The sequence below is a fragment of the Neoarius graeffei genome, chromosome 8, assembly GCF_027579695.1.
Source record: "Neoarius graeffei isolate fNeoGra1 chromosome 8, fNeoGra1.pri, whole genome shotgun sequence".
NCBI lineage: Eukaryota > Metazoa > Chordata > Actinopteri > Siluriformes > Ariidae > Neoarius > Neoarius graeffei.
This window is the reverse complement of record NC_083576.1, coordinates 94,758,350-95,011,676: the sequence shown is the minus strand read 5'-3', so window position 1 is coordinate 95,011,676 and position 253,327 is coordinate 94,758,350. Positions and strand designations below refer to the sequence as shown.

The following is a 253,327-nucleotide window of genomic DNA, read 5'->3' as shown; positions in this document are numbered from 1 at the left end:
GCTCCCCCCAATGCCTCGTTTTGAACCAGGCTTTGGCGAATTGAGGTCTGATTACAACCAGAATACACCAATGCCTGATATGTAGCCCCTTGGATACTCACCGGTATGCAATACGCTCCGGCCCGATCGAGGGCGGCCTCTGGCGCATCGGGGATCCGAACCACCGTGCCCATTTCCATTGCCGTGCACTGCTGTTGAAGGTGGCCCGGCTCCCCGCAGCGCCAGCCAACCGGCCCGGGCTTTCCCTCTGCACCGGTGATCTGGGGTTCACTCACCTGAGGTGGGGGAGAGACAGACACAGAAGGGAGAAACGGGAGGGCACCACGGGTGCAGCGGGCCGGCTGGGGTGGGGCCGGCCCCTGCCTCCGCGGTGGGGGAATGGGGCGAGGACGGGACACAGGAGGAGGGGGAGAGAGAGAGAGAGAAGAGGAGAGAAGAGAAGATGCCCTCTGCCGTCCTGCCGCCGGGACAGCCGCCAAATGGTCCTCCGCCAGCTCGACTGCCTGATCCAGCGACGCCGGGCGGTGGCACCGGACCCACTCCGCAGTTCCTGCTGGCAAGCGAGCGACGAACTGTTCCAGTGCCACCTGGTCGAGGATTCCTTCGGCGTCGCGCTTGTTGGCCCTCAGCCACCGCCAGCAGGCGTCCCGGAGCTGCTGGCCAAACGCGAACGGCCGGCCGACTTCCTCCAAGCGCAGCGCGCGGAAGCGCTGGTGCTGCTGTTCTGGAGTGCGCCCCACGCGCTGGAGGATGGCCCAGCGGAGGTCCGCGTAGGCCAGCCGGCGGTCGGCGGGGAGCTGTAGCGCAGCCAGCTGTGCTTCTCCCGTGAGCAGGGGGAGGAGGCGCGCCGCGCGCTGCTCCATTGGCCACCCCGAGGCTTCGGCGACTTGCTCAAAGAGCGTGATGAACGCCTCGGGGTCATCCTGTGGGCCCATCTTGGTGACAGTGAGGGGAGACGGGCCCGTGGCAGGAGCGCTGGTGGACCCCGCTGACGCAAGGAGGTGCCGGAACGCCTGTCGATCTTCTTGTTGGGCCAACACCAGGGCCTCGAACCGCTCTTCTTGCTCCTTTCGGAGGGTGAGTAGCACCTGGTGCTGGCTTTGCTGGGCCGTGGCAAGGGCGTGGACCAGTTCAGCAAACGGGGAGGACTCCATGGGGCTGAGAGGCTGCTGTGCTCCAGATCCCGGGTTTCGGCACCACTGTAGAGGTCAGAGCAGGTGGGTGGAGCACAGAAGTACGGCAGGACAGAACTGAGTTCAAAAAACTATTTATTGTGTTCCTTTTCAGTTACACACACTCCCAGTCACCCAGAGACACACACACACACAAGTCGTCTGGTGCAGGAGAGAGCTCACTTCCTCTGCTCTCTCTCTCCTTATATAGGGCGTGGTTGCTGGGAAGACACACAAACACAGGTTAATTGCTCTCAGGTGAAGTGATTCTGTCACTTACCTTCCCTGACTCCGCCCTCCTGTCACAGACCGGCGCTTGACCACGCCCCCGCTGCCACACTCCTCTTTAGAAAATCCTGCTCAGCTACCATCTATAGATATTTACTCTTCTACCTGTCATTGTCAGCGTGTTTACTTCTGTTAATATCAACTATGTAAATTTTTGTTTGCTAGTCTATGCTATATTTACTTATCCTGTTTTAATATGTTATTTGTACGCATTAATATACCTCTTTACCTTAATCTAATTATACATATGTATATACATGCGTTTGAAGGTATATGTATACAAGAGTGAGTAGGATGATGAATAGATGTATGTATATTATATTACTTACCTTTATTTTTATTTATCTAGTGAGTTTTACTAATTAGTTAATTTAATTTATCCATTTCTACTTTTATTACTTGTTTTTAGTTTAATTCCCCCTCCCTCTCACCCCTGTTAATTTATCTATTCATTTTATGATTTATTATTTATTTACTTTTATGGAACTCATTCTAATGTACAGTCTATCACACATTTTCAAAGTCATATGTCAGGAAATGTTTTGTAAAATGTTTAAAATGCTTAAATAAAACGTTCTAAAAATAAAAAAACATAGACAACATATCAAATGTCGAAAGTGAGACATTTTGAAATTTCATGCCAAATATTGGCTCATTTGAAATTTCATGACAGCAACACATCTCAAAAAAGTTGGGACAGGGGCAATAAGAGGCTGGAAAAGTTAAAGGTACAAAAAAGGAACAGCTGGAGGACCAAATTGCAATTCATTAGGTCAATTGGCAATAGGTCATTACCATGACTGGGTATAAAAAGAGCATCTTGGAGTGGCAGTGGCTCTCAGAAGTAAAGATGGGAAGAGGATCACCAATCCCCCTAATTCTGCACCGACAAATAGTGGAGCAATATCAGAAAGGAGTTTGACAGTGTAAAATTGCAAAGAGTTTGAACATATCATTATCTACAGTGCATAATATCATCAAAAGATTCAGAGAATCTGGAAGAATCTCTGTGCGTAAGGGTCAAGGCCGGAAAACCATACTGGGTGCCCGTGATCTTCGGGCCCTTAGACGGCACTGCATCACATATAGGCATGCTTCTGTATTGGAAATCACAAAATGGGCTCAGGAATATTTCCAGAGAACATTATCTGTGAACATAATTCACCGTGCCATCCGCCGTTGCCAGCGAAAACTCTATAGTTCAAAGAAGAAGCCGTATCTAAACATGATCCAGAAGCGCAGACGTCTCCTCTGGGCCAAGGCTCATTTAAAATGGACTGTGGCAAAGTGGAAAACTGTTCTGTGGTCAGACGAATCAAAATTTGAAGTTCTTTATGGAAATCAGGGACGCCGTGTCATTCGGACTAAAGAGGAGAAGGACGACCCGAGTTGTTATCGGCGCTCAGTTCAGAAGCCTGCATCTCTGATGGTATGGGGTTGCATTAGTGCGTGTGGCATGGGCAGCTTACACATCTGGAAAGACACCATCAATGCTGAAAGGTATATCCAGGTTCTAGAGCAACATATGCTCCCATCCAGACGACATCTGTCACATGGAGCTCTTTCAGTACCGGCGCCAGGCGCCAATGCACCACACTACACACAAACACCTGATACCATACATATCATTTATGTTGAGCTACTGCTAATTACCAGCTAACTAACTCTGTGGGTGCACACACAAGTTGTTTGTAGCAATAGTTTCATAACAAAAGTACCTCATAGTTAAATGATCACACACACATGGGTTTCAGTACAATCTTTAATAATGTATCTTAGTGTGGTGAGTGGGAGCCACGTTTGTTTGCTTCTGTTCTCTCCTGCAGCACTTCCGGGTGACCAAAGGACTCTAACTGTGGAAGCCGGCTGTCTTTGTAGTGCCAGACTCGTTACAAGCTAATGATTTCATCCAATTAAGATAATCAAGTGTACATTAAGAATTGTGGTGAAGCCAGGGTTTTATAATGTAAACAGTTGTTTTGTGTGAGAGAAATGTAAGACTTTTGCTATTTGTAAATCTTGCCATTGTTATGTAAATGGAGGATAAAAGGGGTTTTTGTCTGTCTCCAGCTGTTTGTGTTAATTTGTTAATTGTAGGGGGAGGGGCTAGTGACTATTTAAGCCCTCTGAAGGAGGTAGTTCATGGTCTGGCCATTTTTATTGCAGTCTGGTTTGTAGTCCTGAGCTATGCAGAGTTTTGCTCTTCAGACTGGAAACTTTCTTTCTACTTTAGTCTAGTTACATTTTTGTCTTTTTTTTTTAAATTCATAAGCCTACATTACTTTAACATTTTGAAATTCCAACTTTATTTTTTTTTATTTTTGCTCACTTGCTCACTTTTGGGAAAATCTGGACTGTAAATAAACCACCATCCTTGCACCGAAGTTGCAATTCTTGGCTGCGTCATCATTTTGTCAAAGAACCCATGTGACAACGTCTCTTTCAGGGAAGACCTTGCATTTTCCAACATGACAATGCCAAACCACATACTGCATCAATTACAGCATCATGGCTGCATAGAAGAAGGGTCCGGGTACTGAACTGGCCAGCCTGCAGTCCAGATCTTTCACCCATAGAAAACATTTGGCGCATCATAAAACAGAAGATACAACAAAAAAGACCTAAGACAATTGAGCAACTAGAATCCTACATTAGACAAGAATGGGTTAACATTCCTATCCCTAAACTTGAGCAACTTGTCTCCTCAGTCCCCAGACGTTTACAGACTGTTGTAAAGAGAAAAGGGGATGTCTCACAGTGGGAAACATGGCCTTGTCCCAACTTTTTTGAGATGTGTTGTTGTCATGAAATTTAAAATCACCTAATTTTTCTCTTTAAATGATACATTTTCTCAGTTTAAACATTTGATATGTCATCTATGTTCTATTCTGAATAAAATATGGAATTTTGAAACTTCCACATCATTGCATTCCGTTTTTATTTACAATTTGTACTTTGTCCCAACTTTTTTGGAATCGGGGTTGTATATACAACAGCCTCATTTACCCATACTTGACTTACTGTAACATTGTTTGGGGATGCTCCTACCGTCCAACTCTACAGTCTCTTATAACCCTCCAAAAGATATTTGTAAGAATAGCAACTGCTTCTGACTTTCACTCACACTCGGCTCCCTTGTTTCAAAAATTAAAAACACTAAATATCCATGATATCAATAAATTACAAATTAGTATCTTCACATTTAACTTCCTGGCAAACAATCTCCCCAAGATATTTGACAATTTCTTAAATCCTAATTCACTTGTACATAATTATTATACCCAACAAAGGAATCAGCTCCATATTCCTCTCTTCCACACATCATTAGCACAGTCCTCCGTAAAATATAAATGTGTCACAATATGGAACAGTCTTCAGACAAATATATGAACAATTTCCTCTTTTCTGATGTTTAAAAGTGCCCTGAAAAGCCATCTCATAAGCCATCATAGTCCCTTGTAATAGCCTCATATGATCAGTTCTTATTTTGATTTATATCATTAAGTATTTAATTATCCTTATTGTATTGTTATCACTCTCTATGTATTATATTACTTGTATTATTTCATTTATAGTCACAATTATTGGTAATTAAGACTATAATCAATTTTAAATAAGTATAGAGGAGGAGGGCCTAGTATAAGCGATAAACGCTTTTTCCCTCCTCCTGCACTTGTTTTATTATTGTTTATTGTATTATGTTCTTTTTTGTTGTGCAAATAAATAAATAATAAAAATAATAATTAAAAAAAATCACATTCTGAAGCAAATTAAAAAATCTAATACCAGTAACTTAAACACACAATACAAGTTACATGTATTAATCTCAATGCAGGTAAACAACATGTTGTTTTTGTTGTTTTTTATCCAAATGAGAGTCGGAGCTTACCCATCTGTGTTCTCGCTTCTTGAAGGCTGACCTTGTGGCCGATTGTTTTGAAACAATCTGACTTTCAGTTGATCATTCAGTTCTCCGTTCATTCACTTCTTCCACATAAGGGCGAGATGGCAGCAATATCCAGTTTAGAAATAAGACAGCTGCTCCACTCATTCTCCCCATACTGTGTATTCCGCCATTACTGTTAGGCTCAGACAATTACTAAAACCGGGACGGAACGGGATGTCACCGGTTTTAGCAACAACTGCGGGGAGGTCACTGCCTAAGCGATATGTCCCGTCCCATTCCATCCCAGGTTTTACCACCAACCATTTGGTCACGCTCCAGGAGGACTGGTGCAGCTGAACTGACTTTAAAAAAATAAAATAAAATACTTTCCTTTTCTTGTTTTATTTTTCTTTAATTGTTGGGGCTGCACCCTCTTTCAATCCGGGCTTATAGCCAACGCTCCTCAACAGATCAGAGGTCTCGTACGAGTCTTCAGTAAAATGTGCAGAGCAGAGGAGAGACCACTTCATAGGTGCCCAATGTGCCCGTGAACTTCTAGCAAAATGTGTCCAAATCGTTGCAGTTTGAACATTCTTGGGCCATGAATGCAATGTAAATCCACCTTCTGTCATGTTGCTGCACCGGCCAGCAACACATCTACATGGCCTGGCGATAAATTAGCTCAAAATGGAGGATCGGAGTTGCAGTCAGCTCTGTGTTTTAGTATAGCGGAAATGGCGATGAGACCGATAGACTTCCTGTTGTGACATTACGGATGTCAAGGTCATTCACTCAGACCGCTACCTATATAAATCACTTTAATCGTAAAAATTACTACATTAGATTTATTGTTCGTGCTTAAAACTATTCCTGTGCCATTCTTGAGGTCTCAAGGCATTTATAAACGAAAGTGAGGCCATGGCTCTGCATATATGCTATAATGTTTATTCTAATAATTTCGTGCAAGAGAATGCACATTCACCTGTTCATGCATCATGTTCAGGAACAAACTAACATTAATGGCACTAAAATGCCTGGAGAAAACACCCTTAGGATTGTCTGATTTGCTTATACGGACTTCTTGTGCACTGGGAAAAAATGCACTGCTAGTTTTTTTTTTTAGGTTTCTTTGACATGGACAATGCACATTAATAAACATAAAATGTAAATGTACCAGAACTAGCCAAAATGGCTATTTTGTATCTGTTGTCATATGTTTAGGGTATTCCAAATGTAGAAGAACTACCGAGGAGACAATGGGGACAACCTCGAACTTCAATCATCATTTGCTAAGACTCCACCCAGAGAAGGAAGTGACACGATGTGTTCATTGCTCTGTTGATAGCGGGGCTTGCTGAGTGATGAACTAGCTAGTGTTAACTCTCTCTCATGTTATTTGCTCTGTTAATAGTGGGCGGGGCTTGCTGAGCAATGAACAAGCTTTTTATCTGTAGCCTATTAACTAAAACGGGGCAGTCAAGCAGTAATGTTAGTCCAACACAGTAGTAAAGACACTTTCACATAAAGGCAGCAACAGCCACCATCACATGATGCGGTTGGAGTCTTGTTCTCGGACTCAACTCGGACTCGATTCAACTCGGATCAATAGTGGACTCGACTTGGCTTGGCTTGGACATGACTCAGATCAATAGTGGACTCGACTAGGCCTCAACTCGAAATTTTCTTTAATGACTCAAACTTGATTTGGACTTGAACACCAGGGACTCAAGACTGGACTCAGACTTGAGGTTCAGTGACTCGACTACAACACTAATTAGTGCTTAACATTCAGTGGTTTTGATCATGTTTAGGGTGTAATATTGGAGGGGTTAATATAAGTGATTAGTGGTTAATATTAAGAGGGTTTGGTATTAGTGGTTAGAGTTTAATATTAGGATGGTTTGATAATCATGATCAGGGTTTAATATTAATTATTAGGGTTTAATATTAGCAGGGTTTGATATTAGTGTTTAGGGTTTAATGTTAGATTAGATAGAACTTTAGTTATTATAGTTTAATATTAGACACCTTTGATAGTCATTATGGTTTAACATTATTGATGAGGGTTTAATATTCAGATGTTTTAATATTAGTGATTAGAGTCTAATTAGTGATTAGGATTTAATATTAGTAGGGTGTCAGTAACAGTGTGGTTGAACAGATGTAAGTGCAAGAAAAGTTTATTTATGAAGCATGCAAATGATACAAAACCATAAGACAAGGGCAGGGTCATGAAGCAGGCGAGGGTCATATGAGGCAAAAACAGAGTAACGGAGGTTATCATAAATCAGAGCCGAGGTAAATGGAAAATACTAGCACATCTCAAACAGTTAGAATATCATGAAAAAGTCCAATAGTTTCCATCAGTTATTTAAGAAATTCATCTCATATCATTATCTCTAGCCGCTTTATCCTTCTACAGGGTCGCAGGCAAGCTGGAGCCTATCCCAGCTGACTACGGGCGAAAGGCGGGGTACACCCTGGACAAGTCGCCAGGTCATCACAGGGCTGACACATAGACACAGACAACCATTCACACTCTCATTCACACCTACGGTCAATTTAGAGTCACCAGTTAACCTAACCTGCATGTCTTTGGACTGTGGGGGAAACCGGAGCACCCGGAGGAAACCCACGCGGACACGGGGAGAACATGCAAACTCCACACAGAAAGGCCCTCACCGGCCACGGGGCTCGAACCCAGGACCTTCTTGCTGTGAGGCGACAGCGCTAACCACTACACCACCGTGCCACCCTAGATATGAACATTCAAGATATTAATATCGAAAAAGCAACGATATAGACGATATAGATTTCCCCTCTCCACGCGCTTGAATGCATCACTAAGGCTAGCCAACCACAAACCTTATTTCATGCTTGCTGTGGAGCGACAGCTGAAGCCAACCAATAACAAACATATGAGGGCGGGAGTGAGGGAGACGGAGACCGACGCATGCGCACACACTACAGACACAGCGGGGAAATTAAAAAGAAAGAAAGAAAATGAGTGCGGAAGATAATGCAGCCGGTGGCGGTGCAGAATCTGACTTGGTGCCAAAACATAAATCATCCTCCATTATTTGGAGGTATTTTGGATTCAGAAAGGACGATGTTAACCAGAGTGAGGTGTTGTGCAGGTTGTGCTTAGCAAAAATTGTGACGAAGCAAGGTAGCACAACAAACATGTTTCACCACCTGAAACACCACCATCGCGTGCTGCACGAAGAGTGTACGACAATGAGAGAAACACCGAGGACTTCTCAGTCATCCCAAAATAAGCCAAAGCAAAGTTTGATTGCTGATGCGTTCAGTAGCGTTACACCGTACGAGTCGACTTCCACCAGACATAAAGAAATTACAGACGCTATAACATACCACATTGCAAAAGACATGGTACCTGTGTACACAGTCTCAAAAGAGGGCTTTAAAAAAATGGTTTGGATGCTGGACAAGTGTTATAAAATACCATCCCGAACACATTTTAATCAAGTGGCCATTCCGAAACTCTATAATGAGTTATAATGCATATAAATGCATTTTCTGCATACAGTTATGCGATCTTTTGAAGAATATAAGATGTTGCACTTCAATGCACTTTCAATGTTCCACCAGCTGCTGCATTTGTTATTTATTGTTAAAGCAGAGCTGCAGTAAAATGTTTGATTTGTAATTTATTTATTTGTAATTTAGGTTAATGTTGACGACTGGCAGTGAGTTCTTAAAAATAAAACTGCACTTTCCACATTTTTTTGTATTATGATGTTTTTATTTTTCTGAAAAATGCTTGGTTTTCACCGAACCCGTAGTCATATCGTATTGTATCGATATTGAGATATCTGGCATGAATATCGAGATATGAAATTTTGTCCATATCGTTCAGCCCTGCTTCAAGCACAGTGAAATTCATCCTCTGCATTTAACCCATCTGAAGCAGTGAACACACGCACACACTCAGAGCAGCGGGCAGCCCGGGGAGCAGTCAGGGGTTCGGTACCTTGCTCAAGGGCACCTCAGCCCAAGGCCGCCCCACATCAACCTAACTGCATGTCTTTGGATTGTGGGGGAAACCGGAGCACCCGGAGGAAACCCACACAGACACGGGGAGAACATGCAAACTCCACACAGAATTTTAAAACATAAATTTTAATTATGTTTACATTTTGTTCAACTTTTGCTGGTTGTGTAATAAACACTCAAGTTTGGTATTGTCATGTCAGCACAAAAGGGCACAGAACTACACTCCCTATCAGCCCAGCACATCACATCCCTCACTAATCACGCTCATCTGTGTCTCATTACACCCTATTAGCAACACTGTTGAAGTTCTAGTTCAGTGTCTCAACATCAAGCATTTGTTGTAGCTTTCGTTTGGTTTCATGTGTACCTCGTTATCATTTATAGTCTGTCTCATATCCACAGCATATCCACAGTCTGGCTCATATCCACAGCTCCTGCTGATGGTTCTTGTTTTGTTTATACTTTACACAATAAATTACCTGCACTTGCATCTGCCTCCTGTTCCACCTCCAGTCAGGTATCATAAAGAATTCCCCCCCACATGCACTTTATTTTGTTGTTACTGTGTTGTTACTACTTTTAATTCCAGTGAAACACAAACTTTATATTATGAATTTTATTTTTTCCTCTTCTCTTTTTGATTTAAATAAAAATTATAAAATGTTTAATTAATAGGCCTATCACACACACACACACACACACACACACACACACACACACACACACACACACACACTTACTTTATGACTAGGTAAATGCTAATGACTAGCAAGACTGTAAAGATGATGAACCAAATTCAAAAATTTCTTTAAAAGATATAAAGATATTACAAAATTCCACTCAAAAACATGCTGCAATAAAAAGTCTTCATTCTGTATGTTAACATTCACTTGTCCTGTACAGGAGCTTATGTACAAGATTTATAAACAGTATACACAGTGTTTATAATATACTTACACATGCTCTATAAAAATAGTTAATAAACATTTATTTCAGTGTTTTAAAAGTGAAGTCTTCATCCAGTCCATACAGATTTTAATGGCACATGGGCACTCCATCTGTAATTCAAATAAATAAAATAAAATAAAAATGTACTGGATATGAAAGAGTTAAATACCGAAACATCATAAAAACATTCAGAATTTTCAACCATGATTTAATATACGAAGTGTACAGATTAATTTTATTTTATTTATTTTTGGATTATTCTTTATGATTCTGAATCCTGAAATACACACATCACACATATACACAGTAGTGCGTGAAATTTGTGAACCCTTTTGTAGCGGCTATCTTAATCCAAAACTTTCCTAAAGCCACATGAGGTGGATGGGGAGTCTCCCGACACACATTCCAGATAAAGCACGCACAGAGAATTGAAATTAAAATCATACGGCGTAGATTTATTCCATCAACAATCCAGTTGACTTTTCAGAAGTGAAACAAAGGCTATAAAATAAAATGGTACTAAACAATAAAGCGAATACTTATCTGAAAACTTATGCGGTCAGAAAACTGTTTCCTCTCTGCCACCTAACCTGCCGTACACCAGATCAAACCAACAAATTAACACCTGCACATTCGTGCCTTAGTGCCGCATGTCTGAGGAGCTACGTGTTCACGTCACACATAACAGGTAAGTACAAGAGCTGCAGGCTAGATCAAAGGTAAATAAATTAACATATTTCATAACTTAAAATTATAACAATGCAATTTAATAATAATAATAATGTAATTTAAACTCTTGCAGGTTTTTAGATCAACTTCAAGATTCCAAAATGTGGCTCCAACATCCTGGCCCCTAATTGTCAAAGCTATGGCAGGACAATTACCAACAAAAATATACAATGGAGCCATAATGCACTGTCAAATAAACTTATTATAGCTTATCTGATGCTTCTTTACCATGATACATACATCAGTCATCAACATCAATTATAGCATAGTATTCCATTCAATGTCCATACATATGGAATGCCCCCCCCCCCTTTTTTTTCAATTCGAAGAACAATTCGCAAGAATCCCCTCAAAGTCCATGCTGTGCATATGTACAGTCCACAGGGTAGGAGAAAAAGTCCAAGGAGTGTAAATGTAGTGCAAGAGTGAGTCGTCCATGTATGTGAAGATCAAAGAGCGTAAATGTGCAGAACTGAAAAGTCCATGAATGCATAGGTATGTACTGATGTGTGGGCATGCAGAGAAATGTTCAGGTTTGTCAGTGTGGCAGCGGGGGTGTGGTCAAGCGCCGGTCTGTGACAGGAGGGCGGAGTCAGGGAAGGTAAGTGGCAGTATCACTACACCTGTTGTTGATTAATGTGTTTGTGTGTCTTCCCAGTGACCGCGCCCTATTTAAGGAGAGAGAGCAAGAGCAGAGGGAGCTCTCTCCACAACTAGACTACTGATGTGTGTGCATGTGTCTGAGAGTATAGAGATAGGCTGAAAAGCTGAATAAAGAGAGTTTTTGTGAACTCAGTTCTGTCCTGCCGTCCTTCTGTGCTCCACCCACTTACACGAACTGCCACAGTGGTGCCGAAACCCAGGAATGAGCACAGAAGAGAACAGCCCCATGGAGTCCTCCACCTTCGCCGACCTGATCCACGCCCTCACCACGGCCCAACGGAGCCAGCACCAGGCGCTGCTCGCCCTCCGAAAGGAGCAAGAACAAGGCAAGGCAAGGCAAGTTTATTTATATAGCACATTTCATACACAATGGCAGTTCAATGTGCTTTACAGAAGTAAAAACAAAAACAGTAAACAATAGAGAAATAAAATTACATAAAATAATTTTATCTTTATTCTAAAATAATTAATTAAAAGAATTAAAAGAATTAAAAGAAAATAATAAGAATTAAACAATAGTAGAAATCTCATCTCATCTCATTATCTCTAGCCGCTTTATCCTTCTACAGGGTCGCAGGCAAGCTGGAGCCTATCCCAGCTGACTATGGGCGAAAGGCGGGGTACACCCTGGACAAGTCGCCAGGTCATCACAGGGCTGACACATAGACACAGACAACCATTCACACTCACATTCACACCTACGCTCAATTTAGAGTCACCAGTTAACCTAACCTGCATGTCTTTGGACTGTGGGGGAAACCGGAGCACCCGGAGGAAACCCACGCGGACACGGGGAGAACATGCAAACTCCGCACAGAAAGGCCCTCGCCGGCCCCGGGGCTCGAACCCAGGACCTTCTTGCTGTGAGGCGACAGCGCTAACCACTACACCACCGTGCCGCCCCAATAGTAGAAATAAAATATTAAAATGCCAAAAAGAAAAAGGAGAAAAAGAAAGAGAAAGGGAAAAAAAACTAGCAGAATAAAATAGAATAAAGTTAAAGTAAATTTAAAACATGCAGAGAAAGTAAAGATTATAAAAAATGTAAAAATATTAATTATTTAACAGAAAGCATCTGAAAACAGCTTGGTCTTTAACCTAGATTTGAAGCTGCCAACAGCAGGAGCATTTTTAATGTCCTCTGGCAGTTGGTTCCATAGCTGTACTGCATAGTAGCTAAAAGCTGCTTCACCACACTTTGTTTTAACAACTGGTTTTAATAGTAAATTTTTCTGTTGCGATCTGGTAGATCTGATTGGGTTAGGCCGCTGCAACATATCAGAGAGGTAATTGGGCCCTGTACCATTTAGAGATTTGTACACCAGCAGCAATGCTTTAAAGTCAATTCTGTAGCTTACTGGAAGCCAGTGAAGGGACCTTAGAATTGGAGTAATGTGCTCTGTTCTTTTTGTTCGTGTGAGAACCCTAGCCGCTGCATTTTGAACCAGCTGAAGTTGTTTGATGGTCTTTTTTGGCAGGCCTGTGAAAAGGCCATTGCAGTAATCAACCCTACTAGAGATGAAGGCATGTATTAGTTTTTCCAGATCATGTTTTGACATAAGTCCTCTTAGTTTGGAAATGTTTTTTAGGTGATAAAATGCCGTTTTAGTGATTGCTTTCATGTGACTGTCAAAGTTTAGCTCGCTGTCAATGAAAACACCAAGATTTTTAACCATTTCTTTAGTTTTAATCCCTTTTGTGTCAAGAATAGTGGTAATCCTGAGTCTTTCATCTTTTTTTCCAAATAGAATTACTTCTGTTTTATCTGTGTTCAGCTGAAGAAAATTTTGTGACATCCAGCTATTGATTTGATCGATACACTGGTAGAGACATTCAAGGGGGGCATAGTCATTTGGTGATAGAGCAAAATAAATTTGGGTATCATCTGCATAGCAGTGATACAAAATTGAATTTTTATTGATAATTTGCCCAAGTGGGAGCATATAAAGGTTGAAAAGTAATGGTCCAAGAATCGACCCCTGGGGGACACCAAAGGTCAAGGGCATTGACGTTGAGGAACAATTTCCCAGGGTAACAAAGAAGCTTCTATCTTTTAAGTATGATTTTAACCAATTGATAACTTTACCAGTCAATCCAACCCAGTGTTCAATTAATTAAAATTAAATTAAAAGCTTATAAAGATGAAGAAAAGAGAAAAAAAAGTGGAAATTCAATGAGAAAGTAAAGTATAGAAATAAAGATTAAGAAAGCAGGAGCAAAGCAAAGAAGCGTCCTACTCGCTTGAGTAGGAGGAGCAAAAAAAGGGCAATGGTTCGAGGCCCTGGTGCTGGCGCAACAGGAAGATCGTCGGGCATTCTGGCACCTCTTCGCGTCGGCGGGGTCCACCATCTCCACTGCCGTGGGCCCGTCCCCCCCCACCCTCACGAAGATGGGCCCGCAGGACGACCACGAGGCATTCATCACACTCTTTGAGCAGGTAGCGGAGACCACAGGGTGGCCGGTGGAACAGCACGCAGCGTGCCTCCTCTCCCTGTTAATGGGAGAGGCGCAGCTGGCCATGCTACAGCTCCCTGCCGACCACCGGCTGGCCTACGCGGACCTTCGCCGGGCCATCCTCCAGCGGGTGGGACGCACCCCAGAGCAACAGCGTCAGCGTTTCCGCGCTCTGCGCTTGGAGGAAGTCGGCCGGCCGTTAGCGTTTGGCCAGCGACTCTGGGACGCCTGCTGGCAGTGGTTGAGGGCCAACCACTGCGACGCCGAGGGACTCATCGACCAAGTGGTACTGGAGCAGTTCGTCGCGCATTTACCAGCGGGAACCGCAGAGTGGGTCCAGTGCCACCGCCCGGCGTCGCTGGATCAGGCAATCGAGCTGGCGGAGGACCATCTGGCGGCTGTCCCGATGGCAGGACAGCAGACGACCTCTTCTCTTCTTTCTCTCTCCCCTCCTCCTGTGTCTCCTCCTCGCCCTATTCCCCCACCGTGGAGGCGGGGGCCGGCGCCACCTCAGCCGGCCCGCTGCACCCGCGGTGCCCTCCCATGTCTCCCTTCTGTGTCTGTCTCTCTCCCCCCCTAGGTGAGTGAGCCCCAGAGCACTAGTGCAGAGAGGAAGCCCGGGCCAGTTTGCTGGTGCTGCGGGGAGCCAGGCCACCTCCAACAGCAGTGCTCGGCAATGGAAGTGGGCACGGTGGTTCGGATCCCCGACGCGCCAGGAGCTGCCCTCGATCGGGCCGGAGCGTATCACATACCGGTGAGTATCCAAGGGGATACATATCAGGCGTTGGTGGATTCTGGCTGTAATCAGACCTCAATTCACCAAAGCCTGGTGCAAGGCGAGGCATTGGGGGGTGCACAATTGGTGAAGGTGTTGTGTGTGCACGGGGATGTTCACAACTACCCTTTAGTGTCAGTCCACTTTTTTTTCTGAGGGGAAAAATTTATAGTGAAGGCGGTGGTTAATCCTCGCTTTACCCACTCTCTAATTTTGGGGACTGATTGGCCGGGATTTAGGGATTTAATGACACATTTAGTGAAGAGTGGGTCCTGTCATTTGACAGGGGGAGGTTCCGGTGTCGTGTTGGCGGGAGCAGCTGTCACAGAGCCGTCTACGTCATCTCCGCGTCAGAGTGAGGAGCCACCGGCCCCTCCTCTCTCTGTTGGGGAATCCCTCACGGATTTCCCATTAGAGCAGTCATGAGACGAGACTCTGCGGCATGCGTTTGACCAAGTGAGAGTAATCGATGGTCAAACGCTCCAGCCGAACGCCACCCCGTCCTTCCCCTACTTCGCAATTATGAAGGATAGATTATACTGAGTGACGCAGGACACTCAAACTAAAGAGCAAGTCACGCAGCTTTTAATTCCGAAGAGCCGCCGGGAATTGGTATTCCAGGCGGCTCACTTTAATCCCATGGCTGGACACTTAGGGCAGGATAAAACACTAGCCCGAATAATGGCCCGGTTCTATTGGCCAGGGATTCGCGTCGATGTCCGTAGGTGGTGTACGGCATGCCGCGAATGCCAGTTAGTAAATCCAGCGGCCATTCCAAAAGCGCCTTTGCGCCCTCTACCTTTAATCGAGACCCCGTTCGAAAGAATTGGAATGGATCTCGTCGGGCCATTAGATCAGTCAGCACGAGGGTACCGCTTTATATTAGTTCTGGTGGACTATGCAACGCGATACCCGGAAGCAGTGCCTCTTCGCAATATCTCAGCACGCAGTATTGCGGAGGCACTCTTCCGCATTATCTCCCGAGTTGGAATCCCGAAAGAGATTCTGACTGACCAAGGCACCTCGTTTATGTCATGTACACTGAACAAACTGCATGGGTTGTTGGGTATTAAGCCAATCCGCACCAGCGTGTATCACCCACAAACGGACGGTTTAGTTGAACGGTTCCATCGCACCCTCAAGAACATAATTAAAAAATTCGTAAGTGAGGACGCATGTAATTGGGATAGATGGCTCGAACCCTTGCTCTTTGCAGTGTGAGAGGTCCCCCAAGCCTCCATGGGGTTCTCCCCGTTTGAATTGTTATATGGGCGTAAGCCGCGCGGCATCCTAGATGTGCTGCGGGAAAACTGGGAGGAGGGACCTTCACCAAGTAAAAACGAAAACCAATACGTTATTGACCTGCATGCAAAACTCCACACACTCACGCACCTAACTCAGGAGAATTTGTGGCAGGCCCAAGAACGACAGACCCGCCAGTACGACAAGGGTACGCGCCTTAGGGAGTTCGCACCGAGAGAGAAGGTACTCGTACTGTTGCCCACATCGAGCTCCAAATTAGTCACCAAGTGGCAAGGACCCTTTGAGGTCACACGGCGAGTTGGGGACATTGACTATGAGGTGAGGCGAATGGATAGGGGTGGGGCGCTACAGATTTACCACCTCAACCTGCTCAAACTCTGGAACGAGGAGGTCCCCATGGCGTTGGTGTCGGTGGTTCCGGAGAAGGCGGAGCTGGGGCCGGAGGTACAAAAGGGAACATTGGCATCGCGTACCTCTCCGGTCCCCTGTGGAGACCACCTCTCCCCGACCCAACTCGCGGAGGTTGCCCAGTTGCAGACCGAGTTTTTGGACGTGTTCTCACCCTTGCCCGGCCGCACCAACCTCATAGAGCACCACATTGAGATGCCCCCGGGGGTGGTAGTGCGTAGCCGCCCTTACCGGTTACCCGAGCACAAGAAAAAAGTGGTTCGGGAAGAACTTGAGGCCATGCTCAAAATGGGCATCGTCAAGGAGTCCCACAGTGACTGGAGCAGCCCGGTGGTCTTGGTACCAAAGGCTGATGGGTCGGACCGGTTCTGTGTCGACTATAGAAAAGTCAACGCGGTGTCTAAATTCGATGCGTACCCAATGCCTCGTATTGATGAGTTGCTCGATCGGCTAGGCACGGCTCGTTTTTACTCGACACTGGATTTAACAAAGGGCTATTGGCAGATCCCCTTGACTCCATTATCCCGGGAAAAAACGGCCTTTTCCACACCGTTCGGCTTACACCAATTCGTCACACTTCCTTTTGGGCTGTTTGGGGCGCCCGCTACGTTTCAGCGGCTGATGGACAGCGTCCTCCGCCCCCACGCCACCTATGCGGCCGCATACCTCGACGATATCATTATTTATAGTAATGATTGGCAGCGGCACTTACAACACCTGAGGGCCATCCTTAAGTTGCTGAGGTGAGCGGGTCTCACAGCCAACCCAAAGAAGTGTGCGATTGGGCAGGTGGAAGTATGGTATCTGGGCTTCCACTTGGGCAACGGGCAGGTGCGTCCCCAAATTAACAAGACAGCAGCGATTGCGGCCTGCCCGAGGCCCAAGACCAAAAAGGGGGTGAGACAGTTCCTGGGGCTGGCTGGCTACTATCGTAGGTTTATACCTAATTATTCGGACGTCACCAGCCCGCTGACTGATCTCACTAAAAAGGGGGCACCAGATCTGGTCCAGTGGACGGAGCAATGCCAGCGGGCGTTCTCTAAGGTAAAGGCTGCACTGTGCGGGGGGCCACTATTACACTCCCCTGACTTTTGTCTCCCCTTTATGTTACAGACGGATGTGTCGGACAGAGGACTGGGGGCCATGTTGTCCCAGGAGGTGGAGGGGGAGGATCGTCCCATGCTGTACATCAGCAGAAAGCTGTCGGTACGCGAGGGGCGCTACAGCACGATAGAAAAGGAGTGCCTCGCGATCAAGTGGGCAGTCCTCGCCCTCCGCTAGTACCTGCTGGGGCGCCCTTTCACTCTCTGTTCAGACCACGCGCCCCTCCAGTGGCTCCACCGCATGAAGGATGCCAATGCGCAGATCACCCGTTGGTATCTGGCACTCCAACCCTTTAATTTCAAGGTGATCCACAGGCTGGGGGCGCAGATGGTGATGGCAGACTTTCTTTCCCATCAAGGGGGGGGGAGTCGGCTGCATGCCAGACGGCTGCCCAGCCTGAGTCGGGCGGTGGGGGTATGTGGCAGCAGGGGCGTGGTCAAGCGCCGGTCTGTGACAGGAGGGCGGAGTCAGGGAAGGTAAGTGGCAGAATCACTACACCTGTCATTGATTAATGTGTTTGTGTGTCTTCCCAGTGACCGCGCCCTATTTAAGGAGAGAAAGCAAGAGCAGAGGGAGCTCTCTCCACAACTACACTACTGATGTGTGTGCGTGTGTCTGAGAGTATAGAGATAGGCTGAAAAGCTGAATAAAGAGAGTTTTTGTGAACTCAGTTCTGTCCTGCTGTCCTTCTGTGCTCCACCCACTTACACGAACTGCCACAGTCAGTATATGTAAAAGCATGCAAATTGGTAGGAACTTTGGAGTCTGACACTGTCAAACTCTTAAGCTGATTGTTCAGCTTCAAGGAGCAAACAGAACTTGTCAATAGGCCTTTGCAGAACATTGGTTTTGGTTTTCACTAACACACTGTGGACAAGATCTTTGGACCCTGACAGGGTCTTCACTACCCGACCTAATGGCCAGGAGTTCCTTGGTGCTGTCAGGTACACTATTGACTACAATGTCATTCACCTTGAAGTTTCTCCTGACATAGGCCCACTTTTGCCATTGCTGCATCAGTGAGAGATATTCAGTAGTCCATCTGTTGGGTTCACCCAGGAAGAGACCCCGATTCCTTCGTGCTGATGCCTTCCCTTCTGAGCGATCTTTGCCAGAAAAGGTCTGCCAGGTATTGTACCTGCTTCCATTGTTTCCTGACATACAAGTCATCTTTGTTGAAGAGTCCAGGTGGTAACAGGGGTTTGGTCTTCAACTGCAGAAGGTGGGTTGGCATAAGGGGTTCAAGATCATTTGGGTCACTGGATACAGTGATGATGGGCCGGTCGTTGAGAATATATTTGACTTCACACAAAGTCATCTGTAGCATTTCATTGTCCAGTGTTTGCTGCTTCAGCACTGGAAGCAGTACCTTTTTCACTAGTCTGATGAGCCTTTCCCACACTCTGCCAATGTGGGCTGCAAATGGTGGATTGAACAGCCACTTGATGCGATTGGTCAGCAGAGCATTTTGGATCTTTTGGTGGTCTATCTGGGTCAATGCTGCTTCTAATTCCTTCTGTGCACACATGAAGTTGGTGCCACGGTCTGTCCTGATGGTCAGTATCTGTCCTCTCCAGCATAGAAACTGCCTAATGGTATTGATGCAGGAGTCTGTGCCCAAACTGCTGGCCACTTCCAGATGAATGGCTCAGCAGACAGGTGAATATCACTCCTCAATGTTTCACATGGGAGCGGCCTCTCTTGACCTCTACAGGTCCAAAGTAGTCAATACCCATATGAGAGAAGGGTGGCAAGTCTGGAGTGACATGATCCTCTGGCAGGTCTGCCATTTTCTGTACTCCAACTTTGGCCTGCATTCATCTGCAAAAGACACAAGATTTTATTATTTTTCTGGCACAAGAGTTGGCAGAAAGTAGCCAGAATTTCTGTCCGAGTCTTGAGAGCATATGATTCCTTCCTGAATGTCCAACTTGTTGATGGATGTCTCTGCCCTCATCAATGACTGGATCTAGTTTGTATATGGAGCTGTCCACTTTAACCAGTTTGCCAATTCTTAAGAGAGTCAGCTCTTGATCAAAGTGATACCATTGTTCATAGTGAATGAATGAACTTCTCTGCATCATCCAGGTCCTCCACGGTTAAGCCTTGTGGCGCATCTTTTAGTTTGGAGGTAGTCATAAGGACTTTGCCTTTCTGACATGGAAGCAGGAGGAGATTCTTGAGCTTCAGCAGCCATGCAACAGCTCTCTGTAGTTTCCTCCAAGAAGAGTAGTACTCAATTAGAGTGGTGGTGGCATGATCCTGGAGGTTGATACAGTTTGCAGTGATGTCTCTCTTCACCTCTGGATCACCTGGAGGTATGTGCCTGAGATCTTGTGGTAGGCCAGGCCATTCAGTTTCATCTTCCTTGACAGGAAGAGAGGGCCATTGAGCCATCTGGTGGAATTCAAGAGTGGTTCTATATGCAAGCCACATGAGGAATCATCTGCTGGATTGTTCTCAGAACTTACAGTACATGCCTCCCTTGATGTTCCTTGGAGAGGCTGTGGATCACTGCAATTCTATTTGCAATGTAAGTATGGAATCGTTTTGTTTGGTTATGAATGTACTTCAGTACTGATGTACTGTCTGTCCAAAACGTATAACTCTCCAGTTCCATGCAAAGTTCCTTTTGTAACATTCTGTCTACCTTCACAGCAAGAGTTGCAGCTGCAAGCTCCAGTCTTGGAATGGTTATCTGTTTGAGTGGAGCTACTCTGGATTTGCCAAGTATAAAGGCAACATAAACATTTCATGTCTTATCTGTGTCTGAGGTAAATTACAGTTCCATATCCTGACTCGCTAGTGTCACAGAAGTGATGCAGCTCAGCAGTCCTTACAACATCAAAGTTCTCAGGCTTCATGCACCTGTCCACTTCAAATCTGCTCAGCTGGTCCAACTCTGTGAGCCATCTTTGCCAGGGTCTGTCCATTTGGTCAGGAATTACTTTGTCCCATCCATATTTTTCAGGGCAGAGCCTCTGCAAGATCTGTTTCGCTTTGAGAACAAAGGGGGAAAGGAGACCTAGTGGGTCATAGATGGAACTCACCACAGAAAGGATGGCTTGTCTGGTAGGAGCTCTGCTTTTGACAGCCAACCGAAAGGTGAAATTATCCTTCTGGATGTTCCACTGGATCCCTAATGCTCTCACAAGAGGTGGTTTCTCTCGGTCCAAGTCAAACCGTTTGACAAGTGCAGCTTGGTGACTTTCTAGAATGGTTTCTAGGACTTCACAGCTGTTGCTCACTCATTTGTTCAAAGTGAACCCCCCTTGGGCACATGCTTTCCTGAGTTCTCTTGTGAGCTGGATTGCTTCTTTCATGGAAGCTACAGACTTGAGGCAATCATCAACATAAAAGCTGTATTTGATTGTGTCAAGCACTTCTGTGCTGTACTGATCTGAATTGTCTACCACTGTTTGTTTCAGAGCAAAGTTAGCGATGCTTGGAGATGATACTGCTCCGAATAGATGAACATTCATCCAGTAAACTTCCAGTGGCTGGCTGACATTCCCTTGTGGCCACCACAAGAATCTGAGGAAGTCACGATGAGGCTCCTGGACTCGCACTTGGTAGTACATTGCTTCAATGTCTGCCATTATTGAGATTCTTTCCTGTCTGAACCTTAGCAGGATGCCTAGGAGTGGACTAGCCAGATCAGGACCTTGAAGTTCTGTGTTGAGAGATTTGCCTTTGTGTGAAGATGAGCAGTCAAACACAACTCGAAGCTTGCCTTTTTGCTTGTGGTACATACCATGGTGTGGTATATACCATACTCTGTCATTGTTCTTTTGCAGTTGTTTTTGTGACACCTTTTCTGCATAGCCTTTTCTCAGGACATCCTCCATGAAAGCCTTGTACTCAATGGCATAAGCAGAATCTTTCTTGAATCTCTTGTACAGACCTAGTGTGCATTGTGATGCCACCTCATAGTTGTTGGGTAAGGTTACATCTTTGTCTCAAAAGGGTAAAAATAAGTGGTAATGCCCATTTTTAAGAATGAGTGAATTTGTTGCCATGTCCATGAATTTCTTATCCTCAACAGACATTTCCTTTTTCTTTTCATATTCCTTTTCAGGAAAGTTGTGATTGTATTGTTTGATGAGCAAATCCTTGAGATTCTCTAATGAGATGAGAATGGTTGTCACCATCACTGTTCCAGTTTGCTCTGTAGCAGGACAAGAATTGAACAGACCATTAACCACCCATCCCAAAAGAGTTTTGACTGCATATGGTCCATTTCCTTGGCTCTTTATTATCTGCTAAGGTTCCATTGCCTTTGGAACAGCGATTCCAATCAAGATTTCAATTTCAGCATCAATTATTTGCAGTTTGATTCCATCCAGATAAGACCATCTCTCCAGATCTTGCTGGGTAAGAAAAGTTTCAACACAAGAATCTTTGTTTGGGTGTATACTCTAGGTGGATCTATATATACACACACTATCCTGTGAGCTCAAAACTCTTAATGGGTCTTTCTTGTCCCATAGTTCGCAGGATGATTTCAGTTCTGTGTCCTTCGGCATTTAGCTGGTTCATTAAGTTCTCAGTGCAGAACGTGGCTGAGCTGCCTGGATCAAGAAAAGCATATGTTTTGATGGTCTTACTGCCTTTGGCAACTTTCATTTGAACTGGAACAATAGCCAGAGCACCTTCCTTACTGGCCCCTGTTGCATGGTCAGCTGAAACCAGTGCACTCTTGACAGGAGTTTCTTTTGGGTTTGTGGGATTCGGTGGAGTCTGCTGCTTTGAGTTAACAATGTAGCAGTGTAGGATGTTTCCTTTTGCAGATTTGACAGTCCATTTTCTTATTACAATCCTTGCTCATATGGTCCTTTTAAAGACAGTTGAAGCAGTGACCATTCTTTTTCAGATGTTCAACCCTTTTGTCATGTGGCTCTGATGTGAATTTTGCACAGTCTGTGATTAGATGTTTGCCTTGACAGAAAGTACAGTACATACAGGCAAGACAGCAGTGGTGTTAGTTTGCTGGAGCACTGTAGATGTCTGTCTTTTGTTTTTGTTCCTCAACCGGTGTCACAGTGGTAACAAAGCTCCCCTTTTTAAATGTCTTAGGGCCAGAGAGTCTAGATTTCAGCACTGTGCCTTTAATGGGAGAAGGATCTTTAATGTTTCCGAATACAGGATGCAACAAGACACTGGACTATGTCTCCAAGAACTTTACAAGATGTTTGAATTGAGCGTGAGTGTTGTTTCTCTGAGCAGATTCATACACTGGGGTCCGCCATCTTTTGCAGAGCTTGTAGGGAAGCTTGGATACAAGCAGTTTCAAATTTGATGCAACGTTCAATTCATCCATTTATAATAATAATAATAATAATAATAATAATAATCTCATCTCATTATCTCTAGCCGCTTTATCCTGTTCTACAGGGTCGCAGGCAAGCTGGAGCCTATCCCAGCTGACTACGGGCGAAAGACAGGGTACACCCTGGACAAGTCGCCAGGTCATCACAGGGCTGACACATAGACAACCATTCACACTCACATTCACACCTACGGTCAATTTAGAGTCACCAGTTAACCTAACCTGCATGTCTTTGGACTGTGGGGGAAACCGAAGCACCCAGACAAAACCCACGCGGACACGGGGAGAACATGCAAACTCCACACAGAAAGGCCTTTGCCAGCCATGGGCCTCGAACCCAGAACCTTCTTGCTGTGAGGTGACAGTGCTAACCACTACACCACCGTGCTGCATAATAATAATAATAATAATAATAATAATAATAATAATAATAATAATGTTCAATTTATATAGCTCCTTTCTCAAAACCCAAGGTCGCTTTACAATTATAGGGAGAAAAAAAGTCCACCAAATAGAGGTCAGGATGTCATTCCAATGGTGAAGCAGCCACAGTCCCACCAAAAGGCACACGAAAACAAGTTCCACACCGCCAGCACAGCCGCCGCAACGCCAGCGGGCAACATCACTTGGAACACCACACCATGGATCCACAAGGCGAGCACAGACGCACTGCCACGCAGAGCACTGACATGTCCCAAACCACCTGCACAGCTGCTGTGACACAACCGAGCAACATCGCTTGGAACATCACGCCAAGCACTAAAACACTGCTGCACAAAGCCCTGGACAACCACAATGTTAAAATGAGCAACAAGCTCACTTAGCTAGGAGTCCATAGCTAGGAGCACAGGCATCACCCACAGCGAGCCAAGGCCTAGAGGGAACCGACGCCCAAAACTGGGTCCAGAGCTACATCACAACCGGTGGACAAAAACACTCAAACAAAAACAAACATCAAACTACACAATCTCTCTCTCTCTCTCTCTCTCTCTCACACACACACACACACACACACCAAAAAAAGAAAGGGGGGGGAGAAAATAAAATAAAAAGCTCCGGTGAGAAGCGGCAGCCAGAATGTACTCTCAACTGGAAATGGAAAATTTTTCCCTGGGTCTTGCTTGGCATTACAACATTCTCTCAAATACAAGGCATAGCAGTGGCGGCTGGTAGTCTTTCAAACAGGGGAGGCTGGTCGGTTATGATATTTCCAGATTTTAAAAGAAAAAACATCAATTTTGCCCATACTCTTGCCTCTGATCTGGCTGATTGTTGGCAGGGTCACAAACTGTGAAATAACAGGTTCTTTTGGCCCATTAGCCTACTGTCCAATATACATGATGGTAGTGTTGGGGGGGGGTATATTTTAACATTTTATATTTTAAAATTGTGGCATGTTGTTTAAAAATTGACCTCGGCTGTGTTTTTGTTTAAAAATGTTTTCCAAATTGTAGCGGTGTTTAATTCATATCCAGAAAAACATATATTCCAATATAATATACTCAGCATAAACATTTTAAATAGATTCTATATTTTTGGTCCATCCATGACATATTACTAAAGTAGCCTATTTACTGTTGTTGATGTGGGTCACTTGCTGTTAGCCAATTCACTTTCTCGTACCAGGAGAGCTGAAAGGAGCGAGTATTATTCCCTACCTTTTTCACCAAGTCAATTTGAGGTGTTGGTCTACCCTGCTCTTTAATTTACATTTTTTCCTCGAAAGGAAGACTGGCAAATGGCTTCACCAAAATTAAATCAGCAATGCTTGGCATCCGTGCACAGCTTTCTTGCTAGCTGACTAGCCCCTCAAGTTCAAGTTCAGTCACTCAAATAAACAAAATTTCTGGAACTAAGGTAGCAAACTTGACAACACTATATTTACAATGAAAATATATACAAACTAAAAAAGCTGGTAGAAACTGTATGTTTTGAATGAAATCGAAATGTAAGCCGATCTCTTACAATACACCACAGCACTTGTGAATCCGCATGGGACTGAACTGGTGTTGCCAGATACTGCTGACGTTATCCAGCCCAAAATATGTTCAAAACCAGCCAAAATGCAGGCAAGAAATCGCCCAATCTGGCAACACTGTCCGTTGCCTGTCTATAGTTGAAACGAGCTGTCAAAGAAAATATTCGGCCGCTTTCACGAATCACCAGTCTCCTCGCGGAAACTGCCATGTCCCTCCCATGTGAGGCTCGGAGTCCGTGGGCGGGCATTTTCGCAGTATTTGTCCAATAACCGTCTTGCATTTTGATATTGAAAAGTGCAGAGCTCCCAAATGCCGTTGAAGTCCATTGAGGCTGGGAGTCCGTGAGACTCCGTGGGCGGGCATTTTCGCAGTATTTGTCCAATAATCGTCTTGCATTTTGAGATTGACAAGCACATAGCTCCCAATCCACTGAGTCTGGGCTGCATCGCGCTGTCACGAGGGGGAAAAACTCACGCACACATTAGGCGAACTGGGGAAAGTTATAACGGAATGATTTCGCACTGTAGTGGGTTGAGCACATATATTTCTATGATTCTGGATCTGAAATAGCAATGTTATAAGGTCGGCTATAACATAAGCCTAGCGCAATTCATCCTACACGATGTTCGTCATTTTTAGAGGAGGCTGAGCCTCCCTCGTTGTCTTAGAGCAATCGCCTGTGAGGCATAGGCATGAAGTGATTTTCCATCATCAGCCTTAATGGCTGTCCAGTTCAAAGCCTTTTCCAAGTACGGATTTGCGATTTTCATTTTGTCACCAAAGTATCTCTTAGCAGTTGTTTGGCTTCAGTGTAGCCTGTTCGAGGATCCACGTGCATGCAACTACACACAAGGTTTTTGCCCTGCCCTGCACTGCTCCAGAAAATACAGCCTAACCTGACAGCTGCTTGTCTTGTCTTCTATTAAGTATTTAAAGGCATAAATAAAAGACTGGAAAGACAATGGGTCACCATCGAACACTGGTACTTCCCTCTTTGGCAACAAAGAAATATTCTGCTCCCTAAACATGAGATCAGTGAGTTCCTTTTGCTTTTGAAGCATTATACTGATATCTTCAGTGTTGTCATGACTGGACTCAACATGAGGGCTAGAGGACGATGCGGCCACCTGAGAGTTACTGTGAATATGCCTGACTGCTTTCTGAAGTGGTGTCTTGGGTACTGTCGCAACAGGAGAGAATTCAATGGTAGAGACATCAGCAAAAGTGGGTTCTGTGCTAACTTGCTTACTTTCTTCATAGTACATGGAATGTACTCAAAAGTCTAGGAACATCATCGAAAACATCAAACAATACATGTAATGTTGGTTTAGATATTGATGGTGACATATGCTTTGACAAATCAAAGGTGTCAAATTGTTTTAATAATTTCTTTACTACTGTCGCCTCAAAACTGGTAGATCATTTGCCAGAATGTAGTGGAAAATATGGTAAACCACATGTAAATTTTTATTATAATTCACTAGGTGTGCCTGAAAATGGTTTCTCTCTCCAATGTGTCACTGAAGAAACGGTCCTCAATCTGTTGTCAAAACTTGAAGTCGGTAAGGCAACTGGTCTTGACCAGTTGTCTCCTAGGTTTCTCAAAGATGGTGCTACAGTCATTGCTGCCCCCCTGACTCATATTCTAAATTTGTCTTTATCAACAGGAGATATACCAGCAGACCTCAAATCTGCCAGGGTTACTCCTCTTTATAAGAAAGGTAACAAGCTCGAAGCTAGTAACTACAGACCTGTTTCAATCCTGAGCACAGTATCTAAAGTACTAGAGAGGGTTGTCTACGATCAGCTAGACGCGTACCTCCGAGCCAATAAGCTCCTTTATCAATTTCAGTCTGGCTTCAGATCTACCTATTCCACTAATACTTGTCTTGTTCACCTGACTGATTATATTAAACAGGAGCAAGACAAAGGCCATTACATAGGCATGGTCCTTCTTGATCTTCAGAAGGCATTTGACACCGTAGATCACAGAATAATGATAGATAAGTTAGAAGCCATTGGATTACAGCGTCCAGCCCTTAACTGGTTCCAGTCGTATCTTCATGATCGCAAACAGATGGTGGAAGTGGGTGGAACACTGTCTTCATTTGCAGACATTACTTGTGGTGTTCCCCAAGGGTCCATACTAGGCCCTCTTTTGTTTTTGATATATGTTAATGACATTCCATCATCAGTCACCTGCATATTGCTTCTGTACACAGATGACTCTGCCCTGATTGTCTCGGGCAAATCATGTATTGACATTCAAGAATCCCTGTCTATAGAGCTGGAATCAGTTAGAGAATGGCTGGTAGACAACAAGCTGTCCCTACATTTGGGAAAAACTGAGTCAATACTTTTTGGCTCAAAACAGAAGTTGCACCAGTGCAACTCAATAGAGGTGCAATGTGCTGGAAAAACATTGACATGCTCTTCCCATGTCAAGTACCTAGGAGTTGACCTGGACCAATCCTTATCTGGAGACAGGACTGTAAAGAACATTATTGGCCGGTCAAATGCTAAGCTCAAGTTTCTGTATAGGCAAGCCAAAAATATTAACCTTGAAACTAAAAAGCTCCTAGTGTTTGCTCTCATCCAGAGCCATTTTGATTATGCCAGAGCATCTTGGTACACTGGCCTCACTCAGAAGCACAAGAACAGGCTGCAGTGTACCCAGAACAAAATCATTCGGTATCTTTTGAATGCACCAGCCAGAACCCATATTGGGGCACAGGAATTTGAACAGGTCCGTATGCTGCCAGTTGAGCTAAGAGTCCATCAACTAAAATTAAATATGGTCTATAGCATCATCCATCATCAGGCACCAGACTATCTCAATGATAATTTTATCAATATTAACCAGGTTCACATTATCAATACCAGATCCAGTAACAATGCTCTGTACGTTCCACATGTAAAATCATTTGGAAAAACATCATTTTATTACTCATCTCATCTCATTATCTCTAGCCGCTTTATCCTTCTACAGGGTTGCAGGCAAGCTGGAGCCTATCCCAGCTGACTACGGGCGAAAGGCGGGGTACACCCTGGACAAGTCGCCAGATCATCACAGGGCTGACACATAGACACAGACAACCATTCACACTCACATTCACACCTACGCTCAATTTAGAGTCACCAGTTAACCTAACCTGCATGTCTTTGGACTGTGGGGGAAACCGGAGCACCCGGAGGAAACCCACGCGGACACGGGGAGAACATGCAAACTCCACACAGAAAGGCCCTCGCCGGCCCCGGGGCTCGAACCCAGGACCTTCTTGCTGTGAGGCGACAGCGCTAACCACTACACCACCGTACCGCCCCATTTTATTACTCAGGAATCAAAATTTGGAATCAACTCCCCAACGATATTAAAGGTATTCAGAACAAGTCCAGTTTCAAACTGTCAGTGAAGAATCACCTTTTTAATGGTCTTAGACAGCAAGAAGATAATACCTTTTTATTTTACTAATTTTTTTTTCTCTAGTCAAAATTCTTATTACTGTTCTGTTGTCTGTATAGCTTTTCCCCCTTTTTTAATTGTTGTTTGGTTGATCTTATCATATTTCTATTTATAAAAACGTTTGTTATTAATATTATTATTCATATTACTTTATACTTTCATAAATCATAACGTTGTTATTGCTGTTTTACGTGTTTTAATGGGACCACAATGGAAATAAGTGCTTGCGCTTTCTTGTGTAATCCTGATTTTAATGTATTTTGTACTTCATTTTACATTATGATCGAATCAAATCAAATCAAATCAAATACACATTCATTGCATCACCCTGCTGTTCAGCATCATCACTGAATACTTTAAGTTTAGCATCTGCTGCAGCTATTTGTGCTTGTAATTCCATTTGTTCCCTTTTTGATTTTAAAACAGCTTCCTCTATCTATAGCGCGTGCATAGGTGGTAAAGCTTTAGAACATGCCTCCAGAGCGGCCTTTTCTGCCACGGCTATTGTAGCAGAAGAGGACTTAGAGGTTTTAGAAACATTGGAGATGCTATCTTTTGTTTCATTAGCTGTTTGCAGATTTTGCTGTTGATTTTTCCAGGTTTCAATCTCTTTCATGAAGTAGTTAAAGTTCGTAATTCTAGGCTCATACCAATCGACATGATCATTTTCCTTTTCTTCATCATCAAGGAAATCTTGCACTGATTTATGCACAGTTTTAAAAGTCATGAATATAGCCCAGTAATGCGTTCATGTGCTCCTCAACCTGATTAATGTCTTCATTTTCCACAAGTAGAGCTTTAATTTCATTAATCTTCCTCGTGGATACTCCTAATTTACCTCTGCGCATTGCAGTGAGTGATTTTAAAATCTTCGCGGCCTCCTCGGCAGTCTGATGTCCCACGTCAGTCTTTTTGCTTTAAACAGTTCACAGCTCTCTTTAAGTATCTTAAAAACATTCAAATCACTAAATTCAAACAATAAAGCTTCGCTGCTTGCATTACCGTCTTACTTGTTTACGTGCCTTGTTTTAAGCATTCCTTTTCAGCATACGTTCATTTATTGAATTGCATGGTTACTCATGACTGATGCATTGTTTCATTCATTCAGCCGCGTCCTTCCACTTCAGCCTCAAACAGCAAACTTTTCCACAGTCCATAGTAGGGCTGTAACAATATGCGTATCGAAATCGAAATCGTGATACGCAGAGCCACGATCCGTGTCGTGATACAAGAAGGCAGAATCGCGGTACACCCTTTCAAACTTCTCCTCAGCCCAAAAACAGAGGTGCTTCCAAACTTCAATTTATGAATACTTTACGTTTTATTTAAATTACATTTTAAACTTACTTAAATTACTTTTATTTTTTATATCTATTAGTAAGTCGTTTTTTCGCCGACCTGCAACAATCTTCTGCGAGTCACGCAACGTCCACACTTGCCACTGGCAGAGCATTAATTTCTTTTAAGCGGTCGCCATTCTGGTTGCGACGCGGGGAGCGAATCTGTAAACAAGCAGCTCATTGGCTGGCTAGGTGTGCCACAAGCCAATCACAATCACTTGACCGGAAAGGCATGCAGTGTTGCCAGATTGGGCGGGTTTAGGTGCTTTTTGGCTGGTTTTGAACATATTTTGGGATGGAAAACATTAGCAATATCTGGCAACACTGAAGGCATGTCTGCTTGGGCGGAAGCCTTCTGCGGTAGTTACATTTTGACACGCGAGCAACGTTTCACCATAAAAATTCCGTAATTTCCATCTGTTTTCCGCGATCACAGAAAATCATTGGCCCTATGAGAGTGAGACAGTGAGAGAGCCAGCCCCCCCCCCCAAAAAAAAATCTTAACAGATTTACACGATTTGGAAAAATGACTTTTTCAGAACCGAAAAAACCAGAGCTTCCGGCTCAACAGTATTATTTTGAGAAATAAAACAGTCTTTGGATATACATTTGTTCATTTTTGCATACATATTACTCATTCTCTGCAGTGGTCTGAATTATTTGTTATTAAATAGTTAATGTAAGTAAGTAAATGTTAATAAGTCAAATTTATTACTTTAAAAATACATTTAAAAAAAATCGTGGGTGTATCGAATCGTGGGTCAAAAATCGCGATACGAATCGAATCGTGAGTTGGGTGTATCGTTACAGCCCTAGTCCATAGTGATATAATCCACAGAGATGTGATCCACTTGGTTACCCTTTGAAAAACGTCAGTCTTCTGTGTAGTTTTCCAACTATCGTAGTGGCTATTTTAATCCAAAACTTTCCTAAAACCACGTGAGGTTGATGGGGAGTCTCCAGAAACACATTCCGGATAAAGCACACACAGAAAAGAGAAATGAAATAATAAGGCATAGATTTATTCCATCAACAATCCAGTTGAGCTTTCAGAAGTGAAGCAAAGGCTATAAAATAAAGTGGTACTGAACATCCATCCATTATCTGTAGCCACTTATCCTGTTCTACAGGCTCACAGGCAAGCTGGATCCTATCCCTGCTTGTACACCCTGGACAAGTCGCCAGGTCATCACAGAGCTGATACATAGAGACAAACAACCATTCACACTCACATTCACACCTACGCTCAATTTAGAGCCACCAATTAGCCTAACCTGCATGTCTTTGGACTGTGGGGGAAACCGGAGCACCCGGAGGAAAACCATGCAGACACGGGGAGAACATGCAAACTCCGCACAGAAAGGCCCTCACCAGCTGCTGGGCTCAAACCCAGGACCTTCTTGCTGTGAGGTGACAGTACTAACCACTACACCACCATGCCGCCCTTGGTACTAAACAATAAAGCGAAAACTTATGCGGTCGGAAAACTGTTTCCTCTCTGCCACCTAACCTGCTGTACACCAGATCAAACCAACAAATTAACACCTGCACATTCACACCTTAGTGCAGCATGTCTGAGGAGGAGCTACGTGTTCACGTCACACATAACAGATAAGTGTCAGTAAACCCCCTGAGAAAACTACAAACATGGATACCCTGAACTACAGTTCCCAAGACACACAGTGCCCTCTGTCTCCAGCCTACTGAATCTCAGCTGTCTCTCATTTCCTTAATCAGCTGTCTCTCTATTTAATCTTCCCAAACAAACAGACACACCATTATGAAGTATCGTCCTGCTAGCTCAGTTCATACCAAGCCTTGTGGTTTTTCTGACTGTCTCTCGTATTTCTGACCCTTTGCTATTTCTTCCAAGTTTTCGCTCTTTGTCTTTCCTTCGCTAAGTTGTTCGCCGATCGCCCGGCCCTCGCTAGTTTTCTGACTCCAATTTCTGTCTCTTGTCTTGGCTTTGTTGACAGTCTGCACTCTGCTCTCCTCCACACATACATCTGTAAATGCCTGCATTCTAACAGGATACTTCGCCAACATGGATGTAGCGGAGGATACAAAACACACTGCTCTGAATGTGCAGGGGCGTTTCCTGGGAGAACATCAACAGATGCTCACTGATCTCAAAACTAGGATGACACAGCTCACAACTGTGATGTCACAGGCCCTCCTGCCACACCCTGAGTCTCCTCCTAGCCCAGCGCTGCAACTTCCCACTCCGGAGAAGTTCACTGGAGACACCATCGCATGTAAAGGTTTTCTACTTCAGTGTTCTATGTATTTCGCCACCATGCCAAACTTATCTGATGAGCATATAAAATCATTACATTTCTATCCTTTCTCACTGGCAAAGCGCTCCACTGGGCAACTGCTATTTGGAACAAGGGTGGTGAGCCTACTGCTTCCTATGAGCATTTCCTCTCCCTATTCAAAAGAATTTTTGACCATGAACCAGAGGGGATTGAGATTGGTGAGAGTCTATTCACCAGCTCTCAAGGCTCTCGAAGTGTTGCTGAATATGCCCTGGACTTCAGGACGTTAGCAGCTGCCAGTGGATGGAATGACCCAGCCCTTAAGGCAGATTTTCACCAAGGTCTGCGCCCTGAGATCATCAGTGAACTGGCCAGCAGAGATGAGAACCTCACCCTGAACTCCCTCATTGACCTGGCAATCCATCTAGACCAACTGCTAAAATGCCGACCATCTCTCCATCTAAATCCTTCTAAATCACTCTAAATCCTTTAATATTCCAGTATTGCTAAGGGTAGCATCCTCCACCTATGTCCTTTCTGCTTTTATTGACTCAGGGTAGAGGAGAACTTTATTAGCAACACCATCGTACAGAAGCTCAACCTGCCTACCACCCCTCTGCACAGCACACTCAGCATTAGGGCCATTGATGGAGGACCCATAGGCAATGGACTTGTCACCACACGCATCCATCCAGTCCAGATTCAAGTGGGAGCATTACACAAAGAGTTCATTTCCCTGTATGTGACCACTACCATTGACCACAACATTGTTCTTGGATATCCTGGCTACAGTTGCATGACCCTTTGATTTCTTGGCAAAATAAGGAAATTCTTCAGTGGTCACCATGTGCTTCCAGAGCTGTCTTTCTTGTCCTCAAATCAAAGTATCGTCCACCTCAGTAGAAAGTCCTCAACCAAACTGCATGGACAATGTCCCTGAGTGTTATCAGGATCTATCAGAAGTTTTCAGTAAGGGGAAGGCCTACAGGCTACCTCCACACCGGCCATATGACTGCACAATTAACCTACTACCAGGTACTGTATGTCACCACCATGCGGTCATATTTACTCTCTATCCCAGAAGGAACATGTTGCTATAAAGGAACATATTCAGGAAGCTCTCAAACATGGATATATCCACCCTTCCAAGTCTCCTGCATTGGCTGGTTTCTTTTTTGTGGAGAAATGAGGAGGTGGACTAAGGCCTTGCATCGATTACAGAGGTTTAAACCAGGTCATGGTAAAATACCCTTATTCACTTCCCCTGGTCCCAGTGACTCTGGAACAACTAAGATCAGCAAGGATATTTTCTAAGGTAGACCTCCGCAGTGCATATAATCTGATCCAGATTAGGAAAGGCGATGAGTGGAAGACAGTCTTCAGCACTACCACGGGACACTTCGAGTACCGGGTAATGCCTTATGGCCTTTCTTTGGCTCCCAGCATGTTCCAGTGACTGATCAATGACATGCTACAGGACATGCCGGGCAAATATGCCATTGCTTACACTGATGAAATCCTGATATACTCATCCGATATCAAAAGTCACCAGGAACATGTCAGAGCAATTCTCAAGCATGTACTGGAAAACAATCTCTATGTAAAAGCTGAAAAGTATGAGTTTCATCAAAGCAAAATCTCTTTCCTCGGCTATATCATCAGTGCAGAAGGAGTAAGCATGGACTCAGCTAAAGTGTCAGCAATCACGTTCTGGCCAACCCCAAAGTCCATTAAGGACCTTCAACGGTTCTTGGGCTTTGCGAACTTCTACCACTGGTTCATTCGAGGTTTCAGCTCTCTGGCAGCTCCCTTGACAGCATTACTGAAAAAGGGTCCCAAGCACCTACATTGGAACTCGGCAGCAGAGGAAGCCTTCAGCAAGCTCAAGCTTGCCTTCACTTCGGCCCCCATACTCCAGGATCCTGACCCTACTAAGCCATTCATCGCGAAAGTGGATGCGTCGGACACTGGAGTAGGGGCCATTCTTTCCCAATACTTTGGGGAGAAACAGAAGCTACACCCAGTAGCTTTCTTTTTGAAGAAGTTATCTACAGCAGAGAGGAATTATGATGTGGGGAACGGCGACCTGCTTTCCATTAAACTAGCCCTCAAGGAGTGGCAGCATTGGCTAGAGGAAGCTACTCACCCCTTCATAATCCTCACAGATCACAAGAACCTAGAATATCTCAGGAAAGCCAAAAGGTTAAATCCATGTCAGGCCAGGTGGGCATTATTCTTTACCCGATTCAACTTCACCATTTCATTCTGCCCTGGTTCCAAGAATACCAAAGCAGATGCCCTATCCAGAACTTTTGGGCCATCACACCAAGACTCAGCTTCTCATCCTATCCTTCCACCACAATGCTTTGTATGATCCATCACCTGGGAACTGGACAAAGAAATAAGGAAGTCACAGCCTAAAGCCCGTCCCATTCATCTCCCACCTGGCCTTCTCTATTTACCCAAGCATCTTCGCAGCAGACTCATCACCTGGGCACATGCATCTCCTGCCACAGGACATCCAGGCAGTCAACGCACGTACCAAATGTTAAGAAACAAGTATTGGTGGGAGAACATGCTCACGGAAATAAACCAGTTCATTGCTTCATGTTCTGAATGTGCCCAAGCAAAAGTTCCAAGAACCTCCCCTGCTGGCAAGTTATGCCCCCTCCCAATTCCTCAAAGACCCTGGTCACACTTAGCTATTGACTTTATCACCGATCTACCTCTCTCTCAAGGTAACACCACCATAATGGTGACTATTGACCGATTCTCTAAAGCACTTAAACTCATCCCATTGCCAGGCATCCCCACAGCTTCTCAAACCGCAGAACTGTTGTTTCAACAAATCTTCAGGTATTATGGCATCCCCGAGGACATAGTCAGTGACCAAGGCTCCCAGTTCATTTCATGCTTCTGGACAGGTTTCATGGAAAGATTGGGAGTATCTGTGAGTCTCACATCAAGCTATCACCCCCAGTCTAATGGCCAAGTAGAAAGAGCAAATCAGGAGATTGGTTGTTTCCTGAGGATCTACTGCATGTGCAACCAGGGGGACTGGGCATGCTTCCTCCCTTGGGCTGAGTATGCACAAAACTCGCTCAAACACTCAGCTACCCAGTTAACACCTTTCCAGTGCATACTTGGCTACCAACCACCCTTATTCCCCTGGGATGACACACCCTGCCAAGTACAAGTAGTCGATGACTGGTTCACATGCAGTCAAACCATCTGGAAGGAGGTCCATCAGCATCTTGAATCAGTGTGCGCCAAGTATAAGGAATATGCGGACAAGCATAGAGGTGAGACTCCGAACTTCTCCCCAGGCAACAGAGTATGAGTGGCCACAAAGAACCTGAGAGAACCCAACACCTGTAGAAAAATCCAGCCATGCTACATTGGGCCATTCAAAGTTGTGCGCCGCATTAACGATGTATCATACCACCTTGAACTTCCCCCTCACAGCTGAGTATCTCCTACCTTCCATGTATCACAGCTAAAACCTGCTATCCCAGGGCCCCTTGCCAGGAACACACCAGTCCAGGAGCACACAACACTCGATCTAGAGGGAGAACCCATCTACCAGGTTAATAAGATCCTCAACTCAAGACAAAGAGGAGGCCAATTCGAGTACCTGGTAGACTGGGAAGGATATGGACCAGAGGAACAAAGTTGGGTCAGGATCAAGGACATTTTAGACCCTCTTCTAAAACAAGAATTCCATGCCCAATATCCCAACAAACCAGCACCCAGAGGTAGGGGTCATCCAAGAAAAAAAACATAGCTCCCGGAGGTAGCTCCTTCGGGGGGGTTCTGTCAGTAAACCCGCTGAGAAAACTACAAACATGGATACCCTGAACTACAGTTCCCAACACACACAGTGCCCTCTGTCTCCAGCCTACTGAATCTCAGCTGTCTCTCATTTCATTCATCACCTTTCCTTCTATTTAAGCTCCCCAGAGAGCCACACCATTGTGAAGTATCATCCTGCTAGCTCAGCTCATACCAAGCCTTGTATCTTTTCTGACTGCCTCTCATATTTCTGACCCTTTGCTATTTCTTCCAAGTTTTCGTTCTTTGTCTTTCCTTTGCTAAGTTGTTCGCCAATCGCCCGACCCTCTCTAGTTTTCTGACTCTGATTCCTGTCTCATTTTGGCTTTGTTGACAGTCTGCACTCCATTCTCCTCTGCGCATACATCTGTAAGTGCTTGCATTCTAACAGTAAGTACAAGAGCTGCAGGCTAGATCAAAGGTAAGTAAATTAACATATTTCATAACTTAAAATTATAACAATGCAATTTATTAATAATACTGTAATTTTAAATTCTTGCAGGTTTTTAGATCAACTTCAAGATTCTAAAATCTGGCTCCAATACCTTTTTAGAATTTATATATATATATATATAATATTTTGTGCATCAATATGACCTAAACATCAGATTTTTCACACAAGTCCTTGGAACTAAAGGCCTCTCTCACATTGGCTCACGTTCACGAGTCCACCATCGAGAGAACTCTGAACACCAATGGTGTACATGGCAGGGCTGTAAGAAGGAAGATTCTGCTCTCCAAAAAGAACATTGCTACACAACTACAGTTTGCTAAAAAGTATGTGGACAAGCCAGAAGACTATTGGAAAAATTCTGCGGATGGATGAGGACAAAATAGAATATTTGGTTTAAATGAGAAGCGCTTTGTTTGGAGAAAGAAAACACTGCATTCCAGCATAAGAACCTCATCCCATCTGTGAAAGATGGTGTTGGTAGTATCATGGTTTGGGCTGTTTTGCTGCATCTGGACCAGAATGGCCTGCCATCATTGATGGAACAATGAATTCTGAATTATTTCAGAAAATTCTAAAGGAAAACCTCAGGACATCTGTCTGTGAGCTGAATCTTAAGAGATCGTGGGTCAGGCAGTGAGACAGCAACCCGAAACACACACTGTGTTCTACTGAAGATGGTTAAAGAAGAATAAAGTTAATGTTTTGGAATGAACAAGTCAAAGTCCTGACATTAATCCAGTAGAAATGTTGTGTGAGCAGCTCATGTGAGGAAACACACCACCACCCCAGAGCTGAAGCTGCTCTGTACAGAGGAATGGGATCAAACTCCTCTGCGCCTATGTTCAGGATCTGATCCACAGTTACAGCAAATGATCAGCTGCAGTTATTACTGCGGGGGGTCACACCAGATACTCAAAACAAGGGGTCACATACTTTTGCCACTCACTGATATGTAACATTTGAACATTTTCCTAAATAAATAAATGAACAACTATCATATTATTGTTTGTTTGTTTTGTTTGTGTTCTCTTTGCTACTACACATGCATTTGTGTGAAAATCTGATGTTTTCAGTCATATTTATGCAGAAATATAGAAAATTCCAAAGGGTTTATGAACTTTCAAGCACCACTGTAATATAGAAAATAAACATATGAAAATAAAACTATTCATAGAAATTGTTTATTAGATGCTCTTATGTTTGACTGTTTTTATAAAATGTGTTCTTACCCCAGTGGTGCTCTGGAGCCACGTTCTCGTAGACAGGATACAGGAGGTTCTCCTGCTCACTACGTAACTTTCTCGCACGAAGAACATCACGTACACACTGGTGCAGGTACGTGTACTGACTCTGCGTGCACACACACACACACACACACACACACACACACAAGTAAATGTGGTCTCTTTAATACTGAGTAATATGCTTGTGTGTTATTGATTTTTCGCTGCTCATAATTTACCATTTTAACAACAGTGTGAGATGGGGGAAAGAGCGTGGCTTTCAGGTGGTGTCAGTTATTATACGGGAGTTCAAAACACCCTGCGCAAATCATTTTCGATTCATATGTTGATTGTCTCATCTCTCATTTTATTGGTGAGAAAAACAAGTGCTCTTTGGTGTATTTGTGAATGATACCCAAGCATACTCCAGTGTGACCTTGTGGTGGTCCTATGTATAAAATTTGACAGGTCTGACATTACAGTATAATCAGAGTAAACATCACTGGATATCATGGCAGTGTAATACTGTGCACAGACAATAACATTCTTATTTCATCCAGGCCTAATTATTCATGTGTTATTGAACAGTGTATGAGGTCAGAGGTCATGTCACACCTCAGTCTGCACCATGTGTGAGCGATGCAGTCTCAGGTCAAACACAGCACCATAAATGTCCACTGTGTCTTTTGTGTTTAGCTGCTGCAGAACCCGGTCCAGAACAATAAAGGTTCCAGTACGGCCCACTCCGGCACTGACACACACACACACACACACACACACACACACAAAACAAAAACACTTAGCATTATATTTAGAAACAGAACCCCTTTGGACATAATGTGTACAATTATACACATGAAGTTCCATAGCATTTTTCCTTGTGTCCAAAGGGGTTAAGGTGGAACAGGAAAACATCAGAAACACAACTAGAATTAGAAAAAAACCTAACCTTACCCAGAACCTGAAATAGAGGAAAGTAGAGCAGAACCAGAATGAGAACTGGATCAACAATCATAAAATGTAAATAGACATCTAGAACTAGACCCAAAACAGAAAGCTACAGAATGTTAATCTGTGGCAGCGGGGGCGTGGTCTAGCATCGGTCTGTGACAGGAGGGCGGAGTCAGGGAAGGTAAGTGGCAGAATCACTACACCTGTCGTTAATTAATGTGTTTGTGTGTCTTCCCAGTGACCGCGCCCTATTTAAGGAGAGAGGGCGAGAGCAGAGGGAGCTCTCCACAACCAGACGGCTGATGTGTGTGCATGTGTCTGAGTGTGTGGGAAGAGAGATAAAAGCTGAAAAGCTAAATAAAAGAGAGTTTTGTGAAAGCAGTTCTGTCCTGCCGTCCTTCTGTGCTCGACCCACCTACACGAACTGCAACAGTGGTGCTGAAACCCGGAAATAAGCACAGAAGACAACAGCCCCATGGAGTCCTCCACCTTCGCCGACCTGATCCACGCCCTCGCCACGGCCCAACAGAGCCAGCACCAGGCGCTGCTCGCCCTCCGAAAGGAGCAAGAACAACGGTTCGAGGCCCTGGTGCTGGCGCAACAGGAAGATCGTCGGGCGTTCCGGCACCTCCTCGCGTCGGCGGGGTCCACCATCTCCACCGCCACGGGCCCTTCCCCCCTCACCCTCATGAAGATGGGCCCGCAGGACAACCCCGAGGCGTTCTTCATGCTCTTTGAGCAGGTAGCAGAGACCTCGGCGTGGCCGGTGGAACAGTGTGCGGCGCGCCTCCTCCCCCTGCTAACAGAAGAGACGCAGCTGGCCGCACTACAGCTCCCCGCTGACCGCCGGCTGGCCTACGCGAACCTTCGCTGGGCCGTCCTCCAGCGGGTGGGACGCACCCCGGAGCAACAACATCAGCGTTTCCGTGCTCTGCGCTTGGAGGAAGTCAGCTGGCCGTTCGCGTTTGGCCAGCAACTCCGGGATGCCTGTTGGCGGTGGTTGAGGGCCGACAGCTGCGACGCCGAGGGACTCATCGACCAAGTGGTACTGGAACAGTTCGTCATGCATTTACCAGCGGGAACCGCAGAGTGGGTCCAGTGCCACCGCCCGGCGTCGCTGGATCAGGCAATTGAGCTGGCGGAGGATCATCTGGCGGCTGTCCCGACGGCAGGACAGCAGACGACCTCTTCTCTTCTCTCCTCTCTCTCTCTCTCTCTCTCTCTCTCCTCTTCCTGTGTCTTCTCCTCGCCCCATTCCCCCACCGCGGAAGCTGGGGCCGGCGCCACCTCAGCCAGCCCACCGCACCCGCGGTGCCCTTCCGTGTCTCCCTTCTGTGTCTGTCTCTCCCCCCCCTCAGGTGAGTGAGCCCCAGAGCACTAGTGCAGAGAGGAAGCCCGGGTCAATTTGCTGGCGCTGCGGGGAACCGGGCCACCTCCAACAGCAGTGCTCGGTAATGGAGGTGGGTGCGGTGGTTCGGATCCCCAACGTGCCAGGAGCCACCCTCGATCGGGCCGGAGCATATCGCATACCGGTGAGTATCCAAGGGGATACATATCAGGCGTTGGTGGATTCTGGCTGTAATCAGACCTCAATCCACCAAAGCCTGGTGCAAGACGAAGCATTGGGGGGAGCACAATTGGTGAAGGTGTTGTGTGTGCATGGGGATGTTCACAACTACCCTTTAGTGTCAGTCCACATTTTTTTCAGAGGGGAAAAATTTATAGTGAAGGCGGAGGTTAATCCTCGCCTTACCCACTCTTTAATTTTGGGGACTGATTGGCCGGGATTTCGGGATTTAATGACACATTTAGTAAAGAGTGGGTCCTGCCATTTGACAGGGGGAGGTCCCGGTGTCGCTTTGGCGGGAGCAGCTGTCGCAGAGCCGTTTACGTCATCTCCGCGTCAGAGTGAGGAGCCGCCAGCTCCTCCTCTCTCTATTGGGGAATCCCTCGCGGATTTCCCATTAGAGCAGTCACGAGACGAGACTCTGCGACATGCGTTTGACCAAGTGAGAGTAATCGATGGTCAAACGCTCCAGCCGAACGCCACCCTGTCCTTCCCCTACTTCGCGATTATGAAGGATAGATTATACCGAGTGACGCAGGACACTCAAACTAAAGAGCGAGTCACGCAGCTTTTAATTCCAAAGAGCCACTGGGAATTGGTATTCCAGGCAGCTCACTTTCATCCCATGGCTGGACACTTAGGGCAGGATAAGACACTAGCCCGAATAATGGCCCGATTCTATTGGCCGGGGATTCGCGGTGATGTCCGTAGGTGGTGTACGGCGTGCCGCGAATGCCAGTTAGTAAATCCAGTGGCCATTCCAAAAGCGCCTTTGCGCCCTCTACCGTTAATCGAGACCCCGCTCGAAAGAATTGGGATGGATCTCGTCGGGCCATTAGATCGGTCAACACGAAGGTATCGCTTTATATTAGTTCTCGTGGACTATGCAACGTGATACCCAGAAGCAGTGCCTCTTCACAATATCTCAGCATGCAGTATTGCGGAGGCACTCTTCCATGTCATCTCCCAAGTTGGAATCCCGAAAGAGATTCTGACTGATCAAGGCACCTCGTTTATGTCCCGAACACTGAATGAACTGTATGGGTTATTAGGTATTAAGCCGATCCACACCAGCATGTATCACCCACAAATGGATGGTTTAGTGGAACGGTTTAATCGCACCCTTAAAAACATAATTAAAAAATTTGTAAGCGAGGACGCACGTAACTGGGATAAATGGCTCGAGCCCTTGCTCTTTGCAGTGCGAGAGGTCCCCCAAGCCTCCACGGGGTTCTCCCCGTTTGAATTATTATATGGGCGTAAGCCGCGCGGCATTTTAGATGTGCTGCGAGAAAATTGGGAGGAGGGACCTTCACCAAGCAAAAATGAAATTCAATACGTTATTAACCTGCACGCAAAACTCCACACACTCACACACCTAACCCAGGAGAATTTACAGCAGGCCCAAGAACGGCAAACCCGCCTGTATGACAAGGGTACGCGCCTTAGAGAGTTCGCAACGGGAGAGAAAGTACTCGTACTGTTGCCCACATCGAGCTCTAAATTAGTCGCCAAGTGGCAAGGACCCTTTGAGGTCACACGGCAGGTCGGGGACGTCGACTATGAGGTGAAGCAAATGGACAGGGGTGGGGCGCTACAGATTTACCACCTCAACCTACTCAAACTCTGGAATGAGGAGGTCCCTGTGGCGTTGGTGTCGGTGGTTCCGGAGAAGGCGGAGCTGGGGCCGGAGGTTCAAAAAGGAACATTAGCATCACGTCCCTCTCCAGTCCCCTGTGGAGACCACATCTCCCCGACCCAACTCACGGAGGTTGCCCAGTTGCAGACCGAGTTTTTGGACGTGTTCTCGCCCCTGCCCGGCCACACTAACCTCATAGAGCACCACATTGAGATGCCCCCGGGGGTGGTAGTGCGTAGCCGCCCTTACCGGTTATCCGAACACAAGAAAAAGGTGGTTCAGGAAGGTGGTTCGGGAAGAACTCGAGGCCATGCTCGAAATGGGCATCGTCGAGGAGTCCCACAGTGACTGGAGCAGCCTGGTGGTCTTGGTACCCAAGGCCGACGGGTCGGCCCGGTTCTGTGTAGACTATAGAAAAGCCAACGCGGTGTCTAAATTCGATGTGTACCCAATGCCTCGTATTGATGAGTTGCTCGATTGGCTCGGCACGGCTCGTTTTTACTCGACATTGGATTTAACAAAGGGTTATTGGCAGATCCCCTTGACTCCATTATCCCGGGAAAAAATGGCCTTTTCCACACTGTTCGGCTTACACCAATTCGTCACACTTCCTTTTGGGCTGTTTGGGGCACCCGCTACGTTTCAGCGGCTGATGGACAGGGTCCTCCGCCCCCACGCCACCTATGTGGCCGCGTACCTGGACAATATCATTATTTATAGTAATGACTGGCCACGGCACCTACAACACCTGAGGGCCGTCCTTAGGTTGCTGAGGCAGGCAGGTCTCACAGCCAACCTGAAGAAGTGTGCGATTGGGCAGGTGGAAGTATGGTATCTGGGCTTCCACTTGGGCAATGAGCAGGTGCATCCCCAGATTAACAAGACCGCAGCGATTGCGGCCTGCCCGAGGCCCAAGACCAAAAAGGGGGTGAGACAGTTCCTGGGGCTGGCTGGCTATTATCGTAGGTTTATACCTAATTATTCAGACGTCACCAGCCCGCTGACTGATCTGACTAAAAAGGGGGCACCAGATCCGGTCCAGTGGATGGAGCAATGCCAGCGGGCTTTTTCTAAGGTAAAGGCTGCACTGTGTGGGGGGCCACTTTTACACTCCCCTGACTTTTCTCTCCCCTTTATGTTGCAGACGGATGCGTCGGACAGAGGGCTGGGGGCCGTTTTGTCCCAGCGGGTGGAGGGGGAGGATCGCCCAGTCTTATACATTAGTCGGAAGCTCTCGGTGCATGAGGGGCGCTATAGTACCATCGAGAAGGAGTGCCTGGCGATCAAGTGGGCGGTCCTCACCCTCCGGTACTACCTGCTGGGACGCCCTTTCACCCTCTGTTCGGACCACGCGCCCCTCCAGTGGCTCCACCGCATGAAGGATGCCAACGCGCGGATCACCCGTTGGTATCTGGCACTCCAACCCATTAACTTCAAGGTGATCCACAGGCCAGGGGCGCAGATGGTTGTGGCGGACTTCCTCTCCCGTCAAGGGGGGGGGAGTCGGCTGCGGGCCGGATGGCTGCCCGGCCTGAGTCGGGCGGTGGGGGTATGTGGCAGCGGGGGCGTGGTCTAGCATCAGTCTGTGACAGGAGGACGGAGTCAGGGAAGGTAAGTGGCAGAATCACTACACCTGTCGTTAATTAATGTGTTTGTGTGTCTTCCCAGTGACCGCGCCCTATTTAAGGAGAGAGGGCGAGAGCAGAGGGAGCTCTCCACAACCAGACGGCTGATGTGTGTGCGTGTGTTTGAGTGTGTGGGAAGAGAGATAAAAGCTGAAAAGCTAAATAAAAGAGAGTTTTGTGAAAGCAGTTCTGTCCTGCCGTCCTACTGTGCTCCACCCACCTACACGAACTGCTACATAATCAAAACAAGAACACAAAACTAGAACAACAATTAGAAATAGATTTAAAATCTAAACTAGAACCAATAGCAGATCTGCTGTCAGAAGAACAGGAACTAGAATCAGAATCAGAATAAACACAAGGCCAAAAATCATGACTGGGAGAACCTTACGTTCATGAACTGGAATAAGCATTACAATGGGAACAGAAATGAGAACCATAATGAACTAGTGCATCTCAAACAATTAGAATATCTTGAAAAAGCTTAATATTTTTCATCAGTTATTTAAGAAAATGAAAGAGTGTAGACTTATTACAAGTAAATAAAAATGTTTCAAGCATTTTTATATTTTAATTTTGATAATTATGGCCTACAGTGCAAAAAAGGTTAAAAACAAACAAACAATCTCAAAATATTAGAGAATTTCATTGTACATTTGTGCAGTGACAACAAAGGCATTGTAATTTCATTTTGAGTAAAACAGTATAAATCCAGTGTATCTCTCAGTCTAGTTCAGTACACACAACCACAATCATGGGGAAGACTGCTGACTAGACAGTTGTCCAGAAGTCAAGTCAAGTCAAGTTTATTTGTATAGCGCTTTTAACAATAAACATTGTCGCAAAGCAGCTTTACAGAATTTGAACAACTTAAAACATGAGCTAATTTTATCCCTAATCTATCCCCAATGAGCAAGCCTGTGGCGATGGTGGCAAGGAAAAACTCCCTCAGACGACATGAGGAAGAAACCTCGAGAGGAACCAGACTCAAAAGGGAACCCATCCTCATTTGGACAACAACAGACAGCCTGACTATAATATTAATAGTTTTAACATGAGGACAGTTTCATTGATGTTATAACTCTTCATTGATTGAAACTTGAGTGCAAAACTGTTCATGACAACTGCAGTCCTAAAGTTAGCAAGACAACTGTAGTCCTCAGCCATAAAAGCATTACTGTAAGAGTCAAGAGCATCCTCCAGGTATAACCCTCAACTATCCTCATGGGGCCGTCCTTCACAGGAGCGATGCGATAAAACTCTGACCAGACACAGGGCACCATGATGGATCAAGCAGGTCCGAGGGGCAGAAGAGGCCAGCATCTCAATCCCAGGACCAACATGTAACTCAGAGGGACAGACTGGGGGGGAAGAGAGAAAGAAAGAAAACACATGTTGTTAGGTATGCCCTAAAAATGACAAGTATTAAATCTGTGTGGTAGGCTCGCAGAGACGAGAGTCTTGACATCAGGCATAACTCACAACAATGGCATGTTAATATGGTAAAAAATATATCATGACCTGCTCTGGCTGGATGCTTGATTGGGTGATGGGAGCACACTCCTCAGCAATGATGAGATGCAGATGGGACCCTTAGGGCTGGCCAAGACAATTCAGTTACATTTCACTGGGTCTGGGACATGCGACAGAAGTCTGACGGCCGATTCCCTGCAGGCTACGATAGCCAGTCGAGGTCTCCACCCTCTCCACCAAAAGATTTCCTGTTGACTCCATGTAACTCAGAGAGACAGATTTGGGGTGGGGGAGGGGGGAGGGAAAGAAAACCCAGGTTGTTAGGTATGCCCAATGTCACCTGAATAAGTAGGAGCAGTATACATATTGCACCGAGTACAAGCAGGGACTCCGGCAACTAACTAAGACAGCATAACTAAAAGGAGAGAGCCAGAAGGTAACACAGGCATGAGGGAGCCCTGGGACATAAAGCAGCCAGCCACTACACCGTCAACAAACTCGAGTGAGCAAGCGAGTGGGGACTGACAGCATCCATACATCCCAGTTTACCAAAACACTCTATGTCTGAGGACCCTCCAGATCTACACCTTTACCTCATAAACACCATTAACAAAAGGCTTGACTAAACAGATATGTTTTCAGCCTAGACTTAAATGCTGAGACTGTGTCTGATTCCCAAACATTACTTGGAAGGCTGTTCCATAACTGTGGGGCTTTGTAAGAAAAGGCTCTGCCCCCTGATGTAGCCTTCACGATACGAGGTACCAGCAGATAGCCTGCACCTTTTGATCTAAGTAGGCGTGGCGGGTCATAGAGGAGCAGAAGTTCACTCAGGTACTGTGGTGCGAGACCATTTAGTGCTTTAAAGGTCAATAGCAGTATTTTATAATCAATACGAAATTTGATTGGGAGCCAATGCAGTGTGGATAAGACAGGCGTGATGTGGTCATATTTTCTAGTTCTAGTAAGGACTCTTGCTGCTGCATTTTGAACTAACTGGAGCTTATTTATGCACTTATTGGAACATCCAGACAGTAAGGCATTACAATAATCCAACCTGGAGGTAACGAAAGCATGGACTAGTTTTTCTGCGTCATGCAAATACATTAAATTTCTTATCTTTGCAATATTTCTGAGATGAAAGAAAGCTATCCGGGTGATGTTATCAATGTGAGTTTCGAATGAAAGACTGGGGTCAATAATCACTCCGAGGTCTTTTACTGCTGCACGTGAAGAAACAGAAAGGCCATCCAGAGTCACTGTGTAATCAGAAAACTTACTTCTAGCTGTATGTGGTCCGAGTACAAGTACTTCAGTCTTGTCAGAGTTAAGCAGAAGGAAATTAATAAGCATCCAGTGTCTAATGTCCTTAACACATTCCTCAATTCTATTAAGCTGGTGTCTCTCATCAGGTTTTGCAGAGACATACAACTGTGTGTCATCAGCATAACAGTGGAAACTAATACAATGTTTACGAATAATATTGCCCAGAGGGAACATATATAGAGAAAAAAGCAGTGGACCCAAGACAGAACCTTGTGGAACACCAAACTTTACCTCAGTACGTCTAGAAATATCACCATTTATATCAACATACTGATGACGATCAGTTAGATAAGACCTGAGCCAGGAGAGGGCCATTCCCTTAACTCCCACAACATTTTCTAGTCTATCCAGAAGAATGGAATGATCAATGGTATCAAATGCTGCACTAAGGTCAAGCAACACAAGTAGCGAGACACAGCCCTGATCAGACGCCAACAGTAGGTTGTTTACTACTTTAACCAGTGCTGTCTCTGTGCTATGATGAGGTCTAAATCCTGACTGATACATTTCATGGATGTTATTCCTATGTAAATATGAGCATAACTGCTGTGCCACAGCTTTTTCAAGGATCTTGGAGATAAAGGGGAGGTTTGATATTGGCCGATAATTGGACAGCTGACAGGGATCAAGGTCAGGTTTTTTAATCAGGGGTTTGATAACTGCTAGTTTAAAGGATTTGGGTACATAGCCAATCATAAGAGAGGAATTTATTATTTTTAGAAGCAGTTCAATTACTCCAGGAATTATCTGTTTGAATAGACGTGTAGGTAAGGGATCTAGTACGCAAGTTGAGGCTTTTGATGTAGAGATTAATGAAAGTAATTCAGTTTCTTTTAGGGGAGTAAAACATTCTAACTGATGATCTGATACAGTTATATAGTTAACTACAAGGTCACTTTCATTGTCTGACCTTAAATTAGTAGTTTGAATTTTTTGTCGGATATTCTCAATTTTGTCATTAAAAAAATTCATGAAGTCGTTGCTACTACATACTGCAGGTGTGCATGTGTCGATAGTGGACTTATTCCTGGTTAATTTTGCTACAGTATTAAATAGGAATCTAGGATTATTTTTGTTATCTTCTACTAGGGAGGAGAAATATGTTGATCTCGCAGCACTAAGAGCTTTTCTATACTTCAGGAAGCTCTCCTTCCAAGCTAATTTGAACACTACCAATTTTGTTTGACGCCATTTACGTTCCAATTTTCGAGTGGTCTGTTTTAATGTGCGAGTGTCATCATTATACCAGGGTGCTAATTTTTTGTCTCTGACCATTTTCCTTTTTAGAGGAGCTACATTATCTAAAGTATGGCGGAATGTTGACTCTAAGCATTCAGTTGCCTGATCGAGTTCTGCAGGGGCTGACAGTGACCCAATCAAAGTTGACAGCTCTGGGAGATCATTTATAAAGCTCTGTGCAGTAGTTGACATGAAAGTACGTTTAATACAGTAGCGTGGTGAGGTGCATATATTATTACTCAGACATATTTTGAATGAGATGAGATAATGATCTGAGATAACTTCAGACTGTGGAAGTATGACTATATTGTCTACGTTTAATCTGAATGTTAGTATTAGATCAAGGGTGTGACCACCATTATGGGTCGGCCCTATGACATTCTGCTTAATCCCGACTGAATCTAAGATGGACACAAACGCTGTTTTTAAAGGGTCTTCTGGGTTATCGAAGTGAATATTAAAATCTCCGACAACTAAAGCTTTGTCTAAGGAAATAACCAGATCTGAGATAAAATCTGCAAATTCAGAAAGAAACTCAGAATATGGCCCCGGGGGCCTGTAAATAATAAGCAATGGAATTAACTGGGTAGACTTATTTTTCGAGGCTACATACATTATATGAGTATGAAGAACTTCAAATGTATTAAATTTATAACCAAGTTTTTGTGTTACACCTAGATAATCATTATAAATAACCGCGACGCCTCCTCCTCTGCCAGTTAGACGAGGCTGGTGTATATAACTGTATCCAGGAGGACTCGCTTCATTTAATGCTATATATTCATTTGGCTTAATCCATGTTTCAGTTAAACAAAGTACATTAAACTCCTGATCAGTAATGAGTTCATTAACCATTAGCGCTTTAGATGTAAGAGATCTAATATTTAATAGCCCCACCTTTAGATCAAAGGTGCTGGCAGCAGCTGTACAGTCAGTATGATCTAATTTTATATTGATTAGGTTACTGGAACAAACTCTCTGAATATTTCTACCTTTTTGTTGAGCTTGGGGAACAGACACAGTCTCGATGTAGTGGACCCTGAGTGACGACTCTGTGCAGCTAGCAGACAGTCAGTTTAGCCTGTTCGTCTGCTCCCTGGCCTTGGCTCTGGATTGTCAGAAATTAACTAGGCCTGTTCTGAGACTATGACCTATGCTGCAGGAAATGAGAGCAGCACCTTCCCGAGTGGGATGGATACCGTCCCGCCCTAACAGGCCAGCAATGCCCTCAAAATTAGCCCAATTATCTATAAAGCCCACACTGTTTTCAGAGCATCACCTGGACAGCCAGCAGTTCAGTGACCATAACCTGCTGTAAGCTATATCGCCACACCGCATTGGGATGGGGCCAGAGCATACTACAGCATCGGACATCGCCTTTGCTAATTTAAACACCTCTACAAAGTTACTCTTAGTAACCTCAGACTGACGAAGGCATATATCATTAGCTCCTGCATGGATAACTATCTTTGAGAACCTGTGCTTGCCTAGGACCCTAAGATTACCTGCTATGTCTGGCACCCTGGCTCCCAGTATACACCTGACTAAAGCTGCTGGTGCCCCTAAAGGCTGAGCTAATTTCACGTGCCGTATGATAGAGTCCCCTATAACCAGAGCTCTTTCAGGTTTCTCAGTGGGTGCATCACTAAGGAGAGCAAACCTGTTCGGCACGTGATGTGGAGAGGAGTGGTGCTCCTGTGGGCGAGCCTCAGCGGTAGCTTTGGCTCTACGCTTATGCTGCCGAGCCGTCACCCATTCGCCCTGCTGTAAGGGCTCTAATGCCGGAGTTGGGGGATTACTAACTCCACCTAGGGCATCCAGACTTTCCCCTACAGAAACTACACTGTTCTCACGCTCACTAACCTGCTCTAAAGCCTGGACACGTGCTTCTAGCACTGTAATCTTCTCCATCAGAGAGCTAACTAATCTGCACTTATCACAAATAAAGCTAATAAAGCTATCGCTAGTGACGGAGGAAGAATGACTAAACATCCTGCACTCCGCACACTGAACAAGCTGAAGGTGTGCCATGATGAAAAGATTCACGTACCTTAAACGAAGATCTGTTGATATTAAAGCAGATCCGATGTGGATGGCCTCCGCTTGTGATCTTTACACAGGAGGAGAGAAAAAGAAAGCTTCCGGTCTCGGCATTCTTCCGAAAAAAGAAAGAGAAAAATCGGAAAAAAGACTGGAAAAAGGAAAGCGAAAGTGAAAAGTACAAAAATGAAAGCGACAGTACAATGAAAATGAAGAGGATACTGGAAATTTATTTGTAGAAAAAAGTTTAAAAAGGATGAAGATGATCATCAACCCCCTCCACAAGGAGGGTAAGATGATCATCAACCCCCTCCACAAGGAGGGTAAGCCACAGAAGGTCACTGCTGAAAAGGCTGGCTGGAAAAGGTGCACAAGCAACAGGGATGAGCGCAGCCTTGAGAGGATTGTCAAGAAAAGTCAATTCAAGAACTTGGTAGAGCTTCACAAGGAAGTGGACTGAGGCTGGTGTCAGTGCATCAAGAGCCACCACACACAAACGTCTTCAGGAAAGGGGATACAACTGTAGCATCCCTAATATCAAGCCTCTCCTGAACCAGAGACAGCGTCAGAAGCATCTTACCTGGGCTAAGGAGAGAAAGAACTGGACTGTTGGTCAGTAGACCAAAGTCCTCTTTTCAGATGAAAGCAAATTTTGCATTTCATTTGGAAATCAAGGTCCTAGAGTCTGGAGGAAGAGTGGAGAGGCACAGAATCCAAGGTGTTTGAAGTTTCTGCAGTTTTTGATGATTTTGGGTGCCATGTCATCTACTGGTGTTGGTGCACTGTGTATTATAAAGTCCAAAGTCAATGCAGAATCTACCAGGAGATTTTAAAGCACTTCATGCTTCCATCTGTTGACAAGCTTTATGGAAATGACTGGACTTGCTTGAAATTCTTGAAGATGTTTCACCTCTCATCTGAAAGGCTTCTTCAGTTCTGCCTGACTAGTGGTGAGTTCCAGGTATTTATCCTCTAGTGGACCAAAAGCAAGCCTCAGAAGAGTCGTTGAGATCACATGAGTTGTTCACCCTCTCAGTCATCCTGTAGGTGTTAGGATCCCTGGAGACCAGGTGTGAACAGTGTTAGCAGCCTAGAGGGTCATTAGGATGATCTGTGGGTTGTTGACTGTCTCTGCCATCATATGAGTCATTGAAGTCAGCTGAGTCTCGGTGTGGATGTGTATTCAGTTTTCTGGGAAGTGTGCCAAGAACTGCATTGTTGGGGGCTGAAAAGTGGTGTCTCAGACCACCTTCTCTGTTCAGTGATGGTTGTTCCAGGTTGACGAAGATGGCTTTTTTTTTTACTCCTTTTTCAAAACACCGGCCTTTTCTGGCTAAAACGCGTATATTGCAGTCCTGAAATGAGTGTTCTTTGTTATTGAGATGAAGATAGACTGCAGAGGAGATGGTCTGAGACACCACTTATCAGCCACCTACAATGCAGTCCTTGGCACACTTCCCAGAAAACTGAATACACATCCACACCAAGACTCTGCTGACTTCAATGACTCACATGATGGCAGAGAGAGCCAATGACCCACAGATCACCCTAATGACCCTCTAGGTTGCTACCACCATTCACACCTGGCCTCCAGGGACCCTAACACCTACAGGATGACTGAAAGGGTCAGTGACCCACTTGACCTCAACGACTCTCCTTTGGGTTGCTTTTGGTCCATCAGAGGATAAATACCTGGAACTCCCCACTAGTTCGACAGAACTGAAGAAGCCTTTCAGATGAGAGGTGAAATGTCTTCAAGAATTTCAAGCAACTCCAGTTGTCTTCTTTCTTTGTCTTCTTTACAGTTTACTATGACCTGGATGATTGAGAACCTTCACAGACATTTATGGAAATGACAATTTCCTTTTCCAGCAGGACTTAGCACCTGCACACAGTGCCAAAACTCTTACCAAATGGTTTGTGGACCCTGATATTACTGTGCTTGATTGGCCAGCCAACTTGCCTTACCTGAATGCCACAGAGAATCTATGGGCTATTGTCAAGAGGAAGATGAAAAACACCTGACCCCAAAATACAGATGATCTGAAGGCCGCGATCAAAGCAACCAGAGCTTCAATAACACTTCAGCGGTGCCACAGGCTGATCGCCTCCGTGCCACGCCCCACTGATGCAGTAATTCATGGTAAAGGAGCCCCAACCAAGTACTACTAGTGTATAAATGAACATAATTTTCAGAATTTGGACATTTCTATATTGTAAATCCTTTTGCAATTCATCTTAGGAAATATTCTAATTTGAAATCCTGGATTTCTGATTTTCATGAGCTAGAAGCCATAATCATGAAAATTAAAACAAAAAAAGGTTTTAAATATTATACTTTATATGCACTGAATGTAGAATATATGAAAGTTTACCTTTTTGAATTCTCATCTCATTATCTCTAGCCACTTTATCCTTCTACAGGGTCGCAGGCAAGCTGGAGCCTATCCCAGCTGACTGCGGGCGAAAGGCGGGGTACACCCTGGACAAGTCGCCAGGTCATCACAGGGCTGACACATAGACACAGACAACCATTCACACTCACATTCACACCTACGGTCAATTTAGAGTCACCAGTTAACCTAACCTGCATGTCTTTGGACTGTGGGGGAACTGGAGCACCCGGAGGAAACCCACACGGACACGGGGAGAACATGCAAACTTCACACAGAAAGGCACTCGCTGGCCACAGGGCTCAAACCCAGAACCTTCTTGCTGTGAGGCGACAGCGCTAACCACTACACCATCATGCCACCCCTTTTTGAATTAAATTAGGAAAAAATTAACTTTCATGATCTTGTTTGAGATGCACTAGTATGTCACGATCCAGCCTGGAACTTCCAAGTCCTTATCTGTGATTACTGAAGCTACTTATTGGGTCATAGTCTGCACCTGCAACCTTTGAACTGTGATGCTATAAATGTAACAGGAACTCAAACAAGAATAAAAATAACCAAGAAGCAAAATCACAACTAGAACTGGAACAACAATGATGTTTGTGGATGGATCCTATGTGTCACAGCTTTTGAGTTCCTCTGTGTGTGTGTGTGTACCTGCAGTGGATGACTGTAGGTCCAGAACCCAGGGTTCTGTTGATGTAATCTCTCACAGTACGAACAAATTGCACCAGAGACTGAGTGCTTTCAGGAACTCCATGATCGGGCCACACTGTGTAATGGAACTGACGAACAGTTTTAGAGTAATTCAGCTGATCCTCCTGTACACACACACACACACACACACACACACACACACACACAAAAGCATAAAATAGTTCTTGAAATTATAGTGTTTTTTGTAGAACAGCTGCACCATTAAACAGACTACTCAAAAGTTCAAACATAAAAAGTATCTGTGGGTGCGGGGGTGTGGTCGAGCATCAGCTGTGGACAGAGAGGAGGCAGGTAACACAAGTCTTACTCATGTGAGATTACTGGCAATTTATTGATGTATGTCTTTTGTGTTCTTGCAGAAAGAAGCTAGTAACCAGAGAAAGAGAGAGCTGAGCAACCCAGCACCATGTGTGTGTACGCGCGTGTGTGTAGCTAGATAAAGTTGCTGAAAAAGTGAAAGTAAAATGGAGAATAAAATGCACCTTGAGTTGTCACAAGCCTGCCTCCCATTTCTACATTTCCCTGAACTGCAAAAGTGCTACACTGGCATCAAAACCCAGAATTTGAGGAGAAATTGCCATCATGGGGTCCACGCTAGTTGCAGACACCCTCCAGTCCCTCATCAGCATTCATCAAACCTAACATCAAGCCTCTGTTGCACTGTGTGTTGAGCAGGAGCAGCACTTCTGGCCTCTGCTCCAGGCCCAGGTGGAGGACTAGCAGGTGATCTGGAGCCTGATTCAGCCAGCAGATACTCCAGCAGCCACTCCAACAGATGCTAGAGCCCTGTCCCACATTATGCTGCTCAGTATGGGACTGCAGGATGACCCAGAGGCCTATTGCTGCTCCAGTCAAGAGAAGCCCAGCTTACAGCCCAATAGCTCCAGGCCACCAAACTGTTGGAGTATCCAGACCTGAAGTGGGCTATTTTGCAGCAGGCCAGCCAAACCCAGGAACAAAATCGCTAGTGTCTCCGCATGCTAGCATTCTGTGAGCTCGGTCACGCATTCACCTTTACTCAACAGCATCAAGATGCCTACTGACAGTGGCTGGTGACAGAAGAGTGTGACGCCAATGAGATCATCAACTGAGTGGTACTGGAGCAATTTGTTGTTCAGCTGCCAGAAGGAGGCTGCATCGTGGCATTGCTCTATGAGGCATTCCAGCTGTCAGAAGATGCTCTGTTTGTGTTTTGGGGAGCAGGTGCCCCTTTCACTTTTCTCTCTTTCCCTCTCTCTTCTTTTCCTGATGTCTTTCCATCCCTCCCCTATCCCTGCACCATGGAGACAGGGGCCAATTCTCTCAAAGACCATACCCAGAACCAGCATCCCTCCCTGTTTTCCCTTACTCCCTTCTGCCTCTATGCCAATGCTGCCACTAACTCCATCTCTCTCCAAGACAAAGCTCGGGCAGGTCTGCAGGTGTGGCAGAAAAGCCAGGCATTTCCAGGATCAGCTTTGCCTTAAGGAGGAAAGGATTCTGATCCATATTTCTGATGCACTTTGGGCCTCCCTAATTGAGCTAAAGAGTAGCAGTGAGTATTCAAAAGAGTATACATCAAGCCTTGGTGGACTCAGGATGTAATCAGACCACAGTTCATCAAAGCCTGATTTAATGTGGGGCATTGGGAAGTGCACAATTGGTGAAGGTGAGGTATGTACATGGGGATGTTCATGAGCATCTGCTGGGACCCATCACTATGCAATTCAGGGGAGAAAAGCATAGTGTGGAGGCAGCGGTTTGTCTTTGCCTCACCCATCTACTAATTCTGGGAACAAATTGCTGGTACCCATCACTATGCAATTCAGGGGAGAAAAACATAGCGTAGAGGCAGCGGTTAGTCCTTGCCTCACCCATCTACTAATTCTGGGAACAAATCAGCCAGGGTTTCAGGTGTTGGTAAGGAACTTATTTATGGATATTTCCTGTAGCAGTGACACTTGGGGGATTCTGGTGCAGTGTTGTCAGCAGAGGCAGTCCCAGAGCTGTCTGGGTTAGCGCCACATCAGTGAGACATGGAGAGTGGGAAGGGCTCTTCCCCTCCACTTTCTGCAGGGATTTCGCGTTGGGATTTCCCATTGAAGCAGGTGTGAGATGAAACACTGAGGCCCACTTTTGAACAAGTTAGAGTAATTGATGGTCAAAACCTCCAGCCTAATGTTGCAGTCTTCTACCCATAGTTTTAAGTTATTAAAGATTGACTCAATATAACCTTTCAGGACACTCAAACAGGACAGGACATGGGCCAGTTGTTGGTCCCAAAGAGTCATAGGGAATTTTGTTCCATGTGGCTCATCATAAGGGGAGCATTTAGGTCAGGACAAAGGTCAGTGTGTACCATCCACAAATGGATGGGCTGATCAAATGATTTAATTAGATGCATTTAATCAGATGCTCAAAAACAGTCAGAGAAATTGACTGAGGCCAAACAAATGGATCGAGCCAATGCACTTGAGATTTACCACCTCAATCTCCTGAAACTGTGGAGAGGGGAGGTTCCTGTGGCTCTAGTGGTTCCTGAGAGGCAGGAGCAATTCTAAAAGTATGGCCCATTTCACCCCAATCTTTGAAAGAAAGAAGGAAGAATAGACAGATTGATTGATTTACTATACTGATCCCAAGCTGGGAAATTATGTTACAACAGTAAGTTATCAGACATGCGAAAAGAAAAAGACACATTGTATAACATAAAATATAATTTAGTCATAGTGTGTGTGTATTTCTGTGAGAGACTGGGGGGAGAGATGTTCCCCAGATAACCTGAGCTCAATGAGTATTACTTACACTGCAGATCTTGAACTCCCTGATGGTCCACTCTGGGAGAACTGATTCAGACTGCATCCGCACAATCAGATCTCCATAATAGAGTGGATCTTGATCAAATGGCCAGTAGTGGTCACATTTCACCTGTACGTACACACACACACACACACACACACACACACACACACACACACACACACACACACAGGCTTGCTCACTGGGGATAGATCTCATCTCATCTCATCTCATCTCATTATCTCTAGCCGCTTTATCCTTCTACAGGGTCGCAGGCAAGCTGGAGCCTATCCCAGCTGACTACGGGCGAAAGGCGGGGTACACCCTGGACAAGTCGCCAGGTCATCACAGGGCTGACACATAGACACAGACAACCATTCACACTCACATTCACACCTACGGTCAATTTAGAGTCACCAGTTAACCTAACCTGCATGTCTTTGGACTGTGGGGGAAACCGGAGCACCTGGAGGAAACCCACGCGGACACGGGGAGAACATGCAAACTCCACACAGAAAGGCCCTCGCTGGCCATGGGGCTCGAACCCAGAACCTTCTTGCTGTGAGGCGACAGCGCTAACCACTACACCACCGTGCCGCCTGGGGATAGATTAGGGATAAAATTAATTAATGTTTAAACTCTTTACATTTTTGTAAAGAGATGGCACGGTGGTGTAGTGGTTAGCACCGTCACCTCACAGCAAGAAGGTCCTGGGTTCGAGCCCAGTGGCCGATGGGGGCCTTTCGGTGTGGAGTTTGCATGTTCTCCCCGTGTCTGTGTGGGTTTCCTCCGGGTGCTCCGGTTTACCCCACAGTCCAAAGACATGCAGGTTAGGATAGTTGGTGACTCTAAATTGACTGTAGGTGTGAATGTGAGTGTGAATGGTTGTCTGTGTCTCTGTGTTTCAGCCCTGTGATGATCTGGCGACTTGTCCAGGGTGAACCCCGCCTCTCACCCATAGTCAGCTGGGATAGGCTCCAGCTTGCCTGCGACCCTGTACAGGATAAGTGGCTACAGATAATGGATGGATGAATTTCTGTAAAGCTGCCTTGTGACAATGTCTTTGTTAAAAGCACTATAAAAATAAACTTGACTTGACTTCAGACACACACGCAGAGTTCCGGATATTGCGGCTGTAATTGTCTGTGCACTAATCAGGGGATGTTAATACTGAGGATTGCTGAGAACACTACAGAAAAGCTGCACTAGTATAACACATAATACAGTACAATCCCCTCTGAAAGTATTACAATGGCAAGACTAAATCTTTTGTTTATGCCCTGAAGACTGCACTGAATAAATTAGAGCATGTCTATCACAAGATCATTAACAATGAGAATTTCTATAATGAGAACATGTTTACCTATCCATAACCATTAGGAACAAAGCACAGACTGTAAAAGAGAACATCACTGTACTGAGAACTTCACTGTGACTCTGAGGAATAAAACCAGAACCAAAGGTGATTAATGATATTAATGCTGTGTCTCAATTCACATGCTATTCAGCATCTAGGGCACTCTATTATATTATATATTACAATCCCAAATCAGAAAAAGTTGGGGCTATATGGAAAATGCAAATAAAAAAACGAAACCAGCAATTTCTATATTTACTTTGACTTGTATTTCATTGCAAACAGAATGAGCCCAATGTGTTTCATATTTTGTCAACATTTTTTTGTCAAAATTTCATGTTTAGTCAACTTCATTCCATTTGTTAATATGCATCCATTCCTGTGTTTCAGGCCTGGAACATATTCCAAACAAAGTTAGGGTGGGGGCAATTTAGGATGGACCCATATGTACAGCCCCTGATCCATCCTGATGCCCTACTTCCAGCTAACGCCTAGGTCACAACCGGATGTACGATTTTTTGGCCGTGCGATTTTTGGCGTTTCCCAAATCGCTGCGTTTTTTTTTTTTGTTCGTGGAGAAAGACGCATGTTGGCCGTAAGTTTGTCTTGCAACCTGAAAAAAAAAAATGTAAGCGCCCGTAGAGTTTGTTTGACATGACAAAGAACCTCTGCAGCCGGTCTGCGGCAAGTCTACGGCTCAAAAATCAGCACGTCACACGTGCGCCCTCTGTGCGTTTCACGCGTGCCCTCCGTGTGTTTCTTGAGTTTTTTGCATGTAAACCAGCTGTAGGAGCACGTACGGCCAGTTGTGACCGAGGCTTTAGGTTCTCATCACTTCGATCCTGTGGAGGATGGTCCCATATGGACAGTTGAAAGTCACACTTAGAAGACACTCTGAACACTTAAAGTTCTGCTCCAATGGTTAAGGACTACAATCACCATGATAACTTTATGACTGCAGTTGTCATGAACAGTTTTACACTCAAGTCTTCATCAATGAACAGTTGATAACTTCAACAAAACAGACTTCCTGTTAAACTATAATGAATTTCCTGGTTACACAGTTGCACTTTGTGACTCTATAGGACACAGTTATAGAAGTGAGTTATTTATAAATCACGCTATCTGATGGGGATGGGTTCCATTTAGAATCTGGTTCCTCTCGAGGTTTCTTCCTTGTGTTATTTCAGGGAGTTTTCCTTACCACCATCACCTATGGCTTGTTCATTAGGGATACATTTATTAAGGATAAATTTATTAGTTCCTAAGTTTAAAATCTTTAATTTTTCTGTAAAGCCACTTTGCGACAATGCCTGTTGTTAAAAGCACTATACAAATAAATTGATTTGACTTGGTGAACTGTCAATTTTGCAGATGAAATCTGGTCAGAAAAAAAAAAAAACTTATTCAAAACTTTTTTAGATTTTGGATTGTTATATATGTTCTCATTATAAGCATTCTTGCTAATGTTATAGACAATCTCATTATAGATGTTCTTGTTATACAGTAGGTGTTATCTTTATATAGATGTTCTCATTATAGACATTCTTGTTACAGATGTCCTCATTATAGGTGTTCTCATTCTACAAGATGTTCTTGTCATAAATGTTCTCTTCAGAGATAATATGTTAAAGATGTTTTTTAAGTGTTATAGATGATCTCATTATAGATGTTCCTGTAATAGGTGTTCTGGTTATAGATGTTGTTATAGATGTTCTGTTTATAGACATTCACATTATACACCTTGTTTTCAGTATAGCGTTCTTGTTACAGTTCTTGTCAGTGATGTTCTCATTACCCGTCCTTTCTCCACACACTGCGTCACCATGACAATGTTGTGCACGTTCTGCTCCCACACCATTTTCCAGAAATCATCTTTAGTGCCAGGAAGTGGTCCCTGTGTGGCGATGTACTCACGCCTGAAATTATTCCCCTTTAACACAAACAACATACATGTATACATCACAACACACACATCACAACACGTCACAATGCAGATCAAATCACAAAACATACAATTCCACACACACATCATAACCCACACACTTACAGGAATGTAGCTGGCGTTGATGTAGTCTGAACTTGGATCATCATCCACACAGGACAGTTTCACTCGAGTCGAATCATCTAAACAAAATACCAAGACGTGAGTCGACAGTGGTGCAGCTGTAAATCACAGGCTTATATTAATGTGCTAATTCTAATATGTTATCATTTCTATAGTAACGGCTCAACCACAGGGATGGTTACAGCAGACGCTTCACATAAACGGATTTTAAAAATCACTGATAAGGTGAAGTTTCTTGTAAGGAGAAGTGTGTGTGTGTGTGTGTGTGTGTGTGTGTGTGTGTGTGTGTGTGTGTGTGTGAGATTTCTGGAAGGAGTCTCCAGTGTCAGCGCTGTATAACAGTCAGAGGTGAAGCTGGAACTGTAAGTTTTCTGACACCTTCAGGACAGAAGAGTTTACACTTCTTCACAGTTTCTCAGGAATATGAGAAGTTGCACATTTAAACATTTATATTTATAATTTAAATACATGTATATTGAATTATAATCTGTGCTAACCCTAACCCTAGAGGCCTTATCAAGAGAGTTTCGGGTTGGTTGTCCTTGGGAGATGCTTTATGCTGATGACCTGGTCATAATCGGAGAATCCTTGGATGAACTACTTGAGAAGCTGAACCACTGAAAGATTGGTCTTGAAGAAAAGGGCCTGAAAGTCAACATGGGGGAGACCAAAGTCATGATCTCTGGTAATGACCTAAACACACTGAGAATCTCTGGAAAATACCCTTGTGGTGTGTGCAGAAAAGGGGTTGGCCAGGGTTCAATTTTCTGTAGTGGTTGCAAAATGTGGGTACACAAAAGATGTTCTGGTGTGCAGGGGAGGTTAGTTGAAAACCCAGATTACAAGTGTCATTGTTGTCTCAGAGGAGCTTGGCCGATTGATGCAAGGCCATGCAGTGAGGTAATGTTGGCAGGTAGCAAACTAGAGGTCATCGATAGCTTCGTATACCTTGGTGATGGTATCTGCCCAGGAGGTGGTTGTGAACTGGCAACAATTATCAGAACTCGTTCTGCTTGGGGAAAGTTTAGAGAGCTGCTGCCATTGTTAACCTGCAAAGCTGACTCACTTCATACCCATGGTCAACTATACAGCAGTTGTGTGCGTAGTACCATTTTATACGGATCTGAATGTTGGGTACTCCAAAGAGATGACCAAAAACAGCTTGAGCATAATGAAAGACCCATGCTTTTATGGATGTGCAATGTCAAAAGAGGAACACAAATTAGCACGTATTCTCTTCTGCGTATGCTGAACCTCTGTCGCCTTGACACTGTCCTCAGATGCAGTCGTCTCCGTTGGTTTGAACACGTCCAACGCAGTACTTCTTGGATCAACAGATGTACTACCTTGGAAGTTGAAGGAGCGAACAACCATGGCTGACCTCGAAAAAGCTGGAAAGAATCTGTCCGTGCTGACTTGAAGCTATGGGATATCGCAGAGGAGGCAACTCAAGACAGTGCTGAATGGAGAGCTCTGCTGAAGATTGCTAGTCACACACACGTCTGATGTGTCAACTGACTCAAAATGGATAGAGTGAGTGAGTGTAAATTGTTGTGGTATAAGAGGAATAAAATGCACTCCTGGTGTTATCACTGGATCAGTCTCAGATGAAGGGTCTCACATGGGAGGATGTTGTTGTAGCGGTTTTTTCCTCGGTTTTCTGGCAGTAATGCTGTGTCCAGAGGCTGGTTCCGACCCACTTCCTTCAGATCCTGTTGAACACAAAACAGCAGGTTTGTTCACGTGGGTTCAGTAAGGAGTCGGGATTAATCCTGACTATAAGACTAATACACACACACACACACACACACACACACACAGGTTGAGTGGCTTTAATATACTCTCATTATGTTATGATGCTGATTTTTCATCATTTCTCACAGAATATAGTGTGAGAGAATTTTGTCCCTAGCTTGTGGTTTAGAGCTTCAGATTGTGTTGAGATTCCAGTAAACTTTCTGTCTCTGGAAGCACCAAAAGGTGTGAAGAGTTCAGTCTCTGTAGCTACAGTTATCTTTTTGATCCACTGTTGACTAGATTAGAAAAAGACTGCTCTCCCATTTCAATATTTTATGGGCCTCACACCTCCAGTCACATGCTGGAGACATCAAGCTCCTTTAAGCTGAGCCTAAATATACAGAGTTTAAATGTTTAGAGGACCTCATGTGTGATCATCTTGTATTCTCCACCACTGAATATCATGGTAAAGGCATTTTGTGTGACAAACACAGACTCATCATTCAGCAGTAAAACCCTTAGAAGGCCATATGGAAAATGCTAGTATATCTGGTTTTCTTTTGAAAAATAGCAGAACATGTTTTAGCCAGTGAAAAGTCTGTGTTTCAAACAAAGAAAGTCCTTTTACAATGATTTTAATAGGACCATATTGTTTTGGGTGGGTCTCCCAAAAAGGGACCAAAATTAAAAACTAATGAAAGAAACTTAGACTTCAGTGTTTTTTCCAGGAATCCCTCACGCTTGCATTGTTTCTGTGCAATAAAAGCGTTTAAGGCAACTTTTTTCATGCAAGTATATATTTTTGGCTACTTCTGAGATAGAGACTTTCATGACAGTAGTTAATGTGTTTAACGGTGGATTATAAACAGTGAGCTGTGAGAATGACCTCGTATTCCTGAGACAGCAGGTAGTTAGAGTCGGCCTGAAGTTTCATGAGATGAGCCTCGAAGTTTAAGATGTTAATCGGACTGCAAATAAAAACCAAGATAAGAAAAATGTCAAATGTTTTAAGGGCAGTAATTGAAGTTGATCTTTATTATTTCTTTGCAGAGAAATTTGTCTTGAGCATACAAGAACACTGGCGTCACACATACCGTAGCATACACATCAAAAGACACCAACAAAAAACAATCAACAGTTACAGTAACATACGGTCCTACCTACTGCCTAATGACAGTCTTTGCACAGCCCCCCAACACACACACACACACACACACACACACACACACACACACACACACACACACACACAGGCATCTACACACACACGCACACACACACACACGCGCACACACACACACACACAGGCATCTACACACACACACACACACACACACACACACACATCTACACACACGCACACACACACGCATCTACACACACACACACGCATCTACACACACACACACACACACACACACACGCATCTACACACACACACACACACACACACACAGGCATCTACACACACGCACACACACACAGGCATCTACACGCACACACACACAGGCATCTACACACACACACACGCATCTACACACACACACACACACACACGCATCTACACACACACACACACACACACACACACACACAGGCATCTACACACACGCACACACAGGCATCTACACACACACACACACACAGGCATCTACACACACACACACAGACATCTACACACACACACACACAGGCATCTACACACACACACACACACACACACACACACACACACACACACACACACACACACAGGCATCTACTGTACACACACACACACACATACACACATATACCGGCATCTACCCACACGCAGGCATCTACACACACGCACACACAGGCATCTACACACACACACACACACACACACACACACAGACATCTACACACACACACACACACAGACATCTACACACACACACACACACACACACACACACACACAGGCATCTACTGTACACACACACACACACATACACACATATACCGGCATCTACCCACACGCAGGCATCTACACACACACACACACACACACACACTCCACAAAAATGTGTCCTACTCGTATAATAAATACACAACAATTATTACCCCATTGCCCTAATATTGCACAGCCCTCTATCAGGAATTATTGCACTATTGCCCTAATTCAAATATTGCACAACCCTTTATCAAAATATTGCACAAACAATTAAAATATCCCTGTTAAAATATTGCACATCCCTCTAAAAATAATAAATAAATATACCTCCAACATACATGTCATCATATTCCTACACAGAGACTAGCCTATTGCAGTATTACCCTACTTCAGACCTTGCAACTATTCCTGTCCTCTTTTATTAATTAATTTGATGGACATAGGTACTAATTAAAATTTTTATCTGTTTAGCTTGCATGTTGGCAGCCTGTACCTCCTATCAGAGGGCATCAGCTCAAACTCATTATTTAAAACATGGGTTGGGTCAGTAACAATCTTGAGGCCCTGCCTCCTAACTGTCTCCTCAAAAATTCCTTGTAAAGAGCATGAGGGCTGTATGCCCATTATTTTCCCTGCCCTCTTGACAAGAGTCTGGAGTTGTGTTCTGACTTTTACAGTCAATTTTCCAAACCATGTTGTGATGCCGTAGCGGATGACAGATTCAATAGTTGCTCTATAAAACAAAAGCATGATGCTTTTATCAACACTATGAACCCTGAATCTCCATAAAAAATGCAGCCTTTGACAGATCTTTGAGCAAACAGACTCCACATGAGTTGCCCACTGTAACTGACAATCAAAATGTATACTCAAGTACCTAAAATGTGATACCTGTTGGACTTCCTGTCTATTAATAAGCACTGGACTATAATCCCCCACACCCCTGGGGTCAAAGACCATCTCTTTTGTTTTATCCACATTCAAAATGAGGTTGTGGTCCTCACACCACAGCACTATATCCTGTACCTCTGTGTGATACCCCCTAGGGTCTGCCTGTGCTGACAGAAGGCTCAATAAAGCTATATCATCTGAAAACTTAATGATGTAATTGCTCCTGTGTTGACTCTTACAGTCATTTGCATACAGGGGCAAAAGTAACTTTTATTTCTTGCCGGTACTATTATTTTGAGTCATAGTGCATGCGCAGAGTGCGCGCCGAAAAATACACCTAATTATTTATTATTGTCTCCTTATCAAGCATTCACTAGGACTTCTTATCACTCAGTCATACTAGTATAGTACTTTTTTATCATACTATCACTCTTTCATCCACCTGTATCAGTTTTTGATTATAAATAAATTGCAAACACATAATTTCAACAACACAATCATTTTAATAACATTTTTTTTAGCTGAACAGTTGAAAACTAACTTTTCATTTTGGACATTGGACACAGAACAGTGTAACAGAACAGAAAAGTGAAAGTTTTTAGGTAAAACACTTAAAATGAATTCCAAAGAGGCTTGAAGTAGCTGTCCTCATCTGTCTGACAGCAAGCCATGCCTTTTGTTGAGTGAGCAGCTCTCCTTCCTTTGCCCAGCCAAGTCTTTACATAAGGAAGGGGATCCCACTGCTTTGCATGGTGGTCCCACTGTGTTGATGAAGAGGAGGTTTGCTGCATTTATTGTTGTCAGTTTGTTTCTATACTTTGTTATAATGCTGTTCATTGTGCTGAACCCCCTCTCACAGTCTGCATTACTTGCTGACAGTGTGTCCACAGCAATGAACAATTTCCTCAACCTGTTGGGTACGCCTCTTCCTCCACTTGCCTTGAATTCAATGAACCCAACGTGTGCCTCCTTTTCGTCCAGGTGAAAAGCATTACACAGATCCCTTACCTCTTCTTCGCCATGCCAAGGATTGTCAAGGTCCCATTTGTTGGGATTAAGGACCTCCATTTTACAGATGAGGCTATTGTAGGCCTCTTTTCTAGTGGCTTTGACACTGGCCTGTGCCCTGTTTGCTGTGGTGGTGAAGAGTCTGTCTTTCATACTCTCTGCTACTGCTTTGATGAACTTAGCAGAGTCAATGATGGGGGACTTGCCAACACCTAACTTTTCTCCCTTAAATTCCATAACTTCTTCTGCCTTGCTTGCTTCAACAACATGTTGGCCTGGGTGTGTACTTAGGCTCTCGATACGTTTCACATACAATGACATGATGTCATGGGCCTTTTGGAGTGTGGTCTTTCTGTCCTGAAGAATTTCTGACAAGTTCTTCAGTTCAATGAGAACATCTAACATCAGTGCAAGACTTGGCAGGAAATTAACAGAGCACAATTTTGTCAGCAGCCCCTTGAATTTGTCTCTCTCTCTGCCATCCCTGGAAGCATCCTCTGATGCCTCCCGGAAATGTTGTGCCAAGGCTGGATAAGACTGCCAAACAGCTGTGACTGCCCTACATGAAGAAGCTACCCAGTGGACACTGAACACTCTCCCAATCCTTTTGTGGGTGATGTGTAGGTTGTGAGCACATTCACTCAGCTGTCGCATATTTTTTGGTGACTGGCTATATGAAGAATACAGGGTGTCAAGAAAGCCCTGGAAGTCTTTTGTTCCCCCTGTTGAGTCCAGTGCCTGGTCCACAGCAAGCTCCAGTCTGTGATTAAGGCAGTGCCACAGCTTGATGCCTGGGAAGTCATCCTGGAGCAGCTTCCCCACACCTGACTTCACACCTAACATTACATTGGCCCCATCACTGAAAAACCCAATGAAGACTTCCTGCAGCAACTCAGTAGTGAAGCCATTCTTGAACAGGCGGGTCATTAGCTTGTCTTGATATGGGCAGCAGACAGACTATCCAGCTCAATCAGGTCCAAAGGAAAGGCAACGGGGTCCATGTCTCCATCAACACTGGTCTTCAGAAACACAATTAGTGTTGATTTGTGTCCAGTACTGGTTGACTCATCTGCTAATATTGTGATCTTGCATCTATTTTCTATTATCTTTTTCAGAAGTGCAGTTTTCATTTGTGAAGACACATGATCAATTATATCAACACAGACAGTCTTACTGTGCAAAATACGCCCTAGATCAGTAGAGTTGGCTTGCTGCAGGTCAATTAGGCTCTCGAAGTCTGTGAAAGGTTTGCTTTCTTTGGCCACATAATAAGCTGTCCTAAATACTCTTGCAGTGGTCTCATATGCAGCCTCCTCACTAGTGGCATTCATGTTCAAAAGTATGTCTTTTTTTGCAGTTTGTAGAATTTTAATCGCTTCATTATATACTGCAGACTGTCTATGTTCACGAATTTTTTTTTTCCCCAGTGATGAAAGTTGGACCTCCCTTGATGTACCATATAGGCTATCTTTCCTTCAGCCCACTGGCTAGCAATATTAACACCCCGAGATGCCATGACACTGAGATCTTTCACTTCTTGGCATGGGGTACAGCCAAGCATTACAGTTTTAGCATACAACCGTTCATTTTTTTTCCATGAACTGCTTGTATTGTTCTTTTTTCCATATTGTGGAGTAAGAGGTAGGCCTAGCATCATCACTATCACCTGCTGTACTTGTTTTTTGAAGATCCTTCAGCTGTCATTTCTTGCTGACTTTGTGACTCCTCACTCTGCCTTTGAACTTGCTCTGAATCATCTTCCATGGGTATTGTTCTGCTAACTTTACCTGGTACGTTTTCTGTTGCATCATTGCTGTGGTCTTTTCTCTTAAAGATATCAGTAATTTTTCTCTGCATTATTATTCCAGTTGTCCTCTCTTCCTTATCTTATCAAATATATCATTGTGGTTTTCTGTTGGTGTTTTTTGGATTCTTTGTATTTTCCCACGGGTGTGTCGGAACGTTTGAGAAAGTGTCTGCATTCTACAGTAAGTGCGTGTGTTCTCAGTGCGCGTGCCATGCATTGGTAGCCTCTGCTCGCTCCAACCAGACAGTAATCTAGAATCTTTGCCCCAACTTCCACTTGATTTACAAATTCTGATCAAAGTAATTTTTAAATAGCCTATCATGAAACATTAACAAGTTTCTTTATATGCCTTTTTATTTGGGAGACTTTGCAACTAACGTCTGTCTGCTAAAACACTTTGATTACCAGCTGCACACGGTGTAGCACAAGATCTGGTTAAGCTGTACGTGAGCTGTAGCTCGCTCGTTGTTTGTCCAGCGAAACACTGCACACATAATAGAATATTGAAACATATGTTTCTGTATATGTTGTTTTTATTTGGGATACTTTGCAACAAATGTCTGTCTACTAAAACACTTTGGATACCAGCTGCACACGTTGGCGCAAGATGGTTAAGCAGTGGGCTACGCGCACTATCTCGCACGTTGTCTGTCGAGTGAAACACGGAAGGAATTCACTTCAGACATAATTCAGAGACAGGTCAGAATGAGTTATATGCAATATTTATTGAGGAAAACATGTTGCTTTTGGTAAATTGACGTTAGCAGGTGTGTTGTTATGCTGAAAGTGCATTTTTTTTCAGAGACAGTATATTTCTCTTTCCGGTACAGCCAAATCTTTTAGTAGTACGCCGGACCGGCCAGGACCACCTTACTTTCACCCCTGTTTGTATATAATGTAAAGAGGATGGGAGAACTTACGCACCCCTGAGGAGCCACAATATTTATTTTCTGTGAGTGAGACAGGGTGGAATTAACTTTCACTTGTTGCTGTCTACCAATGAGGAATGCAAAATACCACTTGATTAAATAGGGGTTCACCTCCATCTGATCCAGCTTCCTTAAGAGAATCTGGGGTAAAATCATATTGAAAGCAGAGCTAAAATCCATGAACAGCAGTCTAGCATAGGGCTTGGAGTTTTCAAGATGTTTTAAGATTAAATGTGCTGTGGTGTTTAAAGCATCGTCAGTGCCTCTGCTATTCTGGTAGGTAAACTGATAAGGATCCAAGACATGCTGCATCTCTTGTTTTAGGTTTCCTACCATTATACGCTCAAAAGCCTTCATTACTATGGACGTTAGGGCAACAGGTCTAAAATCATTGTTATCCTTTGGGCAAGGTTTCTTGGGTAGGAATAATAATGGCTCTCTTCCAATCTTTAGGAATACTTTGTGTATCAATGGAAAGTTGAAATAAAGGGCTCCAAGCTGGAGCTAACTCACTGGCAAATGTTTTCAGGAGTAAAGCAGAAATAGCATCTGGCCCAATGGCCTTTTTTGTGTGCAACCCTCCAAATACCCTGGCCACAGCTTCTGGGTTAATTACATTTCTGCTAGATAGATCACATGATATTGTACTCAATACACTGTTGCATTCTTCCAACACCCCCTTTGCAGCACAGTCAAACTGCCTATAAAAATCATTTAACTCATTTGCTTTTTCTAATTCATTCAGAACATGCAGTACTCCCCCTTTATTAGAGTTTAGGTTGGTCATATCTTTAACTGCATCCCAAAGCTGTTTAGAGTTCTTATTTGAGAGGGCTTCTCTCACACGCAGGCTGTGCTGCTCTCGCGCCTCCCTCATTTTCCCCCTTAGGTCCTTTTGAATGGTCTTGAGTTCTATAGTGTTGTTGTTCTTGAAGGCCTGTTTCTTTCGTCGAATGCATTGTTTGATTTCAGGAGTAATATAGTCCTTATTGTTTGGGTATATCTTAACAGTCTTTTTTGCCACCACGGTATCGATGCAAAAATGAATATACCCTGTGATAGCCTCAGCAATATTATCAAATGTTATTATCCCCATAAAAGACATTCCAGTCTGTGGCCAGGAAACAACCACTTACAGTAACTCTTCTTTGTTACCCTCCTGCCACACACTGACGGTCTTTATAAGTGGTTTGCTCCTTTTTAGAGCAGATTTAAAAGTTGGGATAAGTCTGAGTGAATACCTGAGTGAACTTCTGCTCCTCTATGACCCACCAAGCCTACTTAGATCAAAAGGTGCAGGCTATCTGCTGGTACCTCGTATAGTGAAGGCTACATCAGGGGGCGGAGCCTTTTCTTACAAAACCCCACAGTTACAGAACAGCCTTCCAAGTAGTGTTCGGGAATCAGACACAGTCTCAGTGTTTAAGTCTAGGCTGAAAACATATCTGTTTAGTCAAGCCTTGTGTTAATGGTGTTTATGAGGTAAAGGTGTAGATCTGGAGGATCCTCAGACAGAGTGTTTTGGTAAACTGGGATGTATGGATGCTGTCAGTCCCCACTCGCTTGCTCACTCAAGTTTGTTGACGGTGTAGTGGCTGGCTGCTTTATGTCCTGGGGCCCCTCATGCCTGTGTTACCTTCTGGCTCCCCCCTTTTACTTATGCTGTCATAGTTATTTGCCAGAGTCCCTGCTTGTACTCAGTGCAATATGTATACTAGGGTGCATCAGTTGCCCTCACTTTCATAAAATCTGATGCATTTTTGTTTGGTAGTTCCTTTTCACCAATAAAGACATCCTGTAAAAATTTTTGACCATATTCAAAAGTCTAATGGTGGCACCATGAGGTTCATTTTATTTTATGTTTTCACGTAAGGTTTGAATCACAATGTTGGACTCCATTTATTGATTTCTTGTGGCCCAGAGATCATGTTAAGAACCTTTGCAAGGGATTGAGAAGCATTAATGTGATTCATAATACATTTGAATTGTTTAAAAGTAGTTGAACAATGATTCAATGAACAGCTAAAACTCAAACTGTGCTTGATAATATATTTAGAATATGTACAAAAATTGTGTATCTAAGATATTTGGTATACTCTATAAGGTGCCATAATGTTTCATGAAAAGTGATCGAAATTTTGTCATAAAAGTCATAAAATAGCAGCTTTTTCCATAACTTTGAGCTCCTGGTGCCACCATTAAACTTTTGAATTTTATCAAAATATTTCACCCAGTGTGTTTTCTTACCAAAAGGAACATAAAAACAAAAATGCATCATGATCGGAGGAACTTTTCATTTTTAGGGGGCAACTGATGCACTCTAACGTATACTGTTCCTACTTATTCAGGTGACACTGGGCATACCTAACAACCTGTTTTTCTCTCCCTCTCTCTCCCCCTCCCCCAAATATGTCCCCTCTGAGTTACATGTAGGTCCTGGGATTGAGATGCTGACCTCTTCTGCTCCTCAGACCTGCCTGATCCATCCTGGTACCCTGTGTCTGGTTGGAGTCTCATCGCATCGCTCCTGTGGAGGACGGCCCCATGAGGACAGTTGAAAGTCACACTTGGAAGACGCTCTGGACTCTTACAGTAATGCTTTTATGGCTGAGGACTGCAGTTGACTTGCTAACTTTAGGACTGCAGTTGTCATGAACAGTTTTGCACTCAAGTTTCCATCAATGAAGAGTTTATAACATCAACAAAACTGAGTTCATGTTAAAACTCTTAATGTTATAGTCATGCTGTCTGTTGTCACCCAAATGAGGATGGGTTCCCTTTTGAGTCTGGTTCCTCTCGAGGTTTCTTCCTCATGTCGTCTGAGGGAGTTTTTCCTTGCCACCGTCACCACAGGCTTCATCATTGGGAATAGATTAGGGATAAAATTAGCTCATGTTTTAAGTCATTCAAATTCTGTAAAGCTGCTTTACGACAATGTTTATTGTTAAAAGCGCTATACAAATAAACTTGACTGACATAAGTCGTATCGTATTATGGTCTGAATTTGAAAGAGGTGGACCAATTTTTGAAACATACGCATCTTTAATGTTGCCATAGCATTTATCCAATATATTATTTTTCCGTGTGCCAGCAGTGACATATTGCTGAAATCCAGGAAGAACGCGGCCCATATTGCAATGATTAAAATCAGCCAATATAAACAAAGGTGCATCTGGCTTGCTCTGAAGCTGCTTATAAACACAGTCGGCTATGCGTGAGGCGGCAATTGATGCGTTACCATTCGGTGGAATGTAAACAACACAAATGAAAACATTTCCATAATCCCGGGGTAGGTAGAATGGCCTTAGGCTCGAATACAAGAGTTCAAGATCAGGTGTGCATACCGAATCCTTTACAGTGTAATTACTGCACTAAGAGTCATTAATGTACAGAGAAATTCCACCACCCCTAACTTTCCCCGAGTTACTGTTTCTATCCATATGGACATTTTTAAAGCCTTGTACCTGAATCAGCTGATCAGGAACATCACACTGAAGCCACGTCTCCGTGAAAATCATGAGGGAAGACTCACGGTATTCATGACAAACTTTTGTGTTGATGCGTAGGTCATCCATTTTATTCCTGAGGGAACGAACGTTACTCAGAAGTATATATGGAAGAGGAGGTTTATTCCACCTTCAGCAAAGTCGATGTTGGATACCGCCTCTTCTCCCATGTTTCTGTAGCCGGCAGTCCCCCCTCCTCCTTAGCAATTCCTCTGGAACTTTGTCTAGCAGGCCCGGTTCAGGTGTAGCCTTCTGGCATAGGGACAGCAACCATTCCCTACTGTGCACCTGTAACAGCTGATCGTGTCCCCCTCGAAGTGTTGAACAGCCGGCGTCTTGTTGCAGTAGACCAGTGCAAGAAGCAGCCAGCAACACCAGTATTAAAAATGTCCCAATCCTCCTCTTCTCCATCATCATAACTCCATCCGCCCATACAAACAACACACAAGGCCATATACACGCATACAAGTCCGTGGCAAACTTTCATACAGTGAGGAAAACAAACAAACAAACAACTGCCTGCTTCTCGCGCCCAAGTCGCAGCTGAGCTGCACCACCGTATATCACAGTAAATGTGATTGTGTCCATCACACACAAATTTAACCTAATTAAACATAAAGTGAATTAAATTAAAATATATTTAATATTTTAAAATATATATAATGTAAATGCACACTGAGGTTAAACACACTGAGGTTGGATACTATGGCAATTTCTGTGTAAAATCAGTTAAAATATGCTATGTGTGGGTTTTACCTTGAGATGTGTCGATTTCTGAAAATCAGAACAAAACAACATGATTATTTACAAATTGTGTGTGTGTGTGTGTGTGTGTGTGTGTGAGTGAGAGAGAGAGAGAGAGAGAGAGAGAGAAAATGTTCATACCCTCTGATTCTTGAGATTGATGTTGTTCTTTCTCTTCTTACACTCATCCGCACCATTGGCTCCTGTACACTACACACACACGCACACAGAAAGAGAGAGAGAGAGAGAGAGAGAGAGATGTTTTAATGATCCAGTAACTCTAGTATATAAATGTATATAGTGGTGCTTGAAAGTTTGTAAACCCTTTAGAATTTTCTATATTTCTGCATAAATATGACCTAAAACATCATCAGATTTTCACACAAGTCCTAAAAGTAGATAAAGAGAACCCAGTTAAACAAATGAGACAAAAATATTATACTTGGTCATTTATTTATTGAGGATGATCCAGTCTTACATATCAGTGAGTGGCAAAAGTATGTGACCCCTTGTTTTGAGTATCTGGTGTGACCCCCCCCCCGTGCAGTAATAACTGCAGCTGATTATTTGCTGTAACTGTGGATCAGATCCTGAACATAGGTGTGGAGGAGTTTGAACCCATTCCTCTGTACAGAGCAGCTTCAGCTCTGGGGTGGTGGTGTGTTTCCTCACATGAGCTGCTCACACAACATTTCTATTGGATTAAGGTCAGGACTTTGACTTGTTCATTCCAAAACATTAACTTTATTCTTCTTTAACCCTTATTTGTTAGAGCAACTTGTGTGTTTCAGGTCGTTGTCTCACTGCATGACCCACGATCTCTTGAGATTCAGTTCACAGACAGATGTCCTGAGGTTTTCTTTTAGAATTCTCTGGAATAATTCAGAATTCATTGTTCCATCAATGATGGGAAGCCGTCCTGGCCCAGATGCAGCAAAACAGGCCCAAACCATGATATTACCACCACCATGTTTCACAGATGGGATGAGGTTCTTATGCTGGAATACAGTTGTGGCAGCAGGGGCATGGTCAAGTGTCAGTCTCTGACCGGAGGGTGGAGTCAGGGAAGGTAAGTGGCAGAATCACTGCACCTGATGTCTATTAACGTGTGTTTGTGTGTCTTCCCCCGGAGCCGCGCCCTACATAAGGAGAGAGCGAGTAGAGGAAGGGAGCTCTCTCCCCAACCAGACAACTTGTGTGTGTGTGCGCGGGTGACTGGGAGAGTGTGAAAGAAAGCTGAAAAGCAACAATAAAAGTTTTGTGAACTCAGTTCTGGCCTGCCGTCCTTCTGTGCTCCACCCACCCATACGAAGTGCAACAACAGTGTTTTCTTTCTTTCCTTTCTCCAAACAAAATGGTTCTCATTTAAACAAAATGTTCTATTTTGTTCTCATCCATCCACATAATTTTTCCAGTAGTTTTCTGGCTTGTCCACGTGATCTTTAGCAAACTGTAGTCATGCAGCAATGTTCTTTTTGGAGAGCAGTATCTTCCTCCTTGTAACACTGCCATGTACACTGTTGTTGTTCAGTTTTCTCCGAATGGTGGATTTGTGAGCATGAACATTAGCCAATGTGAGAGAGGCCTTTAGTTGCTTAGAAGTTCCTCTGGGTTCCTCTGTGACCTTGTGGACTATTACATGCCTTGCTCTTGGAGTGATGTTTGTTGTTCGTCCACTCCTGAGGAGGGTAACAGTGATGCTGAATCTCCTCCATTTGTCTGACTGTGGATTGGTAGAGTCCAAACTCTTTACAGATGTTCTGTGATCCTTTTTCAGCCTGATGAGCCTCAACAACTCTTTTTTCTGAGGTCCAACGAAATCTCCTTTGTTCATTCAGTAAGACATTTCCACAATGAGAATCAGACTTTGACAGAGCCCTATTCTTAATATTAAACAGGGTGAACACTCAGCGGATTGTCCTCCCATTGACTGAAAACACCTGAGTCTAATTTCACCTTCAAATTAAGTGCTAATCCCAGAGGTTCACATACTTGTGTCACTCACTGATAGGTAATATTGGATCATTTTTCTTAATAAATAAATGACCAAGTATTTACCAAATGATCAAGGACCTGTGTGAAAATCTGATGATGCTTTCAGTCACAATTATGCAGAAATGTAGAAAATTTTAGTTTACAAATTTTCAAGCACCACTGTACAGTAGATGTATGTGAATATTATAACAAGTGTATAATGTTATATTGGCCCAAAGTGAATATTAAGCATTAAGTGGACTTAAAGACACACCAATCTGTATGAAATCATTATGATTATGAACTGTTTGGCCACTTTGTTTATTGCACCTCATCCATGTTCATCCCTGTCAACCCATTTCGGAGTCCAGCCTTATAAACCCTCACAAAAACCCTTAATGAAGACAAAAAATCCTTACAAACTAAAAATGAGACAAGTATATGTTGTTTTTGAGGCACAATATACTGAAAAACAAACAAGGAACTGCTTCAATAGCACTTTTTCCACATCATAATTTACTATATGAAGTTCATGATTATGTCCATCCCATAATTCAAAATTCAAAATAATATTTCTTTCAGAATTAGGGTCAATATGAATGTACAAGTGTGTGTATATTGTACACTTATTTAAAATGAATCTATAAGTGGAATATACAGCTGAATAGTAAAATATTTTAACTATTTATTAAAACAGAGGGAACAATCTGCCCTTTATACAGGTTGACTCATTCAGGAAGAAACCTCCCACTGTACCTCATTCTTTTCACTGAGGTTCCCATTGCTCCTCTCTGTGTGTTGAATCCTCTTTCAAAACTACTTGACTGGAAAAACAGAATGGTTCCAAGCCCTTTTGTTCACCTCATAATGGTGCGAAATGTTATTCAGTTTCATGTGGACGTTTGACTTCTGAGTATGATTTCAAAGTCTGAGTTTTCAAGCACCTGGCAAACCTGGTGATGGGACGATAATAGCTGAGATGTTGTGAACGAGACCCTCTGCCTGCGTAACACAATGGTTTCCAGTTCAATTGTCTATTACTTGTTTCATGTGTAATGCACACTGTGACCACATGGAAGAAGTATTTGCAGAATAAAAATGCTTTGACGAAAAACTAGGAAACTATAAGACTATTAGAATATGCCCATAAGCCTGACAAAAATTGAAAAATCCGTAAGCTTTATGACTATTCCTTATAGGTTGATAGGAATGCATGTTTGTATAGCCCCGCCTACCACAAGTACAGCAAGACTGACTCACACTTTGTGTGTTTTGTGTCTGTAGATGAGGATGATGATGATTCCCACCACTGAGATGATGAGGAAGAGCCCAGCACTTACTCCCTCAATCACACCTCCTAGAGGCTCTGTAGGTCACACACACACACACACACACACACACACACACACACACACACACACTACAAGGTTAATACAGGAGATGCACAACATGGTGGCAGGAGAAAAATGTCAGTTCTTCAGCTGCAGCACATGAACACACTCATTATAATTGCATTTAGAGTGGAAGTGATCAAGTTATTATCTGATCTGAGCATTGTTATGGTTTGATTTAAAAGCTGCTTTACTTCAAAGGTGGCATATTCATTACCTGAGACCAAAACATTGTGTGTGTTTGTGTGCGTGTGTGTGTGGGGGGATTGGGCTTTGGCCTGATTTCTCTTTTTACACCCAGCCTCTGTCTCCAGATGAAAGGCTGCTGTTCCAAAACAACCGCTTCACAGATGCATGGCTCAACACAGGAGAGCCAGTTCCTCAGGCCAGGACTCTGCTGTCTACCTTCATCTTAACAACAAAGGACACTCATTTCAGGATTGCAATGTACGCATTTTAGCCAGAGAGGATCGTTGGTATGAGCGAGGAGTTAAAGAAGCCATTTTTGTCAACCTGGAACAGCCATCACTGAACAGAGGTGGGGGTCTAAGGCCCTGTCCACACGGCAACGGATTCAGGTGACTCCGATACAATTGTTTATCGTTTCGGCCGGGGTCCACACGGCACTGGCATTTTGGGTGCCCCAAAACGCAATCTTTTGAGAACGGGTTCCAGAGTGGAAAGATCTGGCAACGTTGCCATTGCGAAGTCGTCTGGATGAGTAGAACAGATTTGTTTACGATGACGTCACAACCACATGACTGTGAGTGCTTCACGCCAGGTAGAAGTGTAACGAACTCGATGCGAGTTGTCAACAAATCCTATAACTTGGTTCATGAAATGCGCTTACAAAATATTTTCACTGTGAATATTTATTGTGTAATGGTGCAAAGTGAGAGAGAGAGAGAGAGAGAGAGAGAGAGAGAGAATAGCCCTTATGGCAGAGTCAATCCCGCCAGCAAAAATAGGGAAAAAAAGGAGCGATCTCACCTCTTCAGATGTTGGTTTAAGTCCTACAATACATTCCTCAAAAAGGGCATAGAAGAACAAATTAATCCATCAACGTGTAGCATTCAATTTATTCTGGACCATTAAAGATGCCACCTTCCGCGTAGAATCATACGTCATCCTCGCCGCCATATTGGATGGGTCAAAGCGGAGAATAAAGATGCCTCATTCATGTGCTGCGTTTAACTGTACCAACAGGTTTACTGTCCAAACGAGATCACATGGGATTACCTTTCACAGGTGAGACTGGAAAAATACTTTTCATTGTATTTGGTCATTATAATGTAATTTTACGAACAGATTTTTCTGACTTTGTGGCTAATATGAAGTCTCGCGCATAATAGTTTATGCGCATGCGTCCTTACTACTTCTATTGTTCTGGTGTCTCCGAAGGGACCGTCTTACAGCGCCCCTAGAGGTGTGGCATGTGTACTGCATCATTTTCAGCAAGCGTTGCGCTGCCATATGGACCTGATATTTTACTGATCGTTGCCCATTTGGACGCGATATTTTTTTAAATAACATCTCATTGCCGTTGTCGTGTGGATGTAGCCTAAGACATCATTTATCAGCCACCTACAATGCAGTCCTTAGCACACTTCCCAGACAACTGAATGCACACCAAAACCCAGCTGTTTTCAGTGACTCACAGGAGGACAGAGAGAATCAGCATTCCATTGATCACACTAACGGGCAATCCATTGATCATCCTAACGACTCTTGAGGCCATTCACAACCAGCCCCCAGTGACCCACACCAACAGGATGACTCAGTGACACCTTAGATGAGCTTTTCATCCATGAGAGGATAAATACCTGATGCCCCCTACCAGTCAGACAGAACTGAAGAAGCCTTTCGGATGAGAGGTGAAACATCTTCAAGAATCTTCAAGCAAGTCCAGTTGCTCTCTTTTACCACCCACAGTTTACTATGACCTGGATGACTGAGAATCTTCACAGAATGAAAAGATGGTTAGGAGGTGCATTACTGGGCCCTGGGTCCTGCTCATGGGCCTTCTGGACCAGGGTTTCCACCTTTAACAGAGCGGCCCCCACCAGGCACCGTGGAGGAAGGATGGTGTGGCAGCGGGGGCGTGGCCAAGCAGCAGTCTGTGAATGGAGGGCGGAGTCAGGGAAGGTAAGTGGCTAGGTCATTACATCTGATGTCAGTTTGTGTGCGTGTGTGTGTGTGTGTGTGTTTGTTGCAGGGATGGAGTATAAAGGGAGGGGGAGAGGAGAGAAGGGGCCCTGACCACAGCACTTGTGTGAATGAGTGTGTGTGTGTGAGCGAATGAAAGAAAGAAAGCTGAAAAGCTCAATAAAAGTGAGTGTGTAAACACGAACTCTCGCCTGCCGTGCTTCTGTGCTCCACCCACATCGGGGATTACTACAGTGGTGCCGAAACCCGGGACGCGCGCACAGAAGGAAACCGCCCCATGGAGTCCTCCCCGTTCAAAGAGCTCATCCTTGCCCTCACTACCACCCAGCGGAACCAGCATCAAGAGCTGATCACCCTCAGGAAGGAGCAGCAGCAGCGCTTTGAAGCCTTGATGCTGGCCCAGCAGGAAGGTCACCAGGCTTTCGGGCACCGACTCACATCAGCAGGGCCGCCGGCCACCGCTGCCGCCACCCTCACGAAGATGGGACCGCAGGACGATCCGGAAGCGTTCCTCGTTCTCTTTGAGCAAACAGCCGAGGCGTGGGGGTGGCCGCTGGAGCAGCGCGCGGTGCGCCTCCTCCCGCTCCTATCTGGCGAGGCGCAGCTCGCAGCGCAGCAGCTCCCTGCTGACAGCCGGCTGGTTTATGCGGACCTGAGCAAAGCCATCCTGCAGCGGCTCGGCCGCTCCCCGGAGCAACACCGTCAGCGCTTCCGGATGCTGACACTGGAGGGGGTCGGCCGGCTGTTTGCATTCAGCCAGCAACTCCGGGACGCCTGCCGGCGGTGGCTGAGGGCCGAATACCGCGATGCCGAGGAGATCATCGATCGGGTGGCACTGGAGCAGTTTATCTCTCAACTTCCAGAAGGAATGGCAGAATGGGTCCAGTCTCACCGCCCGGCGTCGCTGGAATGAGCCATCGAGATGGCGGAGGACCATCTGGAAGCGGCTCTGATGGCAGGCAGACTAGGCGCCTCCCCTCGCTTCTCTTCCCTCTCTCTCTCTCCCCCTCTCTCTCCTGTCTCTGGTCCCCCTCCCCACCCCGTTCCCCTGTCATGAAGGCGGCGGCTGGCCCCTCCCCAGCCGGCCCGTCGCACCTGTGGTGTCCTCCCCTCTCCCTCTTCTGTGTCTGTGTTGTCTCCCCCTCAGGTGAGTGACACCCATAACACCAGTGCAGAGGGAAAGCCTGGGCCGGTGTGCTGGCGCGGCGGGGAATCGGAGCATCTCCCGAATCAGAGCCCCGCAAGGGAGGTGGGGGCTGTCATCCGGATCCCCGACACGCCAGAAACCACCCCCAATCGGGCCGGAGCGTATCGTGTACCGGTGAGTATTCAAGGGGGTACATATCACGCTTTGGTGGATTCCGGTTGTAATCAGACCTCAATTCACCAACGCCTGGTACAAGGTGAGGCATTGGGGGGAGCACAAGCGGTGAAGGTGTTGTGTGTGCATGGGCATGTTCACCATTACCCTCTAGTGTCTGTCCACATTCTATTCCGGGGCCAAACGCATAAGATGAAGGCGGCAGTTAATCCTCGTCTTACCCACTCGTTGATCTTGGGTACTGATTGGCTGGGGTTTAAAGAATTAATGGAGTATTTAACATGCAGTGGGTCCTGCCCTAGTAGGACACGGGAAGACCCTGGTGTGGCATTGGCTGGAGAAGCTGTCGCAGAGCCGTCCGCGTCAACACCGTGACAGAGTGAGGAGCAGCCGGCTCCTCCTCCCTCTCTCGGGGATTCCCCATTAGAGCAGTCATGAGACGAGACTCTGTGGCATGCGTTTGACCAAGTGAGAGTAATCGATGGTCAAATTCTTCAGCCAAGCGCGGCACCAACCTTCCCCTATTTTGCCATTATTAAAGATAGATTGTACCGAGTGACGCAGGACACTCAAACCAAGGAACGAGTAACCCAGTTGTTAATCCCAAAAAGCCGTAGAGAACTCGTATTCCATGCGGCTCACTTTAATCCCATGGCAGGACACTTGGGGCAAGACAAAACACTAACCCGAATAATGGCCCGGTTCTATTGGCCTGGGATTCACGGGGATGTCCGTCGGTGGTGTGTGGCGTGCCGTGAATGCCAATTAGTAAATCCTGCGGCCACTCCAAAAGCGCCATTGCGCCCTCTTCCTCTAATCGAGACCCCGTTTGAGTGAATTGGGATGGATCTCGTCGGGCTATTAGATCGGTCAACACGGGGATATCGCTTTATTTTAGTTCTGGTGGACTATGCAATGCGATATCCGGAGGCAGTGCCTCTCTGCAATATCTCAGCACGCAGTATTGCGGAAGTGCTCTTCTGCGTTATCTCCCGGGTCGGGATTCCGAAAGAAATCCTGACAGACCAAGGCACCTCATTTATGTCATGCACACTGCGCAAGCTGTATGGGTTACTGGGGATTAAGTCCATCCACACCAGTGTATATCCCCCACAAACGGATGGATTAGTAGAGCGATTCAACCAGACACTCGAAAACGTAATCTGGAAATTCGTTAGTGAAGATGCGCGTAATTGGGATAAATGGCTCGAACCCCTGTTGTTCGCAGTACGAGAGGTCCCACAAGCCTCCACAGGGTTTTCTCCCTTCAAATTATTATATGGGCGTAAGCCTCGTGGCATTCTGGATGTGCTGTGGGAAAATTGGGTGGAGGGACCTTCACAGAGTAAAAATGAAATCCAGTACGTTCTTGACCTGTGCGCAAAACTCCACACCCTCATGCAATTAACCCAGGAGAATTTACAACAGGCACAAGAACGTCAAAGCCGACTGTATGACAGGGGCACGCGCCTTAGAGAATTCACGCCGGGAGAAAAAGTAATTGTATTATTGCCCACATCGAGTTCTAAATTAGTCGCCAAGTGGCAAGGGCCCTTCGAGGTCACACGGCAAGTCGGGGACGTCGACTATGAGGTAAAGCGAACGGATAGGGGTGGGGCACTGCAAGTCTACCACCTCAACCTTTTAAAACACTGGAATGAGGGGGTCCCTGTGGCGTTGGTAGTCCCAGAGAAGGCAGAGCTGGGGCTGGAGGTAAAAAGGATAACATCGCAGGCCACTCCGGTCCCTTGTGGAGACCACCTCTCACCGACCCAACTCACAGAGGTAGCCAGGTTGCAGAAGGAATTTTCCGATGTGTTCTCGCCCCTTCCGGGCCATACCCACCTCATAGAACACCACATCAAAATGCCCCCGGGGATGGTAGTGCGTAGCCACCCTTACCGCTTGCCCGAACACAAGAAAAAGGTGGTTCGGGATGAACTCAAGGCCATGCTCGAAATGGGCATAATCAAGGAGTCCCACAGCGACTGGAGCAGCCCAGTGGTCCTGGTTCCCAAGTGGTCCGGTTCTGTGTGGACTATAGAAAGGTGAACGCGGTGTCCAAATATGACGCGTACCCAATGCCTCGCATTGATGAGTTGCTTGATCGGTTAGGCGCTGCTCGCTTTTATTCGACACTGGATCTAACCAAGGGATATTGGCAGATCCCCTTGACTCCTCTATCCCAAGAAAAAAATGGCCTTTTCCACACCATTTGGGTTACACCAATTTGTCATGCTCCCCTTTGGGTTGTTTGGGGCGCCCGCTACGTTCCAGCGGATTATGGACAGGATCCTCCGCCCTCATGCTGCCTACGCGGCCGCCTATCTAGATGACAATCATCTACAGTCATGATTGGCTGTGGCACTTGGAACACCTGAGGGCTGTTCTAAAGTCGCTGAGGCGAGCGGGCCTCACAGTTAACCCGAAGAAGTGTGCGATTGGGCAGGTGGAAGTATGGTATCTGGCGTTCCACTTGGGTCATGGGCAGGTGCGTCCCCAAATTAACAAGACTGCAGCGATTGCGGCCTGCCCGAGACCCAAGACCAAAAAGGAGGTGAGGCGGTTCTTGGGGCTGGCTGGCTATTATTGTAGGTTTATACCTAACTATTCGGACGTCACCAGCCCGCTAACTGACCTCACTAAAAAGAGGGCTCCAGATCTGGTCCAGTGGACGGAGCAATGCCAACAGGCCTTCTTGGAGGTAAAAGCTGCACTGTGTGGGGGGCCACTTTTACACTCCCCTGACTTCTCTCTCCCCTTTATTTTGCAGACTGATACATTGGACAGAGGGCTGGGGGCCGTTTTGTCCCAGGAGGTGGAGGGTGAGGAGCGCCCAGTGCTGTACATCAGCCGAAAGCTGTCGATGCGCGAGAGCAAGTACAGCACAATTGAAAAAGAGTGTCTTGTCATCAAGTGGGCAGTCCTCACCCTCTGATACTACCTGCTGGGGCGCCCTTTCACTCTCTGTTCAGACCACGCACCCCTCCAGTGGCTCCACCGCATGAAGGATGCCAATGCGCGGATCACCCGTTGGTATCTCGCTCTCCAGCCATTCAAGTTTGAGGTGATCCACAGGCTGGGGGCACAGATGGTGGTGGCAGACTTTCTGTCCCGTCGGGGGGGGGGGGGGAGTCAGCTGCAGGCCGGATGGCTCCCTGGCCTGAGTCGGGCGGTGGGGGCATGTGGCAGCGGGGGCGTGGCCAAGTAGCAGTCTGTGAATGGAGGGCGGAGTCAGGGAAGGTAAGTGGCTAGGTCATTACACCTGTTGTCAATTTGTGTGTGCATGTGTGTTTGTTGCAGGGATGGAGTATAAAGGGAGGGGGAGAGGAGAGAAGGGGGCCTGACCACAGCACTTGTGTGAATGAGTGTGTGTGTGTGAGCGAGTGAAAGAAAGAAAGCTGAAAAGCTCAATAAAAGTGAGTGTGTAAACATGAACTCTCGCCTGCCATGCTTCTGTGCTCCACCCACATCGGGGATTACTACAGATGGTCTCAGGGGAGGTCGATTCCTCCTGGAGGGGATACAACATTCTGGACAAGGCATCAGGCTTACCATTCTTAGAGCCTGGGTGGAAGGAAAGTGTGAACTTGAAGCGAGAAAAGAAGAGAGTCCATTGGGCCTGATGAGAATTGAGATGCTTGGCAGTCCTGAGGTATTCGAGGTTTTTGTGATCTGTCCATATGATGAAGGGAAGGTTTGACCCCTCCAACCAATGTCTCCATTCTTCCAAGGCCAGTTTAATGGCCAACAGTTCCCTATTGCCAATGTCATAGTTTCTCTTAGAGGGGGAAAGCTGACGAGAGAAGAAGGAGCAAGGATGAAGCTTGTTGTTACTAGCCGATCTCTGGGACAATATGGCCCCCACCCCTGACTCCGAAGCATCGACCTCAACCACAAACTGCCGGAACAGATCTGGAATGGTGAGTATAGGTGCTGGCGTGAACCTTCGTTTGAGCTGAGAGAACGCCTTCTCGGCCCCTTCCTCACAACTGAAAGGGACCTTGGTGGAAGTTAGAGCCATGAGGAGCCCAGCCACCGTACTAAAGTTCCTGATCAATTGCCTGTAGAAATTCACAAACCCAAGAAACCGCTGGAGTTCTTGCTAAGAAGATGGGGTGGGCTAGTCAGCAACTGCCTTGAGTTTCAGGGGGTCCATCTGAATCTGTGTGGGGGAGATAATGAAACCCAGAAAGGAGACAGAACTTCTATGGAACTCACATTTCTCAGCCTTAACAAAGAGTTTATTTTCCAGGAGTCGCTAAAGGACCTGCCTAAAGTGGATGAGGTGTTCATCAAGGGAGCAGGAAAAAAACAATATATCATCCAGATAAACAAAAACATGAAGGTAGTCCCTCAGGACATCACTAACAAGGGCCTGGAAAACTGTGGGAGCATTAGTCAGGCCGAACAGAACCACAAGATATTCATAGTGGCCTGTGAGGGTGTTAAACGCTGTCTTCCATTCGTCCCCTTCCCTGATCCTCACAAGATGGTAAGCATTACACAGGTGTAGCTTGGTGAACATCTGGGCTCCCTGGAGTAACTCAAACGCCGTAGACATGAGAGGTAGGGGGTAACGGTTCTTGATGGTGATGTCATTGTGGCAGCGGGGGCGTGGTCAAGCACCGGTCTGTGACAGGAGGGCGGAGTCAGGGAAGGTGAGTGGCAAAATCACTACACCTGAGAGCAATTAACCTGTGTTTGTGTCTTCCCAGTGATCGCGCCCTACTTAAGGAGGGAGAGCGAGAGCAGAGGGGCTGATCCCTGAACCAGACGCTGGTTGTGTGTGTGTCTATTTGAGTGTATGAATGATTGTTAAACTGAAAAGTCTAGCAATTAAACGCACTGTCAAACCTGATCTCTGTCCTGCCGTCCTCTGTGCTCCACCCACGAACGCTGAACCGTTACAGTGGTGCCGAAACCCGGGACCTGGAGCACAGCAGCCTCTCAGCCCCATGGAGTCCTCCCCATTCGCTGAACTGATCCACGCCCTTGCTACGGCCCAGCAAAGCCAGCACCAGGCGCTACTCACCCTCCGAAAGGAGCAAGAAGAGCGGTTCGAGGCCCTGGTGTTGGCCCAACAAGAAGATCGCCAGGCGTTCCGGCACCTCCTCGTGTCGGCGGGGCCCACCAGCGCTCCTACCGCGGGCCCGTCTCCCCTCACCGTCACCAAGATGGGCCCGCAGGACGACCCCGAGGCGTTCATCACGCTCTTTGAGCAGTTCGCCGAAGCCTCGGGGTGGCCAATGGAGCAGCGCGCGGCGTGCCTCCTCCCCCTGCTCACGGGAGAAGCACAGCTGGCCACACCGCCGACCGCCGGCTGGCCTACGCGGACCTCTGCCGGGCCGTCCTCCAGCGCGTAGGGCACACCCCAGAACAGCAGCGCCAGCGCTTCTGCGCGCTGCGCTTGGAGGAAGTCGGCCGGCCGTTCGCGTTTGGCCAGCAGCTCCGGGATGCCTGCTGGCGGTGGCTGAGGGCCAACAACCGCGACGCCGAAGGAATCCTTGACCAGGTGGCGCTGGAACAGTTCATCGCTCGCTTGCCAGCAGGAACTGCGGAGTGGGTCCGGTGCCACCGCCCGGCGTCGCTGGATCGAGCAGTCGAGCTGGCGGAGGACCATTTGGCAGCTGTCCCGGTGGCAGGACAGCAGATGGCATCTTCTCTTCTCTCCTCTTCTCTCTCTCTCCCCCTCCTCCTCTGTCCCGTCCTCGCCCCATTCCCCCTCCGTAGAGGCAGGGGCCGGCACCCCCCCCAGCCAGCCCGCCGCACCCGCGGTGCCCTCCCGTTTCTCCCTTCTGTGTCTGTCTCTCCCCCACCTCAGGTGAGTGAGCCCCAGATCACCGGTGCAGAGGGAAAGCCCAGGCCGGTTTGCTGGCGCTGCGGGGAGCCGGGCCACCTTCAACAGCAGTACACGGCAATGGAAGTGGGCACGGTGGTTCGGATCCCCGACACGCCAGAGTCCGCCCTCGATCGGGCCGGAGCGTATCGCATACCGGTGAGTATCCAAGGGGCTACATATCAGGCGTTGGTGGATTCTGGTTGTAATCAGACCTCAATTCGCCAAAGCCTGGTTCAAAACAAGGCACTGGGGGGAGCACAAGGGGTGAAGGTGTTATGTGTGCACGGGGATGTTCACAGCTACCCTTTGGTGTCGGTCCACATTATTTTCAGAGGGGAAAAATTTATAGTGAAGGCGGCGGTTAATCCTTGCCTTACCCACTCTCTAATTTTGGGGACTGATTGGCCGGGATTTCGGGGTTTAATGACATGCCTAGTTGAGAGTGGGTCCTGCCATTTGACAGGGGGAGGTCCCGGTGTCGCTTTGGTGGGAGCAGCTGTCACAGAGCCATCTACGTCATCTCCGCGTCAGAGTGAGGAGCCGCCGGCTCCTCCTCTCTCTATTGGGGAATCCCTCGCGGATTTCCCATGAGAGCAGTCGCGAGACGAGACTCTGTGGCATGCGTTTGACCAAGTGAGAGTAATCGATGGTCAAATGCTCCAGCCGAATGCCACCCTGTCCTTACCCTACTTTGCGATTATGAAGGATAGATTATACCGAGTGACACAGGACACTCAAACTAAAGAGTGCATCACGCAGCTTTTAATTCCGAAGAGCCGCCAGGAATTGGTATTCCAGGCGGCTCACTTTAATCCCATGGCTGGACACTTGGGGCAGGATAAAACACTAGCCCGAATAATGGCCCGATTCTATTGGCCGGGGATTCGCGGCGATGTCCGTAGGTGGTGTACGGCATGCCGCGAATGCCAGTTAGTAAACCCAGCGGCCATTCCAAAAGCGCCTTTGCGCCCTCTACCGTTAATCGAGACCCCATTTGAGAGAATTGGGATGGATCTCGTCGGGCCATTAGATCGGTCAGCACGAGGATACCGCTTTATATTAGTTCTGGTGGACTATGCAATGCGATACCCGGAAGCAGTGCCTCTGCGCAATATCTCAGCATGCAGTATTGCAGAGGCACTCTTCCGCGTCATCTCCCGAGTTGGAATCCCGAAAGAGATTCTGACTGATCAAGGCACCTCGTTTATGTCACGAACACTGCGCGAACTGTATGGGTTATTGGGGATTAAGCCGATCTGCACCAGCGTGTATCACCCACAAATGGACGGTTTAGTGGAACGATTCAACCGCACCCTCAAAAATATTATTAAGAAATTCGTAAGTGAGGACGCACGTAACTGGGATAAGTGGCTTGAACCCAAGCTGTTCTCAGTGCGAGAGGTCCCCCAAGCCTCCACGGGGTTCTCCCTGTTCGAATTATTATATGGGCGTAAGCCGCGCGGCATCCTGGACGTGCTGCGGGAAAATTGGGAGGAGGGACCTTCACAAAGTAAGAACGAAATTCAGTACGTTATGGACCTGCGCGCAAAACTCCACACGCTCACCCACCTAACTCAGGAGAATTTGCGGCAGGCCCAGGAATGGCAAGCCTGCCTGTACAACAAGGGTACGCGCCTTAGAGAGTTCACACCAGGAGATAAGGTACTCGTACTGTTGCCCACGTCGAGCTCCAAATTGATCGCCAAGTGGCAAGGACCCTTTGAGGTCACACGGCGAGTCGGGGATGTCGACTATGAGGTGAGGCGAATGGACAGGGGTGGGGCGCTACAGATTTACCACCTCAATCTGCTTAAACTCTGGAACGAGGAGGTCCCCGTGGCATTGGTGTCGGTGGTTCCGGAGAAGGCGGAGCTGGGGCCGGAGGTTCAAAATGGGACATTGGCATCACGTACCTCTCCGGTCCCCTGTGGAGACCACCTCTCCCCAACCCAACTCACGGAGGTCGCCCAGTTGCAGGCCGAGTTTTCGGATGTGTTCTCACCCCTGCCCGGTCACACTAACCTCATAGAGCACCACATCGAGACGCCCCCGGGGGTGGTAGTGCGTAGCCGCCCTTACAGGCTACCTGAACACAAAAAAAAAAGGTGGTTCGGGAAGAACTTCAGACCATGCTCGAAATGGGCATCGTTGAGGAGTCCCACAGTGACTGGAGCAGCCCGGTGGTCTTGGTACCCAAGGCCGACGGGTCGGTCTGGTTTTGTGTGGACTATAGGAAAGTCAACGCGGTGTCTAAATTTGACGCGTACCTAATGCCTCGTATTGACGAGCTGCTCGATCGACTAGGCACGGCTCGCTTTTATTCAACACTGGATTTGACGAAGGGATATTGGCAGATCCCCTTGACTCCACTATCCCGAGAAGAAACGGCCTTTTCCACACCGTTTGGGTTACACCAATTCGTCACACTTCCATTTGAGCTGTTTGGGGCGCCCGCTACATTTCAGCGGCTGATGGATCGGGGTCCTCCGCCCCCACGCCACCTATGCGGCCGCCTATCTGGATGACATCATCATATATAGTAATGACTGGCCGAGGCACTTGGAACACCTAAGGGCCGTCCTTAGGTCGCTGAGGCGGGCGGGTCTCACAGTCAACCCAAAGAAGTGTGCGATTGGGCGGGTGGAAGTACGGTATCTGGGCTTCCACTTGGGCAACGGGCAGGTGCGTCCCCAAATTAATAAGACCGCAGCGATTGCGGCCTGCCCGAGGCCCAAGTCCAAAAAGGGGGTGAGACAGTTCCTGGGGCTGGCTGGCTATTATCGTAGGTTTATACCTAATTATTCGGACGTCACCAGCCCGCTGACTGATCTGACTAAAAAGGGGGCACCAGATCCGGTCCAGTGGACGGAGCAATGTCAGCGGGCTTTTTCAGAGGTAAAGGCTGCACTGTGTGGGGGGCCACTTCTACACTCCCCTGACTTTTCTCTCCCCTTTATGTTGCAGACCGATGCGTCGGACAGAGGGCTGGGGGCAGTTTTGTCCCAGGAGGTGGAGGGGGAGGACCACCCCGTCCTGTATATAAGCAGGAAGCTGTCGGTGCGTGAGGGGCGCTACAGCACCATAGAGAAAGAGTGTCTGGCCATCAAGTGGGCAGTCCTCGCCCTCCGGTACTACCTGCTGGGGCACCCGTTCACCCTCTGTTCGGACCACGTGCCCCTCCAGTGGCTCCACCGCATGAAGAATGCCAATGCGCGGATCACCCGTTGGTATCTGGCACTCCAACCCTTTAATTTCAAGGTGGTCCACAGGCCGGGGGCGCAGATGGTCGTGGCAGACTTTCTCTCCTGTCAAGGGGGGGGGGAGTCAGCTGCAGGCCGGACGGCCACCCAGCCTGAGTCGGGCGGTGGGGGTATGTGGCAGGGGGGCGTGTTTAAGTGCTGGTCTGTGACAGGAGGGCGGAGTCAGGGAAGGTAAGTGGCAGAATCACTACACCTGAGAGCAATTAACCTGTGTTTGTGTGTCTTCCCAGTGACCGCGCCCTACTTAAGGAGGGAGAGCGAGAGCAGAGGGGCTCTTCCAGAACCAGATGCAGAGTGTGTGTGTGTCTGTCTGCAAAGTAGATAGTTGTTATACTGAAAAGTGTGGCAATAAAACGCTCTGTCAAACCTGATCTCTGTCCTGCCGTCCTCTGTGCTCCACCCACCCACACTGAACCGCTACACTATCATTTAATTCAAACCCAGTAGGCCTACCTTATTGACAAAACTGCACTTGTTCATTGTGTGAAGTTCTCTTTTATGTGTCATTGCTTGACACAGTGTAATTTTGTTTTATGAAGACTGCATGATGCCATGTCATTTTTGTTATGAGTATCACTAAATCAGAAAAAAGTAAAATGCACCCACTAAAGTCACTGTTGGTAGTGAACAAAATTGCACCTGTTCATTGTGTGAAGTTATTTTTTATGTGTCACCGTTGCTTGACACAGTGTGATTTTGTGTTATGAAGTTTGCATGATGTCATGCCATGCCTGTTCATTGTGTGAAATTATGAATATTCTTATTTTTAAACATAAAGTTGTCACTATTGCTTGGCACAGTGCCATGTTGTGTTACATCTAAAACTAAATAGAAAAAGGAAACACAAAATAAAAAGTAAAATGCACCAAGTCATTGTTGGTGATAAATTGTGTCACATTCATCTCATTATCTTCGGCAGAGCAGTTGGTTTAAAAACAGGCAGATGAATATATGGACTAGTTGAATGAGGACTTATTGTTGAGTCTCTAAAATAGTCATTGAATTAAGTGACTTTTGTAGGTAAAATTAGGTGTTTAACAACCTGTTAAAAATACACCAGTATGCAGGAAATGGCATCTAATTAATTAAAAATTTTCTGGGGGAGGACCCCCTGCCAGTGTGTCCCCCACCCCCATTAAAAATGCTTCTGATGCCCCTGCACTACATCAAGACTGTGTCTGTTCCCTGAGCTAAACAACAAAGTAGAAATACTCAGAGAGTTTGTTCTAGTAACCTAATCAATATAAAATTAGATCATACTGACTGTACAGCCGCTGCCAGCACCGTTGATCTAAAGGTAGGGCTATTAAATATTAGATCTCTTCCATCTAAAACACTAATTGTTAATGAACTTATTACTGATCAGGAGTTTAATGTACTGTGTTTAACAGAAACATAGATTAAGCCAAATGAATATCTCATCTCATTATCTCTAGCCACTTTATCCTGTTCTACAGGGTCGCAGGCGAGCTGGATCCTATCCCAGCTGACTACGGGCGAAAGGCGGGGTTCACCCTGGACAAGTCGCCAGGTCATCACAGGGCTGACACATAGACACAGCAGACAACCATTCACACTCATATCTACGGTCAATTTAGGCTACATCCACACGACAACGGCAACGAGATGTTATTTAAAAATATATCGCGTCCAAATGGGCAACAATCAGTAAAATATCAGGTCCATATGGCAACGCAACGCTTGCTGAAAACGATGCAATACACATGCCACACCTCTAGGGGCGCTGTAAGACGGTCCCTTCGGAGACACCAGAACAATAGAAGAAGTAACGACGCATGCGCATAAACTATTATGCGCAAGACTTCATATTAGCCACAAAGTCAGGAAAATCTGTTTGTAAAATTACATTATAATGACCAAATACAATGAAAAGTATTTTTCCAGTCTCACCTGTGAAAGGTAATCCCATGTGATCTCGTTTGGACAGAAAACCTGTTGGTACAGTTAAACGCAGCTAATCTTTATTCTCTGCTTTGACCTTTCCAAAATGGCGGCGAGGATGACGTATGATTCTACACGGAAGGCAGCGTCTTCAATGGTCCGGAATAAAGTGAATGATACACGTTGATGGAATTAATTTGTTGTTTCTCACCTGTGAAAGGTAATCCCATATGATCTCGTTTGGACGGTAAACCTGTTGGTACAGTTAAACGCAGCTAATCTTTATTCTCCACTTTGACCTCTCCAATATGGCGGCGAGGATGACGTATGATTCTACGCGGAAGGCGGCGTCTTTAATGGTCCGGAATAAATTGGATTAATTTGCTCCTCTACGCCCTTTTTGAGGAATGTATTGTCGGACTTAAATCAACATCTGAAGAGGTGAGATCGCTCCTTTTTTCCCCTATTTTTGCTGGCGGGATTGCACCATTACACAATAAATATTCACAGTGAAAATATTTTGTAAGCACGTTTCATGAACCAAGTTATAGGATTTGTTGACAACTCGCATCGCAATGAGAAGATCATTGGCACTACTGGTGTTAAGAATCAGACCATTTCATAAATGAATATTTTGCTGTAGAGCTGCAGTGTTTGTACAATTGCATGTTTTTGCTTCACTATTACTGTCACTATTCTGCTTCTTGCATTACTACTGTGAACTAACACTGAACATAATAATAATAATAATAATAATATCCAAGCTCGTGTTTCACTCTCACTAGTGCTCTGTAAGGCTTTTTCCTGGTGATATTCGTTACACTTCTACCCGGCGAGAAGCACTCACAGTCATGTGGTTGTGACGTCATCGTAAACAAATCCGTTCTACTCATCCAGACGACTTCACAACGGCAACATTGCCAGATCTTTCCACTCTGGAACCTGTTCTCAAAAAGATGCCGGTGCCGTGTGGACGCCAGGCCTAAACGATAAGCAATTGTATCGGAGTCACCTGAATCCGTTGCCGTGTGGACAGGGCCTTAGAGTCACCAGTTAACCTAATCTGCATGTCTTTGGACTGTGGGGGAAACCGGAGCACCCGGAGGAAACCCACATGGACACAGGGAGAACATGCAAACTCCGCACAGAAAGGCCCTCGCCAGCCACGGGGCTCGAACCCAGACCTTCTTGCTGTGAGGCGACAGCGCTAACCACTACACCACCGTGTCACCACAAATGAATATATAGCATTAAATGAAGCAAGTCCTCCTGGATACAGTTATATACACCAGCCTCATTTAACTGGCAGAGGAGGCAACGTCGCGGTTATTTATACAGATTATCTAGTTGTAACACAAAAACCTGGTTATAAATTTAATACATTTGAAGTTCTTCATACTAATATCATGTATGTAGCCTCAAAAAATAAGTCTACCCAGTTAATTCTGTTACTTATTATTTACAGGCCCCCGGGGCCACATTCTGAGTTTCTTTCTGAATTTGCAGATTTTATCTCAGATCTGGTTATTTCCTTAGACAAAGCTTTAGTTGTCGGAGATTTTAATATTCACTTCGATAACCCAGAAGACCCTTTGAAAACAGCATTTGTGTTCATTTTAGATTCAGTCGGGATTAATCAGAGTGTCATAGGACCGATCCATAATGGTCGTCACACCCTTGATCTAATACTAACATTCGGGTTAAACATAGAAAATATAATAACACTTCCACAGTCTGAAGTTCTCAGATCATTATATCATCTTATTCAAAATATGTCTGAGTAATAATATATGCACCTCACACTGTATTAAATGTACATTCACCTCAACTACTGCACAGAGCTTTATGAATAATCTCCCAGAGTTATCAACTTTGATTGGGTCACTGTCAGACCCTGCAGAACTTGATCAGGCAACTGAATGCTTAGAGTCAACATTCCGCCATACTTTAGATAACTGTGGCTCCTCTTAAAAGGAAAATGATCAGAGAGAAAAATTAGCACCCTGGTATAACAATGACACTCGCACTTTAAAAGAGACCACTTGAAAATTGGAACATAAATGGCATCAAACAAAATTGGTAGCATTCAAATTAGCGTGGAAGGAGAGCTTCCTGAAGTATAGAAAAGCTCTTAGTGCTGCGAGATCAACATATCTCTCCTCCCTAATAGAAGATAATAAAAATAATCCGAGATTCCTATTTAATTCTGGAGCAAAATTAACCAGGATAAAGACCAATATAGACACATGCACATCTGCAGTATGTAGTAGCAACGACTTCATGAATTTTTTTTTATGACAAAATTGAGAATATCCAACAAAAAATTAAAACTACTAATTTAAGGTCAGACAATGTAAGTGACCCTGTAGTTAACAATATAACTGTATCAGATCAGCAATTAGAATGTTTTACTCCCCTTAGAGAAATCGAATTACTGTCATTAATCTTCGCATCAAAATCCTCAACTTGTGTACTAGATCCCTTACCGACACATCTATTCAAACAGATAATACCTGAAGTAATTGAACCGCTTCTAAAAATAATAAATTATTCTCTTAGGATTGGCTATGTACCCAAATCCTTTAAACTTGCAGTTATCAAACCCTTGATTAAAAAACCTGACCTTGATCCCTATCAGTTGTCCAATTATTGGCCAATATCAAACCTCCCCTTTATCTCCAAGATCCTTGAAAAAGCTGTGGCACAGCAGTTATGCTCATATTTACATAGGAATAACATCCATGAAATGTATCAGTCAGGATTTACAATATGGACCACTTGAGTTTCCCCCTGGGGGATAATAAAGTTTACCTTGACCTTGGATTTAGACTTCATCATAGCACAGAGACAGCTCTGGTTAAAGTAGTAAATTACCTATTGCTGGCGTCTGATCAGGGCTGTGTCTTGCTGTTTGTGTTCCTTGACCTTAGTACAGTATTTGATACCATTGATCATTCCATTCTTCTGGATTGATTAGAAAATGTTGTCAGAGTTAAGGGAACGGCCCTCTCCTGGCTCAGCTCTTATTTCACTGATCGCTATCAGTATGTTGATGTAAATGGTGATTTTTCTAGACATACTAAGGTAAAGTTTGGTGTTCCACAAGGTTCTGTCTTAGGTCCACTGCTTTTTTCTTTATATATGTTACCTCTGGGTGATATTATTCGCAAACATTGTATTAGTTTCCACTGTTATGATGATGACATACAGTTGTATGTTTCTGTAAAACCAGATGAGAGACACCAGCTTAATAGAACTGAGGAATGTGTAAAGGACATTAGACACTGGTTGCCTATTAACTTCCTTCTGCTTAACTCTGACAAGACTGAAGTACTTGTACTCAGACCACATGCAGCTAGAAGTAAGTTTTCTGATTTCATAGTAACTCTGGATGGCCTTTCTGTTTCTTCACGTGCAGCAGTAAAAGACCTCGAGTTGATTATTTACCCCAGTCTTTCAATTCAAAACTCATATGGATAATATTACCTGGATAGTTTTCTTTCATCTCAGAAATATTACTAAAATAAGAAATGTAATGTCACTACACGATGCAGAAAAACTAGTTCATGCTTTTGTTACCTCCAGGTTGGATGGTAACAAAATGGTTGTAATGCCTTACTGTCTGGATGGTCCAATAAGTGTATTTTTTTTTAAATGTTATCTTCATTTTTCACTCTACCTTATATATATAACTTTTTATATTGGTAAGTGTAGTTTGGTCGGGCAGTTGCAAAATAAGAATTTCATTACCCAATAATAAACCGCTGTGTCTGTTATTGTGTATATGACAAATAAAAAAATCTTGAATCTTGAATCTTAAACAAGCTCCAGTTAGTTCAAAATGCAGCAACAAGAGTCCTTACTAGAACTAGAAAATATGACCACATCACCCTTATCTTATCCACACTGCATTGGCTCCCAATCAAATTTCATATTGTTTATAAAATTCTACTATTGACCTTTAAAGTACTGAATGGTCTCACACCACAGTACCTGAGCGAACTTCTGCTCCTTTATGACCCACCACGCCTACTTAGATCAAAAGTTGCAGGCTATCTGCTGGTACCTCGTATAGTGAAGGCTACATCAGGGGTCAGAGCTTTTTCTTATAAAGCCTCACAGTTACAGAACAGCCTTCCAAGTAGTGTTCGGGAATCAGACACAGTCTCAGTGTTTAAGTCTCGGCTGAAAACAGATGTGTTTAGGCAAGCCTTTTGTTAATGGTGTTTATGAGGTAAAGGAGTAGATCTGGAGGGTCCTCAGACATAGAGTGTTTTGGTAAACTGGGATGTATGGATGCTGTCACTCCCCCACTTGCTTGCTCACTCAAGTTTGTTGATGGTGTAGTGGCTGCTGCTTTATGTCCTGGGGCTCCCTCATGCTTGTGTTACCTTCTGGCTCTTCCCTTTTAGTTATGCTGTGTGATATCACGAGAGGCTGGCTGGCTCTCAGCGGGACCCTTCAATCAGTGCAAGGACACAAAGGTTAAAATAAATCAAGGTTTTTAATGTTATGCCAGGAAATTAAACAGAAAAGGTAACTCAAAGTCCAATGTTCAAATGAAGAGGGATTCCCAAAAGTCAAGCTCAAACAATGTCTCTGGCTTTAGAACAACAAAATTATAGGCAGGTTTCCTTCAGTCCAATATCCCGTTCTCAGAACAAACAAAATCTTCTGCCTTACTCTGAGTCCAGTCAACAATCCCTGTAGTCTTTAGCCCAGTGGCAGCCCAGTAGCAGGCATTCATAACACAGGTAAGTCCTTCAGTGCAAAATCCTTCAGGTAAGAGTTCCAGATACGCTTCTCAACAAATACTCCACCCAGCAGGTTCCACTCAGCAACGGGAGTCCATGAACCTCTCTCCTCTCTCCTCCACATTCACACTGGGAGTTTTTGGCTACGTTCACACTGCAGGCTGAAGTGATTCAAATCCGATCTTTTCGCCCATATGTGACCTGTATCCGATCTTTTATTGACAATATGAACGACACAGATCCGATTTTTTCAAATCCAACCCAGGCCGTTTGGATATGTAGTCCTAATTCCGATTCCTATCCGCTCTTTTCATATGCGACTTCAGTCTGAACCGCCAGGTCGCATTCATCCAACTTACACGTCATCAACAAGCCACAAACGTCACTATTCTGCGCTGAAGTAGGCGGCGGGTCTCTCAAAAAAAGTTACAACAACATGGTGCATAATCACGGGCGCGGGCGCAGGCGCAGATAGAGGGTGGGACCCACCCAGATTTAAATTCACCTCGCTCGGTCCCCCCCCCCACTTATAGGGAGGAAAAAACGTCTATGCTGTCTTTCTTTGCATAAGGCAAACCTCACGGAAAAATCAAAAGACTAATTACCATTCGGTTTATTGAGGTGCACAGCAGTATATACATAGTTGCAACAATTCACATAAAACAAAACAAAGACTGATATTCGGTTGGTTGAACTGTGCAGACTGCACAGGTTGCGAGCTCGAGCTTGGTTGCTATGGTAACCCACAACAAGTTTGACAGGCATGTTGGGGTTGGTTTGCTGGCAGCTTTGTCCCCCCCAGTTCAAAAAACGTATCTGCGCCCCTGCGCATGACATCAATGCGAGGGACGCTTCGGGCTGTGAAGGTTCTGAATCTTCTCAAAGGAAGGACGCAGAGGTTAGGGAGCTGATTTCCATTTGGGGGGATACAGCTATTCAAGCTAGATTGGATGGGTCATACCACAACCGGGCGGTTTTACTTCCGTAAACACTGGCCATGCTCACTGCGTGTGACGTCGTCGTATCCTGCAATGCGCATGCGGAACACTTTTAGGTCGCTTTTCGTTGAGGATCACATACAAGTCGCATATATTTGTTAATGTGAAAGACCTCACAAAAAAAATCGGATTTCACAAAAAAATCGGAATTGAGCATTAAGCCTTGCAGTGTGAACGTAGCGTTTGAGCTCTCACAAAGCCCTCTTACTCATTAGGCCCTCATTGGCCACAGGTGTGTTGCCGTGTTGGGTGCTGAGGGTGAAGTTCCCAACTCCACCACCAGATGGAGTTATAGCTGCCAGAAGTTGGAGCCATCTGCGTGTGACATAGCGCCCCTCAATGACGCAGCCTCTCGGGATATCACAGCTGTAATATGTAGTTTTGCTGGAGTCCCTGCTTGCACTTGGCGCAAAATATATACTGTTCCTACTTATCAGGTGACATTGGGCATACCTAACAACCTGTGTTTTCTCTCTCTTCTCCCCCCCATCTGTCCCTCTGAGTTACATGTCAATCCTGAGATTGAGATGCTGACCTCTTCTGCTCCTCGGACCTGCCTGATCCATCCTGATGCCCTATATCTGTCTGGAGTCTCATCACATCGCTCCTGTGGAGGGCGGCCCCATATGGACAGCTGAAAGTCACACTTGGAAGATGCTCTGGACACTTACAGTCATGCTTTTATGGCTGAGGACTACAGTTGACTTGCTCACTTTAGGACTGCAGTTGTCATGAACAGTTTTGCACTCAAGTTTCCATCAATGAAGAGTTTATAACATCAATGAAACTGACTTCATGTTAAAACTGTTAAAAATGTTATAATCACGTTGTCTGTTATCACCCAAATGAGGTAGGGTTCCCTTTTTAGTCTGGTTCCTCTCTAGGTTTCTTCCTCATGCCATCTGAGGGAGTTTTTCCTCACAACCATCACTACAGGCTTGCTCATTGGGGATAGATTATGGATAAAATTAGCTCATGTTTAAAGTCATTCATATTCTGTAAAGCTGCTTTGCAACAATGTCTATTGTTAAAAGTGCTATAAAAATAAGCTTCACTTGACTACAGCGCCTGGGGCTCCAATAAGTTTGCTCCGCCTACTCAAGCGAGTAGGACGCTTCTTTCCTTTGCTCCTGCTTTGCTCCTGCTTGATCTTTATTTTACTTTACTTTCTCACTTAATTTCCACTATTCATTTTATTTTTCACCTTTACAAGATAAGTTAGCTTTTAAAACAAAATGCCAGGGGGCAAAAAATCCAGGAGATCCTGCAGAAAATGCACAGAACTAGAACAGAGGATTTCTATCCTGGAATCAAAGATTGATGCCCTGCCAAAGACGGATGAATTAAGAGCGATATCTCAGGAAAGGAGTACAGAAACAGTGGCTGAGAATGCAGAGATTGCACCCCGACAGGCCAATGGCATTGCAGATCAAGTGGATGAATACATTGATCTAACAGGGCAAAATGTGAGTACAGAAAACTGGCACACAATGGGTGGCAGGCCCAAAAATAAAAACAGAAGAGTAATTACCTCAACACCAGTTCGTTCTGATACTATGCAATTACTATGCAATCCATGCTCCACAGCCATGCTATTAGAAATAGAGCCAGGTCTACAAACTACAATAGGATTTACAGTCCTATGGAAAACCCACAGCCCATAAGGCTTCAGAACAAATTTGAATGCCTCAGGGATATGGAAGCGGAATTTTCAGGCGGACAAGCACATCATAGAAAGAGATCGCACCACAACTGAAGAGCTGTGGGAAGAGGCAAAAAGCAGCTCGTAACACCACCTGATCCTACAACCCTTGTTCTTGGTGATTCCACTGTAAGACATTTAAAAGGATATGGGATGATTATTTGCTGCCTTCCAAATGCATCCATCTCTGACACCAAAGACAGCATTTTGAAACTCATGTCCGAGCATAAAACTATCAAACGTATTGTTGTGCATGTGGGAGCAAATGATGTTTTCAGAGAACAGCTGTTTGTCCAAGATGATTTCAGAAAACTTTTTTCTGAGCTCTATAAGACTGGAATTCAATATTTTATCAGTGGCCCACTCCCTGCAAGGAGAAGCTTTGCATTTACTAGACTCTTCAGTCTTAACACCTGGCTTGGAAAAACTTGTTTTTTATTTGGTATGAACTTCATAGACAATTTTAACCTTTTCTGGAATCGCAGAGAATTCTTCAAGCCAAATAGCACTGAACTCAGCCGGATTGGGACCAAAGTTTTAGCTGATCACTACAGCCTCTCTTTCCATCATGCATTCTTTTCTCAGCCAACATTGAGCAGAACTGCTGATAAGTGCTCACAGACTGACCCAGTTACAGATATCAACAATACCTCTGCAAAGTCAAAACAACTACCCATGCAAGCACAGCATAGATGCTTCAACAAGGACACACAGCCATCTGGGGCAGACTGCCAAGAACCATCTGGGGCAGACTGCCAAGGACATCAACAATCACATGGAGAATGTGAGCATGTTGTTAACAATGGGCAGCCACAGATATCTGCATTGCCCATCCAGATTGAGGACCTGACCAAAGACAATCATGTCAAGGCTGCATCATCCACATCTCGACCCCATGCAAGTATCACAGAGACTGTCAGGGAGACAGTCACCACAGAGACAGTCATGGAAACACTCACAAAGACCTCACCAAAGTCCCAATCTCAGTCTCGCTCTTCTGACTTTGTTGTACCATCTCCGTCTCCCCCCTGCATGGATTTCCCTAAAAGTATGCAGAGACTGCTGCCAATGGCTGCACTCTCTTTTTTCCAGCCCAAATCATTTGCGACAAGCAGTGTACCCAGTTCATCGAAAATCAACCAACAGACTGAATTGTGTTCGCCCAGGACTTTCAGCTGGCTACCAGTCTTTTTCACCATCTAAAAAATACATGACATCTCCAATCCTTCCCCCTCCCAACCTCATGGAACATACAGAGAGTCTTGTAATGATGTGCTGTGGGTCCCTACATTGGGTGTAGTTTTGAAAACAAGCTGGGACCCAGTATGCCTATGCCATTCTCTATTCTCATGGCCTAATGGTTAGAGAAACAGCTTTGGGACCAAAAGGTTGCTGGTTTGATTCCCCAGACTAGCAGGATTGACTTAAGTGCCCTTGAGCAAGGCACCTAACCCCCAACCGCTCCGGCAAGAGTGGTGGCGTACCTTGTGTCTGATTAGCCAAAGAAAAACTGATGATGTGATCATCAGTTCGGGCATTGAACCCGACCAACTGAACTGAACTGAATTCTCTATTCCTGTGTTGATAAGAAATAGAAAACATAGAGCATATTTAACCCAGGGGGTAAACCAGTCTAGTCTCCTTCCTGTTTCAAAACAACATCAGAGTGCCCAAGCGGATATTACTTCTAGACTTTCTGTAAAGCTAGCTCTTCTGAACATTAGATCACTTTCAAACAAGTCATTTTTAATTAATGATCTTATCTGCAAACACAATCTTGATTTTTTGCTTCTAACTGAAACATGGCTAGATCAAGCAAAGAGTGCTACCACCCTTATTTAAGCAGCTCCCCCAAATTTTAATTTCATGAATGCTACCCAACAGGGGAAAGGTGGAGGGATCGCAAATATATTCAAAGCCTCTTTTCAATGTAAACAGTCCTCACTTGGTGATTTTACATCCTTTGAACACTTATGTGCACTTGTTACATGCTCTCCTAACATATTGTTATTAACTATTTACAGGCCTCCGAGACATTCAGCCAAAGTTTTTCTGGAAGAGTTTGGTGAACTTTTGTCAGTCATTTGCTTAGAGTTTGACTGTCTTATTATATCTGGGGATTTTAACTTGTATGTAGATAATCCTGAAAACACTTATGCCAGAGAACTACTTGCACTTATTGACAACTTCAACCTCTCATGGTCATACCCTTGACCTCGTTATCACAAAGGGTCTTACTGTTTCTACTACTGTTGTTGACCTGGCCTTATCTGATCATTTCTGTGTTTTCTCTGATGTTTCTATGTTTCCTCACATTCTGAACAGCTCAATGACTATGGGTAGGAGAGTCATAAACGACAACACGTGTTCTCTTTGAGCAAGCTCTCTCTTGGATCTCAACTAAAATGTCAGACTCTGTAGACGACTTACTGGAAATTTTTAATTTAAATATGACCCAAATTATGGATGATATTGTTCCATTCAAAATCAAAAGAGTCAATGACAAGCAGAAAGCACCATGGAAGCAGTACCCAGCTGTTAAACTGCTAAAGAGAGAATGTAGGAAGACTGAAAGAAAATGGCGCAAATCTAAACTTCACATTCATTATCAAATCCATAAAGAGATGCTTTGTAATTATAATTATGAAATTGGTAAAGCAAGACAGTCTTTCTTCGCCAACATCATCAACAGGAATATGAACAATGCCCGTGTGGTATTTTCAACAGTAGAGAAGCTAACTAATCCCCCACCACAATTAGCACCTGAACTTCTCTCAGTTAATAAATGCAATGAGTTTGCATCCTTCTTCAAAGGTAAAATTGATAAAATACGGCAGAATATTGCTCATAATATAACTCAGTTGCAAATAACTGAAAAGCTGCAATCACCAGTGACACAGACAGACAATTTCAACACAATGTCAGAATTTTGTTTGATTGATTACGAGACTCTTGAAAAAACTGTACAAAATCTCAGTTCCTCAACATCTGAACTGGACATTCTGCCCACCAACTTTTTTAAGTCTGTTCTTCACCTCATAATTACAGATGTGCTTCAGATCATAAATACATCCCTAGAGACTGGCATTGTTCCTGTGTCCCTGAAAAAAGCCGTTGTAAAGCCCCTACTTAAAAAGAATAATCTGGATGCTTCAGTATTAAATAACTACAGGCCAATATCAAATCTACCATTCATCGGGAAAATCCTTGAAAAAAATTGTCTTCAATCAATTAACTGCCTTCTTGATATCAAACAGCTGTTTTGATAACTTTCAGTCAGGATTTCGTGCCAATCATAGCACTGAAACAGCGCTGATTAAAGTTATAAATGACATACGTCTTAATACTGATGCAGGCAAAACATCGGTCCTGGTATTACTGGACCTCAGTGCAGCTTTTGATACTGTTGATCACAACATACTGCTATATCGACTTGAACACTGGGTTGGGTTGACTGGTAAAGTTATCAATTGGTTAAAATCGTACTTAAAAGATAGAAGCTTCTTTGTTACCATGGGAAATTGTACCTCAACATCAATGTCCTTGACCTGTGGTGTCCCCCAGGGGTCGATCCTTGGACCATTACTATTCAACCTTTATATGCTCCCACTTGGACAAATTATCAAGAACAACTCAATTTTGTATCACTGCTATGCAGATGATACCCACATTTATTTTGCTCTATCACCTAATGATTATGCCCCCCTTGAATGTCTCTACCAGTGTATCGACCAAATCAACAACTGGATGTCACAAAATTTTCTTCAGCTGAACACAGATAAAACAGAAGTAATTCTATTTGGGAAAAAAGATGAAAGACTCAGGATTACCACTGTTCTTGACACAAAAGGGATTAAAACTAAAGAAATGGTTAAAAATCTTGGTGTTTTCATTGACAGCGAGCTAAACTTTGACAGTCACATGAAAGCAATCACTAAATCGGCATTTTATCACCTAAAAACATTTTCAAACTAAGAGGACTTATGTCAAAAAATGGTCTGGAAAAACTTATACATGCCTTCATCTCTAGTAGGGTTGATTAATGCAATGGCCTTTTCACAGGCCTGCCAAAAAAGACCATCAAACGACTTCAGGTGATTCAAAATGCAGCGGCGAGGGTTCTCACACGAACAAAAAGAACAGAGCACATTACTCCAATTCTAAAGTCCCTTCACTGGCTTCCAGTAAGCTACAGAATTGACTTTAAAGCATTGCTGCTGGTGTACAAATCTCTAAATGGTACAGGGCCCAATTACCTCTCTGATATGTTGCAGCGGCCTAACCCAATCAGATCTACCAGATCGCAGCAGCAAAATTTACTGTTAAAACCTGTTGTTAAAACAAAGTGTGGTGAAGCAGCTTTTAGCTACTATGCAGTACAGCTATGGAACCAACTGCCAGAGGACATCAAAAATGCTCCTGCTGTTGGCAGCTTCAAATCTAGACTAAAGACCAAGCTGTTCTCAGATGCTTTCTGCTAACTGATAAATATCGTCATCTTTATGTTTTAAACTTTACTTAACTTTTACAGTCTCTGCATGTTTTAAACTTTACTTAACTTTTATTCTGTTTTATTCTGATGTTTTTTACTGAACTTCTACTTCATTTTATTATTTTATTTCTACTATTGTTTAATTCTTATTATTTTTTTCTCTCTTCTTCCCCATTTATTTTATGTAATTTTATTTTCTATTGTTTACTGTTTTGCTTTTACCTCTGTAAAGTGCATTGAACTGCCACTGTGTATGAAATGTGCTATATAATTAAACTTGCCTTGCCTTGGGGAGCAGTTGGGGGTTAGGTGCCTTGCTCAAGGGCACTTCTGCCCAAGGCCATCCAATGTTAACCTAACCATTATGTCTTTGAACTGTGGAGGAAACCAGACCACCTGGAAGAAACCCATGCAGACACAGGGAGAACATGCAAACTCCACACAGAAAGGCCCCCGTCAGCCACTGGGCTCAAACCCAGAACCTTCTTGCTGTGAGGTGACAGTGCTAACCACTACACCGCTGGGCTGCCCAATCCCACTGGAAATGAGGATCAAAGTAAGATGTCCATGGAGTGTGGTTGACTTCATCTTGGCCATCAACCACTGGCTGAAATGGTTAGGCTAGTAATCCTCTGAGGGAGAGCGATCTCCAAATCTTGTGCACTTAAATGCTGATGATGTGCAAAATGCATCTCGACATGAGGGTGTGATACATCATGTGCTCTCCTGTACCAAGACATTCCTGCAGTGGTCAAGACAAAATGTGCCACCTTCTACAAAATGCACAGTGAAGGATATCATTGGTATAAACCAGTGAGGCACTTCATGCAGCACATGCCACCTCCCCCTCCTCTGTCCTGATTCTCGTTGATCTCTCTGCTGCATTTGACACTGTTGATCACTCCACCCTCCTGTCATTCTTATCAGCTTTAGGAATCTGTGGAACAGCCGTAGACTGGTTCAAGTCCTACGTCTCTGGTTGCTCCTTCCAGGTTACTTGGTCTGGTACTGTAACAGCACTATGACCACTTACCACTGGTGTCCCTCAAGGTTCAGTCTTTGGTCCATTTCACTTCTTCCTCTACACCCAATCTCTTGGCCCAATTATTTCTGTTCATGGTCTATCCTACCACTGCTATGCTGATGACACCCAACTGTTTCTCTTTTTTCCTCCTTCTGACACACACAGATCTCCGCTCACATCTCTGCTTGCCTGCGTGACATCCAGAGCTGGATGGACAACCATCACCTGAAGCTCAACCCAGGCAAGACAGAAGTAATCTACATTCCTGCTCCATCCTCTCCACCCCTGGACATCATCATCTCCCTGGGGGACATCTCTAGGCCTCCTTCACCCAGTGCAAGGAACCTAGGGGTTGTGTTTGATGACAAACTCTCCTCCTCAGTGAACATCACTGCAGTGACCCAGATGTGTAGATTCCTCCTCTACAACATCCAAAGGATCTGCCCTTTTCTCACTACCCTCTCTCGTTTTTCCCATGTCACCCCTCTGCTTGCTAACCTGCACTAGCTGCCTGTCACAGCTCATATCAAATTCAAGACGTTGATGCTAGCTTACCAATCTCTCTAGGATGCTCTCTTTTTATACCCAGTCATGTTACTGACCTGTTGCGAATTAACCTAATTAGGTTTTTTTTAACATTAAACAAGTTTTTCAGTCTTTTGTTGCTCCTGTCCCAACTGTTCCGAAACATGTTGCTGACATCAAATTCAAAAGAGCATATATTTTTTAAAAAACAATAAAATCTCTCAGTTTCAACATTTGATATGTTGTCTTTGTGCCATTTTCAATGAAATATAGGGTTTCCATGATTTGCAAATGATCGCATTCTGTTTTTATTTACAGCTTACACAGCGTCACAACTTTTTTGGAATTGGGGTTGTAAAACAATGACTATTACTGAAATAGCATGCCCTTTTGTTCTGTATGTAGACACTTGTTTCACCTTCAAGTTGTTGAAATGTCAGCTGCTAGTTTAGATTATCACAATCCTGGGTTTCCACTGACAACTAACTGGTCTTGGGGTTGGGAGTTTGGGGCATTTTACATCAACTTGCTTCATGTGGGCTTCAGCTGGCTGGATTAAGCAAGCCAAATGCAAAAAAGATTAGCAAAGTTCTGCTCAATTTCTGCTCATAATAGGTAGTGTATCCATCTGGAAACAATGATGACATGTCTACCCATAATTACTGGAGTCATACCGATAATCGACGAGCAGCTGCAAATATTCTGTTTTTGATCCATATCTGTATAAACTGGCAACATGCTTCCATTAATGTTTAGATTTGTAATACTTTATGTTAAGAACAAAAAAAAAAAGTGTTGAAATGCATGTGTGTGTGTGTGTGTGTGTGTGTGTGTGTGTGTGTGTGTATACCTGTGTCTGTGCTTAAAGGTAGTGAGAGGAAGGTATCTCTAAAGAGAGGAGATGAGGAGTTCAGCTGTGTGAACGCTCGCACACTGAGTCTGAGTAAGAGAGAGAGAGGGACAGAGAGAGAGATATTAAAAGTCCTGTTATTGACAAATCTGCAATCCAGAACACTAACTCTGAGAGGACGTAATGTCACTGACACAGATGTTGTCTGTCTGTGTCTGTGTGTGCGAGTGTGTGTGTGTGTAAGCTGACCTGTAGGCAGTGTTGGGCTTCAGAGGGCCGTCACAGTACACACTGCGCCTTGTGTCTGTGCCAACTGTCTCACACTTCCCCCCGAGTGTGTCCATGCCTGAGCCCAGTGTGATGCTGAAAGTGTGTGCGGAGCCGCTGAGTCCATCGTCACAGTGGCTGGGGAAATATCCTGTCTGATACACCTTCACTAAAGTGTTATTGATGTAATCCCTGTATGAGGGCAGTGGGTGACGTTGTTCTGGCTGAACATCTTCACTCTCTGCACACACACACACACACACACACACACACACACACACAAAGACTTCTTCATTCTGGCAGTAAGATTGCGTTAAGAGAAACTGTGACTCTGAGGTGTACTGACTGTCAGACTCTGTTACGATGATGCTGAAGTACTGCACGGCTCCGTTAGCGTCACTGAACCAGCTGCAGTTAAAATGGAAGAAGATGGAGGATTTGGTGATATGGGCGGTGCTCTTACTGACCCGGATGGAGAGGGGGGGCAGAGGGGGGCCTACACACACACACACATCACATCACATTGAGATATCACACTGTAATTACCCTAATTTAAAAATTCAAACACACTAGAAATTCTGTCTTTTATAACTGACACTTCCCTTCAGACCACAGGAGTGTGTATTACATCAGAACAGTAGGAAGCAACCTGGAGCACAGGTTGCTGTGTGTGTGTGTGTGTGTGTGTGTGTGTGCGCTAACGGTCGATCGTGGTGTTGGTGCTGTTCTCAGCTGCATCGCTGGCCATGTTCTCAGAGATGACTTTAATGGAGATGCTGTAGCGTTTGTGAGGCTCAAGGTTTGTGATGTAATACAGCGTGGAGTTGCGCGGCATTCGGCTGGAGTTCACCATCACACCCGAGTCCTGACGGAAACACTCCACCTGATATGAGTCAAAATCAGCCTGTGGGGGGCTCCATGAACACAAGATTGCCGACGAGTTCAACGGCCGACAGTGCAGACTCAGGATCCGCTGAGGCTCTGAGAAAAACACACACACACAAATTATTACACACACCCACGGATTATTACACGCCCACGGATTATGACACACACACAATGACACTGACTGGTGCGGATGTTTAAATAGATATGTTGGCTGTAGGTCATGTGTCCTCCTGTGTGGCTGACAGTGCGGAGGCGGAGTTTGTATAGTCGTCCCGGGTACAAGCCCTTCAGCAGGCGGCTGTGTGATGTGGTGCTTTGATGCGGGTTAATCACTGAGAGGGTGTCACCCGGAGACCACTGCAGATCAAAAGAATCATAATCTGATCCATCTGGCCCCGCCCACTTCACCTCCACTGATGCATTGATCACGCCCCCATAAAAGAACAATGATGGCGGCTTTGGAGCTGCATGAGGAGAGAAAAACATATCACCTACATGTTTACATACTGACAGGTCTGTCTGTCTATCATCCATCTGTCTGTCTGTCTCTCTTGATGTTTATGTCCTCACCAGTCCTGCCGATGGAGGTAGCTACGTTGGAGAGGTTAGCGCTGTGAGTAGTGATGTTAGTAATGTAGAGGCGTCCAGGTACAAGGCCATGGAACTCCAGCTGTGTGATGTCAGAACTCAGATGCTGCAGGGAATGCTGGGATTGATTCAAGTCATACAGAGTCACTGTGTATCCACTCACTTCACCTTCAGCAAGTTTCCAGCTCACATACAGAGTATCTGTCCTGTTCCTGCTCTCCACACACACTGAGGACACAGCTGCTGGCACTGCGCACGCACACACACACACACACACACACACACACACACACACACACACACACACTAACTCCCAAGTTGCAGAAAATAGAAATCATTGGCCCTGTCATCAGGAGGTCATGAATTTCTGCCAGAGCACAGTGCAGGCGTGTGTATAGTGCAAGTGTGTGTGTGTGTGTGTGTGTGTGTGTGTGTGTGTGTGTGTGTGTGTGTGTGTGTGTGTGTGTGTGTAAAAGAGAGAGAGAGAGACCTGTGCGGATATGGATGGAGATTTCGTTGCTGAGTTCTATGCTCTTTGTCAGAACTGTGGCTCTGTACTGAGTTCCAGGTGTCAGGTGAGAGAAGGAGCAGCTCATCATGTTTGGTCCTCCACTGCACTTCTCCTGCAAAGAACTGTCACCTCTGTAGAGGTAAACCTCAAAGCTGTCAAAATCCCCCAAAGGACGAGACCAGCCAAGAGACAGGGATGAGGATGAGCAGCTCAGGATGGACAGACCGGTGACCGGTGCTGGGACTGTGAGACACACACAGTAAACACCAGTTAATCTCATACTGCTCAAGACATTTAAATGCCATGCATTTATTTTATTTTCAGAAAATAAACTTCTGTTAGCTACATTAGCCTCATCGTTCCAGTGTAAAACTAAATAAACCAAATTACTGCATCTGGATTAAATTTAGTTGAGACGTTTTATTTTGTGCTGTAGTGAACTTTAAACTACTACTACTCATAATAATAATAATAATAATAATAATGACTCACGTGTGCGTGTGTATGTGATGGCCACCCTGCTCTGTAACCCCCCACTCAGGGTGTATATGAGGATGCAGTACTTCCTGCCTGGAGTGAGCTGGGTGAACTCGTGCTGCAGTGAACCAACTGGCAGCGTGTCATTCCTCAATACTGACCCTCTCTCATCCTGCAGCAACACACTGAACCCATCATACACACCTTTCCCGGCACACCACCTCACACACACACTGCTCAGATTCACACCACTGTCCACCTGCAATGACGCCACTGGGGAAGGCACTGAGACAAATAAACAGACAGGGAGAGAGACAAGTAAATAATAATTATTACATTACATTACATGACATTTGGCAGATGCTCTTATGCAGAGCGATGTATAAGTGCAAAAGTCAGGTACACAAAGTGCTGAACTTCTAGACAAGAAAGTTTGAGTGCCAATTGAACAAGTGACAGAATAACACTAGGTGTAATATTCTGCTGAAGTATCAATACTCAGCAAACAGCCAAGGAAACAAAGCAACCATACAAAGTACAACTAAATAGAGAATTCAAACAGTTAACCCCAGGCTAGACTGTACACAGCCTGGGTTGGTCAAGACCGAAACGCAGTTACACAGTGGGCAGGGAAGCAGGGGAGAGGTGCAGCCTGAAGAGGTGAGTCTTTAATCTGCGCTTGAAGGTGGTCAGGGAGTTGGCCATTCTGACCTTAGTGGGAAGGTCATTCCACCAACGGGGAACCAGGAGAGACAGCAGTCTTGAGCAAGCTGGCAGGAGAGGAGAGAAGGAGGAGCCAGGTGAACAGTAGTAGCAGAGCATAGGGATCTGGTTGGCGTGTAGGGGTGGATCAGACTCTGGAGGTATGCTGGCCCTAACCCCTTGAGAGCCTGGTAAGTTAGCACCATATCATCTCATCTCATTATCTCTAGCCGCTTTATCCTGTTCTACAGGGTCGCAGGCAAGCTGGAGCCTATCCCAGCTGACTACAGGCGAAAGGCGGGGTACACCTTGGACAAGTCGCCAGGTCATCACAGGGCTGACACATAGACACAAACAACCATTCACACTCACATTCACACCTACGCTCAATTTAGAGTCACCAGTTAACCTAACCTGCATGTCTTTGGACTGTGGGGGAAACCGGAGCACCTGGAGGAAACCCACGCAGACACGGGGAGAACATGCAAACTCCACACAGAAAGGCCTTCACCGGCCACGGGGCTTGAACCTGGACCTTCTTGCTGTGAGGCGACAGCGCTAACCACTACACCACCATGCTGCCCAAGTTAGCACCAAGGTCTTAAATTTGATATGAGCTGTGATTGGTAGCCAGTGCAGGTTGGGAAGCGGGGGGGGCATGGGAAGAATGAGGGAGGTTGTAAACCAGGTGAGCTGCAGCATTCTGGATGAGCTGCAGGGGTCTGATGGCAGAAGCTGGAAGCCCAGCAAGGAGAGAATTGCAGTAGTCCAAGCAGGAGAAGATCAGTGCTTGGAGCAGGAGCTGAGTGGAGTAGGTGGTGAAAAAAGGGTGGATCCTTTGGATGTTCTAGAGCAAGAATCTACACATCCAGGTCACTGCAGCAATGTTCGCTGAGGAGGAGACTCTGTCATTGAAGATGACTCCTAGGTTCTTCACACTGGGTGAAGATGACCTAGAGATGTCCCCCGGGGAGATGGCAATGTCCAGGCATGGAGAGGATGGAGCAGGAATGTATATTACCTCTGTCTTGCCTGGGTTGAGCTTCAGGTGATGTCTCCCAGAGATGTTCATCCATGACATCCAGAGTTGTCAATCCAGCTCTGGATGTCATGCAGGCAAGCAGAGATGTGAGTGGAGATCTCTGTTTCAGAAGGAGGAAAAGAGAGAAACGGTTGGGTGTCATCAGTATAGCAGTAGTAGGACAGACCATGAGCAGAGATAATTGGACTGAGAGACTGGGAGTAGAGGGAGGGTGTAGAGGTAGGAGGGAAGATGATGGGTGGAGAAAAAGAGGGCAGGAGAATGAAATGAAGTGGTGGTCTGACAGATGGAGGGGTAACTGTGGGATCTGAGACAGAGCAGTTTCTGAGGAAGACCAATTCGAGAAGGTTGCCAGCTTTATGGGTTGGAGTGCAGCAGGGAGAGATCAAAGGATTGGAGCAGGGCAAGGAAGGCAGCAGAGTGGGAGGCTTCTCAGTGGAAGTTGAAGTTTCCCAGGAGCATCATTGGGGTGCCATCTTCTGGGAAGGAGCTGAGTAGGATGTCCAGTTCATCAAAGAAACATTCCACAGGGCCAGGAGGGTGATAAACAACAATGATAAAAAAGTTAACAGGAGAAGAGACTGAAACAGAATGAAATTCAAAGGAGGAGATGGAGAGGTGGGGGAGTGGAAGAGGTGAAAACTTCCATGACTGAGAGATCAACAAACCAGTGCCACCACCATGACTACCAGACAGGAGAGGGGTGTGAGAGAAGGAGGAAGTGGAGAGGGCTGCAGGTGTTGTGGTGTCAGGTGAAATCCAGGTCTCTGTCAATGCAAGGATGTAGAGGGACAGAAGGGAGGCATGGGCAGAGATTAAGTCAGCCTTCTGTGTGGCAGACTGGCAGTTCCAAAGTCCAGCAGTGATCCAGAAGGTGTCAGTGGAGGTAGCTGAAGGGTAGATGAGGTTGACGAGGCATTGTCCATGTGGGGGGCCATAACAATGGAAGCACCTCTTGTGGGTGAGATCACAAACAGGAATGGTGTTAAGACACATGATGAACAGGTTATGGGAGATGTAGGAGAAGGGGAGTGATTTTGGGAAGGAGCAAAAGATGTTTTTTTTTTTTGTTTTTTTTGTTTTATTTTATTTCTTTTTCTATTTTTTTTCTGTGTGTTTTGTGTAGTTTGATGTTTGTTTGAGTGTTTTCTCCACCAGTTGTGTGGTAGCTCTGGACCTAGTTTTGGGCGTCGGTTCCCTCCAGGCCTTGGTTCGCCGTGGGCGATGCCTGCGCTCCCAGCTGTGGACTGCATTGAGCTCGTTGCTCATTTTACATCATGGTTGTCCAGTGCTCTGTGCTTTAATGCTTGGCGTGATGTTCCGAGCGATGTTGCTCGGTGGTGTTGCGGCAGCTGTGCAGGCGGTTTGGGACACACCAGCGCTCTGCGTGGCGGAGCTTCTCTGCTCGCTTTGTGGACCATGGCATGGTGTTTGAGCGATGTTGCTGACGGCGTCACGGTGGCGGTGCTGGAGATGTGGGACTTGTTTTCGTGCACCTTTTGGTGGGACTGTGGCTGCTACATCACAGGAATTACATCCTGACCCCTACTTGGTAGACTTTTTATTTTGTATTTATTTATTTTTTAATTATTATTTTTTTTCTTTTTTTTCTTTCTTTGTCTACTATTTATTTGTTGTCTGTATCTGTGTGTGTGTGTGTGATTGTGTGTGTGTGTGTGTATACAGTATGTTTGAACTTCCTGTAAAGCATCTTTGAGTACCATGAAAAGCGCTATACAAAACAGATGTATTATTATTATTATTATTATTATTGAGCGTCGCTCAAAACCACAGTAAAAGCCCAGCTAATTAGCAAATGAAAAACAGCTGATTGCTCACACAGTTGAAACTGATGAGCGAATCCTGTGTAGGAGCAAAGCAGATATAAATACAGGGTGAACACAAGCAGTAGCATGTGCCTAACAAGCAGCAGATAAACAGAGTATTCAACAGGTACAAGCAGCAGAAAAACCACACAGTATTCCAATCACAAAAACAATTGGCAAAACACAGAAAACTTAGCCTGCTGTAGAAGTAATCCGAAGCTCCAGTAGCTAATGATGAATTATGTGACATTTGTTCATTCACCGAATATGAGGCATGAAAAGTGCACTATGTTTGAATGACTATGTGACCTGTCGGCATGAACACTGTCACAAATGAGGTGTGTGTGTGTGTGTGTGTGTGTGTGTGTGTGTGTGTGATGGTGAGTATACCTGTACGTGCTGTGACAATGGTGTCATTGTGTAAATTCCCGCTGATAGACTGCACTCGGATGCTGTATATTTCTCCAGGCTGTAGTGAGCTGAAGGTGATGTCATTAACATGTTTCGGGGTGGGGCGTGTCTCCAGGACTCTGCCTGAGCCATTCAGAAACACACAGTAACTGTCCACATCACCCTGAGATGGAGTCCAGCTCACACGCAGACCTGATGTCTCCTCTACATTACTGACGTGGATGTTCTTCACATTACTCGGGACTGAGGAGAGGAAACACACGTCAGTGTATTAGATCAGTCGGTCTATTAGAGCAGGACTATAATGTGATGAAAGAGATAGAAAGCATGACAGAGGCAGATGGAGTGACAGACAGACAGAATGTCATAAGCCCCTTTCACATCTGGAATCTGTTAATGTATGAGGTAACAACAACACTCAGTCTTTCCATAATGGAAAAGTTAGATATATCATGGAACAGACCATACACTTCTGATGTCGGGTGGTATTGGGTAATGGGTAATGTCATTTCCAGTTGAGAGTTCACCATGGATGCTTGGCTGCCACTTAGCACTGGTGTCTCTGTTTTGTTGACTTTTCACTCTGCCTTTTTACTTGCTTTGGCAATTTAATTTTGCTCTTTGTTACATGCCTATAGCACACTTGCTTCTTACCTACGCGAGCCCTCTTCCTTTTGTCCTACACTGTAACTGTATCTGTGGTGAGTGAGTCTCTACCCTCTTGCCTCATTGTTATTGCCAGTTTGGTTTGTTGAAAGTGCAACTTTACCTGGTTGCATTTTTCAGTTTGTCACTGGTCGTGTAGTGAGTTTTGTGTTGGCTAACGTGTGTGGTGTGAGATAGTGTTGTATTGCTGTGTGGCTTTTTACCCTGTCTCTCCTTACCACAACTTCTGGTGTGCGGAGTATCATCGCTTGTTTTTATTTTCAGCCTCAGATCAAACTTAAACACCTTAAAAACCACACCCACCTGGATTTTGTGTTATATACTCTGTGCCGGTCATTTGGAATTGCCCGACACCCACTTTACATCCATCACTCGAGAAGAGGACCCTCACTTGTCTGTGGCTCTGATTCACTGATTCCGACTATAAGGATACATGATTGAGTTCATTGGTATGACTCTAAAGTCATACGAGGAATGAATCATGACCATCTTTGTCCTCTTCCAAAACTATGTTGTTTTACAGTGAGGCAGTATGAGTGCTGTTGCAATATTATTACATCATCATTTACATCACTGCCAGCAATGTGACGATCTTCACACCACATAAATCTGACAGTTCTGATTCCGACTGGAGCCATAACAAAAGATTTCTGTAAATGTTACTCGATTGACAGGGGGTAGATTAAAGTTTCAACTTTGCTGTTTTACTCCCATTCCCACAAGACACCATTACAACATAATCACAGAAAATATACAGTTTTCACTGTGAGTGGGAATGGGCTGTGAGACAGACAGATGGTGGTATAAAGAGAGATGGAGTGACAGAAAGACAGACAAGAAAAAGGAACAGGCACACTGACAAACAGACAAACAGAATGACAGAGAACCAGACATAGAGCCAGACAGACTGACACTGTTGGTGAGGTACTGTACCTGTCCTCCCTTCAATGAAGCGTGTACTAAGATTGGGGCCACTGAAGGTAGACACGATGATCTTGTAGAGGCGTCCAGGTGTGAGCAGTGAGAGGACATGCTGAGTTGTAGTGCTGCTCAGAGTGACTGGGTGAAACACCTTCATATCATTAAACACAATCTGAACCTCATAATGATCCACATCTCCTACAGCTGGTGCCCATGCCACACCCAGCTCCTGTGTCCCCTGAGACAACAATGTCAGGTTACGTACACCGCCAGGGACTGAGAGAGAGAGAGAGAGAGAGAGAGAGAGAGAGAGAGAGAGAGAGCTTTCTTTAGTTTTTCCTCTCTCTCTCTCTCTCTCTCTCTCTCTGTGTGTGTTTTCTCTGAGGATCTCCACGTCATTGAAAGTGGTGTCTGAAGCTTAGCTCCTGGTAAGTTTTCCTTTGGTAGTAGAGTCTATGGAAAGTTAACAATGAAAAATTCAGCAGGAGTCATCATCGACTCCATGCCACCCCAAATTGAAAGGATACTGAGGTGATGGACTGTGCATTGTGGTTAAGACTACTGATGGGAAGGTCATTAGTTCAAATCTCAGCATCACCAAGTTGCCACTGTTGCGTCCTTGAACAAGGCCTTTCACCCAACCCAAACTCAACTCAACTGCTGTCACAACTGTTAATTGGGTAAAATTGTCTCAACTGGGGGCAGCAGCATAGTGCAGTGGTTAGCACTGTCACCTCACAGCAAGAAGCTTCTGTGTTCAAACTTTGCGGCCAACTGGGGCCTTTCTGTGTGGATTTTTCCTGTCCTCCTTGTGCCTGTGTGGGTTTCCTCTGGGTGCTCTGATTTCCTCCCACAGTCCAAAGACATGCAGATTAGGTTAGTTGGCTACTCTAAATTGCCCATAGGTGTGAATGTGAGTGTGAATGGTTATTTGTCTCTGCGATAAATTGGTGACCTGCCCAGGGTGTTCCCTGCCTCTCATCCAAAGTCCGCTGGAATTGGGTCCAGATTCCCCCCTGGCCCTGACCAAAAATCATTATAGATAATGGATGGATGTCTCAGTTGAATAAATGTGTCATCCAAATAAGGTAAATGTTACTTAAATAAAAAAATATGTAGGTGTCCTTTCAAAGTTCTATGGTTACCAGCAAGTGGTGATATCTGGAAGCTCCTAGTCAAGAGATGGTACATCAAGTGGTGGGTGTCAGTCACTGGTCTCTAGAAATGAGGCAAAAATAGCCTTTCAGGACAGCCACTTGCAGTACAACACACAGAAGGATTAATTTTGGAAACTGGAATGTGTGCACCCTGCTGGACACCATAAGGAGTGATTGATCAGAGGATAGAAGAGCAATCACTGCAATAGAGCAGAGAATATGCTTTACTGATCCAATAGCCCTTTCCAAGACTCCCTGGGCCAATGAGTGGCAACTGAAAGAGGAGAAGGATGATTACACCTTTTTATGGAAAGGGGAACACAGACAGGTCTAGTATCAATGGTGTTGGTTTCACCATCAAGAACCAACTTGTCAGCTACCTCTATGAACTCATGTTTGCAATCAATAAGTGTTTCATGGCCATCTGTCTGATGCTTGCCACAATATGATTGCAACAGTTGTGAGTGCCTATGCTCCAACCCTAAGCTCACAGGGTGACGATATCTTCAACACATGCTTAGACATGATACTGTCTAGCGTTCCAAAGGAAGACAAAGGTAAATAATTTGGGGAGACTCCAGTGCTAGGGTTGGCAAGGAATGTCACCTTTGAATTGGTACCATAGGAAAAGAAGGCATTGGGACCATGAATTCCAAAAGAGTACTTCTCTTCACCAAATGTGCTGAGCATGATCTCATCATCACAAACAGCCTCTTTCATCAGAAAACCAAACTAATTTGAGCCTATGCCCCCTGCACTCAAAGGATGGATGGAAACTGCCCAAAAACTGTGAGCCAGTCAACAGACAATGGTGGAATCACTTTCAAGGCTGAATGTCTTCAAACTACAACCCCGATTCCAAAAAAGTTGGGACAAAGTACAAATTGTAAATAAAAATGGAATGCAATAATTTACAAATCTCAAAAACTGATATTGTATTCACAATAGAACATAGACAACATATCAAATGTCAAAAGTGAGACATTTTGAAATTTCATGCCAAATATTGGCTCATTTGAAATTTCATGACAACAAGACATCTCAAAAAAGTTGGGACAGGGGCAATAAGAGGCTGGAAGTTAAAGGTACAAAAAAGGAACAGCTGGAGGACCAAATTGCAACTTATTAGGTCAATTGGCAATAGGTCATTAACATAACTGGGTATAAAAAGAGCATCTTGGAGTGGCAGTGGCTCTCAGAAGTAAAGATGGGAAGAGGATCACCAATCCCCCTAATTCTGCACCGACAAATAGTGGAGCAATATCAGAAAGAAGTTCGACAGTGTAAAATTGCAAAGAGTTTGAACATATCATCATCTACAGTGCATAATATCATCAAAAGATTCAGAGAATCTGGAAGAATCTCTGTGCGTAAGGGTCAAGGCCGGAAAACCATACTGGGAGCCCGTGATCTTCGGGCCCTTAGACGGCACTGCATCACATATAGGCATGCTTCTGTATTGGAAATCACAAAATGAGCTCAGGAATATTTCCAGTGAACATTATCTGTGAACACAATTCACCGTGCCATCCGCCGTTGCCAGCTAAAACTCTATAGTTCAAAGAAGATGCTGTATCTAAACATAATCCAGAAGCGCAGACATCTTCTCTGGGCCAAGGCTCATTTCAAATGGACTGTGGCAAAGTGGAAAACTGTTCTGTGGTCAGACAAATCAAAATTTGAAGTTCTTTGTGGAAATCAGGGACGCCGTGTCATTCGGATGAAAGAGGAGAAGGACGACCCAAGTTGTTATCGGTGCTCAGTTCAGAAGCCTGTATCTCTGATGGTATGGGGTTGCATTAGTGCGTGTGGCATGGGCAGCTTACACATCTGGAAAGACACCATCAATGCTGAAAGGTATATCCAGGTTCTAGAGCAACATATGCACCCATCCAGATGACGTCTCTTTCAGGGAAGACCTTGCATTTTCCAGCATGACAATGCCAAACCACATACTGCATCAATTAGAGCATCACGGCTGCGTAGAAGAAGGGTCCGGGTACTGAACTGGCCAGCCTGCAGTCCAGATCTTTCACCCATAGAAAACATTTGGCGCATCATAAAACGGAAGATACGACAAAAAAGACCTAAGACATTTGAGCAACTAGAATCCTACATTAGACAAGAATGGGTTAACATTCCTATCCCTAAACTTGAGCAACTTGTCTCCTCAGTCCCCAGACGTTTACAGACTGTTGTAAAGAGAAAAGGGGATGTCTCACAGTGGTAAACATGGCCTTGTCCCAACTTTTTTGAGATGTGTTGTTGTCATGAAATTTAAAATCCCCTAATTTTTCTCTTTAAATGATACATTTTTTCAGTTTAAACATTTGATATGTCATCTATGTTCTATTCTGAATAAAATATGGAATTTTGAAACTTCCACATCATTGCATTCCATTTTTATTTACAATTTGTACTTTGTCCCAGCTTTTTTGGAATCGGGGTTGTAGATGTCATCCACCAAATCCTACAGAGACCCATGAGAAAAGACACAGGGGAATCTCCCAGTGTTATAAAAGTGCAAAGTGCCATTAGAAGTAAACATCAAAGCTGTTGATCTGGATAGGATTTCAGCAGAGATTCTTAAGCAGATGGGTCAGTGCTTATAAATCACATTCATGCCTTGCTTCTTAAAATATAGGAACAACTGCTCTTGGAGATACTTTGATATGAAAGGAGAAAAAAATACAGGAGCATCCCTTTCTCATCATCAACAGGCAAAGTAGTGATATGTGTCCTTCTTAATCAACTCCTCCCCCTTTCTGAGGAAGGTCTCCCTAAATCACAGAGTGGCTTCTGTCCTGAGAAAGTTACTGCAGATAAAATCTTTACCATATATCATATTCAAGGTGCATAAATGCAATGAGCAGCAGCAGCCCTTATACATGGCTATTGATCTTACTATTGCCTTCAATTCAATAGGACTCCAAGCTCTCTCATGCATGTAGTCACAATATGGCTGCCCTGACAGATATATGCAAATACTGAAGCAGCTCTATTATGGTGGCATGTTAGCCACAGTAATCATCAGCAATGGTTCTGAGTCTGTATCCAAATACTGTACAGAACAAATGCTGTCTTGGGCTCTTAAACATCAGCCAACTCAGGGGTAAGGGCAAACTGAGCACCACATCATCACAGAACTCCAGTTTGCAGACAACAACCCCATCGTAGTGCATATAGCTCAAATGGAATGTCTTTGGTAAAGCATATAGGTCCTACATCAGCCATCACCCTGCCAACTGGAATGATAAATGTAACTATCCTTCATAACATTGGTGTCTTCCTCTACCCTTGATGCTTTCACTCTATGACAGCAGAATTTCAACCAGAGATTAAACACCACTCACACTATAATCATCATGCATTGCTCATACCACTTCCATTTATGGCATTTGGCAGATACCCTCTTCCAGAACAACTGGCATTTATCTCATTGATAGAACTAAGCAATTGAGGGTCAAGGGAGTTGCTCAAGGGCCCAGCAGTGGTAGTTTGGCTGTACTGGGATTTGAACTCATGACCTTCTGTTCAGTCAGTCCAACAACTTAACCATGGAATTACCACTGCCCCTGCATCCATCACACACACCACTCAAACTACATCCACCATTCACACCACACGAACTGTAGCCACCACTCAAACCACTCATCCACATCCACCACTCAAACCACTCATCCACATCCACCACTTACACCACTCAAACCACATCCACCACTCAAACGACTCCCACCACATCCACCACTCACACCACATCCACACCACTCCCACCACATCCTCCTTCTACCTGCAGCAAAGCCGATATCATATCCAACACTCACACCACTCAAACCACATCCATCATTCACACCACTCAAACCACATCCACCATTCATACCACTCAAACCACATCCACCATTCACACCACTCAAACCACATCTACCACATATTCCTTCTGCCTGCAGGTAAGCCTGTAAGTGACAGTAATACTCAACTTAAAATGTTTCTGTGTGTGTGTTTTACTCACGTGTTCTCCCGTGAGTGGACACACTAGCCTCATACTTGCCACTCCAAGTGCTGATGATGACAGTGTACAGTCGTCCCGGGACAAGATCAGTGAACACACACTCATCCTGGGACTGTGTGACTGTGGTGTTGTGTTGGATCACATTGTTGTGTTTAACAACAATTTGGTAAAAGTCAAAATCTCCAGCAGGACGTCGCCAGTACACCTTCAAAGAGTCATCACGTGCCATGTGTGTAACACACGGAGTCAGCACGGGAGATGGTTCTGACACACACACACACACACACACACACACACACACACACAAATATGTCTTCATGGTTTCATCTTGTGTATGCCCATGTTGTGTGTGTGTGTGTACTTACGTGTTCTCTCCTGCACCACTGTGCAGTTGGTGAATACCCCACTGTGTGTGTTGACGCTAATGTTGTACAGGCGGCCAGACACCAATGAATTGAACACACATTCGGAGCTGGACTTGGGCACAGTGTGTGTGTGTATGATGTTGCCATGGTGACTGAGTGTGACTGTGTATTTGTCCACTTCCCCCTGTGCTGGCCTCCACCACACACTGAGGAAATCCTGCCGACCGTTATTACTGACTGAGACTCCACCCACCGCTGCAGGCACTGCCAAGCACATACAGAGGGTTGAGCAAAGGGGTGAGGTTAATATACTCTTACTGTGACTGTTATACACTCATCAGTTAATCAGTGGGTTTTCGGATCAGCTGAGAGCTGTACAATATGTTCTGATTGGCTGAGAGCTGTACGATGTGTTCTGATTGGCTGAGAGGAGGAAACTGTGTTCTGATTGGATGAGAGCTGTATGATATGTTCTGATTGGCTGAGAGCACTACAGTGTTTTGATTGCCTCAGAGTTGTACACTGTTTTCTTTGTAGGTTGTTACCTGTGCACCCCTCAGACACTCTCTGTTTGGACTCCGCACCATTCTTCATGCTGATCACCACCACCCTGTAGGGGGTGCCGCTCCTCAGCTTGTAGAAGCTGTGTGATGTCTGCTGTGATATCACACTCTCATTTCTGATCACAATGCTGTTCTGGATAAGCAGCATGCGGTATGAGTCAACATCTCCTTCTGCTTTAGTCCAGCTCACACGCAGAGAATCAGTTTTGCCCTCGTTATTGACACTCAGCTGTGTGACGCCAGCCGGAACTAAACACATGCAGGCACGCGGGCACACACACACACACACACACAGCAAAGAATAAATGCAGTAGGTGTAGCTGTAGCTGTTGTATGCTGTATGGACCAAAGGTGAAAATGGTTTATAAACAGCCCCCATGGTCCTAGCTTCAATTCCTCACATCCTAGTTTTATTTCACGTTTTATACTTAGTCCCCAGGTTCTAATCGCAGTCTGCGGGTTCTAATCCCAGTCCTCAGGTTCTAATCTCAGACTGCAATGTTTTATAGTTAGGCCCCAGGTCCTAGATCTACAACCCCGATTCCAAAAAAGTTGGGACAAAGTCCAAATTGTAAATAAAAACGGAATGCAATGATGTGGAAGTTTCAAAATTCTATATTTTATTCAGAATAGAACATAGATGACATATCAAATGTTTAAACTGAGAAAATGTATCATTTAAAGAGAAAAATTAGGTGATTTTAAATTTCATGACAACAACACATCTCAAAAAAGTTGGGACAAGGCCATGTTTACCACTGTGAGACATCCCCTTTTCTCTTTACAACAGTCTGTAAACGTCTGGGGACTGAGGAGACAAGTTGCTCAAGTTTAGGGATAGGAATGTTAACCCATTCTTGTCTAATGTAGGATTCTAGTTGCTCAAATGTCTTAGGTCTTTTTTGTCGTATCTTCCATTTTATGATGCGCCAAATGTTTTCTATGGGTGAAAGATCTGGACTGCAGGCTGGCCAGTTCAGTACCCGGACCCTTCTTCTACGCAGCCATGATGCTGTAATTGATGCAGTATGTGGTTTGGCATTGTCATGTTGGAAAATGCAAGGTCTTCCCTGAAAGAGACGTCGTCTGGATGGGCACATATGTTGCTCTAGAACCTGGATATACCTTTCAGCATTGATGGTGTCTTTCCAGATGTGTAAGCTGCCCATGCCACACACACTAATGCAACCCCATACCATCAGAGATGCAGGCTTCTGAACTGAGCGCTGATAACAACTTGGGTCATCCTTCTCCTCTTTCGTCCGAATGACACGGCGTCCCTGATTTCCATAAAGAACTTCAAATTTTGATTTGTCTGACCACAGAACAGTTTTCCACTTTGCCACAGTCCATTTGAAATGAGCCTTGGCCCAGAGAAGACGTCTGCGCTTCTGGATCATGTTTAGATACGGCTTCTTCTTTGAACTATAGTGTTTTAGCTGGCAACGGTGGATGGCACGGTGAATTGTGTTCACAGATAATGTTCACTGGAAATATTCCTGAGCTCATTTTGTGATTTCCAATACAGAAGCATGCCTGTATGTGATGCAGTGCCGTCTAAGGGCCCGAAGATCACGGGCACCCAGTATGGTTTTCCGGCCTTGACCCTTACGCACAGAGATTCTTCCAGATTCTCTGAATCTTTTGATGATATTATGCACTGTAGATGATGATATGTTCAAACTCTTTGCAATTTTACACTGTCGAACTCCTTTCTGATATTGCTCCACTATTTGTCGGCACAGAATTAGGGGGATTGGTGATCCTCTTCCCATCTTTACTTCTGAGAGCCGCTGCCACTCCAAGGTGCTCTTTTTATACCCAGTCATGTTAATGACCTATTGCCAATTGACCTAATGAGTTGCAATTTGGTCCTCCAGCTGTTCCTTTTTTGTACCTTTAACTTTTCCAGCCTCTTATTGCCCCTGTCCCAACTTTTTTGAGATGTGTTGCTATCATGAAATTTCAATTGAGCCAATATTTGGCATGAAATTTCAAAATGTCTCACTTTCGACATTTGATATGTTGTCTATGTTCTATTGTGAATACAATATCAGTTTTTGAGATTTGTAAATTATTGCATTCCATTTTTATTTACAATTTGTACTTTGTCCCAACTTTTTTGGAATTGGGGTTGTACTTCCTAAGGTCCAAGTTTCAGTTCCTAGCTTCATTCTCCTCACTTCAGGTCTCATGTCCTAGCTCAAATTCCCTACTCTAGTTCCCAGGTCCTGGCCTTCAGTTTGATTCTATGTATAGAAGTTTGAGATTGGAGTGTCTCACTGGTGTGGGTGGTGATGGAGGTGGAACTGTTCAGGTCTCCACTGTACGTTACCACGGTGATATTATACTCTTTTCCAGGTGTGAGGTCATGAAAGCTGCACTCAGTTATATCTCTGCTTAGTCTCTGTCTTTTATTCATGCCTCTTCCTACATCTGTAAGATAGACAGAATATTCCTCCCATTCTCCCAGCGGGGGGCGCCACTGAACGCCCACTGATGACTCCTCATTATGATGGACAAGAAGCCTCTGAACATGCCCAGGAGCTGAGAGAGAGAGAGAGAGAGAGAGAGAGAGAGAACAGTTTACGTACAAACTGTGTTCCTTTTGAGGAGACTGTGTGATTATTTAGATGCACAAATATTGTCTGCAGTATTAAACTGGTAGCTATAAGCTTACACGTTAGCAATATAAACTTTGCAATTCCTGGGCAAGGAAGCACCCACTGACCACTAAATATGTCTTAACTGAACATTTGGTGTTATTAAGTCTTTATACAAACCAAGTCTGGCTTGGCAGCACTGTGTGTTGGTTAAAAAACTGCTGAACACAATGATCTTTGCACTGTACAATCTCCCAGGAAGAAGGGCTCTGCTGGTGAACAGAAAGTCCTTTGCTGATCTGTCTACTATTTAGATTAGATTAGATTCACTTTATTCATCCCACATCAGGGAAATTCACGTGTTACAGTAGCAAGAAAATGTCAAACAGATAAATAAAACTGAAATAAAAATTAGACAAATGAAGGATTAAATACAAAGGGCTATTTGCATTATCTACTGTGAAAAAGTATAGAAAAAATTGCCTTATTGAGAGGCTCGGAAAAATTGCACATTACAGGTAGACTCTGTATATATACACACATATACATAAATTATAAGTATGCATAAAAATACCGTAGTTTAAGGCCTATATTATTGCACATAATTGCATCGATGAGAGATGGCAGAGGTAGTAGTGGTGAAGTAGTGCAAATATAACGACAAACAGGTTATTGGTGCTCCATTACAAGTTGTGGGTGTTCTACAGTCTGACAGCAGCAGGTATGAATGACCTGCAGTATCTCTCCTTCTTACAGCGTGGGTGCAGCAGTCTACTACTAAATGAGCTGCTTAAAGCCCCCACAGCCTCATGTAGGGGGTGACAGGGGTTATCCATGATAGAGGTCAGCTTGGCTAACATCCTCCTCTCACCCACCACCTCAATGGAGTCCAGAGGGCAGTCCAAGACTGAGCCAGCCCTTCTGACCAGTTTATTAAGTTTCTTCCTGTCCCTCTCTGAACTTCCACAGCCCCAGCAGACCACAGCGTAGAAAATCGCTGATGCTACCACAGAGTCATAAAAAGTCCTAAGCAGTGTCCTGCACACACCAAAAGACCTCAGTCTTCTCAAGAGGTGGAGACGACTTTGGCCCTTCTTGTACAGGACATCTGTGTTGTTAGTCCAGTCCAGTTTGTTGTTGAGGTGAACACCCAGGTATTTGTACTCCTCCATGATCTCAAGAGAGAGCACTGTACCCTGTGGAGCCCCTGTGCTGCAGACTACCACGTCAGACACACAGTCGCGGAGCCTCACATACTGCGGTCTGTTAATGAGGTAGTTGATGATCCATCCAGCCAGGTGGCAGCCAACACCAGCTCCCTCCAGCTTCCCCTTAAGCAGTGATGGCTGGATTGTGTTGAAAGCACTGGAGAAGTCAAAGAACATGATTCTCACAGTGCTCCCAGTGCCCTCCAGGTGCAAAAGTGACCGGTGTAGCAGGTAAATGACAGCGTCATCCACACCAATGCCCGGTCGATATGCGAACTGCAGGGGGTCCATCTCGCTGTTCACCAGGTGTCAGAGGTGGGAGAGAACAATCCTCTCCATGATCTTCATTAGGTAAGTAAGTAAGTAAGTAAGTTTAATTTGTATAGCACATTTAAACACAGCATACACTGACCAAAGTGCTGTACAGAGTCAGTATTAAAAGACAAATTATCAAAAGAAAATAAAAAAGAAATAAATAAAACTATAATAATAACAACAATAACAATAAGCTGATGGTTAGGGAAAGGCCAAGGAGTAGAGATGGGTTTTTAGCCTAGATTTAAAGGCAGAGATGGAGGGAGCAGATCTGATGTCCGGTGGAAGCTGATTCCAGAGACGTGGAGCAGCAACAGAAAAAGCTCTGTCACCTCTCTCCTTCAGCTGCGAGCGAGGTACATGAAGAAGCCCTGTGTTAGAGGATCTTGGAGACCTTCGGACTGAGTGGGGCTGTAAAAGGTCATTGATGTAGGCTGGGGCCAGCCCACTGAGTGCTTTAAAAACAAATAATAAGACTTTAAATTGTATTCTGAAAAAGACTGGGAGCCAGTGCAAGGAGGCCAGAATGGGAGTGATGTGCTCACGTCTCCTGGTGCCAGTTAAAAGATGTGCAGCTGCGTTTTGGACCAGCTGTAAATGTCTAAGTGAGGTTTGAGGGAGGCCAAGATAAAGGGAATTGCAGTAATCCAATCGTGATGTGATAAAAGCATGGATGACTATTTCAAGATTGTTATGAGATAGGAAGGATTTGAGGCAGGAAATCACTCTGAGTTGGTAAAAACTATTTTTGACCACAGTGCTAATCTGTTTGTCAAAACAGAGATCGGAGTCAAGGAAGACACCCAGGTTTTTAGCAGAGGGTGTGACATGAGGAGTGAGGTGACCTAAATCATTCACTGTAGTGCATCTTGCCTTGGAGGGACCAAAAATAATGACTTTAGTCTTGTCACCATTTAGCTGGAGGAGGTTGTTAGCCATCCAATTTCTGATGTCTTCAAGACAGACAAGGAGAGATTGGATGGAGTCCCTAGATTTTAAGGGCAAATACAATTGAGAGTCATCTGCATAAAGGTGAAAGGAAATATTGTGCTTTCTAATGATGTCACCAAGTGGGAGCATGTAGAGACTGAAAAGCATGGGACCTAAGATGGACCCCTGGGGGACCCCATAGGAGACAGAGGCAGTTGATGAGGAGAAATGGCCAATGGAAACAGAGAAGGTCCTATGTTTAAGGTAGGACCTGAACCAGTGAAGAGCAGTGTCCCTGATGCCCACTTGCTGGTCTAGACAGCTGAGGAGGATGTTGTGGTCAACAGTGTCAAACGCAGCGCTAAGGTCGAGTAAAACCAAAATGGCATTATCACCAGAATCTAAAGTGAGGAGCAGATCATTAGTTACTTTAAGCAGGGCTGTTTCAGTGCTGTGAAGGGATCTGAATCCTGACTGAAAAGGTTCAAGTATGTTACAGGTGGTCAGAAAAGGAATCAACTGTGACAGTATAGCTTTTTCTAGAACTTTTGAAAAAAAGGGAGCTTGGAGATGGGGCAATAATTTTGCAAACATTGGGCATCGAGGTTGGGTTTTTTAAGCAGGGGTTGGACGACTGCATGCTTAAAAAAGGTAGGGACAGTACCAGATGTGAGACATGAATTTAGAATTATTTGAATCGATGGCCCAACAGCATCAAAAACATCCTTTATGATACAGGAAGGAATAGCATCATAGGGGGATCCAGTGGGTTTCATATGTAAAACTAGTTCCCGCAATTCACTGAGAGAGATGGGCTGAAATTGATTAAGAGTAGAAATAGCTAGTGCACGAGAGTGAACAGGTAGAGCAGTTGATAAGGAAGGCGTAAACACTGATCTGATGTTCTCTATTTTATCAGTGAAAAACTTAAGAATTTTTTCACAGGTCTCAGTGGATACGTCAGCAACTGGAGAGTTAGGAGGGTTAAGAAAAGAGTTAATAGTGCTAAACAGAATATTGGGTCTGTTGGAGTGTGTACTAATTAAGTCAGAGAGGTGCTTAGTTCTGGCTTTTTTAGCTGCTGTCTGGAAGGAAGCTAAAGTTGATTGGAAAATTTCAAAGGGAACAGTGAGATGGTCCTTTTTCCATTTCCTTTCAGCTTTACGGCAGGCTTGCCTGAGCGAGCGGGTGGCCTCGTCCAACCAATATTGAGACTTTAGCTTGGGGCAGGTGAACGTGAGAGGAGCTACAGAGTTAAGTATGGAAGAGCAAGAAGATTGAAAAAGACTGACTAATTCATCTGGCCCAGAAGATGATGATGCCGCTGTTGCAATGGTAGCTGCAACAGAGTTACTAATGAAACTGTCTGAAAACTGGGATGCAGTTTGAGTGTTAATGTGGTGAGAGTGACGACCTTGAATTTTGGCAGTTTGCAGAGCATTTGATAAACTAACATTAAACATAATAGGTTTATGATCAGAAAAAATGGCATCCTCAATCACAATGTTATCCACAAGAAGATTAGGTGAGACGTTAAAGCTACTGGCCGAAAGTGATTGAGCTCCCTGGGGTGCGCAGTCTTGGGAACTGGAACCACACATGATGTTTTCCACAGAAGTGGAACGTTCTCCAGACTGAGGCTCAGGTTGAAAATGTACAGAAGAATCCCACAGAGCTGATCTGCACAGTCCTTAAGCAGTCTGGAGTTGATACCATCAGGGCCAGCAGCTTTCCTTGTCTTGATCCTCCTCAGCTCCTTCAACACCTGATCAGCTGTTATGGAGAGGCAAGGGGTGTAGCCGAGGTGTGAGTCCTGTAGAGTGAGGTCGGGGGTGGAGTGTGTAGATTGGTCTGGCAAGGATCGGAGGGGAGTGATGTGGTGTGAGGAGGGAGCTGTTGGTGTCGGAGGTATTATGAGGGGAGAGATTGGGGTGGTGGAGTAATATCACAGACCGGTCAGGACTATGGTGAGTGGGGGAGGGTGGGGTGGCACAGTCAAATCTGTTGAAAAAGAGATTCAATTCATTTGCCCAGTCTTGGCCCCCAGATACAGGGCCCCTCCCACTGTCCTTTGTGTGGCCAGAGATGGTTTTCAGGCCTCTCCATACCTCTCCGGTGTTGCTCCCCTTGAGGTGCTCCTCCAGCTGTCCTGTAGCTGTCCTTGCCTCTCCTTATCCCCCTCTTCAGCTCCCTCTGCACTCTCCTCATCTCCTCCTTGTTGCCAGATTTAAAAACCCTCTTCTTCTTGTTTAACAGGGCTTTTAATTCAGAGGTCACCCAGGGTTTATTGTTGGGAAAACGCCGTACCTTCCTGACTGGTACAGTGTTTTCAACACAGAAATTAATGTAATCCGTGATGCAGGTTGTCAGGCTATCAATGTTATCCCCATGAGGTTCACACAACACATCCCAGTCCGTGGTGTCAAAGCAGTCCCTCAGTGCCATACTGGTCTCCTCAGACCAGCTCCTTACATACCTCTTGGTGGGTGGTTGTTTATTCACCATAGGTATGTATGTAGGGCACAAGTGAACCAGATTTTGGTCAGAATGGCCCAGCGGGGGGAGGGGTGATGAACTATATGCGTCCTTGGTGTTCACATACATTAAATCCAAAGTTCTCTTGTCTTTGGTGTGGCATTTCACATACTGAGTGAAGGTTGGGAGAATGGAGGACAGGGAAGCATGATTGAAGTCACCGGAGATTAGTAGCAGGGACTGGGGGTGCGATGTCTGAAGCTTTGACACTGTAGTGTGTAAGAGCTCACAGGCTGCAGCAGCATCGGCCGCTGGGGGGATGTACACAGTTATCGCGATAACATGCGAGAATTCCCTCGGGAGGTAATATGGCCGAATGCTAACCACTAGCAGTTCAATGTTTTTACAGCAATACTGCTCCTTTACCCTGATGTGCCCCGGGTTACACCATCTGTCATTCACAAACAAACATCGCTATACCCCCTCCTTTCCTCTTACCGCTCTCCTTGGCTTTCCTGTCCGCTCTCACGAGTTGAAATCCGTCCAAAGTGATGTGTGAGTCCAGTGAGAGTTCATTCAGCCAAGTCTCTGTGAAGCATATAAGGCTAAACTCCCGGTACTCCCTCTGCAGCCTGGTTAGCGCCGTTAGCTCATCCATTTTATTAGGGAGAGATCTTACATTTCCCATGATGACAGACAGTATACATGGTTTATACTGTCTTTTCTTCTCCCGGCACTTCATTCCAGCTCTGCATCCCCTACTCCTTCTCCTTAATTCTGCAGGGATCACTGGTCTTTCCGTGGGGAGTACCTTGGTATTGCGCAGTGCTAACAGCTGCTCCCGAGTGTAAACAATGGAGCCGTGGCTGAAAGAGTCCGCTGGTGCTGATTTAACTAGCCCCAGAAAGAAAAAGAGAAAAATACAAATGCACAGTCTCACGAGTAGGACATCCCAAGGTGCACACTTCTGACTGAGACTAGTGCAGAAAGAAACACGAAAAAGTACAAAAACATACCAAAACACATAAACACGCTCGGTTTATTTGGTTTAGTATTACAAATGAGGCATTGAGCAGCTGCACTTTGTAATAGTCCCACTGTCCTACAGCGGGTGACCAGGACAGCCGAAGAGACACCGGGTCACCGAGAGGCATTAAGATACACCACATCGGCCTCGCAGGAACTAAGCAGAGAGACAGACACAAATCAACCAACCAATCAGGACACTGAAGCACAGGTTGTAAGTTCCTTTCCCATCCCATCATTGGCTGTGATGACATCAGAGGGAGTGGCTGATAAAAATGTATCAGCATGTTTTAATATTAAAATTATTCTTAAATCATGAAGAGGCACTGACATACACCTCACCAGCTGCACATGAGTTGAGAAGAGACAGAGGGAGAGCAACTAATCAGACCACTAAAGCACAGTGTTATAAGTTCCTGTCCTCTCCCCTCATGGGCTATGGTGACAGCAGTGGGTGGGGCTTACACTCACCTGTTCGACCTGCAGCTGTAGTCTCAGTGCTGAGTTCTCCACTCTTAGTCCTCACTGACACCTGATAGGCCCGTCCAGGTGTCAGTCTCCTGAAGAGCCAGTGGGACATGTTGGGGAGGAGCAAAGCTTCCTGTTCAGTGGAGGAGGAAGAGGAAGTTAAGGAGATCACATATTCATCCACTTCTCCTTCTGCAGGAGTCCAGGAGGTGTTTAATGAGTCCTCACTGCCATCGTTGTCCAATTTTAGCTTGGTTACAGGAGCAGGAACTGCAGAAACAACATAAATATTTACATTACAAATTCATAAAAAATCACACAGCAGTTCCTACACAAATCTAAATCTACACAACCTGAGTACAGTACAGAAAGAATGAGTGAATAGTCAGACCACAGATCGCATCCTGACTCACACTCTAACCAATCAGAACACAGATCGCACCCTGAATCGCACTCTAACCAATGAGACCACAGATTCCAGCCTGAATCACACTAACCAATCAGACCACAGATCGCACCCTCAATCACACTCTAACCAATGAGACCACAGATTCCACCCTGAATCACTCTAACCAATGAGACCACAGACCTCACCCTGAATCACACTCTAACCAATGAGACCACAGATTCCACCCTGAATCACACTCTAACCAATGAGACCACAGATTCCACCCTGAATCACACTCTAACCAAGCAGACCACAGATTCCACCCTGAATCACACTCTAACCAATGAGACCAGAGATTCCACCCTGAATCAGTCTCTAACCAAGCAGACCACAGACCTCACCCTGAATCACACTCTAACCAATGAGACCACAGATTCCACCCTGAATCACACTCTAACCAATGAGACCACAGATTCCACCCTGAATCACACTCTAACCAAGCAGACCACAGATTCCACCCTGAATCACACTCTAACCAATGAGACCAGAGATTCCACCCTGAATCAGTCTCTAACCAAGCAGACCACAGACCTCACCCTGAATCACACTCTAACCAATGAGACCACAGATTCCACCCTGAATCACACTCTAACCAATGAGACCACAGATTCCACCCTGAATCACACTAACCAATCAGACCACAGATCGCACCCTCAATCACACTCTAACCAATGAGACCACAGATTCCACCCTGAATCACTCTAACCAATGAGACCACAGACCTCACCCTGAATCACACTCTAACCAATGAGACCACAGATTCCACCCTGAATCACACTCTAACCAATGAGACCACAGATTCCACCCTGAATCACACTCTAACCAAGCAGACCACAGATTCCACCCTGAATCACACTCTAACCAATGAGACCAGAGATTCCACCCTGAATCAGTCTCTAACCAAGCAGACCACAGACCTCACCCTGAATCACACTCTAACCAATGAGACCACAGATTCCACCCTGAATCACACTCTAACCAATGAGACCACAGATTCCACCCTGAATCACACTCTAACCAAGCAGACCACAGATTCCACCCTGAATCACACTCTAACCAATGAGACCAGAGATTCCACCCTGAATCAGTCTCTAACCAAGCAGACCACAGACCTCACCCTGAATCACACTCTAACCAATGAGACCACAGATTCCACCCTGAATCACACTCTAACCAATGAGACCACAGATTCCACCCTGAATCACACTCTAACCAATGAGACCAGAGATTCCACCCTGAATCACACTCTAACCAATCAGACCACAGACCTCACCCTGAATCACACTCTAACCAATGAGACCACAGATTCCACCCTGAATCACACTCTAACCAATGAGACCACAGATTCCACCCTGAATCACACTCTAACCAATGAGACCAGAGATTCCACCCTGAATCAGTCTCTAACCAAGCAGACCACAGACCTCACCCTGAATCACACTCTAACCAATGAGACCACAGATTCCACCCTGAACCACACTCTAACCAATGAGACCAAGATTACACCCTGAATCACACTCTAACCAATGAGAACACAGATTCCACCCTGAATCACACTCTAACCAAGCAGACCACAGATCCCACCCTGAATCACACTCTAACCAATCAGACCACAGATCCCACCCTGAATCACACTCTAACCAATGAGACCACAGATTCCACCCTGAATCACACTCTAACCAAGCAGACCACAGATCACACCCTGAATCACACCCTAACCAAGCAGACCACAGATTCCACCCTGAAGCACACTCTAACCAATGAGACCACAAACCTCACCCTGAATCACACTCTAACCAATGAGACCACAGATTCCACCCTGAATCACACTCTAACCAATGAGACCACAGATCACACCCTGAATCACACTCTAACCAAGCAGACCACAGATTCCACCCTGAATCACACTCTAACCAATGAGACCACAAACCTCACCCTGAATCACACTCTAAGCAATGAGACCACAGATTCCACCCTGAATCACACACTAACCAAGCAGACCACAGATCCCGCCCTGAATCACACTCTAACCAAGCAGACCACAGATTCCACGCTGAATCACACTCTAACCAAGCAGACCACAGATTCCACCCTGAATCACACTCTAACCAAGCAGACCACAGATTCCACCCTGAATCACACTCTAACCAGTCAGAACACAGATTCCACCCTGAATCACACTCTAACCAAGCAGACGACAGATTCCACCCTGAATCACACTCTAACCAATGAGACCACAAACCTCACCCTGAATCACACTCTAAGCAATGAGACCACAGATTCCACCCTGAATCACACACTAACCAAGCAGACCACAGATCCCACCCTGAATCACACTCTAACCAAGCAGACCACAGATTCCACGCTGAATCACACTCTAACCAAGCAGACCACAGATTCCACCCTGAATCACACTCTAACCAAGCAGACCACAGATTCCACCCTGAATCACACTCTAACCAAGCAGACCACAGATCCCACCCTGAATCACACTCTAACCAATCAGACCACAGATCCCACCCTGAATCACACTCTAACCAATGAGACCACAGATTCCACCCTGAATCACACTCTAACCAAGCAGACCACAGATCACACCCTGAATCACACCCTAACCAAGCAGACCACAGATTCCACCCTGAAGCACACTCTAACCAATGAGACCACAAACCTCACCCTGAATCACACTCTAACCAATGAGACCACAGATTCCACCCTGAATCACACTCTAACCAATGAGACCACAGATCACACCCTGAATCACACTCTAACCAAGCAGACCACAGATTCCACCCTGAATCACACTCTAACCAATGAGACCACAAACCTCACCCTGAATCACACTCTAAGCAATGAGACCACAGATTCCACCCTGAATCACACACTAACCAAGCAGACCACAGATCCCGCCCTGAATCACACTCTAACCAAGCAGACCACAGATTCCACGCTGAATCACACTCTAACCAAGCAGACCACAGATTCCACCCTGAATCACACTCTAACCAAGCAGACCACAGATTCCACCCTGAATCACACTCTAACCAGTCAGAACACAGATTCCACCCTGAATCACACTCTAACCAAGCAGACGACAGATTCCACCCTGAATCACACTCTAACCAATGAGACCACAAACCTCACCCTGAATCACACTCTAAGCAATGAGACCACAGATTCCACCCTGAATCACACACTAACCAAGCAGACCACAGATCCCACCCTGAATCACACTCTAACCAAGCAGACCACAGATTCCACGCTGAATCACACTCTAACCAAGCAGACCACAGATTCCACCCTGAATCACACTCTAACCAAGCAGACCACAGATTCCACCCTGAATCACACTCTAACCAAGCAGACCACAGATTCCACCCTGAATCACACTCTAACCAAGCAGACCACAGATTCCACCCTGAATCATCAGGGTGGAATCTATGGTCTCATTGGTGCAGAAGTTATGTTCTGCCTATTTCTCGTGGAACACAACATCTCCCCGACTGTGGCAGACCATTTTTCGCAGCTAGTGAAAAAAATGTTTCCCGATTTAAAGACTGCACAGGTAAGCATGTGTTTTATTTATTTATTTATTTATTTGTGTAAATAAATTGTGTCATTTTTATGAACTATTTAATATTAATATATATATATATATATATTTTTTTTTTAACTTTTTTTTTTAATAGATAGGACAGTGTAGAGAGACAGGAAATGAGCAGGAAAGAGAGACGGGGAGAGATCGGGAAATGACCTCGGGTCGGAATCAAACCCGGGTCCCCGGATTTATGGTATGGTGCCTTAGCCATCTGAGCCATGACATCCCCCTAATATTAATATATTTTATTTGCAAAATTTACATAGATAATTCTGGTATTACTGATACAATGTATATTAATTAAGTTTATAGTTCAGTCATTCTCTAATAGTTTACTTGACTGTACATATAATCAAATCAAATCAAGTTTATTTGTATGGTGCTTTTAACAATAAACATTGTCGCAAAGCAGCTTTACAGAATTTGAACGACTTAAAACATGAGCTAATTTTATCCCTAATCTAATATAGTCATTTTTAATTCGGTTGTTTTCTCTGGGATCTAAAATTTCTTTTTATTCAGTACATGCTTATTTGATCCCTTTAACTTGATGCAGTGTGATAAATATGCCTAATACAATAGGAGTGTATAATGTGGAATAAAACAATCAGTGCTTTGGACTATATATTGGAATTTTTTCCCGTGTATAAGGGTTCATGGGTGTATGTAAGGGAAAAGTACAGATTTTATAAGGGCATGGGTAACTAAAGGTTGACATGTATGTCAATCAGACCACAGATCCTGCCACCAATGTTACTATAATGTAATGACAACAGTATGAACTGACAGCACTATCTTTTTTCTGTTTTTTTCTAGTATTAACTAAATTCAGTGAGTATAAAATGATGTATATATGTAAAAATACATTAGAATATTTTATTTGAACCGTGTTGTTGAGACTGACATGAAAAAAGTGAATGGGAAATGACAAGACGGAAACCGTAAGAACAATACGTCAGTTTTTATATATAAATGTTGCCTGTATAGCCAGTGGGTCTAGGCAGTAAAGGATGGGGGGGGGGGGAGAACATATGTCACTAATTAGAATCGGAGGGGGCAACTATTCCCACTAGCCCCACAGTTATGGAACAGCCTTGCAAGTACTGTTCGGGAATCAGACACAGTCCTAGTGTTTAAGTCTCGGCTGAAAACAGATCTGTTTAGTCAAGCCTTGTGTTAATGGTGTTTATGAGGTAAAGGAGTAGATCTGGAGGATCCTCAGACAGAGTGTTTTGGTAAACTGGGATGTATGGATGCTGTCAGTCCCCACTTGCTTGCTCACTCGAGTTTGTTGTGTAGTGTCTGCTGCTTTATGTCCCGGGGCTCCCTCATGCCTGTGTTACCTTCTGGTTCTCTCCTTTTAGTTATGCTGTCATTGTTAGTTTTGCCGGAGTCCCTGCTTGTACTCAGTGCAAATACTGTTCCTACTTATTCAGGTGACATTGGGCATACCCAACAACCTGTGTTTTCTCTCTTCCCCCTCCCCCAAATGTGTCCCTCTGAGTTACATGTCAATCTTGGGATTGAGGTGCTGTCCTCTTCTGGTCCTCAGACCTGCCTGATCCATCCTGATGCCCTGTGTCTGGTTGGAGTCTCGTCACATCGCTCCTGTGGAGGACGGCCCCATGTAGACAGTTGAAAGTCACACTTGGAAGACACTCTGGACTCTTACAGTAATGCTTTTATGGCTGAGGACTACAGTTGGCTTGCTAACTTTGGGACTGCGGTTGTCATGAACAGTTTTGCACTCAAGTTTCCATTAATGAAGAGTTATAACATCAACGAAACTGACTTCATGTTAAAACTGTTAATGTTATAGTCATGTTGTCTGTTGTTGTCCAGGTGAGGATTGGTTCCCTTTTGGGTCTGGTTCCTCTCGAGGTTTCTTCCTCGTGTCATCTGGGGGAGTTTTTCCTTGCCATCATCGCCACGGGCTTGCTCATTGGGGATAGATCAGGGATAAAATTCACTCATGTCTTGGGTTATTCAGAGTCTGTAAAGCTGCTTTGGGATAATGTCTATTGTTAAAAGCGCTACACAAACAAACTTGACTTGATTATTCAGCCAGCTGGGATCCTAGGAGCAGACATACATGCAGACATCATGGGCCCTTAGAGCAGCCTCTTTCCATTTGCAAATACAAAAAGGTACAGTATGTGGCTGAGTGCACCATCTATACTGTTTTGTTTTTGGGGAAGCCATGGCCTAAAGGTTAGAGAAGCAGCTTTGAGACCAAAAGGTCGACAGTTCAATTTCCTAGACCAGCAGGAATGGTTGAAGTGCCCTTGAGCAAGGCACCTAACCCTCCCCCACTGTGGGTGTGGCAGGGTCTTGTTGTACATCACTCCAGCTTGTCTGTGACCCTGCACAGGATAAGCAGTTATGGATAATGGATGGATTTATCCATAACCGCTTAGACTGTGCAGGGTCGCAGGCAAACTGGAGTCTAGCCCAGCTGACTATGGGCGAGAGGCAGCGTACACCCTAGACAAGTTGCCAGATCATTGCAGGGCTGACACATAGAGACACATAACCATTCACACTTATGGTCAATTTATCCATCCATCCATTATCTGTAGCCACTTATCCTATTCTACAGGGTCACAGGCAAGCTGGAGTCTATGCCTGCTGACTATGGGTGAGAGGCGGGGTACACTCTGGACAAGTCACCAGGTTATTGCACAGCTGACGCAGAGATAAACAACCATTCACACTTACATTCACACCTACGGTCAATTTATAAGCCACCAATTAGCCTAATCTGCACGTCTTTGGACTGTGGGGGAAACCGGAGCACCTGGAGGAAACCCACACAGACACAGGGAGAATATGCAAACTCCACACAGAATGGCCCCCGTTGGCCACTGGGCTCAAACCCAGAACCTTCTTGTGGTGAGTTGACAGTGTTAACCACTACAACACCATGCCACCAATGAATAAACAATATTTTCTTTAATTTGAACATAATGCTAGTCATTAAAACAGGGGGATGTGATGGGATGGGACTCATTCTTACAGGACAGAATGGGACAGGATTTGTTTTCTGTCATGGGATTGGGAAGGGACAGGAGTGAAAATTCACACCTGTAGTACTCTCTGCTGTATTGTAAGCTCCTATACTCCCTGCTCATTGGCTATGGTGACAGCAGTGGGTGGGGCTTACACTCACCTGTTCTACCTGAAGCTTTAGCCTCAGTGCTGAGTTCTCCACTCTTAGTCCTCACTGACACCTGATAGGCCCGTCCAGGTGTCAGTCTCCTGAAGAGCCAGTGGGACGTGTTGGGGAGGAGCACAGCTTCCTGTTCAGTGGAGGAGGAAGAGGAAGTTAAGAAGATCACATATTCATCCACTTCTCCTTCTGCAGGAGTCCAGGAGGCGTTTAATGAGTCCTCACTGCCGTCATTCTCCAGTTTTAGCTCGGTTACAGGAGCAGGAACTGCAGAAACAATACAAATATTTACATTACAAATAAATACATAAATCACACAGCAGTTCCTACACAAATCTAAATCAACACAACCTGAGTACAGTACAGAAAGAATGAGTGAATAGTCAGACCACAGATCGCACCCTGAATCACACTCTAACCAAGCAGACCACAGATTTCACCCTGAATCACACTCTAACCAATCAGACCACAGATCGCAACCTGAATCACACTCTAACCAATCAGACCACAGATTTCACCCTGAATCACACTCTAACCAATGAGACCACAGATCGCACCCTGAATCACACTCTAACCAATCAGACCACAGATTGCACCCTGAATCACACTCTAACCAATCAGACCACAGATTCCACCCTGAATCACACTCTAACCAATGAGACCACAGATCGCACCCTGAATCACACTCTAACCAATCAGACCACAGATCGCACCCTGAATCACACTCTAACCAATCAGACCACAGATTGCACCCTGAATCACACTCTAACCAATCAGACCACAGATTCCACCCTGAATCACACTCTAACCAATCAGACCACAGATCGCAACCTGAATCACACTCTAACCAATCAGATCACAGATTCCACCCTGAATCACACTCTAACCAATGAGACCACAGATCGCACCCTGAATCACACTCTAACCAATCAGACCACAGATTGCACCCTGAATCACACTCTAACCAATCAGACCACAGATTTCACCCTGAATCACACTCTAACCAATCAGACCACAGATCACACCCTGAATCACACTCTAACCAATCAGACCACAGATCGCAACCTGAATCACACTCTAACCAATCAGACCACAGATTTCACCCTGAATCACACTCTAACCAATCAGACCACAGATTCCACCCTGAATCACACTCTAACCAATGAGACCACAGATCGCACCCTGAATCACACACTAACCAATCAGACCACAGATTGCACCCTGAATCACACTCTAACCAATCAGACCACAGATTGCACCCTGAATCACACTCTAACCAATCAGACCACAGATTTCACCCTGAATCACACTCTAACCAATGAGACCACAGATCGCACCCTGAATCACACTCTAACCAATCAGACCACAGATTGCACCCTGAATCACACTCTAACCAATCAGACCACAGATTGCACCCTGAATCACACTCTAACCAATCAGACCACAGATTGCACCCTGAATCACACTCTAACCAATCAGACCACAGATTGCACCCTGAATCACACTCTAACCAATCAGACCACAGATTGCACCCTGAATCACACTCTAACCAATCAGACCACAGATTTCACCCTGAATCACACTCTAACCAATCAGACCACAGATTCCACCCTGAATCACACTCTAACCAATGAGACCACAGATCGCACCCTGAATCACACTCTAACCAATCAGACCACAGATTGCACCCTGAATCACACTCTAACCAATCAGACCACAGATTTCACCCTGAATCACACTCTAACCAATCAGACCACAGATTCCACCCTGAATCACACTCTAACCAATGAGACCACAGATCGCACCCTGAATCACACTCTAACCAATCAGACCACAGATTGCACCCTGAATCACACTCTAACCAATCAGACCACAGATTGCACCCTGAATCACACTCTAACCAATCAGACCACAGATTGCACCCTGAATCACACTCTAACCAATCAGACCACAGATTTCACCCTGAATCACACTCTAACCAATGAGACCACAGATTCCACCCTGAATCACACTCTAACCAATGAGACCACAGATCCCACCCTGAATCACACTCTAACCAAGCAGACCACAGACCTCACCCTGAATCACAATCTAACCAATGAGACCACAGATTCCACCCTGAATCACACTCTAACCAATCCATATGCCAAGTTATACGGTTCCCCCGTATTTTGCACGGAAAAATGCAATTTTTTGGCTAATACGGCGTATACTGATTTTTATACGGGAAAATTACGTTTTGTATCAGAGATTTTTTCCTTTGCTCCGAGAAAATGTTCCACCATTCATTTTTTCAAACATGCATGCCCAATGAAATGGAACTATTTTCGATTTATGTGGTTTTATAGTTGCACATGGTTTTCTCGGTCATTTAAGTACATCGGATTGGACTGCCCAGACTGCTGTGATGGCTGCAGAAGTTATGTTCTGCCAATTTCTCATGGAACACAACATCCCCCTGACTGTGGCAGACCATTTTTCGCAGCTAGCGAAAAAAATGTTTCCCGATTCAAAGACTGCACAGGTAAGCATTTGTGCATTTTATTTATTTATTTGTTAAGTTTTTACTGTTTGCATGTAGGAATGCTTCCTCCATTATTATGATAATTTAAGGAGGCAATACTGGGATTCACCGTTTATACAATGGCAACTGTAGTTACCTGGAGATTTCTGGTTTCGCTTCCCTAAACATTTTAATTGCTGATCAACATTATATGTAGACACAGATGACCAACACTTGTTACTACCATCAGTCATGAGTAAATTGGAAAAGTATTGAATGAAGAGTAATGGTGGTAATGACCATTGGTAACCTGTCTCTAAAATGTGTAGTCGGGGATGGAAGCAATTTAACACCATCTACACGTTTACCTTGCTCTGATTTTCTTTTATTGACCAGGAAAATAATAGATGTATATTTGGGAAAGGTCTTCGATGTAAAAGCTGCTCTGGGTGTTGCTAGGTTTCCAGTGCTCAAACAACTTTTTACTGCTTTGCTGTGCCTCCCACATAGCAATGCAGATAGTGAGAGGGCTTTTTCATTGGTTAGGAAAATTCATCCTGAGGACAGAAAAAAAAATATGTCTGCAGACACATGAACTGCATATCTGCAAATTAAAATGAAGTGTGATGAGGAGCTACAACTGCGACCCAAGCAGTGATATTATAGCTAGTGCCAAATCTGCAACATCTTTGTACAACAAAGAACACTCCAAAAAGGAATAAGATTTAAATTATTGTTATAAATTACTGGGAAGTTTTCCAATTTAACTTCATATTAATATTTTCACTTATCCTTGTTGACATAATATACTAGATGTGGTTCAGTCATCTTTAGTTGGATCGAACACTGCTTGCAGTGTCAACACTTTTTTCTCAAATGGAACTTTTACTAACCTTCATTTACTGTTTGACATGATTATATATAATTTATTACATGTAACCTACTATTTTAATTAACATACCTACTTAGTACTGCTGTTATATTTCAAGTAGTTTTCTTTGGTGAAATGTAATATTGTAGGTGATGTCAACACTTGTCAAATAGAACGTTGTGTAATTTTTATGAACTATTTAATATTAATATATTTTATTTGCAAAATTTACATCAATAATTCTGGTATTACTGATACAATGTATATTAAATAATTAAGTTTATAGTTCAGTCATTCTCTAAATGTTTACTTCACTGTACATATAGACCTTTTTAATTCGGTTGTTTTCTCTGGGATCTAAAATTTCTTTTTATTCAGTACATGCTTATTTGATCCCTTTAACTTGATGCAGTGTGATAAATATGCCTATTACAATAGGAGTGTATAATGTGGAATAAAACAATCGGTGCTTTGGACTATATATTGGAATTTTTTTCCTGTGTATAAGGGTTCATAGGTGTATGTAAGGGAAAAGTACAGATTTTATAAGGGCATGGGTAACTAAAGGTTGACATGTAGTATGCCAATCAGACCACAGATCCTGCCACCAATGTTACTATAATGGAATGACAACAGTATGAACTGACAACACTATCTTTTTTCTGTTTTTTTCCAGTATTAACTAAATTCAATGAGTATAAAATGATGTATATGTGTAAAAATACATTAGAATATTTTAGTTGAACTGTGTTGTTGAGACTGACATGAAAAAAGTGAATGGGAAATGACAAGATGGAAATCGTAAGAACAATACGTCAGTTTTTATATATAAATGTTGCCTGTATAGCCAGTGGGTCTAGGCAGTAAAGGATAGGGGGGGGGGAACATATGTCACTAATTAGAAACGGAGGGGGCAACTATTCCCACTAGCCCCACAGTTATGGAACAGCCTTGCAAGTACTGTTCAGGAATCAGACACAGTCTCCGTGTTTAAGTTTAGGCTGAAAACATATCTGTTTAGTTAAGTCTTTCGTTAATGGTGTTTATGAGGTAAAAGTGCCCTCCTAGAACTGCCACCTTATTGTGGTGGAGGGGTTTGTGTGCTTGAATGATCCTAGGAGCTATGTTGTCGGGGGCATTATGCCCCTGTCAGGGTTTCCCAAGGCAGACAGGTCCTAGGTGACAGGCCAGACCAAGAGTAGTTCACCAAAACCCTTATGGAGAAACCATCGAGGACCATGATGTCGCCCGGTATCTCACAGCCAGAGCCCCATCCTGGAGCCAGGCCTGGGGTTGGGGCTCGTATGCGAGCGCTTGGTGGCCGGGCCTTTGCCCATGGGGCCCGACCGGGCTTAGCCCGAAGAGGTGACACGGGCCCAACCTCCTGTGGGTTCACCACCCACAGAGGTAGCAGTAGGGGACTGGTGCAGTGTGGATTGGGTGGCAGTTGAAGGCAGGGGCCTCGCTGACCTGATCCCCGGACACAGCGGCTAGCTGTTGGGACATGGAATGTCACTTCGCTGGGGGGGAAAGAGCCTGAGCTTGTGCAGGAGGTTGAGAGGTACCGGCTAGAGATAGTCGGGCTCACCTCCACGCACAGCTTGGGCTCTGGAACCCAGCTCCTCAAGAGGGGCTGGACTCTCCACTTCTCTGGAGTCTCCCATGGTGAGCGGCGGTGGGCTGGTGTGGGCTTGCTTATAGCTCCCCAGCTCAGCCACCATGTGTTGGAGTTTACCCCAGTGAACAAGAGGGTCGCCTCTCTGTGCCTTCGGATTGGGGAGAGGGCTCTTGCTGTTGTTTGTGCCTACGGGCCGAATAGTGGTATAGAGTATCCGGCCTTCTTGGAGTCCCTGGGAGATGTACTGAGGGGTGCTCAGACTGGGGACCCCATTGTGCTACTGGGGGACTTCAATGCTTACATGGGTGATGACAGTGACACCTGGAGGGGCGTGGTTGGGAGGAACGGCCTCCCCGATCTGAACCCGAGTGGTGTTTTGTTATTGGACTTCTGTGCTAGTCATGGTTTGTCCATAACAAACACCATGTTCGAGCATAGGGGTGTCCATAAGTGCACGTGGCACCAGGACACCTTAGGTCGGAGGTCAATGATAGACTTTGTTGTCGTTTCATCTGATCTCCGGCCCTATGTCTTGGACACTCAGGTGAAGAGAGGGGCTGAGCTGTCAACTGATCACCGCCTGGTGGCGAGTTGGATCCGCTGGCGGAGGAGGAAGCTGGACAGACCTGGCAGGCCCAAACGTATGGTGAGGGTCTGCTGGGAATGTCTGGCCGAGCACTCTGTTGGGGAGGTCTTTAACTCCCACCTCCGGGAGAGCTTTTCCCAGCTTCTGAGGGAGGCAGGGGACATTGAGTCTGAGTGGACCATGTTCTCTACCTCCATTGTGGATGCAGCTGTTCGGAGCTGTGGCCGCAAGGTCTCCAGTGCCTGTCGTGGCGGCAATCACCGAACCCGGTGGTGGACACCAGAAGTAAGGGATGCCATCAAGCTGAAGAAGGAGTCCTATCGGGCCATGTTGACCTCTGGGACTCCTGAGGCAGCTGATGGGTATCGGCAGGCCAGGCGTGCTGCAGCTCGGGCAGTTGCGGAGGCAAAAATTAGGAACTGGGAGGAGTTCGGGGAGGCCATGGAGAAGGACTATCGGTTGGCCTCGAAGAAATTCTGGCAAACTGTCCAGCGCCTCAGGAAGGGGAAGCAGTACTCTGCTAACACTGTTTACAGTGCGGGTGGGGAGCTGTTGACCTCAACTGGGGACATTGTCGGGCGGTGGAAGGAATACTTTGACAATCTCCTCAATCCCACCATCATGTCTTCCATTGAGGAGACTGAGGCTGATGACTCAGAGGTGGACTCATCCATTACCCAAGCTGAAGTCACTGAGGTGGTTTGCAAGCTCCTCAGTGGCAAGGCACCGGGGGTGGATGAGATCCGCCCTGAGTATCTCAAGTCTCTGGATGTTGTGGGGCTGTCTTGGTTGACACGCCTCTGCAACATCGCGTGGCAGTCGGGGACAGTGCCTCTGGAGTGGTAGACTGGGGTGGTGGTCCCTCTTTTTAAGAAAGGGGACCGGAGAGTGTGCTCCAATTATAGGGGAATCACACTTCTCAGCCTCCTGGGGAAGGTTTACTCCAGGGTACAGGAGAGGAGAATTTGACCAATAGTCAAACTTCGGATCCAGGAGGAACAATGCGGTTTTCATCCTGGTCGCAAAACACTGGACCAGCTCTATACCCTTCATAGGGTGCTCAAGGGTTCATGGGAGTTTGCCCAACCAGTCCACATGTGCTGTGTGGATCTGGAGAAGGCATTCGACCGTGTCCCCTGTGGTATTCTGTGGGGGGTGCTTCGGGAGTATGGGGTTCGGGGCTCTTTGCTAAGGGCTGTCTGGTCCCTGTACGAACGGAGCAGGAGTCTGGTTCGCATTGCCGGCAGTAAGTCAGACCTGTTCCCAGTGCATGTTGGACTCCGGCAGGGCTGCCCTTTGTCACCGGTTCTGTTCATAATTTTTATGGGCAGAATTTCTAGGCACAGCCAGGGGCCGGAAGGAATCCTGTTTGGGAACCACAGGATTTCATCTCTGCTTTTTGCGGATGATGATGTCCTGTTGGCTTCTTCAAACCAGGACCTTCAGCATGCACTGGGGCAGTTTGCAGTCGAGTGTGAAGCGGCTGGGATGAGAATCAGCACCTCCAAGTCCGAGGCCATGGTTCTCGACCGGAAAAGGGTGGCTTGCCCTCTCCAGGTTGGTGGAGAAGTCCTGCCTCAAGTGGAAGAGTTTAAGTATCTCGGGATCTTGTTCACGAGTGAGGGAAGGATAGAGCATGAGATTGACAGGCGGATCGGTGCAGCCTCCGCAGTGATGCGGTCACTTTACCGGTCTGTCATGGTGAAGAAGGAGGTGAGCCAAAAGGCGAAGCTCTCAATTTACTGGTTGATCTATGTTCCGACTCTCACCTATGGTCATGAGCTTTGGGTAATGACCGAAAGAACAAGATCGCGGATACAAGCGGCCGAAATGAGTTTCCTTCGCAGGGTGGCTGGGCGCTCCCTGAGAGATAGGGTGAGAAGCATAGTCACTTGGGAGGAGCTCGGAGTAGAGCCACTGCTCCTCCACATCGAGAGGAATCAGCTGAGGTGGCTCGGGCATCTCTTTCGGATGCCTCCTGGATGCCTCCCTGGGGAGGTGTTCCAGGCATGTCCCCCCGGGAGGAGGCCCTAGGGAAGACCCAGGACACGCTGGAGGGACTATGTCTCTTGGCTGGCCTGGGAACGCCTCGGTGTTCTTCCCGAGGAGCTGGCCGAGGTGTCTGGGGAAAGGGAAGTTTGGGCTTCCATGCTTAGACTGCTGCCTCCGTGACCCGGTCCTGATAAAGCTGAAGAAGATGAGACGAGACGAGACAAGATGAAGTAAAAGTGTAGATCTGGAGGGTCCTCAGACATAGTGTTTTGGTAAACTGGGATGTATGGATGCTGTCAGTCCCCCACTCGCTTGCTCACTCGAGTTTGTTGACAGTGTAGTGGCTGGCTGCTTTATGTCCTGGGGCTCCCTCATGCCTCTGTTACCTTCTGGTTCTCTCCATTTAGTGATGCTGTCATAGTTAGTTGCCAGAATCCCTGCTTGTGCTCAGTGCAATATGTATACTGTTCCTACTTATTCAGGTGACATTGGGCATACCTAACAACCTGTGTTTTCTCTATCTCTCCCCCTCGAAATGTGTCCCTCTGAGTTACATGTCAATCTTGGGATTGAGGTGCTAACCTCTTCTGCTCCTTGGACCTGCCTGATCCATCCTGATGCCCTGTGTCTGGTTGGAGTCTCATCACATCGCTCCTGTGAAGGACGGCCCCATGTAGACAGTTGAAAGTCACACTTGGAAGACACTCTGGACACTTACAGTAATGCTTTTGTGGCTGAGGACTACAGTTGGCTTGCTAACTTTGGGACTGCGGTTGTCATGAACAGTTTTGCACTCAAGTTTCCATTAATGAAGAGTTATAACATCAACAAAACTGACTTCATGTTAAAACTGTTAATGTTATAGTCATGTTGTCTGTTGTTGTCCAGGTGAGGATTGGTTCCCTTTTGGGTCTGGTTCCTCTCGAGGTTTCTTCCTCGTGTCATCTGGGGGAGTTTTTCCTTGCCATCATTGCCACGGGCTTGCTCATTGGGGATAGATCAGGGATAAAATTCACTCATGTCTTGGGTTATTCAGATTCTGTAAAGCTGCTTTGGGATAATGTCTACTGTTAAAAGCGCTACACAAACAAACTTGACTTGATTATTCAGCCAGCTGGGATCCTAGGAGCAGACATACATGCAGACATCATGGGCCCTGAGAGCAGCCTCTTTCCATTTGCAAATACAAAAAGGTACAGTATGTGGCTGAGTGCACCATCTATACTGTTTTGTTTTTGGGGAAGCCATGGCCTAAAGGTTAGAGAAGCAGCTTTGAGACCAAAAGGTCGACAGTTCAATTTCCTAGACCAGCAGGAATGGTTGAAGTGCCCTTGAGCAAGGCACCTAACCCTCCCCCACTGTGGGTGTGGCAGGGTCTTGTTGTACATCACTCCAGCTTGTCTGTGACCCTGCACAGGATAAGCAGTTATGGATAATGGATGGACTTATCCATAACCGCTTAGACTGTGCAGGGTCACAGGCAAGCTGGAGTCTAGCCCAGCTGACTATGGGCGAGAGGCAGGGTACACCCTAGACAAGTTGCCAGATCATCGCAGGGCTGACACATAGAGACACATAACCCTTCACACCTATGGTCAATTTATCCATCCATCCATCCATCCATCCATCCATCCATCCATCCATCCATCCATTATCTGTAGCCACTTATCCTATTCTACAGGGCTGCAGGCAAGCTGGAGTCTATCCATGCTGACTATGGGTGAGAGGCGGGGTACACCCTGGACAAGTCACCAGGTTGTAAATCGCAGGGCTGACACAGAGATAAACAACCGTTCACACTCACATTCACACCTACGGTCAATTTATAAGCCACCAATTAGCCTAATCTGCACGTCTTTGGACTGTGGGGGAAACCGGAGCACCTGGAGGAAACCCACACAGACACAGGGAGAATCTGCAAACTCCACACAGAAAGGCCCCCGTTGGCCACTGGGCTCAAACCCACTACCTTCTTGTTGTGAGGTGACAGTGCTAACCACTACACCACCGTGCCACCAATGAATAAACAATATTTTCTTTAATTTGAACATAATGCTAGTCATTAAAACAGGAGGATGTGATGGGATGGGACTCATTCTTACAGGACAGAATGGGACAGGATTTGTTTTCTGTCATGGGATTGGGAAGGGACAGGAGTGAAAATTCACACCTGTATTACCCTCTACTGTATTGTAAGCTCCTGTACTCCCTGCTTATTGGCTATGGTGACAGCAGTGGGTGGGGCTTACACTCACCTGTTCTACCTGAAGCTTTAGCCTCAGTGCTGAGTTCTCCACTCTTAGTCCTCACTGACACCTGATAGGCCCGTCCAGGTGTCAGTCTCCTGAAGAGCCAGTGGGACATGTTGGGGAGGAGCACAGCTTCCTGTTCAGTGGAAGAGGAAGAGGAAGTTAAGGAGATCACATATTCATCTGCTTCTCCTTCTGCAGGAGTCCAGGAGGTGTTTAATGAGTCCTTACTGCCGTCGTTCTCCAGTTTTAGCTCGGTTACAGGAGCAGGAACTGCAGAAACAACAAATATTTACATTACAAATAAATAAATAAATAAATAAATAAATAAATCACACAGCAGTTCCTACACAAATCTAAATCTACACAACCTGAGTACAGTACAGAAAGAATGAGTGAATAGTCAGACCACAGATCGCACCCTGAATCACACTCTAACCAATGAGAACACAGATTCCACCCTGAATCACACTCTAACCAATGAGAACACAGATTCCACCCTGAATCACACTCTAACCAATCAGACCACAGATTCCACCCTGAATCACACTCTAACCAATGAGAACACAGATTCCACCCTGAATCACACTCTAACCAAGCAGACCACAGATTCCACCCTGAATCAGACTCTAACCAATCAGACCACAGATCGCACCCTGAATCACACTCTAACCAATCAGACCACAGATCGCACCCTGAATCACACTCTAACCAATCAGACCACAGATCCCACCCTGACTCACACTCTAACCAAGCAGACCACAGACCTCACAGTGAATTACACTCTAACCAATCCATACGCCAAGTTATACGGTTTCCCCGTATTTTGTACGGGAAAATTGAATTTTTTGGCTAATACGGCGTACACTGATTTTCATACGGGAAAATTACATTTTGTATCAGAGATTTTTTCCGTTACTGGGAGAAAATGTTCCACCATTTATTTTTTGAAACATGCATGCCCAATGAAACGGAACTATTTTCGATTTATGTGGTTTTAGAGTTGCACGTGGTTTTCTCGGTCATTTAAGTACAGCGGCTTGGACTGCCCAGACTGCTGTGATGGCTACAGAAGTTATGTTCTGCCAATTTCTTGTGGAACACAACATCCCCCCGACTGTGGCAGACCATTTTTCGCAGCTAGCGAAAAAAATGTTTCCCGATTCAAAGACTGCACAGGTAAGCATTTGTGCATTTTATTTATTTATTTATTTGTTAAGTTTTAATAATAATAATAATAATAATAATAATAATAATGCATTTTATTTAGAAGCGCCTTTCAAAACACTCAAGGACACTATACAAACAGTAAAAACGAGTAAAAACAACAGTAAAAACAGTAAAACAAGACACAAAAAAGCACAGAGAAAGTAAGCAGAGAATTTAGAGATTGTAAGAGTCACAGTGAATATGCTAACTGAAACAAGTGAGTTTTCAGTCTGGATTTGAATAGAGGTAGAGAGTCGATATTACGTATGTTGGGGGGGGAGTGAATTCCAGAGTTGGGGAGCAGAGTGACTGAAAGCTCTACTCCCCATAGTACTGAGGCAGGCAGAGGGGACAGTGAGGAGGATGGAGGAGGAGGATCAGAGGGAGCGAGAGGGGATAGCAATGTGGAGAAGATTGGACAAATATGGATGGACAAGATTATGGATGGCCTTGAATGTGTGGAGGAGAATTTTGAAATTGATCCTGTATTTAATAGGGAGCCAGTGGAGAGTCTGTAGTGTTGGGGTGATGTGATGAAAAGAGGGCTTATTGATGATGATACGGGCAGCTGAATTCTGGACCAATTGGAGCTTATGAAGGGATTTTTGAGGGAGACCAAAAAGGAGAGAATTACAATAGTCAATGCGGGAGGTGACAAGACTGTGTACAAGAATGGAAGTGGTGTGGGAAGTGAGGGAGGGGTGAAGACGATTTATGTTGCGTAAGTGAAAATAAGCAGACCATGTAGTGTTATTGATATGAGAGAGGAAGGATAGAGGGCTATCTAAGATGACACCCAGGCTCTTGACCTGAGGGGAGGGGGAGACTATGGAACCATCAATTGAAAAGGAGATACTGTCAACTTTGGAGAGGGTGTATTTGGTGCCTACAAGGTGGACTTCAGTTTTGTCGTTGTTCAATTTCAGGAAGTTAGAGGTGAACCAGGATTTGATTTCAACTAAGCAGGTAGTAAGGGAGGGGGGAGGGAGGGTGGAAGAGGGTTTCCAGACAGGTAGAGCTGGGTGTCATCCGCATAGCAATGAAAGTTGATATTAAATTTACGAAATATATTGCCGAGGGGAAGGAGGTAGGTGATGAAGAGGAGGGGCCCCAGGACAGAGCCCTGGGGCATGCCAGAGGTGACGGGGGAGGGTTGAGATCTAAAAGACTTGAGTTGAATGAACTGAGTGTGGCCAGAGAGATAGGAGTGAAACCAGTGCAGGGGGGTGTGAGTGATACCGATGGAGGAGAGTCTATGGAGGAGGATGGAGTGAGAGATGGTGTCAAAGGCTGCACTTAGATCGAGGAGGATGAGAATGGAGAGTAGACCAGAATCAGCTGCCATGAGGAGGTCATTGGTGATCTTTAAGAGAGCAGTTTCTGTACTATGGCGGGGGCGGAATCCAGACTGGAAGTGCTCATATAGGGAGTTGTGAGATAGGTGGGAGTGGAGTTGAGAGGCTACAATTTTTTCGAGGATTTTGGAGATGAAGGGCAGGTTGGAGATGGGGCAGAGGTTGTTGTAGTCTGTGGGATCAGAGCCAGGTTTCTTGAGTATTGGGGTGACAGCAGCAACTTTGAATGGTGTGGGAACAATTCCAGTGATGAGTGAAGAGTGGATGATAGCAGATATGATGGGGAGGAGAGAGGGAAGGCAGGATTTAACAAGGGAAGTGGGGAGGGGATCAAGCTAATAGGTAGAGGGCTTGGACTTGCAGATGAGGACAAAAATTTCAGAGGGATCAGGGAGCTGGAAACTAGAAAACAGCTGGTGGAGGGGAAAGAGTTCAGTGGAGGGGTGAAATGAAGGGTTGGAGCTGAGATGTTGGTGAATTTTGTGAATTTTTTCATTGAAAAAGTGCAGTAGTTTGTTGCAAGTGTCAGCTGAGTACAGGTGAGCGGGGAGAGAGTCAGGTGGTTTGATGATTTTATCAAGCAGGGTGAACAGTGCTTTGGAGTTGCCATCGTTGGAATGAATTAGAGTAGAGTAGTAGTCAGATTTAGCTTGAATAATGGAGTCCTTGTATTGAAGTATGTGGGCTTTGTACATTTCTTTGTGGACAGTTAGACCAGTTTTCTTGTGAAGATGTTCAAGTTGGCGACCTTTGGCTTTCATGGACCGGAGTTCGGGGGTATACCAGGGGGCAGTTTGTGAGAAGGTGACAGTCCGAGTTTTAACAGGAGCGATACAGTTCAAGATGTTGTGAAGACCATTGTTGTATAAAGTGACTAGTTCATCAGGGGAGGGGAGATGGTCGGGAATAAGAATATTGTCAATAGAGGCAGACAGTGAATCAATATTAATGTCCTTAATATTCCTGAAAGTGATAAGGCGAGGAGTCTTGATGATGGATAGAGAGTGTGAGATACTGAAGGAGACAAGGAAATGGTCAGATATGTGAAGGTCATCAGCTGAGCAGTTGGAGGGGGAGAGACCAGAGCAGCAGATTAAGTCCAGTGTATGACCTTTAACATGGGTGGGGAAATCAATAAATTGCTGAAATCCAAAACTATCAAGACATGATGAAAAGTCACAGATGAGAGGAAGATTGCAATTGTCATCTCATCTCATTATCGCTAGCTGCTTTATCCTGTTCTACAGGGTCACAGGCAAGCTGGAGCCTATCCCAGCTGACTACGGGCGAGAGGCGGGGTACACCCTGGACAAGTCGCCAGGTCATCACAGGGCTGACACATAGACACAGACAACCATTCACACTCACATTCACACCTACGGTCAATTTAGACTCACCAGTTAACCTAACCTGCATGTCTTTGGACTGTGGGGGAAACCGGAGCACCCGGAGGAAACCCATGCGGACACGGGGAGAACATGCAAACTCTGCACAGAAAGGCCCTTGCCAGCCACGGGGCTCGAACCCGGACCTTCTTGCTGTGAGGCGACAGCGCTAACCACTACACCACCGTGCCGCCCGATTGCAATTGTCCATATGGATATTGAAATCCCCTAACAGAATAATATTAGGAGAAAGAGTGGAAAGGTGAGTGAGCAGGGTAGCAACGTCATTTAAAAAGTCTTTATGTGGCTTAGGAGGGCGGTAGACAGAAGCAATAATGGTGGGAGTGGGGCCTGGAAGTTGACACACTGTACATTCCATTGAACTGAAGGCGGGCACAGACACAGGCTGGATTTTCCATGTCTCACGATGGATTAATGCGAGACCACCACTGCAACCCAAGCCGTGGGGTTGAGAGATGTAAACAAATCCAGGAGGTGAACAGTCATTGAGTTGTGAGAAATCGCCGGTGTAGGTGCAATTGGTAATTAAGTGATCAATCTCATTAAATCAGTCTCATTAAATCATTAAATTGAATCAGTCTCATTGAATCATACCATTGAATCATTCTCATTGAATCAGTCTCATTGAATCATTTTCACTGAATCGTTTTCATTGAATCAGTCTCATTGAATCATACCATTAATTTTGGTGCTTAATAATAAATTACCAAACAGCTAAATTATGGTATATTCCAAATTATTATGATCACTTACCATATTACATAACTCATATGCACCTTGGAATTCTTTGAGATTGTGTGACTTCAAGGAATATGGAAGCAAATAAACACACAGTTTCAATAATTAATTGAATTTATTATAACCAAGATAAAAATGGATAATAGCAGTTGGAATCATTATATACAAATATGATATATACTTGATGAGCTTGTGTGTGTGTGTCTCTGTGTGTGTGTGCGTGTGTGTGTGTGTGTGTGTGTGTGTGGGCCTCGTGGTAAACGAAAGGTTAGCCTAGCTTGCTAACGAGACAAAAGAATCAGCCGTGTGGCTAGCTAAGATGTGTTTGTGTGTGTGTGAGGCCTGGTGACCACGTGTTTCTGAGTAAAACAAGAGAGTTAGCTTTGGTTGCTAATTAGACAAAAGAATTAGCCGTATGTGGCTAGCTAAGGCCCAAGGATCCTACCTCGTGGAGTTAAGAACAAAGGAATGTTATCTAAGGTGTGGGGGAGGATGACCACATGTTGGAGACAAAAGATTAGCTCTGTGTAGCTAACTCCACGTGGTGGAGGCGTTGTGATCCCTTGAGACAATACAATTAGCCCTGGATGCTAATGAGACAAAAGAATTAGCCGTAGGCTAATTTCACTAGCTTATAGCATTACTAAAACCACTGAAATCTTGATGAGGTCAAATATGTGTAAGAGTGAAATTAAGAGTGTTAGGAAGGAATAGAAGAAAGCATGCAAAACTTATCTATTAAACAAAACTGAGAGATCAAAACAAAATAGAACAATTATGGAACACAAAAATCAGTGTGCACACTTAAACAGTTCCTGAGTTTAAATTCACACTGCTTCATAAAAGCTAATTCCTAAGACTAGGTTTTGTGCCCAAAAATGCCAGTCTCTTGTCTCTACGCGAGATTATGAGAAGATGTTCCGAGACGTTGGAGTTTCACCATTGTGAAGGCCTGCATGAGGCGCAGAGAATTTCTTGGTCTGACGTGTGGTCGCTCATGATGAAGAGAAGTTCTCTGATCAGACAATGTGCACAGCTTTTTAATTAGAAGGATCCGGTTGCTTCTAAGCTTTAATTAACTGCTTGGGCTGCAGTCCATACGTACGTATAATGAATAACTGAAAAAAAACAGTTGTAACTCAAGCTGAGTTTAAAAATCGCGCGATCCTAGAATCAACCGTGGCCAAAGGTGGAAGGAAAGAAAAGCACAAAACTCTGATTCTTGCAAGAAAGAAGAAAAGAAAAGACGTCTTTATTTAGGTTTTCTGGTGCAGGGTATCTCTTTGTGTCCAGATGGCTTGACATCCACGACGAGAGAGAGAGACGGAAGCGTTGTTCCGTTACTTATGCCTTCAGGGAGGAAGTGACGTCATGGAGGACGTGACGTAGATGATCCCGCCCAGGCGTGACGTAGGTCAACGCGGAAGTTGGTGATGGGAGTTGTAGTCCTTAGACGGACTGTACCTACACTGGGTTGTTGCAATGTTTCAGTCAAACAGAGGAAGTCAAGCTTATGGTCATTGAGGAGATCTTGGATGAGATGACCTTTGCCCATGAGTGAGCGGATGTTGAGAAGACCAAAGTTAACAGTGGAGTTGTCTTGTCTGATGGAGGCCTTGATTGTTGATCTAGCCGGGATGGCTAACGCACTGTGATCAGCAGCCCGACCAGCAAGTCTGCGGGGTTGGCGAGAGGTGGACCAGAGTGATTTAATGGGTCTGGAGTCGTCGTAGTGGAAGTTCTGATGAGAGCCATGGTGAATGTATCTCCGCTGAGGCTGGAGAGCAATGTCCGGGTGTAGCGATGCCGGCGGGGGCACAGAGAGGTGACCGTGGAGGCGGAGGAGCTCAGCAGCAGTGTATTGGATCAGACCAGGTATCGGATGGAAGAGAAGAGACGCTACAGTCCAGGCGAGTACAAACCAGGCATAAGATTTCTCGAACCGCATAATAAACAGCAGGGAACATAAAATCACTTTTTAAAAAACTTAAAACAAGGTGGGTTTAAAGGTTAGAAAGTTACTGATGAGCAGTGGCAGCCATCAACGCGCCAGCGTTCACTCGATCAGACATGCCAATTTTTACTGTTTGCATGTAGGAACGCTTCCTCCATTATGATGATAATTTAGGGAGGTGATACTGGGAGTCACCGTTTATACAACGGCAACTGTAGTTACCCGGAGATTTCTGGTTTCGCTTCCCTAAACATTTTAATTGCTGATTGACATTATATGTAGACACAGATGACCAATACTCGTTACTACCATCAGTCGTCAGTAAACTGGAAAAGTATTGAATGAAGAGTAATGGTGGTAATGACCATTGGTAACCTGTCTCTAAAATGTGTAGTCGGGGATGGAAGCAATTTAACACCATCTACACGTTTACTGTGCTCTGATTTTTTTTATTGACCAGGAAAATAATAGCTGTATATTGGGGAAAGGTCTTCGATGTAAAAGCTGCTCTGGGTGTTGCCAGGTTTCCAACGCTGAAACAACTTTTTTACTGCTTTGTTGTGCCTCCCACATAGCGATGCAGATAGTGAGAGGGCTTTTTCATTGTTTAAGAAAATTCATACTGAGTACAGAAAAAATATGTCTGCAGACACATGAACTGCATATCTGCAAATTAAAATGAAGTGTGATGAGGAGCTACAACTGCTACCCAAGCAGTGATATTATAGCTAGTGCCAAATCTGCAACATCTTTGTACAACAAAGAACACTCAAAAAGGAATAAGATTTAAATTATTGTGATAAATTACTGGGAAGTTTTTCAATTTAACTTCATAATTTATTAATATTTTCACTTATCCTTGTTTACATAATATATTTGATGTGGTTCAGTCATCTTTAGTTGGATCGAACACTGCTTGCGGTGTCAACACTTTTTTCTCAAATGGAACTTTTACTAAACTTCATTTACTGTTTGACATGATTATATATAATTTATTACATGTAACCTACTATTTTAATTAACATACCGACTTAGTACTGCTGTTATATTTCAAGTAGTTTTCTTTGGTGAAATGTAATATTGTAGGTGATGTCAACACTTGTCAAATAGAACGTTGTGTAATTTTTATGAACTATTTAATATTAATATATTTTATTTGCAAAATTTACATCAATAATTCTGGTATTACTGATACAATGTATATTAAATAATTAAGTTTATAGTTCAGTCATTCTCTAAATGTTTACTTCACTGTACATATAGACCTTTTTAATTCGGTTGTTTTCTCTGGGATCTAAAATTTCTTTTTATTCAGTACATGCTTATTTGATCCCTTTAACTTGATGCAGTGTGATAAATATGCCTATTACAATAGGAGTGTATAATGTGGAATAAAACAATCAGTGCTTTGGACTATATATTGGAATTTTTTTCCCGTGTATAAGGGTTCATGGGTGTATGTAAGGGAAAAGTACAGATTTTATAAGGGCATGGGTAACTAAAGGTTGACATGTATACCAATCAGACCACAGATCCTGCCACCAATGTTACTATAATGGAATGACAACAGTATGAACTGACAACACTATCTTTTTTCTGTTTTTTCCAGTATTAACTAAATTCAATGAGTATAAAATTATGTATATGTGTAAAAATACATTAGAATATTTTAGTTGAACTGTGTTGTTGAGACTGACATGAAAAAAGTGAATGGGAAATGACAAGACGGAAACCGTAAGAACAATACGTCAGTTTTTATATATAAATGTTGCCTGTATAGCCAGTGGGTCTAGGCAGTAAAGGATGGGGGGGGGGGGGGGGGGAAACATATGTCACTAATTAGAATCGGAGGGGGCAACTATTCCCACTAGCCCCACAGTTATGGAACAGCCTTGCAAGTACTGTTCGGGAATCAGACACAGTCCTAGTGTTTAAGTCTAGGCTGAAAACAGATCTGTTTAGTCAAGCCTTGTGTTAATGGTGTTTATGAGGTAAAGGTGTAGATCTGGAGGATCCTCAGACAGAGTGTTTTGGTAAACTGGGATGTATGGATGCTGTCAGTCCCCACTTGCTTGCTCACTCGAGTTTGTTGATGGTGTAGTGGCTGCTGCTTTATGTCCCGGGGCCCCTCATGCCTGTGTTACCTTCTGGTTCTCTCCTTTTAGTTATGCTGTCATTGTTAGTTTTGCCAGAGTCCCTGCTTGTACTCAGTGCAATATGTATACTGTTCCTACTTATTCAGGTGACATTGGGCATACCGAACAACCTGTGTTTTCTCTCTCTCTCTCCCCCCAAAAAAAATCTGTCCCTCTGAGTTACATATCAATCCTGGGATCGAGATGCTAAACCTCTTCTGCTCCTCAGACCTGCCTGATCCATCCTGATGCCCTGTGTCTGGTTGGAGTCTCATCACATCGCTCCTGTGGAGGATGGCCCCATGTAGACAGTTGAAAGTCACACTTGGAAGACACTCTGGACACTTACAGTAATGCTTTTGTGGCTGAGGACTACAGTTGGCTTGCTAACTTTGGGACTGCGGTTGTCATAAACAGTTTTGCACTCAAGTTTCCATCAATGAAGAGTTTATAACATCAACGAAACTGACTTCATGTTAAAACTGTTAATGTTATAGTCATGTTGTCTGTTGTTGTCCAGGTGAGCATTGGTTCCCTTTTGGGTCTGGTTCCTCTCGAGGTTTCTTCCTCGTGTCATCTGGGGGAGTTTTTCCTTGCCATCATTGCCACGGGCTTGCTCATTGGGGATAGATTAGGGATAAAAGTCACTCATGTCTTGGGTTATTCAGATTCTGTAAAGCTGCTTTGGGATAATGTCTATTGTTAAAAGCACTACACAAAAAACTTCAATCAAATTTCAGTCAAATTTTATTTATATAGCCCTTTACAATAACCAAAAGGTACCCAAAGTGCTTTACATCAAAGCCATAAAACAGAACACCAAAACATATAAAAACACAGGTTTTGACTGTGGAAGGTGTCACTGTGCTGCAGATTATCAAAAGCCTTTCAGAAGTACATAAAATAAAACAGATGAAACGAAGCACCCCTCAAAAACAAGACTCCCCTAGTCAGGATTATATGCCAATCTAAAAAAGTAGGTCTTCAACTTTGATTTAAAAAGGCCGGGATCAATAGTGGTGCGAATGTCGGGGGGCAGATTGTTCCACAGTCTGGGAGCAGCAACAGCAAAAGAACGATCACCCCACTGTTTATATCTCGACCTTGGAACTTCTAACAGAAGCTGACCCAAAGAACGCAGGGCCCTACCATGATCACGAATAGTTAAAATCTCAGACAAGTAAGAGGGAGCCAGGCCATTGATGGCATTAAAAACAAACAACAGAAGTTTAAAATCAATTCTAAACGGACTGGAAGCCAATGGAGTGACGACAACACAGGAGTAATGTGTTCACGTCTAGACGTGCTTGTTAAAAATCGGGCCACAAATGTTCTGTACAAGTTGAAGATGTAAAATTGAAGACTGGCTGAAGCCAACATACAGGGCATTACAATAGTCCAGTCTCAAACCGATAAATGCATGAATTGCCTTCTCGAGATCCTGCCGACTGAGAAACGGCTTCGCTTTGGCCAAGAGATGAAGTTGAAAAAAGCTTGTTCTAACAACAGAACTAATCTTTTTATCAAATTTAAGCCCACTGTCAAACGTTACCCCAAGATTTTGTACAAATGGTTTAAAAAAGGGGGCCAGAGTACCAAAATTTATTGTAAAAACATTTGATGTGGGTGACGTGCCAAATAAAATACATTCTGTTTTGCTGTCGTTCAAATGCAAAAAGTTCCGTGCCAGCCACTGCTTTACATCAGTAATACAATCCAGTAACTTAGTAAGCGCCGTATTTTCATTGGGTCTCATGGGCAAATATATCTGCAAATCATCAGCATAAAAATGAAAAGACAGATTGTGTTTTTTTGTAATTGATCCCAGAGGTAACATGTACAAAGAAAACAGAATAGGGCCAAGAATAGAGCCCTGTGGCACCCCACAAGAGAGGGATGCATATGAAGAACAGAGGTCGCCAATCATCACAGCGAAGCTCCTATTTGCCAAGTATGACCTAAACCATTGGAGAGCAGTGCCACGAATGCCAACATACTGCTCTAGGCAAGATACAAGGACTACATGGTCAACTGTATCAAAGGCCGCTGTAAGGTCAAGCAACACCAGCATGGCAGGATTCCCGGCATCCACAGACAGAGCGATATCACTGTGCACCTTTAACAGTGCTGACTCAGTGCTATGTCGGGATCTGAAACCAGACTGGAATTTATCAAGAACAGAATTTCTCTCTACAAATGACTGTAATTGAATAAAAACAACTTTTTCTAAAACCTTAGAAAGAAAAGGCAAATGGGAGACAAGCCTAAAATTGGACAGAACAGAAGGGTCAAGAAGTGTTTTTTTAAGGAGGGGCCTAACTACAGCATGTTTAAAGGCAGCTGAGACAGACCCAGAATTAAGACAAGTATTTATAAAAACAAGCAAACTTGACCCAACAGAATTAAAAACCTCCTTCAAAAACTTGGCTGGAATGACATCTAAGGGACAGTTAGTGGGTTTCATGCCACTAATCACTTTCATAAAAAACGACAGAGAAATAGCCTCAAACCGGTCGAAAACAGCAGACTGTGTAGGAGGAGCATCCACATCATCAAGGAACGTATCAATGTTCCTGATATTCTGTCGGACTGATGCCACTTTGTCAGTAAAGAAACAGACAAACTCTTCACAGGTTGTGGCAGAGGCATCAGACAGAACAGTGGGGCGTGGATTAATAACAGAGTCAATAGTATTAAATAACAATCTAGGATGATGAGAGCTATTGGCTATAATGGAAGACAGATATTTGGACTTGGCCTCCTTCAGAGATCTCTGGTAAGCAGCTAAACTGTCCCTTAACCAGCCCAGGGATACATGCAGTTTGTCCTTTTTCCACCGCCATTCAGCCTGTCTACATTGTTGCCTAAGCAGACGGGTGTGGTCATTCAACCAGGGATCCATCTTGGTCTTAATGCTTTTTTGCCGAAAAGGGGCAACAGAATCCAGAATTGCAGAACAGGTAGAATGGAAAGTGGAAAGTAGACTCTCTGGGCAAAGGGAAGAAACCAGCTCACTGTCAGCATGCAGCTGAGAGTCCCTAAAGGCAACAGCAAACTCTCCAGCCGTTGATGAAGTAAAAATACGGCGTCTGTGAGCTAAGGAAACAGGCTTATTGGCAGGTGGGGGAGCAGCAAAATCAAAAACAATGGGGAAGTGATCTGAAATGGCAGTGTCCACTATTTCTCTGAGGGAAACTGAAAGCCCATGAGAAATAACAAGATCGAGTGTGTGCCTATGCTCATGTGTTGGTGCGTTAACAGACTGGATGAGACCAAAGGAATCCAAAAGGCTTTTAAACTCATTAGCCAGTTGATTTGCTGCACAACAAACATGAATATTAAAGTATCCACAAATCAATAAATTTATCAAACTTTGCAATAAAATCAGACAAAAACTCAGAGGACTCTTGAATAAAGTCCTTATTGAATTTGGGAGGACAATAGACTGTGGCACACAACACGGGGCAGGCGAGGTTGATCACAAACAACTGCAGTTCAAAGCTGGAATAATTATTAGTGGTTAACATTCGGCATCTAAAACTCTCCTTAAATACAGCAGCCAGACTGCCGCCACGACCAGCAGCTCGCGGGGTGCTGAAAAAAGAACAGCCGGGAGGGAGGAGCTCCGAGAAGGCGCTCCTTGACTTGACTATACAGCCAGCTGGGATCCAAGGAGCAGACATACATGCAGACATCATGGGCCCTGAGAGCAGCCTCTTTCCATTTACATAATACAAAAAGGCATGTGGCTGAGTGCACCATCTAAACTGTTTTGTTTTTGGGGAAGCCATGGCCTAAAGGTTAGAGAAGCAGCTTTGAGACCAAAAGGTCAACAGTTCAATTCCCTAGACCAGCAGGAATGGTTGACGTGCCCTTGAGCAAGGCACCTAACCCTCCCCCACTGTGGGTGTGGCAGGGTCTTGTTGTACATTGCTCCAGCTTGTCTGTGACCCTGCACAGGATAAGCAGTTATGGATAATGGATGGACTTATCCATAACCGCTTAGACTGTGCAGGGTCGCAGGCAAGCTGGAGTCTATCCCAGCTGACTATGGGCGAGAGGCAGGGTACACCCTAGACAAGTTGCCAGATCATCGCAGGGCTGACACATAGAGACACATAACCATTCAAACCTATGGTCAATTTATCCATCCATCCATCCATCCATCCATCCATTATCTGTAGCCACTTATCCTATTCTACAGGGTCACAGGCAAGGTGGAGTCTATTCATGCTGACTATGGGTGAGAGGCGGGGTACACCCTGGACAAGTCACCAGGTTATCGCAGGGCTGACACAGAGATAAACAACCATTCACACTCACATTCACACTACGGTCAATTTATAAGCCACCAATTAGCCTAATCTGCACGTCTTTGGACTGTGGGGGAAACCGGAGCACCTGGAGGAAACCCACACAGACACAGGGAGAATCTGCAAACTCCACACAGAAAGGCCCCTGTTGGCCACTGGGCTCAAACCCAGAACCTTCTTGTGGTGAGGTGACAGTGCTAACCACTACACCACCGTGCCACCAATGAATAAACAATATTTTCTTTAATTTGAACATAATGCTAGTCATTAAAACAGGGGGATGTGATGGGATGGGACTCATTCTTACAGGACAGAATGGGACAGGATTTGTTTTCTGTCATGGGATTGGGAAGGGACAAGAGTGAAAATTCACAGCTGTATTACCCTCTACTGTATTGTAAGCTCCTATACTCCCTGCTCATTGGCTATGGTGACAGCAGTGGGTGGGGCTTACACTCACCTGTTCTACCTGCAGCTGTAGCCTCAGTGCTGAGTTCTCCACTCTTAGTCCTCACTGACACCTGATAAGACCGTCCAGGTGTCAGTCTCCTGAAGACCCAATGGGATGTGTTGGGGAGGAGCACAGCTTCCTGTTCAGTGGAGGAGGAAGAGGAAGTTAAGAAGATCACATATTCATCCACTTCTCCTTCTGCAGGAGTCCAGGAGGTGTTTAATGAGTCCTCACTGCCGTCGTTCTCCAGTTTTAGCTCGGTTACAGGCGCAGGAACTGCAGAAACAACACAAATATTTACATTACAAATAAATAAATAAATTGCACAGCAGTTATTAAATTACACACAGCATTGGAATCACATCCACCAACAAATAATACACCAAAGATACATTTTATTAATACAAATCATTTATATTGAATTCAGATTTCAAAATATGCATTTTTACCAACACAGCTTGAATACAATACAGTCAGTATGAGTGAATAAACAGACCACAGATCCCACCCCGAATCACACTCTAACCATTCAGACCACAGGTCCCTCCCCCCGAATCACACTTTAACTAATCTGACCACAGATCCCACCCTGAATCACACTTTGACCACAGATCCAGCTCCTACTGCCTCTGTAAACAATCAAACATATCCTGCCCTAATAACACTCCAACCAATTACACAACAGTTTCTGGCCCCCAATCATACTCAGCATGTTCATTTTTTACTTTGACTGACTTGATGTCCATTGTGAGCAGCTGGTGACAGCAGGAGCAGAGAATAAAAAACTGCCATCAATTTGGACATGATCTCCTCCCTATAGCATGAACAAGCTGACAACAGTGGATGATCTTACAGTATTTATGTTTTTTGTTGCAGGCAAACTTCTTTTACAAAACCAAACTTCTGAACTGAACTGTTTGTTTATAGCGTATTTAATTAAAACTAAATCTATAGTTTATGGTGGCCATATGAAAAAAAAGAACTTTCAGAAGCAGCAGATTAAATAAATTGCATCCCTTTTGGGAGAGATAACCATCGGAGATAACGGATCTGAAGTTCTGATAATAAAAATGTAACACGTCATGTATGTCAATGAAGCGTTAACCTAAGTAGGACAAAGTTCTTTCATCACAGAGGTGGTTCTCAGTGAGTGCAGCTGGAGGACAGTAACTGCAGTGACTTTTTCAGAAAACTGCAGCCTCCTGGCTCCTGAAAACTTTTAATGTTGTGTGACATCGTGACATTCCACAGCACCAATGAAATTCAGACAAAATTTCTGACTAGCATGTTGTTTTAAGTGGAGTGTGCATCATGTTAAGTCAGCAATGTGCAGTGCCGGATTAATCCGTTCACAGCTACTGTAAGCAATCAGACCTCAGTTCCTGCCTCACAGAACTGTAACCAATCAACCTATGGTTCCTGCCCCTAATGCCTTTGTAACCAATCAGATCACAATTCCTGATACCAATGTTACTGTAATGGAATGACAACAAGAATTAATAACACTGTTTAACTTTATTTCTTATTTTTCAGTATTGACTAAATAGAGTTGTCTAAAATTATGTAAATGTGTAAAAATTCATCAAACGTTTTAGTTGGGGCGGCACGGTGGTGTAGTGGTTAGCGCTGTCGCCTCACAGCAAGAAAGTCCTGGGTTCGAGCCCCGGGGCCGGCGAGGGCCTTTCTGTGTGGAGTTTGCATGTTCTCCCCGTGTCCGCATGGGTTTCCTCCGGGTGCTCCGGTTTCCCCCACAGTCCAAAGACATGCAGGTTAGGTTAACTGGTGACTCTAAATTGAGCGTAGGTGTGAATGTGAGCGTGAATGGTTGTCTGTGTCTATGTGTCAGCCCTGTGATGACCTGGCGACTTGTCCAGGGTGTACCCCGCCTTTCGCCCGTAGTCAGCTGGGATAGGCGCCAGCTTGCCTGCGACCCTGTAGAAGGATAAAGCAGCTAGAGATAATGAGATGAGATGTTTTAGTTGAAATTGTTGAATGTTGCTGTCCTCTCCCCCCATTGGCTGTGATGACAGCAGTGGGTGGGGCTTACACTCACCTGTTCTACCTGGAGCTGTAGCCTCAGTGCTGAGTTCTCCACTCTTAGTCCTCACTGACACCTGATAAGACCGTCCAGGTGTCAGTCTCCTGAAGACCCAATGGGATGTGTTGGGGAGGAGCACAGCTTCCTGTTCAGTGGAGGAGGAAGAGGAAGTTAAGAAGATCACATATTCATCCACTTCTCCTTCTGCAGGAGTCCAGGAAGTGTTTAATGAGTCCTCACTGCCGTCGTTCTCCAGTTTTAGCTCGGTTACAGGCGCAGGAACTGCAGAAACAACACAAATATTTACATTACAAATAAATAAATAAATTGCACAGCAGTTATTAAATTACACACAGCATTGGAATCACATCCACCAACAAATAATACACCAAAGAGAAATTTTATTAATACAAATCATTTATATTGAATTCAGATTTCAAAATATGCATTTTTACCAACACAACTTGAATACAATACAGTCAGTATGAGTGAATAAACAGACCACAGGTCCCACCCCGAATCACACTCTAACCATTCAGACCACAGGTCCCTCCCCCCGAATCACACTTTAACTAATCTGACCACAGATCCCACCCTGAATCACACTTTAACTAATCTGACCACAGATCCAGCTCCTACTGCCTCTGTAAACAATCAAACATATCCTGCCCTAATAACACTCTAACCAATCAGGCCACAGATCCCACCCTGAATCACACTCTAACCAATCAGACCACAGATCCCACCCTGAATCACACTCTAACCAATCAGGCCATAGATCCCACCCTGAATCACACCTTAACCAATCAGACTACATGAGAGAATTTTGTCTCTAACTTGTGGTTTTAAAGTGTATATTCTGGACCAATTTTGTCTTTTTTTATATGAAGGTATGTCCCTTTACACACTCATCCAGAAGGGTAATATTGCACAAAGCCATCTGTCTACAGCAGAAAAAAATAAAATAACAAAACGCGTCTGGAAAAATCCCAAGGGAGTCTGAAGCCAGATTCAAGAAGTTACCTGCGGAAGCGCGAGCAGGCTGTACGAGCTTGCACAGTTTCAGTGCACAGCCTGTGTAGACCAAGCACTCCCATTTCTCTCTCATTGTCCAGTCTTTTGGAAAACGATGAGTACTAATCCCATCAAGATTGGTGTTGCTACACCCTCCTACGATACATCTATTAACCATTTTAATAATTACGCGATAACGTTGAAGAAATTTGCAGAAAACCACCAGGTCACTTTCTCATAAACAAACCAGCGCTGACGTAGGATTCAGAGGGAGGCGTCCCGCACGCGATGTCATTAAAATCAATGTTTCCCAGGAAATCCAAATGCCAAGTTTTTTCAGAGGCGGACCAATTCGCCTCAAATGGCTTGATTTCAACTGAATTTTTCTGGTATTGTGCAAGGTAAACAAATTGCACAAAATGCAAAATGTGACAGATATTTGACCAAAGTTTAATATAAAATAGGAGAATTACATTGATCTTGCTCCTGAATTTACCTGTGATATGCACTTTAAGCTTCAGAATGTGTTGGGATTCCCATATACTTTTTGTCTCTGGAGGCATCAAAAGGTGTGAAGCTCTCTGTCTCTAGCTACAGTTATCTTTTTGATCCATTATTTACTAGATTAGAAAGACTGCTCTCCCATTTCAATATTTTATGGGATTCACAGCTCCAGTCAAATGCAGGACACACACACACACAAACTGTTTTAGCTTGCTACAATTATTATTTTTTGAGAGAATGGTGAAACTGTTGTATTATTTAGCATGAATTTATGATTGATATAAAGTACACTGAGTTTAAATGTTTAAAGTACCTCATGTATATGTGATCACCTTGTATTCTCCCCCACTGATTATCATTGTAAAGGCATTTTGCATGACAAACACAGACTCGTCATTAAGTAGTAAAACCCTTAGAAGGCCATTTGGTAAATGATAGATAGATAGATAGATAGATAGATAGATAGATAGATAGATAGATAGATAGATAGATAGATAGATAGATAGATAGATAGACAAACAACTTTATAACAAATAAATAATAATAAATAAGCAACATAAACACAAGATCCACTCAGCTCACACTGGTTTTCACTGGCGAGGTGTATAAACTTGTGCAAATAATCTATACCTACATTAGTAAATTTCTAAAATATATAACTAATATAAAATAAGTAATATATAATATACTAAGAAAAACATATTATTATGATTAATAATGAATAAAATTTGTATCTAAATACCAGAAAAGTGTTTCCAATAGTTAATTCTAAATTTCTTAGTAGTCTCAGAGTTTTTAAGATAGTCAGAAAGAGAATTATATAACATGGCAGCTGAAAAAGCAAAAGTCCTGTTTCCTGAGTTTGAGCTTATTTTCACGATATGAATTTTGTTCTTTACTCTTGTGTTATAATTATGGACATCAAGGTTTTGAACAAAAACTAGAGTATGTCTGTTTTCTTTTTTTTTTAAAAAGCCGGAAATGTTTTAGCCAATCAGAAGTCTGTGTTTCAATCAAAGAAAGTCCTTTTACAATGATTTTAATAGGAACCATCATTTTGGTTTGAGGTGGTCCTATGGCGGTCCTAGGGTGGGTCTCCCAAAAAGGGACCCAATTTAAAACAAATGGAACAAACTCAAACCTCAGTCTACTCCCAGGATTCCCTCATGCTTGTATTGGTTCTGTACAATAAAAGCGTTTAAGGCAACTTCGTTCCTGTAAGTATATTTTTTGGCTACTTCAGAGTTACAGACTTCCATGACAACCACAGATCCCATTGCCAATCACACTCTAACCAATCAGACCACAGATCCCACCCTGAATCACACTCTAACCAATCAGACCACAGATCCAGCTCCTACTGCCTCTGTAAACAATCAAACCACATATCCTGCCCCAATAACACCCTAACCACTTACACAACAGTTTCTGGTCCCCAATCACACTTGGCATGGTCATTTTTGACTTTGACTGACTTGATGTTCATTGTGAACAGCTGGTGACTGCAGGAGTGGAGAATAAAAAACTGCCAACAATTTGAACACATCCTCCTCCCTATAGCATGAACGAGCTGACAGCAGTGGCTGATCTCACAGTATTTACGTTTTTTGTTGCAGACAAACTTCTTCTTTTACAAAACCAAACTCCTGAACTGTTTGTTAACAGCTTATTTACTTAAAACTAAATCTATAGTTTATGGTGGCTGTAGGTACAGTCACAGTCTCTTTTAGAACTACAGATCCCATCAACCAACTTCCACGATGACCTACGTCACGCCTGGGCGGGATTAACTACGTCACATCCTCCCTGAAGCCATAAGTGGCTCAACCACACTTCTGTCTTCCTCTTTGGTGCTGTGAACCACGCAGTAACAGACATAAAGAGACACTCTCTTACCGGACCATCCGAAATCACGACTTCTGCCTGGCAAGAAAAGAAACTCCATGCACTTTCGTTTACCACTGGCCACGGTAAAACTACTTAAATCGTGCTATTTCACTCAGATTGAGTTACAACCGGTTTTTTATTTGTTTATTATAAGTAACATTACGACTGCCGCCCAAAGCAGTTAATTAAAAGTTAGAAGTGACAGCATTCCTTCTGACTTAATCGCTGTGCACATCGTTTGATCAGAGACTTTTCCTCACGAACGCTGAAGTTCGGACCAAGAAATTCTCTGTGCTTTCACGGAAGCCTCCATGACCTCTGTGAACTCCAGAAGTTTCAGAACATCTCTGCATAATCTTGCATAGAAGCAAGATACTGGAAGTAAGACTGGCATTTTGGGCAAAATTAGTCTTAGGAATTAGCTTTATGAAGTAGTGTGAATTTAAACTCAGGAACTGTTTAATTGTGCATACTGACCATTGTGTTCTACAATTGTTCTCTCTCAGTTGTTTTAATAGATAAGTGTTGCATGCTTTTCCTATCCTTTCTAACACCTTTAATTCATTATTATACATATTTTGACCTCATCAAGATTTCAGTAGATTTGGTAATGTTATAGGCTAGTGGGTTAGCTAGCAACCAGGGCTAATCCCTTTGTCTCAACCACGAGGTAGATCCTACCCTCCCCCACTTGAGATAACATTCCAAATCTGAGTTAGTTACCGTGCACATTCAAACTCTCTTTGTCTCCTCCTTCTCATACTGCACAGTCGCACACAGGACACACCCTAAGAGCTCAGTGGCTCACGTAGTAGGAAGGAGAAAATCTCTGCCTCGCACCCCTCCCTCTCTCTCTCTCTCTCTCTCTCTCACACACATTCCAACACACATCCACATCCACACACCCAGATATATCACTGTTTATGCTTACATACATACATACATATATATACATATATATATATATATATATATATATATATATATATATATATATATATATATATATATATCAATGGCGACTCCTCCATTGAGGAAAGGGAGGAAGATCCTCCCTTAAAATTTTAAAGAAAGAATTTCCAGGACACATTAGTTTAAAAAAACGCATATAATTAATAGACAAACGTTTAAAACATGTCAAAACAGTTGAAATAACTATATTTTATCAATTAAAAATGGAAGAAAAACTCGCCAAAATACCGTCCTCCCTAACCTCCTCATTGACATCCATTGTATGCGCTCAGAACATGGGCGATTCGCGGGCTCCTCTTTTAACATGGGAGTGAATGGGCGAAAGGGAGGCGATTCCTCCATTTGGGCGGGTCTATTTGCCTGTCATCAAGCAGCCAATCAGCAGAGCTGCATTCGTCAGTGCGGCCAATCAGAATGAAGGGATGAGTTGGCGGGTTGAAATCATAGCATACTTACTGTCAGTGTCACTGCTGAGCTAGAGTAGTGTCGTTTTGAGTAGTGCGGACAGCGGAGAATTTGACTAATTGTTGGCTATTGCTTTGTTGTAGTTTATCAACTTAATAAAACGCGATGGAGGAACATGACATTGTGTACACAATGTTAAACACGCCATTTCAAACACTGGGTTATGAGGAGAAGGTTAGAATCAAAACCGAAGGGAGACCCGTTCCCCAACTTAACATTCAGAAACCGAATGGTAAGCTAAGTGTGTTTAACACCAACACCTCATGGTATCGGAGATACCCATGGCTAACAGGCAGTGTCACAACCAAACGGCTGTATTGCTGGCCTTGCCTGTTGATGGGTAGCAAATCCCAAACATGGTCTGTGCAGGGATTTAATGACATTAAAAATTTGGACAGGGCCACCAAGCGCCACGACCAGACCAAGGAACACGTTGGTGCAGCTATTCACCTGAAATTGTTAGGCAGTGTGCCAGTTGACCAGCTAGTGGACGAGGGTGTGCGGATACAAGTGGCACAGCACAATGCTAAAGTGCGTCGCAACAGAGATACACTGAGGCGTCTGATTGATGCTGTGGCGTATTTGGGCATGCAGGAGCTGGCATTTAGGGGGTGGGATGAAGGGCCAAATTCAGACAACAAGGGAAACTATAGGGAGCTGACGGAACTGATTGCACGGTATGACAATTTGCTGGCAGAGCAGTTGCAGTCTTCTGGTGTTTTTAGTGGCATGTCCTGTGGCATCCAGAACGACTTGATCTGTGCAATCGGCACGTCAATCAGCCACGAAATATCGAAAGAATTAAACGTGACTCCGTTTTTTTCATGGCAGATTGATGAAACCACTGATATAAGCTGTCATTCCCAGCTCTCAATTATCGGGAGGTTCGTGGACAGTCAGGGCATTATTCAGGAACGTTTTCTGGGCTTTTTCGACGTGTCTAGTGGGAGGGATGCGCAGTCATTGTTTCAGTTTGTGCAGTCTGAGATGTCCCCTTACAACTTCGCTGAGAAGTTGGTTGCACAAACTTACGATGGTGCTGCGGTGATGGCCTTGGCTCTCAATGGACTGCAGGCTAAAGTGAGAGAGGTTGCTCCAGCCGCTACTTTTGTTCACTGTCACGCCCACCACCTGAATCTCGTCCTTAGTCAAGGTGTCAAGGCCATACCCAAAGCGCGAGTCTTTTTTGCAAACCTGGGTGGGTTCACGTCATTCTTTTCCAAATCAAGTAAGAGGGTGGCACTACTTGAGGAATCTGATTGCGCGAGAATGCCAAAGACCGCTCCAACACGTTGGAATTTCTCATCTAGGGTCATGAATACCGTCGCAGGTAACCATGAAAAATTGCTTAACACGTTTACCCACGTTCTAGAACATCCTTCTATGGATGATGAAACAACTTGATTGGTGGATGGCCTGAAGGCAAAATTGGAAGACTTTGAGTTCATGTTCTTGCTTTTTACTTTTGAGGAGCTGTTTGCACAGACCGACGTTTTATTTAACATACTGCAACAGAAAGTCATGGATGTTGCCTTCTGCAAACAGCGCATAGAAAACTTTATGCAGTTGCTTAATGAGCTGAAGTCAGACAGGGCTTTTGAGAAAACATACAGCAAAGCTGCCAGTCTCACAGAAGACCCCGAATTTGGTCACAGGAGAAAGAGAAGGCAGGGTGAGCAAGACCATCGCCAGGTCTATAAAACTCTCTATGACTCAGTGCATGACAGCATCAAGGCCCAACTCACACAGCGCTTCCAGCAGCTTGGCCGTTTGCATTTCATGGAGCTGTTAGACTTTGACAAATTTGAATCATTTAAAGCAGAATTCCCTTCTCGTGCATTGTCCAACTTGTCAGAGACATATGGGAATTTCTTTAATGAGGCCAAACTGAAGGTGGAACTGCAGCATTTCTACAGTGATGCAGAGATCCACTCTTCCCGAAAACTGTGTGAGGCTATCAGCTTCATGAAGTCAAACGGGCTTGATGAGGCAATGTCTCAGGTGTATAGACTCATGTGTCTGATTGCCACCATTGGTGCCACATCAGCAGGAGTTGAGAGGAGCTTCTCATGTCTGAAGCACATAAAAAGCTTCACCAGAAACACAATGGGACAAGAGAGGTTGAAAAGTTTAGCAGTCATGTCAATTGAAAGGAGGATGCTTAAATCTCTTCAACAAGATCCCCAGTGGTATGAGCAAGTCATTGACAAATTTGCCACCCAGACATCCAGGAGACTTGACTACTTTTTTAAATGAATTGCTGTTTTAAATTTGACCCATTCGCACCTCACATAGCTCATTCAACAAGCATTACACTACATGGTATTTCCCATGCTGATGTGTCCTCAAAAACATTTTACTTTTATTTCTTGCGGTAACAAAAAAACCCATTTTTAACAGAGCTTATCTTTAAAAATATACAAATCCCCTAACAGTTGTAAACACCCACACAACTTCCAACCTCTCTCTCTCTCTCTCTCTCTCTCTCTCAACCATCCACCTATCTATTCACTCACTGTCCTCCCCTATTTTTATGACCACCAGTCGCCACTGATATATATATATCACCGATGACTTATGGAATGTATTTTTAAACTACTATTACCCATTTTTTATCATTGTTATAATAAATTCAGTTAATTGTTAAACTGTGTCTGTGTTGCTTCTATATATTTTTGAAGTCATCCAATCTCAAAGAATTCCAAAGTGTATATGAGTGCCATTGGCTGTAGCATTTATGTAATACGGTAAGTGATACATTATTGCTGCATTGATAGTGATCATAATAATTTGGAATATACCATAATCTAGCTGTTTGGTAATTTATTATTAAACACCAAAATTATTAATGAGACTGATTTAATGAGATTGATCACTTAAGACCAATTGCACCCACATGTCCCCATGTAAAAAAAAAAAAAATGAATGAGCTACCAGAAGCAGCAGATCAAGTAAATTGCATCCCCTTTGGGAGAGATAACCATCGGAGATAACGGATCTGAAGTTCTGATAATAAAAATGTAACACATGTCATGCATGTCAATGAAGTGTTAACCTAAGTAGGACAAAGTTCTTTCATCACAGAGGTGGTTCTCAGTGAGTGCAGCTGGAGGACAGTAACAGCAGTGCCTTACTCAGAAAACTGCGGCCTCCTCGTTCCTGCAAAGTTTTAATGTCGTGTGACATCATGATGTTCCACAGCACCAATGAAAGTCAGACAAATTTCTGACTAGCATGTTGTTTTAGGGTTTAAGAAGAAGAAGAAACCTTTATTCGTCACATGCACACTTCAAGCACAGTGAAATTCATCCTCTGCATTTAACCCATCTGAAGCAGTGAACACACGCACACACTCAGTGGGCAGCCCGGGGAGCAGTCAGGGGTCAGGTATCTCGCTCAAGGGCACTTCAGCCCAAGGTCGCCCCACATCAACCAAACTGCATGTCTTTGGATTGTGGGGGAAACCGGAGCACCCGGAGGAAACCCACGCAGACATGGGGAGAACACGCAAACTCCACACAGAAAGGCCCCCGCCGGCTGCTGGGTTCGAACCTGGAACCTGATGGGTTTACCCTAACCCTAACCCTGGCGGCACGGTGGTGTAGTGTTAGCTGCTCCCAGCGAGAAGGTCCGGGTTCGAGCCCCATGGCCGGCGAGGGCCTTTCTGTGCAGAGTTTGCATGTTCTCCCCGTGTCCGCGTGGGTTTCCTCCGGGTGCTCCGGTTTCCCCCACAGTCCAAAGACATGCAGGTTAGGTTAACTGGTGACTCTAAATTGAGCGTAGGTGTGAATGTGAGTGTGAATGGTTGTCTGTGTCTATGTGTCAGCCCTGTGATGACCTGGCAACGTGTCCAGGGTGTACCCCGCCTTTCGCCCGTAGTCAGCTGGGATAGGCTCCAGCTTGCCCGCGACCCTGTAGAACAGGATAAAGCAGCTAGAGATAATGAGATGAGATGAGATGTTTTAAGTGGAGTGTGCATCATGTTAAGTCAATAATGTGCAGCGCCGGATTAACTCTGGATTAGCTCCGGTTTCCCCCACAGTTCAAAGACATGCAGTTAGGTTAACGTGGGGTGGCCTTGCGCTGAAGTGCCTAATCCCTAACTGCTCCCTGGGCGCTGTAGTAAGGCTGCCCACTGCTCTGGGTGTGTGCGCATGTGTTCACTGCTTCAGATGGGTTAAATGCAAAGGACGAATTTCATTGTGCTTCACTGTGCATGTGACAAGTAAAGGTTTCTTCTTCTTAAGTCGTACACAGCTACTGTAAGCAATCAGACCTCAGTTCCTGCCTCACAGAACTGTAACCAATCAACCTATGGTTCCTGCCCTAATGCCTTTGTAACCAATCAGATTACAGCTCCTGATACCAAATGTACTGTAATGGAATGACAACAATAAGAATTAACAACACTGTTTATCTTTATTTCTTGTTTTTCAGTATTGACTAAATGGAGTTGTTTAAAATCATGTAAATGTGTAAAAATACATCAAATGTTTTAGTTGAAAGTGTTGAATGTTCCTGTCCTCTCCCCCCATTGGCTGTGATTACAGCAGTGGGTGGGGCTTACACTCACCTGTTCTACCTGCAGCTGTAGCCTCAGTGCTGAGTTCTCCACTCTTAGTCCTCACTGACACCTGATAGGCCCGTCCAGGTGTCAGTCTCCTGAAGACCCAATGGGATGTGTTGGGGAGGAGCACAGCTTCCTGTTCAGTGGAGGAGGAAGAGGAAGTTAAGAAGATCACATATTCATCCACTTCTCCTTCTGCAGGAGTCCAGGAGGTGTTTAATGAGTCCTCACTGCCGTTGTTCTCCAGTTTTAGCTCGGTTACAGGCGCAGGAACTGCAGAAACAACACAAATATTTACATTACAAATAAATAAATAAATTGCACAGCAGTTATTAAATTACACACAGCATTGGAATCACATCCACCAACAAATAATACACCAAAGAGAAATTTTATTAATATAAAAAATTAAATAGCGATTTAAAAATATGCATCTTTTATCAGCACAACCTGAATACAATACAGACGGTATGAGTAAATAAACAGACAACAGATCCCACCCTGAATCACACTCTAACCAATCAGACCACAGATCCCACCGTGAATCACACTCTAAACAATCAGACCATGTAAGAGAATTTTGTCTCTAGCTTGTGGTTTTAAGCTTCAGAATGTGTTGGGATTCCCATATACTTTTTGTCTCTGGAGGCACCAAAAGGTGTGAAGCTCTCTGTCTCTAGCTACGGTTATCTTTTTGATCCATTGTTTACTAGATTAGAATGACTGCTCTCCCATTTCAATATTTTATGGGATTCACAGCTCCAGTCAAATGCAGGACACACACACACAAACTGTTTTAGCTTGTTACAATTATTATTTTTTGAGAGAATGGTGAAACTGTTGTATTATTTAGCATGAATTTATGATTGATATAAAGTACACTGAGTTTAAATGTTTAAAGTACCTCATGTATATGTGATCACCTTGTATTCTCCCCCACTGATTATCATTGTAAAGGCATTTTGCATGACAAACACAGACTCGTCATTAAGTAGTAAAACCCATATGGCAAATGATACATAGATAGATAGATAGATAGATAGATAGATAGATAGATTAAACACAAGATCCACTCAGCTCACACTGGTTTTCTTTGGAGAGGTGTATAAACTTATGCCAATAATCTATATCTGTATTAGTAAATTTGCAAAATATATAACTAATATAAAATAAGTAACATACAACATGTTACAACACGTAGTGAGACAAACATATTACAGGTAGTCGTCGACTTACGACTGCGTTTGGTTACAACTGACCGGTCGTAAACCGATCTGGTCGTAAATCGGCCTATGTTAAATGAATGTAAGTATATTGTGATGTGTAATGATATTGTAATCATCTTAAAGTCTTATTTTATCAACATTTTTTTTATTTAATTACCTTGGCTCATTATTTGGTTTAAGTCAAACACTGCATACTACACTGCGTACAGTACAATTCGTTTAATATGTGCAAAACAAAAAATATGAAATACAGGTGTGAAAAATAGAAAACATTTTAGTTTGAAACATACCAAAATACAAATGTAAAACATAGCAAAATACAAAACTTAGTGACCGCTGGCATCACTAGTGCTTGGCTGTGGGTCGTCTATGTCATCATCAGCTGTTGCAGCGCTCGGGCTGGCGGGAGGATTTGCTCGTTTCATAAACCAGGAGCTGGGGTGGAAACTGTATGATGGAGCGCGCGAGAGAGACTGCGCGTGTGCCTGGAGCTGGGGCGGAAACTGTTGTAAGCGGTGAGAGGCGCTGCCGGGAGCTGGGGCGGAAGCTGTTGTATGCGGCGAGAAGCGCTGCCGGGAGCTGGGGCGGAAACCGTTGTACGTGGCGAGAAGTGCTGCCGGGAACTGGGGCAGAAACCGTTGTACGTGGCGAGAGGCGCTGCTGGGAGCTGGGGCGGAAACTGTTGTACGTGGCGAGAGGCGCTGCCGGGAGCTGGGGCGGAAACTGTTGTACGCTCAGCTGGGAAACACTTGCCAGTCATAACCAGACGGTCGTAAAGCCGATTGGTCGTAAGTCGCATAGGTCGTAAGTCGACGACTACCTGTATTATGCTTAATAATTAATAAAATTTGTATTTAAATAACAGAAAAGTGTTTCCAATGGCTAATTCAAAATTTCTTAGTCTCAGAGTTTTTAACATAGTCGGGCAGAGAATTATATAACATGGCAGCCAGTGATGGGAATAACGGCGTTAGAAATAAACGGCGTTACTAACGGCGTTACTTTTTTTAGTAGCGAGTAATCTAACTAATTACTTTTTACATCGTTATAACGCCGTTCCCGTTACTTACAATAAAATACTATGCGTTACTTTATTAAAGCTGTTCTCATCTGGCATGCTGCTCGTTCAGCCTTTCTTTACTCTGCTTTCGTGTGGGGCGGGGAGACACGAGACAATGGCACAGTAAGCCAATCAGAGTAGATTTGGACAACATAGATACTGTACGTAGGTAGGCCACGCCTACTGCACGACTGCGCGCTCTTTCAATCGGAAGACCCAGCGATGGCGAGCGGTCAGCCCAGCACTGCGCTTTCACACTGGAAATACAGCCAGGACTTTTCATTACTTGAAATAAAAGGCAAGAGTGTTTACGTGCAATGCACATTATGTCGAGGAACAAAGCGTTTGTCCTCGTCAGTGGCCAGTAATTAGTAACATAATTTTAATAACTACAAAAATATATTAGTACATTTGATAGATGTCTTATCTCACATTGTCCCACAAAAATATTAATATAGTGTAGATAACATTACTAATTGGTTCTGTTAAGTGTCCATTTCAGTCATTAAACACATTTAACATTCACTTTTATTATGATTACACTAATTGAATTTGATTTTTTTTTTTTGAGGGGGAACAAAATGTAACGGAATAATTACTTTCCCTGGTAATCAGTTACTTTTATGACAAAGTAACTCCGTTACTAACTCAGTTACTTTTTGGGAAAAGTAACTAGTAACTATAACTAATTACTTTTTTAAAGTAACGTGCCCAACACTGATGGCAGCTGAAAAAGCAAAAGTCCTGTGTCCTGAGTTTGAGCTGATTTTCATGATATGAATATTGTTCTTTACTCTTGTGTTATAATTATGGACATCAAAGTTTTGAACAAACACTAGAGTATGTCTGTTTTCTTTTTTTTAAAAAAGCTGGAAATGTTTTAGCCAATCAGAAGTCTGTGTTTCAAACAAAGACAGTCCTTTTACAATGATTTTAATAGGAACAGCCATTTTGGTTTGAGGTGGTCCTGTGTTGGTCCTAGGGTGGGTCTCCCAAAAAGGGACCAGATTTAATTGACTTTTTTCAGTAAGTTAACTCAAACCTCAGTCTACTCCCAGGATTCACTCACACTTATATTGGTTCCATACAATAAAAGTGTTTAAGGCAACTTCTTTCCTATAAGTATGTTTTTTGGCTACTTTTGAGTTACAGACTTGCATGACAACCACAGATCCCACTGCCAATCATGCTCTAACCAATCAGACCACCGATCCCTTTGCCAATTACACTCTAACCAATCAGACCACAGATCCCACCCCGAATCACACTCTAACCATTCAGAACACAGATTGTTTTGAGCTTTCACCTGAATGGATGTGTGGATGTAGTGCCCTCACTTTCTGTCATGGTAAATGGTGATTTTTTTTAGTTCATTAATGTGTTTGTGACAGTCAAAAACCATTAATGTTTTCAGAAGGGTCAATATCCAAATGAACTGTATTATATCAAAAATGTAGTCTTTCTGCTGTTTCTTACCATTCACTGCTCCCCAGTTCTGCTTTACTAAAGTACAAGACTGTGGTTTTCTTTTACTTAATTTTATTTTCCAGTTAATAATAGGCAATAATTTGGCAAGTTTTTTTTGGTCTGTCCTCAAGGGTGTGACCTAATGATTTAATGAATAAGCATGATTGACTTTTATTCACTCAGTTAACTTTCTTTCTAAGTCACACAGACTCAGCGATGCCACTGAAATGTGAAAAGAAGTTTGAATAAAAGCTGTGTGGAAAAGGTTGGTGACAGCAGCCTTGTGATTGGTGAGGGTGGAGTTTACGCAGATTTTACCAAAGTTTAAAAATTGAAGAATAGGAGACAGAGCATCGTCACCTGTCCGAATGTCTTTTATTGCATGTTGTTGTTTCCCAACTGCTTTCGTTATCACAGTGACCACATACAGCGTTCCTGGATTAAGGCCATCCAAAGTGCATGATGTCACAGTGCTTTCAAACATCAAGTTTTGGATCAGTGCATCTTCACGACTCAGTGTTACCCAGAATGCCTCTCTGCGTCCAGGTCCTGGCTGCCAGGAAACTCTGATGCTGGTGGAGGAGGCGGAGACACTCAGACTGCTTACTGCTGATGGAGCTACAAAATACATGTTAATGCTCCTGTAACTATTTAGATTTTTTCACACAATCTATGACCATAATTTCACACACTCTGTCTTCAAAACCTCCAGCAAGTCATTGTAGACTCTCAGAAATAAAGGTACTAAACTGTCCCAACTCCTTGTTGATGGTGTGGTGCCACTGAGCTGACAGGTACCTCGGCAGTGTGTAGTTTTACCTAAAGACCTTTAAGAATAATTTAAGGTGTATAACTGAACTTAAAGGATCACTAAAGCCAAATTAAAAGCATACCACATGCACCTTCCCAGGTAAAGATACAAAACAGGAATTCTTAATGGCACCACACAAGCTACATAGTAAAAGTTATTTTTGAGAGTGCATTGATTTGCCTGTTTTTTTTCTTTTTTAACTGTTTGCAACTCTTCCAATAATGAAGCAGTATCACCCTCACATCTTTAGTAAGCATCATCCAGAAGAGGGTGCATTTTTACTTTTAATCTTGCTGTAGTAAGCATATGTATTGCATTATAATATTATAAAATTAAGCAAATCTACAACCTTGTAAACCTCAATTCCAAAAAAGTTGGGACACTGTGTAAACTGTAAACAAAAACAGAATGTAATGATTTGCAAATCATGGAAACCCTATATTTCATTAAAAATAGTCCAAAGACAACATATCAAATGTTGAAACTGAGAAATTTTACTGTTTTTTGAAAAATATATAATCATTTGGGGCGGCACGGTGGTGTACTGGTTAGCACTGTCGCCTCACAGCATGAAGGTCCTGGGTTCAAGCCCAGTGGCCTACAAAGGCCTTTCTGTGCGGAGTTTGCATGTTCTTCCCGTGTCCGCGTGGGTTTCCTCCGGGTGCTCCGGTTTCCCCCACAGTCCAAAGACATGCAGGTTAGGTTAACTGGTGACTCTAAATTGACCATAGGTGTGAATGTGAGTGTGAATGGTTGTCTGTGTCTATGTGCAGCCCTGTGATGACCTGGTGACTTGTCCAGGGTGAACCCCGCCTTTCGCCCGTAGTCAGCTGGGATAGGCTCCAGCTTGCCTGTGACCCTGTAGGACAGGATAAGTGGCTACAGATAATGGATGGATGGATATGCTCATTTGAATTTGATGTCAGCAACACATTTCAGAAAAGTTGGGACAGGGGTGTGTTTACCACTGTGTTGCATCATCTCTACTTTTAACAATATTCTGTAAACATTTGGGAACTGAGGAGACCAGTTGCTGTAGTTTTGAAAGAAAAATGTTGTCCCATTCTTGCCTGATATACAATTTCAGTTGCTCAACAGTTTGGGGTCTCCTTTGTTGTGTTTTATGCTTCATAATGTGGCAAACATTTTAAATGGGATACAGGTCTGGACTGCAGCAGGCCAGTTTCGCACCCACACTCTTACTATGGAGCTATGCAGTTTTAATACAGTATGTGCAGAAAGTGGTTTGGCGTTGTCTTGCTGAAAGAAGGAAGGCCTTCCCTGAAAAAGATTTTGTCTGGATGGCAGCATATTGCTCTGAAACATGTTTATATCATTCAGCATTAATGATGCCTTCCCAGATGTACAAGCTCCCCATGTCATGTGCATTAATGCCCCCTCATACCATCACAGATGCTGGCTTTTGAGTTGTGCACTGATAACAAGCTGGATGGTCCCTTGCCTCTTTAGTCTGAGGATGTGCTGTCCATGATTTCTAAAAAGAATTTCTACTTTTGATTCGTCAGACATCAAGACAGTTTTCTACTTCGCCTCAGTCAATCGTAAAAGAGCTCAGGCCCAGAGAAGGGGGCGGGGTTTCTGGATATTGTTTATATCTAGTTTACCTTGAATTTGTGGATGCAGTAATGACGTGTTTTCACAGACAATGGTTTTCTGAAGTGTTCTTGAGCCCATACAGTGATTTCCACTACAGACACATGTCTGCTTTTAATGCCGTGTCTCCTGAAAACCTGAAGATCACAGGCATCTAATGTCAGTTTTCAGCCTTGTCTCTTGCATACAGAGATTTCTCCAGAGTCTCTGAATCTTTTAATGGTATTATGGACTATAGATGATGTGATCCCCAATTTTTTTTTTTGCAATTTTACATTGAGGAACATTATTCTTAAATTGTTGCTCTGTTTGCCCACGCAGTCTTTCACAGAGCAGTGAACCCCTCCCCATCTTTACTTCTGAGAGACTCCGCCTCTCTGGGATAGTCTTTTTATACCCAATCATCTTACTGACTTGTTGACAATAAACGTAATTTTATTTATTTATTTATTTATTTATTTATTTTTACATCACACAACTTTTCCAGTCTTTTGTTGCTCCTATCCCATTTTTTTGGAACATGTTGCTGGCAATAAATTTGAAAATAAGAATATATTTAAAAAAAACAACAATAAAATTTCTCAGTTTCAACATTTGATATGCTGCCTTTGTATGATTTTCAATGAATTATAAGGTTTCCATGATTTGCAAATCATTGTATTCTGTTTTTGTTTACACTTTACACAACATACCAATATTTTGGAATCGGGGTTGTAGTTTAAACATGAGTCACAGATGTGATTTTTCTTATTATTCCTGAATAACAATGACAACGAGACAGAGGGGGAGAAAGACAGAGAGAGATGGAGAGATACAGAGTGAGATACAGAGAGAGAGAAATGGAGGGAGAGACAGAGGGGGACACACACCAACAGAGAGAGAGAGAGAGAGAGAGAGAGAGAGATCCACCTATCACTGCATTCCCTGTAGCATCCAGAGATGTCTTGTTCCCAGATTTGGCCACTAGGCGGAGTGTGTAGCGTGTTCCTGGGATGAGGTTGGTAAAGCTTGTGCGTGTCACAGCATTGCCTGAAATCTTCTTCATGAAATCCGTCCCTGAGGCTGAAAGTACCAACTCATACCACTCAACATGCCCTGGAGATCGATGCCACTTTATCCACAATCCAGGACTGAGGGAATAATCTGGAGTAATCTCAAGGCCTGTGGGCTGAACTGGATCTACAGGGAAGCATACATGCTGCATCAGTTACTACTGAACACAGTGCACCAGTTATTACCAAACACATGGAACCAGTTACTATTGCTAATATTGTTATTCCTAAGATAAGAAATATAATATCATGACACAATGCAGAAAAACTAGTTCATGCTTTTGTTACCTCTAGGTTGGATTATTGCAGTCTGGTAAGGACTGTCACTGCTGCAGTAACTGGAGTTTGTTTATGCACATCCTGGAACATCCAGACAGTGATGTGCATAAACAAACACCAGTTACTGCAGCAGTGACAGTCCTTACCAGAACCAGAAGATATGGTCACATCACCCCATCTTATCCACACTGCATTGGCTCCCAATCAAATTTTGTACTGATTATAAAATACTACTATTGACATCTAAAGTACTGAATGGTCTCACACCACAGTAACTGAGTGAACTTCTGGTCTTTTATGATCTACCAATCCTACTTTGATCAAAAGGTGCAGGCCATTTATTGTTACCAACAGTGGGACAGCCCTAGACTGGTTCAAATCCCACCTCTCCAGTCACTCTTTCCAGATTACCTGGTCTGGTACTGTATCAGCACCATGCCCACTTACTACTGGTGTCCCTCAAGGTTCAGTCCTTGGTAAGCTTCTCTTCTCCCTCTATACCCAGTCTCTCAGCCCCATTATCTCTGCTCATGGTCTATCCTACCACTGCTATGCTGATGACACCCAACTGTTTCTCTCTTTTCCTCCTTCTGACACACAAATCTCTGCTCACATCTCTGCTTGCCTGAGTGACATCCAGAGCTGGATGGACAACCATCACCTAAAGCTCAACCCAGGCAAGACAGAGGTAATCTACATTCCTGCTCCATCCTCTCCACCTCTGGACATTGTCATCTCCATGGAGTACATCACTAGGTCTCCTTCACCCAGTGCAAAGAACTTAGGGGTCATGTTCAACAACAAACTCTCCTCCTCAGCAAACATCGCTGCAGTGACCCAGATGTGTAGATTCCTCCTCGACAACATCTGAAGGATCTGCCGTTTTCTTACTAACTACTCAGCTCTGGGTCCAAGTTCTGATCCTCTCCTGCTTGGAATAGTCAAGTCAAGTCAAGTTGATTTTTATAGTGCTTTTAACAGTAGACATTGTCACAAAGCAGCTTTATAGTACTTGAATGACTTTAAACATGAGCTAATGTTATCCCTAATCTATCGCCAATGAGCAAGCCTGTGGCAATGGTGGCAAGGAAAACCTCCATCAGATGAAATGAGAAAGAAACCTTGAGAGGAACCAGACTCAAAAGGGAACCCTACCTCATTTGGGTGATAACAGACAAAGGGATTATAACATTTTTAACAGTTTTAACATGAAGTCAGTTTTGTTGATGTTATAACTCTTCATCGATGGACACTTGAGTGCAAAACTCTTCATGACAATTGCAGTCCTAAAGTTAGCAAGTCAACTGTAGTCCTCAGCCATAAAAGCATTACTGTAAGTGTCCAGAGCATCTTCCAAGTGTGACTTTCAACTGTCCATATGGGGCCGCCCTCCACAGGAGCGATGTGATGAGACTCCAGACAGATATAGGGCATCAGGATGGATCAGGCAGGTCCGAGGAGCAGAAGAGGTCAGCATCTCAATCTCAGGATTGACATGTAACTCAGAGGGACAGACAGGGGGGAGAGAAAGAGAGAGAAAACACAGGTTGTTAGGTATGCCCAATGTCACCTGATAAGTAGGAACAGTATACACTTTGCATTGAGTGCAAGCAGGGACTCTGGCAAAACTATGACATCATAACTAAAAGGGGAGAGCCAGAAGGTAACACAGGCATGAGGGAGCCCCAGGACATAAAGCAGCAGCCACTACACCATCAACAAACTCGAGTGAGCAAGTGAGTGGGGGACTGACAGCATCCATACATCCCAGTTTACCACAACACTCTATGTCTGAGGACCCTCCAGATCTACTCATTTCCCTCAAACATTATTAAAGGTCCCATGGCATGAAATTTTCACTTTCTGAGGTTTTTTAATGTTAAAATGAGTTCCTCTGACCTTCTTAAGTCACCCCAGTGGCTAGAAATTTCATAATGTGTAAACCAAACTATGCCCAACATTTGAGAATGGCGCGTCAAAATGGCGCGTTGATAAACTCTTCCCTTTACTACGTCAGCAAGGGAGATGATCACCACGCCCCCCCCCCCCCCCCCCCCCGGATTCCCACCCACTGTATGAATTGCCCGCCCAGTTGTAGTGAGGAGACCATAGAGGACACGACAACATGGCACCACCTAAGCGAGCGAAACATGGAAATTGCGCTGTACATGGATGTGACAACACAGAAAAGAGTCTGTTTTTACTGCCGACGGGAGAGCCCCTGAAAACACAGTGGCTTAATTTTATTTACTTCAATAATACGCCGTCGAGTCTACCTAAGACGGTGTATGTTTGTCGGAAGCATTTTCCTGAGGAATGTTTCCACAACTTGGGACAGTACAGGGCAGGTTTTGCACATCAACTGTCACTGAAGCCTGGGTCCGTACCAAGCATCCCTGCCGCATCAGCCACAAACACCGAACAAGTAAGTGTATAACTGTTAAGTCGTTTTGCCGTGTTTTAAAATCAGTGCCACGTTAGCCTTGCAATGGCTACATTAGCTGTGCAGCTAACCGCTTCCTGCAGTTAGCCAGGTACTCTGCGCTACAAAAACAAAAAGCATGCAGCATGCTCTGTTATAATAGCCAATCAAAAGTTTTTACAAAGACACCCACATTCTTTTTTTAAGTCACTCGTTCATTGTATTTGTTTGTTTGTTCAGTAAAAACCCAAACATTTGTTGAATTTATTTTATTTCCTCGCGTCGCACCTTAATGACATCAGCGCGTGGTATTTTTCCCTTCGCGGTTTGTTCCTTCTCTCTCGCCATAGTAAGACACCCACATCCGCTTGTTCTGACCCACTGGAGGTAGCGTCACAGTGCTGTTAGCCAATCAGAGGTAACACGTTTACATGTCATGAATATTAATGATAAGACCCACCCCACCCTCTACCCTTCCCCGCCTCCTGCTTCTCATTAGCAAAATGACGCACTGGGAAAAGCGCTGAAATGGGGCTTTCTCCCAGGAGGCTATATCTACGTGCCGAGGGTTGATTTCGAGAAAGGCTGTGGATATAACATCCGGAAGCCTCCACAGGCCTGTTTAAAGCATCAACAAACCACCATGCCATGGGTCCTTTAACAAAAGGCTTGACTAAACAGATATGTTTTCAGCCTAGACTTAAATTCTGAGACTGTGTCTGATTCCTGAATACTACTTGGAAGGCTGTTCCATAACTGTGGGGCTTTGTAAGAAAAGGCTCTGCCCCCTGATGTAGCCTTCACTACACGAGGTACCAGCAGATAGCCTGCACCTTTTGATCTAAGTTGGCATGGCAGGTCATAAATGACCAGAAGTTCACTCAGGTACTGTGGCACGAGACCATTCAGTGCTTTAAAGTTCAATAGTAGTATTTTATAAACAATACAAAATTTGATTGGGAGCCAATGCAGTGTGGATAAGACAGGGGTGATGTGGTCATATTTTCTAGTTCCAGTAAAGACTCTTGCTGCTGCATTTTGAACTAACTGGAGCTTGTTTATGCCCTTATTGGAACATCCAGACAGTAAGGCATTACAATAATCCAACCTGGAGGGAACGAAAGCATGAAATAGTTTTTCTGCGTCATGTAGTGACATTAAATTTCTTATCTTAGCAATATTTCTGAGATGAAAGAAAGCTATCTGGGTGATGTTATCTATGTGAGTTTTGAATGAAATACTGGGGTCAATAATCACTCCGAGGTCTTTTACTGCTGCACGTGAAGAAACAGAAAGGCCATCCAGAGTTACTGTGGAATCAGAAAACTTACTTCTAGCTGCATATGCTCCTAGTACAAGTACTTCAGTCTTGTCAAAGTTAAACAAAAGGAAGTTAATAAGCATCCAGTGTCTAATTTCCTTTTATACATTCCTCAATTCTGTTAACTGGTGTTTCTCATCTGGTGTTGCAGAAACATGCAACTGTGTGTCATCAGCATAACAGTGGAAACTAATACTATGCTTATGAATAATATCACCCAGAGGTGACACATATAAAGAAAAAAGCAGTGGACCTAAGACAGAACCTTGTGGAACACCAAACTTTACCTCAGTATGTCTAGAAATATCACCATTTACATCAACATACTGATAGTGATCAGTTAAATAAGAGCTGAGCCAGGAGAGGGCCGTTCCCTTAACTCCCACAACATTTTCTAGCCTATCCAGAAGAATAGAATGATCAATGGTATCAAATGTGCACTAAGGTCAAGCAACACAAGCAGCGAGACACAGCCCTGATCAGACGCCAACAGTAGGTCATTTACTACTTTAACCAGAGCTGTCTCTGTGCTATGATGAGGTTTAATATTCCTGACTGATGCATTTCATGGATGTTATTCCTATGTAAATATGTATGAGCATAACTGCTGTGCCACAGCTTTTCTAGGATCTTGGAGATAAAGGGGAGGTTTGATAATGGCTGGTAATTGAACAGCTAACAGGGATCAATGTCAGGTTTTTTAATCAGGGGTTTGATAACTGCTAATTTAAAGGATTTGGGTACATAGCTAATCCTAAAAACATTTTTTAAAATTATTTTTAGAAACGGTTCATTTACTTCAGGTATTATCTGTTTGAATAGAGGTTTAGGTAAGGGATCTAGTACACAAGTTGAGTATTTTGATGTGGAGATTAATGAAAGTAATTTGATTTCTCTAAGGGGAGTAAAACATTCTAATTGCTGATCTGATACAGTTTTATTGTTAACTACGGGGTCATTTAAATACTACAGCTTCACTTAAGTACCTGATTACTGCAACTCTCTCCTTGCTGGCTTTCCAGCTTTTGCCAACAGACCCCTGCAGCTCATCCAGAACACTGTAGCTCGCCTTGTCTACAACTTCCCTCATTCTTCCCATGTTATCTCTCTGTTTCCCGACCTGCACTGGCTACCGATTGCAACTCATATCAAATTTAAGACATTGGTGCTCACTTAACAGGCTGTCAAGGGGTCAGGTCCAGCATACCTCCAGAGTCTGAGCCACCCTTACATGCCAACCAGATCCTTACACTCTGCTACTACTGGTCACCTGGCCCCTCCTCCTCTCCACTCCTGCCCAGCCCGCTCAAGACTACTGTCTGTCCAGGTTCCCTGTTGGTGGAATGACCTTCCCATTGAGGTCAGAATGGTCAACTCCCTGACCACCTACAAGGGCAGAGTGAAGACTCACCTCTTCAGGCTGCACCTCTCCCCTGCTTCCCTGCCCACTGTGTAACTGCACTTTGGTCTAGACCAACCCGGGCTGTGTAAAGTCTAGCCTGGAGTTAACCATTTGATTTTGATTTTTCTCTATTTAGTTGTACTTTGTCAATTCATTTGTATGGTTGTATTGTTTTCTTTGACTGTTTGCTGAGTGTTCATACTTCAATAGAATATGACACTGTGTTATTCTGTTGCTTGTTCAGTTTTCACTAGAACTTTTTTGAATAGAAGTTCAGCACTTCTTGTACCTGACTTTTGCACTTGTTGTGCATTGCTCTGGATAAGAGGGTCTGCTAAATGCCATGTAATGTAATGTTACCTCAAACAGTGATTTCTACAGCAGGGGGCAGAGCCTTCTCTTACGGTACAAAGCCCTACAGTTATGGAACAGCCTTCCAAGTAGCGTTAGGGACTCAGACACACTCTCAGTATTTAAGTCTTGGCTGGAAACATATCTGTTTAGTCAAGCCTTTTGTTAATAGTTTTTATGAGGTAAAGGAGTAGACCTGGAGGATCCTCAGGCATAGAGTGTTTTGGTAAACTGGGATATATGGATGCTGTCCTCCCACCCACCCCCATTCACTCGCTCACTCAAGTTTGTTGATGATGTGGTGGCTGCTGCTTTTTGTCTCCCTTTTAGTTATGCTGTCATAGTTAGTCTTGCTGGAGTCCCTGCTTGCACTCAGTGCACAATGTACACTGTTCTTAACCATTAGGTGACAGCAGGCATACCGAACAACCTCTCTCTCTCTCTCTCTCTCTCTCTCTCTCTCTCTCTGTTGAGTTACACATCAATCCTGCAGTGGTGTTGACCTTTCCTGCTTGTCAGACCTGCCTAATCCATCCTGATGCCTTACTTCTAGCTGAGGTTCTCATCACTTTGCTCCTGTGGAGGACGGCCCCGTATGGACAGTCTACAGACACACTTAGAAGACCCTCTGGACACTTACAGTTTTGCTTCACTGGTTTAGGACGGCAATCACCATGATAACTTTTGGACTGCAGTTGTCATTAACAGTTTTACACTCAAGTCTCCATCAATGAACAGTTGATAACTTCAACAAAACAGACTTCCTGTTAAACTATAATGAATTTCCTGGTTACACAGTTGTACTTTGTGACACTATAGGACACAGTTATAGAAGTGAGTTATTTATAATCACGCTATCTGTTATCACCCAGATGAGGATGGGTTCCATTTTGAGTCTGGTTCCTCTCAAGGTTCCTTCCTCACATCATCTCAGGGAGTTTTTCCTCACCACCATTGCCTCAGGCTTGATCATCAGGGATAGATAAATTTATGAAGGATAAATTTGTTAGTTCCTTTGTTTATAATCTTTATTGTTCTCCAAAGCTGCTTTGCGACAATGTCTGTTATTAAAAGTGCTATACGAATAAATTGGCTGGACTAGAGTACTGATCACACTGCACCAGTTACTACTGAACACAACCAAAAGATATATCTGTGCACAAAATACAAAGAAGTGACAAGTTAATGGTAACTTTACTGAACACACTGCACCAGTTATTTCTGAATGCACTAGCCAGTTTACAGATCACACCAGTCCTGCATCATCTTTAAAAAAAAAAAATCACATCTTTGAGTTTGCCTGTGTATATGGTGTCAGAAACTGCATGATATTGTTTGACACAGTAAGCATAGCCCCATCCACGAGTACCTTCACTGCTTATCTTAAAAAGGTTTCACACACCATCCAGCGGGAACCTTTGCTACTGGACCAATGGAAAAAGCAAAGTTACTGCTTTCTGAGTCAAAGGTTTTAGAGAAACATATTCATCAAGGGGGCGGCATGGTGGTGTAGTGGTTAGCACTGTCACCTCACAGCAAGCAGGTCCTGGGTTCGAGCCCAGCGGCCAGCAAGGGCCTTTCTGTGTGGAGTTTGCATGTTCTCCCCGTGTCCATGTGGGTTTCCTCCGGGTGCTCCGGTTTCCCCCACAGTCCAAAGGCATGCAGGTTAGGTTAATTGGTGGCTCTAAATTGACCATAGGTGTGAATGTGAGTGTGAATGGTTGTTTGTCTCTGTGTCAGTCCTGTGATGACCTGGTGACTTGTCCAGGGTGTACCCCACCTCTCACCCATAGTCAGCTGGGATAGGCTCCAGCTTGCCTGCAACCCTGTAGAACAGGATAAGTGGCTACAGATAATGGATGGATGGATGGATATTCATCAAGGTGACATCTCTTCCTGGGAAGTCCATGCTTATTTGAGCAGGACAATGCCAGGCCTCATTCTGCACGGGCTACAACAGCATGGCTTTGTATACACAGAGTGTGTGTGCTTGACTGGCCTGCTGCCAGTCTAGGTCTGTCTCCTATTGAGAATGTATGGAGCATCATGAAGAGGAGAATCAAACAACGGTGACAACGAACTGTTGTGCAGCTGAAGCCTTGTGTCAGGCAAGAATGGACAAAGATTCCCATTGCAAAACAGCAACAATTAGTATTCTCAGATCCCATATGATTAAAAGCTGTTAATAAAGGAAAGGTGATGTAACACAATGGTAATAATGTCTCTGTCCCAACTTTTTTTGAATGTGCTGTAGGAATTAAATTCTAACTTTCTTTATATTTACAAAATACAATTAATTTGGTCAGTAAAACTATTGAAAAGACAGATAGAAACAGCTGGAGTCTCATCTGGTGTAATTCACAGTACTATAGAATGTGGAATTTTGATTTGTATTAATGTCTATAGAGTTTTATGTCAGTCTCCTGTACACATGCAAAAAAAATAATTTCAGTGTGAACTGTTAATAGATATTTGTTTTACAGGAAACAGAGCAGAAATCAGATCAGTCCTAATGGTGATCATGTAGAGCAATTAAGTACTTGGTGAAAGGGAACATCAGGAAACACACTGAATTCCCATCACACCGAGCTTGTGGAAAATTCAAGTGTGCCGAGGAGCAACAAAAACTTTCCTCCTTCGAATGCAAAGTTCATGTGTGTTCTTTTTATCTATTCCTCAGTGCAAAACAAAATGCTGTGGCCTTCTGCATCCGCTAGAACAAGGTAACAATGAGAAAGGGAAATGGCTTTGAGGCAAGTGAACTTTCTGGAAACAAACACTTAAGATTAGCTGCCCTTCATTGTTGGAGAGTTCTGCTTTATCACACACTTTGCATTCTTCTTAACAGGTTAGCAAGGTCATATTTTAAATGTAACTGAGTGAAAGTAAAGATAACAATTACAACATCAGTGACTGGAGAAAAAGAGAATTGCTATTAATTTCATTCAACAAACTGTCAAAAATATTAATTATTAAAGCAATGTTGTCATGAAATATAACATCCAGAACATCTGTAGTCTTAGTAGAACACATCCACTCATTGTTTAAATATCAACTGACATACCATCTATTAAAGACATAGAAAAAGAGAATATTTTTGTAAAATGTTTTTATGGTGGAATTTAAACACAATCAGACTTACCGGTCTGAAGTGAAATGTTGAAATGTTCTCCATCGGTTTGGGAAATTATTCCAAAATAATAAACAGTGCCAGGTTTGAGATCTGATGTCTCACAGGTAAATCTGTTGCTGTGGGTTTGGATCTGAGAGCAGTTGGATAACTGAGCTCCTGTTTCACGGTTGATCAGAGTGAAAACACACAACTGTCCTGCTGAATTGAAGTTAATCACAGAGGAGTTTGTGCTAATGATGGCTTCAGTTTGGTTCACCACACACCTGACAGCTTCCTCAGTGGTCTCCAACTGAAAGAAAATGAAACAGTCAGGAAAATAAGTAAAATGAACAGTTTGAAATGCAAGACTTCACCTGCTGCTTGACAAACCTGTGCACATCTCGCTGTAAGAGTGAGAGTCCAAGCAACCCAAATCCAGTTATGTTTCCATGCCAACATCTTGCTATCAGAGCGAAAGAACCTGTGATTTCTAACATGTTTTTCCTATTAAAAATATTTACACTCCATCACTCTTCCAATCAGTTGTTGTGCTCCATAAATCACAGCAAATAAATCTGAAATCCTGTGCAGTTTAATTTAGACTATTTTTTAAAGTAATAAGCATTTATAAGTCTAATGAGAAATGGAAGAACAATTCAATTCCTCTCGCTGTACTTGACTGTAAAGTCTCTGAAGTTTGAAGCCAGATTTCCACCTTTGCCTCCCTGAAACTTCTCAGACACTCCACCCTACTGACTTCCTGCTCAACTTTCCCTTTAACACACCCAGCTCTTTTATGCTTAGGATTCACTCCATTACACTCATGAAAAAATGCATGCAAAGATTCTACAGAACATTCCAATAGGACTAATATTATTATATTTATGCAGATTACTTATGACTCTGACATTCTAATAAAATATTTCTTGAATCCTATATGTTGTAAACTTACTTGTGCAACCACAAGATTCACTTTAAAAAAATCAAAGAAATACTAAAGGCTGATCAGAAACTGAAGAAGGAGGCCCATGTCTGTTTCCAGGTTCCATCATCATGATGGACTAAAGGAGTATCATCTTTAATCTCGTCCAAAAAAACAAAGTCATTTCAAGTCCTTGTATTCAGCTGACATTTCAAAGACATAGAGTGTGATATAAGAAGTGTTCTTCATACCCCTTCAGTTCAATATGGACATTTAGAGGATATTTAAGACAAAAACTACAGCCTGACACACTGAGATAATGCTGGATATGTGTTATGTTCTGACAGGACACACATTTCTCATTGTTAAGGCAATGTTGAAATGTATATGATTTAGAGCACAGTTATAATGTCTGAGGATTAATGAAAATGTTTCAATTAAATTTTATTTGTATCGCGCTTTTAACAATGGACATTGTCACAAAGCAGCTTTACAGAAACATCTACAGTAAATTCTAGATATAAATTATAACTGTATTAGGGTCTGTCTCAGAAACTGGGTACTGTGGGGGGACCCCACTAAATATACTCACAGTCAATAAACTATACGGCTTTGAATGGTGATGTTGGTTTTAATTTGAAATAAAATGATGAAAGAAATAATACAGATAAAACTAAATCTTTGATGTGAATACTCTATTCAGAATTTGGGAAAAATTCTGCAAATTTGTGGAAAAATGGCGGCTTGATCTGGGACATGATAAATGGTCAACTACATCGCATTCCCTTAAAAAGCTTGTAGTCCACTGAAAAGTCTACAGTTATCACTAATTGTATTTTAAGTTGTAACTTTATACACCTAAGGATTGGTGCGCTCACAGAATAATCATAACCGTAATAAAACATCATGCAAAATATTTGATCACTGTTGTAACTCCATTTTCCGCAAACCCAAAACCAATACGATCGTGTGTTTTGATCTAAATGGAAAGCCTCAGGGTCAAGGTTGCTACCTCACCAAAAGTAGCAACTTAAAATCACTACGCCGTATAAAAATTTAGTTATAAATCTGCGATTTTGTTTTTTAAAATGAAAGCTGAAAGTTAGGTATAGAATATGTTTCTTACAGAATATGTTACGATGGTAGCTGGTCTTGTACGAATTTCTGAGCTATAAAATGAGCTGTGGTCTATTTTTTACCGTAGCGTGTTATTTGTGTGCGGGGAAGGACACACATTAACAATTTGCATGTGTAGAATGGAATTTTCCACTCCAACAGCTAGAAGTTGATCGTGCTTCCATTTGCGGTCTTTCTGTTACGCGGGTGATCTGTTCGGACGTTATCACTGAAAAGGTGAGTATTTACAGTTTTATTTTGTTTTAGTCTTGCAGTATGAGGCAATAGAATGTTTCTTTTTCATCTTACTTTCATATTTCGTAGTGTTTGCGTATTTTTGGCCAATATTTTGCAACCATGGTAAATTTAGATTGAACTTTTGATAGAATCTACGGCCAGTCATTTTGCCCCGCCCCCGCCTCGCGCTCCGTCCGGTGCGGTAGTGATGTCCCGTTGCTCGCGCGCCGCAGCAGAGACCCGCGCGACCTTCAGCCGGTACAGTCGCTGTTCTTTTACCACCGCCGTTATTCTCATCTTTCCGGTGTGTTCTCGATTTTTCCATTGTGTCCTATTTCGCCATATCAAATACCCAAACTGTATCATATTATTCATATTTAAGTGAATAATCAATTCAGTCATCATAACTTGGCATTTTTAACCCAATCAATCAAAAAGAGGAAATTTATTCAATATTTTCACTCATCTGTGAAGGAGGGGCTTTAATTCTTCATGATGTAGTTATTTTATATGTAAATCAATTTTACAAAAATTAAAAAAAATTTTAATAAAAAAAAATTTCCACAGTGGAGGCCAGATAAAGCAAGATACTATCTTTATTCTTATTAAACATGACAAAAGAAACATTGAGTGTTAGGGAAAAGCAAAAAAAAAAGTACAGTTAGAAAATTTATTTTTTGACCATAATGTCCCAAATGAGAGACCAGTTTCTGAGATGGACCCATTAATTTATGTCTAATGTTCAAGCCTGTGGTGACAGTGATGAGGAAAACTCCCTCAGATGACACAAGGAAGAAACCCTGAGAGGAACCAGACACTAAAGGGAACACATCCTCATCTGGGTGATAATAGACAGAGTGATTATAGATAACTCACTTCTATATCTGGATACTGTGCTGTCAAAAAGTGTAATTGTATAACCAAGATCTTATAAATAACTTAGGAATATGAGCATCAGAGTCATTTCTGAATTTGTTATAGTTTTAACTTGACATCTGTTTTGTTAAAGCTATCAACTGTTCACTTATGGAGACTTGAGAGCAAAAGTGTTTGTAGCAATCACAGTCCTAATGCTATCCAAGGAAGAACATCCACAGCCATCACAGTGAGGGTATGGTTTCTGTGTGGTGTCATCCACAGTCACCTCAAAATGTTTACATATAAACACAGTGAATAATCTCAACAATGTCTTCTTACCAAGTAAACACACTGCCAAGACACTGTTCCTATCTAGCCACTCTTTTTAAAAAATGGCAATAAATCTGCAGACCTTAATGTTCTCTTTGTACATGTTCTTGAAATGTTAAGTTTCCTTATGAAAACATCTTTAAGAGCCTTTTAGTTTATTCATTCTTTTTCCATGATTTTTCTGCATGTGTGTTGCAGTGGCAGCAGGCTGAGACAGTCAGTCTAGACTCCAGCTCTCCCCACACATTCCCAGGCTTACCATGAGATATACAGTAATCACTCCAGCAGGTCCTGGGTCTACCCCAGGGGGCTCCATCCAGTGGTATGTGCCTGATACAGCCTCACCAGGAGACCACCAGAGGACATCCTTCTAAGGTGCCCAAACCAGGAGGAAAAGCAGCTCTACTCTGAGGTTCTTCCAGATTGCTGAGTTCCTCACTCTGTGATGGAGATTAACATCAGCAACCTTGTAGAGGAACTGCATTTCAGCCACCTGGACTCACAACTTTAATCTTTCAGTTATGAGTCTCTGGAATAATCTTTCTGCTGATACTGTTGTCTTTATTCTCTGTCTGAGTGCTGCTTCTGATAGTGAAACCATGACAGCATTCTCTCTCACTTGTCTTCAATAATTATTATAGGTTCTGCTCTTACCTGATTGATTTCCAAATAAAGCTTTGTCAAGATTGATGAAGATAAATCTCCCACCACCCCTACGTGATTAGGTATTCCTCAGGGTCCTATCCTCAGTCTTTTTTTAGTTTATCACTACAATCAACATGCCAAGATTATTTGTGTATATCAAACACTTCAAACCATCAAACAGATAAATCAAATCTGACACAAGTGGATGGTGATGTATTGCACTTTTAGTGGTTTTTCAGACATATTGTTGCCTGCTGTCATTTCAGTGGCCTGGTGCTCACAAGAACACTATGAAAACTAGTGAATGGTTTAAATTATTTATATAATTTAAACCTCTTATTCAAACACTCATTAAGCAATTGTTTTAAAATCTTCACAATATACCATGCTTTGATACCCACCATCTACAGTAACACCAAAACAACTAGTAACTCAATGTTCCAATATCCACAAACAGCAGCTGCTATTGATGAGATACATCACAAATGCAAGGAGGAGTCAGGATGCCAGGTCAGCTCTTATGAGCATGAGCATGACCTGAAAATGAAGATAGTAACAAAGCTGAGCACCTGCACAGCAAAATCCCCAGTGTTGAATTAACACTTTCAGAGTTAATTTGTGACCAATTGGACATATACACTCTGGGTGTTAATTCAACACTGGGATTTTGCTGTGTGGAACCACTGTGCCTGACTACCAAGACTGAGTGAGGTACCTCCTGAAAGTCTCCTGGAAGATATGAATGCAGCATTACAAATCATTACTGATATACATCACAGCAACAGTGATCCTGGAAATGCTTGGCTATAAGATGGACACTAACGATAAGGTGAAATATCCACCATGGAAGAGAGGGTTGGAGGCTAAGATCAAGGTGACCTGGAGAGAAGATAGCCAGCTATCAGAACTCCAAAAAGGTATGACAAGGAGAAATACCTAAGAAATACAGCAAGCTGTCCATACCTGAGGCCCTTGAGACTGGCAAACAAAGACTCACACTAGTCTACCCATCTAAGGAGGTACACAAGCGAAGTTGAAGCCAGAAGAATAAATCAGATGTTCTCTACTCAACCATCAAAGGTGTACACCCAGTGGCAGGGTAATAACAACATGGTTCCAGATCCACCAAGGCTGGAAACTGAACAATACTGGAAAGGGATATGGGAGAAGGAAAAATCACATAACAACAGTGCTCAGTGGCTAATAGACCTGAAAGCCAAATACAGCAATCTCCCTGAACAAGACCCAGTAACCATGACTGTGGCAGACATCCAAGTATGAGTCTCAAAAATGAAGAACTGGACACCACCAGGCCCAGATATGGTTCAGGCCTACTGGCTAAAGAAGCTAACCTCACTACATGAGTGCTTGGCAGCACAGGTAAACTAGCTACTCATGGATGGGACTCACCCAGAATGGTTGACTGAAGGTCAGACAGTCCTGATCCTGAAGAACCCACAGAAGGGAGCAGTCCCATTCAACTACTGCCCAATAACCTACTTCTGCACAACATGGAAGCTCCTGTCAGGCATCATAGCGGATAAGTAGGCAAATGACTCCATACATGAGGAAGGTCCAGAAAGGAATTGGTAGGAGCAAAACATCAGCTACTGGTAGACAGTGCAGTAGCTTGAGACCGCAGAACCAGACATACCAATCTGCGCACCACCTGGATTGACTACGAGAAAACCTATGAATCGATGCCCCATGCATGGATCCTGGAATGCTTGAAACTGTACAACATCAACAGGACTCTCAGAACCTTCATCAAGAACTCAATAAGACTGTGGGAATCAACCCTAGAGGCCAACTGCAAGCCAATAACACAGGTCACCATCAAGTGTGGCATATACCAAGGAGATGCCCTGTCCCTGCTACTGTTTTGCATATGACTGAACCCCCTCAGCCAGATCATCACCAAGAGCAGCTATGGATACAGATTGTGAAATGGAGCAACCATCAGCCACCTCCTCTACATGTATGACATCAAGCTGTATGCCAGGTTTGAGTGAGACATCGACTCACTGATCCACACCACCAGGATCTACAGCAACGATATCAGAATGTCATTTGGACTAGATAAGTATGCCTGGATAGTAACAAGGAGAGGGAAAGCAGTCAGAACTGAGGGGGTGGTGCTACCAGACAGCATAATAGGAGATGTGGAAGACAGCTACAAGTACCTTGGAATCCCACAGGCAAATGGCAACCATGAAGAGGCCACTAGGAAAGCAGTGACAGCCAAATACCTACAGAGGGTAAGGTAAGTCCTGAGAAATCAGCTGAATGGGAAGAACAAGGTCCAGGCTATCAACACCTACACTCTGCCGGTCATCAGATGCCCTGCTGGCATAATAAGCTGGCTAAAGGAGGAGATAGAGGTCACCATCATCAGGGCAATAAAACTTCTGACAATGTACGGAGGGTTTCACCCCAATTCCAACATCCTGAGGCTGTATGCTAAGAGGAATGAAAGAGGCCGAGGACCAGTGAGCATCAGAGCCACTATCCAGGATGAAACAACAAAGATCCATGGGTACATTAGGGAGATGGCCCCGAATAATGAAGTGCTTAGTGACTACCTCAAGCAGTACAAACCTGAGAAGAGGAGAGGCTGTTGGTGACCTTTTACTGCTCCACCATTGAGAGTGTGCTGGCTTTCTCTATCACTGTGTGGTATGCTGGCTGCACAGTGACTGACAAGAAAAAGCTACAGAGGGTGATAAGGTCAGCTGAAAAGACAATTGGCAGTCCTCTGACCTTCCTGGATGACATCGCTAGCTCTTAATGCCTCGCCAGAACTAGGAAGATCATTCGCGACCACCTCCATCCCGGACACCACCTGCTCAGCCTGCTGCCCTCTGGAAGGAGGTACAGGAGCATAAAGAGCAGAACAAACAGACTGAAAAACAGCTCTTTCTATGGCCTATCAGAACACTTAAAGTGCTGATGACACATTTTTGACATCTTTGGCGATGTTTTATAACATAAAAAGTAATTCCCCGATGATCCATATATTAATTCACGAAGGCGCCTATTTTACAAGTTATGATAAAAAACGCGGCTATTTGGGCAAATTTGACGGGGCTGCAGCACCCAGGAGACGAAAGAGGAGGAGGGGCTATATGACGTCACCGAAAGAACCTTCCTCCTAACTTACCAGTTTGTTGTTGATGCGACAGGTGTTCAGTTTATCATTATTAGTATTATTATTATACATTATATATATATATATATATATTAGTTATTATGCCTTCGCGTTGTGTTGCCGGCTTTTGCTCCAAAACCTACAAGGATGGGGTAAGTTTATTCAAGTTTCCCAGAGATCCCGAGCTGCATGCGAAGTGGGTGAAGCAAGTCAGGTGCACTCGTGACAAGTGGGAGCCCTCACCAACATCCGTCCTGTGCTCTGAACACTTCGATTTGGATTGTTTTGACACCCTTCCCAGCTTAAAAGAATCTCTTGGGTGTTCAGTTCAGCACAAACGTGTGTTACTACTATCAGCAGTGCCTACACAGTGTTGCCAGATTGGGAGGTTTCCCACCCAGTTGAGCGGTTTCAAGTGCATTTTGGTGGGTTTTGAACATATTTTGGGCTGGAAAACATCAGCAGTATCTGGTGCCAGATACTGCTGAAGTTTTCCAGCCCAAAATATGTTCAAAACCCACCAAAATGCACTTGAAACCGCCCAACTGGGAGGGAATCCTCCCAATCTGGCAACACTGCCAGTATTCCGGAGGGGGTCTACTAGTAGCTATGCCGGATCCAAAGACAGTCCTCCTGTCAGAACATGTGCTGTGAAACGACATAAGGTAAAGGTACGTAGAGCTATAGATTCTACATGATAATCATAAATGTAATCATAAAGTGGGCGTGATATCAGTCATGTATTTGCTTGTGAAAGCTTGCGGCTTTCATGTAACTGCCGCCTAGCAACGAGAGGCAAAGGGTAAAGAGGGTAGGCTATCATAGATTCTATTCGGAAGAGATCAACACAATTCTAGACTCCCAGAAGAGGAAGAGCTAGCACTAGAGAGTTCACCGGCGTTTTCATGCGCCATTTCCATTGAGTAGAACCAGAGTAGAACAGCCAGTGAACCGCAGTGTGTTCTTCCGCTGATGTCACAACATGGCCGCGAGCCACGGACCCAGTTTTCTTGCGCTGTGCAATTAAAAGTTGGATATTTGCGTAACAACAGCTTCTTTTCACGTAATTATAACAGAAATCTAACATGTTTGCCATGTTGTATAGTTTATTTAAGAAATTGCATAGAGTCATGTTCATGTCATCAGCCCTTTAATACACACATGGGTCGCTAAAATGCTCTTTTGCTTATTTTTATGAAGTGCAATAACTTTTAACTACCTCAATTTTATTTATTTATTTATTTTTATTTATTTATTCATTCTATTTTTATGACATGACCAATATTTTTTGTTTTTATGTGTTCTTGTTTTTATGTGTTTTAATACACCTTCAGTTGTGGCATGTCAATTTCATTGTATGGGTGACTGTGCAATGACAATAAAGGCTATCTTATCTTATCTTATCTTATCTTATCTTATCTTATCTTATCTTATCTTATCTTATCTTATCTTATCTTAGAAGGAAGTGCATGAAGAACCATCACCAAAAGACAAACCACTGCATGGGATGTACCACTGGCAGATAGAAGAAGTGGCTAATATTGAAAAATCCTACCAGTGGCTGGATAAAGCTGGACTGGAAGATGGCACAGAGGCACTAATCATAGCTGCACAGGAACAGGCCCTAAGCACAAGATCGATAGAGGCTGGGGTCTACCACATGAGGCAGGACCCAAGGTGCGGACTGTGCAAAGATGCTCCTGGGACAATCCAGCACATAACAGCAGGGTGTAAGATGCTAGCAGGAAGAGCATATATGGAATGCCATAACCAAGTGGCTGGTACAGTGTACAGAAACATCTGTGTCGAGTATGGACTGGAAGTCCCAAGGTCAAAGTGGGACACACCTCCAAAGGTGGTTGAGAATGACCAAGCTAAGATCCTGTGGGACTTCCAGATACAGATGGACAAATTGGTAATGGCTAACCAACCGGACATGACAGTGGTGGACAAACAGGAGAACAAAGCTGAAAAAAGATGTGGCAATACCAAGTGACAATAACATCAAGAAAAAGGAACTTCAGAAGCTTGAGAAGTATCAAGGGCTGAACGAAGAGCTAGAAAAGATGTGGAAGATGAAGACAACAGTGGTCCCCGTGGTAACAGAAGCCCTTGGTGCAGCGACCCTCAAACTGGGAATGGCTCCAATGCTAAGATACTGTGCAGGACCCTCAAACTCCCAGGCCTCTGGTTGAGGCCTGAGCTTTAGGGAAAAGAGACAGCCCAAAGGAGGAGCAAGGGGCAAAATTAGCTCATGTTTTAAGTTGTTCAAATTCTGTAAAGCTGCTTTACGACAATGTTTATTGTTAAAAGCGCGATACAAATAAACTTGACTTGGCAAGTATGTAATTTATATATATATATATATATATATATATATATATATATATATACACACACACACACACACACACACACAGTGGTGCTTGAATGTTTGTGGATCCCTGTTCTTTGATAGATCCCTGTTCTGTAAATAAAACAGGGTGCCCACTCACACCTGATCCCATTGATTGAAAACACATTTCACCTTCAAATTAACTGCTAATCCTAGAGGTTCACATACTTTTGCCACTCACAGATATGTAATATTGGATCATTTTCCTCAATAAATAAATGACCAAGTATAATATTTTTGTCTCACTGACCCAGTTTTGGGCGTTGGTTTCCTCCAGGCCTTGGTTTGCTGTGGGTGATGCCTGTGCTCCCAGCTATGGACTGCAGTGAGCTCGTTGCTCATTTTAACATCATGGTTGTCCAGCGCTCTGTGCTTTAGTGCTTAGCATGATGTTCCAAGCGATGTTGCTTGGTGGCGTCGCGGTGGCTGTGCAAGTGGTTTGGGACATACCAGTGCTCTGCGTGGCAGTGTTTCTGTGCTCACTTTGTGGATCCATGGCGTGGTGTTCCGAGCGATGTTGCTGGTGGCATTGTGGCGGCTGTGCAGCCGGTGTGGTACTTGTTTTCGTGTACCTTTTGGTGGGACTGTGGCTGCTACACCACAGGAATGACATCCTGACCTCTATTTGTTGACCTTTTTTTCTGCCTATAATTGTCGCAACCTTGGGTTTTAAAGGCACTATATAAATTGAACCTATTATTATTATTATTATTATTATTATTATTATTATTATTATTTGTTTAACTAGCTTCTCTTTATCTACTTTTAGGACTTGTGTGAAAATCTGATGATGTTTTAGATCATATTTATGCAGAAATATAGAAAATTCTGAAGGGTTCACAAACTTTCAAGCCACACACACACACACACACACACACACACACACACACACACACACACACACTCCTTGAATTCTTCTCTGAATTATCTTTGTATTAATTACACTTTGCCTGTTTCAGTCGATACTGAGAGAGTTTCTGGGTATGGACTCAGAGGGTTTTTTTGTTTTGTTTTGTTTGTTTTACTGTATTTGACATCCTGTAACTCACCTGAGGGGTCGTTGGGGTGGTGGATGCTGTCATGGTAGTTGGAGTGGTTGTTTTTGTTGTCAGAGGTTCTGTAGTTAGACTCTCAGAAGTCATGGTTGCATCTGTAGTTGCCATTCTAGTCTTTGTTGCTCGAGCAGTTGTAGTTATTGGGGCAGTTGTAGTTGCCTCAAGAGTTGTCATTATTGGGGAAGTTGTAGTTGCCTCTGTAGTTGGAGTTATTGGGGCACTTGTAGTTGCCTCAGTAGTTGTAGTTATTGGGGCAGTTGTAGTTGCCTCTGTAGTTGTAGATATTGGAGCAGTTGTAGTTGCCTTAGTAGTTGTAGTTATTGGGGCAGTTGTAGTTGCCTCTGTAGTTGTAGATATTGGAGCAGTTGTAGTTGCCTTAGTAGTTGTAGTTATTGGGGCAGTTGTAGTTGCCTCTGTAGTTGTAGATATTGGAGCAGTTGTAGTTGCCTTAGTAGTTGTAGTTATTGGGGCAGTTGTAGTTGCCTCAGTAGTTATAGTTATTGGGGCAGTTGTAGTTGCCTCAATCATTGTAGTTATTGGGACAGTTGTGATTGCTTTAGTAGTTGTAGTTATTGGGGCAGTTGTAGTTGTCTCAGTAGTTGTAGTTATTGAGGCAATTGTGGTTAAGGTTGCAGGGATAGATGTAGTTATCTTTCTTGCTTTATTAATAGGGGTAATTGTGGTGGACCTGGGGGCTTTGGTTACAGGACTAGTTGCTCTGCTAGCTGTAGTTATAGGGGCAGTTATGGTTGGAGCTAAAACAGTTACAGGGGTAGTTGTATTTGGAGTTGCAGTAATAATAGAGGATGTTACAGTTGCTCCAGTAGCTGTAGTTACAGGCCTGGGTGTAGTTACCCTTTTAGAATTAGTTACCCAAATAGATTTAGGTACAAGTCCAGTTATGGTTGGAGCTGCTGTAATCACAGGGGCAGTTGTAAATGTAGTAATAATGTGGGGTACAGAGGCAGCTGTTGTTTGAGAAGCTGCAGTTGTGTGTTGAGTTGTAGCTGATGTAGGAGCTGCAGTAAATGTGGTTTCGCTCAGTGCTTCAGTCACTGTAGGAGCAGTTATGGTCACTTTGGGGGCAGTTGTGGTTGCAGTCATCATGCTTGATGTCTTAGTTTTGTTTAGCACTGCACTAGACGTTACTGACTGTGGGGTTCCTGTAATATGTGACCGTATTGTCATGTGTTGTACAGGTTCGATGTCAGTCTGAGTCTCAGCTGCTGAAAACTTTTGTTCTGAAGTTTTAGTTATTGATGTTGAGAAGAGAGAAGCAGTGGAGGAGGAGTTAGAGGAGTTGGAGGATGAGTTGGAGGAGTTGGAGCACGAGTTGGAGGAGGAGTTAGAGGAGTTCAGTGCAGTTGGAGATTTGTAGTGTATAGTTTGAGCCACTGTAGGAAATGATGTTGCCGTATTGTGCCCTTCAGTGGGATTATGTATAAACCGGAAGGTCGTCTCGGTGCTCTGGCGTGTGTCCTGCAGGAACTTTGAAATGGCCATGACATTACTCATCACATTTCTCAGTTTAGACGGGAGCTGTGTGACAGAGATGGCTTCCTGTTTCTCCATATGGAGAAGTTTTGACTCAACTGTGTGAGTCAGTTTGTCTTTATTAAAGGTACCAGTAGTGCCAGTCCTTTTTGTTCTGGTTCTAACTGTGTTGTGAGATGTAACAGGGATCCTCACTGTTGTTATCACTCCTGTGGTTTTAGCAGCTGTTGAAGGACCTGATGAAGGACACAGAGATGGACATGATGATCGATACTTTAAAAACAAGTTTTAATATTTGATTCATAACCTTGCAGGAACAAACCCATCACTGGGAGTGTCAGTATGTTTAGTCACATAATTATTTAATGATAAAAAAGATAATCACTCAGCAGTTAATAGATTTTTAGTGAACAAAAAAACAGAGTAATTAAATTTAATTTTTTAAAAATGTGAGCCGCTCAACTGTTATTATGTCTTTTGTTAGTTTTATTTGTTTGTTTTTTATAATTTTTGTTAAGTTCCATTTTATGTCTCTCTACCTCATCTCATCTCATCTCATTATCTCTAGCCGCTTTATCCTGTTCTACAGGGTCGCAGGCGAGCTGGATCCTATCCCAGCTGACTACGGGCAAAAGGCGGGGTTCACCCTGGACAAGTCGCCAGGTCATCACAGGGCTGACACATAGACACAGACAACCATTCACACTCACATTCACACCTACGCTCAATTTAGAGTCACCAGTTAACCTAACCTGCATGTCTTTGGACTGTGGGGGAAACCGGAGCACCCGGAGGAAACCCACGCGGACACGGGGAGAACATGCAAACTCCGCACAGAAAGGCCCTCGCCGGCCACGGGGCTCGAACCCAGGACCTTCTTGCTGTGAGGCGACAGCGCTAACCACTACACCGCCGTGCCGCCCGTCTCTCTACCTGTTTATTATTATTATTATTATTATCTTTTGATGGATTTTTAAAATGTTTTTATGCTGTGTTTTTCATATCTGAACTCTGCCACATGAAAGCAAAAACAATCTCCGGTCTCATGGGATTCCTGAAGTAAATTTCTAAAACACACACACACACACACACACACACACACACAAATACACACACTTCTCAATTTATGAGTTTATCAGTTTTTGTACAGAGATAATGATTAATAAACTGAATATGTTCATTTTACTCTGTTTTATTTCACACCATGAGTCGCATTAACACATGCTTAGTGATTTTATCACTAAAATCAGTCATTTAATTTGGAGAATTTCTTTAACATTAACGAACACACTGTGGCAGGACAGAGGTTTCCGGTGTGTGATGGTCTGGAGCATTTCCTTAAACAGCAGTGTGTTGGTACGTGTTTAAACGCTCACAGGAAGAATCAGAGTGTACGACATTCCTGTGACTGCCGACAGCCTTGAACACAATGTGTGAGGAAGCTGATATCAGGAGTACATCCTACACACACACACACACACAATTTGTTCATTTTTGGATTTTTGTAAATATATTTAACTTTTACCTTTACAAATTATATGATTTATATCAACATTTATTTGATGTTTTAATTATATAATTTTTATTTTTCCTAAATATAAATTATTATTCTTGTAAACTTTTCCCAACTGTCTGAAACTATTTGTTAAATGTTGATCCAATCTTATTTACTATTATTATTATTATTATTATTATTATTATTAGTAGTAGTAGTAGTAGTAGTAGTAGTAGTAGTAGTATTGGTTTTTCATTGTAATTATTTTTACTTATAACCAAAATATTGTGTATTTGTGTAAATCTTTTATTTAAATTATTGTTTTTCTGTTGTTATTTATAACAAAGGCATTGTATCCATAATGAATGTTTCAGAAAATTAAACTTCTGCATTTTTGCTTGTTTGTTTCCCTGCTGAGTGATAGATTTAGAGAATAATTAATAACCTCACACACTGCTGCTTGGTGTTGAACAGACTCTTTCTCTCTCTCTCTCTTCCTCCTGTCTGTCTGTCTGTCTGTCTGTCTGTCTGTCTCTCTCTCTCTCTCTTTCTCTGTACCTGAATACACTGTACCTGTGTGGGAGCACAGGTGTGTCAGCTCCACTTTGTGCTCTGTGTACTGGGTCCAGTTGGAGTGTTTGGGTTCAGACCGGACCACAGCCCGTTCGCCCTGTTTCTGCAGGTATAGAGGCAACATCTCCAGCCCAAAGGTCCCGTACTCATCATAACACTTCCATGCTGGGGCGATGTTACAGGGGCGTGTCTTCACCAGGCGGGTGTGAGAGGGCACGCCCATACTGTGGTTCACCCATAAACACATGGCCGTGTGGGTGTGTTTCAGCTTTCTGTCCACAGTCCAGGTCCAGTCCTGAGATGGGTTCTTCATGTCACAGATCCTCAGAACTACAACCCCTCTGCTCTCAACCGTTATACACAGACGTTCACGCGTGTGTCTGATCAGGAACCCGCCTAGGACACACACAAATATAAAATACAAAACACATAAAATATACATGCAATGGCCACATTAATACTCTTGATCACATTAACACACGACCACATCAACACTCCTGATCACACCATCATCAAAGAACATCGTGCTGCCCATCTTCACAGGGATATGCCCAAGAATCATCAACTGAACACAGCCTTTAACATTGCCATAAAGTTCAACCGCTAGAGATACTGGGACATCGAGGCCGCAAGGCTGGAACATGCCGCCCACCACAACAATCAGAGACTGGTCTACTGCCTCCTTTGTGATGCCTGTAGTGGCCCTCGCAAGAAGGTCACTTTCGTGAAGTCCAAAGATGGCGACATCATCACTACTAAACACATGTGTCTTGCCTGGTGAGTTGAGCACTTTCGGAAGCACTTCCAGTGACCTCCCCCATCACCCAATCCAGACCTTCACACTGCTGCCACCTCCACTACCAGTTACAACCATGACTGCCACACCGACCTGGTCCACAGACACAAGGTAGTGAAGGCCCTCCACAAGCTCAAGAACAACAAGGCCCCAGGCATCTGCAGCATCACTGCTGAATTCCTCAAGGGTGGATACTGCATGATTGACCAGCTGGTCACTATCATCAACCATGTGTGGGTGACAGAGGAGCTGCCAGACAACTGGAGGCATGGTGTTATCTTCCCATTTTGGAAGAGGAAAGTGACCATCTCGTATGCGACAACCACAGAGGAATCATTTTACTTTCCATACCGGCCAAACTCTTCACCCAAATCCTCCTTGACCGTGCTCTCTCTGCCATCAGATCCAGACACTGCCCTCAATAGGTGGGATTCATGCCCGGCCGATCAACTACTGACCACATCTCTGCTTTACAGCTCCTCATTGAGAAGTTCTGCGAATTCTGAAAGGATCACCATCTTTTTAGTGCCTTTATTGACCTCAGGGTTGCCTTTGACACCAGCGACCGACCTACCATGTGGAATAACCTCCACACCTTAGTCCTCCCACTGAAGCTAATCACACTCTTCATGATGCTCTATGATGCCACTGAGAGCTGTGTTCAGCTCAACAGTAAGGATTCCAACTGGTTCCCAATTGCTGCTGGAGTTCGCCAGGCTTGTGTGGCTGCTTCTGACCTGTTCAGCTGCATCATAGATCACCTGATGACTGCAGTCTGCGACTGCTTCCCAGGTGTCAAGCTACCTGGGAGACTACTGCTTGATGGACTTGGATTATGCTGATGATATGATGTTGTTCTGCTGCTTGTTGACAGAATTGAAGGAAGCAGTTCATGCTTTTGATGAGGAGGCATCCAGGCTTGGACTATGTGTCAATTGGTCCAAGACCAAGTTGATGCATATAGGTGATGGTCCTGACCCACCACCCATCTTCATTGGCACCGATCATGTTGAATTCATCATGTCATTTTTTTACCTGGGATCGGAAGTTGCCAACAATGGCGACCTCCTCACTGAGATCAATAGGTAACCTGGACTGGCGGCAGGCATCATGAAAAGCCTTTGGAGACTATTCTGGAAATTACGTGACATCTTCCGGTGCACCAAGCTATGGGTCTAGAACACTGCGGTTTTGTCTGTGCTGCTCCACAGCACCGAGACCTGGCCTCTCAGCAAGACCTTGGCCACCCATGTTCTCAGCTTCAAGACCCATGCCCTCAGGACCATTGAGGGGGTGCGGTGGTACTACCATGTCTCCAACAAGGAGCTCCGCCAGAGGACTAACCAACCAAATATCCTCTGCACCATCACACAGCGCTGTGTTTGTTGGCTTGGACACATCCTGCACTGCACAGATGACCACCCCACAAGAGCCATTTATGTGTTTGATCTGCAAGCAGTGGGATGGAGATGCTCTTGCAGCTGATTATGTGCCTGTTGGAATGATGTCATTTGGCAAGACCTCCAGCAGATTAATTTGAGACTGGATGACATCCCAGCACTCAGACAAGACCGTGATAGATGGTGGAGATAGGTGGCACTGGTGGGCTCAACGCCATGCTGGCATGAGGTTTAGGAGGAGGAGGAGGATCACATTAACACACCTGACCCCATTAATGCTCCTGACTCCATTAACGCTCCTGACCCCATTAATGCACCTGAGCACATTAATGCACATGACCCCATTAATGCACCTGACCAGATTAACTCACCTGACCCCATTAAAGCACCTGAGCACATTAACGCACCTGACCCTATTAAAGCACCTGAGCACATTAACGCACCTGACCCTATTAACGCAGCTGAACACATTAACGCTTCTGATCATATTAACACACCTAATTCCATTAATGCACCTGACCACATTAACGCACCTGACCCCATTAATGCACCTGAGTACATTAACACACCTGACCCCATTAACACCCCTAACTACATTGGCACATTTTACTCCAGTCAGTAACCTGATCAGAATGTGTAATGGGTGTAAATCAATAAATTAACACTAAGAGCAGCATCTGCCAGAATTATTGGCACCCTTCATAAAAATTATTAATATTGATTGTATATCCTGTAAAATCAGCATTACACACCATAATTCAACATTTCCACTCAGACAATATGAACAACTATTCATCTTTCTTCTAATACATATACATAACATGCACTTACATGTGTGTAACACATATTTACACATAGAATACACACTGAACTGTGAAATTATTCAGAATAATGAAAACATTAAACCAAAGCTTTCAGGTCTCTCATCCCTGAGGTGTGACCCCTCAACCTCATGACTTCTGCACACTTCAGCTTCTAGATTTCACCTGGTGAATAAATGGAGGATTCACCTGGTGTAGTGAATCATTAACACTACAATGTACTGAACTGTACCTGAAAGGTTCCTCCCATAAGTTTGAGACACAAAGATATACCAATAATCAGGACTAATAAACTGTTAATTTAGGAAAAACCTAAGAACAGAGAGAACTGATTACTGAACTCTACATATCAGGTAATGAACATAAAAATACACAAGAAATCATAAATACTATTAAACACAATTATAATAAATCATTGAGAATGATGTTAGTTTCAGAAAATGATGCTCAGTGAAAAAATGTCATTGTGGAGAGTTTATATCACATGTTTATATGTTTGTATCAGTGTGTAAATGTGAATGAGAGGTTTGTAATGTTTGTTGTTTATTATATCAATTATTTACATGTTTTGAGAAAATATAAAGAAAACTTCCACAATACAATACTGTACTGTCTGAGATTTTTACTGAACTCTATCAGACTCTCGGAGGTAATGACCAAACAAGAAATGTGAAACTCAGACAATAATGGCATCATTACTGATGAAATATAACACATATCTAATGTACAATCTGTAACAGTTAAAGAAAAGCATTTTATTTTACTCTCTGAGAGAGAAAAGTGCATGAATATTTGTGTTTTTGGACAGATGTGATGTCCAGCTTTAACACGACACATATCCTGTACAGCACTTAGATACATTCTTTAAAATTCACCTGTATTAAAGTCATATTTTTACTTTTATTGCAATATTGCAAAAAATGTCTGTTTTTTTGTTTGTTTGTTAGCTTGTATTTTCATTTGTTTGTTTGTTTGTTTGTTTGTTTCAGCTTAGATACTATCTTCATTCTTTGCCTGCTTTTTGTTTTTTTATGTTTATCACTTAATTTAGAATCTGAATAAATTCTTTATGAAAAACTCTGTAAAGCTGTTTGAATACATAAAATTGCTGTTCTGCAAATCAGAGATTTGAAATTGCTTATAATGAACTTCACACCTGAACCACCCACACACACACACACACACACACACACCCCTCCTGAGTGGATTAGCATGAGTTCTAAAAGGGTTTAATTTCAGATACACACATAATAAGAGAGTAAATGTATATGATGAAGAATAACGCAGTGTTTAATACTCACTGTATGTGGAGAAGTTCAGCAGCATTAATAAGCAGAGTGTGAGTAAGTGTGTGTCCATGTTCACAGCTCAGTGGACAAATGAAGAAGGAAAAGCACTGTGAGGAGGAAAAAAGTCAGAGAGCAGTGTTTCCTACTATTCTGTTGTGTATCCTTACACACACACACACACACACACACACACACACAGGGAGGTTACAGAAGTGTTAACTACTGATAGTGTGTAAAGAAGGTGGATTATTTCTGATTTTGTTCGATGAAAGAGATGAGTTTTGATCCATGTAAGTTTCCTCTGGTTTTTTTTTAGTTTTCTCAGAAAAAAAAAACATGCAATATGTAAACCTGTGACAGTAAACTGCCACATGGACATGAATGTTTGTGTTCATGTTCTTGCTCTTGGTGCCCTGCTATGTACTGGCATCCCATCTGGAGTGAATTTTCCCAGCTTCGCTCAATAGTTCAATTTAATTCAATTTTATTTGTATAGTGATTTTAACAATGGACATTTTCATAAAGCAGCTTGACAGAAATCTGGATATACATTTGAAATGTTAATTTATTTATAATGAATAAGCCAGAAGAAACAATAAGTGCATAAACAAGCTCCAGTTAGTCCAAAATGCAGCAGCTAGAGTCCTCTTACTAGAACTAGAAAATATGACCCCATCACCCCTGTCTTATCCACACTGCACTGGCTCCCAATCAGATTTCATATTGATTATAAAATACTACTATTGACCTTTAAAGCACTGAATGGTCTCGCACCAAAGTACCTGAGTGAACTTCTGCTCCTCTATGACCTGCCACGCCTACTTAGATCAAAAGGTGCAGGCTATCTGCTGGTACCTCGTATAGTGAAGGCTACGTCAGGGGGCGGAGCCTTTTCTTACAAAGCCCCACAGTTATGGAACAGCCTTCCAAGTAGTGTTCGGGAATCAGACACAGTCTCAGTGTTTAAATCTAGGCTGAAAACATATCTGTTTAGTCAAGCCTTTTGTTAATGGTGTTTATGAGGGAAAGGAGTGCCCTTTGTCAAATTGGAAGGAGGCCAGTGGCTTCAAAGAGTGGGGTAGATGATGCCAATTTTGATTTGTTGTAAATTATTCTTAATGCACTATTCTGCAGCTTACGAATCCAGATCACATGACTTGACATTCTCCAAACAGTAATCCAATAATCAATGTGTGGTTGCATGAATGATTTATAGTAAATTAGGCGGCAATTCAAAGGTAAAAATTCCTTTATCTTTTTTAGCAAATAGATACCTTTACTTAATGATCTAGCCACACTATCAATGTGAGATTTCAAAATAGGGTTTTTATCAATCATTTTTTATCAAGCAATTTCTCTGTAACAATATTTGATAGCTTAGTATCACCAAAGTAAATCTCCAGATCTGATGTATTGAATCGCACTGCTTTTTGATAAGTGGATATTAACATACATTTCATTTTCTCCTGATTAATGACCATTTTATTGTTTACACAACAATTATGAACATGGCACATGTTTTAAATTAGTGCCATATTGATTTTGCCAATTGTCTTTGCACCAATGTGAATTGTGGAATCATCTGCATACATATCTAAATTGGAGTTAACCCACAGTGGAAGATCATTAATAAACAGGGTAAACAGAAGAGGCCCCAATATTCTACCTTGAGGTACTTCATGGGGAACTGGTTTTATAGATGACAAATTACCATCGATATGTACACACTGCAGCCTGTCTTGAAGATATGATTTAAACCAAGAAAGAGTCAAGTTGTTACAACAGTAGATAGAAAGTTTCTGCACAAGTATATCCAAGTTCACCATGTCAAATGCCTTATGGAAGTCAACATACACAACCCCATTAAGCAAACCATTGTCCATGTTAGAGGTCCAAATGTCCAGAAGTCTCAACAAAACTGTCTTACAAGAATGATTATTTCTGAAACCAGATTGAGCAGCATGCAACAAGTTGTTCTTAACAAGATAACTGTAAAAACAGTTGTGAACATGGCACTCAAGAATCTTGCTTATGGTACAAAGAATGGATATTGGCCGGTAATTACTGATGTCACTAAAGCTTCCAGACTTATGAACAGGAGTGCCTTTCAATATTTTCCACATAGAAGGAAATATACCACTTGACAGACTTTTATTAATAATATAGTAAAGTTAATAGTGTCATTTAGATTCAGAGTTTGAGAGCATGTCAGAAAAATTACAGCAAAAATAAATAAATACAAATCTACAAACATTCAATAATGATCAAAAAAGATGAAACATGAGAAATGAACTCAGATTCTGTGACCACTGAGAATAAAACTGAGTTAAAGATTGTTCGCTCTGTGTGTGTGTGTGTGTGTGTGTTCTGCTCTGAGAGATGAAGACTGAAATAGGAGGAATTTATGGGGACAGGAAACACCCTCCTGTACACTCACTGTGTCTTGCTCACTGCCCTCTGACCTGCTCTAATTAATTTATTTTCTGAACTTAGTAACATGACAAGCGGTGATTTTTTTTTGTCTAATTAACTTCAAAAGAAAGAAAAAAGAGAGATGGGTGAGGGAACAACTGTTTATAGCTGCTATAACATACGTGACAACAGATACTAACATTAAATGGAACTAGAAATAGATAAAAAAAATTTCTAAATTTCTAAATTGAAATTATTTCAAAATAAGGGTGTGCAAACTTTTGCAATCAGGTGTGTGTGCTGGGAGTAGTGGTGTCACTGAGGTATTTTGGAATACAGTGGCACACACACACACACACACACAGAGAGAGAGAGAGAGAGAGAGAGAGAGAGAGAGAGAGAGAGGAAAACACACCCAGCACAGGAAGGTGTGTGGTGTAACCCTGTGTGCAGGAGGTCATGACAGATAGAGTGTGTGAAACACAGTGAACACTGAGGCCGTGTGTGTGTGTGTGTGTGTGTGTGTGTGTGTGTGTGTGTGTGTGTGTGTGTGTGAGTTGAGTCAGTTTATTTGTATCTCACTTTTAATAACAGACACTGTCACAAAGCAGCTTTACAGAAAATTAAAGACTTTAAAGATATGAGCTCATTTTATCCCTAATAAATGTATTTATCCCTGATGATCAACCCTGAGGTGACAGTGGTGAGGAAAAACTCCCTCAGACTCCATGGGGAAGAACATCCATGTTCACTGATGGAGACTTGAGCGTAAAACTGTTAACTGATGTGTCTGTATGTGTATGTCAAGTCAATTGATTTGTATAGCGGTTTTAACAACATGGTCATAAAGCAGCTTTATGTGTGCGTGTGTGTGTGTGTGTGTGTGTGTGTGTGTGTGTGTGTGTGTGTGTGTACAGTTGTGGTCAGAAGTTTACATACAGTGACATGAATGTCATCTTGGATATGAATGTCATGGCAATATTTTTGACTCTGTATGTATAATTTTGACCCTGTGTTGATTTCAGAAAACCCAAAGAAAATTAAAACTTGTGCACCAAATTTTACTGTAGTGGTTTTTTTTTTTAAATTAAAGATGTATGCTGTACATTCTACAACCCCAATTCCAAAAAAGTTGGGGCAAAGTACAAATTGTAAATAAAAACGGAATGCAATAATTTACAAATCTCAAAAACTGATATTGTATTCACAATAGAACATAGACAACATATCAAATGTCGAAAGTGAGACATTTTGAAATTTCATGCCAAATATTGGCTCATTTGAAATTTCATGACAGCAACACGTCTCAAAAAAGTTGGGACAGGGGCAATAAGAGGCTGGAAAAGTTAAAGGTACAAAAAAGGAACAGCTGGAGGACCAAATTGCAACTCATTAGGTCAATTGGCAATAGGTCATTAACATGACTGGGTATAAAAAGAGCATCTTGGAGTGGCAGCGGCTCTCAGAAGTAAAGATGGGAAGAGGATCACCAATCCCCCTAATTCTGCGCCGACAAATAGTGGAGCAATATCAGAAAGGAGTTCGACAGTGTAAAATTGCAAAGAGTTTGAACATATCATCATCTACAGTGCATAATATCATCAAAAGATTCAGAGAATCTGGAAGAATCTCTGTGCGTAAGGGTCAAGGCCGGAAAACCATACTGGGTGCCCGTGATCTTCGGGCCCTTAGATGGCACTGCATCACATACAGGCATGCTTCTGTATTGGAAATCACAAAATGGGCTCAGGAATATTTCCAGAGAACATTATATGTGAACACAATTCACCGTGCCATCCGCCATTGCCAGCTAAAACTCTATAGTTCAAAGAAGAAGCCGTATCTAAACACGATCCAGAAGCGCAGATGTCTTCTCTGGGCCAAGGCTCATTTAAAATGGACTGTGGCAAAGTGGAAAACTGTTCTGTGGTCAGACGAATCAAAATTTGAAGTTCTTTATGGAAATCAGGGACGCCGTGTCATTCGGACTAAAGAGGAGAAGGACGACCCGAGTTGTTATGAGTGCTCAGTTCAGAAGCCTGCATCTCTGATGGTATGGGGTTGCATTAGTGCGTGTGGCATGGGCAGCTTACACATCTGGAAAGACACCATCAATGCTGAAAGGTATATCCAGGTTCTAGAGCAACATATGCTCCCATCCAGACGACGTCTCTTTCAGGGAAGACCTTGCATTTTCCAACATGACAATGCCAAACCACATACTGCATCAATTACAGCATCATGGCTGCGTAGAAGAAGGGTCCGGGTACTGAACTGGCCAGCCTGCAGTCCAGATCTTTCACCCATAGAAAACATTTGGCGCATCATAAACGGAAGATATGACAAAAAAAGACCTAAGACAGTTGAGCAACTAGAATCCTACATTAGACAAGAATGGGTTAACATTCCTATCCCTAAACTTGAGCAACTTGTCTCCTCAGTCCCCAGACGTTTACAGACTGTTGTAAAGAGAAAAGGGGATGTCTCACAGTGGGAAACATGGCCTTGTCCCAACTTTTTTGAGATGTGTTGTTGTCATGAAATTTAAAATCACTTAATTTTTCTCTTTAAATGATACATTTTCTCAGTTTAAACATTTGCGGCAGATCACAGAATCCAGGGACACATGTCCGCCCGAGGGCATTTTGCGTTATTGACAGATTCAGAAAGTACAGTTTCTAAGCTTTCCAATGATGCCTTCCATGTGGAGATCTGACAATATTTGAAGAATGTGTGGCCTTTTGAAAGTGTATACTTCTTAAAACAGAAAAGGGAGAAAATCGCCCTCAAAGTTTTCCATCTCAGCTACTCTGAGTGCAGGGCGGGCACATAATGGTGCTCATTTGCATGACATTAAGGAAAGCCCTACCCCCTACTAGCTAGCACGATACTACTTTCATGTAAACAAAGATCACCACGTCAATTTTCCTTCCATGCAAAGTATGCCCAAAACAATTATGAAGTACAAAAATAAGTCCTAAAGTATACTTTAACGTTTTGTGGTTGAAAAATTACTCACACCGTAAGAAAGAAAGATAGCACGATGATGACACAACTAACACAACACTAGTTTCATGTAAAGCATCGGTCACAACCGGCCGTACAGTACGCGCTCCTACAGCCGGTCTACACGCAAAAAACGCAAGAAACACACGAGAGCGCTCGTGAAACGCACGAGAGCGCGCGTGTGATGTGCTGATTTTCAAGCCGCAGACCCGCCGCAGAGGTTCTTTGTCATGTCAAACAAACTCTACGAGCGCTTACGTTTTTTTCAGGTTGCAAGACAAACTTACGGCCAACGCGCGTCTTTCTCCGTGAACAAAAAAAAAAAAAAACGCAGCGATTTGGGAAACGCCAAAAATCACAAGGCCAAAAAATCGTATGTCCGGTTGTGACCTAGGCTTAACCAAACCACAACACTCTCCATTACATGCAAAAATAACCACACAGCCTTAGATTAATAAACTCACCCCATCAGAAAGAGAAACGTCACCTTGCACACACCAATGCCTCCGATGGAATGTAATCCTAAGGGTCCCATCTGCATCTCATCATTGCTGAGGAGTGTGCTCCCATCACCCAATCAAGCATCCAGCCAGAGCAGGTCATGATATATATTTTACCATATTAACATGCCATTGTGTGTTATGCCTGATGTAAAGACTCTCGTCTCTGCGAGCCTACCACACAGATTTAATACTTGTCATTTTTAGGGCATACCTAACAACCTGTTTTCTTTCTCTCTCTCTCCCCCCCCCCCCCAATCTGTCCCTCTGAGTTACATGTTGATCCTGGGATTGAGATGCTGGCCTCTTCTGCCCCTCGGACCTGCTTGATCCATCCTGGTGCCCTGTGTCTGGTCGGAGTTTTATCGCATCGCTCCTGTGAAGGACGGCCCCATGAGGACAGTTGAGGGTTATACCTGTTAAAACTGTTAATGTTATAGTCATGCTGTCTGTTGTTGCCCAAATGAGGATGGGTTCCCTTTTGAGTCTGGTTCCTCTCGAGGTTTCTTCCTCATGTCGTCTGAGGGAGTTTTTCCTTGCCACCGTCGCCACAGGCTTCATCATTGGGGATAGATTAGGGATTAAATTAGCTCATGTTTTAAGTCGTTCAAATTCTGTAAAGCTGCTTTGCGACAATGTTTATTGTTAAAAGCGCTATACAAATAAACTTGATTTGATTTGATTTGATCCTAGAACGGTCCGTGTATCATCCGATCATTCAAGTATTCCATTCAATCTGGAAAACGAGGTTGCATTTTTTTTTGCTAGAAATGGTTATCTCCGATGTAAATACTGAGTGTCTGTTTGCTTCGCGGTGTGTCAGCTCCTCTGTGCTCTGTTTAGTAACTCATTCCATAGTGAAATCACACGCCTGTATGCAGGTTAAGTAGCCATGCGCTCAACTCGGATCATACAGCTGATTCGCGGAAAAAAAAAAAGACTTTAAATCATCATGTGAATGGCCCATATGGTAATTTACCCACACCCCCCAGCAGGCTACAGTCCTGACAAAAACGAGACAATTTGCAACAAAAAATGTATGCTTTTCCAACAAAACAATCTATTATCTGAAATACTGATTGCATTCTTCAAGATCTCAACTTGCACATGATGGAAAAAAACAAAAATCACAAATTTCGAAAAAAAATGCTTCTTTTGCGATTATCTCAGATTCGTTTCGGCCGACATGTGTCCCTGGATTCGGTAAGCGGTCACATTTGATATGTCATCTATGTTCTATTCTGAATAAAATATGGAATTTTGAAACTTCCACATCATTGCATTCCGTTTTTATTTACAAACTGTACTTTGTCCCAACTTTTTTGGAATCGGGGTTGTACCACAGAAGAATAGCAGTTCAAAGAAGTTATTGAAAGCCCATATCCAAGATGATATTCATGTATGCAAATTTCTGACCACAACGGTATATATATATATATATATATATATATATATATATATATATGGAAAAAATTAAGAGACCACTGAAAAATGATCAGTTTCTCTGGTTTGACTATTTATAGGTTTGTGTTTGAGGAACATGAACATTTTTGTTTTATTCCATAAACTGCTGACAACATTTCCCCCAAATTCCACATATAAATATTCTCACTTAGGGCATTTAATTATAGAAAATGACAACTGGCCAAAATAACAAAAAAGATGAAGTGTTTTCAGACCTTGAATAATGCACAGAAATCAAGATCATATTCAATTTTAAACAACACAGTACTAATGTCTGAACTTAGGATGAGTTCAGAAATCAATATTTGGTGGAATAACCCTGACATTTAATCACAGCTTTCATGCATCATGCCATGCTCTCCACCAGCCTTTCATGCTGCTCTTGGGTGACTTTATTCCTCTCCTGGGGCAAAAATTCAATCAGCTCAGCTTTCTTTGATGGCTTCTGAACATCCATCTTCCTCTTGATCACATTCCAGAGGTTTTCAGTGGGGTTCAGATCTGGAGGTTAGGCTGGCCATGATAGGGTCTTGATCTTGTGGTCCTCCATCCACACCTTGATTGACCTGGCTGTGTGGTATGGAGCATTGTCCTGCTGGAAAACCCAATCCTCAGAGTTAGGGAATGTTGTCGGAGCAGAAGGAAGCAAGTTTTCTTCCAGGATAACCTTGTATATGGCTTGATTCATCTGTCAACAAACAAAAATCTGTCCTATTCCAGCCTTGCTGAAGCACCCCAGATCATCACTGATCCTCCACCAAATTTCACAATGGGCATGATGCACTGTGGCTTGTAGGCCTCTCCAGATCTCTGTCTAACCATGAGATGACCAGGTGATGGGAAAAGCTGAAAATTGGACTCATCAGAGAAGATTACCTTATTCCAGTCCTCTATGGTCCAATCCTTTTGGTGTTTAGCAAAACTCAGCCTGGCTCTTCTTTGCATCTCATTGATTAAAGACTTTTTTCTAGTTTTGCATGATTTCAACCCTACCCAGAGGAGCCTGTTTTATACTGTCTTTGCCGATCACTTAACCCCAGCTGCAATTTGCCGTTCTTTCTGTAGGTCACTTGATGTTTTCCTACAGTTGTTGAGTGACATTAGAAGGAGTTGATGATCATCCCGGTCAGTGGAGAGTTGTTTTCACCCAGTCTCTAACTTTGTTGTCCCTATTGTCTGCTGCTTGACCTTGTTCTTATGAACTGCTGTATTTGAAATTTTGAGGATGGAAGCAACCTGACACTCACTGTATCCCTCTGTCAGTAAAGCCAGAATAGAACCCTTCTTTTTCTCACGAAAAACTTTTCTTTTTAACTCTTTTGGCATGATGAATAGATATTTTTTTTGTATTCCAATTAAATTTAAGGTCCTACTAGAATTGTTTTTGCCATCCAAACTGGTCCTATTGCAAGAGGATCATGATGACCACAGCAGTGTTTTTTATATTTTTCCTCGATAAATAAGATTTGGTTCAGGTGATCACCTAATCAGTACCTCATTAAGTAAAATGAAATGTCCTCGTGTTGGAATTCCAGTACAGACACTGGAATTTTTAATGCTGTGTTCTAATCGGTATATATGTGTGTGTGTGCACTGCATAATGCACTAGGTCATAAATGATGTGTCATTTGGGATGTCGTATCAGAGTGAACCTGTCTGTGTGATATTAAAGCAAACCTTGACCTTTGACTTTCACATCACAGGTGTAATAAAGTGTTTCCTGTTGGGTGTGTTTGGCTCATCTCTGTCTGATCCAATTCCCACTGCACACACGGGAAAACACTCCTCCTTATCCGTAATGATCTGTGCTCTGCCAGGAGCTCATGCTTTAGAGCAAAGAGAAGATCAGGTAGCAGTCAGCATTTCAGCACCTAAACATCACTCCCTCAATTTCCCCGCCTTGTTATTTTGATCATGGTCACGGTACTGAAAACATTATCTTCATAAAAGTGCAATGCTAATGTACACATAATGAACTTTAAATCACATTAAACTTAAAGTTAATTACTCTTCCTTCATAGAGCTATCACCTGGTCTCAGTCCCAGAATTTCAAAGACCTCATGATAAAGGTCCAGATGAGAGAGCTCTGGATTCTTACTCTGTAGACTCACTCAGTGATACATGGATCTGTTCCCAATGCAGAAGTCTCAGGATGTCACTGTGTACGTCTGTGTGCTCGGATCCTTTGGGCAATCCCACTAGTCTCAGGTGTGATAGGCCTTGACCATTAAACCATGATTTTGCCCTGAGTGACTGACGCATCACCCACCATCGAGGTGATATGGTCTTTCACTACACTAATGGGGGACTGTATTAGAGCGCTGAGTCTTTCTGAGAATTCACCAGTTGTTTATTCTATTTCTTGATCTGAAGTAGCTATTTCAAAGAATTGTGTGAAATGGAAAAGTCCCTTGTTAATGCTTGAATCACGAAGAGATTCTGTTCCTCATCACCCTGCATTAGTGTCTGCTCCATGCTAGCATCAGAGACTCCACTTTATTTTTCACCTCAAATTTTATGCATCTAACGTGTGGTTGCATTATTTATTGGGATAAAATAGATTACATTTCTCTGAGCTCAGAAGCCATGTGACTGTTCATTAAAACATTAAATATGGGCAGTAAGAGGGTGTTGGGTTCAGGCTGAAACATGCCTTTCACCTTGAATTATTTTGTAAATTAATAAATTTGGGCCTTTAGCTGTATTGTGATATTATTACACACTGTAACAATCACAGGTTTGGGAATCTAGAACTGGGAGACAGGCTTGGTAACTCAAGGTGCATTTTATTTTTTACTTGGCAATCACTTTTCAATCACTTTATTTCTCTTTCTACTTTTAGTGTGCACACACACACACACACACACACACACACACACACACACACACACACACACACAGTGCTGGGTAGCTCAGCTCTCTCCCTGTGATTACCAACTTCTCCCTGAAAGAGCACAGCAAACACACAAAAGTAAATTGCCAGTAACTGAACACAGGTGAAACTCCTCACATATTACCTGCCAGTTGTACCTGACTCCTAGCACAGAGACAGCACTGGTTAAAGCAGTAAATGACCTACTGTTGGCGTCTGATCAGGGCTGTGTCTCGCTGCTTGTGTTGCTTGACCTTAGTGCAGCATTTGATACTGTAATGGAAATTTCTAATAAACACTTCAGAACGCTTAGCAGTTGTCTTTTCAGTTATTTATTATAGTAGATCATATAAACAGATATATAAAATAGGAAGGGAAAGAGAAGAAGAAAAGAAGAGAAGACACCACTTCTGATGCCGAGAGTACGCGCACTCTGAGTTGTGTTTTAGTGGCTGTTTTCTATTATACTCTAAAGGCATTCACTTACTGCTTGCATCTTCACATGATTGGCTCAAGATTTTCTATGAAGCTTTGTTAAAGCGTGCACCTGGCGTGCTCTGGTATGTGCAGGCGAATGCGGAGTTATGGAGAACTCAGACACCCTGCTTATCACCAGCCAAGGCCACAGAAAGGCGATTACAGCATTGGAAAAACAACTTTTCTCAGTACACTAAGTCACTTGAGCTCAACATACAGAAAGACAGAGAATAATAATGTTCATCCATTAAATTTCCCTCACATTTCCCCCCTTTTTATCCTATAGGATAATAATTGCTAAAAGAAAAGAACTGTACACAATTTCAGTGACAAGAGTTCCCAGAGAGATTCGACTTAACACATCATTGAGTGTACAGGGATAATGCTAAGGCTGTTTTTTATAAGACATAGACATCTTAAGTTAACGCTAGCAAGCCATATACATAGATCAGGAATAATAGAACAGGAAACAATCATAATGAAAGTGTTTTAAGTCAGGACTAGTTTCATGTCAACTGTGCTGATGTCATCAAACGGTGGGTTATAGTCTTTGTGTGGGTTTGGAGGCCAGTCAGGCAAGTCGTCTGAGTCTATTTTCACCATCTGGTAACCAATATTTGTCAGCTGCCTCTGAAACACAGACATGCAACATTGACAGAAAACAGGGAGCAAACCAGAGGTGTGACCAGAATGGCATGTGTGGGTGGGCAGTTAGCTCATCTGGGGGGGCAGAAAACAATACCTGAAAAATCGGTGGAAAACCACTACTACAATTACTAGGCCTAATAGTCCAATAATAATAATAATAATAATAATAATAATAATAATAATAATAATTCAATTCGGTAATCAAAATATGGTCACACTAGCATAAATCATGACCGTCAATTTTGTTAACAGTGTGGAATTTTTTTATGAAGTTTTTGTTTTGTTTTGTTTTTTTTTTTGTTTGTTTTTGTAAAGAAAAAAAAACTAAACTAACTTTTTTTTGAAAAGCCTGGCTATGCTGAATGGAAATTTAAATGTTGACATTGAAAATGTTGGGATGCACCATCTACTGGTCTTCATGAATAGCTGACCTTTGACCTGGACCATTATCTACAGTACAAGTCTGCGGTTACACTTAGCAAATTCTGAAACAAATTCATTCATGTCTAGATTTTCTGTGATTTCCTTCTCATGTGCCAGAATGACTAAATTTTTCTTCCTTGAATGCAGCATTGTTCTGCGTAGTGGAGTGAGGATGCGGTTCAAGGTGGAGAAAGAGCTTTCGCATGCAGCTGAAGACATGCCAATGACAAGTGCTGTGACATATATTGAATGCAATATGGGGAAGGCCTCTTTGTACTGCTGAATGCATTTGCATGCTTCAGAGAGGTTAGCATCAGTTGACAATTTAATGAGCAACATTGCTTTTGCCACAGAAATTTCATTTTGCAAGCTTATGCTGTTAAGCTCTGTGCCTGCAAGCACCTGAAGTGGTTTCAGGAGAGAGGGCTCAAGAAAGGACTTTGATTTTGGCAGGAGAAATGATGTGGACCTCATCAGTTCAACATTTCTCTGAGAGAATCTTGTCTCCATTTCTACAATAGCTCTGTAAAGAATGTTTAACATGGCCCTTTTAAAAGTTTGATGAGGAGCTATTTGGTCATCAGAATGCCCAAGTGTTGACAAGACAACGCTAAGCTGTGAATTAACTTTGCATTTTCTTTTAGGTGGGGGCGAATTGGTAGGCCTACTTCCACCCTGAGAGAAATGCTCCTGCCAGAATGAGTCACTCCTCATCTCCTTCAGAGTAGCCAGTGAAGCTGTCACCACCTCCCCAGCAGTGCACATATCCACTGCTTGGGCCTGCAGAATGGCATTAGCTGGTTTCAGTGCACCAAGGACCTGAAGGAGGAACTTTCCTGTGTTAAAGAAACACTGTCATTTTAATTGGGTCGAAAGACCCAATGCCTCTGTGCTGATGTCAAAAGGAGCAGTGTCATCCTCTGCTACATCTGAGAGAAGCCCTCTGATTGTGTCCTCATTGGTGACAATGGACTTTGTGACCTCATAATGACTGGTCCACCGTATTTCCAGTAGTCATTTCAGTGTAGGTGTGTTGTATGTGTGTGCAACATAATGTCTGTGACAAAATGTGTTTAAAGAATTTGACCAGTCAAAGAACTTCTTTGCCAGGGGTTCTGCTTCCATTGCGTGAACCACTGCCAAATGGAGCTGGTGGTTGTAGCAGTGCACATATGGAATGTATGGAATGTACTTCCCCACTTTGTTTTGCAACAAAGCTTGGACACCACCCCTTCCCCCAGACATGACAGACGCACCATCATAGCACTGACACACTAAATTGTCTGGTCTGTAACCCAGGTCAGTCAAATGTGAAAGAACGTGGTCGGAAATGTACTCAGCATCAAGCTGATGTAGTTCAATTAATCCAATTAGGTGTTCCTTGGGGACAGAGTTTTGGACAAATCTAATTACTACAAACAAATTCTCTATGTTACAGCGATCTCTGGTACCATCACTTTTAATGCAAAGTCCAGGAGAGTCTGCTTTCTTGTATCTGGCTTGGATATTGTTTAGCACCATTTTGGTGAGGGTTTCAATTATTTCATTTTGTATTACGTTTGACGTGTATTTTGCATTGTCTGGGATATGTTTTACAATTTCTGCCAATTTCTCATCTTTTTTGACTGTATATTCAAAAAACTTCAGGAAAAGTCCCTCCTCCCCACCCTCGTGATTGTGACCACGCAGAGCCAGTTCATTGACAGCCAGGAACTGAACGGCCTCCCCAATGCTCTTCACATAGTACCTGTTTTTTTTCTATCTGCGTTTGACCCAGCAGGTGAGCTATGCTTTCACCCGTCTCTGCCCGACGCTGGTGTTCCTGCCACGCAGACATTGATCTGATGTGCGGGAGACTCGATGCATGTTTTTGGAAGCCGGCATCTTTTTCAAGGGCTTTTTTCCAATTTGTGAAGCCACGTTTGGTAAATATATCCTCGCGGTCCGAATGTGAAATGTTAAATTTGCGGCAGGCAAAGCAAAAGCTGGCATCATGGATAACGGAATACTCGAGCCACGGTCGAGAATGATACCAGCTTGCACTAAAGCACCGAAGGGTTTGTCCAAATGGGTGCTTGAGGTAATTAGTTAAAATAGGCTGGGACGGGCTATCCATATTTAAGTTGGAAGGGACATGCACATCAGAGGTTTGGGAGGACTGCGTACTTTGTGAAATGCAGGGGTTTTGAGTTCCTGAAGCGGCCACAGAACTGCAGGATGGCGCAGACCTATTCAGATCCTGTGAAGGGCTTTGCTCCGCGTTGGCAGCAGCGGTGCTGGGCTCAACAGCAGAGTCAGAAGCTTGCGCAGTGACAGGGGTGGATGAGGTCTGCTTTTTAATGAGCCACCTATGCATGTCTTTTGGTGTTACGTACTAGTTAATAAAATGTTTTAATAACGTCTGTGTGGGTTATGCTTAGTGGCTGGCTGCCTGCCTAGGCTGGCAATTCAACTAGCTAGCACAGTCTCCTAGTCTTAATAATAGCAGGCTAGCACAGGCAGACTGCTGTAACTAGCTGACTTATCTACACAAATCAACAAGTAAATGAAACGAACAAGCTCAACTCAACAAAAACTACTACCACTACTTTGTGAAAAGATGACAGAGAAGAACGAAATAGGAACTGTATGGGTGCAAAGTAAACTCCCGCACAGCGTTGTGCTTGCTGGTTGAATGGAGGAGGACTGACATGCCCCCTATTCAAACGAACCAACTGGAAAGCAGTTTTGACGATTGTTCTGCCCCTTAAGGTTATGGAGGGGGGAAACACGATAACAAAAAATAATTAAAGCTATAAACTTTGCAGAGATATGCTGTTTTTAAATCAACACCAGCATTTATTCTACCAATACAAGACACAAACAGAGATCATAAATCGTGGCCTTTTTTCTGGCCAGTTTTCTTTGGATGGACAGGGCATTTCTCAGGGGGGCAGGACTTGTCCCTGGGGGGGCAGTGCCCACCCCAGCCCCCCCGTGGCCACGCCCCGGGAGCAAACATAGCATCACAATCACTAAGCCCAGGACCGGTATGGTGGATAGAATCAGAGTCTTCCATCCACTGAACTAACACGATCAGCTGTCTTCAACTCCTCCATGTTCATCTGCTCGTAATTTTTCAGCAACCTTGCGCATCGTGTTCAGTGCCTCAATGATGTTACCGAATTAACCCTTGCCCTTCTTGACATGTATTGGTGCTCAGAGGGCGGGCATGCCCTATCAGCCCTTGTCCCACCTCACCGGGACTTGGAGGAAACTCGAAACCCTAAGACTTGTCTATCGGCTAGACACTGAAATACTCTTTCCTATTGAGGGTGCGTGCGTGATTGATGTGATACTCGCACTGTTCCATGCAGTGATGCCTTTCTTCCTCACAAGCTTTAGTCAGCGTCTGGTCACTTAGGCCTTCTTTTCCTCCTGCTCAGCCGGTTCAGGAACCCTCCTGCAGTGGCTAGCGTGGATCCACGTCACTCTGCCCATGACCTTCAATGCCGTTGGGGTTGCGAGCAGGACCTGGACTGGGCCATTCCACCGTGGCCTGTTCCACTTAGTTCATCGTAAATCCTTTGCCACTATCCAATCCCCCTGGTTGTAGATCATGCAGAGGTCCCTCAGCGGGTTTGGGAAGTGCTTCTTTTACCTGTTTGTGGATAGATTTCAAAGCAGAGGACAACGTTGCACAGTAATTCAACATTGCATCATCACACAGTGTGGTGTCCGGCAGTGTTCCTTGAGCTGGCCCTATCCCCATGTTGGGTACTCATCCAAACAGAATTTCGAATGGGCTTAACCCATGTTTAGGCCTAGTTTGCATCCTCATTTGTGTGAGTACTACAGGGAGGACCTTTGTTCATCCTAGCCCTGTTTCTGCACAAGCTTTGCTTAGTTTATTTTTTAAGGGACCCATTTTCCCTCTCTAAGTGTCAGTTCAATGAAGTCCATTTGGAGATGATCAAATGGTTTGTCTGGTATTGGGTGTGCTGCTTGAGTTAGTTTGATACCTTGACCTGCATTATTTTGTGCGCATATCAAGCATTGCTTGCAAAATTTCGCAGCATAATTTGAAAACCCCTTTGTGAACCATCTCTTTGTTACTTCTGCTACTATCCCCCTTTTGACACATGGGTGAGCCCATGTGCCAATTTTTCATAGAAAGGGAACATGTGTTTTGGTAGAGAGGGACGGCCCGAGGGACAAACCCAGACCAAGTTTGCAAGGATACAGCCCGCCTGTTTCCAGACTCGTCTCTTGTCCTGGGTGGCAGTGCTCTGAAGGTCTGCTAGCTGTAAACAGGCGGTAGAAACCTGAGGAAAGGCAAGGTTAGAGGGTGAACTGGAAGTTAAGGCTGCACACTTAGCTGCCGCGTCTGCCCTGTCATTTCCTTGTGACACAAGCTCAGTATTGTTAGTATGGGCAGCACACTTACACACAGCAATGGCTCTAGGGAGTAGAATAGCATCCAACAACTCAGAGACCAGTTTATGATGTGCAATGGGAGATCCTGTGCTCGTGAGAAAATTTCTGTGTTTCCAAATGGTGCCAAAATCATGCACAATGCCAAATGCGTACCTGCTGTCCGTAAAAATATTGACAGATTGCCCTGCTGCCAATTTGCATGCCTCAATGAGGGCACAGAGCTCTGCGGCCTGCACCGACAGGCTTGAGGGCAGACACGACTCCTTGAGGACCTCGTGATCTGAGACTATGGCAAAACCTACTTTCTTCTTTCCCATCTCTGAGTCTCTGGAGGCTGAACCATCCACATAGAGGACCATGTCTGGATTTTCCAAAGGGTCACTCTTTAAGTCTGCCCTGGGGAAACAAAAATCATTAGTGAAAGCAACACAGTCATGTGGCTCTCCATCATCCTCTGTAGGGAGAAGAGAGGCAGGATTCAGAACAGTACAATGTTTCATAATGATGTTAGGCATATCAAGTATGACAGTGTTATACTTCAACCATCTCTGTCCTGACAAATGTGACGTCTTTTTCTCCAACAGAAGCAGGGAGACAGTATGTGGGACCAAAAGGGTGAGGTTAGAATACCCCGCAATATTTCTGGAGGCAGTTACCGCCTTTTCAGCTGCAGCAACTGCACGCAGGCAAACAGGAAGTCCAGCCGCCACTGGATCCAGCCTGCTGGAGAAGTAAGCTACAGGTCTCAATCTATCCCCGTGTTTCTGCAAAAGAACAGAGGTCATGAAACCCTTCTTTTCATCTACAGTTTGAACAAATAGTTTATTGGGGTCAGACAGTCCCAGCGTGGGTGTGGTCTGCAGAGCACTCTTTAGTCAGGTGCGCGCGGAACAGCCGCAGCATTGACTGCTTGCAGATCTTGGACAAACCTCCACTCATCGGGCTGGGACAGTTTTCTTGCCTTCTTAACTGGAAAAAATAGGAGTGTGTACTGGAGAGTCCTGGCAAGGGACAATTACATCTGCCTTCAGCAACGAATCAAAGACTGGTTTTATACCTGCAATTGCTTCTGGTTTGAGTGGGTACTGTGTCTGTCTAGGCCTGAAATCTGATTTTGGGGTGATCACGTCAAGTCAAGTCAAGTCAAGTTTATTTGTATAGCGCTTTTAACAATAAACATTGTCGCAAAGCAGCTTTACAGAATTTGAATGACTTAAAACATTTTTGTCCCTAATCTATCCCCAATAAGCAAGCCTGTGGTGATGGTGGCAAGGAAAAACTCCCTCAGATGACATGAGAAAGAAACCTTCAGAGGAACCAGACTCAAAAGGGAACCCATCCTCATTTGGGCAACAATAGACAACATGACTATAACATTAACAGTTTTAACATGAAGTCAGTTTCATTGATGTTATAAACTCTTCATTGATGGAAACTTGAGTGCAAAACTGTTCATGACAACTGCAGTCCTAAAGTTAGCAAGTCAACTGTAGTCCTCAGCCATAAAAGCATTACTGTAAGAGTCCAGAGCATCCTCCAGGTATAACCCTCAACTGTCCTCATGGGGCTGTCCTTCACAGGAGCGATGCGATAAAACTCCGACCAGACACAGGGCACCAGGATGGATCAAGCAAGTCCGAGGGGCAGAAGAGGCCAGCATCTCAATCCCAGGACCAACATGTAACTCAGAGGGACAGATGGGGGGGAGAGAAAGAGAGAGAAAGAAAACACAGATGGTTAGGTATGCCCTAAAAATGACACAAGTATTAAGTCTGTGTGGTAGGCTTGCAGAGACGAGTCTCTTGACATCAGGCATAACACACAACAATGGCATGTTAATATGGTTAAAAGATATCATGACCTGCTCTGGCTGGATGCTTGATTGGGTGATGGGAGCACACTCCTCAGCAATGATGAGATGCAGATGGGACCCTTAGAGCTGGCCAAGACAATTCAGTTACATTTCACCGGGTCTGGGACATGCGACAGAATGTCTGACGGCCAATTCCGTGCAGGCTATGATAGCCAGTCGAGGTCTCCACCCTCTCCACCAAAAGATTTTCTGTTGACTCCATGTAACTCAGAGGGACAGATTTTTTTTGGGGGGGGGAGGGAAAGAAAATGCAGGTGGTTAGGTATACCCAATGTCACCTGAATAAGTAGGAACAGTATACATATTGCACCGAGTACAAGCAGGGACTCCGGCAACTAACTATGACAGCATAACTAAAAGGGGAGAGCCAGAAGGTAACACAGGCATGAGGGAGCCCCGGGACATAAAGCAGCCAGCCACTACACCGTCAACAAACTCGAGTGAGCAAGCGAGTGGGGACTGACAGCATCCATACATCCCAGTTTACCAAAACACTCTATGTCTGAGGACCCTCTAGATCTACTCCTTTACCTCATAAACACCATTAACAAAAGGCTTGAGTAAACAGATATGTTTTCAGCCTAGACTTAAATGCTGAGACTGTGTTTGATTCCCAAACATTACTTGGAAGGCTGTTCCATAACTGTGGGGCTTTGTAAGAAAAGGCTCTGCCCCCTGATGTAGCCTTTACTATACGAGGTACCAGCAGATAGCCTGCACCTTTTGATCTAAGTAGGCGTGGCGGGTCATAGAGGAGCAGAAGTTCACTCAGGTACTGTGGTGCGAGACCATTCAGTGCTTTAAAGGTCAATAGTAGTATTTTATAATCAATACGAAATTTGATTGGGAGCCAATGCAGTGTGGATAAGACAGGTGTGATGTGGTCATATTTTCTAGTTCTAGTAAGGACTCTTGCTGCTGCATTTTGAACTAACTGGAGCTTGTTTATGCACTTATTGGAACATCCAGACAGTAAGTCATTACAATAATCCAACCTGGAGGTAACGAAAGCATGGACTAGTTTTTCCGCGTCATGTAATGACATTAAATTTCTTATCTTTGCAATATTTCTGAGATGAAAGAAAGCTATCCGGGTAATGTTATCAATGTGAGTTTTGAATGAAAGACTGGGGTCAATAATCACTCCAAGGTCTTTTACTGCTGCACATGAAGAAACAGAAAGGACATCCAGAGTCACTGTGTAATCAGAAAACTTACTTCTAGCTGTATGTGGTCCTAGTACAAATACTTCGGTCTTGTCAGAGTTCAGCAGAAGGAAATTAATAAGCATCCAGTGTCTAATGTCCTTAACACATTCCTCAATTATATTAAGCTGGTGTCTCTCATCAGGTTTTGCAGAGACATACAACTGTGTCATCAGCATAACAGTGGAAGCTAATACAATGTTTACGAATAATATCACCCAGAGGGGGGCGGCACGGTGGTGTAGTGGTTAGCGCTGTCGCCTCACAGCAAGAAGGTCCTGGGTTCGAGCCCCGGGGCCGGCGAGGGCCTTTCTGTGCGGAGTTTGCATGTTGTCCGTGTGGGTTTCCTCCGGGTGCTCCGATTTCCCCCACAGTCCAAAGACATGCAGGTTAGGTTAACTGGTGACTCTAAATTGAGCGTAGGTGTGAGTGTGAATGGTTGTCTGTGTCTATGTGTCAGCCCTGTGATGAGCTGGCGACTTGTCCAGGGTGTACCCCGCCTCTCGCCCGTAGTCAGCTGGGATAGGCTCCAGCTTGCCTGCGACCCTGTAGAAGGATACAGCGGCAAGAGATAATGAGATGAGATGAGATGAGATCACCCAGAGGGAACATATATAAAGAAAAAAGCAGTGGACCCAAGACAGAACCTTGTGGAGCACCAAACGTTACCTCAGTATGTCTAGAAATATCACCATTTATATCAACATACTGATAACAATCAGTTAGATAAGACCTGAGGCAGGAGAGGGCCGTTCCCTTAACTCCCACAGCATTTTCTAGTCTATCCAGAAGAATGGAATGATCAATGGTATCAAATGCTGCACTAAGGTCAAGCAACATAAGTCGCGAGACACAGCCCTGATCAGACGCCAACAGTAGGTCGTTTACTACTTTAACCAGTGCTGTCTCTGTGCTATGATGAGGTCTAAATCCTGACTGATACATTTCATGGATGTTATTCCTATGTAAATATGAGCATAACTGCTGTGCCACAGCTTTTTCAAGGATCTTGGAGATAAAGGGGAGGTTTGATATTGGCCGATAATTGGACAGCTGACAGGGATCAAGGTTAGGTTTTTTAATCAGGGATTTAATAACTGCTAGTTTAAAGGATTTGGGTACATAGCCAATCGTAAGAGAAGAATTTATTATTTTTAGAAGCGGTTCAATTACTTCAGGTATTATCTGTTTGAATAGACGTGTAGGTGAGGGATCTACAACCCCGATTCCAAAAAAGTTGGGACAAAGTACAAATTGTAAATAAAAACGGAATGCAATGATGTGGAAGTTTCAAAATTCCATATTTTATTCAGAATAGAACATAGATGACATATCAAATGTTTAAAGTGAGAAAATGTATCATTTAAAGAAAAAAATTAGGTGATTTTAAATTTCATGACAACAACACATCTCAAAAAAGTTGGGACAAGGCCATGTTTCCCACTGTGAGACATCCCCTTTTCTCTTTACAACAGTCTGTAAACGTCTGGGGACTGAGGAGACAAGTTGCTCAAGTTTAGGGATAGGAATGTTAACCCATTCTTGTCTAATGTAGGATTCTAGTTGCTCAACTGTCTTAGGTCTTTTTTGTCATATCTGCCGTTTTATGATGTGCCAAATGTTTTCTATGGGTGAAAGATCTGGATTGCAGGCTGGCCAGTTCAGTACCCGGACCCTTCTTCTACGCAGCCATGATGCTGTAATTGATGCAGTATGTGGTTTGGCATTGCCATGTTGGAAAATGCAAGGTCTTCCCTGAAAGAGACGTCATCTGGATGGGAGCATATGTTGCTCTAGAACCTGGATATACCTTTCAGCATTGATGGTGTCTTTCCAGATGTGTAAGCTGCCCATGGCACACATACTAATGCAACCCCATACCATCAGAGATGCAGACTTCTGACCTGAGCGCTGATAACAACTCGGGTCGTCCTTCTCCTCTTTAGTCCGAATGACACGGCGTCCCTGATTTCCATAAAGAACTTCAAATTTTGATTTGTCTGACCACAGAACAGTTTTCCACTTTGCCACAGTCCATTTTAAATGAGCCTTGGCCCAGAGAAGATGTCTGCGCTTCTGGATCATGTTTAGATACGGCTTCTTCTTTGAACTATAGAGTTTTAGCTGGCAACAGCGGATGGCACGGTGAATTGTGTTCACAGATAATGTTCTCTGGAAATATTCCTGAGCCCATTTTGTGATTTCCAATACAGAAGCATGCCTGTATGTGATGCAGTGCCGTCTAAGGGCCCGAAGATCACGGGCACCCAGTATGGTTTTCCAGCCTTGACCCTTATGCACGGAGATTCTTCCAGATTCTCTGAATCTTTTGATGATATTATGCACTGTAGATGATGATATGTTCAAACTCTTTGCAATTTTACACTGTCGAACTCCTTTCTGATATTGCTCCACTATTTGTCGGAGCAGAATTAGGGGAATTGGTGATCCTCTTCCCATCTTTACTTCTGAGAGCCGCTGCCACTCCAAGATGCTCTTTTTATACCCAGTCATGTTAAAGACCTTTTGCCAATTGACCTAATGAGTTGCACTTTGGTCCTCCAGCTGTTCCTTTTTTGTACCTTTAACTTTTCCAACCTCTTATTGCCCCTGTCCCAACTATTTTGAGATGTGTTGCTGTCATGAAATTTCAAATGAGCCAATATTTGGCATGAAATTTCAGAATGTCTCACTTTTGACATTTGATATGTTGTCTATGTTCTATTGTGAATACAATATCAGTTTTTGAGATTTGTAAATTATTGCATTCCGTTTTTATTTACAATTTGTACTTTGTCCCAACTTTTTTGGAATCGGGGTTGTAGTACACAAGCTGAGGCTTTTGATGCAGAGATCAATGAAAGTAATTCAGTTTCTCTAAGGGGAGTAAAACATTCTAATTGATGATCTGATACAGTTATATAGTTAACTACAGGGTCACCTACATTGTCTGACCTTAAATTAGTAGTTTGAATTTTTTGTCGGATATTCTCAATTTTGTCATTAAAAAAAAATTCATGAAGTCGTTGCTTCGACATACTGCAGGTGTCTATAGTGGACTTATTCCTGGTTAATTTTGCTACAGTATTAAATAGGAATCTAGGATTATTTTTGTTATCTTCTATTAGGGAGGAGAGATATGTTGATCTCACAGCACTAAGAGCTTTTCTGTACTTCAGGAAGCTCTCCTTCCACGCTAATTTGAACGCTACCAATTTACGTTCCAATTTTCGAGTGGTCTGTTTTAATGTGCGAGTGTCATCATTATACCAGGGTGCTAATTTTTTGTCTCTGACCATTTTCCTTTTTAGAGGAGCTACATTATCTAAGGTATGGTGGAATGTTGACTCTAAGCATTCAGTTGCCTGATCAAGTTCTGCAGGGGCTGACAGTGACCCAATCAAAGTTGATAACTCTTGGAGATCATTTATAAAGCTCTGTGCAGTAGTTGACGTGAAAGTACGTTTAATACAGTAGCATGGTGAGGTGCATATATTATTACTCAGACATAGTTTGAATGAGATGAGATAATGATCTGAGAACTTCAGACTGTGGAAGTGTGACTATATTGTCTACGTTTAATCTGAATGTTAGTATTAGATCAAGGGTGTGACCACCATTATGGGTCGGTCCTATGACATTCTGATTAATCGCTACTGAATCTAAGATGGACACAAACGCTGTTTTTAAAGGGTCTTCTGGGTTATCGAAGTGAATATTAAAATCTCCGACAACTAAAGCTTTGTCTAAGGAAATAACCAAATCTGAGATAAAATCTGCAAATTCAGAAAGAAACTCAGAATATGGCCCCAGGGGCCTGTAAATAATAAGCAATGGAATTAACTGGGTAGACTTATTTTTTGAGGCTACATACATTATATGAGTATGAAGAACTTCAAATGTATTAAATTTATAACCAGGTTTTTGTGTTACACCTAGATAATCATTATAAATAACCGCGACGCCTCCTCCTCTGCCAGTTAGACGAGGCTGGTGTATATAACTGTATCCAGGAGGACTCGCTTCATTTAATGCTATATATTCATTTGGCTTAATCCATGTTTCAGTTAAACAAAGTACATTAAACTCCTGATCAGTAATGAGTTCATTAACCATTAGCGCTTTAGATGTAAGAGATCTAATATTTAATAGCCCCACCTTTAGATCAAAGGTGCTGGCAGCAGCTGTACAGTCAGTATGATCTAATTTTATACTGATTAGGTTACTGGAACAAACTCTCTGAAAATTTCTACCTTTTTGTTGAGCTCGGGGAACAGACACAGTCTCAATGTAGTGGACCCTGAGTGACGACTCTGTGCAGCTAGCAGACAGTCGGTTTAGCCTGTTTGTCTGCTCCCTGGCCTTGGCTCTGGATTGTCAGAAATTAACTAGGCCTGTTCTGAGACTATGACCTATGCTGCAGGAAATGAGAGCAGCACCTTCCCGAGTGGGATGGATACTGTCCCGCCCTAACAGGCCAGCAGTGCCCTCAAAATTAGCCCAATTATCTATAAAGCCCACACTGTTTTCAGAGCACCACCTGGACAACCAGCAGTTCAGCGACCATAACCTGCTGTAAGCTACATCGCCACGCCGCATTGGGATGGGGCCAGAGCATACTACAGCATTGGACATCGCCTTCACTAATTTAAACACCTCTACAAAGTTACTCTTAGTAACCTCAGACTGACGAAGGCATGTATCATTAGCTCCTGCATGGATAACTATCTTTGAGAACCTGTGCTTGCCTAGGACCCTAAGATTACCTGCTATGTCTGGCACCCTGGCTCCCGGTATACACCTGACTAAAGCTGCTGGTGCCCCTAAAGGCTGAGCTAATTTCACGTGCCGTATGATAGAGTCCCCTATAACCAGAGCTCTTTCAGGTTTCTCAGTGGGTGCATCACTAAGGAGAGCAAACCTGTTCGGCACATGACGCGGAGAGGAGTGGTGCCCCCGTGGGCGAGCCTCAGTGGTAGCTTTGGCTCTACGCTTATGCCGCCAAGCCGTCACCCATTCGCCCCGCTGTAAGGGCTCTAATGCCGGAGTTGGGGGATTACTAACTCCACCTAGGGCATCCAGACTTTCCCCTACAGAAACTACACTGTTCTCACGCTCACTAACCTGCTCTAAAGCCTGGACATGCGCTTCTAGCACTGTAATCTTCTCTGTCAGAGAGCTAACTAATCTGCACTTATCACAAATAAAGCTTATAAAGCTATCACTAGTGACGGAGGAAGAATGACTAAGCATCCTGCACTCAGCACACTGAACAGGCTGAAGGTGTGCCATGATGAAAAGATTCACGTATCTTAATCGAAGATCTGTTTATATTAAAGCAGATCCAATGTGGATGGCCTCCACTTGTGCTCTTTACACAGGAGAAAAGAAAAAGAAAGCTTCCGGTCTCGGCGTTCTTCCGAAAAAAGAAAGAGAGAGAAAGAAAAAAAAACGGAAAAAGGAAAACGAAAGTGAAAAGTACAAAAAGGAAAGTGACAGTACAATAAAAATGAAGAGGATACTGGAAAATTATTTGTAGAAAAAAAGTTTAAAAAAAGGATTAGTAATTAACGCCAGCACTCGCGGGAAAAAAGGACTCGGCCCAAACAACTCCTGAACCAGGAAGTGCGCAAACCAGGAAGTACCAGAATTCTCCACTGGTTCAGCATTCTTTATTTGGCCCACATCATGTTTACCCTTCGCCCAAACGGAATTTGGAACTCCCGCCAATTTGAGGTGCACCTCTGCTGGAGTTATGCCTGTGGAAACAGAGACAAACAGGTCACTATGGCCGGGGTCCCCAGGATCCCGGTCATCAGTGGCTAATATTACGCTGCGCTTAACATGCACACACATAGCATGACTTTGTTTGTAGACCCCAAGCTTTTGGCAAAACAACACCCTAGGGTCCTCTGTTTGGGACCATTCATTGCCATTGACTGCACGCTTCTTGACCCATTTCCCCACGTCTTTCCAATGATCGGCTCATGGCTTTGCTAATGAGACATGGGGTATAGAATTAATGATGTCAAAAAAATCATGCTGGCAGCAGTTGACCTCAGAGTCCTCTGACATGAGGCCACGTATAACATGTTTGAGAACACTACGATGAACATTGATGCAGTTGTTTGGACAATGAGTAAAATGGACCTGCACAGTGCAATAATGTTTAGATCAATATGTACAGTAGTTTTGAGGGTCAATCTTTCACATGTGTGGGGGTCTGCAAACCAAGTCTTTTCAAACTCCACATCTTGCCCTTGGTGAACATGTGCTGTACAATGCAAATCTTCCTCTTTCATATAGTCTGTGTCAACTGATGAGGTGTTCAAGCATGCGAGCTGTACAAGGTGTTTGGGAGTTTGTGTGAGTTGATCTGAGCAGAGCCACCAGACATACACATACAGGGGGCTTCCAAGACCATACTGCACACCGCACATTTCACTTACTTCAATAGTTAGTCCATCTGGAGTGGACGTGAGATTTACTCCTAATTTGCACATTAAATTGCGTGATAACAAATTTACTGGACATGTATGTGAGATGAGAAATGAGTGGGACGTAACTATTCCTCCCTCGCTTTAACATGGGAGGTTGACTGAGAAAGTTTCGGTTACAGGTCGTCCTGAGATGCCCATTGTCTGAATAGAATTTGTGCTGAGCGGTGGGTCTACTGGAAGTATCCCATGTTGTATCACTGAGTGTCCTGCTCCAGAATCTACTAAAAAAAAAAAATCAACACATGCCCACATACAGTGAGGGGCATACAAGGGAGTTTAGAGAAGGGAGTAGTTGTGTATTTTAACAAACTTAATGCAACTTCAGGTGTATCTATCTGGACTGGTGTATCAGGCGTTTCTGTGTAGTCTTGCTGTTACATGCAGGTGCTGCTACTAATGTGTTTAATGTTATGTGAATGCTCCTGTCTATGTGTATGTGTATCATCAGGTGTGTGTGTGTTACCTCCCCTGTTCTCTGTGTGGGGCCCGTTCCCGGAGTCCGCCCGTCAGTCTGCTTTGCTGTACTCCTCACAGGGCCTCTGCCTGCTACTATGGAGACAATCTCGAGCAATGTGTCCCTTGCAGTTGTAGCAGGTTGTGCCTTTTATCCAGGACGAGTCACTCCAGGTCGTCCTGTCTCGGCCCCTACCTCGACCTCTTCCTCTTCTTCTTCCTCTTTGTCCAGGCTGAACAGTCTGGAAAAGAGTGAGAGTGGCGGCGTGTAGGTCTTGGTCTCTTTGTGCCGACTTTGTCTTCTCCTTCTCTTTCAGCAACTTTTCTGCATGCACAGCATACTACTCTATCTTGGTGAGGCTCAGGAGTGCCCTCCACTGCCGCCAGGGTCACAGGCCTGGTCAGGCCACTGTGTTTTTTTCTCATGCATGGTGGTGAGACGGGCGAGAAACGCTGACACCACTTCACCATCTTCTTGCTTACACATACTGATCTTAGTCATGTCTACATTCAAGGGAAAAGCACTGTCCAAACGAGCACAGAGAGCAGTGATGGTATCTCTGTACTCATCGTCAGCCGCGCTCCAGTCTGGTGTAGTCATTCGCTGGTCAGCTTCCGGCCACGCTTTGGAAACTTTGTTCCAATCTATACCCATCTTGATCATGAGCAGGCGGCGAAGTTCATGGGTGGTTGGTCAGAATTCTCTGCAAAATATCAACAGCTCATTACCAAATCTCTTTCCTCCTACCTCTCTCACATTGGGAAGAGAAGCCATGCTTTCCTTCATGTCAGCTGTCTTCCAGGGTCTGTGGACTAGAATCACGCTGTCAGCTCCAATCACTTCCACCATTGGAAGATGAAGGACTTCAGACTTTAGGTTACGGCCTTGTGGACCCACTGGTGAGCACGTGGTCAGGTCCAGGAGGGTGTCTCTTCCATCACCATATGCAAGACCAGATCTCATGTGTGATGGAGAAACGAGGGGAGGCGCTAATGCTGGAGGTGGCTGGTAGGCTGGGAGAGATTCCAGAGGCTCAGTTTTTTTTCTTTGTCTTGACTTCTCCCCCTTTCTGTGGGTGAGGCACTTGTGGGAGTGATGCTCTGCCTTGCTGAGGAGGCAGTGTGTGTCGGGGTGGTGGGGCAGACTCCAGGTCAGGGTCCATCTGAAATTTCAAACACTGAGAAGAGGGTGAGAGCCCTGCCTGTCGTTTCTCTCTTTTGTACTCTGTCTTAAGTGTTTCTTCTTTCCATGCAGAAAACGCCCTCCAGTCCCCTAAGAACTTAACATTATCTGCAGACTCTTCTTTTCCCTTCTGTTTCAACTTTTCTTCTCACTGTCCTATCTGCCTGGGACTAAAACTGCCCGTCTCAGGGAATCCTAAGTCCTTTAGCCATATGTCAAACTGTGCCAAACAATCCTCGCCATACGAGGTTTTCATAAACTGGATGTTTGTGTTGTCATAGGAACACCCACTTCTTATTATAGCACATGTAGCCTCACACTTACTTGTTTCTTCCTTTCCTTTCCCTAACTTGCTGTTTCTGTTCCTCATTGTACACTGTTATATTAATAGGCTGTGACAACAGTGGCTGAGTTTCTTTATCAGGATCACAAGAAGAACAGGTTGGACTATGTCCAAAAATGCGACACAGTAATCCTTTAGGTGTGTTCTTATTAGTAAACAATTTATCTGACATTTGCCTTAAACTAAAATAGGTATCATTTAGCACAACCTCAAAGACAACTCGCACATGTGTACAAAAGCTGTTTCTCTGTTTCAGAATTTGGAGGAGGACAGTACTCTGTTAATTCATCAATATTTTGCGTGCACACCGGTATGTCTTTGCGACTTCGTAATCGAACCTCTCTATCCCATTCCTCCGATGGACCAGTTGTTCACACAGAACAAAGGGAGCAAAACTCAATTCTCTCCCAGTTACGAATTGCTGAACGTGAGTCCGTCAAGACATGCACCCGTACTTCCCTCGCTCAAGTAGGTGAGCCGTTACCCAGTCGTCACTTGGGCGGATTTTCTCTTACACAACCCAATAAACTACTCGCGGTTTATTGTCTCAAAATTGTGTTTTATCCATTTCAACAAACATATTGATGGTGCCACAGCTTAGCAGTCTTCCTGGGCTCAGACAAACTTCTGTCCATCTCTTATATCAGTCTTCCTTGACTGGGACAATCTCTGTCCATCTCTTATATCAGTCTTCATTGACTAGGACAAATCTCTGTCTGTCTCTTATATCATTCTTTAAATACTAGGACAAATCTCTGTCCATTTCTTATATCATTCTTTAAATACTGTTTCCACTAATTTCTTTACACAAGAATGCAAAGTTATCACTTACTGGTTCGGTGAGCCCTGATGGTCTGGTCTCTCGTCCGAGTTCTCAGCTCCGCACCGTAGCCTTGGGAGTGTTTCATCGTCCAAGGATCAGATGCATAGGGCCCACCCAGGGGACGCCAAATTGTAATGGAAATTTCTAATAAACACTTCAGAATGCTTAGCAGTCGTCTTTTCAGTTATTTATTATAGTAGATCATATAAACAGATATATAAAATAGGAAGGGAAAGAGAAGAAGAAAAGAAGAGAAGACACCACTTCTGATGCTGAGAGTACGCACACTCTGAGTTGTGTTTTAGTGGCTGTTTTCTATTATACTCTAAAGGCATTCACTCACTGCTTGCATCTTCATGTGACTGGCTCAAGATTTTCTATAAAGCTTTGTTAAAGCGTGCACCTGGCATGCTCTGGTATGTGCAGGCGAATGCGTAGTTATGGAGAACTCAGGCACCCTGCTTATCACCAGCCAAGGCCACAGAAAGGCGATTACAGCATTGGAAAAACAACTTTTCTCAGTACACTAAGTCACTTGAGCTCAACATACAGAAAGACAGAGAATAATAATGTTCATCCATTAAATTTCCCTCACAATACCATTGATCATTCCATTCTTCTGGATAGACTAGAAAATGTTGTGGGAGTTAAAGTGCAAATTCTGGACCAATTTCGGGGGGGTTTTATATGAAAGTATGTCCCTTTACACACTCATCCAGAAGGGTAATTTTGCACAAGGCCATCTGTCTACAGCAAAAAAAAAAAATTAAAAAACAAAATGCATCTGGAAAAATCCCAAGGGAGTCTGGAGCCAGATTCGTGACGTTGCCTGCGGAAGCACCAGCAGGCTGCACAAGCTTGCACAGTTTCAGTGCACAGCCTGTGTATACCAAACACTCCCATTTCTCTCTCATTGGCTGGTCTTTTGGGAAATGATGAGCACTAATCCCATCAAGACTGGTGTTGCTACACCCTCCTACGATACATCTGTTAACCATTTTAATAGTTACGTGATAACGTTGAAGAAATTTGCAGAAAACCACCAGGTTGTTTTCTCTTAAACAAACCAGCACTGACGTAGGATTCAGAGGGAGGCATCCCGCACGTGACATCATGAAAATCAATGTTTGCCGGGAAATCCAAATGCCAAGTGTAAGGATTTATTCTTGATCTCAGTTTAACCAAGAAGGTATTAACCTTTTGTAACCCTTTGTTCTTATATGCTCTACTGCCAGCTATCATAAGAACAGGCTGTGCATCAAATATTTTTGTGTTAATACCAGCTATCATAAGAACAGGCTGTACATCAGAAATGTGTCTGAACATTCTGCTTATTATTGCATACCATTGCGATAATGTATCCTGCTTTGCTGTAGATAACTCACCAAGGTCCTCTCACTCGCACGCAGTCTGCCCACACACACACACACACACACACACACACGCATAAAGTCTTCTGCTGTCTTTTGTCTTTCGGTGAAGCTGTGAATAAAGACCGTGAAACTATTTTTTAGTTCCTGTCTTGTTTCACGATTCGCCCCAGAGCTCTGGGTGACACGAAGGGACCGATCTGCGAGAGGGTGATCGCTCCTGTTGGAGCAAGAGGAAGAGACGGTGAATCTCTGACCTAACAGTTTTGGGGGCACGTCCGGGATACTCCTGATCAGGTAAGAGATCTCTTTTATTTTAAGGGACTTCTGCCTGGTTGACAGTATCTGAAAACCCATTTATCACCGTGAGAGTTGCCACGGGTCCATGTGAGTTACCACAGAATAATTAGCGCACGCGTTAAATCTAGTATTATCTCGAGACAGTCCTTGTGTGTCACCATGGGGGGAAATTGTGTTAAGGTACCCAGACCAGACCCCGAGGAAACCCCACGGGATTGGATGAATCGCTGTGGTTTAGCATCCTACACCAGTCCATGGTTAGACAATTTGGCCGGCTGGACTGAATCCCAGCCTCAGTTTTTGACTTATTGTTGTGCAGGAACTTTTAAACCAGAGTATCTCGCCTTGGCACATAGACAAATATATGAGGGATTGGGCAACCCAGAATGGGATTATGATTATATGACTAAAGGCTATTTAGAATGGGTCAGAATGAAACCAATATGGGATGATTTTCACGGAATTAAAGAAACTAAGGAACAAAGAAAATCAGTACCACACCCTAAGCCTGAAGAAAAGGCAAAACCCGTTTTGTCTACACCTCGTGTTACTACACCACCTACAGCCTCCGCCGTACCACTGCTGTATGATGGATCGAATAACGTTCCCGGTCCTGCATCCACACCGGTCCCTCAGAGTCCATTACCGGTCCCAAAACTATATCCAGATTTAAGTAATCATTCATGCCCTGCTGATAGCACTCTCAGCGCACCTGCATCTCTTGAGACAGGTGCTAAACCTGAGAAACCCAAGGCAGGTAAAAAACCCTCTGTAAGCTCAAATATGCCGGTACTAAAAAATGAGACTGACGACTCTGATGAGGATGACGATGATGATGTGGGACCAGATAGAGGTTCCCTTCCATGCCGCCTCCCCTCGTGAATGCCACTTGCATATTGGTTCAGAAGGGCAGGGGGCTGAAAATCACTCTGCCTTCTGCATCAGACCTAAAAGATATTATTAAAATGTTGCCTCCATTAAACAAACCACTCAACTTTGTAGACATGCTCGTAAAAATGTCACGACACTGCCAGCTGGTAGGAGCAGATTACCATTTTATCCTTCATGCTGTCCTAGGCGACAGTTATGATGAAGCTGCATTAATAGCTGCAGTGCCATGTCTAGATCCTATAAATGATGAATACGAAGTGGTTAAAACTAAGACAGAAGTAGGTGATGGCAAAATCACCACAAGGAATGAGTTTAAGTTCTACTGGAAGGATACCAGTAAAGCTATGAGGGAATTAAAGGAACAATTGATGCATTATCTATATATCATTCTTTTGTGTTTATGCCACAGTGTCCCTTTAATCTACTGGGGCGTGATCTAACGAGTCTGTTACATTTATCCATTTTGTTTCAGGGGTCCAGAATGACTATTTGCACCCCTGACTTTCTGCCTCCTGCCTTGGCTCATCTCTCTTCATGTATGACTGTCCCAAATATCTCCGCTGTTTGTACTGCTGCTGTGAACTCTGTTGTATTCTCTCCTACAGATCCTTTGAGTGCCCTCCCCTCCTCCCTCTGGGTGGAACACAAGGACGAGGTTGGCCTGGTTCACTGTGTGCCTTATGAGGCTAAGCTTAAACATGTGCATCCTGTTTATGTTAAACAGTACCCTCTCTCTAAAGCTAAGCCTCAGGGAATTGATGGCATCCTACAGTCTCTCCTCAAACAAGGTGTGGTGAGACCGTGTACCAGCTCGTACAATACACTTGTCAATCCAGTACCTAAACCTGATGGTACCTGGCATTTTAGGCAGGATTTACTTAAAATTAATGAACTGATTGTCCCTGTTGCACCCATTGTACCTGACGTTTCCTCTGTAATGTCACAGGTTCCTGCTCATCATTGCTGTTTTTCCGTTATTGATCTCTGTTCTGCCTTTTTCAGTGTTCCTGTTGAAGAGCAGACAGAGCCTTTGTTTGCCTTCACGCACAGGGGGAGACAGTATACTTGGACACGTTTGCCTCAAGGTTTCATTGACTCTTCTGCTGTTTTCTCAGCCATAGTTCAGGACACACTCTGTGACCTCTCCCTCCCCCAGGGTGCTGTGGTCCTGCAGTACGCAGACAATCTTCTGGTATCTGCTGAATTACCAGAAATCTGCCAAGATGCCTCCTTACGCCTGCTCCAACATCTGGCACACAAGGGCTTTAAGGTTTCCAGGACCAAGCTGCAATATTGCATGGACACTGCTAAGTATTTGGGGTTTGAACTTTCACAAGGATGTCGTAAACTGTCATCTGACCAGGTGCGGGTGATTCTGGACCCAAAGTGCCCTGCAACTAAACATGCACTGATGGCTTTCCTGGGTCTTATCAATTACTGTAGACAATGGATCCCTGACTGCTCTTTATATGACAAGATTCTCCGTTCTGCAATTTCTCATCATGATCCACTGCAGCACGCTTTGACCTGGACTGCCGCTATGATGGACGCTTACCACTCCCTCAAAAGTGCCCTTTGTTCAGCCCCGGCCCTGGGTCTACCCGACTACTCCAAGCCCTTCCACCTCTATGCCTGTGAACATTATGGCACAGCCTCTGCGGTGTTGGCCCAGGAGCATGGGGGGGAATCTGTCCTTGTGCATTTTTATCTAAAACGTTAGATACTGTTGCTCAAGGCTTACCTGCATGTCTAAGGGCTGTCGCCACATGTGCTCTGATGGTTTTAGATGCGGAGAAATTGGTTTTGTCTCACCTACTGATCTTGCACTCGTCACATCAAGTTAAACAGGTGTTGCAAAATTTGCAGACCCAACATATGACTGCGCAGTGCTGCTCTGGATACGAAACCATTCTCTGTTCTACTAACAATCTCGAAATTCATGCCACATCCTCTTTCAATACTGTAGGTCATGCTCTCGCACGCCTCCTTAATTCTCAGGATGACACTCTGGATGACACTGATCATGATTGCCTGTCTGAAATCGTACATACTACTAGTATCAGGTCCGATCTCTCCTCCAGCCCTCTAGGAATGGGGGAAGTACTTTTTGTTGATGGCTCTTGTTCTAAACCCTCAGACAGTGTTTTCCTCTGTGGTTACTCTGTGTGTTCACTGCCTGATATTGTGCATGAGGCATATGCTATTCCTTTCTCCTCAGCTCAGGCAGCTGAGTTATATGCTCTCACACATGCCTGTATTTTGTCTCAATGGGTAGAAGCCTTTCCCTGTTCTCGAGAAAACACGAAGGTAGTTACTCGTATTCTGGCAAAAGAAATAATACCTCGTTATGGGGTTCCAGACACCATAGACTCAGACAAGGGTACCCCTTTTACCTCGAAAGTCACACAAAACCTTTGCAAGTATCTCTCACTAAACTGGCGTTTTCACATTCCGTACCACCCTCAATCCTCTGGTATTGTAGAACGTACTAATCGAACATTGAAAGACAAACTAACTAAGGCCATGCAGGCCACAGGTTCGAGTAATTGGGTAGACTTATTGCCAGCCACTCTGGCTGAAAGTCATATGACACCAAGACCTAGCCTAGGGGGATACTCCCCCTACGAAATTATTTTTGGAAGACCTTTCCCTCTCCCCTGGAAGAAGGGAACACTGGCTCTGGGTACCTCTGATTTGAAAACACATATGGATGAGTATTCTGCAGCCCTTATAGATAAGTTTCATAAAATTTGTACCAAGGTCAATAGTACAATATTGTCTCCACCAGCAGCACCCACACACCCCTTTCACGTGGGAGACAGGGTGCTGGTGCAACTTTTTAAATGATTTGGACAATTGGGGGAACCTAGATATAGTGAGCCTGCAGAAATAGTCGCCATTACTCGTACTACTGTTCTAACTGACCTTTTTCCACAGTGGATCCATGCCACGTGATTGAAGAAGGCCCCGTAACAAAGCCGTGTCAGAATGATATGTTTGCCACTAACGTTTTCTCTGTGTCCCTCTCTAGTCTCTCTCCCCTACCTAAAACTCTGTACAGGGACTAAGTAGGAGCTGAGGATCTTCAGATCACTTCCTGCAAGAAGTCGTGAACAGAGAGGGGAAGTGATCTCGCGCCCCGTCTGGGACCAATCACCCTCACTACAACCATGAAAATCCTCATCATGAGCTTTGTGGCCACTCTACTGCTGCTCGGAGCAGGGTTACCCGCTCGAGCTGGCCCTCGAGACAACATCTTTTGGCAATTCGCTAACTGGACTGCACGAGTGCACACGAATGAAAGTTGTTATGTCTGTCATCTGATGCCACCTTCTACTATTATTACATGTCCACCTTTGCCTCTAATATGATAACTGCTTTTACCTATAACCACTTGCACAGGGAAATCCCAATGTATATTATCCTACTGTTACACAGAATACTGGGGTGTGATACTAGTTGTAATCTAGTATCAAAGAGGGGAATTGTAAGGATTTATTCTTGATCTCAGTTTAACCAAGAAGGTATTAACCTTTTGTAACCCTTTGTTCTTAAATGCTCTACTGCCAGCTATCATAAGAACAGGCTGTGCATCAAATATTTTTGTGTTAATACCAGCTATCATAAGAACAGGCTGTACATCAGAAATGCGTCTGAACATTCTGCTTATTATTGCATACCATTGCGATAATGCATCCTGCTTTGCTGTAGATAACTCGTCAAGGTCCTCTCACTCGCACGCAGTCTGCCCACACACACACACACACACACACACACACACACGCATAAAGTCTTCTGCTGTCTTTTGTCTTTCGGTGAAGCTGTGAATAAAGACCGTGAAACTATTTTATAGTTCCTGTTTTGTTTCACGATTCGCCCCAGAGCTCTGGGTGACACGAAGGGACCGATCTGCGAGAGGGTGATCGCTCTTGTTGGAGCAAGAGGAAGAGACGGTGAATCTCTGACCTAACACCAAGTTTTTTCCGAGGCGGACCAATTCACCTCAAATGGCTTGATTTCAAGTGAATTTTTCTGGTATTGCACAAGGCAAAATAATTGCACAAAATGGAAAATGTGACAGATAGTTGACCAAAGTTTAATATAAAATAGGAGAATTACATTGATCTTGCTCCTGAATTTATCCATGATATGCACTTTAAGGGAACAGACCTCTCCTGGCTCAGCTCTTATTTAACTGATTGCTATCAGTATGTTGATGTAAATGGTGATTTTTCTAGACATACTGAGGTAAAGTTTGGTGTTCCACAAGGTTCTGTCTTGGGCCCACTGCTTTTTTCTTTATATATGTTACCTCTGGGTGATATTATTCATAAACATTGTATTAGTTTCCACTGTTACCCAGCTAACACCTAACGTTCTCGTAACGTTATATCTAGGTTATATTTAGGTTATGGTTCTGAGAACGTTCTCAGGACGTTTTTATAACGTTTTCAATCTCAGGCTCATGGAAATCAATTTTCCCAATGGCCAAGTCAAGTTAATCAAAATACCTTTGGGAATTATTTTTCCACTGTATTCCAACTTCTTGTAAGGTTAAATGATTCTTTTCTAAGTATTCTGTTATAATGTTCTAATAACGTTCTGGGAACATTGTATGTAGGTTATTCATGTGACCTAATGCACAACGTGCCAAGGATGATTTTATAATGTTTTCAGCATTTTAGTGTGAATTTAGTTATTGTCCACATTAAATCAAATGTTTTTCAAAACAACATGGCTCATTTTTGCTCATTCTCAATCAGTTAATAGTTTACATAAAAACCCAAAAGAAAGAAATCTATGTTTTCATTTCAATGAAGATTGACTAAAGTTTTTATTTAAAGACTTTATATTTGTAAATGTGTACTTTCACAGTTATCATTATGTATTTTAAAGTTGAAAGTATTTTTAAAGTTGATAAATTTGAACTGGCCCAGTTGTTTTGCAAAGTTTTAAGAACGTTCTAGTAACATTATGTGGAGGTTATAGGTAACGTTCTACAAATGTCCTGGGGACGTTGTGTGTAGGTTAGTCATGTGAACTGATTCAAGAATCATTTGTTATAACATTTTAAGAATTAAAGTATCAAGAAGTCATTTTCTGTATTTGATTAAATCAAATGTTCTTCAACACATAGTCAAATTTCTCTTCCTGTTCCCAAGCACCAAGTGCCTGCCTCTCTCATTGACCCCTGGCTAAATTTCCTTCTGATTGCCCCTTGCCCTAAGGTTCCTGTGTGGCATCCCCACCCCCTCCCCCTCAGCACCAGCGTATATTTATGGGTATGATGACCCCCACCCCGGCACCAGCTTATGGGGAAGAACCCCCACCATCCCCTTCCCCAGGGTTATAGGTAACGTTCTATTAACATCCTGGGGACGTTGTGTGTAGGTTATTCATTTATATTTTGTTTTTGTTTTTATTCTGTTATATTTTGACCAGTTTGGAGTATGAAGTCTTTTTCGTTTATGAAATCTTGCTTTAATATAAAATTGAGCGTGTTTCATTATTTATTTTCAGCCTTTCGAGTGCTTAAGATCTACATTCAACCTTAAAGTACATTAAAATCCCATATCAAGGCTGGAAGCTGGGTTAAAATCCCTAAAGTTTTGATGAAAAGTGTTTCCTGTTAACCCGTAATCACAGATTTGTATAGGCAATGCGCCTGTTTCCCAATTGCAAATAAAAATATGTTTAAACTAATCACTTTTTTAAAAAAAATTGAGTTCCCAAGAACCTTGGGAAGAAAACCCCGTACATCTAGGCTAAATAACCCACTTGCCACTGTCAATCTATATCACTATTGACATGTTTTTATATGTAAACCGATATCCATGTTTCTCGGATGTTTTCTCGGACCACTCTTTGGTTTATTACTGCATGCGAGCCTACATACTAAAAATAGCACTACCTTTTTAAAAGACAAATCTTGTTCTCGTTGGCCATGCGGATGTGACGTAATTCCTGTTTGTGCAAGCGAGAAGTCAACGGTCGAAGCTATTTCAGACATGTGGAAAAATCTACTCCTAAAAGGTAGCTAAATCATACCATACCAAAATAATTATAATGTATTTTATGAGAACGAGGATCTTAAGTTCATCAGCATTCAATAAAAATTGCATGAATGTAGCATTTCTTTTTATGTTTTATATGGATTGAAAGAAGGTTAGCAAATAACGTTCTAAGAACTTTTACAAAACTTTCCTAAATAACGTTCTTAGAACGTTACTGTACTAATGTTATACTAACGTTATGATGTAACGTTCTTAGAATGTTATATACTAACGTTATGATGTAACGTTCTTAGAACGTTACACACTAACATTATTGTGTAACGTTCTAAGAACTAAATAAAAACTTTCCTAAATAACGTTCTCAGAACGTTACCATATAACGTTCCCGTAACATTTGAATAACGTTCTTAGAACGTTCTCAGAACATAATTTTATTAGCTGGGTATGCTGATGACACATAGTTGTATGTTTCTGCAAAACCTGATGAGAGACACCAGCTTAATAGAATTGAGGAATGTGTGAAGGACATTAGACACTGGATGCTTATTAACTTCCTTCTGCTTAACTCTGACAAGACTGAAGTACTTGTATTTGGACGACATGCAGCTAGAAGTAAGTTTTCTGATTCTACAGTAACTCTGGATGGCCTTTCTGTTTCTTCATGTGCAGCAGCAAAAGACCTCGGAGTGATTATTGACCCCAGTCTTTCATTCAAAACTCACATTGATAACATCACCCGGATAGCTTTCTTTCATCTCAGAAATATTGCAAAGATAAGAAATTTAATGTCACTACATGACGCAGAAAAACTAGTTCATGCTTTCGTTCCCTCCAGGTTGATTATTGTTACGCTTTACTGTTTGGATGTTCCAATAAGTGCATAAACAAGCTCCAGTTAGATCAAAATGCAGCAGCAAGAGTCCTTACTAGAACTAGAAAATATGACCCCATCACCCCTGTCTTATCCACACTACAATGGCTCCCAATCAAATTTCATATTGATTATAAAATACTACTATTCACCTTTAAAGCATTGAATGGTCTCGCACCACAGTACCTGAGCGAACTTCTGGTCCTTTATGACCTGCCACACCTACTTAGATCAAAAGGTGCAGGCTATCTGCTGGTACCTCGTATAGTGAAGGCTACATCAGGGGGCGGAGCCTTTTCTTACAAAGCCCCACAGTTATGGAACAGCCTTCCAAGTAGTGTTTGGGAATCAGACACAGTCTCAGCATTTAAGTCTCGGCTGAAAACATATCTGTTTAGTCAAGCCTTGTGTTAATGGTGTTTATGAGGTAAAGGTGTAGGTCTGGAGGATCCTCAGACAGAGTGTTTTGGTAAACTGGGATGTATGGATGCTGTCAGTCCCCACTCGCTTGCTCACTTGAGCTTGTTGACGGTGTAGTGGCTGCTGCTTTATGTCCCGGGGCTCCCTCATGCCTGTGTTACCTTCTGGCTCTCCCCTTTTAGTTATGATGTCATAGTTAGTTTTGCTGGAGTCCCTGCTTGTACTCAGCACAAAGTGTATACTGTTCCTACTTATTCAGATGACATTGGGCATACCTAACAACCTGTGTTTTCTCTCCCCCCAATCTGTCTCTCTGAGTTACATGTCAGTCCTGAGATCGAGATGCTGAACCTCTTCTGCTCCTCGGACCTGCCTAATCCATCCTGGCGCCCTGTGTCTGGTTGGAGTCTCATCGCATCGCTCCTGTGGAGGACGGCCCCATATGGACAGTTGAAAGTCACACTCGGAAGACACTCTGGACACTTACAGTAATGCTTTTATGGCTGAGGACTACAGTTGACTTGCTAACTTTAGGACTGCAGTTGTCATGAACAGTTTTGCACTCAAGTTTCCATCAATGAAGAGTTTATAACATCAACGACACTGACTTCATGTTCAAACTGTTAATGTTATAGTCATGTTGTCTATTGTTGCCCAAATGAGGATGGGTTCCCTTTTGAGTCTGGTTCCTCTGAAGGTTTCTTTCTCATGTCATCTGAGGGAGTTTTTCCTTGCCACCATCTTGCTCATTGGGAATAGATTAGGGATAAAATTAGCTCATGTTTTAAGTCGTTCAAATTCTGCAAAGCTGCTTTGCAACAATGTTTATTGTTAAAAGCGCTATACAAATAAACTTGACTTGGCTTGACTCCTTACCAGTCACAGCTGATGCTCAACCCCAGCCCCGTTCCACACCCCCACTGCCCGACTCAGGCCAGGGAGCCATTCCCCAGGACACACGGATCACTCGTTGGTATCCTTCACTCAGTATTTTACTGTAAAACACACACAGAAAGTGAAAGGTTTACTGTTAGGTCAAATTTTATTATATGTAGGTTATGATCAGAATATGAATCAGAATCAGTAGGTTAAATCAGGATATATGTAGATATATGTAAGTTTAGTGAAGTATTAATTCTGTGTGTTAGTTGAAACGACCTTAGGTCTGGCTGGACATTGTTTGGGAACATTTTGTTTATTCTTTGATATGAATGTGTATTTTGAACAGAGAAGTGTCTGAAGGTCTGTTTTAGTGTCAGATCGACTCACACACACTCTGAAATGGTAGAATTAAAGTTCATGTTTATGTTAATTCATTCAGTTGAAACTTAGGTCATAGCTTCATAAAAGCTATGAAATATACTGAAATATATTGAAATATACTATGGTAGTGATTTGGATCCCGTAATTAATGAATGCATTCCGTGATTAATGTTAGTTTTATAGTTCTAGATTAGTTTCATAATGACATTATAATTATAATTAAGATCTTATGATTCTAAGGGTTTTTAGTTTAAAAGCATTAACCTAATTTAGTTAATTAACCTGTTAGTTGTTTAATTGTTCTCTCTCTTTCAGACATATTCTCATTGTTCTTGTGGTTAAGTTGTTCTTATTTTTTATGTTTATTTTCTTATAACATTCCTTGTTTTAGCATTATTAAAGACATATTGTTATTTGTTATTTTACTTATGTTGATGAAATCAAGATGTAATTTACTGACTTAACACACATTTATGTGTTAAGAAATTATGTTTAATTATTAAGATCCTTTCTGTGCAAACTTTCTGTGTGTCTTTGACCTTCTCTGAATAGACATTATCTATGTTTAGACATTCCATACTATTCCATGAAAATTAGCCAAAATATTGATTATAAGCCAAGACTCTGATATCTATCTGTACCTTACTGTCAGCAAAAATATGTTATTATATTATGATTGATTCAAGATCATTACACACTTCCACATAGACGCACACCCATCTCACACACACACACACACGAAGACAAAACATAAACACAGAGACACTATAAGACGTTTTCAAAAATGTTTTCATTTTGACGAAGTGATTGTGCGAATAAACTGGCATGTGAATCTCTGATTCTTTGTCTGTTTCTCTCGACCTGATCATTCTCGTCCTCGGATCCGAGGCATCGGCACGAAGGAATCGGGGTCTCTTTCTGGGTGAACCCAACATTTACTGTGAGGGTGGATGTGTTCAGTCTGTGAGAGGAAGCTCCACCCAGTGCAGTGTTAAAGCTGCACACCTGAGAGATGAAAGATTCCTGAACACCTTTAACACTGAGAACACGTCCTACTTTATTTAACACACACGAGAATGCTGTGTTTGTAATTCAGTTTTATATGAAATGCCATCTCAGGAAAAAACAGAACTTTTCATTAAACTGTGTGTGTGTGTTAATATTGGTGTATGAGATAAAACATAACGCTGTCTGAAGAAATAATAGAAAAATAAAGTGAAAGAGCGCATTCCTAAATCTGCTGTTGCACATAAACACTCAATGGAAATAACACCTAACAATTACAACCCCGATTCCAAAAAAGTTGGGACAAAGTACAAATTGTAAATAAAAATGGAATGCAATGATGTGGAAGTTTCAAAATTCCATATTTTATTCAGAATAGAACATAGATGACATATCAAATGTTTAAACTGAGAAAATGTATCATTTAAAGAGAAAAATTAGGTGATTTTAAATTTCATGACAACAACACATCTCAAAAAAGTTGGGACAAGGCCATGTTTACCACTGTGAGACATCCCCTTTTCTCTTTACAACAGTCTGTAAACGTCTGGGGACTGAGGAGACAAGTTGCTCAAGTTTAGGGAGAGGAATGTTAACCCATTCTTGTCTAATGTAGGATTCTAGTTGCTCAACTGTCTTAGGTCTTTTTTGTTGTATCTTCCATTTTATGATGCGCCAAATGTTTTCTATGGGTGAAAGATCTGGACTGCAGGCTGGCCAGTTCAGTACCCGGACCCTTCTTCTATGCAGCCGTGATGCTGTAATTGATGCAGTATGTGGTTTGGTATTGTCATGTTGGAAAATGCAAGGTCTTCCCTGAAAGAGACGTCGTCTGCATGGGAGCATATGTTGCTCTAGAACCTGGATACACCTTTCAGCATTGATGGTGTCTTTCCAGATGTGTAAGCTGCCCAAGAAAGCAGCAATAAGCTAAAACAGACAACATAAAGCAGACATGCAGATAAACACAGCAGCAAAGTATAACAAAGATTAAGAGCAAAGACATAAAAGATTAAAACATGAAAACATGCAGGACATAATCAAAACATGCAAGACATAAGCAAGATATGCATAGCTTAAAAGAATGGCAGGGCGTGAGCACATCATACTAAACAACACACACAACTTGATAAGACAAGCAGGACAAAAACATACCATGCAGGGCAACAAGATACACACAGCTTAAAACACACAATAGGTTAAAAGACAGGCAGGACACATCAATAACATGTTGGACAAGAGACACTTAGCTTAATATACACGCAGGTTGAGACAAGCAGAATATAAACATAGCATGCTAGACAGCAAGAGAGCAGAGATTACCGTAAAAAATAGGTACACAATGAAATAAAAACACAAACAAGCACATAACAGGTAACATAGACCAAAGCTGGCATACTTACAACATGAACATAAAAAATAATGCACTGAATGTGTTCAGTAGAATAGCCTTAACCTTAAAAACACTTGCATTGATATTTTAGTATATCAGCAATGCGTAACTTAAAATCAGTCAATGGAATGAACAAATCTAGCTTTAACTGTTTCTGGAGTTCATTCCAGGTTGAGGGGGCATTGTATTGAAAGGCTAATTTTCCAAAATTGGTTCTAGGAGTTGGTATGTTAAAGAGAATAATATTGTTTGATCTGAGGTTATATCTATTATTTGAAGACCAAGAAAACAGTGATAGATAGGATGGTAACAAACCAATAACTGCCTTATAAATGAAAGTCAGCCAATGAAGCTGCCTGCGTACTGACAGCGGGTGACAACCAGACAGGCTGTACAGGTCACAATGATGTGTTGAATATTTAGCCCCAGTAATAAAACGTAGCGCAGAGTGATAAGTTGAATCTAGCAACCGTAGCACAGACTTTGATGCATGCATATAAAGAATGTCACCATAGTCTAATACAGAAACAAATGTAGATATTACCAGTTCCTTTCTGGCTTTAAGATTAAAACATGCCTTATTTCTATAATAAAACCCTAATTTTACTTTTAGTTTCTGCACTAAGCTGGTAACATGAGAATTAAAAGACAGCTCTTCGTCCAATAAAAATCCTAAGTATTTGTAGCTTAACACCCTCTCTATAACCTGTCCCTGAAGAGTAATTATTTGAGGCAAAGTTTGAGTTTGAGAATTAGTAAATAACATATATTTGGTTTTGTTTGAGTTTAGTACTAGATGTAACTTAAGTAAGTTTTCTTGTATTTTTGTGAAAGCTTCTTGGAGTTTTGCTAATGCCTCAGAAGGAGATGGAGCTGAGCAGTATAGAATGGTGTCATCTGCATATAGGTGTACATTGGCATTGTTTACATATGCACAGATGTCATTTATGTAGATGGTGAATAATAATGGACCTAAGATGGAACCTTGTGGAACGCCAATTTTGATCTGAGCTCTTCCTGATGTTATACCATCACAGGAAACACATTGATATCTATTTGTAAAATAATATTTAAACCAAAGTAAAGCTTTTTTGGACATCCCAATGTTATACAGAGAATGTAATAAAATACTATGATTTACTGTATCAAAAGCTTTAGAAAGATCAATAAACAACGCGGCACAAGAGTTTTTACTATCAATAACACTAATGATGTCATTGACTACTTTTATGGCTGCTGTGATGGTGCTATGTCTCTTCCTAAAGCCTGATTGAACTGGGCTAAGAATACTGTTATTAGTTAAAAACTCTTTTAGTTGATCACTAATTAGAGACTCAAAGATTTTGGCTAACACTGAAAGCTTTGAGATTGGACGGTAGTTATCTAGCAAAGTTGGATCGCCACTCTTTAATAAAGGTACTACATGTGCTAATTTCCAGGAATCTGGAATACAGTTTTGTTCCAGGGATAAATTAAAAATGTATGTTAAAGGGTCAGTGATAATTTCAGCAGAAAGTTTTAAAAGTGATGGGTCAAGACCATCAGGACCAGCTGACTTTCTACTATTTATATTTTTTAGATCTGATAACACTGACTCCCTGTGAATTGGTTCAAGAGCAAAAGTAGGCCTATTTACCTGTCTCACACTAGGAGACTGAAAATCAGACTGTGTTTGCCTCAGTAGTGAATTAAAAAGAAGCCCTGCCGAAGCAAAGTGTTGGTTAAAAGAATCCACTATCTCTTTTTTGTCAGTAATTTGTGCGGAATCTAAGCATATTTGTTTGGGTAATGCAGATGTTGTAGAATTGGACTTTAATGACTTAATTGTTTTCCAAAATTTAGCCGGGTTCTGTAGATTCCTAGTCATTTCGTCTAGATAAAACTGAGATTTAGCTTTATGTATCTGTGCCGTGCATTTATTTCTTAGACACCTGAAAATAGTCCAATGCGTATCTAAACCAGATTTTCTTGCCTTTGCCCAGGCGAGATCTCTGTCCCTAACCAGACAGGACAGTTCTTCAGAAAACCATGGATTGTCTCTCCCTTTAACCCTAAATCATCTCAAGGGGGCGTGTTTATTTACAACTCTCAAAAAGAGATCCTTAAATAAAGTCCATGCCAACTCAACCTCTGGAATTAAGGGCACCCTATGCCAGTCACAATGATATAAGTCGTGCAAAAATGCCTGTTGATCAAAATGTTTAAAATATCGCTTCTCTATAATTCGTGAAGCTGATTTTAAAAGTTTACAGTTTCGAATCATTGCTACTGCACAATGGTCGCTCACATCATTTGGGAATATACCAACATAAAGACATTTATCAGGTTTGTTTATTAAGATTATATCAATTAGAGTAGATTTACTAGGATTTTTTTATATTTGGGCGTGTTGGGGCATTTATTACTTGGGTTAAATTGACAGAGTGACAGTATGCCTTGAAGTCTCTAGAGTCATCTTTCATCCAATCCCAATTTAAATCACCTAGTAGAATAACTTCTTTCTGGCCGATGATTTCAGAGAGCACAGATGATAAGGAAGATAATGTGTCACTTTTAGCTGATGGAGGTCGATAACAGCAGACAGTGACTAGATTGGTATTCCCTAATTTTAAGTTAATTGCCAACAACTCAAAACTTTTCATAACGCTCATAGATTTTAACAAAGTGGCATGATATGCAGATCTTACATACAACACTACCCCACCCCCTTTACTCTTTCGATCTGCACGAAATACATTGTAACCATTGATTGCAATGTCATTGTCCGATATGCTCTTTTTTTTCAGCCACGTTTCAGATAAAGCAAAAACATCAACATTTGCAGACACTGCCCATAGCCTAATGAAGTCCATTTTAGGCACTAAACTACGGACATTTAAATGCATAACTTTCAGGCCAGGTTTCCTGGCAAAATCCGATGGTATATCGAGATATTCGGGTCCGGGGTTTGGTTTAACATTGCCGGCCAAAAGCAACAACAATATAATAAAACGACGTTGCCAAACATGTTTTAATATGACATCTCGGGAAGATACACTGTGCAACAAACCATGCCTTGTGCTTGATACAGTGAAATAGTCTCTGATCGTTAGCAAGTAAATGAAAGAGAGCTTTAAATCAAGTCCATGTGTGGAAAGGTCAGTGTACTCCTTTTGGGAGACAAATGTGTGTATATGTGTACTTTTTGACGCAGTGTATAAAACGAAATCCAAAGTCCTGCGGGAAACTCTTTCCCGGGTTGATGACAACCAGTCCATATTTAACATCCAAAATAGCCATAAAGTCCAGGCAATGTATAAAACACGCATAATGAATAGAAAACAGTAACCTACTGGAATAAAGAGAACAGGAAGCAGACAGACAAACCGCTTAAGTCCACTGTTTACCTCCTCAGTTTAGTCCACTAAAACGCTTGTAAACGACGAGTGTTAACTTTGATGTTGGATGCATATGTCCATAAGCCTAAGATGAAATATGGGAATTTGTATTGGAAAATGGGAAAAGGAAAGGGGAAGGGAAAGAAATCGCTGTCGGTGCAGGCCTGAGAAGGTGCATCAGGTGGGCATTCAGAAATGGAGTAGCAGGAGCAGGCAGGTAAACAAGTGCGCGAGCCAGAGGGTGACAAAGGAGCAGTTTGAATCTGCGTTTTCAGAATTCATGAAAATAAGCACCAGAGAATTGGTATATGCGTGATTTAAAAACAACTTAGTGAAACATGATTAAAACAGAACACGAAAAGACAGAGACACGAGAGCATTGCGTGCTGCCATCTTGACTTCCGGGTATGACGCATAATATGTCTGTTGACATATTAATGCAACTAATGCAACCCCATACCATCAGAGATGCAGGCTTCTGAACTGAGCGCTGATAACAACTTGGGTCGTCCTTCTCCTCTTTAGTCCGAATGACACGGCGTCCCTGATTTCCATAAAGAACTTCAAATTTTGATTCGTCTGACCACAGAACAGTTTTCCACTTTGCCACAGTCCATTTTAAATGAGCCTTGGCCCAGAGAAGACGTCTGCGCTTCTGGATCGTGTTTAGATACGGCTTCTTCTTTGAACTATAGAGTTTTAGCTGGCAACGGCGGATGGCACGGTGAATTGTGTTCACAGATAATGTTCTCTGGAAATATTCCTGAGCCCATTTTGTGATTTCCAATACAGAAGCATGCCTGTATGTGATGCAGTGCCGTCTAAGGGCCCGAAGATCACGGGCACCCAGTATGGTTTTCCGGCCTTGACCCTTACGCATAGAGATTCTTCCAGATTCTCTGAATCTTTTGATGATATTATGCACTGTAGATGATGATATGTTCAAACTCTTTGCAATTTTACACTGTCGAACTCCTTTCTGATATTGCTCCACTATTTGTCGGCGCAGAATTAGGGGGATTGGTGATCCTCTTCCCATCTTTACTTCTGAGAGCCGCTGCCACTCCAAGATGCTCTTTTTATACCCAGTCATGTTAATGACCTATTGCCAATTGACCTAATGAGTTGCAATTTGGTCCTCCAGCTGTTCCTTTTTTGTACCTTTAACTTTTCCAGCCTCTTATTGCCCCTGTCCCAACTTTTTTGAGATGTGTTGCTGTCATGAAATTTCAAATGAGCCAATATTTGGCATAAAACTTCAAAATGTCTCACTTTCGACATTTAATAATAAAAATAATAATAATAATAATAATAAGTTAAATTTATATAGCGCCTTTTAAGAAACCCAAGGACGCTTTACAATAGTAGACAAAGAAAGAAAAAAATAATAATAATATAATAAGAAAAAAAAAAGTAAAAAGTCCACCAAGTAGGGGTCAGGATGTAATTCCCATGGTGTAGCAGCCACAGTCCCACCAAAAGGCGCATGAAAACAAGTCCCACATCTCCAGCACCGCCGCCGCGACGCCGTCAGCAACATCGCTCAGAACATCACGCCATGGATCCACAAAGCGAGCAGAGAAGCTCCGCCATGCAAAGCACTGGTGTGTCCCAAACCGCCTACACAGCCGCTGCGACACCACCGAGCAACATCGCTCGGAACATCACGCCAAGCGTTAAAGCGCAGAGCGCTGGACAACCATGATGTAAAATGAGCAACGAGCTCACTGCAGTCCACAGCTGGGAGCGCAGGCATCGCCCACAGCGAACCAAGGCCTGGAGGGAACCGACGCCCAAAACTGGGTCTGGAGCTACACCACAACCGGTGGAGAAAACACTCAACACTCAAACAAACATCAAACTACACAAAAACACAGAAAAAAAATAGAAAAAGAAATAAAATAAAACAAAAAAGCTCCGGTGAGAAGCGGCAGCCAGAATGCACACGACGTACTCTCAACCGGAAACAGAAACAAAAAAGACATTTGATATGTTGTCTATGTTCTATTGTGAATACAATATCAGTTTTTGAGATTCGTAAATTATTGCATTCCATTTTTATTTACAATTTGTACTTTGTCCCAACTTTCTTGGAATCGGGGTTGTACTGTATAATTATAATGAGTGCATTTACATGTTTTGATCTTAATACCTCCCATTTCACATTTTAGTTCCTTTTATATACATATTAATATACATTATTACTCAGGCGAAAAAGGCAGAATCTCCATGTCAAAGTGTTTTCATTTTTTCTGCAGACAAAAAAAAAATCTTTCTGTTTTTGAACACTGCGGCTGTGAAGATTTACACGGCTCTGTGAAAGGGGTTCTGCACACAGAAAAGTGTTTCAGCTGTAAACTAAATGATCTGACGTCACTGTGATGAAATGTGTCAATGTTGGTGCTAATACTGACAAAACTGCCATCTAAAAAAAAAATCAACATTTTATGGGTTGAAAACGCCACCTGGGTGTAGTGGTTAGTGCTGTCGCCTCACAGCAAGAAGGTCCTGGGTTCGAGCCCCGTGGCCAGCAAGGGCCTTTCTGTGTGGAGTTTGCATGTTCTCCCCGTGTCCGCGTGGGTTTCCTCCGGGTGCTCCGGTTTCCCCCACAGTCCAAAGACATGCAGGTTAGGTTAACTGGTGACTCTAAATTGAGCGTAGGTGTGAATGTGAGTGTGAATGGTTGTCTGTGTCTATGTGTCAGCCCTGTGATGACCTGGCGACTTGTCCAGGGTGAACCCCGCCCTTCGCCCGTAGTCAGCTGGGATAGGCTCCAGCTTGCCTGCGACCCTGTAGAAGGATAAAGCGGCTAGAGATAATGAGATGAGATGAAACGCCACCTGCTGGTGAAAATCATCCTGAACTACGCAGGTTAGATGCTGAATGTAGAGTCGACCATTTGGTACTTCTCTACATCATGAAATTTTGGTTTAAAAACTATGTTAGCACCCTTTAATCAGAGGTGTGTGGCCCATCTCCCCCAGCCCTGCCCTTCAGTGGAAGTTGGTGAAACCACACTCATTTTCAAGTATCATTCACAGAAGTTTACACTATTTCACTTTTTTTTTTGCATTACACTGTTTTTTACAGAATCTTTTATTATGCTATTTTGATGATGACTTAATTAATTAAAACATATGCCCACCATCACCCAATCAGATTTCAGCCGGAATTTGACATGATTAACACTGAGCTATTGTCATGAAAGTTTAAAAGTCGGCCCAGGAACTGACCCACTAGTAATTAATGCAATCTCACACAAATTGGCCACTGGGGGCCTTTCATATTTTTGTAAACAAAAAATTGGCTTCTTGGAAAATAATGTGTAAGAAAGAAATAGCTTTTTTAGCTTGATTATATTGCTGAAACTATAGACAATTTCCTTTTGAATCATTTAGCCACACCCACTCAAATTTATGATAATTTGCACAATATACAAAATTTACTTTTGCAAACTACTCCTAGGATTTTTTTGAACAATTTTTACAATATCAATGTCAAACTACTTGGTCGAGTATCAACCACAATAATTATAAAAACCATGCTGGCATTTATAAACAATGGAGCTGCCACATGTCAATCAGTTCTAAGGAGGCAGAGCTGGTTTACTGAATTAGCTGTAATTCATGATTGGTTATATGGATTTGATGTTTTGGTGTTCAGTTCAAGGTTCTGAGGATGTTGCCAAAGTTTGAGATGTGGCCATGCATATGGGGTGGAGTTTAAGTCTAAATATCTGTTTCTCAGGCTGATTAAGCTGAAATTTAAAAGTATTGCTTTTAAAGTATTTGTATTGCTCAGTGTTTCCCACTTGACCATACCAAGCCGTTGTTTCTCGTTCCTGTATTTCTTTGACTTTGACCTAATTTCTGTTTATTTCTGACCTCGACCTCAACCTCTGCCTAGTCTCTGACACTCTGTTTGTACATGGACCTACCGCTGCCTGACCCTGACCTCATCCTTCATCTTACGATTCGGCTTTGCCTGCCAGTTTGCGGTGCACCTGCTCTCCCCTGCACCTGCATCTACTGCGGAAGAATAGGCAAGGCAAGGCAAGTTTATTTATATAGCACATTTCATACACAATGGCAGTTCAATGTGCTTTACAGAAGTAAAAACAAAAACAGTAAACAATAGAGAAATAAAATTACATAAAATAATTTTATTTTTAT

The 253,327-nt window shown here is 43.6% G+C and overlaps 1 protein-coding gene across 4 annotated transcripts; it reads right to left on the bottom strand.

The window, feature by feature from the left end:
• Positions 1–9,964: 9,964 nt before the first annotated feature.
• Positions 9,965–203,750, bottom strand: LOC132891078 (receptor-type tyrosine-protein phosphatase beta-like). 4 transcript variants are annotated; one of them, XM_060928562.1, is made up of 38 exons: positions 203,665–203,750; positions 199,332–199,742; positions 195,779–197,514; positions 185,109–185,388; positions 176,049–176,318; positions 173,075–173,332; positions 168,968–169,234; positions 159,568–159,834; positions 157,524–157,790; positions 143,960–144,226; positions 134,135–134,401; positions 126,923–127,189; positions 120,178–120,441; positions 117,877–118,143; positions 117,332–117,595; positions 116,967–117,230; positions 111,813–112,076; positions 110,193–110,456; positions 106,248–106,517; positions 105,735–105,998; positions 105,227–105,493; positions 104,839–105,120; positions 104,471–104,749; positions 104,115–104,264; positions 103,751–104,009; positions 103,502–103,590; positions 74,535–74,640; positions 71,442–71,510; positions 71,313–71,330; positions 61,384–61,465; positions 60,382–60,472; positions 58,743–58,819; positions 58,491–58,625; positions 55,342–55,464; positions 52,498–52,661; positions 38,200–38,335; positions 37,591–37,711; positions 9,965–10,421 (listed from the first exon to the last, which is right to left on the bottom strand). In XM_060928562.1, the coding sequence occupies exons 1-38, from the start codon at positions 203,720–203,722 to the stop codon at positions 10,399–10,401; spliced, it is 9,207 nt and encodes a 3,068-aa protein (XP_060784545.1). In that variant the 5' UTR covers positions 203,723–203,750; the 3' UTR covers positions 9,965–10,398. The 4 variants fall into 4 exon arrangements, with proteins under 4 accessions (XP_060784545.1, XP_060784543.1, XP_060784544.1 ...); XM_060928560.1 differs by lacking the exon at positions 9,965–10,421 and adding an exon at positions 10,522–12,007; XM_060928561.1 differs by lacking the exon at positions 9,965–10,421 and adding an exon at positions 10,523–12,007 and having other exon boundaries at positions 199,347–199,742.
• Positions 203,751–253,327: the final 49,577 nt, after the last annotated feature.

Bases quoted from the DNA above. Each gene is read 5' to 3' on its own strand.
- LOC132891078 (XM_060928560.1), bottom strand. From the start codon at position 203,722: ATGGACACACACTTACTCACACTCTGCTTATTAATGCTGCTGAACTTC. The intron at 104,265-104,470 runs GTTAGCGCACAC...GTGTGTGTGTAG, and splicing joins CACCAACACCACGATCGACC to GCCCCCCTCTGCCCCCCCTC. The intron at 71,511-74,534 runs GTGAGTCAGTCT...GTGTGTGTGTAG, and splicing joins AGACACAAAACACACAAAGT to TGTACAGGAGCCAATGGTGC.